The 247,526-nt window shown below is 36.1% G+C and overlaps 27 protein-coding genes and 2 long non-coding RNA genes across 47 annotated transcripts; 10 read left to right on the forward strand and 19 right to left on the reverse strand.

Annotated features, from left to right (window-relative positions):
- Nucleotides 1-1,867: 1,867 nt before the first annotated feature.
- On the forward strand, nt 1,868-11,341 carry LOC143459348 (stAR-related lipid transfer protein 7, mitochondrial-like). The gene is made up of 8 exons (XM_076956452.1): nt 1,868-2,282; nt 2,535-2,605; nt 5,222-5,323; nt 5,471-5,631; nt 5,837-5,881; nt 8,907-8,944; nt 9,155-9,339; nt 11,080-11,341. The coding sequence occupies exons 1-8, from the start codon at nt 2,038-2,040 to the stop codon at nt 11,241-11,243; spliced, it is 1,011 nt and encodes a 336-aa protein (XP_076812567.1). The 5' UTR covers nt 1,868-2,037; the 3' UTR covers nt 11,244-11,341.
- LOC143459347 (uncharacterized) lies at nt 5,802-8,709 on the reverse strand. 2 transcript variants are annotated; one of them, XM_076956451.1, is made up of 5 exons: nt 6,913-8,709; nt 6,726-6,845; nt 6,423-6,506; nt 6,249-6,309; nt 5,802-6,144 (listed from the first exon to the last, which is right to left on the reverse strand). In XM_076956451.1, exons 1-5 carry the CDS (start codon nt 8,616-8,618, stop codon nt 5,959-5,961), a joined length of 2,157 nt encoding a protein of 718 aa, XP_076812566.1. In that variant the 5' UTR covers nt 8,619-8,709; the 3' UTR covers nt 5,802-5,958. The 2 variants fall into 2 exon arrangements, with proteins under 2 accessions (XP_076812566.1, XP_076812565.1); XM_076956450.1 differs by having other exon boundaries at nt 5,802-6,147; nt 6,913-8,701.
- A 2,662-nt stretch (nt 11,342-14,003) lies between the features above and the next one.
- On the reverse strand, nt 14,004-15,340 carry LOC143460936 (swi5-dependent recombination DNA repair protein 1 homolog). Its single transcript, XM_076958628.1, has 2 exons — nt 14,939-15,340; nt 14,004-14,569 (listed from the first exon to the last, which is right to left on the reverse strand). The coding sequence occupies exons 1-2, from the start codon at nt 15,215-15,217 to the stop codon at nt 14,378-14,380; spliced, it is 471 nt and encodes a 156-aa protein (XP_076814743.1). The 5' UTR covers nt 15,218-15,340; the 3' UTR covers nt 14,004-14,377.
- A 7,049-nt stretch (nt 15,341-22,389) lies between these two features.
- On the forward strand, nt 22,390-37,109 carry LOC143459272 (uncharacterized). The gene is made up of 6 exons (XM_076956347.1): nt 22,390-22,639; nt 27,121-27,261; nt 31,128-31,339; nt 33,167-33,875; nt 34,009-35,372; nt 35,574-37,109. The coding sequence occupies exons 1-6, from the start codon at nt 22,489-22,491 to the stop codon at nt 35,946-35,948; spliced, it is 2,952 nt and encodes a 983-aa protein (XP_076812462.1). The 5' UTR covers nt 22,390-22,488; the 3' UTR covers nt 35,949-37,109.
- A 193-nt stretch (nt 37,110-37,302) lies between these two features.
- Nucleotides 37,303-44,809, reverse strand: LOC143459273 (uncharacterized). The gene is made up of 9 exons (XM_076956348.1): nt 44,616-44,809; nt 42,920-43,110; nt 42,645-42,813; nt 41,171-41,292; nt 40,667-40,847; nt 40,243-40,481; nt 39,591-39,819; nt 38,940-39,064; nt 37,303-38,808 (listed from the first exon to the last, which is right to left on the reverse strand). Exons 1-9 carry the CDS (start codon nt 44,677-44,679, stop codon nt 38,653-38,655), a joined length of 1,476 nt encoding a protein of 491 aa, XP_076812463.1. The 5' UTR covers nt 44,680-44,809; the 3' UTR covers nt 37,303-38,652.
- Nucleotides 44,810-48,615: 3,806 nt separating this feature from the next.
- Nucleotides 48,616-50,213, reverse strand: LOC143459276 (E3 ubiquitin-protein ligase TM129-like). Its single transcript, XM_076956350.1, has 2 exons — nt 50,001-50,213; nt 48,616-49,857 (listed from the first exon to the last, which is right to left on the reverse strand). The coding sequence occupies exons 1-2, from the start codon at nt 50,209-50,211 to the stop codon at nt 48,947-48,949; spliced, it is 1,122 nt and encodes a 373-aa protein (XP_076812465.1). The 5' UTR covers nt 50,212-50,213; the 3' UTR covers nt 48,616-48,946.
- Nucleotides 50,214-50,254: 41 nt separating this feature from the next.
- LOC143459274 (uncharacterized) lies at nt 50,255-56,420 on the reverse strand. Its single transcript, XM_076956349.1, has 2 exons — nt 55,761-56,420; nt 50,255-54,253 (listed from the first exon to the last, which is right to left on the reverse strand). The coding sequence occupies exon 2, from the start codon at nt 53,446-53,448 to the stop codon at nt 51,325-51,327; it is 2,124 nt and encodes a 707-aa protein (XP_076812464.1). The 5' UTR covers nt 53,449-54,253; nt 55,761-56,420; the 3' UTR covers nt 50,255-51,324.
- A 1,466-nt stretch (nt 56,421-57,886) lies between these two features.
- On the reverse strand, nt 57,887-61,307 carry LOC143460746 (uncharacterized). Of its 5 annotated transcripts, none has more exons than XR_013117954.1 (6): nt 60,253-61,307; nt 59,813-60,006; nt 59,560-59,702; nt 59,061-59,440; nt 58,843-58,990; nt 57,887-58,732 (listed from the first exon to the last, which is right to left on the reverse strand). It is a non-coding gene; the product is annotated as an uncharacterized LOC143460746 (long non-coding RNA). The 5 variants fall into 5 exon arrangements; XR_013117953.1 differs by having other exon boundaries at nt 59,061-59,475; XR_013117956.1 differs by having other exon boundaries at nt 59,061-59,192; nt 60,253-61,302.
- A 1,195-nt stretch (nt 61,308-62,502) lies between these two features.
- LOC143460475 (uncharacterized) lies at nt 62,503-77,821 on the reverse strand. 3 transcript variants are annotated; one of them, XM_076957972.1, is made up of 16 exons: nt 77,748-77,821; nt 77,033-77,176; nt 72,014-72,059; nt 71,527-71,771; nt 71,213-71,316; nt 70,817-70,913; nt 69,345-69,659; nt 68,975-69,187; nt 67,709-67,823; nt 67,564-67,627; nt 67,385-67,468; nt 64,493-64,741; nt 63,923-64,174; nt 63,664-63,800; nt 63,300-63,426; nt 62,504-63,164 (listed from the first exon to the last, which is right to left on the reverse strand). In XM_076957972.1, the coding sequence occupies exons 4-16, from the start codon at nt 71,666-71,668 to the stop codon at nt 63,018-63,020; spliced, it is 2,046 nt and encodes a 681-aa protein (XP_076814087.1). In that variant the 5' UTR covers nt 71,669-71,771; nt 72,014-72,059; nt 77,033-77,176; nt 77,748-77,821; the 3' UTR covers nt 62,504-63,017. The 3 variants fall into 3 exon arrangements, with proteins under 3 accessions (XP_076814085.1, XP_076814087.1, XP_076814086.1); XM_076957971.1 differs by having other exon boundaries at nt 77,033-77,193; nt 77,748-77,813; XM_076957970.1 differs by lacking the exons at nt 77,033-77,176; nt 77,748-77,821 and adding an exon at nt 72,211-73,118 and having other exon boundaries at nt 62,503-63,164.
- A 6,550-nt stretch (nt 77,822-84,371) lies between these two features.
- LOC143459267 (palmitoyltransferase ZDHHC21-like) lies at nt 84,372-91,840 on the reverse strand. The gene is made up of 7 exons (XM_076956342.1): nt 91,668-91,840; nt 89,241-89,332; nt 89,052-89,167; nt 88,792-88,933; nt 87,871-87,987; nt 85,156-85,223; nt 84,372-84,911 (listed from the first exon to the last, which is right to left on the reverse strand). The coding sequence occupies exons 1-7, from the start codon at nt 91,837-91,839 to the stop codon at nt 84,779-84,781; spliced, it is 840 nt and encodes a 279-aa protein (XP_076812457.1). The 5' UTR covers nt 91,840; the 3' UTR covers nt 84,372-84,778.
- Nucleotides 91,841-91,890: 50 nt separating this feature from the next.
- LOC143459268 (leukocyte receptor cluster member 1 homolog) lies at nt 91,891-92,971 on the reverse strand. The gene has a single exon (XM_076956343.1). The coding sequence runs from the start codon at nt 92,876-92,878 to the stop codon at nt 92,087-92,089; it is 792 nt and encodes a 263-aa protein (XP_076812458.1). The 5' UTR covers nt 92,879-92,971; the 3' UTR covers nt 91,891-92,086.
- A 5,415-nt stretch (nt 92,972-98,386) lies between these two features.
- On the forward strand, nt 98,387-103,763 carry LOC143461220 (GTP:AMP phosphotransferase AK3, mitochondrial-like). 2 transcript variants are annotated; one of them, XM_076959052.1, is made up of 6 exons: nt 98,387-99,599; nt 100,970-101,065; nt 101,361-101,514; nt 101,587-101,759; nt 102,063-102,181; nt 102,398-103,763. In XM_076959052.1, exons 1-6 carry the CDS (start codon nt 99,570-99,572, stop codon nt 102,510-102,512), a joined length of 687 nt encoding a protein of 228 aa, XP_076815167.1. In that variant the 5' UTR covers nt 98,387-99,569; the 3' UTR covers nt 102,513-103,763. The 2 variants fall into 2 exon arrangements, with proteins under 2 accessions (XP_076815167.1, XP_076815165.1); XM_076959050.1 differs by having other exon boundaries at nt 99,442-99,599; nt 101,392-101,514.
- A 14-nt stretch (nt 103,764-103,777) lies between these two features.
- On the forward strand, nt 103,778-108,187 carry LOC143461218 (splicing factor Cactin-like). The gene is made up of 13 exons (XM_076959047.1): nt 103,778-103,915; nt 104,112-104,205; nt 104,386-104,489; nt 104,754-104,913; nt 105,280-105,375; nt 105,522-105,768; nt 105,941-106,026; nt 106,183-106,318; nt 106,440-106,624; nt 106,759-106,930; nt 107,056-107,279; nt 107,416-107,643; nt 107,815-108,187. The coding sequence occupies exons 1-13, from the start codon at nt 103,785-103,787 to the stop codon at nt 107,971-107,973; spliced, it is 2,022 nt and encodes a 673-aa protein (XP_076815162.1). The 5' UTR covers nt 103,778-103,784; the 3' UTR covers nt 107,974-108,187.
- A 175-nt stretch (nt 108,188-108,362) lies between these two features.
- LOC143461221 (uncharacterized) lies at nt 108,363-110,434 on the reverse strand. Its single transcript, XM_076959053.1, has 5 exons — nt 110,274-110,434; nt 108,929-109,046; nt 108,804-108,842; nt 108,608-108,664; nt 108,363-108,535 (listed from the first exon to the last, which is right to left on the reverse strand). The coding sequence occupies exons 1-5, from the start codon at nt 110,338-110,340 to the stop codon at nt 108,460-108,462; spliced, it is 357 nt and encodes a 118-aa protein (XP_076815168.1). The 5' UTR covers nt 110,341-110,434; the 3' UTR covers nt 108,363-108,459.
- A 902-nt stretch (nt 110,435-111,336) lies between these two features.
- LOC143461219 (ankyrin repeat domain-containing protein 13C-B-like) lies at nt 111,337-118,846 on the reverse strand. Of its 2 annotated transcripts, XM_076959048.1 has the most exons (4): nt 118,583-118,846; nt 118,354-118,490; nt 115,080-115,732; nt 111,337-114,205 (listed from the first exon to the last, which is right to left on the reverse strand). In XM_076959048.1, the coding sequence occupies exons 3-4, from the start codon at nt 115,685-115,687 to the stop codon at nt 113,395-113,397; spliced, it is 1,419 nt and encodes a 472-aa protein (XP_076815163.1). In that variant the 5' UTR covers nt 115,688-115,732; nt 118,354-118,490; nt 118,583-118,846; the 3' UTR covers nt 111,337-113,394. The 2 variants fall into 2 exon arrangements, with proteins under 2 accessions (XP_076815163.1, XP_076815164.1); XM_076959049.1 differs by lacking the exon at nt 118,354-118,490.
- A 496-nt stretch (nt 118,847-119,342) lies between these two features.
- LOC143460500 (AP-3 complex subunit mu-1-like) lies at nt 119,343-122,178 on the forward strand. Its single transcript, XM_076958018.1, has one exon. It carries the CDS (start codon nt 120,597-120,599, stop codon nt 121,845-121,847), a length of 1,251 nt encoding a protein of 416 aa, XP_076814133.1. The 5' UTR covers nt 119,343-120,596; the 3' UTR covers nt 121,848-122,178.
- A 1,907-nt stretch (nt 122,179-124,085) lies between these two features.
- On the forward strand, nt 124,086-128,258 carry LOC143460450 (store-operated calcium entry-associated regulatory factor-like). The gene is made up of 6 exons (XM_076957945.1): nt 124,086-125,505; nt 125,674-125,819; nt 126,017-126,152; nt 126,410-126,709; nt 126,928-127,066; nt 127,270-128,258. Exons 1-6 carry the CDS (start codon nt 125,406-125,408, stop codon nt 127,499-127,501), a joined length of 1,053 nt encoding a protein of 350 aa, XP_076814060.1. The 5' UTR covers nt 124,086-125,405; the 3' UTR covers nt 127,502-128,258.
- A 2,737-nt stretch (nt 128,259-130,995) lies between these two features.
- On the forward strand, nt 130,996-137,912 carry LOC143459741 (DCN1-like protein 3). 2 transcript variants are annotated; one of them, XM_076956999.1, is made up of 7 exons: nt 130,996-131,568; nt 134,431-134,509; nt 135,347-135,622; nt 135,759-135,906; nt 136,296-136,406; nt 136,740-136,886; nt 136,996-137,912. In XM_076956999.1, exons 1-7 carry the CDS (start codon nt 131,409-131,411, stop codon nt 137,416-137,418), a joined length of 1,344 nt encoding a protein of 447 aa, XP_076813114.1. In that variant the 5' UTR covers nt 130,996-131,408; the 3' UTR covers nt 137,419-137,912. The 2 variants fall into 2 exon arrangements, with proteins under 2 accessions (XP_076813114.1, XP_076813113.1); XM_076956998.1 differs by having other exon boundaries at nt 131,010-131,568; nt 136,740-136,892.
- A 283-nt stretch (nt 137,913-138,195) lies between these two features.
- On the forward strand, nt 138,196-140,711 carry LOC143461074 (uncharacterized). Its single transcript, XM_076958834.1, has 5 exons — nt 138,196-138,557; nt 138,721-138,864; nt 139,035-139,100; nt 140,003-140,128; nt 140,270-140,711. Exons 1-5 carry the CDS (start codon nt 138,396-138,398, stop codon nt 140,576-140,578), a joined length of 807 nt encoding a protein of 268 aa, XP_076814949.1. The 5' UTR covers nt 138,196-138,395; the 3' UTR covers nt 140,579-140,711.
- Nucleotides 140,712-140,942: 231 nt separating this feature from the next.
- On the reverse strand, nt 140,943-146,156 carry LOC143459566 (uncharacterized). Its single transcript, XM_076956779.1, has 17 exons — nt 146,008-146,156; nt 145,354-145,475; nt 145,136-145,261; nt 144,940-145,053; nt 144,735-144,851; nt 144,454-144,625; nt 144,208-144,374; nt 144,003-144,148; nt 143,796-143,920; nt 143,477-143,523; nt 143,273-143,386; nt 142,742-143,037; nt 142,340-142,587; nt 142,104-142,239; nt 141,862-141,962; nt 141,622-141,707; nt 140,943-141,367 (listed from the first exon to the last, which is right to left on the reverse strand). The coding sequence occupies exons 1-17, from the start codon at nt 146,154-146,156 to the stop codon at nt 141,234-141,236; spliced, it is 2,400 nt and encodes a 799-aa protein (XP_076812894.1). The 3' UTR covers nt 140,943-141,233.
- A 1,491-nt stretch (nt 146,157-147,647) lies between these two features.
- LOC143459897 (uncharacterized) lies at nt 147,648-154,171 on the reverse strand. 3 transcript variants are annotated; one of them, XM_076957213.1, is made up of 21 exons: nt 153,840-154,171; nt 153,541-153,719; nt 153,284-153,384; nt 152,953-153,074; nt 152,722-152,847; nt 152,492-152,605; nt 151,631-151,747; nt 151,388-151,564; nt 151,163-151,205; nt 150,892-151,064; nt 150,606-150,751; nt 150,396-150,514; nt 150,218-150,300; nt 149,922-150,035; nt 149,488-149,816; nt 149,230-149,420; nt 149,020-149,157; nt 148,753-148,891; nt 148,509-148,618; nt 148,334-148,431; nt 147,648-148,172 (listed from the first exon to the last, which is right to left on the reverse strand). In XM_076957213.1, the coding sequence occupies exons 1-21, from the start codon at nt 153,895-153,897 to the stop codon at nt 148,036-148,038; spliced, it is 2,814 nt and encodes a 937-aa protein (XP_076813328.1). In that variant the 5' UTR covers nt 153,898-154,171; the 3' UTR covers nt 147,648-148,035. The 3 variants fall into 3 exon arrangements, with proteins under 3 accessions (XP_076813328.1, XP_076813327.1, XP_076813329.1); XM_076957212.1 differs by having other exon boundaries at nt 150,396-150,517; XM_076957214.1 differs by having other exon boundaries at nt 148,037-148,172; nt 148,514-148,618; nt 150,396-150,517.
- Nucleotides 154,172-154,379: 208 nt separating this feature from the next.
- LOC143459233 (receptor-type tyrosine-protein phosphatase kappa-like) lies at nt 154,380-170,708 on the reverse strand. 2 transcript variants are annotated; one of them, XM_076956281.1, is made up of 33 exons: nt 170,568-170,708; nt 170,018-170,247; nt 168,205-168,383; nt 167,894-168,124; nt 167,665-167,746; nt 167,369-167,555; nt 167,173-167,273; nt 166,678-166,824; nt 165,528-165,745; nt 165,307-165,423; nt 165,032-165,155; nt 164,782-164,894; nt 164,420-164,621; nt 162,604-162,752; nt 162,453-162,507; nt 162,045-162,223; nt 161,820-161,970; nt 161,568-161,702; nt 161,243-161,396; nt 160,949-161,118; nt 160,763-160,777; nt 159,377-159,585; nt 159,028-159,144; nt 158,647-158,898; nt 158,415-158,541; nt 158,053-158,216; nt 157,727-157,876; nt 157,287-157,466; nt 156,881-157,015; nt 156,352-156,477; nt 156,073-156,242; nt 155,830-155,965; nt 154,380-155,327 (listed from the first exon to the last, which is right to left on the reverse strand). In XM_076956281.1, exons 2-33 carry the CDS (start codon nt 170,097-170,099, stop codon nt 155,247-155,249), a joined length of 4,638 nt encoding a protein of 1,545 aa, XP_076812396.1. In that variant the 5' UTR covers nt 170,100-170,247; nt 170,568-170,708; the 3' UTR covers nt 154,380-155,246. The 2 variants fall into 2 exon arrangements, with proteins under 2 accessions (XP_076812396.1, XP_076812397.1); XM_076956282.1 differs by lacking the exon at nt 160,763-160,777 and having other exon boundaries at nt 170,568-170,586.
- Nucleotides 170,709-175,672: 4,964 nt separating this feature from the next.
- LOC143459681 (E3 ubiquitin-protein ligase XIAP-like) lies at nt 175,673-186,637 on the reverse strand. Its single transcript, XM_076956912.1, has 14 exons — nt 186,477-186,637; nt 185,249-185,644; nt 185,068-185,142; nt 183,386-183,545; nt 183,026-183,248; nt 182,593-182,638; nt 181,667-181,797; nt 180,235-180,320; nt 178,002-178,187; nt 177,600-177,868; nt 177,363-177,462; nt 176,905-177,255; nt 176,428-176,786; nt 175,673-176,305 (listed from the first exon to the last, which is right to left on the reverse strand). Exons 2-14 carry the CDS (start codon nt 185,361-185,363, stop codon nt 176,106-176,108), a joined length of 2,301 nt encoding a protein of 766 aa, XP_076813027.1. The 5' UTR covers nt 185,364-185,644; nt 186,477-186,637; the 3' UTR covers nt 175,673-176,105.
- A 4,304-nt stretch (nt 186,638-190,941) lies between these two features.
- Nucleotides 190,942-193,485, reverse strand: LOC143459682 (uncharacterized). The gene is made up of 2 exons (XR_013117771.1): nt 192,958-193,485; nt 190,942-192,246 (listed from the first exon to the last, which is right to left on the reverse strand). It is a non-coding gene; the product is annotated as an uncharacterized LOC143459682 (long non-coding RNA).
- Nucleotides 193,486-194,986: 1,501 nt separating this feature from the next.
- LOC143459680 (calcium homeostasis endoplasmic reticulum protein-like) lies at nt 194,987-203,164 on the reverse strand. 3 transcript variants are annotated; one of them, XM_076956910.1, is made up of 19 exons: nt 202,476-203,164; nt 202,213-202,383; nt 200,359-200,525; nt 199,825-200,190; nt 199,462-199,620; nt 199,259-199,363; nt 199,030-199,195; nt 198,661-198,785; nt 198,217-198,381; nt 198,085-198,124; nt 197,856-197,973; nt 197,507-197,783; nt 197,275-197,408; nt 197,067-197,171; nt 196,850-196,909; nt 196,706-196,765; nt 196,422-196,554; nt 196,184-196,310; nt 194,987-195,283 (listed from the first exon to the last, which is right to left on the reverse strand). In XM_076956910.1, exons 1-19 carry the CDS (start codon nt 202,498-202,500, stop codon nt 195,273-195,275), a joined length of 2,514 nt encoding a protein of 837 aa, XP_076813025.1. In that variant the 5' UTR covers nt 202,501-203,164; the 3' UTR covers nt 194,987-195,272. The 3 variants fall into 3 exon arrangements, with proteins under 3 accessions (XP_076813025.1, XP_076813024.1, XP_076813026.1); XM_076956909.1 differs by having other exon boundaries at nt 197,507-197,786; XM_076956911.1 differs by having other exon boundaries at nt 196,376-196,554; nt 197,507-197,786.
- A 5,240-nt stretch (nt 203,165-208,404) lies between these two features.
- On the forward strand, nt 208,405-218,647 carry LOC143460375 (glutathione gamma-glutamylcysteinyltransferase-like). Of its 2 annotated transcripts, none has more exons than XM_076957859.1 (8): nt 208,405-209,360; nt 211,172-211,301; nt 211,812-211,992; nt 212,483-212,586; nt 215,720-215,836; nt 216,125-216,321; nt 217,256-217,493; nt 217,648-218,647. In XM_076957859.1, exons 1-8 carry the CDS (start codon nt 209,229-209,231, stop codon nt 217,974-217,976), a joined length of 1,428 nt encoding a protein of 475 aa, XP_076813974.1. In that variant the 5' UTR covers nt 208,405-209,228; the 3' UTR covers nt 217,977-218,647. The 2 variants fall into 2 exon arrangements, with proteins under 2 accessions (XP_076813974.1, XP_076813972.1); XM_076957857.1 differs by having other exon boundaries at nt 208,411-209,360; nt 217,636-218,647.
- Nucleotides 218,648-219,490: 843 nt separating this feature from the next.
- LOC143458681 (mediator of RNA polymerase II transcription subunit 16-like) lies at nt 219,491-226,384 on the reverse strand. Of its 2 annotated transcripts, XM_076955532.1 has the most exons (20): nt 226,245-226,384; nt 225,943-226,050; nt 225,688-225,842; nt 225,424-225,530; nt 225,179-225,306; nt 224,971-225,080; nt 224,755-224,865; nt 224,482-224,646; nt 224,201-224,337; nt 223,954-224,092; nt 222,813-222,958; nt 222,008-222,104; nt 221,799-221,906; nt 221,633-221,715; nt 221,384-221,519; nt 220,970-221,162; nt 220,578-220,728; nt 220,342-220,500; nt 220,002-220,117; nt 219,491-219,714 (listed from the first exon to the last, which is right to left on the reverse strand). In XM_076955532.1, exons 1-20 carry the CDS (start codon nt 226,366-226,368, stop codon nt 219,623-219,625), a joined length of 2,565 nt encoding a protein of 854 aa, XP_076811647.1. In that variant the 5' UTR covers nt 226,369-226,384; the 3' UTR covers nt 219,491-219,622. The 2 variants fall into 2 exon arrangements, with proteins under 2 accessions (XP_076811647.1, XP_076811648.1); XM_076955533.1 differs by lacking the exon at nt 226,245-226,384 and having other exon boundaries at nt 225,696-225,842.
- Nucleotides 226,385-226,439: 55 nt separating this feature from the next.
- On the reverse strand, nt 226,440-237,647 carry LOC143458680 (endoplasmic reticulum metallopeptidase 1-like). 2 transcript variants are annotated; one of them, XM_076955530.1, is made up of 18 exons: nt 237,501-237,645; nt 237,123-237,247; nt 236,402-236,513; nt 235,909-236,080; nt 235,620-235,776; nt 234,659-234,806; nt 233,917-234,089; nt 233,543-233,724; nt 233,336-233,457; nt 232,852-233,064; nt 231,671-231,897; nt 231,379-231,559; nt 230,985-231,213; nt 230,198-230,315; nt 229,936-230,080; nt 229,686-229,835; nt 229,406-229,594; nt 226,440-228,217 (listed from the first exon to the last, which is right to left on the reverse strand). In XM_076955530.1, exons 2-18 carry the CDS (start codon nt 237,123-237,125, stop codon nt 227,922-227,924), a joined length of 2,817 nt encoding a protein of 938 aa, XP_076811645.1. In that variant the 5' UTR covers nt 237,126-237,247; nt 237,501-237,645; the 3' UTR covers nt 226,440-227,921. The 2 variants fall into 2 exon arrangements, with proteins under 2 accessions (XP_076811645.1, XP_076811646.1); XM_076955531.1 differs by lacking the exon at nt 237,123-237,247 and having other exon boundaries at nt 237,501-237,647.
- An 842-nt stretch (nt 237,648-238,489) lies between these two features.
- LOC143458682 (uncharacterized) lies at nt 238,490-244,489 on the forward strand. The gene is made up of 4 exons (XM_076955534.1): nt 238,490-238,669; nt 238,885-238,963; nt 243,560-243,688; nt 244,267-244,489. Exons 2-4 carry the CDS (start codon nt 238,895-238,897, stop codon nt 244,402-244,404), a joined length of 336 nt encoding a protein of 111 aa, XP_076811649.1. The 5' UTR covers nt 238,490-238,669; nt 238,885-238,894; the 3' UTR covers nt 244,405-244,489.
- The last annotated feature ends 3,037 nt before the right edge of the window (nt 244,490-247,526 follow it).

Below are 247,526 nucleotides of genomic sequence, written 5' to 3' on the forward strand. Positions count from 1 at the left end.
GTGCAACTTTGTCGCAAATAACATCAAAAAAATTGTTTTTTTTCCTTTTCTCGTTTGTGTTGTCAATTACAATTTCTGGATCACTTTACTTTATCTGAAGATGAACTAATGAAAAGTCCAAAACATGTCAGTATTTTTTGTTCGTAATAAAATAGTATTATAAATGTCCCTGCTATAGTTCTATTAATTATAACAGTTTGATATAAAATGAAATACTAATTGTTCCAAAGTGTAAATTAACCTAAAACTAATCCTCTATGACTCAAGCTCTCACTTCTTATGGTTGAATTACCTCAAAAATAAATTTGAACAAAAATAATCCAACAAAGGCAGGGTTCAAACCTTAAACCTCCTGCATGTGGCCCCAATCACTAAACATTACTCTACCACATTTGTTTTTTTTCCTTGTCCAAAACGAGAGTAATGAACCTACCATCTGCTCGTCACGGTATTGTGATTTTGCTACATTGGTTAACGGGTGCCAGTGGAATAGTTATTTCGTTAAATTATTAAAAAAATGAATGAATAGTATTGGCAGAAACGTTGAAAAAAGGGAACACACAAACAAACACAAACTTTCAGCATTTTATACTGCTTTCGCTGTCTCCCAGCTTGCAGAGTTTGAATAAGACATTTTCCATATTGTTTTTCATGAGCTCCAGTGATGCACTTTAGGTGCTTAAGTTTGCATTTAAAGACTTTCAGTGTGCATTTCATGCAATGTGTCTGCCTGAGGTCAGTTTGATGTACATTACGAATACACCAAAGACGTCTTTATATGTGTACACTTAATTTTTTATTTGTTTAGAGATTTAATAATTCAAACTGCACATATTACTGTGTAACTGCCCACTTTAAGTGTATTTCGGCATTTTTGTACGCACACCGTTTTCATTTTTGATTGTTTGATGCACACCAAGTCTTATTGAAAATGGCAATATTTTGCAGCCTTGACTGTCTTGCATACTGTGTAATAATTATAAGGATAAACTAGTAATGTGTATTTTAATGGGATTATTTTTTACCATGATTAATGTTAAAGTTATTCAATTCTTTAGTTTGGCCCTTTCTTTGGGTGCAATCTGCTGCCACTTGTCATTGCAATTTTGTCATTGATCTAAAACGGTTAGAACCTAAACCCATGGTCTATGGCATTAGAAAAACCTTTTTAAAAACCACCTGTTTGTTTCAAGATTCTATCTTTTTAACTGCAGCAGAAGAAAACAGAATAATATGCTGTGAATAAAGTTATATGTAGATAGGGTTTTGAGAGTTTCTAACGCACTTAACCGATGGTTTGCATTGACATTTAAGACTGATACACTTTCAAACATACTTTTTCACATCACTTTTATGCATGTCATCAAAGCATATTGACATGAGAAATGGTTTAGATAGGAAATAGGTTAAAATGTAGTGTGAAACTCACAATAAGCTTTGTTGCATGCACTGGAAACAACATGTGCAGTAGGCCTATTAAACAAGTCATAATACCAGCTGCTAAATGATATCAAGAATGATTCATAATACCAGCTGCCAAATGATATCAAGAACATGATAAATATATGTCTGTATTTACTTAAACCTCGATTAGCATGTGTACCAAGTACACCATTGTGCTTGTCATATGATTAGGAGATTATGAGTTTAGGCATATTGTATCACTGTATAATAATTTCAATTGCAACAAATTCAGATTTGGCAACTGAAGCGATTTGATTTTGATTTGATCTGATTTGACACGCCTCTTTGCTCTGAGTTAACAAGTTTCTATTTCACTGTGGTTAAGTTTTGTTTGTATTATAATTATTGTACCTCCTGAAAAATGGTGCGTATTCTTACATTTAATTCATATATAATTTTAGTTGTTTTCAATGTTTTGTTGTTTAGGGTTGGAGCTTAAAATATTTATGAGTATGTAATTATAGCCTTTTGTGCAATTTGTTGCATAAAGACACAATTTCTATGCTTCAGTACTAATGTCACACTAGGATTGCATTGTTTGTGCCTACAACCAATTACAAAGCAGAAGTTGAAATGACTCTTTGCAAAGTCATAAGACATTTGGTGCAAAGAAAATGTCTTGCTTTTGGAATTCACATGCAAAGGGTTCAGAAAACCTATTCCATTTACCGGAAGTTATATCAAGATTATGGGCGACATAAATTGATGACAGCTATGTTTGAACACTTTCAAACAAAACGACCTTGGTGTATGTTTGCAGTCGCTGCTTGTTCCTTTTCTTGGGAAGAACACAGCATTACTAATGATGAAATAGCGAGGTAGGCATATTTGGTTGAGAATCTGCATAGGATGTTTTATTCATCCGTTTGTAGCATAATGTAGGAATTTGATTATATGGGTTAATTCAGTTAATGATAAAACCAAGTTCAAGGTAAGATACCTTGATGATAGTTTTAGCATTTTTGCTGAAGGATGCAATATGGTGACACAACAAGGGGCTATTCATAGAGTGTTATTGTTTTGTAATTGTTTAACATACATAAAATTTATAGATAATTTGCTTTTATTAGACATATCGAAGAACTGAATATACTTGAAAGTGTTCAGAGTACTGCAACCAAGTCTTTGCCTAGTAATTCAGGTATTTTCATCTGGTTTTGTATATATTCTCTAACTTAACTGTAAAGTGTTGCTGTGTCCACTCCAGGTTGGTGTGTTTTCTGCTCTATTTTATAAGAAATAAAACATGGACATACCTCAAAGTTTTTGAATGCACATATCTGCATTTTTACTTACTACATTCTTCTCTTTCGGTGCTGAACATTTAGTGAGGCAAACAAGAGTTAGTGTTACAAAGGCTTATGTGGAAAATTTGGTAGTTGTAGCAAACATTTTGCTGAGTATAGGTAACGAACCAGTACTTGACTGTTACAAAAACTGTATTCAAGTGAACGGAATGGCATTTGTGTTTAAATTCAGTATTGCAGGCTGCAGCTGAAAAAGTTCCATATATATTGTAGTAAATGCACTCAACAGTCAGGAACAGAAGTTTCATTTAGTCATTCATTCATTTTGCCTGATTATCTGTTCATTGTTTTATGGCTGCTCTTCATGATGAAAACAATCAGCTGGTAATCTTTTTTAAAAGAAAAACTGTTGGTATTGTTACTGAAAATCTATTCTTTTTGAAGTAATAGCCCTCTGAGATGACACCAAGATGACTTTTGACTAGTGAAACTATGCTCAGTTACCCCAAGAATAACCAAACATATTATGTGGGAAAAGATTCATCTCAATGCTGCTGGGTGATGTCAATTTGATAGCAAAATCATCATATTACAACAGAGCCGCAAAGTCACCCAAATGACTCATTTACAGTTAATCAATAAATTATTGCTTAATTTAACACAGCAGAATTTTCCAAATTCGAAACCTTTAGTTTAGAGGATTACAAAAAAATGCTGAATCAGGTAACTGTTGAATTATGTAAACAGACATGCTCATGCACGAAACACACTTTTACGAATTCAACTGAGTTGATGCATTTCGTACATTAGATTCTCTCATCCGGTGGGCTGGAAAGCATGCCAAAATATTATACTAGAAAAGGTGACTTTTGTGAAGCGAGACTATTGTAAACTTTTTTATTTTTTTTTGAAAAAATTGTTTTGAACTGACTTGAGTAAATTACGTGACTAAAAGATATTGTCAGAAAAATTTAGTCAACTAAATTAATGAGCCTCAAAAGAAATTGTCAGAAAAAATTGATTGTTTGTTGAAAAAGATTAATAAGCATTGCCTTACACTGTATATAAACTCACTCATTCACACAATCAAGATGAGTCTACTTCAATTGCACGATCGCACATGGATACAGTTATAACTTGTTCATGTCGTAGATTGAGATTACTTATGCGTTCACATGCATAGTTCATAAGAAAATGCCTAATTTGACAAACAAAAGGTTTCTCAGAAAAGAAAGAAAGGTATGGTATCACCTTTTTTACCATTGAACTGCGGATAGCCTTTGCACGACTTAAACTTGATGATAATTTCTCACCGCCTGAGCTGTTGAGCTTGTCTTTGTGCAAGTTTCGAGAGATACACATATGTATTTTTTAATTAGTTCTGTAATTTTTTACATGAATTTCCCGAATTAGGAAATGTTCTGTTAACACCTTGCCAAAGCATATTATTTACTACAGCAGTGCATATAGGAAATCTACTCTGGTTTGCATTTTTATCAGCCAGGCCTTCTAAGTCTACACTGAGAGTAAAAGATAAACTCTAGTATGTGTGTGTGAGTAATACTTTAGTCGATGTCTATCCTTAAACGATGACAGTCATGAGACTACATGTATGTACATTAAATGCTGCTTCTGTGTGATATGGTTTATGTTTGTTGATTTATTAGTATCACAGTTTTTTTTGTTATATGCTTTAAACTATGTAATCATGAAGATTATAATTGGTGGGTGTGGCTACGTAAAACATTGTGCGGAATTATTGAAGCTAATTTCAAGTAACAATATGATACAATCTTTCAAAATTTTCTTATATTCAAATGAAACATATTTTAGAAATCTGTGTATGAATGGAGTGTAAAAACTTAACATCATTTTCCGTTTTCACGAATCAGTTAACCCCGCAAATGGCTGTCCAGTTACTATAAAGTCACTTGCAGAATTTCATAAAGTTTTGGGACCCTTCCATGATCACAGAGAGTTTACAGCTATATAGATGTAAAACTTGGTCATAAAGCATCAACAAAAGATTGAGTTTCAACCAAAATCTTGAAAATGCTCTCCTAATTACAAATTTGCGCATTCGTGACCATAGCAGGAATCTAATGATACTGTTTTAGTATATACATTATACAGCATACACTACGCTTTAAAAACTATATGAATTCCTCAACCATCCACCAAGTATTTTAATACAGTTTGATAGCAAATATGTTACTTAAGGATAGAGTATTTGTTATAACGACTGTTTAATTCTATATCATTGTATACTCAAGCTTCCCACTACGAAGCCGTAAGCTACTTTTTATTGGAAACCAGATACCTTATGTAAAGATGTAAAGTAAATTGGTTTACAGAAATGCCATATTGAATTACCGGTACAAAGTACCCTTCGTAATCAGCTAGGACAACTCGGTCAAAATAAATAGGCTGTTCTATTGGGTTAAAAAGAAATTATTTGTTGAAATATACCTACACTTTTAACAAATGATAAATGTCATTTTTTCGAGCAGAATACACTGATCTACCAGACGAGTGGGAGAACATCTTGGATGGAAAAAATATCAAAATTTGGAAGCTACCATTGAAGAATTCAGATCGCACACAGTATAAAGGTTAAATGATTCTTGAGTTTTATTTAACCACTTAACTATTGTTACCTCATTTCGGATACTCTCATTTGCTTAATTCAATTAGTAATGGTTACAAGTTTATATCAGAAAATGCACATATCTTTTTAATAATCTTCATATTATTTTTAGTATTTGGCCGTTTTCATGATGTAAGTGCTCGCCAATTTTTTTTCGTACAAACGGATCTAGAATATCGTCGCAAATGGGATAAACTCGTTATAGACATCAGTGTTGTCGATGAAAATCAAACTACTGGAGAGGAAGTATTGAGATGGATATCATATTTTCCAGTAAATGTTTTCAAGCAATTTTATCTAGCAGACAATACTGTAATATTGTTAATCACCCGGTTTTGTTGTTGTGAATAGACTTTCCTCATTTGTAGGTCAAGATCACCTTTAGTGACGAATATAGTTATTGCATGGCAATAACATGCCTATAATTTTCCACCATGTTGTAATAAAGTAAGAAAACATTGCCAGATTTATTTTTCAGTATCCATTTAAAGCAAGAGAATATGTATACATCAGAAGACTAAAGGTAAATATATTGAGCAAATTTTTTTTAAATGTCTCTCAATGATAATTTATTTCAAGTTGCGATGTCAAAATGTTCAATTAAATGTACTCTTCTTGTTTATATATCTTCCCATTTTTTCTGATATAGCGAGTCTTGACTTTTATTCTGTTTTTAAGTGCTTTTAATTCCTTGGCACAAGTGCACTTTTCGTTCTTGCATTTGTTTCTTTTTAAAACCTTTCTACACTTCGATTTACGAGTCTTGCTTTTTTTGTTCTTTCTTCTCTTCTGGTGGGAATAACACAGCTTATTTTTAATCAAGCACCCAAAAGTTTTACAAAACACATGCCTTAAAATATGAGGGTATAGTTTTAAAATCCTTCAATCACCTTTTTAGAATTTAACTTTTTCTTTCTGGACAACTTAGCTTTGAAGTGATCATTAACCTTTCTGCAATTTATAAAGTGTTATTTGTGATTTTATTTACTTATAACTCAGTATTACACACAAATTTCTTTTATTCACATAAAAATCTTAATCATACTATTACAAGATAGTCTTACTTTAAATTTTTTCGATGTAATTTAGCTTTAAGTGCCTTCCTTTTTAAGGATCCCAATACTGCAACTGTCTGCTTCTTAACTAATCTGTAACCCAAAGTATATTTATATACTGTAAGTTATGTTTTGCTGGTAATATACAAGGTTTCCACAAAGTTTTTCGACAAACTACATTAATAAGTCTTTTAAATTGTCCAAAGACTTTGTGCACATCTTGTCAATTTTCAAAGTTATGAAAAAGAAATTTACAAATTTTCTTATTTTAAAAATGTTAAAACTTGTATGACACAGTAAGTTGGAACATACCTTTTACCACTAAAACGATATTGACCATTTCGTTGTTTTAGCAAACCCATTTCAACCATCCATTTCAAAACATAAGAAAGCAAGCTTGCATTTTTGACATGATAACGTAATTGAATGTACCTGATAGATTGTATAAGTTCTGTTATTTGTGATAACTGATAGCAAACACTACTGAATCAGCACTTACTTGGATATGGCGTCTTTCCCGGTTAAGTTGAATGGTTTCAAATCTCGAATGGCAGTTTTAACCATTGCAATAAAAGTTGGTGATTTACCACTTGGAACTGGTTGATCCGTGTCAGTGGCCAACTGCCGAATCAGCTTACTTATCTTTTGTGTCATCTTTTTTGATTCTTGTCTGCCACATGAGTCATGTCCATTCTCTTCAATTTCTTCTATGGCAAGTTTTGTTTCTTTACACTTTGCCATGGCACTTGGCATTGGAGCAACTTGCACAGTACTTTGAGCTTGCTTTTTCATTATATCCTTACCCTTCTTTTTCGTTTGTTGTTTGGCAAGACGTTTCAGTTGCTTGATTTTAATCTTTTTTATGGTTGCTTTAGATAATAATTTCCATTTCCTGGAAGTTTTTTTGTTGCTTGACTTTGTTGATTTTGTTTTTCGCAAAACGGAGCCAACACTTGATGCTTTGGTGCTTCTTTTTCCTAATTTCTTTGACATTAACTGGTGTTGTTTTCTTAACTGTTTTTTTTTAACAGACTTTGCTTTACGCTTAATTGAAGCTTTCCTACTTGACCTATGACCAACAGGATTATGAGATGAATTTTTAATTTTATTCTGTACTTGCCCTGCACTGGGAAATAAAATTCCCTCTTTTTTATACCCCACTGCCCTAGTTTTACTGGCTTCAGAAGTATTGGGACCTGCACTCACTCTAGGTGTTGAGGAGCTGTCTTTATCTTTTTCTCCTGTTTCACTTACCTCTCCAGTTGACTTACATTTTTTATGTTTACACACTCGAAAATAATGGCTTAACTCTTCATGTGATTTCTTTTTTCCTTGACTTTTGCATGAAGCTTGCTTAAATATCTGTTCCTTAATGTAGTTTTTTAGATTTTCGAGGCACTTTTGGCAGCATATGCAGTTATCTGACTGAGCTTGGCCAGCAGAAGTCGTTGGCAGACTCAAATTGGTTATTGTTGGTGTCTTTTTGAGGACATACTTCAATAAAGATTTGCCTGCTCGAGCCTTTGCACGTTTTTTGATTGGTTTTCTTTTATCTGTATGAGCAGTTTGTTTCATTTTTCTTGCTTTCTTTGTCTTTTGCTTTGGCATGCTTTGTTCCAATGGATGCCTCGAATGTTTCAGTAACCTATGTCTTGACCGTACTTTGGCAATATTAGCTTGAGAGGAAGAAGATTTTCGATTAACTCCACAACATTCTTTGCAGTCGCAGAATACTTGTTTAATTCTTTCATTACTAGCCTTTTTTTGCACACTTTCTGCACAGTTAGAACTGTTTGTCGCAGTAGAGCCATTGGTTGAACTGCTGGGTGAAATGACAGAATTATTTTGCTGCTCCTCACTTTTCAGCAGAAAGCTCAAACCACTTTGACTACTGGTGCAAGTGCGCAACTCTTCTTTTCTTCGTTGTTCTGCACACTGTTTACAACTGCACTGATCTTTTGCCGTCTGTAATGCATTTGAATTGCTCACATTGTTAAGACTTTGAGTGGATGAAGGAAGACTGGTTACTAGAGATCCAAAAATGCATTCTGATGAACTCTTACCCTTTCTTTTCTTAGAATATCTTACACCTGAACGTGTTTTACCTGGTTGCTTTAAAAAATTACTGACAAAAAATTTTTCATGCTCTTTTTTAGTCTTCCTTGATTTTCTAGACTTTTTTGGAGAGTTTTTTTTTCTTTTCATACCTTTGTTTTTCCAGCACAAGTCAATACCACTGCACACTTTCCTGTGAACAATTTCTGTTTTTGTTTAAAAGTTTGTTACACAGCAATTTAAAAGTTATTGTTAAATGAATTGGGATTATTAAAGAAAACAATGGCCCATTGTTTAACACTATGGTCTTTATGAAGCGTATACACATACAAAATCTAAAGAAAAACCAAAATAAATTTCATAACACACACTAACATATTTCAAATATCATTCAAACTTCATTTTCATAAAATTATTATCACATTTTTTTATTTGCAGGTGTTGCAGTCCTCAAATGTTATGGCAATTCTGGCAAGGTGATGACCTCAGTTAAAGTACAAAAGATAAATTTTCATGTTGTAAAAATTGTTTGTATATGTTCTTTTCTGTAATATATACTGAAGAATAATGTTTCATCTCACTATTGCTTACCTTTATTATCATCAGATTCCCTTTAAAGGTCATAAATTTATTCGGTTTACTTAATCAAGAGCATTATGCTATACACATTACGCACTATTTTACAGATCAGTTGATCACCCCAAATGCGTTACCAACAAGAACCATGTGCGTGTTCCTCTTTATATATCTGAGATGGTGATAAAACCACACAAAACAATAGATGAGCCAGGCCTTGATTACCTTTTGACATACTGTGATGATCCACAAACATCGCTTCCTACAAGAGTTTCATCATGGGTGGTGACGACAGGTGCAATACTATATTTGTAACATGCTAGCGTAACTATGCATTTGAAATTTGTCTTAATAACTCCTTGGGTTTATTGTCTGCAACCGATAGGTCTTTACTTCTTCGTAGCTGTAAAAATTACTTTCAAGCTTACGTTAAAGTTTTGTTGGAATTAAAACCTTTAACTTGTAATGAAAAGTTAGAATAAAACTAGTTTTTCATATAAATACAGACTTACAGCAACTAATTGCGTAATATGCTCTGTACAAGAAACACAATTAACCCAAGACAGGTTAGCTAACGAGACAGCAAACAAAACCTACGTAAACGCTGAACGAACCAATCTATGAGAAGAAATAGGTACCGGTGTAACCGAAAATTCTTGCCTTCTGGTGGCAGGCTGTTTCCCCACATTCACTGTGAACCACGACACCATCAGTAAAACCCAAGAAAGCAATTTATTGTATTGAACAACCCCAACGACCAAAACCAAACCGACCCGATTAATTCAATTAACAGCGGAGTTTATAGAATGCAAAAGGTGAGGTGCCAAACTAAAACACCGTGAAGTAATCATCACACAGCAAGTTGAGAACTAACGGATTACAAAACAGTAAAACATAAGATACTATAAATAAAATGTGACATATTTTCGTTACACCGGCAGTTAAACATAAAATCGATCACGAGATCGCGTCCCCGCAATGTCCAACGCACAATTCCACAGCAATCACTTCTTGTAAAAATTTTATGGGCTAAGTGCCCAAACTTCCGCACTGTGACAGTTCCTTTGCCCACCAGCTATCCAGGTAGAGATTGAGCGAATGTGAATGTCCTGATGATGATGAACATCGGTATGGAGTTGGTGAAAGGTATGCAAAATTGATATCAGCTCATACAAGACATTTAGCATCATCATCTCCCGCCAACTCGGTGAGAAGTTTATAGACTTCAGTGCAAGTCTTAATCGTACCTCAGATTACTCAGTTATTATGTTCAACATGAAGCTACAGATTGTAGTGTGACTATTATGCTATCCCTTAGTCGGTAATGTAACATCTAATTCTCTTAGAGCTCATATTCAAAAGTGGATTTTTGGCCTAAAAATACACATTTTCCTATTTTTCATTCCGATTTTTATTTGCATTTCCCACCCGACCTGGAACTTTAAAAGGCTCAAACTGATTGATAGTCTAGGGGAATTCCAAGTCTAAAAAACTACACCAACCATGCTGCCCTCTGATTGGTCTAAGCAGGTTTTTTTAAAGCCCTACAGAAAAATTTAACGATATCAGAAAATAAAGAAATCTTAATTTCTTACCCATACACCTCCTTAATGTGGCGAACAGAAAATAACAGTAAAGGAACGGACTATATTGAAATGACATTATAATTTATAGGAGCTTAAAGCTTACGTCAATACAGTAATTCATTTAATTGAAACGTAGTCGCGCGCTGTCACAGGCTGCGCTTTTCTGTATCACCGTGCAGACACTGCAGACTGAATGGAGTTGGGAATAATGAATTGATAAAAAAGTTAGTGAGTTGTCTGCTTGTTGTTATTGCACTACCTGACCGGTGACCAGGAACTCTGTATTGTATCGAAATTGAGTTAAATAATTCTCATGGTCTCCTTAATTAAGCTGACCCTTGAAGTACATACTGTTTTCCAATGTGCTGGTCTGTGACATGAAACCTAATTCACACATTTCAATTGTTTGTTAACTTTACGTTTACTTTATTTTTATTACTATTTTCAAGGTATTCCGGATTACATCGAAAAGCTACACAAAGCTTCTCTGAACTTAAATAAGGTCAAAGAAGATAAAGAAGAAATAACCAACATTATGAAAGCTAGAACTAAATATGACACCAATGTCGTAGATAAAAATCAGCCAAAACATTGTATGCAACAAACTTATTAAATTTGCATGGATTTTGCTTTTAACACCATAGTGCATTTCGTGGTTCTCAGTAGTGTACTATTAGGTCCGCAGATTTCAATACAGTACTTGTTTTTGTTTGTGGTGTACAGCGTCATCTGTTGGAAGTTTTTGATGTAAAATTGCTATCGTAAATGCTGACGTAGTTTCGACATGTTTGTCTTTCGTGCTGGCATTATTTAAAAAGATCCAGAGTTGAAACGCGACACAGACAGTCTTGATAAGCCAAATAAAGAACAATTTAATTATTGATTACTTTCTGAGCCTCTAGGTCTCGGCTCTTCAGCTTTTAAACACTTTTGAGGCTGGATGACTCCGAGAAGTGAACATTAACGGACGTGTAGAACACATAGGCTACTGGCGGTTATTCCCATATGTCAAATTTCTTAGATGATATAAGTTACACTGGTGACATCTACAAACTTACTCTATTCAGTGTGAATAATCTGCCGTTTTTTTATTGTGCCGGCGTGAAAAAAGCAGCAACGCTTATGTCTGAACCTCAACTGCATCTTTTTAGTACTTCAAGTTCGGTAGGAACAAGCCTTAAGGCTGCGTGCACATATTAAACATTTATCTGACCGCTGATTTCGCTTGAAGCTGGAGCACGAGTCGTGTCAATCAGGAATGCCACAGAAATTACAACGAGCGTATACTGCGCTACTTGACGTATAACAACAACATCCATCAATGTTTCCTTGCGGCTGCATTTTTTTAGTCGAGCGAGATGGATGGTGAAGTTAATGCTGTTTTGCGGCTATTTCTCGACACTGACGAATCTCATCTTGGCGTAAATATTTGCAGGTTAGTAGTTGTCCTAGGAATGATTTGCGTACGTTCAGATAAACATATAACTTATTAACTTTCCAGTTTTTTTATTAGTTAGAGTGGTTAGACCTTCGGAGCGAAAAAGCTCGATATGTAAACGTAGTCACTTCGAGTTACTCTACATCTTTCACTGTTGAAAAATTAGGTGTGTCAAGACAGAGATACAATCCTTTTAAAATTACAATTATCTCGAAGGTAAATAGTTATATAAGCAATAACTATGACCGTTACGTCACACTAGTTAAGTGTCTACGGTCCGCTCACCTCACTTTTCAAGGAACGTGTGAAAATGATCATGATTTCACATTACAACACTCCTACCAATGACAAGCATCAACGTAAGTGGAAAGTGTGGTACTACTATATCGAAAGTTTGGAAATTAGCCTAAATAGGCCTAGGTTATATAAACCCTTGAAAGTCGTGCGAACCAACCCGCAATCATCAATCAAGACGATCTTATCAGCATTAGCCCTATGTGAAATGTTTGTTCTTTTAGAGCGCGTATGCACAAACAACGAGGCTTTTTGAGGGGGCGAGGCGACCGCTCCCCAAAAACGGCTTTTGTCAAGCTGTAACGCGATCAACACTAAACTAAATTGTGAAAAATCGTTGCTCTACCTCCATTGGCTACGTTTTCGTGTTTATAATTCGATGTTATCCAGCGACGGTCGTCATCCCGTATGATAACTCTACACGCTTTGCAAGCTGAATAGCGGGAAAACGTGAGAATTTCTGTGAAAGTAATTACTCACTATGAAAATGTCCAAGAATAGGCCTACCGCACGTTGTGGCGAGTTGGTTACGGTCAATTAAGTATCTTTGGTAGATAATAAGGAGGTGCAGATGTTGAAGATGATCCGAAATCCATCAGAGTTTTGACCCATCAGTTGTTGCATATCATAGGCAAAGTTGACATCAATTTTTAAGTTCTGACAGTAAAACCTGTATGTGTTTAAAGTAATTTTGCAGCGATAGATTAGATCAGTTTGCGATTTGTGGAAAGCCAGTTCCCAGTTTCTCATCTTGATAATGTTTTGGAAATGCTCAGCCTTACGGAGCAATGCCAAATTAAAATGACTCACGTTTTTTTCGGTCTGGATCTCAGGTCCTATTACCACAGAAAAAAATCGTCGAGAAGGAATACATTTTTTCAACGTAAAAGTCAGTCCAAACTAAGACGGAGTCATAGCGGATTATCTCGAAGGATGCGTTTCCTGGATTTCCACAAGGAAGGAAAAAAAGAATGAAATTTTGCTAACTGTGCGTATTGTTGAGGTTGTAAACCAGGGATGTCCAACCTTTTATTATAGTGGGCCGCATTGTCACTTGAAATAATTCAATGGGCCGCAAAACCTATTAAATTTCAAGAAAAATGGGCACATGAAGTACATACTTTTGGAGTGAAAATGACTAGCGGGCCGCAGGTTGGACATCCCTGTTGTAAACTGTTGTTAATTATTGCTTGATCGATTGTTTGCTAATCTGACTTCATTGATAGCGCATTCATTAACCCCTAATAGCCAGTTAAGCATCACAGTATTAGAACCTAACTATCTATGTCTTGAATAATTATTTATTATAGGTTCTCAACGAAACGGTTGCTGTTTTCAGAGCGCAGAATAAAGATGCATTCGGTAGACTGAAAATAACAGACTCCTATTACTAGACTGACAATATAATAACTAACGCATTGAGCGCTATAGTATGAATGACATATTCGGAAGTTGTCATCGTCGTTCAAATTTGGCCTAAAAACGTGCTAATTGCAATTGGTAATCCCACTTCAAAATACAACATAAATTGTACTTCTCAATGTCGTTATTTCTTAGCTACACCCCGCACTTTAAACTCAAGCTAACCTCACTGAGACTGTTATTAACTACACATACTTCTTTGCAAAATTACTACTGCAATAAGTTTCAAACATATATTTTCGTAGCAATATCACTGTGAAATGAAATTGCTCATATTATTAAAACAAACACTACGGTTAATATATTTTTACCAAACATGAAAATTGCCATTGCAACTAAACATGGAATTTAATTAGCCGATAAGTGAGTTATTATATTTATTATAATTACTTTATATTATAACATATAAATCTATTGTATTCACTAAAAATTAGTAAACAGCACCATTCTTGAACAGTTTTCCCTTGTCATAAATATTCAAATTTAATCTACAGCAAAAAATATCCAAAGTATATGGCATTTCAGCAGCCATTGCTTTATACGTCATTAGCACAAATAAGACTTAATCTTGAACGATTTGTCAGAAATATAAATTAGCTTGTTTTTAAAAATGACTGCGTCTTAGGATCAAACTGTATCATCTTTGTATCAATCCCAAGGTAGTTGATAAGTTGTAGCATAGTAGTTTCTGATGGTTTAGATGAGGAATCTAAAAGTTCTTGCAATGCAGACTGACATGCTTCTCTCCATTTATATATTAATTTTTGTAGAGTTTCCAAGTTATTCTAAATGTCAAAACAGAAATGAAAATCATGTATGGTCAAACTGCATATAGGACATAAAAAACTATATCCTCTATATCAGGGATGTCCAACCTGTGGGCCACAGTGCGGCCCGCTAGTCATTTTCACTCCAAAAGTATGTACTTTATGTACCCATTTTTCTTGAAATTTAATAGGTTCTGAGGCCCATTGAATTATTTCAAGTGACAATGCGGCCCACTATAATAAAAGGTTGGAAATCCCTGCTCTATATACTTCAAGTTTTACGATGAGCAAATCTGTAATGCTTTTGCAATCTTTGTTCGCCAATTAATACAATAAAATGTTCTGGTTTGTATCATAAATAACAAACATTGCTTTTCCAAAACTTACTTTGTTTCGATGAGTTCGAACAAGTTTCAACTTCCTAATATTTTCTTGGTTGGATAAAAACTGGTCTTTCAAACTCAGTTTCAATGAAATTTGTTTGTCTTTAGATTGTGAGTGTTGTAGCGCAGTACTAGCAATGTCACTGGAAGTTAAATTTCCACTCCTTACATTCTCCGAAACATCTGGACCTTCATTCTTTACTGAGTCTATTGATTTTGAATCAAGAGCATCAATGTGAGCAAGCATCCATGCGTCATCTTCATCATGAAATCCATCACACATTTTACTTTTATATGATAAATCTCATCTTCAATTTATGTTATTACAAGATTATATGATGTGTACCCAATGATAAAATTAAATTGTAATACATTCTAATCTAAGCTATTTTATATAAAGTATATAACATAAATGGCTTCATCAAAAAATTGTAAAGTGCTAAACAATACATGAAACTACAAAACCTGACACCCACTGACTGGCATATCTTTTGAAATTATTCATTCTCTCTTCTGTTATTCAGTATTATACTGTAGATTACAGTATATTCTATTGTATGCAAATCCTTTTCCAAACATATTGCCCCATCAACCCATTTGGCTACATTGTTAATCTAACTTGGCGTTTCTTAACGAAATTCAGCTAAATCCAACACCTAACGCTTCTCCCAATATAACATTGCATCTTTAACAATGTCATCCCAATGCAAACTGTAGACTAAACATTGTCAATACAACATTATATAATCTTTTTGTTTCATCGTGCAGTGTTTATTAATAAGATTATCCAAACAAAGATTCAATGATTATTGTTTTACACTGAGAATGGCAATCAAATCGCAAACTACTTTTCACAAGCGTCAGCAAGATAACCCTTGCAAAGCGTACGGTACCCTTTAACTCATTTATCTGTCCTACTATTGTCTTGCAAAATTCCTCTTCTCAATCTCTATGTCAAAATAATCTAATCCAAAGAATCAAAAGCCTAAGCACACATTTATAACAATTCATTGTATTTTTATTTATCACTATTATTAACTTTACAAACGATCAACAACAAAATCAATTCTAACACATATCCTACAACAGCAGAACTACCACCAAATGTTTTATGCTACATTATTTAAATCAAAGAGTAGTTGTCAGTAAACATACTGGTGAAAAGGTTTTAAAAAATAGGTAGTGGTTAAACAGTTATTGCCAAAATTGTATTGTAAATCATGACATTACAATGTAAAATAATATGCCTTGACTCTGGTTTGTATTAGGTATGGTATAGGCTACCGTAGTTAACGCATTTTGGATGAAATACATCTCCATAGGTTGGTGAATAGTAGCAGGTAATGTTTATTTTCAGCAGCATAGGAATTTCACAAATGTCATACGTGTTTGTGTGCATGATTTTTCGTCGAAAACTGCCGTACTTTCCAGTCGGGTGCGCAAAGATGCAAATTTTATCATGATGGCATCAACTGAAACCTTAATTCTTTGTTTATTTTTTATATTATATTATATTGGCGTTCAAACAACCAGCTTTTCTTATTTTGCTTATTATAATTCAGCTTAAAGGTAAAAAAGTTTGGCGTACACATTGATAATTCTCATGTGTGCAGGTGACACACTTTCCGCTATGGCCTGTCAGTAATAATAAAAGTTTAAAAACGTTCAGTTTAAAATTTGCTGCCAAATGCAAAGGTATTGTCGGTAATCAGTCTTCTAACAGATTTTATCAAAATTGAAAATTAGTTGGTACATATAGCTCCATCGCCTTATCTTGCCTTTTTAACTTCAATTCAATGACTTGTGACATAACACTAAACACACTGACTGTGACTGAATATATCAAATCAAAGATACTTTGTTACAGTTTTATACAGTTATAGACTAGGCTGACTGCATATATGCGATACTGTCAGACAGTACAAATAGTAATCAAGGCCTGATCTCATCTTAAAAGCAGTTCAAAATAATTTTATCGGTAAAAGAATTAAGCGCGAAAATTGTTAGCTTGTACACATAAGCCAGGGCTTATCAAACTTTTTAGTTGTTTGACCCCATTTTAGAAACGAAAAATATGCGCGACCCCATGATGGGCAGCCTAAACGTTAAAGACATTAAACGTCAATTACAAACCTCAGGTGGTGTTTTATCTCTGGCAAAATCATACAACTGCACACAATCCAACAAAGTACAGTAGCTGTAGCCTACAGTAATAAAAAACCATGTAATGGAAACAAAGCGAAACACCACTTGAGGTTGAAACAAAGTGAATACAAAATTAACGAAATATAATTCAATTTATGAAAATTGAATTTGTTTCATGACCCCAAAATTGGCCTAAGCCTTATGCACAAGCATAAAATAAACATCACAAACTCAAAAGCAAGTAGTAGACGCGCTTTAGGGAGATAACCTTCAAAGGGACTACAAATAAACAGACAGTGACTTGGCTTGGGCTCGTTGTGTAAGGCCTATGCATGCTAAATTTGTTCCAGCTACCAAGTTTGTTCCAGGCATTCATACAAAAAAGCGTCTAGTGGCTCCGCATAAGTTTTTAAGTTTTGTTTGTAAGTTGAGTCTTTATGCTTGTAGCCAGGTGAAAGTTTTCCCTAAACCCGAAAGCAACCACCAAGGTTTCTGAACGGAAAACTTATGATGAGCAAAGCGATTAAAAACAGTCTCTTTGCGGTGTTTTACGTCGTAATGTCCGGAACAGATTTGGGATGACACCGTTGTCTCGGACGCTAATTTGTTAGGGACGTAAAAATATCGAGAATAGCAAAATTTAAAAAAAAATTGAGGTAATTGCAAACAGTTGAGTGCACGTTGGATTGAAAGAAGTCTGGAGATTGAGAATCACATGATCCGTAAACAACAGGTGACTGTACGATTTTACTGCTTTCAACCATGATAAGTTCTTCTGAAATGTAGAATCCAGTCCATACAAACTATGAATTTTACAAAGTGGAAAGATGATTACACACACCCTTGGTTGAGTCCAATATAGGCAATATCCATAGTGAACACGCTTTTGACATGTCCACTGTTCATGCAGATACAAATTGCGGGGCAATTGTCGAGCCTTTTAGGCTAATTCAGTGCCGTGTAGATTGCATATTTGACCCGGGCCAGAAACTAAACTTGGGCCCCTGCAAAATATTAGGTAAGATAGTAAATGCTAAATACATGATTCATAAACAGCCGGTTGCCACCACTATAAGCTTACTCTCTGTAGGCTGCTGATTTTAATGAAAACGCACATATTCCAGCACTAATTAAAATAAGGCAAAAAGTAATAGGCTACATAGGCTAGTTTTAATGAACACTAGACTTCCTTGGCTATGTTTCATGAATTTCAAATTTCTGTATATGTTTCAAATGTTTGTTGTAAGAACGTTTTTATAACATTTGACATTATAATAACGTGGTGTAAACAAAATTCGGTTAAATATAAGTGTTAGTTTTAAGTTTAATTTGTAGGCCAATTTGAATTCAGATAAATGTAGCCAAACTTCCCCAGTCAAATATTAAGCTTGGTTCTTTACACACGGTGATGAAACTTTGTAGGCCTATGTAGGCCAAACCCGAACACCACTTGAAGGACCCAGCAAGTTTACTCTTTGGGGTTTACATTTTGTTACATGCTATGCTGAGATTAGCAAAATCGTACAAAGCTATAACATAATTATATGCAATAGCCTATAGCCTACATTTACTGTAATTCACAACCAGCTAATTTAACAGCTTTCAGAAAAATTAGGCTACAGCTTAGGTAGTTTTGGCCTCAGAGAGATTCTTTCATTCTTCAAAACGTATCCACAAATAATTGTCAAGTAAAGGTAGGCCTATAAGCACATATTAACTTTTATAAGCGTATAACAGATTGTCTTTTTATCTTTTACATGTAGACTACATCTTAAGCGAAATCAAAATTTTGACCCGCTAATAAACACTTTCATTAAATTTTTTAATCTAAGTGTTTTTTTAAGTTATTTTTTAAAGTTTTTTTAATGTAAGCTATATCTGAAATTTGGTGGCTACGGCATTGCACCCAACGTAATTGTACCCACACGCAATTGCACCCACAAGGAATTGCACCCAAACAGAATTACAACCAAACAGGATCACACACTTTCGGATTTTAGGACTGCAAGAAACAAGTTTTGTAATATATAAGAAAATACGTTACGTACGTAAAACTACCATGGATAACAGTGAAATGATTTAGGAAAACATATTTAGCCCAACAAGTGGGTTACACACATAGACATAATAGAAACACTGTATCGTTTATAAACGGAATTGCACCCACACAGACTTGCAGCCAAACACAATTGCAGGATTTACAGTGATATAGAATCGCATCCACAAGGGATTAAAGCAATACGAGATCACTCCCAAATGAGATAGAACCCACACGGAATCAGAAGCGTACCTAGGGTTTTAGTGCCGGGAACAGAACAATACGTACGTAACGTATTTTCTTAAGGATTACAGTACTTGTTACTTGCATCCCAAAAGCCCGAAAGTGTGCAATTTCGTTTAGGTGCGCTTCGGTTTGGGTGCAATTCCGTATAGGTCCAATTCCGTATGGGTGAAATCACAGCGCAACCTTGAACTTTTATTCATTTGCAGAGACAAGATTAAAAAAGCGAAGGAACTATAATTTATACATTCGTTTGGGTGGAGAGGTGCAATAGTTCGAGTGGCCCCCGAGCCCCAAAATTCTCGCTCGCCACAGCACTTGTACCCCAATTGACGCGTATATATCTGCTTGTATATTTCCTTTATGGCTTTTTGGACTTTTAGCATATAACGTTTAGCATACACTTAGACTTTTAGCATATTAACGCATAGTTTTAACTTATATTTTGTATTGTTTTGATCATTTTACAAATTTGTAAGGCACTACTGATCACCATTCAAGCTTAACCCAGAAACATCACAAAGATAACTTTGCTTTCATTTTTCCTCTCAATCTTTTCATTTATAGCCACAGACTAGTGAGCTTCGCTATAACATTTGAATGGTAATTTTGCCAATACCCTAGTTTCTAAAGTTCCGGGCGAATTATTATAGTATAGCAGACGTTTCATATAAAGCTTCTTTCCTGGATAAGAATTTGCTTAACCCTATCCTAACCAGGCTCGCGAGTTTACTAAAAAACTAGGTGTGGCCGACCCCGCACACACATTTTCAATCGTTAATTACTAGAAAACTATACGTCGTAAACTGATCGGATTTTCACAGGTTAGTAGAAAAATCATCTGGCTTCCTGTATACATCATAATTGTAAAACTAAAGAAAGTGAATTTAGTGTAAATTAAGTATTTCTAAAAGTGACACATTTCTAGAAATTGTTCTTGTTACGTCGCGCCCCCGCTGTGCGGAAGACCAGCTGACCGCGAGAAGAGAACGAAAGAGAATAGTTAGTCGAGTTATTGGTGCGTAAATGAGTGATACGCTTCAATGCGGAGAGCAGAGCAAAGCAGAGGAAAATTATGAAAATATCGCAATATCTTAAAAATTACAAAATCCAACTTTATCAAACAAACATGGACAGATAGCTGAACATTTTTTAGGAAAAGTTACCAAATTTCAAGTTTCTACAGCAAACAATGCAACTGTACGCCACGTTTTGCTATGACAGTGTGCGGGAGAAGCCAAGCCTAGTTAGAATAGTTACCAAAGTTTAGTGACTATAGGAAATATACTTTCGTTTAAGAGAATCACAAAAAAGGACTTAACTGTAAAACCTCTGGAGAACACCCTGCAATTCAAAGTATCTTATGTCCATTTAGAAGCATGTTAGAGACAACTTGAAAGTGATAAAGGATGAAAGTTTTTAAAATTTCTATTCTATTTCAGATCTGTAGAACTTTTTTCTCAAAAAATATACCTTTTTGATGGGCATTGTACGTATACTGGGTTACTCTAAAGTAGACTCTAGACTTCTAGAGACTATGTTGTGTAATAATCACATAAGTTATAAGTCACGTAAAAATAAAGTCACCTACAAATATACAGTACTTGCATAGCCTAAAACAGTTGAAAGCCTAGAAATCGGAACACGTTCAATCAAGGGTAGCCCAATAAACCAAGGCGCCTTCGTAATTATTGACTCAGTGCCTCCACGTGTGTGTGATGCCTTTTGAAAAATGTAATTAATCGGCAAAAGCGCAGGTGTCCTTTAATACTTAGGCAGTATCTAGTAATTTTTGACCATTCCCTTTAACGTTTATCACAAGTAATTATAGCTTTTAAGTATCTTGCATTTCTGGCCTCAACTTAGGTAGTAAATTTGATTGCGGTCAACGAAACGATAAATATCACTTTCATAACCAAGTAACAGTATCATTTTGTCATCTGTGAACATAAGTATTTTTGTCAGTTAAATGCAGAATAGCAAATGTAAATATTGATTGATTTTGATTCTTAGAATTTCGAAACATTATGTTTGGCAGAAAGCTAGTTCGAAAAATTTAATGTATTTGTGTAAAAGCGTTTCTTTTAAGACTAAGATTATATTTTATTGCGTCATTAAACTAATTCCGTAGGAATCGAATCCTACTTCGGGTTAGGTGATGAAACAAGTTGTGTTTGACAAAATTGAGAAATCGGACCCAATGTACATGCATTTAATATCCTTACGCTTATCAGCATCTATCCTGTTGCAACTTGCAAGTGAGTGACAATAAGCTTGGAAACAACTTACCATCTCATCAATCGAAAATGGCATAGTAAAATGTCGAGAGTGTATATACCTTTGATTGAGAATACATTTCGCTGAGGGTTCATTTGTTATGACAATAACCAACAACACGCCTAGTTTCTTTTCAGGAAACACGACAGGAAATGACAAAGGAGAAATCCCGACTCGAAATGGACGCATAATTACCGTGTTTCGCGTGTAACTAGATTTCTGGCCTTACGGGTGTTTGAGAACTATAGAGTTCGCAAAGACGAAACCGGCCCCGGAAAAGAAAAAAGAGACACTTAAAAAGAATTGTCCTTTTTTTCTTTTTTGTCCTGGAGAGTCTTTGTTCGCCACTGTACGATTTGTTTGTGTGTCTGCGTGTGTACTTCCGTTGGAATGATTAAAACGAGGGTACCAAACAGAGCGCGTTATAGGACTAGCAGCTGAAAAGGGCGGATGTGACCATAAGCACAATTCCGGTTTAACAGATTTGCAGCGATCAGATGTCACAGTTGTTCAAGCGGTATTTAGTTGAACGTGGTTTAAACTAACTAGCATATACTGCGTTGGTTCTGGCTGGCGTTACGTGGTGTTTCGCGCAATGTTGAACTACTGTTTAGTTAACGTTACAGGTAGTCAAGCAAAGTATGTCACCTATTTTGCAGCTATTACGTAGTTACTGTAGAAAATAAACAATTCAAATTATGCTGCACAAAGTTTTACTCTATTGCGGTCGCATATGTTTCATAAAAGCGGATAAATTTTTATTTTGTCAGTATTTATGCAGGAAGTGTCAGTAGCTGTTTCTTAGAACTGTTTAAATCTCTCAATAAACAAGTGGCTTTGCCAGCCTGGAAATGATGACATTGAAATATGATAATACTGTGGTCGATCAACAGCCTTCTAAAGCAGTAGAAAGATTAGAAGGCGCAAACCAGTCGGTGGATGTTTTGGATTGTCATTTTATCAACAAAGAAAGCCTCTCCACCAATTCATTCGGTTCAGGAAGTGAGTTTTATCTGAAAATTATCTTTCTTATCTTTGTACTCTCATTTGAAAATATTACTGTGATCGGAGTTCGATCTAATATAACGAAATAACATCCCTACTGGATTCATTTAGACTTTAGAGCTATGTCTTGAAAATGTGTTCTTGGTTGAAATAATCGTTTGCCTAAAGTTAGTCAAATCAATCAGTATTCAACGTTTCAGCTTATAGTATATTGCAGTTTGTATACTTCCTAACCTTATATAGGCCTAGACGTTTCAAGGATGTTTGAGAGGGAACTAAAAATATTCAACGAGGTTGAAAGGAAAAGAATAATTCGATTACAGTGTGACGTATATCGTCGACTTGTTTCCGCCCACTCCTAGTTTAGTTCCGGATTTGAATGGCGCAATGCGTTCCTCGGGCAGACATCGCGCTATGTTTAATTTTACGATGCGTCAGCGCTGCTCCTCGTGTTTCTTTTACTTCGCTGTAATGGACGCATCTGTTTCTATTTCTACGGACCCGTTGATAAATATCGACAAAGCGCTTATGTATAGGAAATGCTTCCGGTTTTCTTGTTGTACTCCTACGGTACAGCAGTTCGCGACTTATGTGACCGCGTTATCTTCATAGCTTGCTCACGGTACATTGACGTATTTTTAAAGCCCCAGCAACAACAGGTTTACTGCCGTATATGTTCATGCACGCACACTTCATTTGTCTTGTTTAGTGTCTGTAGATCGTGAGTGTCGTAAATCAATACCATCGCTGGTGTAACGCAACCTTGTTCATCAGGTTAATTCAACTTGAAACGAAATACATATACTTGTTGCGTATAACAGTGCTTGGGGCATACTGCACAAACACGATAGGTTTAACCAATGAAAAAATTTAATTGTAGTTGGGTAAATAATAACTTGACGTTTCGCCTTCTGACAGCATGAAGATATCTCTATCCGTATACATTAGTTTGGCGTAATGATTGCCTTTTGATGTTCTCCCTCCATTTGGTGTTTGCAATTACTTGGCATTCGATCTCAAGAATTCGTCTGGCCCTTGGATTTAGGTCATTTGTGTCCCAACGCGTTATTATTTGCCAGTTCAAACCAATCCAAGGCAATTAACGGCCCAATAAAATTTATGAATTCATGGCCCAGTCAATAGTTCAATTTAACGCTTCCAATTTCCGGGACTCGTGCTTCTGCCCATGGGAGCGTGGGAAAGAGACCTTCTGCTTAAATTAACCGGAAATAAGCACTGGCGGGCACAACAACAGTGTCGGGATACTTAAAAATCGCGCTTACCCATCTCAAACTATATCTAAGCTATAATTTAGCATGAGGTATATGATGGCCTTTTTGCATCTGTTAAACTTGTATAGTATTATAAGTAAACTTATACAGTAAACCGTGCAATTGATTTGCAGTAGTTGTGTTGCAAAAAAACACGTAGAACACATCTGCGTAGACATTCAGCTTGCCAGTTTTATGCTGCAATTTTGCTGATACCATCTTGGTATTAGTATGTTCTTGTAAAGCATTAATTGCAGATGTTTTGTAATGTATGATAGGTATATATTTCCTTTTAAGTGTGCGAACCGGCGCCCGGTATAATTGTTTCGATTTCTTTCCCACGCTTCAGCGCTATAAACTGCATCAGACAGGAAGAAGTTGTTTCCGATCGAGGGCTGATTGTAAAGGACCGTTTACTTCTAATTGTGTCACGAAATGCCCTTTTGCTCGAAACGTAAACAAACAAATCACGATAAATTTAGCGTAACCTACGTAAACGGTGCCGGCATATTCCTATTGACGAGTCAAATGCGTTTGAATGAAAATGAAACGAGGCAAAATTTGTTGTATTTGACTCGCTTGGTGACGTACATGGTCGTGTATCTCCTCGGTATTCAAAAAAACATCCTTTTTTAACGAGCTCAAATCGCTCACGGAAAATATCTGTAAAATTTGCAGGGTTTTACGAGGTTACCGACAGCGGAAATGTTACTTAGTCCTAATTTCAGTTGTATTGCCCCAGGGTGTGCTTTGTCGTTGCTGGTCAACACTGTCTTTGCTTTTGGTGGCCTGTTTCCGTGGTAAACTGTAAGCAATTGCGCACGTGCGGACGCCCTTTCAATGTATTATGATTCATTTCATGGCATGGTGGGACTATCCATTATCGTTTGCGTAAATAAGCTTCTGAGTATATAGGTGTAGCTGTAAGTGTATGCGTAGTCAACAGTTAATTGTCCCCGTTATTTGCATAAATCTTCATCTATTCGGCTTGAATTTCGCTTTTCGAACACGAAAGCTAAAAAACATGACAACGTTCATCGCCACAGGTTGCAAAAGTTCCGGTTGTAAGCGGTAAACAGCTTTATCGAGACCTGTCAACACAGACGTTGTTTGCAACGGAACGTCAGGTTTGTTTACGATCCTAATCCCCCTAACATCGTTTTGAAACGGAAGTGACGTGCAGAAGTAGGCTACCATTGTGTGAACAAAGTCATGGATTTGAAAAATTGGCATATGCGTCGTCGTGCTAGCTACACAGAGTCAACCGTAACAAAAAGTGGATATTAATTACGGACACGCTTTTTCAGAAAAGAAACTGTCTCCGAAATAGGTTGCATTTTTCAAACCCTATTTTAATTGCAATCTTGGGCAGTAACTGCACCACAATATACACCACTACTGCACCACTACGAATGAAAATGCGTTTGATCAACTTCGATCGGCCGGCATTCTTTGAGGCAAACATCAGACGAGGTTTGCCAACGTTGAGACACAACAATTAATTCTGGACGTTGGGTATCGTTTCCTGTTAGACAGCTAATTTTGTATGAGTTTAGACAACCTGATATGCTGACCTGAACCGATCGCTGTCATGAGCTTTCTCTTTATAAACGATAATGACTAACTTATTTGGTCCGAACGGACTTAACACATGGAGTTACGGTCTTGAGAAGGCCTCTGCACATATCGAAATGACATAGCTGGGGCGCTCTTAAGCTTGTCTGGTTTTGGTTCGCCGTAATAACGGAAACCTGTCCCATTCACCCACGTTGGATGTTGGCGTTTAGACACTTCCTGTTTCAATCCCATTATGCCGTACGTTCGAATGTGGCTAATCACTAGTGGGGAATTTTGATGAGTTTCTTTTTAAAGATTCCCGTCGCCAGATGACTTTATTACCCTCCCCGTTTACGCTTGATCGAAGACAAAGGACTTCGAAAATTGATTGTGTAAAACACAATCGGTCTATTCTAAAATGATACCAGATCAAGCCAAATTTTTATTACCCATGATTAATACATGTCGAGATGGAGTATTGCGTTAAACGATGCATATTTACAAATTTAGCATTTTGCCTAAAATTCAGATTTGAAACCAGCAAAAAGGTGTTGCCCCGGTGACATGTGCGCACGCGAGCAGAAATTCGCACACTCGCTATAGGCATTGACGCGGCTCTTGGAAACACTTCCTGATCGGCGTAACGAGCCATTTCCGTCTCATACTCGCTTGGCTAACACCCGACGCCTATAGGTTAGATGAGAGTTTTACAATCGTAGCGAAAACAACTAACAAAAGCAGGCCTGACTATAGACGTGGAATCCCTTAGTTAGGATGTGCTGTAGGCGCAAAATTTGGGGTTGCGGATTGTATAGCATTTCAGGTTGCAAGATATGATCACGCTTTGAATTCGTAAAGCAGCTGATTGATTATATGCAAGTTATTACTATAGGGCACTGTTTCTTAATGCTATTAAATGCTGAATGTTAAGCAGTCGAAACGTAATAGATCGTCATACAATGAACAGTAAAACAGCTTTGTTACTTCATTAGCAATTCGAGGTGTTGAATGTCTAATAATACGAAAGTGATCAAATAGTCACTACGTCGAAATTTCAACGAATTATTCTTGCTAGTCGTTTAAGAAACGTTAGCTTGTCTGAGTTTGCAGAAAAAACTTGGAAAAAGCGAAAGAGCTAATTATGACGAAACAATCCGACAGAGCTGACTTGTCGCTTTGTAAAGGTCAGTTGAGTTCCTCATGAAACCTTAAAAACAACTGAGCTCTCAGTCATTGTGCTTACGTCAGTACCGTTATTTATCCGTATCGCTTGCTATGCACACTTCCTGCGCGAAAACAGAATCTTTGCCGTGTTAGTCAGCTAATATACTTTGCTCGTAAATTTAGTCATTTTTTGATCTTAACGCAAATTTCAGGGAAGGTTTATGTAACAAGGTATAAACAGTTCTTGCTGCTGCATCGAAATACACTTTGTATAAAAAAATGGTTTATTAATGTCCGTAGTCGTTTTGCATGAAAAATAGACAAGCTAACCAGTTATAGATACAGCTTGTATTTTTTTTAACTGAGCATGGTTTTGATAAATAAATTCATTTGTTCTGATTTATTTTGTTGTTTGTTTTGTATGTGCTTTACGACGATAACTCTTACAAATTGAAATTATTTGACAACTGAACCACACAATTACAGAAGACGCAAATTCACCAGACACAAATCACATGAGACAGTGTGAAGACACAATGGACGAAATGGACCTGCAAGGTCCTCCCTTGGAGAAGAGGATTTGTATGAACAATATGCAGCAGCAGATAGGCTCTCACCTCCCAAGAGGTAAGAAACTCTGTTTGCTGATTGCTTCTTTGTAAACTGTACTATTAGCGCTTACGATTGCAACGTCAGTCATCGGTAAAACGTCCAAATAAACCGATCGGCAGTTTTAACAAAGGTTACTTAGAGCTGATTGGGCTCTTGTTTACCTTGCGCATGTTTAGCGTTTGCGTTTTGCGCACCTCGTAGTATAAGCTGTGTTTCTACCGCGGATTAAATCATCTGTGACGTAAAATATCGCCACATTGAGGTCTTAGTTTGTGTCAAAATTTGTTGTCCTCATTAGCTTATTCAACGATTGAACCCTTCGGAAAAGCACATTCATCACACAGAGATTTTAAAGATGGGTGTGTGCGATTAATGATGCCTTTTTGTCAACAAACTTACTTATGACGTTATGACGTTATTTGCAAGAAAGCAATTAGAACCGGTTAGCGCATCTTCCGTTCTAAGAAGTCAACAACATCGACCTTTATATTCATAGAAAAAACAGGTCGAATAAAATCACACTTTGTTTGAACACTATTAAGCAAGAATCAAGCATCTTTTAGGAAACATTACAGCGGAAAGGCCCGAAATTTCAAACCCCGAACCGTGTGCTGGCCTGTTTTTCACGATTGCACAATTAACGGAAGCAGGCATCAAACGGTCTTACAGCGCATAGGCAGGGTAATTGCAGCAAATAAACCGGTGTTGCGATTCTTAGGTCTTTTCAACATTGCGTGCTACTAATTAACCAACGCCGTTGCTATTAGTTAAATTAGGGGTCTGGAAAATAATCGGTGCTCTGTGCAACGGGAAACAGCAATTTACTAGAAGAGGAAGGGGAACGCACACCGGTAACTTTTGTGGTTCTGTATCATTAGTACGACCTCACCGCTCGTATGATTAATTAAAAAGGCCTGCGCTGTATAGATAGACAGTTTGTGTCGTTTGCATCGTGGAAACGCCCTCCGGTACGGTTTGTTCTGTTCGCCTGACGGTTTCCGAACAAAACGACAGTCTTCTTTGCGACGGGTTGTAAACATGCAACAAATAAAAACACGTTGTTTCCGGAACCCGGATGTACTTGACGACACTTGACCGTATTTCTCATCTCTCTTTCTCTCTATTATTCCGTCACGGGTTGAATTTCACTAGCGTATTCTTACCTTTTCCGTTATGCGAAATAAAAGATTGATACCAGTATGATATATAAAAACGGACGCCTGTAAGTCAGTACAGTATAAAGAAAATGGAAATTGTTTAACACTTGACGAAAGGTGTTTGTCGTTTACGGGAATTTAAAGCGAAAAATACAAAAACCTGATTATAAGTTTGTGTAATATTGCATTTAGTGATGTCGTGTTTTTCTGAAACTTTGACTTTACCACAAATAAGAACAAAACACTGTAGTTCCGTATTGGGGCGTTGGCATGACGTTTACGTTTTAATTACCCTCCACTGGAATGTATACATGTTACGTCTTGGCGAAGGAAGCCGTCGCATCAGCCAACGTAGACTGGTCAAAATAAGAACTGAAAGCGACCCGTTTCCAAATCAAGGGGCGTAATAAATGGAGATTAAATTACAGTTGAGCGTTTTAGTATCCCGGAAACCAATACGTGTTGAATTCAGTAAAACGCTTTGTAATTTCCTTCGCCGCGGTATTACAATCAAGGGACTCAAAATCGTTTTACAGAGCGACCTTAATCGTCATATTTGAGAATTTTCGACTGACCAGGAAATTAACCGCTTATATTTTTAATTACGTCACGAACCATCCTACTTTTGTTAATTTGCTGTACCTCGATGATATCATGAAGTGTTGTGTAATGTTCTATAAATGAACGATGACAATATACACTTCGCCACGATGACATATTAAGCTAAATATCTGTCTTGCGACACAAGTTGACTTTAACGTCGAAAAATCGTTGTAGCCTAATTACGTCTGGAAATCATTGCCAATGGCCATGTCACGGTTAGGGCAAGTGAATCTACGAAGCAGAACACAGAAATCTATAATATGTTATATGTTTCCGGCTTTTTAGTTTTTACAAACGTGTTTATGCGAAAGCCGTGCTCGTGTGTTGTTCCTTGCATACTACGGAGTTTGTCTAGTATCGCTAAACCTGCAGAATTTGATGAATTCCAAATGATATTGTGTCAAGTAAAGTTAAACTCTTACTAAGTGCGTAAAATCGTGCGACTTCGTGTAATATAATTAATGTAGACGTAAGTCAGGTCGGTAATACCATGTCGTACTTTACATTCTATACACTGTGTTTACAATAGTTTTACGTACACCCTGTCCTCCTGCTATAAATACAGGTCGGACTGGTCGGTATGTGAGGCGGCATTAGACAAAATTGAGTTCATTGCGTGCGACGTCTTTTCTGGTTGCAATGCACATTGGATTTCATATTGACATATTTGTTTTGTTTGTCAGTTGAAATTTTACAAATTTACCGGCGGCGTTAAAATGGAAGGAACTGGCGTTTTATTTTTACATCTGCATGACATTAGTTGACCGCAAGTGTTCAATTCTGACAGAAGGAGGTGGAAACGTGCCGACATCATGTCAAAATTAGAACAATATGAGCGGAACAACACATTTAAACTGCTAATAATCAACATTGCTCAAATAGAATCAACTGCTTTGTGAGTATGCTTTTCCTTACAGCGAGGAAAAGCTTCCTTTGTCGCTGGTCACGTGATAACCAATGGTTTTACAAATTCGCTGCAAACAAGCAAAAATTTCTATGCCTGTATTTAACCGCCGGTTCTCTTAAAAGTTTTGCACTGTTTTAAATGAAAGTGAAAGGAATACCAACTGTTGTTAATATTGATTTTTTGCATAAAGAAGTGGATGTAGAACCGTTGTGCCTGACAGAATTATTGCGTATAGTGCCTCCGCGATGTTGTCCAAAACATGTATTTTTAGTTTTCTCGACCGGAAACTTTTTGCCTGCGGCCATAGCGAATATTTAACAGTAAACAAAGTACGGTCTACGTCGGACTTATTTTGATAGAAAAGTTGTTTTTTCTTGGCTCGAAGACAAATTTGTTTCATTTGAATGAGGTTTCATCTATAACGGAAAACGATTTTCGCCCAGTCATCTGATCAGTATAAGGTGTGAATTTGCTAACGTTGATTGCCGGTTACTACCAACGCAGCTGTCCATTTGCCGGGTTGCGATATGTGGATTGCGAAATCCTAAGGCAGCAAATCGAATTAAATCGCATACCCAACAAAGCCGGTTGACATGCATGGGACGGCTGCTATTATGACGAACTCAAATCGGATTTCTTTTGACAGTAATAATACCGTGAATAATGTAAGCGCAATATGGCAGCATGCAAAGTAAGATATCCGTTTCTTTTCTGCGAACACCCTTCGCAAACCCGATCGTATTAGCTGTGCTATTGTGCAACAAGCTCCGGGGTACGTCCTGTTAACTGGATTGCACCAGAAGACGGGAAGGAAAACTGCCATTAATTAAACGTGATCCCGTTCGGGCGCCAGTGTATTCCTTTCTGTAATTCCCTCTCTTTTTTACACGACAGGATATCTTAGCTGCGCAGTCCAACGTGCTGCTGGTGTTTTCCACCATCCGTATAAGCATATCCCGTATGTGCTGGATTAATAACAAGGAATCACGATTTTGACGGCACATTTACAAATCACACATTTTTATATATGCTATAGGATCCCCATTAAACCCGTAACTAGGTTATTTATTAGATAGTACCTAGGTAGATACAGTTATTGCACGCGCAGCTTTTCGTCGCTTTTGTTAGGCGCGGTTCACATTTTTATTAGCCGTACAGCATCATGGTACCCGTATTAACTTATTTCTCTAAATTTCCGTTCGTTTGTTTTGTAGTGTTGGACATGAACGTCACTTTATGGCAATTTCTTCTTGAGCTTCTGATGGATCCTTCGGCGAACAGTCATCTAATCAGTTGGACCTCCACCGATGGAGAATTCAAACTTCATAACTCGGAAGAAGTGGCCAGACTCTGGGGCCTGCGTAAAAATAAGACTAATATGAACTACGACAAACTAAGCAGAGCTCTTCGTTATTATTACGACAAGGTAAGCGAGATTTATAAGTTGCAAATTTATTATGTTTAAAAAGTGGAAAGGGTAACCTTGTTTGGAATTGTTCCTCTGAGAGAAATGTAATAAAGAAAAGCAGAAACGGGTTTAGCTGCTCTGTCAGTGATGCATGTTAATGAGATTAAATAATGTGGAGCAGTCATATAGGCATGATCCCTTATCCGATAGCTTTGCGGTTCACGTGGTGGAAATGATGTTTGTGGTTTCATGCCTAATTATTATAAGACCTTTACATCCGGCTTTAGATTGTCTACCTATTTTCAAACGATATTAACATATGACCAAGAGCATTCTTGCTGCAATATTTTAAGACCGTGCTTTTGCAGCCAAACAGGCCCGTGTACATGTAGATTTGTACAATGCATTAGGCTTGCGTTCCATACGACTTGCCCGCTGTTTCCGGCACCTTCTCGTGTTTCCTTTGCCTTCCTGTAATAAGACCTAGGTTCGTTTTTGTTTCGCGCTTAATTGCAACAATACCAGCAAAGCCGCGTTCGCCTGACGGGTTTTTTGCAGTCGTGTCGGTATTCGCTGCAAATCGGACGTGCCAGAGGTTTGTAGCAGCTGGACAGTTGTACATGGAATATTCGAAGCTCACACTTCACATGTTTTTTATGAACTACAAACTGCTATAAATCATGTATTGTAATCAGCACCACCCAAGAACTTACTGCAAATCTTCTATTCGAGGGGTCGGCGTTACTTCTAAGCTTGATGACCTTTTTTAGAATTAGATGAAGGGTAAACACCTCGCGTCTCGTCATTTTTCTTTCAGTTCCGCATCGATCCACTAATGCTTGGGTGCGTGCGCACTCGTTCTCGCCTTTGTTTCTCACTAACGCTCGCATGAAGCAAATATAAGAAATTCTTTTGAAAATGGCCAAATTGACATCACCGGAAATTCCGCGAACATGTAAAAAAACCATGTAGCGACACGTCATTTCCACGGCATAGCACAAAGAGGTCAGGCAAAGACTAAATGTCACCTTAAAATCCAAATATAGCCTTATCAAGGGCGTAGGTTTGTGTTCAACACTCCTTACCTCTGCCTCGCCAAACTGACGTAATTCCCATGTACAACGCCCGAAATTGGTCGTGTTCACGCTTCTAATATTCTAATAAATTGAGGTTATCTAGTAGTGAGCAAAATACTGTAAATATCATTTAGATTTGTGCAAAAAAATGTTTTGCAAAGTTGGTGCTTGATGTACTTTTCGGTGGTGGCCTGCGATTGTCATAGGAGGACGGATGTCTAGAATAGCAAACAGACTGTTAGAACCAGAACCAGAACTACTTCTGATTATAATAGATCGACCGAACATTGTTTTTTTGTTTTCGAGACATCCGGTTAGATGCCGAAAAATGCCGGTCTAGTTGGTCCCACTGAGTGTACCAAGAAGTAATCAGAAACCGTTTTAACGGGTGAAAATCTTGGCAGGTGACGCCATGCGGGGCTCAGGAATATTTTGTGTCCGGTTTCCTACAGCAGGCGCCGAAAGCCATCGCACGTCGTCTTTTGTCTAAGTGTTTCTTTTATAGTTGCCGCCCTTCGGAAATGTGAAGGAGCGAGTAACATTTGACGGGAAAGAATGTTCGCCCGTTATGTTAATGTGGTAACATCAAACTTTCATTCGTGTTATGGTGTTCTCAATACTCCCGCATATCACGGTCTTTTTCATCATGCGCACTGTGTGGTGTACGTTTCGGCCTTTCAGCTCCAAATAAGAAGTTTGGAAGTTACATTCACGTTATAGACACGCTTTTTGTTTTACCGCCTGTTAATGTATTTGCCTTTTTCTACAGAACATAATCAAGAAAGTGAATGGTCAAAAATTCGTCTACAAATTCGTTTCCTTTCCTGAAATTATAAAGACAGAAACCAAAATTCCATTCCGGGTCAAAATGGAGCGCCTCACGCACTCCGATGGAGGATCAAATGGCCCTGCTGATGAAGAAGATGGAAATCCTCCATCTCCGACTCTGTCCAATTCTCCACCGTCGATGGTAGTGAATCGGCCGGACACAAGCGATGACGGGCTTCGTTACTATCTCCATTGCCAGCAGCAGCTATCTCATTCAGAGGAGAAAGACTTCGAAGGCTCCATCAAATCTCGGCGCAAACCCCCCTCCCAAAATGACGTTTTATCAAGTCAAAGGCGATTATTGACTTCTCACAACGAGCGGGATAGCCACGGACGTTTATCGCCTTCTCACAGCCAGGATAGCTGGTCTTTACGAGAAAGCAACGACGAAAACCGAAAGTATGCACAGGACGCTTTGTCTTATAACGCCCACTCCTCTGACGTTTCTAGAATGTCTTTGAATGCGACTTCAGCTGCAGTCGCTGCAGCAGCAGCGTTATCTGCGGCATCTTTGACCGAAGAGGAACGGGCTCGAAACGCAGGAGCAACTGCAGCTTTTTGGGCAGGGATTCGCCAGGTTGTTGCCGCTGCTGCTGCAGCGTCTACGTCAACTGCCAGTGAGGCTTCTTCACACGGACATTCGTCAAACGGTAAGCCACTTTTCCTATATGTTTTCTTATACACATGTAAATACAATCATTTTAGTCACAATTTGTTGGTTGATCCCGTCGTTTCGTGTTTTGTCATTGTAATTTAAAAATATTTTCATTTTGTGATTAACAGCCGTGGAAAGCGACAGGGAGCATCATCGATCGCAAGTATCCGGGAAGAAATATTACAATGAAAATTTATCATCTTCAGGAACCTGGGATCGCCATAACAGCAACAACAACCATAGGCAGAGTTTCTGTCCCTCAAATCGTTCCTATCAACAGGATCAACAGCAAGCACAACAAAGCGGCAGTGAAAAACTAAAAAGGCATCAGTTGTCTCCTACTTATCATTCCGGTTCAAGGCAGTCACCCCAGCGCGATGCGGAAGCCTTGTTATTTTTGCAACAGCATTATCAAGAGCAAGATATGAGACGGGGTCCAGACTTTTCTTATCCTAGACATAAACTCACACAAGAGGATTTAATTAAAAGAAACAAGAAAGCCCTTGCTGATGCCCTACTGGCTCGTGCGCCAAATTATCTCGCCAACACCGCTCCAAGAAGCCCGTCAATGTTGCCGATGTTAAGTGGACAGAAACGTAAATACGATGATATTCTCACTGAGCATCCGACATCAAGTTGTCGACGAGAAGACGCAGTTTCCAAATCTTCATTTGAAAAGGTTCACTCCAAAGTGGAGTTGTCAGATGCAGTTAAGCTTCAGAAACCTAAAGAAGAAGTGAATCACACGTCATCTTTTCCGGATGGCTACGCGAAATACCGAGCAATTGGCTTGAGAAAATGTTCTCCAAGTGAAGATGCAAAACCCATATCTCCAGTCGCACTCCGTGGAAGCCGGTCATCTCCGGTAAACAATGAAGAATCTGCGCTCGCGCTTATTATGAACGGTGAGCACTCCAATGTGGTTTCTAAGAATCTTTCCACCAAAAAGGATACCAGCACCGATGCTCCTTTGGATTTGTGTACATCCCCAAAAGGATCCGGAGGTTCACTTCTCAGCTCCCCACGCTCAGAAAATTCTTCACCGGTTTCTCCCCACTCTTCGATGGACATTCTGCTGCGTATGCCAAAGGTTGACTGCCAAGCTGAAAGATCAGAAATTGCACGAGAAAAGGAAAAAACGAAAAGTAAGTCTCCAGAGCTTATACCAGCTCCAGAACAACGAGAAGCCCTGGAAAAAGAGAATAGAGCTGAAACTGGGAGCATCAAGCACAGGCGATTAACTGGTAAAAAATCGATCGACCGCAAGCCAAGTCCGATTGATTTGAGCCGATCAACACGAACTGATAATGACAACGATTTTGACGTAATGTCATCAACACTCTTTCAACAATTTCCTGGACTTCGAAACGGATCTCTTTTAGCGTACGATGGAAAGAGCATTAACACGCCAGACGCAGTTTGTCGTAAAACACCTTCAGATACAACTGCCTCTTTTTTCCCAAGCTCTATGGTCATGACTCCATCACCTATGGTAAGCACATTTTGTTCAAACTTTTGAATTCATGTCTGTCTAGTTAAATCAAAAGGTTTTTTTCTTTTTTGGGGTTGTGAATAAAAACAACTTTCTTGTTACTTTTGAATTGCTTAACAAAATTTTTCATGATACCAAGATGCTTTTTATTTGTTTTACCTGTATTGTTTACATTTTCTTACGCGTGTATTACATCTGCAGGTAATACCAAGCATTACTTTTTGGAGCACACTGAGCCCCATGCCAACCAATAACGTAAAGCCAGAAAAAGATACCTCAAAGTTCGGAGGATCGAGAGATGCCAATGGAAGTGACAACACATCTGGTGGGAAGGATAGAAATACGTCCCCTGCCTCGTTAAAGTCAAGCACGGTCTTTCAATTCCCGTCTGTTGTTAACGGACAAATGACTTTTGCCGGTGTTCCTGTACGACCTATCGCAGCCGCTTTGGGTCAACCGATACCTGCTAATCAAGTAAGCAGTGTTGCGTCACAACTGACGTCACACATGTCCAGCGTTGCATCTCCAATGAATTTGCTCTCACCTAAATCCATTGCATCTCTTACGACTTCGTAATAAAGTGGATTATTGCAAATTGTGTCACTAATGCCGTCGAGTTTTCCTTGCAAGATATATTTCATTATACTTTGCAATAATGGTACAGTACATTTTGTTCTTTTATTTGCTTGTAAATGAAACCGAAGATAAAGTACCTGTGTGCAACTTTTATTTCATGTTTATACTTCTCAAATGTTTTGTACATCGCGTTTTGGGCGGTACCGAATGATTTTGTATTTTGACTGATACAATGAATTACGCTGTTTTTTTAAAATGTTTGCTTTTAGCAGAAAAAATTCTATTTGCTTTTCAACTAAAAAAATTGTAAATTTCGTGTTTTCTAAATTTATGTTATTGTTTCACGGATTGGTAAAAGTAAGTCAGCTGGCTGTATTACAATACCAATCCATTGCAGTTACTGTACTTTAAGGTATCGCATTTGTTACACCTTCTTATTTCGCGATAGTCATCACTATGGTGCATTGCTTGATTTTCTAAACTGAACAAATTGTGGTTCTGAGCTCAGCTGAAATGTTTTTTTCTTTTTCTTCAAATTGCCTTGTTTTGTCGTGATTCACCTCTGCCAGTAAAGCGTATCTGCCGCTTTGGTTATGTGTTTGTAAGAACAAAAAATGAGAGATCTTTGCTTACGGCTTGGAAATGTGTCCCGCTATTTTTTTGTTTACGTCTTTTTCGAGCTAATATGCCTACTCAGAGTTCAACGGTGCCATGTTTTGTAAAAATCGGCTGCTATATTTGTTTTATGTTTGATATAATTTTGTTCTGTACACTTTATTTCAATACAATGTGCGCTTCTGTTTTTGTTAACTCAGCAGAACCGTTCAATTCTTGGAAAATCAATTACCGGTTTAAAATCCCCGAGGCCTAAAGTTGTTGACAGCTTCGTTAGACGACGTTCACCGAAAATTGAAAATAATATAAATATATCGTTTCGAGCAATTTTAATTTCAAGCAAAAAGTTCATTTTTATGTTATCCGGCAAGAGTGTGCTTAGACTTCTCATATGTGTTTTGCTTTCTTAACTGTGTACTTGAACTTGTCTGCTGCTGAGACGCTGTGAGGTATATGTTCTGATTTCTATGGCATGACGCAATTTTTCGTTGTTTTGTAACTTATTTTTGGACATTGTAAACACAATAAAGAAGTGGGAAACAAAAACTTGTTATCTGACATTGACATGCAAGATACGCTATTAAGTTATTTTAACTAGGAGTGGCAAAACTGTCTGACAAAGAAAGTCTTGTACAAATTATTCTCAGGTATAGGTTACCAGCACACATGTTGCATATCCTTGTAATGATGACGACTTAGATTGCCAAACTTATTAATAAAAAAGATTTGTTCCAAAGCATCCGCTTTAAGTAGTATTTATTTTTGTTACTAGTTAATGGTTGTTCGGTTTTAATAATCTAATTGTCACCTTGTCCAAAACATATCGATAAGCCATGTTGTAACGGCCGCTGGTGGCGCCAAGGCACAATGTTGGCGAGTTTTAACATGAAAAACTCCAGCAAGGTAGTGTTTAAAATACGTTGGCAAAAGTGGTCCATTTAAATATAAAATTGGTCGACACGCAAAGAATACACGAGACCTATTCCAAAAAAACACAAATCAAGTCAAAAAGTAATTTTAAAATATAATTGGATGTCACTAAACTTTGTATTGAAAATTTCCCTTTGATGCTGTAACAATTAACCAGTTGACAAAGGTGCATGTCTCTCCTTTAACGATTTTTAGAAAACTTAAAAATTCCCAATTAAATCAAAGAGATGCCAACATCTTCGCTTTTAATAATTACCATTACAAACTGATGAAGCAACTGATAAAAAAGTGAAAAATACCAGTTTTGCCATAATTTCAAATGCCTCATAAAAGTTTCAAGTTTAGTTTCAAACAAAAAGGCTGCAAGGTTTTATCCGGTTTGTGGTGCTAATATTTATTGGTGTAAAATGTAAGAAATTAAATTATAACGATAATATTGTTTATGAAGCATACATGCGAGACTTGGAGAAGATAAGCTGTTCATAACATAAAACTGCGCTTTAAGTGTGTGGAATTTGGATTCAACGAGAGTGTTAAACTTATTTACAAATAAACTTTCAAAAACTTCCCGTTTGCATAAAACATCGCCACTGAAAACAGTATCAGAAAAACAAAAGTGCACACAACTCAAAATATGACTGTATAGTGACATCAATAAAAATGTTGGTGTATACTATTTGGTCAAGAGTTTCAAACTGGCCGAGCCTTTTAGAACACGTCGATACATCAACGCTGAAATAATTCCAACTCACCACTGCACTAGAAGCATAGCAGGTTAAAAATAGAAATTTGTCTCCAAGTTTTCAGATACTTTTAAGAGTTTAGGCAACAATTAACGAATAAAATTGAAGAAATTTCCAAAGCTTTTTGTTAAAATTTTTATTATAGAGTGTGGATTATTCCGGCGTTGAAATAAAGATATGTATACCCCAGGTTTGTTACCACATACTTGTTACCATACACTTCGGAAACCTTTTAAACTTAATGGCAGATAGACACAGTGTTATATATTTCTGCCTAAAAACAAAACGAGCGTTATGGATTACTGAAACATGAAAATTTAAAAAAAGCAATGTCACTGATGAAATGATACACAAAACAAGGATACTAAAAATCTCTGATACTGAATGAAAATTCCGCATAGGAATGGTGACCAAGGTCAAGTGCAATGAGATCCATCGGAGTTACAGTAATCCTTGAAACAGCAGCATCGGCAAACACTCGTTGTCTGATTCGGCCGGCATTGAAGGCGATTGTTGTTTATTTGATTATTCTGACAAGCCAATGATTGCTTGCAAGACTTTGTAATTGAAATCTGACAAAAACATTAAAACGGAGTTAGTCGCATGTAAACATTAACCAGAACTTGACCAAAACAGGTTCCCAAGCAATGCAGTAAAAAATATTAAAATGCCAAGATTATTATTTGGTTATAGGTCTACATACCTTGTCTGATTCGATTCGTCGAATTTCACTCTGACAAGCTTCTCCTGCGCCACATTGTTCAGCTTTCCCTATACGCTTGCACTCCTCCTCAGACGAGGCTCCAATGCATTGGAAGCACATAATCTCTGTGCAATGTCCATGCATGTACGTTTTAAAAAAGTAGCAAAAGAAACTAATTTTTATTCGAACAGTATGAAAATTGTTTAACTACAGCAAATAAAGTCCTGTCTGCAATATTTCCAGAACTGACAGTCTAACCTTCGTCAAAGATTTGGTATTAAACTTTAGCAAAAATTAGCCTTGAAGTAATTTAGTGCATAGGTACTGGTTAACAGTTGTGAGCTATGTCAAACTGATATAATATAAAACATGGACTTGCTCTCGCTCTCTTCTAACTGTAAACGAATACACGTAACGATAATGAGCTAAACTACAATTTCAGATGCATGATTTTGCTAAACCTTTGTACGATGTTTATCTTTACTAGTTTAGAGTGATCTATCGGAGTTGTTACAGTTCTCATCGTTATGGAAATTGTTTATGCTTAGTAAATTGCTTTGGTCGATATTGGTTTCAGTGTTCAAAACGATATTTGCTATGTTTCAACGTCACAGTGGAAACAAAAAGAGCTGATGGCGAATGAAGTCTTACGTTTGTTTCCTTCCAACCAGCCAGGAGGAGGATCGGGTACAACAAAAGGTTCATTCGAACCAAAGATACATCCCGTAGAGGAATAGCCAAAATCAAGCGTAAAGTTGAGCGTAGAAGTGTCTTCCGAAGTTCGGACGAAGGATTCTGCAGTTTGCAACATCGATGGATCGATAAGGTACCGGTTTTGGTTGTTTTGGAGTGAAATCGGAACTCCAAGCCTGTCCGTAACCTGTCCCAAAACATACAGTTCTGTAAAATTAGAAATAAATGTACAACGGCACTAAATGATGGCATCCAAATAATTTTACTGGAACAATTACGTGTTAAGGGAATTTTTGGAACATATGAAAATACTTAAGCATCCCACCAGAGGTAACATTTCCTTTCATGCATGTGTAATAAGTACAATATGATATATGTGTAGCTTTAACACACTTTAGGCGCTTAGGTGATATTACTGTATTATTGTCAATTTCAAAAGTATTTTACGACTGCTTAAACATTTCACAAATTCATTAAACATTTTTAAACCGTCTTGGGAAAATTGGATATTTGAAATAGAGTAGGCCTACCAAATAATGTATGAATGTTCTGATTGTTTATTAAAAGAAAAACACAAATCCAGAAATAAGAAAGTTTGAATAAACAGTACCTCAAAGTTTTTAACCACACACGGCATGATGATTCCAATCTTTCTTAGGATATCACCCTGGGGAAACCTAGCAATTAGTTCTCGTTTCTTCCTCTTGGGGTTTAATGTTTCAAGCTCCGGGATAAATCCGTCATCTGTTTCCATCAAGCGACCGAAGGCGTTGGCATTAAAGAAAATGTTGCCGTGTTCTTGCCTCCGAGGAGGAAAAGAAGTAGGAAAGGAAGACAATTGAGGAAATGCTAAAACATATAAACTAAATAAATATATAAAATATATAAATATATAAACAACCAAAATAAATATATTATACAAATTAAGGTGTTAAAGAGTGTTTTTTATTCAGCACAAACTGCAGAGCAACAAATTATATACCTACAAGGTATTTTTATACCTCGTATATATAGCCTTTAAGGCCAATATTTACCGTTTGCTGGAATCGACTCATCCCAGATAACTTGAATATCAGACACGTCAAATCGGCAAACTTCATTAAACGTGGCAAGAAACACGATGTTTCTGCCAAATACCAATCTGTTTTGACTCAGTACAAAGTCTTTTGCTCTTACGTCATCCGCAAATGAATTGATGCAATAAGCGTTCCAAAACTAGAATAAAAAGTGGAGCTGGAAAATGGTGATAAATTTAGGAAGACTACAAGATATACCAAATGCTTTGTCGTCAAACACCTTTTCTGCCGTCGTTTAATTGAAACGACGACATGAAGGCATTACGCAACTAACGGCATTATAATTCATGTTATGCGGGTCGATTTCATCTTAAATCAGGCTACTCTCTCCCCGTGTTCACATTCTTAATCACCAACCACTGACCTTTAAGGCTAAATAAACCCAATTCACATGTCACTTATTAAAGCTGACTGTATGAAGCATTACGTCACATATTCTTGTATACTGCATTAAAAATATACCTGAAACATTGGAGGCTTACAAGGCAGGCGAACTGTTAACGCCCACCAATCATTCTCCGGCCGCACCGTAGGGAGTCTCACTCTGCCCCTTGCTTCTGCTTCTGCTTGAAAGCTGGGGAGTTCTGCAAATTATCATGCATAACGTAAACGTAATTTAAAAACCGTTTTTACAGTGTAAAAATGCCCCTGTCTTCTCGTTTTACGCCGAGTCGCAGAACCTTCTTAAACGACATAAACAGTATGCGTTGTGTTGTTGGTAGCACTTTCTCGGAAAACTGTGGAGGAAGTCAGAGACATGTTCCGCTTAAAAATCCTTCATCTTAATTTGCTGTGTTTAAGTACTTTATTTAGAAAAGTGAGTCTTTTGTAATATAACTACTCTAATTAATACTGTAAGCAGTTGTTAAGAGTCAATTAGAAGTGTTGTGGTGAAGCTTTTTTACCCACTCCACTCGACGTAATAAAAAATGCTTTGAAAACAGACGGTATTCATTTGTAATGATGTGCAACAGCAATCAAAGTTTGTGGGTGTGTTTGGAATGTCTTGCCGCAGTTTCTTTTGTTTGAAAATAATCACGTTTCACATAATAAATGCCCTCTGATAGGCCTACATGTTTAGCTTAGAAAGTTTTCGTGGGTCTATAAAACCAAGCTGTTTTATTTCATTTCTCAAATAAACTTATTTAAATGACATTCAAGCAGTAAGGTTTTTATTCCCGTAGTGCAATAAAATGGATATATAAATAATGTTAAAATGTTCTCCAAAAATGCTCCAGTTATCCTATACCTGGTTGTGACAATTGTGAAAAATTTAAGCTTTTCGTTAAATTGAAAATTTGATAAACAAAGGATAGATTTAATAAGTAACATTCAACCTTTTGTTGCACAGTCGCTGGAGATGTTATCTTGTCATAACAAATCATATTTTTGTCACATCATATTTTTCACCGATCCTAATTTTTGTCCCATTTCGGTCTATATGTATATACAATTGCAATCTACATCCATGAAGTTAGATAAAACAAATCTACCTCAATAGTCATTCTTCATATAGGCATAGAACTTTTCTGCTTTACAAAGCTCTTATTAAAAATAACTACGGATGTTTTTTACTGACAGTCATGAAACGTATTCCCTGTCTTGTAAATTTCATATACGTGAGATTATGATTGTAGGCTGCAATGCATGATTTTGCCCTTTTAAAAAACTTCCCCAGGCCAATTTTGAATTCCATCTGTTGTCGTACGTTTCTACACTGGATTTAGCTTTTATGATGCATTAAAATAATAATATTTTTACCAATCTATATGTTCAAGTTAAGTTGTTGACATTTTGATCCTTATATTTAAACCATCATCATGCAGTATATTGGGTAAAGAATATTATCATCATGATATCAGCGGTGTTATTTATAACCACTGAAATCAGTAGCTAAAAGACAATTAGCCTAATTGATAAGCTGTGTATAACTAACCATTGCTCAGAGCTGCGTAAATATATTGATCTAAGCAATTTACAATCTCGTCATATGTTACATCTCCAGATGTCATAAAATTGGCATCGACCAGCCGCGCCTTGAAGCAATTGACGCAGGTTGTTATTTCGTTCATTTTCTTTGTACCAGCACGCACAATTTCGCAATTCTGTCCAAAAGCAAAATTTTAAGGTGAAATACATGGTACTGCAATGCTACTGAACTTCTAACAATTCAACTATTTCCACATAGAACTATGAACATAATGTTTATACCGAGTTGCACAGTTGATATGTGGTCGAATACCAATCCTTCATTTTCAAGGCTATCTCGGCACTGCTCATACCCAAGCAAAACGCTACTTGGCGGACCCAAGGTTTCGTTTCCCCTGAACATCCACGAAGTTGAAGTGTGACGTCGGATTCTTCAACCGTTCTCTTTCTTCTGCATACTTCTTGTCGACAAGCTGTATGTAGAAATAGAAATGGTGGGCCATAATTAGGCTACTCATAAAACTGTGAAAACTAAATGCAAATGAGTTTCTAATTTCTAGCAAGGCATCAATGCTACTGAATTTTGTTATGGATCAAAGCATCAATGCTACTGTTTATGTATGGAAAGATTTCTCATTTCTTAGGACAATTTAACGGCAAAGGACATTTCCGACTATTACAGAGAGAATAACAATGCAAGTTTATTACTGGGTCAAATTATAATTAGGTCAAGCAACAATTTCAAACTTGATTAAGGAAATCAACACCTACAATTACTTGAAATAATATGTATAATGTGTATATTCAGCTTCCTGCTTTACGAATTTCAAGACTTAAGCAATTCTTGATTATAATTTATAATCTGACGTCAGGTCTGTCGCGATTGCTAATTTTCGCATATTGGCAAGGTTATGTTTAAAATTTATTAATTTGTTATGGAAATAGATTAACGATCTGCTTTTACCGCGTAGCTACGTGGAGTGATGAAATCGAGAAATCAACGCCAGAGAGGGTTCAAATCCGTCTTGGAATTGGAAACCCTTTACCTGAAGTACTACTTGCCATTTATGAAGTATATTGCGGACCGTTTTGATATTAACAAGAGCATAATATCCTCACTGGAAGATATTAAAAAATGGCTTAAATAATTTCAACCAAGCAATGAATTTTCTTATCTTTTCCATATGCAATTAAATACTTGGTCTTAATCCATCCCTTGATGGACTTATTCCAATGCCTTAGTTTTGATCACATGTTTATATCTTTCCTTTGATGAAATTTATGTGAGCGCCTAGTTTAACAGTTGCATGAAAAGGCAGTCTGTAACAGGTACTTGCGTCACCGCGAGAAAACCTCGCTTACAAGTTTTGATCATCTTCTGAAGAGATAAAATTACGAAACTAGCAGCAATATGATACATTACTAACCGCATTTAATTTCGTCATAGCTGGGGACGTCCAGGATATATTACTTGCCAAACCAGATTGCAAGGTTGTTTCACATAATACCACAACTATGTGGTTACAATATTGTCGTGATAAGCTGGAACCACAAGCGTTATGCTAGCGAATATCATCAACGCAATCTCAGTAATCGTTTTTAACAGATTACCGCAGGCATGGACAACACGAAATCCTACCAATAAGACGCCCAAACTTAGAGTACATGATTGCTGGAGGATGACGTTTGGTATGTTTAGAATAAGAAACCGTAGGTTCCCTTAATTATGTCACACATAATGCTTGGACAACAAAACTTGAAACATCCACGATCAAACATGATAATCGTGTCAAATAGTCCCCAGCAACTGCGAAACAGCAAGCAAAGTGCTATCTCTGAAGTAGTATGTATAAGCGCATTGCAAACGATGTTTCAGAAATACAGAAACATTTTGAAGAAACCTTGTTCTGGAAAGCAACATACTTGTTGAAACATATTCCTGGCAGAATAATTAGTTTACTTCGATCAAGCCTCTTACCATGCGAATCACGTTCTAGGCAGAAGAATATTCCAAGTAATACAGCAATTGAAAATTTCATCATCAACTTCTTTCGAAAAATGGATTATTAAAATAAACACCGTACAGTTTTACAACACCCGTTACTAATCTATTAATAACCCATGTGAAACCGGCAAATGCGGAAATATGGCCTGCATGAATAGTATGTATACACAAATAAAAATCATGAAGACTCCAATATATAGCGCCACTTCCGCTATTTTTTCCTTTATTTAATTGAAAAGGTTTGACTCACATTGGCACCGTTCCAGCGTCTCGGTATCTGACATTTAATCAAATTTTAATTCTAAGAATTTCTAACTTCCAACCCTGTTTTCACTCGATTACGTTAGTTTAAATGAATTGAAAAAACCTTGCTCAGACATCTACTAACCTTGACCATTGTTAAACCTTATTTTAATTATAGCTAAATCAGGGTGGAGGAAATTTATTCGAACAGTTGGCGGCTGTTCGGAAAAGCCATAATGATAGGCAATATTTCTGGCACAGTGAAGAAAGCACAAGCACTGTCTGTCACGTCGCCCCGAGGCCGTCTATATAATGAAAGCAGTCATACAGCAAATTCAAGGACTGCTTGAATTGTTCTACTCTAACTAGCCAACACTATCGTTTAAACGCCAAAACGTTTCATTGCATTACACTGAACGCATTTGGTTGGTGAGGCTAATAACGAAGCGGAAAAGGGTGAAGCCATTATTGCACAGTTGTCTCATGCTGGCCAGCTCTCTTGAGTGACTGCGACCAAAAATGTTTCAGATTTTAACGTTTAAGGCTCAACATTTCGCAAATGTGATAGGTCATTTTTTTCGCTTTCTATACTTGTTCGATTTCGTAATGAAAAATCTGACTTACGTATTTTAAAGCCATTATTTAAATTTGAAGTATTTCTTTATTTTACTTGCTTATTGCATATAAATGCAATTGCATAACATGTCGTGCTGCTCTCGTTAACAAGTTTGGTTAAAAGGGAATCACTGCTGCGACTGCAAACATCTGAAGAATCTATGTGTTTGCCACATGTGCTTTGGCAACTTTTTTACACTTTTTGAGTTAGCAACAGCCTACTATCCAAACAGAAGTGAAGCAAACAATAAAATCCTATTTGATGCAAATAGTTTGAAAACATTTAAGTAAATAAAATATTGAAGTTTTCACATCCGACAAAAACTTCTATGAAATTTTTGTTGCTAATTTTGGAAAACGACTGCTTATGGTATTGGCTGTATTAATTGGTGTATTGTTGGTGTTAGATAATCCACAAAACAGTAAGACTTGTTAATAAGAATTTATACCCAACACGAAAACACGAATAACACCGATTTTATCAAAATCGTTGACGAACGTTGCGGAGAGTAACGCATTTATTAAACCTTCAAATAGCAAGACAATCTTTGCTGTGTTAACCATAAAAACAGATAGTACAAGACACATACGACATCCGGAAAGTACCTTCGTGTTTGTCGAAAAGCACGCTTTATTGGTAAGACCTGCTTTGTGTTAGGTGAAAGCACTCTCTGTGCATCGTCGTCATATGTGTTTGTAAGATGATTAAATTTTTAAACGTCAAAACTTTACAGTTAAATGCCACCGCACTGTTGAAGTCTTGGCGCGAACCACGACATCTAATGTATCATGTTTCCACGGCTTGCCAACATTCCCTCAGGACGTCAATGATGCTTTTTATGCCAGTATATATTGTCTGATAGGCGACAATATACGCAGATATAGTTTTGCATTTAAAAAAGAAAATGTTAATTATTAAAATAGCGCTGACTAATCAGCATTTTTATCGAACTTTATCTGTTCTAATGACGTAAAACTAGCGTGACCCCTCTCATGGGGACATGTTTTTCCTCTGTTTTTTGGCCGTCTTCAATCATCTTGTCACGAAATTTTACTGACGTGATTTATTCGTGCAACTACTTTATGTACCGTGTGCATGTGCATCATTTTTCGGTGAAAGAAAGACTATACAAATATATTGTTTATAATATTAAAATGTTTTGGCAGATTTTAGGTTAATAGGTATTTTAGGTTATTAGGTTAATATGTGTTACTGTGATAAATTGATGGTAAACGAATTCTAAAGAAATGTATCAAAAACTAACGAAATCCGCAAGCAATATTCTTGTATCGAATAGTTGATTCATATCTTTTCATAAATCACTTTTAATTCTTCAGCTATTTTTGTTTACATTGCATTACATCTCATGATTCTGCCCTGTTGAAACCGCGCTAAACCGTAAAAAATCGTAAATAAATTTAACAGTCAACATTTTCGAAACTGGACGGAAAGGGTAAGCTCTGATATTAGGACGTAGGCATTAACAGAATTTTAAAACTCTAAGACCTAAGTTAATAGATTTTAAACAATCTATTTCACTTCTTTCTATTACAGAATTGAGTTATATTAATTTCGTAGAAATAGTGATACTCACAAAAGTGATAAAACCGAAGTCGCTTAATCTTTGCAAAATTACTAAAAAACCAAATAAGAAACTTTTTCATTAAAATGTATTTAAAATTTTTTAAAGGTTAGCTTAGCTTTGCTTTGACCAAACTTTAGCTTGCAAAGTTTTCAAAGGTAAATGCTTTATTGAGTGGAAAGAGTTTAGGAAAGGGCAACTAGCACAAATTCAAAGAAGTTAATAATACACGCTTTTGCGCACGTTTTCGAGCAAAATTTAACACGACGTGCAAGGCGCAAAGCTCTAGGCTCAAATGCCCGCCGGTCAAGTCAGGCAAGTGCTATCACTGGCAAGTAAAAAGCTAAAGGACCATTGAAATTCGGCTCAGCATTACTAGCAAAGTGCTGTAATGATAACCGTGCTCTCGCAACTGGGTATCACTTTAGAGAATTGCATATTCCACTTAGGCCTATTACGTACGAAATCTCTATGTAACTTATCACACAAATTACATCACTTTTTGCGCAGCCAGTTTGAGAAAACCACATTGGCATGTTTTACTATTTTCGGCGTAGTTCCCATATACGTCATTATCCAAATAGAGTACAGCGAAAAAAATTTAAATTTTGGATTGGAAGAAAATTTAGACTGTCTTGTGCATAAAACGCTAAAAGATGTTAAGGTTAGCCAGCTGGGTGCGTTGTGACACCACACCGTCTATAACTCTATAACATTGGTTGTTCAGCTTTCTCTTTCTGTATGCTAGATTTGTGTTTTCATAAAAAAATCGTAATTGTATGTAAGCATTTTATGACCTCGTGGACCTCAAAACGTTCCACGTGAAGCTGGTTTCCCAATAAGCTAATTAGTAATTAAGTTCAGCTGTTTTAAATTTAATCAACGAATCAAATTACCACCAATCGCTGTCCATCACACGACTCTGATAGCGGTTTCCGTCAACCGTTAAACATTTGTCAACTGGTGCTGTTTTGTTGGGCTCTTGAAGTTTCCTTACTTTTTCTTGCCGTATATGCATATCTTAAATTTCCATTTGCTTTTTTTTGAAGGATGATCTCGCCATTTAAAGGCATGTGCGATAGACTCGAACACACACAGACCTGCCCATGTTACGAAACAATTCGTTTTAAAGTGATACGTATACGACATTTTAAAGTCAAATACTAAATATCTAGCAGCATATTTCAGTGGGATAGGTGCTAGAGAATCGGATGCGTATATTTATCATTACACTGTAGTTGAACAATGTTACTTGGTTTATTTTGTTGAATATATTGGTGACGTCTAAGAAGGAAAAGGGTGCAAATACCTGGAATCGAATAACCTGCAGCCTCCATAACCCGACGTTTTCCTGGGTTCTGGGGTTGATCTGACGTCAATTATAAGTCTTCCAATCGTCTTCAATCACGCAGCTTGTCGTAACTTCAACGACGAAAATTTTGATATTTTTACCACAACAACTTTTGTCACAATTTCCTCTATCTCGAAAAATAGATAGCAATGGTTGCTACCACAAAATGTTTTTCAAAGTATCGGTTTGCATTATTTATTCAAAAGTATTTTTGCGTAAAAAGAATGTAATTGCTTAAGTTTGGCGCATAAAACTCCGTTTAAAATGGATGAAAATGCCGGGTAAACTGTGAATGTTAAAAATACATTTCACTACATGTTAACACAAAATAAACTAATGTATTTGACACACATATTGCTATACAATGAACAAACCACGAGACATTGATGAGTAAAAATAACAAAAACAATACTTGGAGAGAACTTTGAACATCACCATGCAAGATTTACCATAAACCCACTTGGAGCAAATGAATACAACTACTGGAAAAAACAATGACATGGCCAACAAATTTAATCAAAACTGCGCTCCAATCCAGTCCTGCTAATGCAAGACACGTCTAGTACGCAGAAATGGACTCTACACATCGGACAAGTACAAAACCCACCAAGCCAAGATCCGGGATTCGACTGATCCTGCCGACTGGCGTACCATCGCGCCATGCACTCCATACACCACATCGGCCTGCAACGACAGTTTTCACATTCGCCATCTCCCATATCTGCGCATTGTTTCAATAACTTGATTTCTACTGGCTTCTGATCGCAGCCAATACAGTCGCCGAGCTCTTCGTCGGCATGCACAACATAAAGTGGGTTTTGTACAACGTGTTCCCGAAAAACTTCAAGAAATAGTTCCACTGAAGTCGTGTGCACTCGTATGTTGGGAAGAGTGAATACGCTCACTCTTAACTTTTCTTTGAAATCTATGTATTCTGTTGATAAAATTCTGATTATAAACGATTTATTTCGTTTCAAGCAAGTTACTTTAAGATTTACAAATTGAACTGTGGCCATGGTTTCGGGTGAAACTTGAAACTGCTCAGTTTTTCGAACCACCAAACGCAAATGATCCTGCTGAATAAATGAAACAGAATATGTGTGTGTTTTAATGAGCCAGTTATCTGTCACAATTACACGGGATTTGTAACTGTCGCCGCTGGTATACTTATCTATGCTTCTGAACTCTGCGTTGATCTGCATAGCAACATCTGAAAACGAGTTTGAATAAACCAAGAGCATTTTTGAGATGGGATGATTTTTCCATTTCTCCAGGCTCCAGTAATAGACAACGCCTACCATAACAAGGGCAAGAGCAAGTGAGCAGAGGAGATAAATTTGCCAAGCGATATGGACGGTCCCCTCACACACGCGAAAAAAAGTTAGCTTAGATTCGCTGACAAATGTCATTCCAAAAAAGTAGCCTGTATAAAAGCAAAAATTAGGAATCACTGCAAAGTCTCAAACAAAATTGAAAATATTTGAAAAGAAAGATATATGTACCAAACAATAAATCATATTGCTTAGTATAAATATTGCTACTAGCTGAAATTAAAAAAAAACTTGCCCAAAGGTAAACTGGCATGAAACAAAATAGTAGCAGCAGTGCGTTTGATGTGGTAAAAAGTGAAGTCATTGCTTTCACTGCCCAACCAGCGACGAAAGATGCGCTGAACTGTAAGCCCAGAAGTCTGAAATTCTGTTGGTGAAGCAACAAATAGCAGTGCAATGAGCCAGTAAAAAAATGAAAATGCGATAGCGGGATTAACAGATGTCATCACTCACTCTTGGCAGTTACACCCTAACATAATCTTTCTGTACCTAGAAATCACATAATAAAAAACAAAAATAATATTGTATGACCGACTTTATCAAATTACATAGTACATTCATACTCAATCTCTAATACCAATCAACAAAATTTCTTCAAACGCATCAAATTTTTCTATTATGTTTTTGTGAGAATAGCAGAAGTGTAAGATATTAAGATGCTTTATACCAGGGGTGTCGAAACTTCTTGGGATCTCGAGTTACATTTACAATAACCAGATCAAAATGATCAATCAATAACCTAAAGCTTTTACCAATGGCTAAACGTGTTTTTTATTTCGACAAGCACGCCTGTATTAATTACCAAAAAAACTTTTTAACTTCATAAAGTCACTGTGAAATGTTAAACGGTTTTGGTTTCAGTTACAGTACTTGACAATTGACTGGTGCAAAAAAGTAACATAAAAAACATTTGATTGATGTTGATAGATGATTTTCTGAAACATGCAAGTACCATTACCAATCTTTCAAATTCCATTATAAATTACACAAAGGGTGTATAAAAGTAATGAGTCAAACTAAGAAAACATGGCTGTAGGGAATTTAGCAGATTTGTTTTATTCGTTAAATCATCATAATGCTTTAACTCTAAGAGTTTTGCAAAGTATTTAGCTAAAAGTGGGTCAACACAGCTACATCCAGCAGGAATTGTCACCTGATCTTCTTCCTCAAACAAGACAATAACCTTGTCCAATCAACGCAGCAACAAATTAATTGATTGCTGGAAGTGAATAATTAAGTTGATACTAACCGCATTTCCCTAGAGGATTATTTAAAAGGGAAAACTTGTTCGTGTTTTTAGATTCTTTCAGGTTCATTACATTTCCTACACTCCTTGAGATTTATCATCAATACAGTAACTCCAATAATAATACTTTGTGTTTTGTGTTGAGACAAAGAATACAATCTCAGTAAAGGTTCTACATATACACAACACTGTAAACATATTTAGCTAAGACAAAACAGTACAATTGCAGCAACAAATATTTATAAAGAAACATCCTCAAAATATGGGATAAAGTAGAGACATTTAAAGAGCATATAAATGAAACATATCAAATTCATTTTTCCATATAATATATTAAATATGAAACCATTCTTATCAATCCTGGATTTGTGGAAGGGTTTGGATCTTTACCATTGTAAAAGCCAAAGTAAGTAATTGTATTTTCGCCACCTGTTAGAAACTGAGATATGTCAAAAGTCCAGGGATCTACTTGCAATCCATCACACCAACCATCTCGTCCATACAACCATGTTCCATGTTCGTTAGGTACAACACCTTCAGGTACTCTGTCAGCACAGCCTTCTGGAGTACCAGCATTTAAAAAAGTTTTAGTGAAGTTATGTTTTCCATTTACTAAAAAGTGGTGAGATGTAGGACAAAATTCACCACACCCAAAATCATCTGACCCATGCCCAGTAATGACAGCGTAAACTTTAACTGATGTCACTCCTTCTGGAACATTAAATGTGATTGGGTGATAATGCTTGTTGTAGTTTTTATCAAAAACTCCACCCTTAAAAAGTGGTGTTACTTGGACAGGTTTTTCGCTTTTCTTTATAGTGTATACACCATGCACAACTTTCTGTGCAGAAACTGGATATTGCTTAGTACTGCCTTTCTGAAATCTTAACTTTAATGAGACCAGCCAGGGCTGAGCCCACCAAGCATCAACCTTCATCATAAAGAAACACTTTAAATTGGGTTTGGAAGTTTTGAAAAGGGGCATAATGGCGGAAACATCAGTAATCCAGTGACCGATTCTTCGTCGAAAAGTGGTTATCCATCTACCCAATTCTGCACCACACAACGATGAACCATCACAACATACATAAAGTGTAGCAACATGGTCCCATGGAGGACACATTTCATCCCTGTCGCCCGGACAAGAAAGTGAAGCATCCAAATACATGGCATCATACTTATCTATGCTGTTCAAATGTACAGTAACGTTCCCAGTTCCATTTTGGCCTTGCATAATAACATTGTCAAAAACCGGTACAACGTAGTCTTTTAAATGTGAGATTTTAGTTAGTAAATTTTGGTTAAAAGTTAACCACTGCATTTGCCAACTTAAAAACTTAAGAGATGGGTACAAAAACCAACCAGGTTCAGAAACATTGCCACTTCCATCTATAGTAAAGTAATAGTTAGAGAATGAAGTTGTTTGCAAAGAAGCGATAAGACCACTTTGCTCCACAGCAGCAGCAACAACTATTTCTGCATTGTATGGTATACTAGCAGCTGGGATAGTAACTTGTTCATTGCACTCACTTCCATAGCAGTTGAAATCTTGAACAGGATAACCAAGTCTTGAGTAAACAAGCACACCAACTGATTCAGCTTTTTGGAGGTTAATCACTTTTTGAGCAACTGAGCAATTTGCAATGTCATCCGATACTAACGCTACCTTGTTCTTAGTATCCCCGATTTTTTGTAAGTCGCATGCATCTGCAACTGCTGTAACTTGGGGAGATGGAATGGCCCACTCATGATTAAACACCCAGTCATATCTTGCATCTACACGTTTTAGGACTTTTATTTCAGGTTGCCACTTAGGATTTGTAAACAACACCTGACCTAATCCACACCCATGATCATAACAAGACCATTCCCTTAAAATGGAAGCAATCCAATTCCCGATTTGAGGTATGGGGGTAATGACAAAAAACATCCTTGCTAAAAATTCTTTTTGTTGTTGTTGAGACATTTTACTCTGAGTTAAACCAGAGATTATCTGTTGTTGCATCCATGTAATTGTAGTCATGCTATCACTGTCAAATGTCATAAAAACATAGTTCACATTTTCAGGACTTGTTTCAACAAAGTCAATTAGGGATTGAGCATTGCCCCACATACATTCTAAAAATCCTGACTGGTTGGTAAAAGCATGAAAACCAATTGGAACATCAGATGGCAGTTGTTTACTGGGATAACTTACTTTACCATGGTTAAGAGTCCAAACACTAAATTCTTGAGCTTTTGTTCCAGGTAAGATTCCTCCAGTTCTCAGTGCATTTACCTCACTGATCTTTGAAAAATGTTTGTATGAATTTGCTCTTTTTGCAGTGACTAAAGTATTATCAGTTAATGGCTTGTAAAAAACATCACCAAACGCACATCCGACAAATAAAGAAATGCAGGACAAAATAATCCCAGTAAAACAAAAAAGCTTTTTCATTTTATATCGGTTTCATGTGTACACTGTAAGTAAGATATCGATGAATCTGTAAATAAGATTGTACGACTTCACATTAACGTCATAGTATTGATGAAACCAAAAATTATTAGACTTAAACAACTGGTGAAAAACCTTCAATAGTAAGTATAAATGATAAGCACCATAGCTTGTGATTTCTTTAACCAAATAAACAAAACAAAATTTAAGTGAATTAAAAAAATTCTCTGTGCTAGTTGGAGCAAGTTTAGTTTCATGCAATCCTGGATATTATACTATGGGTTGTCGATGAACTACAGAAAGCAAAGTGGGCCGCTAAAATTCAGTAAAACTGAACCTACCTGATTATATGTCATGAAGCTGCTATCCTTATAATCTGGAAAACAGCCGCTAATCTGTATGCTGTCAACGCATGAGAATGGGTTAGCAAGCACATTCATGAAACTACCCCATGATAGAGCCAAGGGTTAAAGAGCTCTGTTATTTCAACAAAAAAAGAGTTTCATAGACAGCGTAGTCTGGCATCATTACATTTACAGATTGTCAGATTCGAAGGCCAGCATACTGAGGTGAAAAAAAATGTTAACAAATGCAACAAAAAAATCCAGAGACTGTGGAAAAAATTTTAACAGAAGTCGGGGTCAGACTGTCGTTCCAACGGCCAATAAAGCATTTTGTTGAACCATGCACACTACACAGAATGCATGATTGCATGGTAAAAAGTGTTCCGCTGTTGCAGTTCATCCCACAAACAAAAAATTACATTCCCATTGGAGAAAATGGTTTGAAGATCGGTTAGATTCCATCACTGAAACATAAATTGACATATATACCAGATACGGGGGAACAAAGTACGAACTAAATAATTTCACTGAGGCCAAAATAACCCTGAACTGAACTGAAAAAGGCTGTCAGTTGTGATGAAATCTTATTTGAAAGAAAAAGGCACAAACAGAGAAGGAAGTATTTGGCTGATTCATTTTTAGATCAAATGCCACACCTCAGTCAGCAAATGGGTGGGATTATATTCACCTTAATACACGAGGAAAGTGATAAAAAGGATTGCTCTAATATAGTAGAATGACACTTAATGAGTAGAAAATTAATCTTTGAAAACGTGCCCTTTTTTGGCAATCACTAAATTCGGATGCATTTTGAAAAGGGCGATGCTAGTGGCTAAACCTTAAACTAGCATGGTATGTTATTGTACATTACTTTTGTTATACACAACTTACTCAAGGGCTATAGTAATACTGTATTATTGTTTTCCAAACTGATAGGAACATGCCGTGATAAGTAGCGATGCACTAGTTCTTAAAATAACATACAACAGTGAAAAACTGGCAAAACCCCAAGGGCTTAACACTAGAAAGACCAGCGGTCAAAAATGACTTAGCTAGTGGTGACAGGAAACAAAGAAATTAAAGGGACCCAATTTCCACAACGAGGCCATTGAAGCAATATACCTAAAAAGACCAGTGGTCAAAATTGACTACTGCATGCTTTTCATAATTGTCTTTCACTGTGCCAGGCAACCAGACGTTATCAAAACAATGCGAGCGAGATAGAATATTACTGTTTTGTTCAAACAATTGAAACCTTCATTAAACAAAGTTTCAGAAATGTTGTGAAACTAATTACAACCCATAAGTTAGCACATTTCTGCTATTAAAAGTAGTTTTACAGCTGCACACAAATACGCGGTCAAAATCAACCGCAGTGGCCTTTTTAGGTAGAGAAAATTTGCATTCTTTTTAGTGTTAAAGCATGCAACATTGAAAAAATATAAATGTGCTCTATGTCAGCACAACAGAGGATCAGAATGGCCACCAAACCCATACACAGTTACTAAATTAAAAAAAATTGATAACAAAATACACACAATACAACATTAATAAACAACAGTAAAACGTATTCATGAAAATGTGGGTCTCTTTTGCTTTTGCACTCCCACATCTAGATGGAGTATTAAGGAATTATTACGTCATGATTTTTTTCGACAACTCTTATCTCTATCTCTTTCCCATTCAGGCTTTCAAGTTCTGAAGTTGGAGTGCAAAAGTATGAGAGACCTGAAGACGCAAAGGTCATGGTCACAAATGTTAAATACATTGCAACCTAAATAACGTAATACTGCAATTTAATCACAGTGACAAGAAATATTGTTTATCTTTGCTTTTGCACTCCAAAGCCAGGATTAAATCTTGATGAATTATTATTTATTACGTCATAATTTAGTTTCTATTACCTCATAACTCTTTCCCATTCAGGCCTTTAAGTCGGTGTGCAAAAGAAAAGAACCCACAATATCTCACCTGATTGATTGCACAACAAACGCTTTGACCATCAGCCTAGCCTAAGCTATAATCTCCATAGCCTAGCCTAAGATGACTGCAAAGCCAGAGTGGAAAGTATGGTCTATGCACGCACGAGATTCATCAACGTGTATGCCTAACTTTGTTATCTTCATGCCTATTTATAATAAATAAATAAAGGAACAGTGGTTGTTTCAACAGCAATTTATAATAAAAATAAAATTGAAACTTTACTGCATGTCATCATGTCTAAGTTTGCGTTTTGCACACACGATTTCTTGCCGAAAACTGCCGTACTTTGCAGCCGGGTTGCTAAACGTTTATTGTATGGCACCGTAGATGTACGAAAAAGCTTCACAGGCTACACAACAACTTGAATGGCAAAAAGGCATAGCTGAAAATTTTCGTATGTTAACATCAAAACATGTTAGCAAAAGTTAAAAAGTGCTTCCGTTGTTATAGACCTGCTAACCGGCTAACACAGAGATGGGCTCTCGTATACAAGTGTACAACCAGATGACGTCATAAAACAATTTAGGGTAGCCTGAAACTCCACCAGTAAGTGGTAACTTGCTGACTAGGCCTATATCTACGTACATATGAACATCGGGTCTAGTGCACAACCAGATCACGTTACAATTTGGAGTAGCTGGGGTCTAGTATAGGCAGGGTTGCCATACCGTCCTTATTTCTAAGATTTGTCCTTATTTTCACTTTCGTTCTTATTTTTAGGGCGGAGGTGGGCACTTTTTTCCTTATTTTAGGCATTTTGTCACCTTTAGTCTACCATTTTGTACCAAAGAGATACCAAAATTATGAACATGCAGATAGTGTCTTGTTTTTTTTTTGTTTTTTTAGGAACATTGGTTGCTTTCTCTTGTTGTACACGTTTAAGGTGGTATTCCTCGTTCATTTTCTAGTCGTCCTCGTTTTTGAGTTGAGACTGATGGCAACCCTGAGTATAGGGTTGCCACCATAGATATCCTATAAAACACTAGATCGCTCTTCTTATTGTTTTCGACCAACCAAAAATGAAGCCAATTGACCAGATTTGGCGGGAACAGTAAGGGACCCAAACTGGGCTTTGAACACAATTTTATAAGGCTTTTAAACTGTTAGGTCCAACGTTAAATTGTGAGATTTCGTCTTCAATTTGTAATCTATATAAAACATGGATAAAAGGGGAACTCAATGCTATGCTTACGGTAGTGGAAAAAGGAAAAAGAGAGTTAATAGCGCTACAGTAAGCGATAAGTTAAAGGAAAGAAGTGCCAGTGAAGGGAGTTCGGATGATGAGACAAGAAAGAAAATTTGTCATCCAAGAACCTTCCATGCGTAAGCATTTTTTGTGCATAATAATAATTACCTACAACTAATGTTTTTCTTGGTTTAACGTTAATACCGGTACCGTATGTAAACTGTAGCGTAGCCTACTGGCACTGACATAAAGTCCTGTAACTGAAAGCTCTTTTCTCATTGCTTAAGGTGTTAAATATGCTACTTATGTCTATATGTATACAGTCTATAGTCTAACTGTATCTCTTATTCAACTTCATGCTTCTTAGAGGCATATTGGCTGTATTGTGCCTTTTCAAGCTGACTAACTCCATTCTTCACCATAACCAATAATGCACGCCAAAAGTAACTACTCTCTTACTAGGCCTACTAACATAGAAGTTGATAAATGATCAATTTTTTTCCAAAGTCGTCTATTTATTAAATATCTCAGTGGCCCATTGACAGGAAATTCCTCGAAAAGAGTGGTGCTAATGTTGTTATACCTTGCTAAGATAAGACCACAAGCAGCAAAATGGCCCCCATATGAAACTTTAAAACCTGCAGATGTTAAACAACTACAGCGCTGCGATAACCACAGCCTTTATATGCCAGGTATATAGGCTACAGGTTAGTTGCTGAAAAATGAGTTGCAAAGAGCAATAGTGTAGTAGTATCGGCAGGTGTTTTTGTGCAACAGGAATTATTAATTAATCGTGTCTTTGCACCAGTCGTTCAATTTAATGAGCTGTAAGTTCTGACCATCTCATTAATATTGCAACTGTTGTGTATTGGCATGGCGTTCAACCAATAACTTACCTCAGCTAAAAGTGCACCTGAACAGTCTCAGCTACATTCGATAACATATTTTTATTAAAACATATATTTATAGTACCAAGTATATGAACAACAGATTTCCATCAGACTCAGACCGAAAGAAAGAATGGCTTGTGGCAATGCGTAGAGATTGTTGGATTCCCAGCAAACACTCAAAAATTTGCTCAGACCATTTTCCTGAGAAATATTTTTATGGAACAGGGCAATGAAACAGGCTTAAAGATGGTGCTGTACCAACTCGTTTTAAGAAATTTCTACAACATCTTAAAAAAGTAAGGTTATAAATTCCAATAATTATTGGCAGTTAATAAGTTATTTTATTATTATTAAGACAGTTATTTTAATAATTATTCCAATAATTATTGGCTATAATATACTGGCAAGTGTACAGGCACTGACATAATATACTAATATATATACTGGCAGTATAACTTTGAATTGATTCAATGCAGGCTGGTCATGAAAGGAAGAAACCATATACACGAAATATGAAAACTGGTTTGCAGTCACAATGCAGTTAAAACTCAGTCAGCAAAAGTCATTTGCATTTGTCAGGCATTTGCACTAACCCTTCAGTTTTACTCTTCCAAGGCATATGAGTATGTCAGAAAAACCTTCAACTTAGCTTTGCCAGCACAATCAACCATTAGAAAATGGTACACCAAAGTGTCGGCTGAACCTGGTTTTACAGAACCTGCATTCAGAGTACTTTCAGCCAGAGTTGAAGAAGAAAAACAAGCAGGTAATTTGTGCTTTAATGCTGGATGAAATGGCCATTAAGAAGCATGTTTCTTGGGATGGCCATCGTTTCCGAGGTTTTGTTGATATTGGTGTGGAAATGCCAGCAGATGATTCTTCACCTGTTGCAAAAGATGCTTTAGTGCTAATGGTTGTTTCATTAAACAATTCATGGAAAATTCCTTGTGGCTATTTTTTTACTGACAGTCTGACTGGTAAAGAGAAAGCTAACCCTGTAAATGTTTGTATTGGGCGGCTCCATGATATACGAGTAGTAGTTTCTTCTGTGACATGTGATGGTCCTTCCAGTCATCTTGCTATGATGAATGAACTTGGTTTGTCTTTAGGCATAGATAACTTCCAAACTTATTTTAACCATCCTGCAGATGAAAATTCCAAAATATATATGTTGTTAGATGTGTGCCATATGCTTAAACTTATACACAATACCTTTGGTGAAGGTGGCATACGGGTGGATTTTGAAGGAAAGAAAGTGAAATGGGAATACTTGGTTCAGCTGCAGAAACTTCAAAAAGAAGAAGGGTTACGCCTTGCAAACAAACTTAAGTTGGCCCATATAAACTGGAAACAACAAAAAATGAAGGTTAACTTGGCAGCTCAAGCAATAAGTGCAAGTGTAACAGATGCCATTGAGTACTGCAGCAACACATTGAAACTACAACAGTTCCAAAGTTCGGCAGCAACTGTTAGGTTTTTACGTATTTTTGATCGCTTATTTGATATATGCAATTCCAGAAATCCATGTGCTATTTCTTGATTTTTCTTTTGAATACATTCTCAAGTTGAAGGACACTGCTGGGGTACAAATGCTTAAAATAAGACGGAAAACAGGCTTTCTGGGATTCTTGATGGCAATAAGAAGTATAAAAGGGTTGTTTGAAGATTTAGTTGGGCAAAATCAATCTCCACTAAGATATATCTTACTTACAAGCTTAGCCAAGACCACCTTGAGTTGTTTTTTGGAGCCATAAGGTCAGCAGGAGGTTTCAACAACAACCCGACAAGCCAGCAGTTTACAGCAGCTTATAAGCGCTTACTTCTAAGAAGTGATATTAAAGGTGGAGTTGGTAACTGTGAACAAAAGTTACCAATTGAAATTTTGCATATATTCAATGGTGCTTCAACTAGTAACCCTCAGCTGACAGAATCAGGTGCTCATATTATAAGAAAATATGACCTACTTGGATGGGATCTAGAAGTCGACGAAGATCATAGCCTCAGTGAAATTCCAAACATTCTTGGTTTGTCTGAATACAAAAAAGCTGCCATTTCATACATAGCTGGCTATGTTAGCAAAATGGTTGATAAGCAAATTTTGTGCAGTCACTGTAGTCAAGCTCTTGGTTCAACAACCAATTTTCCAGTGTCTGACTTCCTGCAAATGAAAGATAAAGGTAAATTATTTAAACCTTCCGAAAGTGTAGTAGTAGTTTGCGAGGAAACTGAAAAACAGTTTTAACGTCTTCTTAAAACTACAAGAGGAAAACTTCCCCAAGGTAAAATGTAGCAAAATAATTTATATTTATCTGATGATTATTATATTTATCTGACATATATATAAACACAGCTTAGTTGCATAATTACAAAAAATATAGAAGATTATATACAGTATCATATATACCTTGAATTTGTTATGTCGGTTTAGAAAAAGGAGTATCAGAAGGTATTGCAACATCTGTTCTGGCTAATATCAACCTATCCTTAGCATTCTGCAATCTTCAATATCATATGTTAGACACAAGTGTCACCAACAACCATATCTTTGACCTTATAAAGTTAGTTTCAAAAGCATACTGCAAAATTCGACTTTACCACCTTGGAAAAGAGTACAATGAAGAAATTACCTGCAAAAAGATACGAAAAAAATTTAACAAACTTGTACTATTCAGCCATCAGTAATGACAAGTGGATGACTCGTTACTGTTTAATTTCAAATGTCAGTCATTGACATAGTAATGCATGTAGTAGTGATTAGTGAATGGTTTTGTTTTATCTCTTTTGTTTTGTAAAATTGTACATGTAAATAAATTTGGCTAAATGTTTATGTCCTTTTTTACCAAATTTTACACGTTTTACAATAGGGTCCAACAAATCAGATTCTTATTTGTAGTTAAAGTGTGGCACAATAGAAAACTAGGCCTATAGACTACAGTTAACTGAACATATTTCCAGATGTGTGCAGTCAATACTTTGACTTTGAAAGTACTGGGCTACTGGCATAGCACCAAAACTAGCCTAGGCAAAAATCTCTCAAAATCTTGAAACTATCACTATAAAAGTACCGATGGCGACTAGCCTAGCTGTTGAGACGACTAAAAGAAAAAAATAATCCGGTATTGACGGTATAGCCTAGCTTACAATGTAACAGATTCCTATCTGAGATTCGGAACATGGTATTACAAAGTAATGTACGAAGGTACTGTATCAATGCCCATCTCCGATTATTCCAGTAGCCTATCTCTAAAATAATATCGTGCTAAAGCTATAAATTTTCAAAATATACGGTAGTCCAGGCTAAATACGGCATCGGCGTATCCTACGATGTATAAAGAGTCCTAGCTCGTATAAGTTCTGTATAACGTTAGAACTATGCTCTTTTTACAAATATACCGTACTGGAGACAAGACAATTGTCGATACAACTCCTTCACAATTCAGCACCACTGTTGGGACTGACTGACTGGGTCCCTTAATGGCGGATTCGCAAAGTTTCAATTTGGCTTCAATTCCAGAGGCGAGTTGAGCAATCTAGTGTTTTATAGGATATCTATGGTTGCCACACGTCAGGATTTTCCCCGACATGTCAGGGAATTTAGTGTTCAGCTCGTCAAAAGTCAAAACTGTCTGCAACTCGTCCATGACGTAAATTGTTTACTACCTTTTAAGATAACATTTACGATTTTTAAGAAAAAGATAAGATGACCATTGAGAGAATGAAAGGAATTTCAACACTTCAGTACAAAGCATGTCTTGTGGAGAATTTTATGTGTATGTGTTCATGTGCCATTAGTCCAACTTGTTGAAAAAATCAGATCTTCGGAAAAGTACAATTGGTATGAGGGAGAGTAGAGTATTATTCATAAACTGTTATACGTTCATTACTTGTAATTACTTTGGAGCGTATTTTGTAAAAATTTTGTGCTAATTTTCGTTTTCATAAATGTTACTGTATAGAAGAAAACTTGTATTGCAATGCAACATTTCTTTGCTGTTTTTGTATTGTTTCGTGTTTATCCTTCTTTCACAGAAAAAGCAATGGCGGCAATGTACTTAGGTAATATTCTAAAGTTGGTCAATGCAACTGAGGTAAATGTGTCAGGGATTGTGTATTATTTATTTATCAAATATGTTAACCCTAGTCTAGTATACAAATTCATCATGTGGACTGTGATTGCGCACTTCTGCACTAGACCCCGAATGTGTGCTTTGTTCTTCTCACCAGTTTACTACTACAGTATATCTAAATCACTTTCCGCTTTTTTTATCTGAATTAATTTTGGTCAGTAGTGAGAAAACCCCATACGGTACTAAAGAAAACGACAGTTAGATTAGTGGTCTACAACAGCACTCAGATTTACTTCATTCAAACTAGGTTGCAAGTATAACTAGTTCTAAAACTATTGAAGTATAAATTAGCTCTTTAAGCTAAATAATGATAACCTACTTATTCCGCTGATGATATTGTTTTATTGTTGTTATAAAAAGTATGCCTCCATGCCATGGGATAGTGGCAAGCGGTCTCTTATCAGCTTATGTAGTGTAGAATATAGGTGGGTTATTATAAGCAGTAAGCATTTGCAGCCTAATCTAAGAAGTAACCTACAGCTCATTTTTATTGGGTGATACTTTTGCTTTGCTGCTGAATAACTATCATACTGACAAACTTAAACGCACAACTTGAGCTAAGTAATATTTTTAGTAGGCTACTTTATGTGTTAATTTTTACTTATAGCCTATGTGTGAATAATGTGTTAACAATTTGAGGTTAACTAACTTTCACAGCACGTTAAAGATATCCACGACATGTTTCTCAGTAACTAAACATTCATAAGCGCAAAACACAACAAGCATGCTTTGGATTCATCATTGGCTACATAGCACAAAGGAAGTGGAAACTGGAAAACATAAGTTAACATACATGGAACTATGCATGTTCAAAAATGAACAGTGATAGCATATCAAATAAAAGTTTGTGAACATCATAGCATGTCAGACTTATCGAGACGAGGCACTACAAAAACGGGCATAAACATCAAATCAATGTTAGTTGAATATATTAATATCAATCTGTGGCCATAGAAAACCGCCCCTCTTCACGCCGAAAAGAGCAGTAAAGCCATGATTTTGAAAATCAAAACTACGCACGCAATTTTTGTTTTCAGTATTTTCAGAGATAAATTCGTCGTAGCTTGTCTGGTGGTGTGATGGCGTTACATTGCGGACAAAGTTTCTTAACAGCAAGAGCTCGTAGCCAGCATTTTTCGCAATGAACATGCCAACATTGGATTGACGTTACAGGATCCTTGTACGTCTCCTGCAATGGTCAGATGTGTGATAAATCGACAGATGTCTAAATATCCTTCAACATAAGTTATTGCCTAGTTGTTTGCTGAAAAACATAAAATAAATAAAACGAGACCGAAAACGGCAGGAAAAAGCCATTAGTTACCATGCAGATCATGCAACGAGTTATACGCTTTTCATTTTCAAGTTGTTCAATCTTCAAGCGAAAGGCGGATATTGTATCCACCTCCTTATTTTCTGATGTCGACAAAACTTCATGGGGGAACAGAAGTCTTAGAAAACATAACAACACTGTAAAGATGAATCTAAACAGCTATTTATCGCGAGTGGATTTCACGCTTGCTGGGTTAAGTTAAACAAACGAATAAACATCGAGAGAAATCTGAGTGGATTAGGTCTCAAGAAAGAGGCAATAAACACAACAATAGGCAAGATAAACTGCATACAAATGTATTACAAGTGCAAGAAGCAAAGATTTGTTAGTACAGAGATTGATTCAAATCGCTTACTCGGACTTTTTTGCAGAAAATGAGGAGGCGTACTCATCTTCATCACGTTTCGTGTTCGGTACAAATGGAATAAGATCTGCTTCGGAAAACTGGGCAAGGCCATATGACTGGGTGTCATCGGTGTCGACGTTTAGATACTAAAATGTAGTGTCATTTATAAAGTGCGTAAAAAAACAGAACGACCCCCAGAATGAGTAAACATGGAATAAAATATGGTTTAAGAGGTTTAGAAATTTTCATCATTGAACACCAGGAATACCGATTCTGGCCCGGGCGAGGAAGGTTTGACGACGTAAAATCCGGACGATGTCGCCAGCGCATCACTTCCAGCGAGGGCGGTTGCTCGAACGCGAGTCTGCCCACACCATTCGTATTCTGAACCAAAACTCTTGTTACTTGTCTGTTCGTCGTGTGGGCTGAGACTTCTGTTGGCATTTAAGTATCGAGGGAGCTCGTTGGTTTCAACGTCCACTTCCAAATCCTCATCTTCCATGACACGATTTGCATTTTTCTGAAACATGACACAAATTGGGACGCCATCCTAAACGCCAAGGAAAGAACATTGCCAAAAAACGATATTCATGGAATAGGTTTGAATACATAATGCAATCAAATTTGAACGAATTTGCTTGAACTAATTTTACTGTTCCAGATGGATTTTGCAAAGGGAATAAATGCGACATGCGAGAGACGTACAGTATATACCGTGTCAATAAATACCACATTGAATCTTGCTAGTGAAAGTTGAAAATTTAGGCACTTAAGGAACTGCGGTACTATTTGAAGATATGTAAAAACCTACATATTACTGTATAAACAACTTGATTACCTGTCGCAAACAGCGTCCTATGTGTTCGTGCATTTCCGAAAGCGAGCCTATTAATCTATTGCAGCAAACTGGGCAGTTGGAGGGAAGGCCTTGAAAATGCGTGGTCCAGGTGGAATTTGGCCAGACAGGATTTCTGCTTAAACCCGCGATTTCTGTTTCGGACGTTGCCAGGCTCCGCTGCGCTCTCAAACACTGGCCTACTCTGGTGTTAAGTCGCTCCACTCTATTGCTTCGCACTTTTTGATAAGTCTGTGTAAATAATTTTTGTATGCATAGTAATACATAACGAACGGTGTTAAAAAATGGCACAAATTTTGAGTAAAACGTAAAATGATAAACTTTACGGCTGTTCATTCCTATAGCTTATAATTAAATATGCCTATTGTTTTTATCTCTGATAAAGGTTTAGTACCAAGGCAATGAAAAACGTTCACATAAGTTTAGGTCTAAACGTTTAGTATCAATCGTGCAAACAAAGTTACACATTGGGTATAGTCAAGCATTAACAGTTGTCTCTTTAAACGCTCTCCGCAGGGTTGATGCCTGTCGTACCTTCTCCCTGTTGTAATAAATTTTATCTCATTTCGCAGATGTTTGCTATGAAATTCCAGCGGCGCAAATTATTATCAGCGATCATCCATCAAGAATAACAAACAAACAGGCCTCTGTTCATAGTAAAGATACTCAGAGGTCAAGCATGATACATTGATCTAGGTTTCTTTTAAATTAAGCCTGCTAATGCGCTAATAGCAGAAGCCGCAATTTTCGAGTTCCACTGTGCCATTGTTCTCCTGTCAGAATCAATAGGGGGCGACAGTGTCTGTAGCTTTATCCGGGAAAGAACGCGTTCCACTTCGACGATTTGCATCGACATCAAAACATTTGAAAACGATCAAACCAATTACCATAAATCGAAATTCAAGGAGGGCACGTGCGTTGAGACTCCAGGCGCAGACAATTGGCCTTTTGCGGTTATCGCTATTCAGCATCATTGGAAAACGAAACATTTTATCTCATTTGTCAGAACCGATAAACGTGGTTTTCTCAAAGCTTGATGCCCCTCGATTCTTTGCCAACATTAATGTTAATTTAAAAAGATCGCAAACGCTACCCTGGCGACCATCGCGTTTTAGGCGCGGATATCGGCGTAACGAGCTCGTAAATCACAGAGACAGGGTAAAGCAAATTACAGGCATGACATACGGAAAAACAAGCGGGATTCTCAGGTCGATTACTCGATCCTCTGACCTTAATTCGATTAAAGAACGAGATTGAAGATTGTTGTTAAGAAATCATTTATCTGTTGCGGTAAAAATAGCATCGATTGTAACAATTTTGAATTATTTTCAATTGACGCTAATTTTGTTACAGATAAGATTGCGCTCGAAACGTGAAATGGTAAAAGCCCAGCTGCAGAATGAATGATTATAACAACGACGCATTACTGAAAATGACGTTCGTAATTTAAAGTGGACGACAGAAAGTCACAAATGGATGTGAAAATAAAATGGAATATTGGAATTTCCAAAATTAATTAAATCTCTTTCAACAACATAACTGCTCCGCAAAAAAAAACAAATTTTTAATTTGCAACGTCAACGGATGAAACACATAATTGTTTGAAATCGTACAATAATGGACGCAGGAAAACCTCGCCCGTTTTAATCAGACCGTAAATCTTGCATAAAGCTGTCAGAATTAAAATACGTTTCATGGAATAAATGAAAAGGATCTTATTTACGATACTGTGTAAGCAAGAACGAAGCCATAAATTCCCAAACTGTCCGACGGGCCAATAGCGAAAGGGTTTCGTGCGATAAGGGGAACTTTTGTACAAGTAAATTAGTTTGCCTCGAGTGCTTGTAGTTTTGACTGAGCGGGCGCCTTCATCATGTCTTATACAAACACACCACTTTGCTTGCCAGGATTAAATGGCCATTAATAAACTGGTACCACTGAGTATTTCCCGAGTCTAGGCAAGGAACGAACAAGAAATACATGAGCGATTAATTACTCGCACCTACGTCATTTGCGCTTCGTATAAACCGAAATGGTAATGTTTGAGAACAACGCCCAGTGGCAGCTCTTAATCGCACAGCTGGAAATCTAAGAAAATCCTGATAAAAACGACATACCGTGTCATTTCTTCAAATACAAGGTAAAATACGACCAGAGACACCTCGATTGTTGCTTTCTCGTAACCACAGCAAAGCGATAACATTACAACAAATTTTCTAGCATAAATTGAATAATTGTTGAAATTGACATATCCGGGCGTTTGGACGAATGACGTGACCATAAATTGTAACAAGTTGGGAAATTTAAAAAAAATTAGTCGCCTAAAATTACAAGAAACAAACAAGCCGGAGGACGCGGTCGCTATTTTTGAAGTCGGCTGGATCAGTCAATCAAGCACGCCTTGAAGAATAACTTTATAATGCTACCTGCCGTGCTATGATAAGAAGTCGAAAATCTATTGATTTATGCCGACTCCACTTGAAGTGATCAGAGACATAACTGATAGTGTTGCTATGTATACTTTCCAGTTTCATTGTCGCCTTGACTTGATCGCGTTTATGTCAACAAACGACGCCATTTTGTCTGGTGGTTGCGCGGCAATTGCGAAGAAAAAGTGAGTTACGGCGAATGAATGTCATTACATGCAGTTTGATCGTTGTGTAAGTGTATTTTGGTGTTAAAATAATGTATCATGGTTACTGTGTATTAGTTATTCCGGTTTGAAAAACGCCAATACAAACTTGTTTCATGAAAGTCAAGAAATGCGCTTTTCCGATCAAATTATTAACTTCATTATGTCGTAACCGTTTATTGCGTGTGACCTGATATGCACAGGTAATTGATATAAGATTTAAGATAATAACGGTTTTCAACCTTTAAACGATTGGTGCGGTCTGAATCTGTCGAAACTTCAGCCAATCTTTTTCCAGTTGTCGATGTCGACGCACATAACCCGCTCTGTAATGTAACAAACATTTAGATTCGAAGGTAGATGAAAATTGTGAAAAGAATTTTGCTGTTGTATGCCATTTCTCTATCTTCATGATTCCTACCGGAAAAAAACGTGATGTACTTCTATCTGACGAATTTCTATTCACGTTTCTCCTGCGCATTTCCCTGCGTCGAACATAATACGCGATTAAATAAAATCTTAGTAAAGTAGGAAGTATTACTTCTCAATTTGTAGAATTAGTTTACCCTGGCATCCTGGCAAGTTTTTCTATTTCAAGTCTCATGTGGGCAGCAAGTTCCGATGGCCGCACGGTGACGCCACAGACTGGACAAGTGTCAGCAAAAGATCCAACACGTTTTCCTAAAACGAAAACCTTTCATGTGCTAGAGCCCGGAAACTATTAATACTTGTAATTAATCACTTTAACAATGAGATCAACACATTCAAATGATCGTTTCCAAAAACTCAGATAAACACAAAACAAACTTGAGCAATGACAATAATTTAGGAGAGGTCCAAAAAGAAGTCTTTTAAAACAAATTATCACCTGCCAAATCTGACTACGTAGACAAACGTTTATCATTTTTCGTAGTAGATATTGCTCAGTATGATGGAAAGAAAACGGAAGAGAAAAACCTAACCTGACAACAGACATCAAGCGAACCAAATTCGTTGCGTCATTATTGAACTGAAATTATAATAAGCCAGATGCCTGGGCGCGTGACACATTTTATTAGAAACTGCCACTTTGTAAGCTGTAAACTAAATAATTTTTAGGCGATGCTGTGATTTAAATCGCTGGAGACCAAGTTTCATAAAGAACAAATTACATATGATGTCGCCGTTCGATATGCTTGGCTGATCAAAGTTATGAAAAATTTGTTTTTTAACGTTTGAAAATTAACCTACCAGATTATAGTACACGTTAATTTACCCAAGAGGGGAATTTCATCTATCGAGTCCGCCCGAGTCGGTTGACCTTCGATAAGGTTTTTTTAAACTACGACTTTCGACAATAGCCATAAAGTCATAAACGAACTAACACAACGCCTACATCTGTTGAAAATTTAGATTTTACTGTAATAACTTGGACTTTATTTTTCAGTAACTACAATCTATTTAAGTCACAATATCGAATTTAAACAGACTGAGAACAGCTGTTAAATCTAGATTCTAAACCAAAAAAAAAACTTTTTAAATAGCATCCGAAACCAGCTTAATGCACTGCGAGTTTGGGACTTTCTTTCCGTTTTAAAAACAGGGACTTTTTAAGAGATCGTTTAAAAACGGTTTTGCTGCTGATTTGCGTTATATATGCCCAGCCCGAACTTTTATATTAATGAGGTTGAAAAGCGCAAAACCTTTAAAACACATCACGGCTGTTATCAAGAGATACCAAGAAATTTTTTAATATACCGCGCCGTTTATGACATTTCAAACATTATAGACATTGCATCTCTTTGATACCGGTAAATCATCTACGAAAAATACAAGATGGGTGTCAATCTTACTTCGTCTTGATCTTGGTTCATCCGAATTTGATTGGTTAGAGGAAGTACTTGAACACCTTCCACAGCCGAGAGCATTTTTCTCTGTCACATTACCAACGGCATATCCTTCACAAGATGACGCACGTGAGTCACCGTCGCGAATTCCGGTCATTGTGGATATACATTTCCGGTCAGAATCCTTTGTACGTTTGCCATTCACCTTCTGGTTTTCAGCTAACAAAGTTAAAGAAGCTTAACAAAAATTATCACGCTAACCGTTCACCATAGATTACTTCGTAGACGTACTATGCAATAAAGCGGTATAACGGTATGGCGGAATAACGTTAATTTGCAAGAAGTTAACTTGATTCATAGTCTACAAAAACAATACCAGAAAGTTCTTCATCTACAGAGGGAGATCGGTTTAATTTTTCATTTGCCGCCTTGTCGAAATCGATTTGTTTCCGGACGAAAAAAGCGGAGCGTCCCAAGCCATTGTCTGTTACGGGCATATTTGCACTATTAGCTGGAAAAGATGTACCAAGTGGATTTGATTCCTGACTCATACGAGACGATAGAAACTTATTTTCTTCTCCGAACGGAGAAAAATCCTTGGAAATTTCCGGAGAGAAGTCAGGATAACGAAATCGATAGAGCAGTTGTTGCCAAGCAGAGTGAACTGGTGAAGCGTTCAGCGCCGGAAAACCTTTTAATACAAGATTGTTACTTACCATCTTTAAAACAAAGTGATAAGTATGTCAAAATACAGGAGTTTAAAACAAACAGTGGGATATTGTCACTGTAAATAAACGTCACGCCTCTTCTTTAATTGTGTTTAGTGAGAAATGGAAATGTTAGATATTAAAAAATGCACTTATTCATTCAATAGTGTTATGGTACTGCTTTTATTCAACAGTGTTTGCTTTTCAGTAGAAATACTACCATGAAGGGCTGACAATGGACGGCTAACTTCAAGGTTATCATAAACGCGTTAGGTGTAAATTAAAATATCGTTATAAAGGTAGCACTACAAAAGTGACATTGTTTGCACCTTTATCTTGTATCTCGCTTTTATGGTCAAATTTGATTGATTGCCTTAACAACCGTAAAATTTTCGAAAAATTCTCGATATAAAGATGCTTTTATTTTTAAAGTGCGACTTCACGTCAAGCACAGGCTAGTCGAATAAAGTTCATTGAAAGTCGATTAACCATGAAATAAGCGAGAACTAGGATAAAGGCAGAGCAATTCCTAACGATCGAAGAATGTCCAAATCAGCTGCATTATCAGTAACGCACAAACGAAAGAAAAGAAAGCCCCGATAATAACCGGAAAAAATGTTTGCAGGTGATTGTGTCGAAACTTTCATCGCGCGTGATTGTTTTGACGAATAATATGGTAGGAAGTGATGAAAAATAAATATGGCTTTTAAAATCTGTTTTTTCAACGGTCATTTCTAAAAATATTGGGAAAGACGTTTCAGTGGTTATTTTGTCGTTTACCATAACTTGCACCAATGTCCATGCATGGATATGGTATAAGGAAAACGTCTTATTATTTTATTCCCATCTTCACCAATCTTAACCGATTTGTTGCAGAAATTGTTATTTTAAGTAAGATTTCATGTTATCTGGTAATGTAAGTTACAAGAGAATGATATACAGTAAAAACTTTAAACGACACATATATACCTTAACTTAACCGTGGTTATTAGAAAAACACCAACACGAAGTTTCGTTTGAAAAATTGACTGACAAAAGACAATAATTAATATTCACAGAAAATATCCGATATACTGATACATAACAAAAGTGAATATATTCTTATCTAACAATGTAGTCTTTGAAAATTGTGTTGCCATACCTCCGTACTGCAGTATAGCATTCTGTTGAGCTTGCGAAGAATTTATTCCGCCAGTAAACGCGGTTGATGATTTTTCAGTCAACGATTCAACATCGAACTAAAACATCACTTTAATGTTATTTACACGGTTATGCAATTTATTATAGTTTCAGAATATAGGATGTCGATGGTGTTATCTCAAATTCACACCAATGAATTCATTAAATATCGAGAAGAAAGAAATTCCACTGTTGCAGCCTGCAAGGCAGTGAAGCGTCCTGTATACGCAATTTACTTGGCTTGTTAGATATATTACTTTCAACTTTGCGTGATGGCTTCTGGTACATGTTCATGCCGTTATTAGGTACATTTTTAATGGGCTATTCTTGGTACACCCTTACACAAATATTTATTGACCTGTTGGCGGCTTTTCTTCGAAGGAGGATCGTCCGATTTTGAGAGTTCGTGAGATAAATTGCCTTTCAAAGACAAACGTTTTTTCAACGACTGTTTCTGAAAGTCTAGAAATGAAAAATCATTTGTTTGAAAGTGATAACGATATATCGCGAGACTAAATTAGAATAAACGCCAGTAAAATCTAGAATTACCAAACCACATAACATTTAATTACTATACTTCACAAATGCACACCAAACTATTAAATACTTAAACTTAGCAAAGAGGTAGCTAATTATATAACCTGCATTGTGCAAAAATCGCTACGAACTCACTTTGTAAGAGTTGAGACGAAAAACTTTTACCAACGCAACCCGAGGCTGCGAGTGCCACCAAAGCGGCTGCCGAAGATGATTGGGAAATCGGGTTCGACGGGTGGGCGTAGCCAAGATTGGGCTGTTCGCTTCCCGTGACCATAGGGTAAAAGTGCGCGATAAAAGGATGTGGCGCTGGCGGAACGGAAGCAGTTGCAGTTGGATGAGGTTGTTGTGTGATATGAGATGATGGGTTGTCAAGAAATCTACACAAAATGCTAATAAATTATACCTATCAAATTTATATTAAGCAAAAACATCGGAAATTTTATAAACAACGTTCATGTGTGACCTCGGATTACTTTATATTCCCATGTGATGTTTACAAAAGAAACTGTAAATACCAAAAGTTTTGTTAACATTTCTTAAATTTCCGCTGTCGTTTGGACGGCACATATACTTCACCAAAAGGAGTGTGTTATATCCGGCAAACGCTTTAATACTGTACCTTAAATCTGCTTGATAACGGTCAAACCCCGGAAATTTGTTGAAACCTGAAAAAAAATTATCAGTAAAGTCCAAGCACAATTATCTATCTACTGATATATGTTAAAACTTGTTCAGCAAAACACGCTGCTTAACATCTAAAGCTACTAATCGGAGTAAAATTTGAGATTACTGTATATATAATCTTGACTATATTACCTGCCATATGAAACAACAAACTTGTCAATTAACAATTAAATCTACGTCAAAAAATGACGATAAGCGAACGGTCTCAATACAGACAGAAAATCTAACTCCGCTCAGATTCGTGAAATCTTTTTGACAAAAATTTTTTGAAAAGCATGTAGAGTCTTAAAAGTCCCTTCTGTTAGTAATCGTCTGACTACGCCTGTGTTGTGAGTTTACTTGGAATATGGCCCTTCAAAACTGTATTGACTCGGGTGTCGCCTTTTTTCCTTGTCCCTCATTTCTAGTCGTGAATACGAGAAGACCGAAGTAAAAAGCAAACAATTTGTATTTGCAACTGATCGTTATAAGAATCTCTCACATACTATAATCACAGGGTCATGCTTAGCAGCAATCTGGTCAGTGTTCGGTAATTACAAAAACCCAAAACTGTAAAATTGAAATTTCCGAGTGATTTTTCGGTTATATTGTGATGAAGGCCTTTATTACGGTAGATTTAATCAAACTTATACACCGTGAAGTGCCTCAAAATGGTTGGCTTACCGATATATATTTTGATTACTTTCTACTCCCTTATAAACAAACATCGCCACTAGAAAGGTCACATCTCCGAACTCGAAATTTATTTGTTCCTACATACCTATTCAGGTTTAGAGATTTAAATTCGACAAATAAAGATCTGGAGTAATATAATATCGTAGTTTTATGCCTAAGAAAATGAAAAATTATGAAAATCTGTTTCTTAGAATTATAGAGCTGCAAAGCAAACAATTTTGTAGTAAAACAGTGTCGTCGGTGCGTTCGATATTAATCTTCGGTTCGGATGAAAACATACAAGGTGTGAGCTTTTGATGTGTGCCACAAATGTAGGCCTACAACAACAACAACAACAAATACGAATTTTATGGCAAATTTCTCAAGCGCAACGTAGAGGTAATATTGTACCGAGTACCATTGCACCACAGTTGCTTACCAATGTAGCAGGCTGTTTAAAGCGTACTATAGCGTAAAGGATGTCGTCATTCCTTAAACAGCTTTTGCTTTCAAGTGTTGGTATAATTTTTGTAGTTTGAAACAAAACGTCTGCTTGTCAGTCACAGTTAAAATTGCTTTCTTTTAACTGCATCTACTAACGCTACCTCCGCTTGTAATGAAGTTATTTCTGAATGTTCTATTTTCCTGCTTCATTTCTATAAACCAGCCACAAACAATTTGGGAGTTTTCTTTCATGCAGTCGTCAAGTTGTGGCCTCCTATCCTTTAATTGGAAGATATTTTAAGCGATTAAAACGTGAAAATAAAATGGACATTACCAATCAAACCGAAGCATGAAATTCATAAAAATTGTCAAATACCGTATCATTTTAGCTATAATATATAATCGTTGGTAAATAGTAATGGTTTTACTGTTTAACTGCTCGCAAAGGTTTTCCCAATCATAATAAAATTACAAAATATATCAATCAATGAATGAGTAAATAAATTAAATTAAAAATATTTACAACGGATGTCATCTCTAGTATAGGACACATCTTTCAGAATACTTTTTTGCATCAACACAACCAAACAGAGAAGAAACATTCTAAGATCACGAAAAATCTCGCCAATTTCGCTGCATAGAAACCATGTTTAGTGTTTCCTATTTTCTTATAATTTTTCAGTTAATGTAGCATTTATAGCACCGAGGTGTAGTGATTTATAACAGTAAAGTAAACAGTGGAAACTTTAAATACAACAAAATGATTTCTTTCTTTTCATTATTTTTACCAAGGGTCATTCGAGAGTTAACCTAGTTTTGTATGAACATAGTTGCCTTTGCTATCATTACCAAATAGGATTTTTTGGGCTGACTACCGTATATACAGGCGTATAAGCTCCTTTTTTTGACAAAAATATTGGGCCAAAAAACGAGAGGGGCCTTATACGCCCGACCAAAAATCTAGATAAACAGACCGCATGTGACCATCTCTAAACAACAAAGTTAAGGAATTTTACAAGCAAAGTGATTGTTCAAGTCTGTTTGGCTAGAAGTGTTTTTTGGCTGACATTCAACGTCCGTTATTAACGCCGTTGCATTCGTAGCCTACTTTTGTGTTAGGTTTTACTACTTCGCGAATACTGATGAAAGGCATTGCAACTGCACCATGTGACATCAATGTCTTTATACGAAAAGATTAAGATGAACGTTATGGTTACCATTGACACTTTGAAGTGTCTCACTTTGTTGATTGGTTGTCCATGTTTCAAAACGATCGCTTAAATATAAACAATGCTTTGGCGGGAAGGCGGTTAAACGTTTCACCAGACAAAGCGTCTCAGCTGTGACATGTACAGATTCGCCAGACTAAAGAGATCACACTGCGCAGTATAACGACTTACGACGGTTAAATTACCACGTCTTCAAAAGCGAAATAAGACAGACGAAATAAGACCAGTTGCGTTAATTCGTTATTTGACACACGGTTATCTCGTTCGCGTTTATCATTTTAGTTATAATACTACCTGTGCCAGCACAATTCAATTAACCTGCGAATTGGACCGTGGCCTGCAATTGATTGGCAGGCGGTGGATTCACGAGCAAAAGCTCAATTAATTATCTTTAGCGATCGCACACTTTTGCTTCGGTGTCAGCAGGAAAAAACACTTGCCTATTAAAATCGTCTTTGTTTTCATTATCAATTAGCAAAGAAAAAGGATGAGTAAAATAAGAAATATCTTAAACTTTTTCTGTTGCGATTATTGTCAAACGCAAGCATTTCCTACCACATGGAACCTTTTTGCAGCGATAACAAATGAGAAGGTAAATGCACACAATTTGGGTGCCGTCCAAGTAGTAGTGAACAGTCGTCTTCTTTAAGACGCATAAAGTTTTTCGCATGGGAAAAACGCCAGGTATACTTAAAAACATATTTTTAGCTTGAAAACCTGGGAGAGGGCTTATACGCTCCTATATACGGCAGTTTATTTTACTACTGCTGCAACATAGTTGGAAAACAGCATTAAATGCAGTAGAATACTATTATTCTTTCAAATTTTATGTACAAATGAGCAGAATGGTATAAATTAAGAGATTAAAACAAATTTGCAAATGCATAGCAAATTTCTTTACTTATTTGTAGTTCACAAACACAATCAGCAAAATATAACACCACTTAAAACCAAACACATTGTTCTTATGTTCTAACAATTGAAACTTAAGCGGGCATGATACAATTACTGTATCAAGCCAAACAGACTACCAACTTGAAAAGTGGTTTAAAACCTTAGTTGATGATAAAAGTTATTAATTTTATTTTACATTTTTGCAAGAAAAATTATTTTGTAGTTGTATTAATGCAATGCCAGTTGCTTCCGAAACAGTAAATTCTGCAAGGTGATAACTAAAATGAAAAGTTCATTAAATATGAAAAATAAAACATGTACTGGTATTTATCTTGAAGGTATTAAAGACAACATTTTTTGCTTAATACTATTTACAAAAATGTTTTGTTTGCTCACACAAAATTTATTATGAAGTGTAATTTGAGGATATGTTATGTTGTTAGTTAGGTAATATTTCATTTGCAATTGATCAGTCTGATGTGTTTGTGTATCACATCATCAATTTTTCACATACATGTAATTGAATGCAATTTACAGGTGAAATCTTATGTAGGTGTAAAGATTTAGCAACTACAAAAACTACCTTTACGACTCATCAGTAACCTGTATGAAAAACTTTTATTGGAACTCTAAGACTTTTGTAAAACACATCATTATTGGTCAAGTAAACCCAAGACCAAGAGACAAAACCTACAAAAAATGTTGAACTGGTTAACACATATTAACACAATTTATTGGCTTATGTCACACATCCCCTCAACAGTTTATTGCCATAAAATTTTATTTCAGGGCTTTCAGGAGTCGAATACAGAGTTAAAGTCGCACAGTTGAAAAAGTTTTGCATCAGTTGAGTTAGAGTCTGTGATGCCTTAATTCTGACTCTAACAAATTCTAGACTACTTTGTAAATTTGTAATTCTAACATACTAGGAAAACAATATAATAACTAGTGTCGATGGCTGAAAAGTCAACGTTATTTGATGTCTCCTACAGCTGCAGAGGTTTAGACATAGCTCTACCATTTTTACAATGATAAAAAACTTGATTATTACATATAGAGAATTTAGAGTTATGGCACCAAAAAAGAGGAGTCGGAGCTGAAAGTGTTTGGTATCAACCCCACAGCCTTGAATCTATTCTAAAGAAGTCCCTCCAAAGTAATTTCAAGGCAGTACTTAAAATATTTATGACAAGGATGTACAATTTTTTCATGCGTTTGATAACTATGCCACGCCAGAAATTTCTAGCACAGGTGGAGTATACAACTTTCTATGCAGAATTTGTAAGCAGATCAAATATTAAGCACCAAAGCATGCTTTGTAAGGACTCTGAGGAAATATTTAGTTCAATACAACTATCAACCAACCAGCGCAAGACTTCTATGATATCGGGATCTTAAAAGATCTTATACACTTAAAACTAAAATCCTATAACAAACACCAAAGACCATGAAAATCAACATATGTAAACTAGTAATATTTTTGGAATAAAATGCCCAGACAAAACCAGATTGAAAATTTGCCCATTTTAAGAAAAACTTCTCTGCACAACAAGCTTATGTGCATACACCATATATATTGCTCAAAAAGGCAAAAATGATATACTGGATTCAACAAGTAAAAAGAGAAATATATAATCAGTGCGTTGTGATTAAATTTAATCTTAAACGAGTGATAAAGCTTTCCACAAGCCTGTTAACTTCTAAACATTTTCAAAATTTTACCATAAACTTACTTGATTGTTAAGCTATTGTACAATTACTTGAGTTCAGATGGCTCTGATCAAGAAAGGCCAGGCTGGAAAGCATGACATTTTTTGACAAGATCTCGGGTGTGCAGAACGGCCCAAATATCGAGGGTGCTGTTGCCATGCTTTCCACTTTAACAGAAAGGTAACTTTAAATAAAATAAATTTAGATAACCACAGAAAATTTTTTTGTAATGGCGCAAAATAGATAATGACTTTTTATTTTCTTGTATAAGTTACTTTGCAAATGTTCCAATCTCTACAGAATGCATTTTCAACAAAATCTTAGGCGCACAAAATGTCAAATTGCACCCTCACAAGCTTTCAGGTGAGGGTTTTGAAACTTCAACACTATAATAAATTTCTGTACCGCCTGTCTGCTATATAACCAGGTAAAAACTTTTAAAACTGAAACTGTGTCCATGATTGACTAAATGCATATAAAATTCATTTAAGTTATACATAATTGTGCACATTACTGCACCTGAGAAGGTATTATTGAACCTCATAAAAACCACTCTTAAGTGCACCCTTGCTAGAGTCTGCAGACCGGCAATGGAGACAACTTAGATAAGATACTCAAGTTCACTTGTCAAATTGTGCTGTTACAGTACTGTACGTTTCAGTGTGCTCAGTACTATAGCATTTCCGCAGATGTTACACATTTTTAGAAATATAATACTTACAAAACTATGTGGCCTACCTTTTAGCTTTTTTACCGGCAAAATGGAGAAGTTCTTGGCAAATTCTCTTGACAGGCAACTTGGCTGATAATTTTGTGTTTTTGGGTGATAAGAAATCTCATGCGAGTGGTTGACTTTTGTGTTAGGGGAATACCAAAGTATACCCTTAGTGAAGTAAAAGATGTTTAGGATAAGAATGGAGAAGATGATTTTATAACAAAAATTAAATAAAATTATTTCATCACTAATACGAGGCCCTACAACATAATTCGAGTGTAAGCAACTGTTTTCCTGAAATGTTTTAAATAACTTTTGTCACTATCGCCGTTTAATGTTACTATAGCATTTTCGGTTCTCAACTCAGTTTTGTGTTAGGATATCATACCGTACTACTGTGACCACAAATACACAGTAACAGATATTGTAATTGTGATATAATATTAGACCCTTTCCGCGTAATGGCTACAACTTTTGTATGTAATAAAATTGTTTCAATCGCCTATACTTAACAATGGAAATTATCGACATATTTCGATCCTTTTTAATTTGCAAGCCATTTCGGAATCGTAATGTAATGAATTCATTCAGATATATAGCATAAGAATTTCTTTACACATAAAAGAAATACATTAAAAACATTTCCTGGTTTTTATTTTACAACGTTTTGCATTGATCACCCTTTGAATGCGATACTAAAGAAAGAATGCATATAACTATGCACTGCGTTACGAAATGGGTTTACCACTTTTCGCAACACACGTGTTAGTTAGTAACACGGTCATATGTTTTAAATCATTTGTTCATTATATTGGCATGTATTAATAACACAGTTTCTGTCTAACATAGGAAGCTAGCCACACCTACCTCCACACGATACAAGAGTTGCCGTTTGGCTACTTAAAATTTACTTGGCCCTCCCAGTCTGCCAACCTTCTTAAACAATTCTTAAAGTCGTGGACAAGTCCAAAAAGAAGTTGGCCATAAATCAAAGAGTAGTTGTCAGTAAACATACAGTAATTTATATACTAGTGAAAGGATTTTTAATAATATGTAGTGGTATAGCAGTTATTGTCAATATCGCGAATTCGGCCTTCATGTTAAGGTCATTACAGGACGGTGATTATGACGCCACAATGTAAAAAAATATGGCTCATGACTGGGGTTTGTATTAAGTATGCTAGACTAGCTAACGCGTTTTGGATGGAATACGTCTCTATGGGTTGGTGATTAGTAGCAGGTAATGTTTATTTTCAGCATAGGAATGTCACAGATGACAGTACATAAACAAAGGTGGGCAGTCGGTACTCTGAAAGTACCGTCGGTAACGGTACCGGTACTTGGCAAAAAATGTACCGACGGTTACGGTATTCGGTACTATTTTGAAAAAGTATTTCGGTACTTTGTCGGTACTCGGTACCGATACTTTTTGAGTAAAAGATGCTGCTGCAAATGTAATGTTTGCCGCTATTATGCCCCCGGTAAAGGTTACTCCAGGTCAAAACATAGGTGACGTTACTCGCTTGCAATTTTACTTGACATTTCTAGATTAAAAAAGATCAACAGATGTTAAAATTTGCATTAAGGGTTAATTAACATGTATTATTGATAAGGTAGGTAGGTAGCTTAGGTTTGTGATGTGATGTCTACCTGCACCAACCGAGAGATTTAAATTTCGGAAAGAAATTCAATGCAAGGGCGCAATGAAGGAAATGTGGAGGATTTCAGTTTTATTGTATCTGCGACCATATTATTTTAATAATAAAAAGTATTTACTCGCTAAACCACTAACGCGCTGATTGCATTTTTAAATACGCTAAACGTGTCATTGTTTCATAAATAAATTTAACTTTTTCCTTTAAGATTTTGAGCACATTTTCATTCGTTAGAATTTTGCGTCCGAGTTAAGTTTGCTATATAAATTTCATTGTGACAACACAATGTATTTTACGTTACGTGCAAGGTTATGTTGTTGGAACCGGAAATGATGTGTGTGAATTTTCGATGTTCACACTGGATTGGTAGACCGTTGGAAGTTGGCTACTTGAAAAGTAGATCTTGGATTAAGAAAGGTTGGGCACCGGCGTCTTAGAGCATTACGACCAACATCACTTATTCAAACGTATAAAAGTTCACCCAGTTGTACTTCAGTCATTTGGAGTCATACGTTTCCAAAATCTTAAAACTCCCACTGCATCGCTGTCTTTGCGCCACTCTATCCTGTTGCTGTTCGCTAGGTGTCTCCATGTGTGTTTTCGAGACCAGTTCTAATGTATAAACTTATACCCGTTACCATGTCCATGTGAAAGTGTGTCCGACTTGCAAGAAGTTCTATCATAGAGTCTGATTGGAAAATGGGGTAACTTCTTCGGTTAGTAACTTAGGTTCACCTACAGTTATGACACATGTTCACGTTAATTGTAGTTGTTGAAATTGGAGGAGTTCGGCACCAGGTAATCTTTACTCCCATGGGGTCCTCACGCCTCGTCATGCTGGAGAAAGCCCTTTTCCTTTGAACTTGGTTTCCAGATCGTGTGCGAGCTGGAAAACTGCTGTGTTATTTGCATGGTTATTTCTGCAGCATAAGTCTTTGCAATCATTGTTATGCGTCTGCACAAAAATCTTCCAATGACGTAGTACTGGTCACGTGATGCACTGGGTGACTCGTCACAAAGCAATTGAGCCTAATTAGATTTACGTTCTTATATATATGAGAATGAAGCAATACAAGAATTTCGCGGCGCCCAAAATTTGGCAACCCCTATAAGCTAATAGTTTATCACATATTAATATGTTACTAACACAGTTGAATAAAATGGTTAATCTTTATCGTAACACAGCATATTATTATGCATTAATCTTTAAGTAATGGATAGAATCGATCATTCTTTCTCATCGCTTGAGCATCAGTTACTGTGCAGGTTCCGATGCATATAAGCACATTTTTTATTTGTTTTTTTTTTAACAGCATTTGTAGCCTAATGTAATTTTCCTACTTGTAAGGAATGCATTTTTGAACAGTGTAGTTATAATAAACATTTTTCAAATGAAAAGCAACAGAAACTAATATTCTTATATAATATTAAATTTTAGCAACAGAAACTATACAAATATAACTCTTAGATCTCTTGCATCGTGCTCCATCAAGCGTGGATACTGCTTTACGGGCAATTGTATGTTTATATGGCGAGTACCTTCGCATATCAACTGCCCTCCAACCAAGCTTCTTGGGTCGCATAAGATGATACTCCATTACAACTCCATGTCTTCATATAGAGTTTCTTTACCTCACCTCGCGATCTCGGAGTATATCATTGGAGGAAATGCTCCACACGTGCGACCAACTGCTATGGCAATCATATTCACTGCGACAACAACAACTTTATCTTTCGCTACCACCAATGTTTAGAGCTCGATAAACTCGCTCTTTTTCGTCCTCACCTGCCATACTTCTCAAACGCCATACTCTCAATTCTCGCGACTTCTTGCAACCTTTGACACGCAACAGGACGTTCTTATTTCCGACGTTCTTACTACTTTCAACGAGGAGAACAAGTTCTCACATTACCAGCTCACGAAGCTGGTCGGCACACTCTACAAAGCAGTTAAAAAGATCTTATCTACTGAAATACTCACTACCATTCTTGGACATCAAACCATGGGCTCTAGAGGTGGAAATTTTATGTCTATGGCAGCATGCCATTCTTTTAACAGTACCGTCTTACTGTCACCTGTGTACAAAAATGAATTTAGCCAACGTCCTATCATCAAGTATCGCGAACAATACGGCCAACTCATTTCAGACAACATTGGATTACTGAGAGTACGTCTACTGGAGTCGCATTGACCAGCAAGAAGTTTTGTCTTCCGAATTCTGGGACACCCCGTCCTTTAATACAACTATACTTTATCGCACGAGTTTGTGCAGGCACATCAACTCAACTTACCTTTGTCGCCTATACACATCAACTACAATGTACCTGACTATGAGAAAATCCTCAACGAGCTCCCTGACTCTGACTCGTTTACTGATCTTCAATCGATGCTCAGCTCTATATCTGAAGCCAACCTTCTTAAGGAGCAAATGCGACATGTCTTAACAAGCCTTACTACGACCGATGAAACTATGGTCAACGGCTCCTACGTCGTAAACAGGATTTCCAGGATAAACATAAAGGATGAGAGAAATGGATTCGCAATTTGCGACAGTGCAAGGAGTAACGTTTGTTTCGCGGCGTGCACAAGTCGCAAATTGCGAATCCATTTCTCTCATCTTTTATGTTTATCCTGGAAATCCTGGCAATGATGTGGGCTCTATTTCACACCAGCGGGTTTACCCGATCATCTCCCCACCATTTACAATATGCCAGATCTCTTGTATCCCGTATTCGCGTTTGGCGACATCAACATCGAGCACCAATTGCACATCCACGGCAAAATCAAACATCACCTTTCCCTCGACGTTCTCACGATCAACGGCCTTCTTCGGGACCTTCCGATCACGCGCCACCCACTTCCCCTTCTCGTGATGATTTCCCAGAAACCCATAATTTAAGTTTCATTATTTGTATCACTTCGTTTTTATGTACCTTTAATTCCATGCGCATGTGCCACCTTGTTATTTTCCTCTGTACTTTGTCGCCTTTAGTGAATTTGTTTTCTTCTTACTTGCTTGAATAGAGGAAGGAGGACACAAAGGGACAAAAATGACGTTTTTTGAAATTGCTGTTTTAATTGAAGTCGAAGGAAACCCAAATTTCTACAAATGACAAAGATTTACTTGAGCTACAATATGAACCCCACAGACAGCATAAATTGAATTCACACGAAACACCAAAAACAATTTAAAAAAAAAATTGTTTGTCCCAATGTGCACTTTGGGACAAGGCGTGGTGCCCATTGGGACATTAAAATGTTTGAAAGAAATTGTATTTAAAACGAAAATTAAATCACAAGAAACGATAAAAGTCTCGGAAAACTCCCGAGTCCATGCATTTTGTTTACTTTACATTATGACGTTTTTTCTTTAACCAATATAGGGTGCCGTGTCATGGTCATGTTTTAACACTTTGTCCTAAAATCATTGTAATTCAATTGTAAATCAATTGTAAATACACTGCTCCTGTTTTAGGTAGACACTTTATACCTTGAATTCTCACACAAAAGTATAAAAAATCGACTTTTTGAAGGCACTGGAATATCACTAATTTTTGGGGCACAATATGACACATTGTGCCCCAAAACTTTTGTCTCATTGCGCCCCTAGCACATAAAAATAATAAAACTGTATAATTACCGACTAAGCTGAAAAGCTATGTCAAATCTAACACAAGAAAATAATACCCTAATGTTAGGACTATAATTTAAAACTTTTCAATCTTGCATTCGTAAGAGAACATTTACAAGAATGCGATCGGAATGAAGTCTGTGAAAAAAACTTTCAGGTGTCAAAAACAAACCTCACCCTGTAACTTAGAGCTCTGCTTACCAAAAAAAGAAACTTTAGTTAGTGATATCGCTGGTAGTAGACGATATGATCAGTAGAGCATGAAGTTTGAGAGTTTCCATTTTTTGAAAAAATTTAACTTGTCCCAAGTTGCACGCTTATTTCCTTTCCGTTTGCTGCAAAGCTTCGCCCCTAAATCGTTTTTAATCCTCCACTTTATTGCTTCCTCTTTATCAACGTTTATGATTTTTGATCCTTCAGCTCATTTTATTAGGAGACGCAGTTTACTTGAACAACCTTCACCTCTCTGGTTTCTCCACGGTTGAAAGATTTGAATTTTATCAGCGTGAAAATTTCAGTTGACTTGACTCGAGTCATACTCCAAATTATTGTCATTCAATTACTGAAGTCATCGTTAGATTGGTATGTTGTCTTTAAAACACTTTCTTCAAATTCCACACTGCAACGAATTCTATTAAAGAGGCAAAAACGTCACAATAGGTAAAATAGATCGGTACGAGCAGCCTATAATTACGTTGCAAGCATTCAGAGTTCTACGGTTTGGTATTAACTGGGATTAGCTCGGATGTCAATAATATTTACTATCCGGATTTTTGTGTGTTTTAATAAACGGTAAGCATGAAAGAACGTTTTTATCTTAATTTCTAGCAAAACATGTGTCGATTGTAAATACGTTCAAACGTGACGTCGTTTTATTATGAAAAACCACATATGTAACCAAACTTTCTCAAGTTCTTGATGTTGAAGCGCACAATCGATCTCAAACTGCTTTCTTTAGCAAACCGCCCAGGCCTCACTTTGCAATGCTTCTACTAAAGTTTTAATGCCTGGAGGTTAACGTATCATTTTACTTGCACATATCAATGGATTTATGAATTGATTGTGACATAATTGTAGAACGATTCAACATTTAACGTCTTGAAAGAATGGAGGACTTAGAGTTGTGAATTAAGTTTTTACTTAAGTTTAACAGCGAGTCAATCACTACTTCTGCCCGTTAGTTTGCGCGTATCTGAAAACAGTGGGAGTTAAAAATTTGCTAAAAACGCACTTATAACGATATGTACTTGTTGTTTGGTTAATCAATCTAGCATTTACGCTTAAAATAAAGGTAAATCGTAAAATGTGACTATTTAACACGCGGACTTGAGGATTCTACGTCAGAATTAACATGCATGTACAGTGTTTCATTAGGTTTAATAACCATTTTTCGCCATTATAATAAATGTTGTTGCAATGAAATAAATAAATGAAAATAAGAAAAGCTGGAATAAATGGAGTATTTTTTTCAACAAAAAAATATATACTATATACATGATTTTGTTTCATAAAAAGCACAATAATAAAAGCCTGGATAACAGTGAGAAATCAGGAACAACTGATAAAACATAATGCATCATAATAATACAAAAAGAAAAAAAATGCTTCATAAAAAATAGGCATAGGTACTCATTATATTTCAAACCACACAGTACAGGCACACAAAATATAAAAATGATATATTTTCTCAGAACTTCATTTACATTCTAAGACTCTTTACATTTAAAACAAAAATACAATATTTTATTATTGAAAGTTAGGATTTTACTACACAGCAAATGGATGAGAAGCACCTAAGCCTATACTGTTAGTGATAGGATACGAGCGTATTCTGCACGGAAAAAGCCAGAGAATCCTTGATGTTCCACATAAACTTGCAAACGAGTGATGCTTTGATTTGCTAGAAAGTGTGAAAGAAAGATATTGATTTAATGAAGTCCATGATAAGTAATGAAAAACCAATAAAAAAGTTTAAACATAAAAAGTATGCAATACGTTGAAGAAGTATGATATCACCAAGCACAAAACACAAACATCCAGAGCTTTTTGGTTATAAATATTAATATTTTTAATTATTTATTTATCATCAACATTGGTCCTGTGTGGCATTTGTGATCACCAAGTAAACATCTTACTAGCCTTACCTATCTCTAAATCTTTGAACTGCCAAAATAGTATTTGATTCGGACATGTTTTCAATGGTTGTCTTGTCCTGATACCAAACGTACAAAACAAAAGATGTATTGGTCACAAAAGAGTTCTTTTGAAGTATACTTTACTCAACATAAAACAAGTATTACTACTTAGCAAAAAGTAACATTTACAGCCAACTCAAGTTCAGGTAAATCAATTCACTGGTCTGCATGAAAATTTTATTCTGTATGAAGCCAACGTTTTCTAGCTAATTTTGATCCGCTGATTTCAAAAATGCCATCCTTTTTGGTCTGTCACATCAGGTTTTAAAGTTACGGTTGAAAAACCGCATAATTTTTCGCTTTTACGTTTAACTAATCACTTTTTTGTCAAAAGGATATAATTTATCAAGATAAATTTTGTTATCACAACGAGCTACGTATGTGGTACCAGAAAAAACTCAAGAGCCTTCCCTTTGGCGTCCCTACGGTATGTAGGGAGCAAAAAAACCATCGCAATGACTGTTATTTTTGTATGGTGTGTTAAGGGGTTTAACAGAAGAAACAAATCCAATATCAAGTACCCTAATTTAAAGTCAGCATTGAGGCCTGTACCACATTGTGATGAAATTCCTGTGCCGAATCCTCTAACAGAGATGCAAAGCTCCTCAGAATCTGAAGAAAGTGCAGTTGATGAAGTGCACTATCAGGAAGAAATAAACGATGACTCTCCAAAGCTGTTTTCACAAACTCAGCTGAATGATTTCACAAGAGAGTTATATCTTTCAAAAGAATATGCACAACTTCTAGCATCAAGATTAAAGGAAAAGAATCTTCTAGAAAAGAGCACAAGTTTTGCGTGGTACCGCCACAGAGAGAAAGAATTTGCGGAATTTTTTAGTAAAGAAAATACTCTTGTTTATTGTAGGAATGTTCAGGGTTTGATTGAAACATTTAGGATATCATATTCAGCAGAATATTGGAGACTGTTCATAGATTCTTGGAAGACGAGCATGAAAGCTGTGTTGTGGTACAATGGGAAAACTGTGCCATCAGTACCTGTTGCACATTCTACTGAGATGTCAGAAACGTATGAAAACAGTAGTTCTGTTGCAAATGATAAAGTACCAAGAGCATAACTGGTTGATATGTGCTGATTTAAAAGTTGTAGCTCTCATACTATACTACACTAAATTTCCCTGTTTTCTTTATCTCTGGGACAGTAGGGCAGATACTTCCCACTTTACTCGGAAATTGTGGCCAGCAAGAGATGAGTTTCTGCCTGGATCTAAGAATGTGAAGGCACATCCTCTTGTTGCTCCAGCAAAAGTTTTTTTACCGCCCTTGCACATCAAGTTTGAGTGCATGAAAAACTTTGTGAAAGGTATGGACAAATACGGAGAAGGATTTAGGTACCTGCGAGAAAAGTTTTCGTCTTTATCCGAAGCTTAGCTGCAAGCAGGTATTTTCACTGGACCTCAAATCAGAGCACTGTTGAAGGATGAAAATTTCGAAAAAAAATGTCTGTAACGGAATTGCAAGTCTGGAAGGGGTTAAAAGCTGTTAACCAACAGTTCCTTGGAAATAACAGAGCCTCCAATTACAAACAGCTTATTACAGATATGCTCGATGCCTTTCAAAAACTTGGATGTAGGATGAGCATCAAAATGCACTTTTTATCCCACCTAGACTACTTCCCAGGTAACTGTGGGAAGTTTAGTGAAGAACAAGGTAAACGTTTTCACCAGGAGATAACGGTAATGGAGGAACGCTATCAGGGTAAGTGGAATGTCAGCATGATTGCTGACTACTGCTGGTGTCTTAAAAGAGAAGACTCTACTAAATATGTGAGAAAATCAGGTAGACGCGCATTTTCAATGGAATAGATACAGAGGTAGTGAACCGCTGTGCTTTCAATAATAATCATTTTACTGGATTGCATGGTTATTGTTGTCATATTTCAAAAATCTTTATTGTTTTATCATAAGAAGACAAAAATGTGTAACAATTCTGTGCAAACTGTGAATTTTTTCGAGTCAAGCTTGTTGTACACTTTACATTATTTGCGATTATTCACCAAAAACGCTATATCACGTGTAACAGTTATCTCAAAAACCTGATGTGCTAGAATAAAACGGACAACAGATTCGGAATCAGCGCCCCAAAATTAGCTATATTTGCATGTTTTTAGTGAAAAAAAAATTTTGAAGTTGAAAAATGCAGGCCAGTGTTATCGTTGGCAATTTTGCTTTAAGACTACTGCACTAAAATCGAGATGGCCGAAAACTAATTGCAACACATATAAATATTTTTCCAAAATGACAAGATATGTACTCAAAATGCCAGTGTTAAAAACAAATTACATTAGACAAGTAACATACATTCAAAGATGAATTTATTTCAGCTTTATGAGTACAGATTATACTACAATCACTGCTGGAGGTGCAAACCAAAAATATTCAAATATGTATAACAAAATGTAGAAAATATCAAATTAAAACTTTTCCAAACTAAAATTTACCCAAATTGTAACAACCATGACGAAGCAACATACATCAAGTGTAATAAGTATGTGCTATGTAATTTTGCTTTAACATTTTCCTGTATTAAAAACTCTTTGAGGTTGAAAAATTTCTTTTTGGTACCTTCGGTAAACGAATTTTTTAAAACCAATTTTACATATATGATATAATAAAGATAACATTGCCTACTGTTGTCGATACTTACGTAGTAAACATTGATGTATTGAGTAAGAAGTAAAAACAAAGTTGCAAGATTCATCAATAAAATGAAGAAATAGGACAAGTATCTTATACTTGGTGAGGTAGAATTAATCCATGGTATCTATTGAAAAGATATATGTTTATATATACATGTAGATAGATTTGTGTTCATAAAAGTTTGGTATTTACTTACACGGACATGCAGACAAATTCAAGGACATTCATTGGATAGGAAATATTGTGAAAGCTCAATAACTTGAAATAGGAAAGAGTCCAAAGTCCATCAAATCATTTCAAGTTCGACTTAGTTATTTGAAGTTGACAAAATTGGCACCAAATTCACATTAAAAAGAGATTGTGCGAAAATGATCAAATCAAGTTTTTAACTTTAACATACTGTAAACACCGTTGTGCCAACTTACTGAGCTTTCGCTGCAGTTTTTATCAGAAAAAGACTGCTGTTATAATTAAACTAGCTGCCAAAGAGTAGTGTTATAAACCTCAGAATAAAAGTTTTATGTACCGTATTTACTTCAGCTTATCAATGTTATTATATTTTGCAAGCCAAAAACCTTAACATTAACAACCTTGCAACAGTGAACAATTATGACAATAAAATTATTATTGTCCATCGAGGCGATTTAGATTTTATTGTGGTTTGCGCAAAAAATAGGAATAGTGCATTTAATTGAAAGGGTATTACTAATGACAAAAAATGCTGATAAAGAAGCTCGTGACAAATGAGATTTTAATTCTGTATGATCCTATATATAATAACCTCCATAAAAAAATCAACTAAATGTGCTTTTAGAGTTTGAACATGAAATGTCATTGAATAAGTTTTTCGTTAAAAACCATAAAAACGACTCAGAACTGGGAGAAGCAACAAACCAGGATATATGGTAAGCTTATATATGCTATTTACCTGATTACATGCCGAGCACTCTTCCAGCCACTTAAACACATGCAGTAAATAAATCACAGTGTTCAATACAGCAAAAGCAAAGGTGTAACATAAGAGTGTGATAAATATCCAGCTATTTCCAGCACCAATACAATTATTAGTCCTACAAGAGAACGAGTAAAAAATGAAAGTACTGCTATGGAGCGTTTACAGTATTTCTGAAAAGACCTCAGCAAGAATTTGATAGTTAAGCAAGTTATTAACTCTTCTTTTTTTCTTACCACATACAATGGTGATCCATTTTCAAAACACAGTGACCACATTTTTGGCAATGATGACTGCGTGGAGGTCTTGGTTTCACACACTTTGGACATTTCTCCCAAAATGTCCAGTCAATCTAAAAACATACCGGTAATTTGTGTTTATGTGGAAATCAACAAAACTTAATATTATCAATACTCGAGATGTACCTTTTCATCGGATAGTTTTAGGACACGTCCTGGATCTGATAACATCGTTCGAAAAAATGAAATGATGGTATTCGCACTCAGGAACATGTAAACTAAAAAGCATAATACTGTACGATAAGATGTTACAGGCATGGCTGTATGAATATTTATCCGCAAATTGAACAAAGTGTTCGGCATAACGACTTTGGATGCATATTTCAATCAATCATTTTATTTTTCTCCAAAAGCACGGTGGGGACGAAAAATCAAGCCAGTTGTTACTAACACGCGCCAATGAACTGGAAAAAGTGACAAAGCCGAAAAGGCTTAAAACACGCTCAAGAGAAATAACGCTGATTGCTGATAACAACTAGTATGGCCACTAAACCTATAATTAGTTAAATCCATAAAACATAAGTTGAAAAAGCGAAAATTAAGCAGACGAGGTTCAAAAAATGATATTTGGAATTTTCAGTTTATGATCTTGCCTGATTATATGAAACAATCTGCCAGGAACACTGAACAATTACAGGCATCAATAATGATTTTCCTGAGGGAAATACATTAACAGTAGAACGCGAATGAAAATCAACCTAGTGGCAAATTGTATTTGTCACATTTCAGAAAATGTGTTGGATTCGATCAAACAAAGACAATCACTTTACAAGTAAGCCATTCCCAAAAGTTTTAAAATGATTTTGAATTCTTTAAATCAGGGAATATCAATTTTTTTTATTCGGTGAACCTACGGTCCCGCCTCGAAAGTATGCAGTTTTTGACAAAAACTTGTTCGTGCAAACACACAAATGCACTAAAGTGTTAATTCTTTTCTATTGTAAATTGGCGTTTAAACAACCTTTTTTTGTTTGTTTATTATTATCAATGGGTGTGAAATAAAGTTCGGCCTCCATGTTGATGAACTCGTGGGAGTAGGTGACACACCTTCCACTATGGCCTACAGTCGGACTATTCAAATATCTGTTAATCAAGGCAATTTTAGCTATCTGATAACCGGATAAAATTTTATTGGTTTACCAACAAAGAAGTGACGTTTTTTAAAGTTATGGTTTCAAGTTCCCCGTTTTCAGCAGTTTAAAACCTGGAAGTTAGTTTCCAGTACATAACAAAAGTGGTGATTGACTTAATTCAAACCTTTATTCATATCACTTTTTCCTGTATTCTCCACAAGACATAAAATGTAAGAGGGAATCTGTTCTATTATACACAAAGCGATTGAAAAGTGCCAGTAAAATTACAAGTTAACCATCAGACACTAACATTTTAGCAGATGCATTGCAAAAAAGGACTGGACAGTTTTCCAAGGATTCAGCCGAAATGTTGGAGTTTGATTGTACACTTATGATTTTACTAAATTAAAATAAACTGTCAAAACAACAAACGTAATAGATATAAAGAATTTGTGATATGTTTGTATACAGATGTGGTCTTTTTATTACAAATCTATGTCACACTTGGTAGTTCTTACAAGTGACGAATGCTGTTTACTACAAATTAGAGAAAAGGTTGCATTATGGTTATCGTTTAGGTTGCCACTATTTCACCGAAAAAAATCGCGAGATCGACACTATTTTTCAGTTTCTTGCTAACTTAACTTGAATATTATAAAATAGTAACGTAAGCCCATCTTCTAATCTAAATATAACTCCAACGAAACCTTGAATAGATAAAATAGACTTTTTGCACACCCTTCTCCTTATCTAACCGCCTACCTTTAACAACAGGCTAACATGACCTACATACCGTGAAATAGTCACTTCGTATTGTTTACTATTTGGTTAACTACAATGTAAATACAGTAAAACTTTGATAAGTCTATCACCCGCAGGAATGAAGTAAAGTGGTCATATTAGCGAGGTGGCATTAGTGGATTTCGCAATGAACTATGGTTTCACAATTGTACACAACAAATTGCTTATGTAAGCTAGAGCATATAAAGTCTGTTTTTGTGATCCTGTCGTATATGAAACATGCAGAATATGCATTTAATACTAAATAGTGGGCTTTGTTACACCACATGCGGTTGGGTATAGACATCGGAGTGGTCACATTGGTGAAACAAAATGTTATACATTGCAATAGCAGGGTATTACGTGCCACAGTAAAGTGGTCGTTAATCGGGGTTCAACTGTGTCTAGATATATTTCTTGTCTGGATAGTAAATATTGATGATATCTGAACTAACCTTTAACTAACTCTAAAAAACTTTTCATGTGTTGTTATACCCCCAAAAAATAGCAAACTTTTTAACATAAGTTAAGACTCATTTATGTCCCGGTTAACTGAAATGCAATCGTTGACAAACAAAACTTATGTTAGGATCCAAACAATGGTCTTTCCTTTGTTCCACACTCCTTAAAAAGATTTTTGGATCCCTGGTTGGGAACCCCTGCTTTAAAGGTAGGAAAAAGTGCTATACCTATTACTTACCAATCACAATTAGAGTAGGTAAACTTCCATCATGGTATCTAGGTATAATTATTGGAAAGAAATTGAAGATATGAACATATAAGTAAAGAAACAAGGCAAATGATGAACCAAGGATTCCTTGTGTATGAAGCAGATATCTCATGCCAAATGGCAATCTCAGTAGTCTTGACATTATTTAAAAGTTATACTGTCTCCGATGAAACATTTGAAAATTAACTGCAAACTAAAATCAGATTAGCTTGTAACCTTGTAAAGCTTGTAACCAGTAAATTTACATTAAACATGCACACATCTTTTAGGCCTAAAAAATGTAAATGAAGATAAAGTGCAACAACATAAACACAGATAATTAATTGAAGGCGCTCTGTAAATAAACATAGTAGTGATAACAGTATTACTGAAATTAGTTGACAACACTGCTATTTGTCCCAATTATTTCTGGCAAAACGTGGATTAAATTGGTTACTATATTTTTGAGAAAAAGTTGATGTGGTAGGTTCTACAGGCTTTTCTATATTGTAATGTTGCTGAAGCAAATTAAAAGATCTTTGCTTTTCACGAGCCTCCCTTTCTAAGCGAGCCTTTCTCAGCTTTGCCAATTTGTCATCTGATGATAACTGTTGATGGGATTTGTCTCCAAATGTTTTTGATTTATTTTTCTTTTTGTGCTTGTGTTTTCTTTTTTTTGATAAATGTTTGTTTATATCGGCTAATGGATCAAGTGTGGCTTTTCTTTTCACATCTTTTACTTCTTCAACGGTTATTTTCTTGTTTTTAAATTCATTCTTCGGCCTTGGTGGTTTGAAATACCAAGGTTTATGTTCATCTGGTAGTGCTTCTACAGCGCTTTGACCAAGGTAAGTTAACAGACCAATCTTCTTTTCTTCTTTCTCTTTTTCAAGTCGTTTTTCTTCTTCATGTTCAGCATTCTTTGCAGATAAATTTATTGCTTTCCCATCTGGACCAACATCTTGAAACAAGTTAACAGGGGTACGAGATAAACTTTGTACATTTGCAAAACTGTCTGCATTAGCTTGCAGTGCATTTCGAGCTTTTTTACGCAGTAGATCAGTGCGGGCCTCTTGCTCAGCTAATGCTACTTTTTGAAGCCTTTCCTTTTCTAGTTTCTTTGCATTTTCTTCATCTTTTCGAACTTTTTCTACATTGTCTTTATTTCGCACATGCCAACTTTTCTTCGGCAAAATATTCATATTAAAAATATCCCAATATACTGTATGTCAAAACCATATAGAACCTATTGTCCAACTTTTAAACAATGTCTAACCTAAACATATAAAGTTTTGGTGTAAATAGGCCTATTGACCAATACGCCAAAAAAAATCAAAGCATTAAGAACAAAAATGGTTTACATAGAAGTTGTTTTCCTCCGTCAAAGCGCAATCTTATCTTAACACCAAGTCCCCTATTGCCAGAATTCAAACGACTTTGATATCTAATGTCCTAAATTACCTTACCTGTGGACGTGGTTTGGATATTACCCGATACTTATCCAGGTAGATAAAACTCCCCAACATTTTGGTGCCAGAGTTGCAAAACATAAAAAAATGTAAAAATCGTGCAACAAATCAACTATTAAAACAAGGAAACTCTTAACTGTCAAACTGGAAAGGGAAATCGGCTGCGCAACAAGATGAAACAACAGCCATTATATGCGCAATTCATATAGCTCACAAAGGGAGGTAGGGTGTAAAGAAAAAAAACCAAGTCATTCTAAAACATTAAACGATGTAAAATGACTATGAATACAAGATTGAAAAATCATAATTGATTTAAACAGCTAACCTTTTGTCAGCCGAAGGTTTTCATATTACAACAGAAATTGCTTATAGGAAATGGATTTTATTTTAGGTGCTGATCATTTTCTCAATATTACAAATAATCAAGAACACAACTAATACTACTTCTTATAAGATGTCTAATACAAGAGCTGCAATCACCATGACTAGCTCAAACAGCTCGTCTATTGATTTCGATGATTCACATATTTCACGCTCTCTATCTCGATGATTCACTCGACTAACTCTGCTGGCTGGTAGAAGTGCGAGCTAATATAACGTGAGAGCGATGGGAGTTAAAATGTTCGACATGAAAAAAGCTGCGAGTCGTGGCAGGTGCAACGGGAAATAACAATATTTTGACAATGTGAGATACAAATAGCTAAAGCTGAAACATTGAGAAATAGATAAATATAATTAGTGTTAAGGTTGCGAAGTGGACATTTCCAATAAAGACTTCTTATCAGCACAGATGCTGGAAAAAAACCTGGGGACATACTAAAAGAAGTGTTCAAACAAAGTTATTCAGAGCAAGTTTCCAAAATCAATCGATAGATGAAGTGTTTATCAGTAAACAATATCATAAACTTCAATCAATAACTAGAAAACACATTTACAAGTAATGATGTAATGGTATTGCAAAATACCACCCAGTCCGCTACATTCCTCCCCCAATACGGAAGGAAAAAGTTAACAATTGTAATGTAACATGCTGATGATAACAAACTTGAGCATGCACAAACAAAAGTCAATTAATGAAGTTATAGACAAATGCATAAAATATTACATATGATAATACAATGAAATTTTGGAGGGTAACTCCGAGAGCAACATGTTTTGCAAATACTGTTTGAACTGATCGTAATGCAGATTTTCGTCGGTAACACGGCACGCGAGTAAGTCATAAAACTGCTGTAAGTGAGCCAAATGGATAGCAGATGTAGCCGCCACCATGGCATAGATTTTTCCCAGTAAAGGAAATTGTGGAACCCGCTGAAATGTTTTCTCCAGTTGCTGGAGCCAACATAGAAGATACGCAGCCGAAGTGGTTGGTGGCGCAGGAAATGTAAGAACTGGCACCAAAATGTTTTTTCAAACGGCTGAAATTGTTTTTGTGACGAATCACCGTTCGTTGTCATTCAGCCAGATACATGCACCGAGGTATGAAGTAACTAGAGCCTTTGTTGACCTGGTCTGATAAGCGGTAGTTGGAGGTGAAAGAGACGACTGTGGAAACGATGAATTGTGTCCAGTGAGATAAGCAAAGGTAACTAAGGGCGATGCGTCAGCCGGAATATAAAAAGTAGTAGGCCTATCGTCGATAAGAAAGCCAGGAGAAGATACAGGAAACACCGACATTACTGAAGTTTCGTTAGCAGCGATGGTAGTGACGACATATTATGGTGTGGGTTTCTGGGAAATTATTACTAGAAGAAGAAGCGGGTGGCGCGTCATCGGAAGGTTCTAGAAGAAGACCGTTGATCACTAGAACGTCGAGGCAAAGGCGACGGTTGAGTTTGGTGTGGATGTGCAACTGGTGTTTGATGTTGGTATCGCCAAGCGCAAATACGGGAGACAAGGGATCTGGTATATTGCAAATGGTGGGAAGATGATCAGGTAAACTCGATGGTGTGAAATAGAGACCACATCATTGCCAGGAGTTGCAGGATGAATATATGGGCTAAGAGGAATAGATTCGTTATCTGTGATAGTGCAAGGAGTAATGTTGTTTCCCGGCGTGCGCGAATGTGTCTGCGACGTAGGAGCCGTTGACCTTCGGTCGTAGTAAGGTTTGTTAAGACATGTTGCATTTGCTCCTTAAGAAGATTGGCTTCAGACATAAAGCTGAGCATCGATTGAAGATCAGTAAAAGGGTCAGAATCAGGGAGCTCGTTGAGAATTTTCTCGTAGTCAGGAGCATTGTATTTGATGTGTATAGTATAAACTTCCAAGCGCCGCATTGGTGACCCCGTAAAAACCAGTGAACAACGGTTTCTGTAAGAAACTTTCTGTCGAAGATGCCGCCTACTTTCCACAGCTACGTGAGTGCAGATCGTTTACGCGAAAAATTAAACTACAGTATGTCAACGCAAAGCTGGGGAACGTTTGCACAGCGTAGTTAACAAAAGCAAGCAGTAGAATTGCAGGAATTATGACGACAAGATGAAAAAATCAAGGTGCTTCACGATGAAGGTAAACAACTAAAACAACGGTGTCAAATGCTGGAGGCGAAGACCTACAACACACGTAATTCGCCTCGCTTTAACAACCCTGACCATCATAGCTGCAAGCACACGCCCACTGCACCTAGTCCACCAGTATTTAACCCACATCTGGCGGCGGGTAGTGTGGTGGCCACGGCGGTCCACACTGTGATTTTGCTGTCATCACTTGGACATAATACTTTAAATTGTGTCTGCGTTGATTTTAATATGCATGGTATTTGTTCGTTGCATATATATAGGGTGCGTACTACGCTCGGGACAGCTCGTGCTTACTGGGAACAAACGCAATCTTCCTTACTCGTTATCACGGAGTTACAAACTTCCAAGCACCGCAAGCTAATCATTCAATATAAAACTTTTTTCTTTCGTTACACTATGTTTTTTTTATGTTCATAAACAGTTGGCGTCCCATGACAGTGTGTGAGGCCAGTTTTTTATTGCTTACCCGGGAATACCCGCACTCTTACACACCTCATCGTGGATCAATGGGTCAGGTGCGGCTTTGGGGGGCTTTGGTTATTTTGGCATTGAAGAAAGATCTCACCTATCAGATTATTCATGGCGAGCTTTTAAATAAATTTAATAAAATAAAGACAGACGCGCGCTCATAATCTGAACCTGAGGATACGGCGGAGCGTGTTAACTCAACGATTAACATACGATTTTTGTTTTGTTATTAAACTGTATTGAAATTTGCTTGTTTGTATCATGCTGATGCTACAATTACAGATTAACATTCTGTTTTGAAGTTTCTTTTTTGTTTTTTACGTGTAAGTGCTACGTTTGTTCACTTCACAATGACATATGTTTGTATTGCTTTTTTGGATTTATTGTAACCTGTTATTATTGTTACGACCACCCTTGCGCACAATGTAGGCGTTGATGGGTTTTAATCACAGACATCGGAAATAGAAACACCATGATGTTTTTATATTTCCTTCGTATGCTTACTAGGTTTGGGGCTGTTTCTCTTACTCGTTTAAGAGATATTAAAGGTTTTTCATGACTATACTAAACTATGACTATAAATTGTTTCCTTTGTTGTGTTGTGGCGTCTCGCCAGCTAATTGGGATTCCCCTTTTTTCACGCGATTTTAATGTTTCCATGAGATGGTCCATTTTTGTTGGTAGAACCTTTTTTTCACCATTTAGAATTCTAAATTGTGGAAAATAAGTTTCATCAAGCTTGCCATTCATCAAGCTTGCATTTCCATTTCCTATGCCATTCCAGAATCTGTATTAGGGCGATTATAATAGTGAATTGTAATAAGCTATATAATTGGCATTTTAATTGGCGATTGTGTGTTCTCCAGTTAGATGAAATGTAATATTTAGACAGGTGTATTATTCTTGGTTAATCATGTTATTCAAACTTGAATTCTTAAACCGACATAGGCTACTATATTTGACAGTAGGTATATGAGTGTTTTCAAGCAGCGTCGCATTTTATAGTGTATGAAGTTGGATGGTGCTTGTGGTCAAAAGCCTCTGTGACATAGAATATGTTACATATTAAATATCTATACGTACAGCATGATGCAAGTCACATGTCTTTCGCTGATTGGATGATATGTATCGATATAAAAACTTAAGCTAGGTTGAAATCGCTCTCCTCTTCCTTTCGGTTTTATCTGCTCACTTATTAATCATTCAATTCATGTGATAGCTCTATTCGGAGAGAAAGGGATGTGAAATTGTTTCTGATGTGACCTCGACTATATTTTGGACAATATAACAATTTAGACTTTATGAATGTTGTGCTGACTTAAAGAAACAATCAGAGATAGCATATCCAACGGAGTCAAAGATAAAATAGCCAAAGAGTTCTAAAAGAAAGACTAAAGCCTTTGGCTTTAGGCCAACCTAAAACAATCCACATCGCCATCCCCACACGTGCAATTAATACAAATTTTCTTGGCAGTATGCGTCAGTATCCCCTAGGCCCTAGGGTGTTGTGCTTAACCAGCTCATTTTGAGAATTGACAGGGTACATACACTGGTACTCTAATAGTTAATCATTTCGTTTATAAGATACATGATATTTTCTTAAGAGCAATTTTATTACTTTGGCTAGGTTAGATAATTGGAACCATGCTGTGTATTTTTCCTTTTTATCCTATAGAAGACATATTGTAAATAAAAAAAAAAAATTTCTGAAGTATCTGCGAATCATGGATTCATGGTACTATATCCAACTGAATTAAGTTACATGGCATGCAAATATGGCAATACTAATCTATACTGTTACTTTGACGTGGTTAAGATTGAAAGGCCCTTTCTACTTCCATTTAATTTAGCCCAGTGTTTCCCAAAGTTTTTTGTAACAACGCCCACTAACTTCTATGAAATATCTTTGGTGCCCCCTCACTGCAGAGTATCCTATGAAAGTTTCTACAACTACACCAAATTAAAAAGGCTGGATTCAGTGGTTTGTTGCTGAAAACTTCAACGGCATTCTAAAATAGTTTTATTTTGAGTAAATATTGTATGTCGAATTTACAGCTTTTTAAATTTCATATTGTAATTACTTTTCACCACTTTTATTTTTCTATGACAGTCTCTAGTACAGTTTGCTTTAAAAACAGCGTAAGCTTTTTCCTTAACTGGGCTATGTCGTAGTAAAAACAAAACGGCGTTAACGATCCGCTATTTTATAAGATAGGTTATAATATTTTCATTTAACTAGTTTCTTAGTCTTGTAGATTCAACTTGAACCTATCTAGCCGTTCTAGATAACCTATCTGTGATCTTTTGGCGGAAAGAATTTAACAAACAAATAAACATGCATAAGAAAGGAACAGAAAAAATAGAAAAGAACAGAAATGAAGTGGAAAGCATCATAAATACCAGTGCCAGTCTTGTTTTTAGTGTGATGGGTGTGCTAAAACTAACTTATACACATCTGTTTGGATGTTACAGAGAACAATACAAAGATCACCTCTTTCGAAATTATTCAATCTGTTTCTATGCTTCGAAAGACGTTCTGTGACAGTATTATATCCTCACTCTATTAAATAGGATGTAGCAAAGGCAATAAAGTAAATTTTTACTTTATCCCACACATGTGGTAGGGTAGCGTTCAAATATTGTGTTCTGAAACCAAAACTCCTGGTATGAGCATTTAAAACTTGCATTCAGTTCAATATCATGCTGGAGTGATAAGGATTCTTCCTCAGTCGTACCTGTCTCCATGTTGGTAACATTTTGAAATGGATTAATCACCCAGACGGCAATTTTCAACGAAAAAATATCTTGAAACCTCTCCTCCATATCTTTGTAAAGTTGTTTCAGTTGAGTACAGCAAACCAGAAGGTTGTCATCTGAAATGGTTTTGCCTTCGAAATTGTTGAGATTTGGAAACTTGACAAACTCTCGGCAACCGATGTTGTGTTTAAACAGCTGGAGCTTACAGAGCAAAGCTGATTAAATTTAATTTGCTGAAAACATCTGCCAAGTAAACAATGTCGCATTTTATGCTACCGAGTTCTTCACCAAGAACATTATTGGAGTCTTGAAAGAACTCAACAACAGTATTAAACAATGAATAAAAACGAGTCAGGCCCTTTCCTTTTGTCTCGTATGAGGTCAGTGTTCTTCTACCACCCCCTGAAACGTTATATTTCCCACTGGGGGTGACGCTGATTTAGCCTATGTGGCTACATCATCAACGTTTCAGTTCTTTGTTTATTTTTTATAAGACCTGTCTTACTATTTTTTCATTTGAAACCTTTTTTAGTCTCACATCACCTGTAAAAATGCCTTTTTATTTTTTAGCTGTTTGGTATTTCTGTTGTAGTATTGCAGATTAAAGACTACATTAATTAGCTTAAACTCTGAATCTGGCATTATGAGATTAGCTTCATCTTTAAGAAGAGCAGTCCATGCAATTATTATGGGTCCACCAGGGTCAGGTATCATTAAATCGACATATATTTTTACCTACATATGTATGCATACAGCATATATCTGTATGCATACATCAGTAAAAAATATTAAACAAATTTTACTTTTTTCTGTAAAACGAATTTCTTTGGCTCTGTTCTATTTACCAGAAAACGCTTGGTTCCGTGCTTAGTATCTAGATAAGGCACGTGAGTACACGACTACTTTTAACTAAACAAAACGAGATTAAGTTGCCACATTACTATGATGTGATACGACGACGCTGTCTTGCTCACTGTTATTTTTCATTTCGGTTGTTAAAAATCTGTTCATTCGTTTTTAAGGACAGTTTTCTCCAAAACAGTTGGAGCAGTATTGAATGAGCTATCACTTTACTTGTAACAATGCATGCTACATGCAGAACTTATGTTATTGATTACATAACTTTTCATCAGACCTGACACAATATTTGCGGTTATTTTCAAATAATTTTTTGACCAAGTACGCATTTATCAGATTTAATGGAAAACTACTTCAGAAAAATGTTCAATATCGTTAACCAATATACTGACAGACAAACAGGCTTTCAGTCAGAGATAAAGTTGCTGCGTTAATCATTACAAACGAAGCTGACAATGTGCCCAGTTATACCAAGAGGAAAAATAAAACTTAAGGCGCTTGAGATAGCCGAATGATTGCAAGTTGTGTTATATTGCTTGTCAGAATGAGTGTAGAACGATTAAGTCATTAAAACAATGGTGCAAAGACAAGCAATACGAGCAGAGCATTGGCATTAACAGGAATGGCGTCAAGATTTGAGACACTGTAAATGGATACAAATAGATTCGGGTTTGTCGAATAAAAAACAGTATATTTGGATTCGTACAAACCCGAATAATTTTGATTTTGGCACATCCCTACTGGGACCCTTCAGCGTTAAATGATCATAATTTTAGTTTTGGTTTATGTATACAACATACTTTTGACTCCTAAAGCAATGTTTCCTATAATAAACAATGTAGCGTAGTCCATTTCAAATATATTAAAAATATTCATATGAACTCTCAAAAACAGAAATTTGAAATTTACATAATTTATGCTTTAATCAATATTATATGCAACATTAGCTATGTAAGAAATTCAAATAAAAATGCTATAAGATATATTCAAAAATCAAATTCTTACAAAAATAAAAATACTTTAAGAGCGATTTGTGTTCAGAGGCTAGTTACTTCCGTGTTTAAAGAAGTTCATATTTTAGTGCAAAATTTTTGGATTAGAAGTAATTTGAATTGAGTGGCATTTTAATTTTCATGTATCACTGTAATTTAGTGTATATGCATTTTATGTATATATATATATATATGCTTTGATACATTATGCTAGTGTACGTATTCAGGTAAAGGGACGGTATCATCACGTATTGTTCGGGATTTTGATATGCGCCACCTCTCAAGTGGAGATTTGCTCAGAGCAGAGATTGCCAGCAAGTCAGGTATAAGCTTTGTTCCATAATTTTTACAAATTTGTTTTCAGAATTCCAATTTTAAATATTCGGTTCGGTTATGTCGGTTCCATGTCAATTCAACAGATGCATAATGAACCCAGGATGACCCGACCAATGACCGTAGGTTGAATTGTCCTGGGATTATTCGTATGTTGGTTGAATTGGCCGACCATTATCCATGCTAATATGCCAATGCAATACTGTATTGGCGTTTAGTTTTTAGGCTTGTATCATATACAGTATAATAGATAAATATATCATTCTACAGTATGCATCTATGTAGAATACACACATAACAAACGTGCTCTATGTAGCATGTGGCATAGAAGCAGAGAAATACATAACAACTGGAAAACTTGCGCCAGATACTTTGATGGTTGACCTGATACTGTCACAGCTGCAAAAACTTCCTTCTGGAACAAATTGGCTGCTTGATGGTGGGCACTTTGTTTAGCTAATGTCACAATTGATGAGATATTAATTTATTTAAACGAAATAGTTGTTGCTAGGATTTCCCAGAAGCCTTGGTCAAGCTGAATCTCTATCAGAAAAGGAGAAAGTAGATTTTGTAATCAACTTAGATGTACCTTTTGACACTATCTGTGAACGCCTCAGTGGTAGATGGACACATTTACCAAGTGGAAGGGTTTATAATGTTGGATTTAACCCCCCAAAAGTTGCTGTGAGCAGTTTGATTGTGTCATGAAACAAAAATATATAATGTTATAGCTATGATAATTATACTAACTGTTTTGGTAATTAAAATTGATATCATTTAATTCGTTGCTTTGGACAAGTTTAGATGATTGAACTCTTTCATTATTATACTATTACAAACCTCTCCTTATTCATAGCTGGACATATCTTTCAAAAATCTTTTTAACATTAGCATAGTTTTTTTAATCATATTTTACTGTGCTACAAAACCTTGTCATGATTTTTAGATGTAATATCAAAATATATCATATATTTTGTGTAACATTAGGGCATTGATGATATTACTGGAGAACCACTTGTCCAAAGAGAAGATGATAAAATTGAAACAGTTCACAAACGACTGCAAACCTATCAAACTCAGACCCTGCCATTACTTGAATTTTATCGGTATGATTTTATAAAATATTGCTGACTTGCTGAAATATCATATTTCTGCTTCTTTGTCACAATTGTGTGTAGATAGTTAAAGTTTTTCATATACTTTTTCTTGCATTGTTGAAAAATACCTACGTGCACAATTTATGAAGTTGCAAGTGATTAATTGACATTCTATATCAAATTTCATGGTTGAAAGTAATTGTTATCTTGTCTTATGTATTTTAGAAAAAGAAACATTTTACATTCCTACAGTGGAACCAAAACAGATGAAATCTGGCCCAATGTGAAGGCATTTCTTGAAACTATCTTGGTTGATCCAAAGCAAAGGAGACATGCTTAATATATTTCATCACTTTCCAATGACTTTTCTGTTTTAGAGAAGGTGTAATTAGTCATCTAAACTAAACCATCTTTACCCACTTTTTTTCTAGCTGTATATGTGGGTTGGGTTTATGTTAAATTTGAATGGTGATGTTTGGCTTCCACACGCAGTAGTTTGTTTATTTGTAAATCGTAGTGTTACAATTCAAGCTGGCTTTGCAATCTCTAATCGCATTGACTTGTTTTTTCTTTAGCCCATACGCCCCCTTTTACAAGTAGTAGAAATATGTTGACCGTTAATTATTGTTGTCATGGCCATTAGGGATGTGCCAAATGTATCACGAACATGAATATTATGCAACAATGTTAACCATTTTTGTTATTTTTCTTATTTTAAATGTTGCAATTCATGCTGAAGAGTAAATTTTGCATGAAAAAAGAAACGATTAGCAAACCTTTGAAGGCATCATTGAGAGAAAGACAATTCTTTGTTGTGAGAGTATTTAACAGGTTTGTATAAGCGAACAACATTTCTTTTATATACCAACAAGGTGACAAGAAATATCAAAATCTCTTAAATTTGTGTTCTACTATATTTTTGATTTGGCACATCCCGAATGGTCATAATGCCCTAATGTGAATGACTTGTTGGTAACTGACTATGCTCGATTACTTTGTGCATTAGATGACAAATAATTCATCTCTGTATAATATACTTACAATAGTATGATATATTCTAAATTCATGTTTTTATTTTTACCCAAAGCTTTATTTTATCATGCTTTTAATTTTGTATGTGCAATGTATGCATTGTTTGTATCATCTCAATTTCGTTTCAGTGCTGTTTTTACTTTCCAATAATTCTAGTACTAGTAGGCAGTAGATAAATACCGTGCAAAGTAGTGTGTATCATTTATTAAAGATAGTTCATAGTTTAATGATGCATGTAATGATTGTTGTCATATCACCATATTTGACACATAACCTAAGTTTTTAAACTTTCATATTTGATGCAATTAAAGTAACTACTATAATTAATTATATAACTGCCATCGTATGCTTGTATTTTTCAACTAAACTTTTATACTGAAGTAACATATTTGTGTAAGTGCCTGGTTTACAAATAACAGAACTATAACTGTGCTGAGCTATTTCTAGGTTGATTGCCCCTTATTAGCATCATGTGTTACTTGAAATCTTTCTGCTTGTGCTACCCAACTACATGAAAATTTAATTGAATGCCAATTTTTATGTTTCATTTTGCTTCAGATTATTTAAGACTAACGTAAATATGGGAAGAAAAAGTGAAATAAAATATGATGAAAGTTACAGTGGAAAGTCGCACAAGAAGAAAAAATCAAAACACAAAGATGAAAAGTCAAAACAAAAGAAACATAGACACAGATCATCGTCTTTTGATAGGTACAATATTTGTTACTTTGTTTAATTATATCAGCTTTTTACTAAAACCGAAGCTGTTTTGTAGAATATATGCATAGCATAAGCCTTTTTAATCTGTGATTTTATGTTTTCATTATTGCTGCTAAAGCAGTATAGTGCTTATGCCAATTATATATTATTTTAACATTTCGAAATATTTTTGTAATATTTTAATTAGATCAAGTAGTGATGATGAAAATCATAAATCTCGTCTTGAAAAGGAAAGGGCTCGAATTTTGTTAGAAAAACAGCAACAAAAGGAAATAATGAAAGTAAGCATTGTATACAAATCTTCATACAGAGTTGCTACAATTTGCTTTTCATATAAAAACTGTATTGATGATTTGAATCAAGTTGTTGAACAAATTTAAAGACGCTTCCTTGGCACATGCTTATTCCTACCCAGTGAAAAATTTTTCCCTAAGTCTGATTAAGTATTGATACTGTTGTAGGCACTTGAAACTCCAGAGGAGAAGCGTAGGAGGCGTCTTGCCAAAAAAGAAGAAAAAGAACGAAAGAAGAGAGAAAAAATGGGTTGGGATCAAGAATATATGGGGTAGGTTTATATTGAAAGCTATGTAAAAAAGGCTTACTACTTTTTAAAATAAACTATTTTTCTCAGGTTTTTATAGATCATTTCCATAATACCTATATTTTTGACATCATTTATGTAAATTATTTTTTTGACATCATTTTGTTGTTTGGTTGGTAATCCTTATGATCTGAAAGTTAAAATGCTTTTAATCTTATGATATTGGGGTTATGTCCAAGCTTAACATACACTGAGTTAAACTATGACTTGCTGTTTTGTGAACTTTAGGTATACAAATACTGATAATCCATTTGGCGATGGCAAACTGTTGGACACATTTGTCTGGCACAAAAAGCTAGAAAAGGAAGGTCTGCAAGATTTAGCTGCAAGTCAAAAAAAGGATCTCATACGACGGAAACAAGATTCAAATAAAATTGAATTGGAAAAGGTGATGTTAGTTTTAGTTAACATGTTGATTGCCATCAATGATTTTCTTTGTTAAAAAGAGATTAACTTTCACTGATAACGACAGCTATTTTTGTTTTGGCCGTTTTGCCTCCAAGTGGTTTGCTATGATTTTTCTCAGTGTTTTTCGAATTATAAATCCTGGCATTTGGGAAGGAAAAAAACCTTGCCATGGCATCCAGGATAGGTCTAGAGTTAAAGTAGTTATAACTTGTTCAGAACAGGTTGGAAAATGGGCCAAACTACTTTTTGACACTGTCATAAGACAGCAATAGGCATAGCTGCTACATACCATATATGGGTATAGTTGCTATATACATATATGAAAAAATGTTTGTTTTTTGTTCAGGTGAAACAGCAGCGATTGGAACGAGAACGAGAGCGTCAACTACGGGACGAGGAAGTAGAATTAATGCAGAGAGAAAAGGAAGCAGAACATTTCAAGGTAACCTAGGCATTAATCATCAAGTTTAAATACTACAGACAAAAGATATAAAATAAATGAGCTTATCAAAGTGATAGATTATTTTTGTCAGTATTTTAAAATTGTATTTAATCACTTTGTCTGATATATATTTTTTGTAATTTTAGGCTTGGGAGGACCAAGAAGATAAATTTCACCTGGAACAAGCAAAGCTGAGATCTCGTATTCGTATTCAAGATGGACGTGCCAAGCCGATTGATTTGTTGGCAAAATATGCCAGTAGTGCTGAGGATGGGGCAGAAGATTTGTCTGGTGTTGAAATGCATGAGCCTTACACCTATCTTAATGGCTTGACAATGACAGATTTGGAGGATTTGCTCGAAGATATTAAGGTTTATATGGAACTTGAACAAGGTACTTTTTCTAAAATTTCAAAAACAAGAACCATTTCAAACAAGCATTTTTTCTTTTAATACGGTAACGTTAATTAATTCTAATACAAATATTCGTATAATTTAAAATACACTAATTCATACAGAACTTTGGAAGTTTATTCCTTTATTTTTATTTATTATGTTAATTTTAGGCAAGAATGTTGAATTTTGGAAAGACATGACTGTAGTTACTGAGGACGAACTGCAAACATTGAAAAAGATTATGGCAGAAGGCGATGTATGAATAAAAAATATTGATATTTTGCGAACACTTTCCTTAGCTTGCATAATTTTTTGGGTACAGCTTTCAAATTGCCTGATTGATGTCGGATTGGTTGACTATGTCTGTAGTACTTAGTCAAGTTATAAATAACTGGCTTTTTGGGATGTTTAGGGTTCTACGACAAGAGACACTCGTCGTGAGGGGATTAATAAAGCCGTGAATTCTGATGTGGCAGCACTTTTTCGTAGCAAGACTCACACTCAGTTGCTTGCACTGAAAAATAGCATAAGTGCCAAAATTGAGACAGGTATTTTTAAGCACAATCATTTGAATTGCTTGTCGGACTTGGAAATGTTTATTTGCTGTGTGAATTATTATTGGTTCACTTTTATATGTTCATCTTATCTGATGAAGCTTTCGTATTGTAGGTGGCTCCAGTTTAGATGTCGGTTATTGGGAATCGTTGCTTTCTCAACTAAAAGCATATTTGGCAAAAGCAAGATTACGTGATCGACACCAACAGCTGCTGAAAAGCAAACTTTACTCTCTGAAGCTGGAACAGCTTGGAGAAGAGGCTTCATCTTCCCAACCTTCGTTTCCAGTTTTACCACAGGTGTCCAACCTTCTTCATTTCACAGGGCTAGTTTTTAAGTTTTATGATATGTCAACACTTAATCAAAAAACATACAACAACAAAGCATACAACAATTAGACAATTTTTAATTTAAAAGGGTAAAAAATTTTTAGGACAAGGATAATATTGGATCGAGCTCTAATGCAACCCCATCTGTAAAACAAGAACAAGTAGATGAGGATTTGACCGAAGGAGATGAAGCAACTGTTGAAAACAATGAAGCCGCACAGAGCGAATTGACTGAAGAAGACTTACAAGAAAAATTAATGAACGAATATGTAGAAGGTTTGATAATTAATACATAACACTGCTCAAAATTATACTTGTACAGTAGTTGAAGTTTTGCGGCATGTTACTCAACCTTGGCTCATTGCACATAAAAATTGTCGAATCAACTTATCGTTTTGAAGGTAGCTACAGCCCTCGCTTATTGCACGGCAAAGATCTGCCGCCGGATGCAGTAATAATTGATGCAGAAGAGGACGCTCTCACAGTAGAAGGAAAACGCAAATTATTGACTAGAACAGGCGATGCAGGTACTGGGCAGGAAGACGCTTTCGTGCGCATTGCACAAGAGGGTATGGACAAGCAAGAGGAAGCAACATTTGCCGTTGAAGCGCCGATTGCCCAGCAGGTAAATTTTAAGCGCAAAGTGAATGCAGTTCTGTTTTTCATCACACGCTTGTATTTAAAGAGATCGAGTTTTTTTAGCAGTTATGTGTAATATTTTTTGCAGTTTGTAAACATTTCAACCATTGACAAATGTTTAGGTTTTCCTGTGGGCCGACAAATACAGGCCGCGTAAACCGCGATTCTTTAATCGAGTCCACACCGGGTTTGAGTGGAATAAGTACAACCAGACTCATTACGACTTTGATAACCCTCCACCTAAAGTGGTTCAGGGTTACAAGTTCAACATTTTTTATCCTGACTTGATCAACCGAAGTGAACCCCCAACGTACTCTATTACACCAGACGGAGACAGCACAGACTTTGCTGTAAGTGTTTAATGCAAATATTCTGACATAATAACGCTTTTTAAGTAGGTACCATAGCGTAAAATGCGTTAAATTTTTTCGATTAATCATTAAAAAGATGTTGAACATTCAATTTAATGTCACTGCCGCCAGTAACAAACCCTAAAACTAGGTTAATATTTCTCGATCCAGATACTGAAGTTTTCGGCCGGACCTCCTTATCAAGATCTTGCTTTTAAAATCGTCAATCGAGAATGGGAATACTCGCACAAGCACGGTTTTCGCTGCCAGTTTATAAACAGCATTTTTCAGCTCTGGTTTCATTTTAAGAGATACAGGTACAGGCGATGATGGAAAGATGTGAAACCAAAATCGTGGACACGTATACTGACAGGTTGTCCTACGCTGGCACTTGTGCACAGAAGCGAATCCGGCTGGAATGTTTTGAAGATCATTTCATGGATGGCTACCGCCACCGTTGTTTTATTTTCATTATGCACTCCAGACTTTTTTTATTACGTTTATTTGTGTAAAATTACTTGCATTAAACGCAACATTTCTAAAATTTATAAACATGTTTTATGACCAAACAGCTGCCATATTTTGGTAAGCTCACACTGAAAACCTGGGTTGAACCACAATACTGGCTTAAACTCGAGAAAAAAATTCAAATTCGTTAAGTGATGTACGAATTGAAAAGAATAGTTTTGTAAAGATTACACAAGAGATAGCGGAAATCAGATGTACTTTGTACACAAAATTAATCATGTCCCAGAAAATGAAAGTGTTAAACTTTAAAATTGCAGAAAGTAAATTAAAAACGTTGATTAGATATAATCAGAGCTGTGTCACATTTTCATCTTCGTTTGTGAAGGTGGTGTTTTCGTATATGTTGTTATTTAAACTCGGTTCGCTGCAGAAATAAGAAGTTGTAATAGATTAGAATTGAGGTAAGCTAAAGCAACAAGCAAAATGTTCAACTTACGAAGTACTGGAAGGAGCTCGTTTTTTAGCCATGTGATGAACTGGTTCGTATGTATTGCTGAAATAATTTTTAACAAGTCATTTCAATAGGCGGAAGAAAATACTTTTTAAGAATCTTCACAGAGAAAAGACACATAGGCTATATAGCTTAACGAATGGGCATTTTTAACGTTAAAGCAAATTGGAACACCACATACTCATCCGTTTCCTCGTCCTCGTAGTCTTCATCTTTTTCACTATAAATGCAAATTAAAAAAAAGCATTCATAAAAGAATAAAAAGAAAATGTCGTGAAACATACAAAGGTACAAAAAATTACTTACTAAAATTTCACGCACACGTAGTGATTAAACAGCAGAAAGACGAAGGCTAGCACAAGAAATACTGCCACGGCGATTATTCCAACAAGCCATGGAGCAAGATATGCGCTTCCATTTCCATCTGTAATCAATCAAAATATAAACTTCTATTAGATTGTAAGGCAACAGCGAAAAACTAACATTTAAATTAAATTTAAAATAACGATACTTTTGTGATCTCCTTGGTCCCTTATCAAAGTTCTTTCCGAAATGGCAGGCTAGATATCGTACAATATTACTATTTGTCAAATACCACTATTTTAAATCCATTCTAAATTCTGGTGGCGTGGACACCTTTAAACTCGACGAATGTGATTTGCTCATTTAAAGTCGGCTTGGTAGTCGAATGGTTAACATTTACAGCGCTGTCCTTGCAAAAATGAGGTCCTTGGCCTGTGTTCTATAACCAGTGCAGCTACCGTTGAAATCATAGGCGTAGCCAGGGGGGCGAAAGGGGCCATGCCCCGCCCCACAAATGTTTGTGTGTGTCTATAGGCTTCTAGATCAGGTGGCGGTGTCTTAAAACAAACACATTGTAGTTCCCTTGAACTCATGAAATATTTGTCCTCCCAAATTTTTGTTCTGGCTACGCCACTGGTTGAAATGCCTTGCAACAAGAAATTAACTATGCAGCTATGCCTGTTCAGTGGCCCTGGCGAATTGTTTTAAATTCAGGCAACAAAATCAAAATACCAAATAAAAAATATGTGACAATCGGAGCTTGCACAAAGGTTGTCTGTACAATTGAAACTTATACAAAGACTGTAAATAATTAACCGCGGGTCGAGCGATGAGGATCATCGCCGGATTTAAGTCGTGCAAAAACTTTTCTAAGTCCGGGAATAAAAATTATCATATCAAAAAATGCATTTCAGTTTATGGCTCCCTAAAATTTTCTGTATGATCTTATATCAATGCCACAATGATCTTACATCCTGCATTTCTTTGTTGCTACCGAGCGCCTAATACCTCAAAGGTTTGCCAGCAGAGAACACAACTTTTTCGACGTCTTGGCAAGATTTCTTAAATCTCGCGAGCGTTTGAACATCAAGCTATGTGAAAGTAATCTCAAAGCAGGAGCGACCAATTCACACGGAGGTTCTATTTACACAACTTTCCCCTTTTCTAAATACAGTTTATACTACTAATTAACATGAGCCAGTGAATGACCCCTGTCCATTCAAAAGTGCGACTTCTCAACAATAATATTCTTATACAATGTTTGCTTTTTTAGATCGAAATAAGATAGAAATAAGGCAGAAATAAGGGGACCCTATAGCCACAACTTATTAAACACCTTATTACGAACCTGCAGCAAAAGCGACTTGAGATGTTGCTAACAGAAGTAATCCAAGACAGAAAACAGAGCTTCCCATTTTATGTAATACAAGTTTCAGTCTCACAACTCAAACGCTCAATTGCTTTTTAAGCTCCTACATTAAGTCCATGTCATTAATACCAAAATGGTCATGCCATCATAACAATTTTATACGTATTTTTATCACAATAAAATCTACTAACATGTATTTAATAATTTGCCACAGGTAACGTAACATGGCATCATTAAACTCAGCAATGTCGACTATCCAACTTTTTCTGTATAACATGCTTGTGTCATGCAGGGACTTGTCCAGTTGCTAATCTTTCTCTTTTTGAAATTTTAGTTGACATAAGATTTATACAAAGGGAAAAGTAAACACAACGGTAATGATTTACTACGTATGGAACAAGTGCCTATATGCTCTAGTTCAGTCTGTTGCATGTAAAAAGGATGTGAGACTCAAGCACGATGGTCGACACCATACAAATAGTTTACTTTGCTCTGTGGTATGCATTAATTTAACTTCAGCGGAAAAACCCTGTGTTGTAAGCATATTAGGAAACGACTTCTTTCAAGTCAGAATTTATCATTTGTTTGATTGTGTTATTTTGTAAAATTTCAATTTTTAGCTTCGACAAAATTCCGTCTTACTCTACCTGAGGAAATTTTTTTTTCAAATCTAATTCTCTTTTATGTTTTCTTATTTGAAGAAATATTTACAACATAGGCTATGTAGCCTACCGGAAATATAAGAAGACGCCATGTGTTTATTGAATTTGTAGTTATATTATGCAAGTGAAAGGTATTTGCTATTTCCCCTGCGTTGCATTTTAAAGTGTCACAGCGTGCCTGAAGAACTACACAGGACATAATACAACTGGTGGCGGAAGTTATTTTCGCTGCAGGTGGTGTAAAATAACGGAAAAATTTACGTCAAATGACATTTGTTATTTGCGTGCATGACGAATTGACACCGGAAACAGACGTGATAGACGTTATTTTGTGCATTTGATGCAGTTGTCTACTTATATGGACGACATCAAAACGGTCATAAATGGAATGAATTTTATTTAACAATAAAAAGAGCAGTTTGTTGTTCAGCTTTCAACAAGTGCATTCAAAGAAGACATTATTGGATCAGTATGATAGAAAATCCTGAATAGATGAAACTGCGTCAAAAACAGCTACATTTGTTCGCGCATGAAGCATAAATGTCGGCACCTGATGACAAAGCATTCAATTTGAAAGTAATAACATCATGAAAATGTTAGATACTCAGAACTACAAGAGCGTCTACACTCTACATCAATGCCTGCAGATATAAATATGAAAATGCTGATTGCAACAAGACATTATTATAAAGCACTATAGACTGTATCACGCTTACCATCAGCACACAAAATGTACAATCATATTTGTCCTATACAACATCTAATACACAATATCAAGCTTAGAATGTAACGTTCATGCATAAACTTTATGGCTTTTCTTAACTATTCGCCTATTACACATATATTTTTGTTCTGTACATGGAAATACACATATACATCACCAAATTTGTCCATATAAACTACATAAAATATATGCATGAGTTTTAGTATAGTATAAATATTCATGAAGACAATGCATTGACAACAATTAGCAAATCAAACAACAAGATTAGATAACTACAACTTGTTGTTGTGGTTCATCTGATGACAAGGAGTGGTAAATAAAACAAACAAATGACAAAACAAAAACAAGTGATACATTATCTAGTTTCTTGTCAGGCATATCAACACAGTTTTAAGGCAGACAAGCTAAATTTCCTTATTTTTAGAAAAAAAACACATAAAATGGTTTCAAAAGAGTATTGATCTAACATAAAATCTCAATTTACTGGTCAGCATTAATAAGCAATTGCACAGAATGTTTTACAAGATTTTTAGGCAACATAATTGCTATGAAGTGGCTTTAACTGCAAACAGTCAAATGTATTCTTATAAGCCAAACAAAGCTTAATTGGTGCATAGATGGTGACCCATAGATACCTGGACTGATTTTAAACAAACATTAAACAACACATGCAAACAAAGACAACTAAGTTGTAATTCTATATATTCTCTATCATAACAAACACTTCACATTAAGTCAGTGAATGAAACAAGCAAATCTGAAACAGATATATGTAAACTGATCTGCTGGTATCACATACAGATAACAAACAGGACATTGATAGTCACCCAATAAGAAGTAACATTCATTCTGACTCTTTCATTGACAATAGTTTTAGGGATATGTCTCAAGAGAAACCATTTTTATACCATATAATGTAGGTCGACACAAATAAATTCAGAATTTATTTGTATCAGTAAAAAAATTCCATCAAGATGTTACACAATTTGGCTTGTAAAATAATGCAGTTGCGATAAAATTTAATTCGTCATAAAAAACTCAAGGAAATGGTGATTCAGGACTTAAAATTGTTTCATCATAAACTTTATTGTAAGGAATGTAGCGTCTACTTAAGCTAAGCCACCAATCTAAATCATCAGTTTTCACCAAACTTGATAAATTTATAGGTTATCTTTTGTCTGAATTCAAGAATCTATTTGGGCTTGTGTTTGTGTCTGCCCATCCCTACATAGTATTATTTCGAAGCTATTATGATAAACATATTTGCTTTTAAATGTTTCAGCAAGAAACGAAAAATGCTTGTCAAAAGTAGGTCACAGTGGCTATGACAAATCATTGGAAAATATAGCCAAAAATTCTCTACCCAAAAATGCAAACTGCACATCAGGCATAAAAATAGAATGTTGAATATAAATTTTTCAATACATTTGATAAGCTCTACAGCTCACTAGCTACCAGCATGTTAAATTCACTAAGCTTTTTTACACCTTAATGTTACACAGTGTACAACAAATTTACACACACTGTGCGTTACAGTATTCACTGCACCATGCCTAACCATCAGTTAAGTCACAATCAATCGCAGAAATTGGGTCCAAGAAAATGTACAAAAAAATAAATATAATTTATGAGCACACCATTTAACATATGTAAATAATATGAACGATAAATAAAATAAATCTGAAACAAGATCATAAGAAGATTGCCATTATCATTAACTATGGGATATGTTGCCAGTTTCAGTTTGTCTTGCTTTACTTGTTTTCTCAAACCATCCTGGAACCTCTCTGTATCCAGTTGGAACCGTAAACATTGAATCTGGGATTGAGTTGCGAAATTCAAACTGAGTGAAATTTACAGTAGCCTTGATTGTTGGAAATATAGGAATATCAATGCGGACAGGGAATCCAGGAGGCAAGTGAACTGATATAAAATCCCTCAGCTTTGTAAAAATTTTTGCTTTCGGACCTAATGCCTCAAGAATAGGAAGCAAATTCTCAAGTCTTATGGGAAATTTCTCACTCATCGCTACAACAGCTTCAAAAGATTTTGTGTTTGTTTTTTCCTTGACTTTCCTTCCCAGACATGGTGGATTGCCTGGGGCACTTGAATAGTACTCATTCCACTGAAAGTTTGTGCGATCAGGTGGCGGAAGGGATGTTCTCCTTACTGGATTCTCTGTGTCTGCTAATTCATTTAACGCATTTTCAGCAGTTTCTGCTTGACTCAAAGCATCACGGAGAGACTTGTTTTTCTTGATGTCCTCTTCTGATAAATGCTCTCGTCGTTTTCTTGTAACAAGCTTAAGACCGTATATCCTATAAAAATCAGCATCAAACTGGCCTATCTTCTCGGATTTTTCCTGGCGAAATATCCATCCAGTTGTTACCCTTTCAATGGATGTCTGTTTGGTTTTCATAGAACCATCAACAACATCTGTACTCATGGCAATGTCCACTTCATCTTCAATGGATGCTTCTTTTTCTTGAGGAGTTTGCTTTTGCATGCACTGGTACACTTTATTTCTGTTATGAAAAAGTAGGTTATCTTATTGAGAATAAAAAATTTAACACAATAAAACAGTATTATTCTTAAACCAATTAAAAAGGAAGAGGTATATATGTGATAAAGATAAGGTGGTGGCAGTTTTGCCATATTAATTTTACTTTCAGCCCAGCAAAAAGGTGTTGTTTCAAAATAGGGATACAATCAGACCTCATTAATCAGGACCACTTCGTTTCGTCATAAAATGTTGGTTTAGCGTGGTATCCGGATTAATTATTGGAAAGCGAAAAATCGATCAATCTTGCAAATGCAGCACCGTGTTCAAAAAGCAGTGAACCTTACTCCAATTCAAAGTATGCGTAGGAGTTTAAAGAGTGAAACTGCAGCATTATTATGCGTAGATATTCGGTTATTGTTTTCGTCAACTAACTACTATATCTAGGACAATCGTCAATTATTTTCGCTTCATTCTTAATAATCCGGTTTATCGGATTTTATTGTCATTTATTTAGCACGTTTGTTCCAAAACTTTTATATCAGAGTCGGACAGCGGGGTTTCCAGATTAAAGGGGTAAAATTCATTAGAAGAAATCCGTTTCCAGCAGTTTTGTGTCGGATAATAGGGATTCCGGTTGTTCGGGGTTCGGATTAACGAGGTCTCACTGTATATGGAAATAAATTTTTATATATACCGGTACTATATAGATATACCTATACTTTGTCTCTACATTAGATACAAAAGATAGACTACGAAGTAATATACCTTTTATCATAAAGATACCTTATTTTTATCATCTCTTTTACACAACATAGTTTGTAACAGCCAAAAAGTCAAATTAATCAATGACATACAATACATTATAAATACAATGCCAATAAAGTAAAACAACAAACTTATTATCCAGAAGAAACATAGCTGGCTCTCCCTCAGTGTCAAAGTTAACAATGAAAGTAATATCACCCCGGACCCAACGCCTATCGCTGAAATCTTCTAGAGTTGAATCCATTCGAAACCGAAAACCGCTTCTATATATGTGACATGTATCAGATGGCAAAATCCTGGACACAAATGGAATCCAACTTTGAAAATCCCATTTCATCTCGATGTAAAAGTCTTCTCCGAAAGACTGCAAAGCTTGTCGAATTTCAGGCTTTTGGTCGCGCATGGTCTTCTTATGTTCTTTGCGTAAAGATCTAAATAGTGATGTTATTGTCTGCCTGTCACCATAGCTCACAGCCTCTTGTAATGCAGTCCATCCGGCATTGTTTTTGATGTTTACTGCATGACCGTGTTTTAACAATATTTGCACACATTCTTTGTGCCCTAGCATAACTGCTAAGTGAAGTGGTGTGTTTCCATGATGGTCTTGCAGCTTTTCCAATCCAACTTCTTCATCCAGTTTATGTTGATTGATAAGTTTTGAAACACCAGATATATCATTTTTGAAAACAAGCTCATGCAAAGGACATCCCTTTGCCCGGAGTAATGAATTATTAGTCATCTATTGAGGTAGCAGTATATAGAATGTGCTTCAACAAATACAGATCTGCAATTTAAAACGCAAACACCTTAATACATGTAATCTTTTTTGCTGGAAATGGACACAACTTATACAGCAGAATCTATTTCATATGACCGTTTTAGTATGGTTCGAAATGTTGCCACATAAAATTCTCCATTTACTACTTAACTAGTCTTGATAAATATTAATATCATGACCACTTTTTTCATTTTTAAAAAATGTTTCTATCAAATTTTTCATGTCAATTATGCAAATTGACAGTGACAATAGTGCCATGTGTTTTCTAAGTTCCCTTATTGACATTGCTTTTACTGTTAATTAATAAAATAAATGATGCATTCGATGTTTTTGTCATTTTGTGCCTAACTGCATCGATCCTGGTATGGTTATATTACAGTAGTGTAGCAGCTTAAGTTATTGTGACCAAAATTTTCTGACCCCAAGCTGGTCAAAATAAGCTGATTCTAATGTATAATAACCCAAAACAATCACTGGACGTCTCATTTTATATACCACAAACACTTGATGGGGACCAGAGTTACCTGGCAAATTCACATAACAACATCAAGAACTACAGGGAGTGGAAGGTAAATGGTTTCATTTGTACTTCCAAAATGCTTTCCCAGATTTAAATAAATGCTTTTAGCTTCATCAAATGATGTAGGGCAAAACAGTTCTCTGATAAGCAGTGCTGATTAAGAACTGCAGGGGTTCTGTAGCAACTTCAAATTGTGGGGCCCTATTTCTACCACTTGGTGTCATTCTCACATAGTGAAAGTTAGCAGGTGGCATCTTCACGTTACCATTTTTCGATGGTACACGTGACAGTGTGAGTGCTGACTGATAGCAGACTACATAATAAGCATGTAGTGCCTTACCAATAAGCAGTTGTTACATATATAAATTGTATACTATATATATATACCCTGCTATTCCAGACATAGTGGAAAGTGTGGAACCTACACGCACTAGATTCATGAATATGCACACAACATTTTAGTCTTAAAGCCAGTTTATAATAAATCAACAAAGAAAAACTGGTTTTTTGAAAGTCAACAAGCCAAAAACTGAGGTTTCAGTGCACGCCATCAAGCCAAAATTTGCTTTTATGCAAGCATGATTTCTCGACAATAACTGCCCTATTTTCCAGTCATTTCATCAAACTGCTTGGTAAAACAGTAAAAGGTAATAGGGGTTTGGTGGCCATGCTAACATACCATCTTATAGAACAATTCTATTATTACCGGTACCATCTTACAGGTTTCAAGCCCTTTGGTTTTGCTCCTTTTTCCTGGTCGTCAATTCTGTAACTGTTTGCCGGCATGTGTTTTATTGTGGTATAACTATAGGCCTGTGGCGGCCTGGGTGACTTTTCTAATACCATTACGTCATTCTTGGAAATGTGTTTTCCAGTTAACAATTGGAGTTTTCAAACTTTTAGCACCGCCACATCATTCTTAGGAAAGTGTTTTCCAGTTAGTAGTTGGAGTTTATAAACTTGCTTTTTCAGAACACTGCAATTATCGTTGGTATATTTTAAAACTTGCTCTGAATAACTTCGTGTGAAAACTCCTGTTAGTACGTTACCAGGTCGTTTCCTAGAAACTCCAAGAAACTGTTTCCAACTTTAACCGAATGTAATTTGCATTGCAAACGCACTGTTTTTCTCGTTCACACGCCTTGAAATGTTCATGCCTTTTTTGTCGTATATTTCCGGCACATCGCACAATGTTTTATAAGCTCGAACTTCTGCGTAGACGCGGGCACAGACGTAAAGTTATAGACAGATGTAATACCGTACTACGGTGGTCTTGGTGATTGCAATTCAGTAGATATCTTATTAGCAGTGATTTTACTATACTTTTGGTTATGAGTAATATTGAGAAAGTGTACAGCACCTACAATAAAAGCCTTTTCTGGTAAACTGTATTTGTTATAATATAATAAGAACGTTCGGCTGTCAAAAAGGTTAGAGAATTCTAACCGCACGCAACCATAGAGTCAGATACTAATGCAGTAGGTTAATTAAGTCAATAACGTAAGTTAAGACCGATAAACTCTGCATCTGCACATCAACCTCGGCATCAACCTCTACATTGTAATGACCCCAACCTCTGCAGGCCTACCTAGAACGGTTAGCATCGTAACTTCAGCCTTGCACAGTTAATGGCAAAAAATAAACAATGTAATATAGGCCTAATACAAAACTATAATAAAATCCTACATAGCTTGTTACAACGATTTTACCGTCAACGCTACTTACACAATTACGGTAGTGCGGCTTTAGCTGAAACTGCGAAAGCAAACGCTATGAGGCTATAGCCAAGGGATTTCAAATCTTATTTAGCTGGACCAAGACCACACACTACAAAGTCGATCAAAGCGAACCTACTGGTCACAGTTCGGTCCCGGTACATATTTTCAAAGCACCCAACTGCGGACAACACTAATTTATGAAATGAGGAAACTGAGAATTGAATGAGATTCTCAGAAGTTTATTAACTTGCAGTTTTTTCTCCCTTTTGTGCGCATTGCTGTGAGTGTCCTTTTACACACAAATGTTTTTGCTATTTATTACACCTTGCGTATCTATGACGTCAATTGATATAGTATTAGGGCCAGTCTACTTTACATATCCACACTACCTCGTTTGTAGTTTCTATCAAAATTAGTATTATTGATCTCTCTCTTGCATCATATGCCACTCCCCATCAATTTTTTTCTTTATGTCGATTATTCTCTAAATAACTGCTGTTGTAAAATCAAAGTCCAGTACTCTCTCCTGCGTTGCAAATATTATTTTTCAGAACACAAACAGAAAGACTTTGGATTGAAAAAAAGTGATTTATTCACAACCTAGCAAAGAAGACCAACCTTGAAAATAGATTTTCAAGATCGCTTGCTCCAGTATCCACCCGGGTATCAGATATGTTCATCTATTCCTGGCACTTACATCACTGTCAATGTATGCATATTCAAACAAACTGATCAAACCATGTGGCTGGACATGAGTGACGTAGCTGACCATCTTCTACTTTCGCTCACAACCGACCTGTGCAAAAGATTCTTACCACGTACACGGGCCACCTGAACGGGACTCTGATCCCATGGACGGAGTTCATTTTAGTGGGTTTTCTCTTCGTCCATCCAGACACTCAAGTGGGCTCCATCTTAACAGTGACACAACGCCTATGTCCTGCCAAACTATAAACGTAACTTTTGTTTTATATAAAATGTGTTTAAATTGTGTGTTTTTGTGTTAAATTATTTTTAAATAATGTGTTTGTAATTTGGGTTTGGTGGCCGTGCTGACGCTAATAACCTTTTTACATTCTCTTATTGGTCTGTGGTGCACGTTTTTGCCCTCAAGTCCTTGTCACATTTGCCCGTTCAATTTGTGGAAATTATTGTCAATAACTACTAATATGTTTGCGACCACCAGCGTCAACATAATTTTTTGTCTTCCACAGTGAAGACGAAAAAAATTGAATGAATGAAAAATAAAATGAATGAATAAAAAAAAAAAATAAATGAGGAACGAGACACTAAATTACGGAAAAGTGAGGAATTACGGAATTACAGAAAAATGGCAGGGATAAACTGGCAAGATAAGCCGTATATTTGTGGTTTAAGATGTTTAGATGCCGACTGATGAATATTTTGCTGGTTTTTTATTTTTTATTTATTATTTCCAGATTTGTTTGAAGTAACTTTGTTACACGTCACAAGTTTTAGATTTGATTTTTAGATTTGAGTTTTAGATTTAGATTTTTAGATCGCACTTGGTGCGATCATATTAACCATAGTAATCTACCGTATGGTGCGACTAAACGATCAAGCTTACTCACAGCATTGAGAAAATAAACCATGAACAACAAACAATCAACTAAACTTTACTCAGCAGTCAATCGTACTTACACCCTCCACAACTCTTATGTTGCTAGAAAGAACTGTGAAAAATTTAGCTCTGGGAAGAATTGGAGCACAAAGAGCTTAATATCTCAACTGAGCCAGCCACTAGTCTGGTACTCAGGCTACTGCTCCTTTTCTGCTGAGCGAAAACCATGATTGTAGTGAAATCTATGACGTAACGATGGGGGACTGGATTGTCATTACGGGGGCAAGGGGCATTGATTTCGGCATTTTCACGGGATTGTACCGGAACCATAAATAGCTAAAATAGACTTTTTGCAAATTTACCTATCTTTTAAAATAGGCTGCATGACCTACTTTCGGTAAAATGGTCACTTTGTTTTAAAAATACACAAAAAACGTACAAAGACAGCTCGCAGGTAAAGTTTTGTATGTTTTCCTGTCAACTGGGGAAAATTAAAAGGTTTTATTTTACAAGGTGAAAAATATGTATTAACATGAACAAATAAAATAGAGGGAATAATGGCTAATTTATTGTAGGAATTGCTTGAAGTTAAAGACATTTTTATAGCGTCTAGTTCTATTAGGTGCACCTGTTGTCCAGTTAACTGAATTAGTTTAGAGTTCGCTTTTATATCAGAAAGTCACTGTTCATTAGTTCTAGGAAACTGTTTAGAATTCAGGCAATATCATATCAAAAACCATACATACATACAAAATGTGTATCTGTGCACTAAGGCTAGCTCGGTAATGATATGGTATCAAATCCTAATCCTCTAGCTGAAGAAAGTTTTTGCATGACTTAAACTGGACAATGATTTGTTACTGCTTGAACTTGCCTTGTTTTTTGTAAATGTATTCAGGTATAAAAAAATCTGCATAAATTTTAACAAGTCTTTTTGTGGTGTTTACTTAGGCTATGCGACATTTTTCATTATGATTGTCTTATAAATTTAACTTTAATGATCGGTTAAGCGGGGATTTTTTTACAGATAGGAGAATAAAAAGTAGCAAAATGATTCACAGTCTATTCATGATGAACTCTCACCGTGATATTTTTATGGAAAAACATTGGAAAAGTGCAATAAAGCGTTCGGTTTGTGATTTTGTCTTTGAAGCACTTGAAAAGGCCTCCAGTCCAGAAGACTTACCTCCTGTTATAGCAACACCTCATCATTATCTCATTAGTATTTACCGAGAGCGCCTATATTTTGTGTCGGTGGTCTCCAAAGAAATTCAGCCTTTGTTTGTGATAGAATTTCTTCATCGAATTGTTGATACGTTCATTGATTACTTTGGTGAATGCTCAGAAAGTGCCATTAAAGAAAATTATGTTGTGGTATATGAGCTGTTAGAAGAAATGCTGGACAATGGATATCCACTTGCTACAGAAAGCAACATTTTAAAAGAGTTAATCAAGCCACCAAATATTTTGAGATCGGTGGTTAATACAGTTACAGGTCAAAGTAATGTTGCTGATAAGTTACCAAAAGGCCAGCTTTCCAATGTGCCTTGGCGAAGAACTGGTGTAAAGTATACCAGCAATGAAGCCTATTTTGATATCACAGAAGAAGTTGATGCTATTATTGATCGTTCGGGTTCCACAGTGTTTGCTGAAATTCAAGGGAGCATCGATGCAACAGTAAAATTATCTGGAATGCCTGATCTAACATTGTCATTTGTCAATTCTAGATTGTTGGATGATGTTAGTTTTCATCCGTGTGTTAGATATAAACGATGGGAAGCCGATCGTGTGCTTTCCTTTATCCCTCCTGATGGTAACTTTAAACTCTGTTCATACCATGTTGGTGCTCAAGGAATGACGTCCATACCTATATATATCCGGCATAACATTCAATACACAAATGCAGGTGGAAAATTTGAAGTAACAATCGGCCCGAGACACACAATGGGAAAAGTAATTGAGGACCTTAAAATATCTGCATTCATGCCAAAACAGGTGCTCAACATCAATCTTTTTCCTACACAAGGTGATTATACCTTTAACCCAGTGGACAAAGAAATGATTTGGGAAGTTGGAAAGATTGTTTCCGGAAAACCTCCATCTATTCGTGGAAGTATCAGTCTGCAATCTGGTGTTCCTGCTCCAGAAGAAAAACCAACTTTAACTGTAAATTTCAAAATACAACAGCTTTCCATTTCAGGTTTACGAGTAAATCGACTTGATATGCATGGTGAAAGATACAAGCCATTTAAAGGTGTTAAATATATCACCACAGCTGGCAAATTTCAAGTCCGAACCTAATTTTGGTTTTCTTGTATTGACAATGACACAGCTGCATGTATAGTTGAGAATCACTTGTAGGTTGCGAGGAAACTGTAGGCTGGAGCACTACAATATAGCAAGTTCAGTATTTGTTATTGTGAAATCTTTGTATCACGTATGTACGTATGTCCATTAACACTTATGTCTCTGTATTTTTCTTGTGTACAAATCAAACTGCATTTCATAGAGGGATATTTTAAATAAAGTTAAGTTACTGAAAATTGATTTTATATCTAATTTCTGTCAGATTTCATCTATTTAGCTGGTGTAATTGCATAAGTGTTTTACAAATATACTTCGTATATCTTTATTACATATGGTAACATGTCAAAACCAGTCATTTAATCAGACCTGTTTATTTGCTGTTGTTACTATTGCAAATCAAGAAGGCCTCCTGTTACTAAAATATTTTTGGCAAATGTTCGATATACATTAAATAGTGTATGGATTATAAACAAGTTGGAAGCTCATTATTTGGAAAATGAAGAGACCCTTTAAACTATGTTTGGTTTAAATGAACATCTGAATTAAAAATTCTGTGAATGGCACGAGATTCACACACACACACACAGCCTTGGCAATTGACCGGTTGATTGCAACTGACACATTGGGCACCCTTATTGTAGTGTAACTCATTTCTCCATAAACTGCAGATGTTGGAACTATCAGTTTCAGTTATTTGAATTTATGCACCCATCATTAAGTGCAGATAGTGTCATGAAATGCATCAGCTTAGAGGGGTTAACTATCAAACTTTAAAAATGTATTTCATGTTTGCAGAATAATACTCCCCTTCAAACCGTAAACAGGAATATTCCAGATATCCAAGTTGAAGGGCGAAAATACAAAATTTTTAAAAATAATTCTACGTTTATAAATGGTAAAAAGCAACCAGCAAAAAATATTATGATGTTCAAATATTAAACTAATCATGGTACAGTAACTGATTACCAATGCTTGTGAAGATGTTTTCCGTTATAATGTCAAAAAATGTACCAATTTTGGGACAATAACGAATGTACCAGTAGTTTTGTACTTATATAAAATAATAACACCGGACCTAGGTATACGACTAAACTTGACGTCAATAAGGTTCCACAAAATAACTTGGTAAGAGGTAACAAAAAAACGTTTGTTCTGTAGTGTTGCGAAGTAAGGCTTCGAGTACTTGGGCCTTGAGAATTGATACAGGTTGATTTCTTACTACTGTAGTTAATTTACTTCTCATTTCCAAGAAAAGCAAGACTAGTAAACAATTGAAATTTACAATATAAACGAATTGAAGTACCGTTTCTTGTATTTCAAAAAACAAAATAAAGTGACGTAAATAGTTATAATTCAAAAAGGTTTTTAACTGCGTCGCGTTTACCGTTGTCTACCGATGAACGCAGTCACGAGACCGCATTGCAAACGTGATTATGAGTATGACGCAACATCATGTCAAAACAAACTACAGTACAATAGGCTGTTGAAAGCATATGTACACGTAGCAGAATGCGATACGCTTTGTTCACGCTTATAAAACCACCCTATGATCCGTATCATATTATTTTTAGCTTATATTAGACTTTGTCGCTGTGGGTAGGCTTTGTATGAAGTACAGTTACACGTTATTCCGTAACTTTGCGAGGATTTTATGAAAACTTCGCAAAACGCTATTTAAAGTAGACAAGAAAATGGAAGTGACATAATGCACTGAATAAAGAATTGAACATATCGATCAGCGTTCGAACTGTTCGCGCAAGTTTGTATGGCCAGTTGCGCGCAATAGCCTAGCTTTTCTTTTTCTTCGTTTTCTGTCGTTTGGGATGAGAATTGAGATAGGCCTACTCAAGCGTATTCCACTGTTATTTTGTTAAACCGCCCAAATGTGTTGCAAACTGCTATCAGCTTAGTTGTTGAAGGGTAAGAATTTTCGTTGTAACTGGGCTTCGTCTTAGGTGTATGTAGATTTATTTATATATTCAGCCGTATTGATTTTGGTCGAATATTTTTAAAATTACATGTTGATCGCATACAGTTCGATTATTGGTAAAGTAAGATCGCAACGGTTCTCAGGTTCTTGCGGTATCTGTATAAACTGATATATGACAACGAGATGCAGTAGTGCACAACCACAGGATTCATTTGTATACTAGGCCCTAGCTACTCAAATTGTGAGTACGATTTTTTCCAATGAATTAGTAGCAGCTCTGAAATATATATCGAAATAATTATTTCACCGAAAGTAGGTCTGACAGCCTGTTGTTAATGATGGGTGGTTAGGTTAGGAGAATGGCATGCAAAAACAGTGGAGTAGCCTGCCCCAAGTTTAGGGGAGGAGCCAATATTTTGACTGAAAGCGATTAACAGTTCTTTGTTTGGGGCACCGCCTATCCAAGCAAATAGCGACAAAAAGTGCTCAGATTTTGGCAAACTAATTCAAAAGTTAAGGTACCAGCTTTTATCAATATAAAATCTACTTTTTCAAACAATTTTTTCTTTAAAACATAATAAATATTAACAGCGCCATTAGAAAATAGCACCACAATTAAAAGTCCAATCGTCGCTTCCTGCCTGCTAGGCTCGTTACAACTCGATTGATCTTCTCATTGGTCCTCTCATGATGGCAATGAAGCACACACAAGTCTGAGAGGTGATCAGAAGTCATCACTGACCGTAACCATGTCTTGACTTGTCACATTATTTTCGTTACGAAAAAGACCTTTCAGCCTCAACAGCTGTTGCGAGTAACGCCATACTGATTTGGATTGTGTTGCGCACGCTTGGGTAATCTTGAGCGCTCAAAAGAAACTCCTGCAAACATTTGCTGTTGGCTTCAGAGCTCAAAGAAGATCTCCACAGGCTTACTTCACTGTTTAGGCTATCCAAAGAATACAAGCGCTCAATCTCATCTATCTTGATTGGTTTGTTGGCATTTTCAGCTCTCTTAAGCCAGCTATTTTACAAGCTTCTTGATAAATGTTTGACGCAATGTTGTAGTCGATGCGTTCTCGATCTAAAACACTTTGAAGAGAAGAAATGAGGCTCTTCACAGATGGCACACTGATAGTTCACAGGTGGTCTGTGACATAACACTGTATTGAAATCAGAGCTTTGGATCCGGAGCCATACCTTTTCAAAGGAGCCGGAACTGGAACTCTTTTTTTTATTTAGCTGAAGGAAGAGGAGCCGGAGCTAGTTGTTTGACAGATTTGAAACTGAGCGGGTGTAATTTTTGGGTCTCTTATTTTTGCACTCTCATATCACCATTTCAATATCGAATTTTGAAGAACTATAACTATCACGTTATAATTTCTTTTCTATAACCTCATACCTCCTTCCCATTCAAGCATTCAAGTCGAAGTGCACAAGTATAAGAGATCCAGATTTTTTGGTGAAATAATGGTAGCTTATACGTATATATATATATACATATATACTGTTCATGGTTTGTAGCGCTTGCAAATAATTTAGTGCATATGCCTCTTGAAATAACTTCCTTTTTGTTTTGTGTCAAACACAGATACATATTTGTAAGTGTAAAAACTGAAAAAAATGGAAAACAGCCAGTGGGAAAAACTGATGACAATTATCATTTTGTTTGTGCTCCTTGTATTTTTCCCAATGTTTATATGTGCATGGTCCAACAACAATGGTACAGTGTATTTATCATTGTTTTAGCATATGCATGGTTATAATGTTGTTCTTGTAATACAAATGTTAAATATCATACTGACTGATAATGTTACTGAAATTGTATAGGTGTTGTGGTCGTGAATTAATCTGTGGGAATGATATTTAACAAAAGTATTTTATAATTTAGATGGTGATCGCGTTTTACTTAAAGATGTTGGCGCCATTACGTTACATCATGGTCAGATGACAACAGGTCGAAGGAATAACCCAGTTCAACAACTCAAATGCGTTGGCGGTTCAGCTGCAGGTGCATTCACACCAGCTGTTGTTCAGGTTTGAATGCCCTTGGAAAGTTTGTTCATATGTTGGCAATTGTATGGTTAATTACAAAATGTGTAATGCAACAAAGGAGCGTAAAGAAGCAAGCAGTTATGCCAGCAATGAGTGTAGATTTGATCAAACCAATAACTAGTAAAAACTAACAACTGTTGAATACTCAACTCAGCTATCCTTATTTTATGCTTTTACAGTGTAAAAATGTAGGCTCAGATGGTTTTGATGCCCAATGGGAATGTAAAGCAGATATGGATGATTCCTACAGGTTTGGAAGATTGCAAGTGTCATGTGAAGGATACAATTACCCAAATGACCCTTATGTACTAAAGGGTAAATCTATATATGTCATTGTGCCAGCAGATATATTTTTTTAGTTGCGATATTTCCTTGGTTTTGTCTCAAGCAAGTAAAATCATATTATTGGTTAAACTTGAAACCAGTTATATTACATGTTTTGTCCATTTCTTGAATTTTAAGTTGTTTATTTGTCAGTACTGTACTATATTTTTATGGAATTTATTCAATATATTCATAAGAATACACATGTATATATAAATATCTGTGTTGTGTTTTCTTGAAATATTCAGGTTCTTGTGGATTGGAATACACCATTGACTACACAGACGCTGGTAGAAGTCGTAGTTCAGATGGGTATGAAAGTTATCACCATTCAAAACAATACAAAGAAACAAGTGGATCATGGTTTATCTTTATTCTCATTGTGTTTGCCATTGGACTTCTCATTTACAACATAACAAACAAGAGTAGAAGCAATAGTACTAATGGACATAGGAGACAGGATTTTCACAATTATCCTCGGCAACCAGGTCCTGGATCAGCTCCTCCACCATATGGGTTCAAGCCAGAATATACCGCTGAAGCCAGTGGTTAGTTTCTTGATTTGCTCATTTGTTAAGATACTGTTAAACCTTGATTGATGACCACCCCAATAACTTCGGTAACGCGGCCGCTTTTTTCTGATCAACTTTCACATGAAATCAAGTCCCAGTACAGCTACCACCTCGATCTTTGTGGTCCTTGTTACCAAGGTTTCATTGCAAGAGTAAATAAAAAGCAAAGATATAAAATGTATTTCTTTTACTAGCACCTCCCCCATCATATGAGGATTCCACGACAACAACAACCTCTAATGCCTCATCATCTAACACTGCAAATAGAAACAACTCTGGATTTTGGTCTGGTCTTGGTTTGGGAAGTTTGGCTGGATATTTCTTTGGTTCAAGGTAATATTTTATATAGTGCACTGTGTGCAATGGTATAGTAGTTGATTGTACCAAAAGATTCAGTAGCGATCGCCTTAGTTATTAATTATTATTAGGTTTATATAGTAATAAGTAACTCATTCTAATCCTGTTAAAAAATTAATTTTATTGTCTAAAATGCTTTGTAATTATGCTATTTCTTTAAAACATTGATTTTATTTCAGAAACAATTACCAACAATCTTACGGTTCTGGTTACGGAAGAAGTTATGGGTATGGCCAGGGTTACTCATCTGGGTGGGGTAGGTCATCAGGGTGGGGTAGGTCATCTGGGTTGGGTGGTTCATCAGGATGGGGTAGGTCATTTGGTTCATCAAGTTCTGGCACCAATAGAAGATCTGGTTCCTCTGGAACTTCAAGGACTGCATCAGGGTTTGGTGGAACATCAAGAAGATAAATAAATTGTACTTATGACTTCGTTAAGGATTCGGATTCCAGAAAAGGAACTCAAAAAAACCCAAAGATTCGAGTCTAATTTTTGTGCAGTATTTTTTCCAAATTCTAGTAATCGTTTCATTTGCACACGCAGTCCATTTGAACATCACATCCCAAAATCAACTGCTGACGTGGTTGGTCGTCATGAATAACACTACAGTTATGCCAATTTAACAAATGTCTGTTTACTTTTAAACCATTAACAGCTGTAGTTTTATTACAAAGGAAACGCACAGCTATTGCTTGGATAGCTGTTAAACTATTGTAGAGCAAAGATTCGGAATGAATTATTTTGGAATACTTAGATATTCTGTCATTCCTAGTTAGATGGCCAATGATTGTAAATAGAGATCGTTTTAGCACTAAAAACTGTATTGTCCGCGCTTTTAATATTTTTTCAGTATTTCTTTGTTTTATTGTTGTTTTTGATTGATTGTTTCTTTTACTTACATTAAAATGCACTGAATTCAATTGTTTTTTGTCGTTAAATAAATTGTAAAAATGACAATTTTGATTTATCTCCCAAAAGCGTTTATATTTAAAATCATTAAAAACTATGTTGGGGTGTTGAACATATAGTAGCCGTTCCTTTGAGGAAAAAATGCAATTACACTTAATGCAATGCTAGTTGACTCACCACGTTTTGTATAACAACGTCTTTTGACTTAAGCGGGCATTTTACTTACTACCAAGTTAATAATAAAAGTTGAAATCGTGTGCGAGACGCATCGAGAAATGATGCTCAAAAGCAAAGGTACTTTACCGTGATGTAGTATCGAAAAATTTAATCCGAACTCCTATTTTATACGATAATGTAACCTACTTGATACACCATTAAAATATGTGTAATTTTTCTCATCAACAACTTCAGCTCAGGATCTAAATGCATGTTGGAAATGGTAGGATTTCGCTTGTGGCAAGGAATCAAACTTATAGCTGATAAAGGGAAAGAGTCTTTAAGTGTTCCGCTCTGCCATTGCGTGAGTGTCGGTGTTCTGACATTTAATGGGTTGGGTCTGATACCAGCTGAGGGTTATAAATCCTGATGGCATTTTTCGCGCGTGCGCACAACGAATTGTGCAAAAGATCTATTTTCTTGTTATTTTCTACTACCAAACAAATTGATTTTATTGTCCAAAAATCGCCCTAGTGATGACCTTTCGATTTTTGTCTGATTTTAACTCGCACTGTAATAAATACATTGTGATTAAAGTCTGTGTAGCTTGTAAATTCACAACGATGGCAAGGGGTTGTTTATGAATTATGTGTTTAGGAAGAAGCATCTTACTTAATTTTTGCAGGGGCCCAAACTTACTTTCTGGCCTAGGCCCGTATTTCACTCTACACTACTCTGTAAACAATCAAAGCTTCATTCTTCTACTGAAGTTCAAGACAAGATCTCCCTGGGCGTATGTAGGGACTGGAAGACGCGTCCAGCCACTACAATGTTACTTTATGATCAGTGTAATGTATGTACGACTTCGGATAACGTTGTACGAATAAAAAAGGAAAAACGAAATTAAAACCAAGCAATGTGAAAGTAATAAACGGTTGGTTGTATTAAGTGTGCCGTGTGGGTGTATTAATTTACCGAAGTCCACTGTCAACAAATATAGGGCTCAACTGGTGAAAAACATAACTTTATTTTCTGCCGACGTTTCATTAACCCATTCGGCTTAACTTCATCAGGGCAATGGGTATCAAAGTCCAGTGTATTTACAATAAGGTGTGTGCCAAAACCTGTTCTGGGAAATTTCGGTTAAATCTATTTTAGCATTATTTAGCCAGAATTTTATAAAGGGCGGTTTTTGGTGCTGGACGTATTTCAAAAAGTTATAGACCAGAAATAGGCTATCCAAAGATGGCAGTAAAAATACATTAGAAACGATACTTGTGAAAATTAAATCAGCCATTGAAAAAAGCTTCTTGAAAGCGATAGCATGCTAGATTTTGCTGGAAAGCAGAACCACCATCAAATGGGTATAAGACAAAGCAAGACACAACACAAAATTCAATTTTAATCTTAGGGCAAGTAACTGCCCCCGTACGTGCTTCCGGCGCCCATGACTAGAAGTTAAATTTAGGCTAGGCTTAGGTTACTATGTTATAACATTTAAGGTTGATTTACAAGAAACTGTGAAAAAGAGTTTTGAACGCAAATTTTTTATGGTGAAATAGTAGCAGCCAACTAATAAATAGGCTAATTACTATACCTGCAAAGTTTGGCCCATTGCCACTACCAACAAGACGCAAAAATGCAATGACAAACAGTGTGAAAATGTTTTAAATAGTAGTTCAATTCACAATTTTTTTACTTTTTAAATTTATTAAAGTACCCAGCGTAGTCTTTCCTAAATTATCACGAACCATAATAAAGGTAAATGCAGAACTTTGTATGACAGAGTGATCTGACATACTCACTATATAGTATTGCCTCGATTTAGTAGGTTCGTCGAGATAAAAGTTTGCAACGTTCAGCGAAACAAAAATTATGTTAACTGAGAAAAGTAGAAAACTAGAAACCGTTGTAGTGCCATAAACTGTCCCCCATTGTGTTATCATAAATTCAAATCCAATTATGGTGTTGACTCAGCAGAAAAAGGAGCAGTAACCTGACTAGCGACTAGCGCAATTTCAACAGGCGCTATTTATTGATATGTACTTCAATTGAACTGTTTTCTACACATTGTTGCGATGACTATAAACAACCATACCCTCCTATTATATCTCATTTAGCACAACAGCAATGGATTTATAGCGCTCTGATTTTTATTACAAGGGAAAAGAACGCATTTATTGATAAAGAACAAAAATGGCAGGGCCGAAAAATCGTGTGTAGTTATGTTTATGTAGCTACGTGTGTAGTTATGTATAAGATATTAAGCTTTGAAGATCAAGTCCTTCTTACAGTATGTAGAGCATACGTGTCAAACTCCCGGCCCGCGGGCCACATCCGGTCCGCTTTACAATAAAACTTGGCCCCCAATGCTATTTTATACATTGAACTATTTCCGGCCCGCGAGATCATTGTACAGTATAACTTAACTTTTTTCAAGCAAGAAACAAGATTATAACAAATCGCACAATACACCAGCACAACAGTTGCCCCATCATTCGATAGCATAAATCGATTTATTCTAACGCTTGTAATCAGGGATACTTTTTTCTTTATTGTTTGTTTATTCTTTAATGCTTTTGCAAGGAGATGAATGAAACATAATAATATAAGAGAATAATCAAAAATAGCCCAGTCAAAAATCGTCAAAAACATCAAAAATTTGGTGTTGTTTCGCTGCCTTTTCCAATTCATGTACTTGTGTCACAAAATGTTTAATCAAGTTTTATCCTTACGGCCCGCGGCGTTAAATAAGTTGTGAGTTTTGGCCCCTGGTGCGATTGAGTTTGACACCCCTGATGTAGAGCAAATAAGTTAGTTGTTGATTTTAAAGTTCGAAACTAAAATGGTTGTTCATTAGCTAATAGAGCTTCATTAAATTATTTTTGAGTTTAGTCAAAGTTGATATTTAATTGATATCACAATGTGTTTAAAATCATTTTACCCAGACCTTTAGAAATTACATACTTTAAGATTTGTATTTAGGACTCTCAGTTCAGTAGTTATGCGAAGTTAAATTAACGGGTCCGCACTGTATGATGTTGCAGGAACTGGCATGGCTAAACTTTCTATGTAAATTTATTACTGGTGTTGTTGTCAGGTGCAGGTTTCACATAGATCCAGCCTTGACATTGTTCAATGAAGATTTTAGTTAGCCTATAAGAACTACCCAGTTACTAGGCACTAGGAAACCCCCAAATGTTTCAGACTCTTGCTTGATTGTAGCAGTGGATGAAAACAATTTTATTACAATATGGGAAACAAATGTCTTACCTGCTCTGGAGGAAAGAACTCCAATGGAAGTGAAAGTCCAAGTTGTTTTGCATCATCTAAAAAATCCAGGCAACGAAGAAAAAGACAAGCGGGGAATGTTTTGCCTAGTGACTTACATGCCAGTGGTGGACATAGTGTTGGTAAGTTGATGCTTTTCTGCTAAGAATCTAGAAATGTTTTATGTGTGATTTTCTTAAGTTATGAGTGTTTGAGTAGGAGAAGTAGCTTCTAGATCTGTCAGCTTGCCAAACTTGTACAAGGTGTGATTACATCAAAGAACACTAGCCTAGCAAAACGAAATTTTCCAAAAATTCATGAACTATGTTGTGGAAAATGTCTAAATGTTTTGGTCTAAATCAATTATGTCTGAATCATTCACGCTTTGACACCTATCTTTGTATACTTGCACCCAATTGTGAAATTTTGTGTTGGTCATACATATAGAAGCATATTGTCTGTTCATTCTTTGTTGATTTATATATTGTTTTACACTCTCAGCCAACAGAAATCTGGTATGGTAATTAATTAGAGGAAAGAATGCAATAAATATTTTAAGCTGGGAAACTTTTGTAAACCTTTAAGTTAAATTCCGCATTTTTACAGGAAATATTGCTTTATTGTAAAGCTTTTTAAGTCCAAAAAGTTTTTTAAACTTTCAAGTCAAATTTTAAATTAACTAGCTACAAATTGAGCAAAATCAGCCAAAAAATTACTTTTGTTTTTCAAAATTGTTGTTTAAGAACAGCAATTTCAGGCCATATAATACTGGATAATATATGATCGTGAAATTTATCTCTCGTAGTTGTCTAATTGAACAAACTATATGTATATTTGTACAAGCTAGATTTTTGTTGATGTAGCGGTAAAAACTGACCCGTCTTGATCATTACATCCAAATTTTATGACTAGTTTATTTCATTAGTATTATGTCATTAATAATTTTCTTTTTTGTTAAATATACTATCATATTTGCACGATCCACAATTATGGTAAAATTTAACCTGTCTTTTTATGCTCAATGAACAGTAATGATTCAATTGTGATGCCATAATGTGCATTGTTGGTAGGTTGTACTGGTTAAGGGCTTGCAGAATATAGTAGTTCATTCATGCGTATACAGTGAGACCTCGTTAATCCGGACCACTTCGTTTCGTCAAAAAATGTCGGTTTAGCGGGGTATCCGGATTATTGGAAAGTAAAAAATCAATCAATCTTGCAAATGCAGTACCGTGTTCAAAACGCAGTGTGCACCTTACTCCAATTCTAAGTACCAAGTTTCTGGCTGGACAGCAACTAAAATATAATTATATTTTTTGTATGATCCGACCCAGTGTCGAACCCCAGAACCACCGTATTAAAGACGAATGCTCTAAGCCAGAAGTGACGAACATGCGGCCGCAAATCGGTTTGACAACCGCTCTTGCATGGCGAAGCATTCCGGCGGGACCAGCAGTCTTGAACTTACTTTGACCTGTTTCCAATCTTTGCGCAATGCGATATCAAAAACTGATAGCACGATTGAGTCGCAGCAGTTTGTCTTCAATAGATTGCCGTACTCAACCTATGTAATGTACGTTTTTTTTGCGACCGCGGAAGCGTTGTTTGTTAGTGTTGATGAACAATTTATTTTTTCGTTTCTAAAATACTGTACAGTATTTCATAGTATGACTAAAAAGCTGTGCGGCTTACTCAGCTGTAACTGACAAAGTGGCTTGCCACAACGAATAGGACCGTCACCGCTGCTATTACGTCATTATGCAACGCAACGTAATTATGCGTAGATAATAATCGGCTATTGTTTCGTCAACAAAGTAACATACTGTATTAGGACAATCGTGAATCATTTTCGCTTAACTGTTAATAATCCGGTTTATCGGATTTTATTGCTATTGATTTAGCACATTTGTTCCAAAACTTTTGTGTCGGAGTCGGACAGCGGGGTTTCCGGATTAAAGGGGTAAAATGCATAGGAAGAAATCCGTTCCCGGCAGTTTTGTGTCGGATAGCGGGGATTCCGGTTCATCGGGGTCCGGATTAACGAGGTCCCACTGTATATATATATATGTACATATACTCCGGGAGAATGTTACAAATTTAACAATCATTCTGACAAGTATAGTTGAAAATTTGATGTCGTAGAAGAAAATCACGTTGTATGTTTGCGTGGCATTTGCAACGGAATATAAATGTGCAAAAATCGAATTTCTCTACATAAATGAACATTGGCAACTGCATCAACATATTGCACTGCTTAGAGGAAAAACTGTTTTTGCAGAACCCTAAAAAATGCTTTAGGTCTGTATACCCCCAGTTAAGAACCACTGACCATTAGATTAATAAACTCTATACTTTTTAAAAATGTAGGTTAGGCTGTAGCATATTGCAGTGTGGTCCAACTACAGGCCCGTTTACATTTTTTTTAGCTTGCGAACTGTTTCAGTTTTGATTTAATCGTATTGCTTTATGAATATAATAACGGTGATAAAAGTGCCGTAACAAAATGCAAATGCCCAAAAACTTAAAGTAAATGCAAAGATTACTGGCAAGTAGCACTGAATTGAAGGATAACATTAACACACAAAGCTAATGATAAAAGTAAATGTTGCAATTCCTCGTTAAAGCATTGTTACGCTACAGGAAGATGTTTGTTGGAAATAGTATAGTCACGCAAATGTTACCTTGGTTCATGTTGTGTTTAAGTTTGCCATGTACGTTGATAGTACACTAAATAACCTTAACTATTGTTTAATTTCAGCTAGTCAACAATTTCTGCCATCAATCAAGAAAATTTTAACTTTTTAATTAAACGATTTCAACGAAATAATTCACTTATTCCTATGGATATTGTATAGGCTTTACCATTTGTAGCCTTTTACATTAAATATATATATGTTATCAAATTAAATGTAATTTTAAGTCAGTTCTAATTTTAAATTCTTGTATAATAGGTATTTGTGCTTTGCTTTTTACTGTATAATAAGTGATTTGTCGTTTTTGTGCAGTATCCACACATTCTCATTCAGTGAGACCAGACACTTTGGAACTGCAAACAGCTCGGAATAGTGAATCAGGTGGTTCAAGGTAAACAGTGTATTTTATTTGGATAGTCTTACCCTTTTGTATGTGTTTGTAAACTAATGTTGACGAATAATTTATTAATAGCTTTCAGAGCAACGTGTCAATAGTTTAATTTAACACAATGTAGTAAGCTTACATAAATCAGGAAATAGTAACAAAGCTAATCAGTAATCCGCATTGTGATTACTTTACAATGTATGAGTTCTCCACTAATTTTGAGATAACACATGCTAGGTTGTCCTGGAGACCACCAAACACTTCGAGTTACCATTAGTTGTTTGTATGCATTTTAATATCAAGAAACATAAAATTGCTAACTGACAAATATTGTTTTAGTTCAACACTTAATAGTACTTTTATGTACTTTTATTATATAATAGAAATAATAAGCTACATGCCCATTTCTGATAAAGTGAGTAAAAGTAGTTTCAGGATTTGTTTGGGTTGCTGTACAAATTGATATAATTGAGCAAGATATACATAGGCCAAGCCTAACTTACGATCGAAAAGCAGCTTAGCATTTTAGTCAACAATGTTCTTATACTTCACAAATAACAATGAAACATCATCTTTATAAAATCAAATAAGGGTTTTCTTTTTTGTGCATGTACCCTATTGCTCTGTCATAGGAAGCATTCACACCGAGTATTGAGTATTTGTAACCGAGTATTTGTCCTGTTTGTTTTTAAGAATGTGTTACTAGCAGTAGCATGTACATCATAAAGTCAATGATATACCAATCACCACCCGTCATGGCTTTCAATGAAAGCTTTTTAGTCACCATTACAGTTATTCAGTTCAACAAAGCCGTAATTTTATGATCTGAACTTCTTATGATAGGTTTCCTGACTTTTCATTACATGGTGTCCAGAAAATGTCACCCATAGCAGTTTCAGCCACAGCTACCCCACCAGGGACAAACACTACAATTGAAGATGTGGACCTTCAAAAGATAGAAAAGCTTTTTCAAGTGTACTGTGACGACGTGAACAAAAAAATAATATTGCCCGATGGGGTTGAGCGATTTTGTTTAGACTTGGAGGTTGATCCCACAGAGTTCATTGTGCTGGCACTTGCTTGGAAGTTTAAAGCTGCGACCATGTGTCAGTTTACAAAGTTAGACGGTTTTTCATTGCTTCAGTTTTGAATTTTGCTTCATTTTAAAGGATATTTACTTCAGTTTACTTTTATTTTGGGGATAGTGTAGTTATAAGGCTTTAATGATATTGACTTTTTATGAAACATCTTATAGAAAAGAGTTTGTGAGCGGATTTTTAACTCTGCACTGTGATTCGATCCATTCCTTGAAGTCTTCGTTTAAAAAGCTCGAGTCTGACGCTCTTTCAAACTTTAAAGACCTTTATCGGTTTACTTTTCAATTTGCACTTGATATTGAAGAGGTACCAATGCACTTTATTTACATAGTCTTGGATGTGTTCATAGAAGAATGCACAAACTGTACTTTATTGCGTTACGGACGACTGAGCAAGGGCCTATTTTGTGGGGAGGCGTGTCCACCCAACTTTTGAACAATTATTATAGTTTAACACAATTGGAACTGCATTCTGTAACTGCCTTCGTATCACACTTCATATCACACCAAGCCCCCTCCAAAGTTTCCCAGCAAACTAAGCTTCTGCAGCTGACATATATTTGTCAGTGTTTATTCATTTATTGAGTTTAAGTTGTAGATATACTGTACATTTATTTTGTTCAACATCTGGATGAGATGTGCCGTTATTTAGATTTGCTGAATAATTTCTGATTTAGAAATTATGCTCTGTTACAGGGTCAACGATCACTTCCGTGTGATATCGCCATCGCAATGTGGGATGTAGTGTTTTCAAGGAGCCATCCACTCATGTTGGAATCCTGGATAAAATATCTGAATGAACATAATGTATAACGATACATTTAACCCATGTTTGTTACGTGTTATGCTAAAGTCCTTATGATTTGAGTTAAACTGTATTTTTTTCTTAATTAACATCGAAGCTGGCAAAGGTAAATTTTTTATTTTTTGCTGAAAGACTTACTTGTGTGTTTACCAGCATTGTTCAAACACATTTTCAGTCATATTGAAATAACCGTCCCTGTATCGACATTAATAAAAATTTTCGTCAGGGAACAATAACCCTAGTAGTTTCTTGCTTAGCGATGTGTTCGTTGTTGGATACTATTCAGCATTATTTGTCAAGGAACGACTATCACCAACACAATGCCGTTTTTTCAGGTGCGAGGAATCTCTAGAGATACGTGGAATATGTTTTTGTATTTGACCGAATCACTCAACGATGATCTTTCCAACTACAACGACAATGAAGCTTGGCCTAGTCTTTTTGACGATTTTGTTGAATACAAAAGGGCTGAAATTGAAAAGGCAAAGGTTCCTTAACCTTTAATTCCATTGTTTATTTTTATATGTTTGTTACAATTAACGTTGTGCGCGTTTCTACCTTTTTTCTTGTCTTATTTTCCTTATCTTCTAGAATAATCCAGAAACGGAAGAAAAGGAAAATGATTCTCAGGACGACGAAGCAAACGTTGAGGGGTCACGAGAAACAGAAGATAATGACGATCACAGAACATCTGTTGTAACAGAGCGGGAAAAAGAAACTTTAGACGTTTCAACTTGTGAACATCTTATCGAAGAATCGAACAATACGGAACACATTGTTGAACACCCAGGGCCAGACAAAACACAACAGACTGTCTGTGACGCGGATGAAAATGACACCCTTAAAAACACGAAACTTCCTGGACACATTTCCTCTTCATCAGAAAGCTCTCCTGGTCCGGTTTGTTCAGCATCGGAAAATCCTGCTCTGAGCGAGTACGCGGAAAAACCAAGTCCACCTCTGCTCTTGAGTCAGCTTCATTCCGACCCAGAAGATTCATCTAATGTCGATTAAGGACAGATTGTACGCGAGATGAAACTGTAACAGTATGCGGCTTCTATTCTTTATTTATTTATTATACCTTTCTTTTCCCACCTGCTTTTCTAGAAATTGATTCCACTATCCTATCATGCATATGAGCGGTAAACGTAGTTATCTCGTTACAAACACTTGCAACAAACCTTCTTGAAAGTTTCTTTTTGTTGCATGACTTAACCTCACCAAGTGTACGTTCGTGTCTGTTTGCGTTGTTGTAGTTAGTTTTATAATGCTTGAATGCAGTTGAAAATCTTCTCAGTATGTAGTTGTTCTAATCATTTAGTCGTGGCACTTTCATTTTTAATGTTTCTAACAATAAAACGGGATCTTTTGTATTATTTCACACTTAATGATGCATTTATTGCAACCAGTTATAACGTTTATTGTTAATGTCCTAATTATCACAGTTCGTGATGTGTACGTGTTTTTATCTAGGAAGCGTTACCAATAAAGTTTCCTATTAAAAGACATATTACTGTATTGCATTTATGTAGCAGTTAGATTTGCAGACAAAATTCTCTTTAGATCCATTAACTTTTTGTTGGTTTTTGAAAAAGTTGACTATTAAAATAGTTGACTAACAAATGAAGTTAGTACAGACCTATCAAAAGTAATTTTTCTGTTTACGAATTTTCTGCTTTTAGAAAATGTGTAATTAAGAATAATGGATGGAAGTATAGTCAAAAAACGACCGATCACGTTGTTTTTCGCCCGAAGCGAAACAAACCTGCGAGACTTCGCCAACAACACAAAGGAATAATTTCGTTGCTACGTGTAAAATTCGCAGCGCTGCTAGCTAGGTTAGTAGGCTACTACGCAGGAAAATTGTAAATTTCAACAGACTAGCAATAAGTTTAGTTTTAAAACACTTTCCCGGTTTTTCTACACCGACAGTGTGTTCAGAGACAAAGTACGTAACGATAAATTGTAAGTTGAATGTAATATTTCTAGTTATGCCGCTTCACTCTCGGTATAGACCACCTCAGCACAAGACCTGTGATGGCTATTCCATTTGTATTGCCATTACTGGAGTATTAGTATTTTCGAGCGCTTTGGCCACTGTCATAGATGGTTTTATATTTGGCAGACCAGGAATACCAGCCCTTAATTTTGAGGTTTGTTATTAGGCCTATATCCAAATATAACGTGGTGAATGCAAATGTAATCACTAATCAGAACAATTGAGTGTAAGATTTGAAAAAAAATTGCTACGTCTTATGCATATTATCCAAGGTAGTTCATGCGATATGATATTCCCCTCAATGCAACATTTTGCAGGCCACCACATGTCAAGCTGTTAACTATCTCTCAGTAGAAGAGCGTTCATGTGAATGCGGAGGGGTGACCAACGACAGTCCTTACTGCAAGTCATCTTTTCTTTGCGTACAAGTCATCGTTAATTACAATGTGACCGGGGTCAACGTAAGTCCAAGCAAACTTAGTCGTATATTCAACTTATAGCAACTCGTATGATTGGTTGAGCGCACTAGAGCGGATCTTAGGGTTTTTGCTGATTTAAGGATTTTTTTCTGGTTTGAAGAGTTTGGCTTCATTATTTCAAGATATGATGTGTTACATGCATATTATCATAGGGTACTTACACAATGACTGGTGTGGTGCATGAACACGAGTCAGTCGCTTACTCGATCCACGAAGATGTAAGTATAATTTTGAAATAAGAAATTTAGGCCTATGTAAGGTACCTGTACCGAATAAGGCCCACCTAACACTTTTTTGAAAATAACTCAAGAACCAAAAATGAGAATAGACTGAAAAATCGTATTCTATTAGTGAGGGTATATGACTACAACATATTAAAACCACAATACCTGACAACCCCCCAAAAAAATTTTATAAAGAAATTAAAAATTCCAAAAAATGGGCCTTATTAGGAGCATAGGCTCCTAATAAGGCTCACCAATTTTGTGAGTATTTTGATTCAAAACATAGTAATAGACAACATATAACATTATTAGAAATTTCACATTTTAAGTTGTACAAACATTTAAAAAGATTCCATTAGGCGCATCAAAGTAACTGCAACAATTTGCCAACTGATGACTGGAACCACTCTTGAAGTCTGGACATCAATTAGCCAAGCATCTTGTATGGGCCTTATTAGGCGCATGTGGCATCCACGAAAAAAATGTCACATTTTTATCATCAGAAAAATTTTAGCAAAAAAAAGTGCATTATCCTTTTCAATACTAAGTTGGTTGTTACATGAAAACTTCAACCGGCTGACAACAGTTCATTTAACCGGCCAAATTCTCACTTACTTTTTTTCTAAATTAACAAAACCACCTTAATTGCAAATATCAAATTTTTGTTGTGCTCTAGCGAATCGGTTGATCACGTGACAAGGATGAAATCTGGTAAACCATGATGAATTTATATTAGTTTTTATGTAGGGACAAAATCTTTTATTTATTTGCACGGGTTTGCGAAATATGAGCAATGGGCCTTATTAGGGACCGGGCCTTATTCGGTACAGGTACCTTATATAGCATACAGATATAATGAAAGTTTATGCTGTTTTAATTGATTTACTTTAACTCAGTGCTCACTGAATATTTGTAAGCAAGACAGAAGGGCCAACGGTTTAAAAGTTCAAAAGTTCATAAAAGATTATGGAACATCTGGTCAGCGATATGAATGTTATTACGACCGCAGACAACCTAATACGGTAAAAATACAAATTTCTCTTTCTCACTTTTCAAACAAAATGTATAGATTTTGGCCCACATTCAAATCATTTTTTATATATTCTTGATACTACAGTATACTGTATCTGTGATTTTACTAAGGTCCTTCAATTTCCCTCTAGGTCATCATTGAACGACGTTACACCCTAACAATCATACTCATTTCTCTAATTGTTCCTGGAGGAGTATTTTTCCTTTCGGTGATTGCTTTGGTAATCCTTTGCATTTTTGCAAAAAAGAGAAATTTTCCCGACCCACCCTCTATCTCAACGTACAGAGGTTATCTAAATCCTTCCGTTGTGGGTGATAATGGTCGACAAGTCCTCAACATCAGCGGAAGACAAAGAGGGCTTCCAGGATACGACGAAAGTGAAACGTATAGAAGACAAGAGGATCCACGTCCTCCCACAAGAGATTCGCATCTTGTCTAAAATGGCCACAAAAACATTTCTTTCTTCTTCTTTTTGTTTTTCACAATGTTTTATGTTAATCTAATATTACTTCAGGTGCATTAGCTTCATCTGAGCACCATTAATGATGCTATTAAAAAGTATTTCCAATTTTTTTGGTGATAATTAAATATTTATAGCTGTTCTTTTAAAACGGATTTTATATTATTTACAACTGCATTAAAACGTTATGAGGCATCATAGATCTATCGTATAGGCCTACATCTTTAAAACCGAATAAGCCTATACAACATTGAGGTTTGAGGTTAGAATACAAAATTCAAAGTTAATAAATTTCAAAACAAAGTACGGTACAAACTTTCAACATCTTGAAATTAACCAAAGAGTTTTTTAATCTACAAAGGTTGTAGACGCGAAAACGTTTCAATCTATTTGGTATTTTTTAGTATCTGCACTATTTAGAATTAGTTATTAGTCATTATATGTGATCATTTGTGTTGGACGGCCCAAATACAAGCGAATATAAAGTCAAATCCCACATTACTTCCTAAATATATAACCTAAAGTTATGAAACTTCTATATGCCAAAACAAGACAGAAATAATTGGAATTTTCAGTCCGTAACACATCATGTTCGATCCATACGAAGGCAAAAACTTCTCTGAGCGAACAGAGGTTAAAATGAGTCAAACTTTCTGTCATCAACGAACGCATTTTCTCTTGTCACCTCCAAACCCGGGCCCACCTTGCTTTTGTGACTTCGTTCCGGAGCTTTAAGCAGCTTATCGACCAAAGATTTTGCTTTGTTTTCTACAAAGTCAATAAACTTATAAACTTATGGTAGATTATCTCTTTGCACAAAATGAATTATTTTCTTTTATACAGAAAAACGATAATTCATAATACGTTTCTGACCATGCGGTTTCCAAAAAGAATTGTCGGCAAAAAGTGCATTTATTAGAATAAGCCATCCTACGCATCCACTTTTCATAGGCCAAATGTTATTATGTTCAAATTGTTAGAATTCATAAAAATCATGAACATCCGGTATCACATCTAACCACCTGATATTGGAAGTAGGTGTTTATCCAAGCTAATCTTTCGGGATTGCTTTATGGTTCGAGGAATCTGAATATCATCATCTGCACGTCTTTTCGGGAAGCCATGGGAAACAATGCTCTTATTAAGCGAGAATCTGTATATGCTACAATTATGTCTACCTGAGATAATGAATAATAATCATAGTTGCATATCTATAGCATGCAAAATTTCAGTATATAAAGAATTTAATATAGTTTACACACTTTGTACTTTCTTCCATGTTTAATGGGAGTGGACGAGTTATAATGTGGGTGGTTGTGCCAACCGATTCGTTACAAGACGAAGGTCTCTTGTACTTCTGAGCCTAAAGTTCAAATCATTTTTAAAATATACTAGCTTATACCTTGGTTCTAGAGTTCTAGACAATGATTTTGAAAAAAGCATGATTTAATCCTGTGTGTAGCCTATGTAGCCTATACATATCCGTTTCTATTAGCAAATATACCTTGTTTTTTGGTGTTCTTGCTAGCCAATCACTGACTTTTTCATCATTGTCTATTGTTTGTGCGAAAGAAAGTCTTTTTGAATCGTTTCTTGGAGAGCTTTGGGTATTGTTTCCAATTGTATTTTCCATCTTCAAACTGTTTTATCAGAAAGTAATTTTTAACTTAAACACTATTTTTTCTTTAGTTGCCACTGTTTAATTAGAAGTTTATATTTTTTGATTTTTTTATTATTTACCTTTCCTGAGAATTATCTTCATAAGGTAAACGATAACCTATTTCAACTCCTAACTCTTCCTCAATCGGTGAAATCTCTCTACACCAGGGCTTTTTATGTTCTTCTCTCTTTGCTCGCCTTCTATGATTATTTACAAGATCTGCAATTTGGTGAGGTTTGATTATGACACTTTGTTCTCGGTTGTAAACAGCATGAACATCGCTTCTGTGCTGTTGGTTTTTAGCTTTAACCATCACATTCCAAGCTTCCTAAAAAAAGCATCAAACAGGTTACACGATACATTGAGTAAGTTTTGCTTTAGTATGTATATATATATTGTAGTATGAAGTATATATATATACTTTGGAACAGTATGAAGTATATAGTAGTATGAAGCTTAAGCTTTAGTAAATTTAAATTTACTGTAGAAGTTATTTGGTCTTTTCTTGTGGGATCCAGTGTCATGAAATGATTTATGACGTCAGCTGCTTGTAGTGGATTTAGTTTGACATCAAGTTTGTCGTGTTTATCGTTTGCAGTTTGATAAAATGAGGGATTTTCATATGAACTGCCAATATTTTTGGGTTCCAGGTCTTCAAAAATTGGTACATGAGGTAATTGGTGAGGATTGGTGACTTCTTGCTGAGGAGACTGATACAGAATGTTAGTAAGACACATTGGATCGGGACCTTGTGGAAGGTGCTGGGTGTAAGCATCATCTTGATAAAAAGTTGAACTTGGATAACTTTTCGTTCCAAAACTAGGCACAGGCCTACCGTCTGCATTTAGGAGGAAATGCATCTTATTATAAGGATGTTTACGATTTAACCTACTATATTAAAGCAGTTTCTTTTTAGTCTTTGCACGTAGTACAGGCTATACCGTACTGATTCGTACTTAAAATACGATTATATATATAGGCCTACTCGTATATAGACTACTGTATGGACTTGCATTGTTCAAAGGTAGAGCGAAAATCGTAGTTTGGATCATTGTTCTCTTTTAGTTCGTTTAAGAGATTAAATGCTGCCTCGGGTGAGAGCAAAGCTTCTGATGGATGGTAGCTCCCTAAATTTCGTATAAATAATATCAATTTTATTATTCATATGAGCAAACCACACTTGTAAGCAACTCGTGCCAAACCGCTGTAATTGTTACCATTTATCTTGTCCATTTCAGTTTGAGGCACAGGTATCGAAATTCTCCTGATAAAAGTATATAAGTTATAAAAAATCAAACCAGCGATATATTTCATTTACATCATTCAAAGATATTTTTGTTTTCAATAGGAATGTGGTAATAATTGTTATGTTGTGATTGATTAACGGACAAATTTAACGTTTGAGTGATGATGAGGTCTTTAGTGTATACTTGTATAGGAAAAGGAGACAACTATAACAGCAATATATTGGGAACAGCATACTTTATTACATAGGCCCATAAAGCTACTTTGTTAATTGTGATATAAATTACTTACTTTACCGACGTTGATGCCATCTGTGGTGACGATATTCCGCTGCTGTTCACTATCGGAATCGTTACTTCTTGTTGATTTTTGTTACTTGCAAAGTTATCCATCCCGAAAGTATTTATATGTTTGTCCTATATGAAAATTTTTTATGAACATATTTCCTTTTCAGTAATTGCACACAGCGACGCCAACATAGAAAGCAGCTAAATCTACCGAAGAATCTTCCGTAATTTCTTCCATGATAATATCTTCCGACATCTTTTTGAGTGTATTCAAAAGTTGCTCGCTCTTTCCTGCATCGTTTTTCATCGTAAAACCATTTATAGAAGTGGTCCGCGAAAGTCTTCTGCCACCTCGTCCTAAATAAAAGGTAGAACAACAACACAACTGCTTTACTTATATCATTTAGGTTATTTACCTTCGCCGCGTTCGGATTTTGTTTTCATGTTTACCATTGTAACCTGGCGATGATGTCCATCACTGTTACGTATCTGGTTCCACCAATACCACACAGCGGCTCCCAGTATAAAGCAGGCAAGCAATAGCGCCATAGCAACAAGTACTATTACATTTGAGCCTCCATCACTAAACCAAAAAATTGCAGCATTATGTTTCTGGTGTATAAGTACAAGTTCGACTCCTTGCTTGCGGTATATTTCTTCACCTGCCAGGTAAAGTTGTCGGCATCGACACCGTAGATACAGTAGACGGTGTTGATGCGATCTTCGTGGGGGAACTGTTAGTATCATCATTTTCTTCTGGAAAAGATACATTTCCGTCTTTATCTCCGGGAGTTGCTGTCGTACTAGGTTGTGTCGGTTGTGGTGGTGTAGGTACTTTAAAAAAATCACAAACGTTACTGTAAATCAAGCTTTACAGCATACACAGTTACACAGTTTACATCATAAAAACAAATAAAAATTTCAAACGCGTTTAGAAATTTACTTGGTATTTCGCATAGGTCTCCCATAAAATCTTTAGGGCAAGAACAGACGTGATCCTTTCCTCTGTCAACACACAAGCCCCCATTGTCACAAGGATTGGGTGTACAGCGCACAGGTCCTGCAGAAAGCGCAGGGTTTAATGCGACAAACTGTTATTTGAAATGAGTAATTATGACGGTTTGCCCGATCGCTGATTGTTTACTTACTAATTTCGCAAACGTCTCCTGTAAAGTTATTGATGCAGCTGCAAGTAAATTTCCCAACGTAGTCAGTACATTGGCCACCGTTCTCACAAGGAAAGGATGCACAGTCGTCAATGTCTTTGAATAAACTCAAACATTTTAACAACAAAGTTCAAGTTTACCGACATGGAATCATGGAATGCTGCAGATGTCAGCTTACTTTTCTCACAGTTAATCCCTGCGTAGCCATCTGGGCATTCGCATAAATAATACTCAGGATACGTTGCACAACTCCCTCCATGTTGGCAAGGATTCGACGCGCATGGATCGGGGCCGTTAAGTTCGACTAAAATGAACAAAAAGCATTTGCTGGTAAAATCTATAGAAATACTATCGATTTACGTTCAAAAAACAGTTTCTCTAAATTGGAAAACTCACTTTGATATTTGAATTTGAAACCTTGCATTGTGTCAGATTCATCACTAATAAACGCAACAATAAGTGGGCCAGCTCCACGTAAACTTCCGCCTTCTACCTTGTCTAAGCCATCGCCACAGTACCTGCGAAGACATAAAAACACAACATATTAAAAAGTGTTTGGGGTTATTTTAAGTGCTTTTGCTCGCAAAAACTTAAACGTAGGAAATTTTTAAAAATTCGAATTGGTTCCTCAAAGTACGTTTCTTTTTGACAAAGAGTCTATTAAAAATGTTACCCTTATGTGACGCATTGTGTGACATTACAAATCGGGTGGTATTCGTGTCAAGCGCAGGAGCTATATGTAAGTTATATTACCGGGCAAGCAAAGCAAATACACGATGGAAACGCAGCTGTACTTACAATGCTACTTTTACAGTAATTATTGTGCTAAGACATGCATTATAGATGAAAAAAGGAAAACACAAAACTTGCGCACACCCAACAAAGCACACCTTGCTCTAGCCTAGCGCACGTTGGCACATTAATAAATAATACTATAACACTTAAACTACTGCTACATTCAAGATTACAACAGCGGTAATCATGTAATTACTGTACACTAAGCAGCATTATAGCGACTTTGCAAATTAAAATGTAAGCGATGTGTTGTACCTTTGTGGCTTAGACGTTGGAGAACTAGCATTAAATACAACGTTGATGAAATCATATTTACAGTCCTCGCTTTGTTCGATGGAGAAACTCTCAAAACTAATCTTGATTCGTGAAATAGCAATACCAGCAACATAAATAACATAATGCATTTATTTTCATCAATAAATAAATATACATATCTTATAAACACGTGCTTCCAATAAAACGAAAATTTGACTTCAGACAACTTTCAATTTAGCTTTTTTAAATTTTGTTAGGAAAATATAAATTTGTACAATTTTACTGTTACTTTTATTTTTCAAGCGTTTTAGAAAAAAGCACGTGTTTAACTTTATCGGGGTTGTCATAACGTCCCAGTGCGTTATTTTCTAGGTACGCTGCTTAGGTTACTTGCTTCAAACACAAATTCCAAAAAGTCATAACGACAATTTTGACTGTTTTCCAGAGAAAAAGTATTAAAACTTATCTGAAACCAAAACGATGGCAAAAGTATAGTAAACATAATCTAATTGTATATTCAGCAGCAACAGAAGCGAGTATTTCCATGATTTCATCATATACCCTTGTTTTCTTACATTAACTATTTTGTTTGTTAGAATCCTGTAAATGCATTCGGCATCGTCAGGATAATTTTCAGGAAAGCTTGGGGAGTTCACTTCACCGGTTGGCTCATAGAACTCTTGTTGGCACCTAGGCTTGTCTTTTGTCTTGTCCTCACAATATATTAGAAGTCCTGCAAGTAGAAAATGTCCTTCGATATAGTCCTTCGTTCCATAGAGCTTTATGTTATATATCCTATAAACATCCTGGGCTGCTCTTGCCTCGTTTTGAATTCACAACATCTCACAATACCTTGTATAATCAAGAGTAATGCCGATGAGATCAAAGTGAAGTGGAAAGTCATGTCTGAATTGGTTGGTCAAGTTTTAGTCTTTTCAATTCGCATGAATCGCATCTATTGAGTTTACAAAGCATTGTCTTATTTACCTCTATCATCTGGTTTTACCCTTGTAGGGTTTGCGCTACGCAATTTGTATAACTTTGGGAATTTATTTGTGTTAAATTTTTTTATCGATTTATTGGTAATGGTCCTTCACTTTTAAATTTGAATGTTATTTTTTAATTATCTAATCACCGCACTAACGGTCAGTTACTTTATCCCGAGTCAAGTACCACTCCATAATGTTTCCGACAAGGGGTATGGTTGTTGTTTTTGATCGGATACTGTGGTTAAGCTTGGCCGGAAAAGACAAGTATAATATCTGAACAATGAAGCATGACATCAGAACCAAAATACCAAAACAAGATCATTCAAATTGTTACAGGTTGGAGTACTTTGATCATTTTTATACTCTGAGTCTTGTAACTTTTTCGGATATTTTGTATCACTTTGCAGATGACCACTTTAAAATGCTTTTTGCGGATCATATACATATTTTTATAAATGTTTAACGTCTTTGGTGTTACACATATACTGTATATATATTTCACTGTACAATCAATAACAAAATCAAATGTTTGCTGTCATGTTATCAAATTGTTGATGCGTGTATATATAGAGTCTGTAGACCGACAAGTATTGAACTAATTATAACAGACAGATCAAGTAAAATTATCCACATTTATTTGTTAGCGACCGAATAAGGTTATAATTACAGCTCAACTTATTATTTATATGCATGATTTAAATATGTAGTGTACATCACATTGGAATACGGTACAGACAATAGACATAATAAGGCTTAAAAGTTACACGGCGGTAGCAAATGTCTCGGCAAACTCTAAGGCAAACTATTACCAAAACATGAACTAAGTATACAGTATATGAGTTAAGCTTATAGACAATGCATGAAAAAAGATGTTACTAAAACAGATGAAAGTAAATGAATAAATTAATAAATAAATGTTCATTTAATACTTCTATATATAGCTACAGGTAAATGGTATTTGTGCAAAAATGTTTTGCTTCGCGTGGATTCAGAAAAATGTTTTATCAACGAATAATAATTATAACTGACAAAAAATGCTTTAAAAGTTATCGAAATCATGGTGATCGCCCACAAATGCGTTTTGTCTAGCAACACTTAAACCAGGTCCAACCACATTTTTGTTGCTTCTTGCCGGTGCCTGGATTAATTTTTCCACCAATGATTTTGCTTTATTTTCTAAACAAATAAAATTATTTCACTTTTGCGTTGACACAGATCTTGCAAATACGATATTAGAACTGCTATATTTTATACTTAAGAGACCATATGTATTAGTTTCAATGAATGCAGATATTTTCTGTGTTGAATTTTTCGAATACTTAACACAAATTGTTTACCAGTAACGGGTAAAACGGGTTGCGTGGTGGAAGGTAGCTTTCGTGTTTGCTTGATAGTTCTTGCGGTCCTGCCTACTGCGAGGTTTTCTTGCTGCGAACTGTTCCACGGGAAATAGTATTTCATTTAAACTGACTTAATTTTAAACGTAAGTTAATGGAAGATATGAATTTTTACCTTACGTTCTCGGGATTGTCACGTTGGTTGCGTGGAAGCGGTCGGGTTATGGTATGGGTTGCTGTACCAGTTGATTCACCTGGTGACGCCGGCGGTTTGTACTTGTGTCCCTACAAAATACCGTAAATCGGCTGCTAATTTCAACATAACTGTAAGCTGACAATTGCGGACAGACCGATACAAAACTTCAACGATACAGAAGTAAACCAACCGAGTACGTTAAAATGGTTCGAATCCTTCATACTTTTTGATTTGGAGTACTTGCAAGCCAGACATTCACCTTCTCATCTGGGTCAAGAGTACTGGCATAAGGAATTTGTTTTGTTCTTTTGTGAACCGAATTGATCATGGGCTCTTCTAATTCTGACTCCGAAATCATATCTCTTTCAAGTTAGGTTAGTTCATTAATGTCCCAGAAAAATGTAACTCAAAGCCATTTTAACATATTAAGTTTTACACCAGCTTCACTAACATTACTTTTACGGCTTATAGAATGAGAGCTTTTAATCACTTGCTAGAAATCTTCGGTATATAGTTATGTTGATTAGGGCGTATATCTTCATTTGCATCAGACTCTTCCCTTATTGGAGTGTATTCACGAAAATTTCGATTCACACGCTGAGGGTGTTTTCTCATGCTCTCTGATGGCCTGAATATAACTTTTATTAGCGAAAATAGGTTTGAAAAATTTACGAGAAACTTGCTGTCAGACTTTACTTACACTGAAGAACTCTGCTCTTCTTCTAGCAGACTGTTTTCACTTTCTTGATACTTGGAAAAATTTCTGACATTATTCACAAAATGTGCAATTTCATGTGGTTTTATCATGATACTCTTCTCCCGTTCGAAAGTTGGTCTTTTTCCGCCGATTGGCCGCTTTCCTTTCATATCACGCATTATATCCATAGCTTCCTAAAAGAATATTTTAAGTTGACCAGTTACTTGGAAATTACGATTCCATAACAGAATCACGTCTTACTTTCGAGTTAACACCAGTTCTTCTTCTCGAAGGTTTAGACATTAAATAATTCACAAGATCGGCAGCTTCTCTTGAATTGAGCTCCATGCTTTTGTCGTCATCAACTTCTGGTGGCAGCGCATCTGGATAAGGATTCTCTATCTCTGAGGTTTTCGAAGGTACTGGAACATGCGGTAGCTGGTACGAATTTGGATTTTGTGGCAAGTTCTGTGAATAGAGATTGGCTGGTGGAGCATATTCCGGAGGAGGAGGCGGCGAAGAAAATTTGGTAACAACTTGTTGACTGAGGGAGATAGGGTCTACCTTGTTTTGGAAAGCAGACAGTCCATCTGATAACGTCAAATTAAAGGTATGAATGTAGATGTGTTAATTGGCTATCTACTAGATCGAATTATGCAGTGAATGCATCTATATCCAAAAGTAATACCACCTACATTGATCAAGCGCAGATCGAAAATCGAAATTTGGGTCTTTGTTTTCTTTCATTTTGTTCAAAAGATCTATGGCTTCATCTGGAGATAATTTGACTTCGGGTTGTCGTCGATCGTCTGCAAGGTCACAGAACCAAACGTTTATGATCTACTTTAAAACGCATTTTGTAGTCAAAGCTAAGCGCTCTGACAGTGTATCAACGGGCGGACAAAATATTTGTTTTCACACCCTAAATAATTATCTTTTACTTTATGATTTATGATTTACTTTATGATATCTACTACTTTATGATTTAAACCTGAATTGGTAAAGTCAGGTTGAAGAGCTCTATTGAGGTTCATTTGGTTCATATCCCTTTGTGAATATGGATCTAAAACCTGCCTGCATTATCAAAAGAACAAGTACAGCCTGTCCGATAAAGTGCTTTCAAGTAAAATGTATGGGAGTAGAAGATCAAGCGATCATAAATATTTCACCTCTTCGGCAGCTCGTGGTTAACTATTTGAGTAGGCCCACTATTGAATGATGGGTTTTCCACTTGAAGGTTTTTGTTGCCCGTTAAGTGATTGTGGGGCTTTGCCGTCTTTGTTTCTTTCTGCTATAAAACGAGTGATAGCCACCACATTTAATTCATCATAAAAATTTTAAGTAGTGTTTGTCAGATTGCACTCGTAATCATGACCAACCAATGAAACATCCGTCACTTCTTCCATGATTATATCTTCAGACATCTTTTTTAATTTATCTAAAAATTGATCGCCATTGCCGGGATTTCTAGTCATCGTGATGCTGTTAATTGAAGTAGTCCGGGAAAGTCTTCTTCCCTCTTTTCCTGTAATAAATGTAAAACTGTTCAAGTGAACCTGTCCAACCAAATACGGAAGAGTAACCCTGTTTTATTTGCGGCCAAGCATTTGTTTATATTCAGTATGGTGTGTTTGACAAGCCCATGCAGAAACAAGATTCTCTTGCCTTCTCCACTCTCCGACTTCGTATTCATGTTTACCAAAGTTACTTCTCGATTTGGTTTTTCGTTTTCCTTTTTACGGCAGTACTTCCACCAGTACCAGAGCAAACCGCCGATAAGGAGCAAAGCAAACAATATAGCAAGAATTATGATGAGGGTGGTAAACGAATTTCCGTCACTAAAATAAACCGGCAGTCGATTCAAAAAATATTTATCTGCTACAAAATTCATCACAAATTACGATTGAATAATATATTCACTTTCTCACTTAGTTACCTGTTTTGTAAGTTTTCTGGATCAGTTGGAGCATCTGTGGCAGCTAAAAAAAGAAAATGGTGTCGAGCATAAGTAAACGTTTAAGTACATTCACCACATTGTTGCCAAGTGCCAGGTTATTCTAAAAATTCTAATATCTATAGGGATAGAAATCTTTTCATAACTTTTTGTAACTTTTTGTACAAATTCATAATGCAAAGAGTAAACAGCTTTTGCAACACCTACCATCGTCACTTAAATTAGACCCGCTGTCTTCCAAAGGTAAGTCAGAATTTTCGTCGGGAACGCTTTTGTCTTCATTATCTTCATCATCTTTGGTTTGAGGATCCGCTGTTTTTGTTGTTGTTGTTGTTGTAGTTGTTGTGGTGGTTGGGATGGTAGTAGGTGGAGGAAGAGTAGGTACTGTAATAATAATAATGACGAAGATGACTTCGGATCACATTTGAAATTGAAAAACAATTAACTGACTTGGGGTTTCGCATCGGTCGCCCATAAAGTCTCTGGGACAAGAGCAAACAAAGTCTCTTCCTCGGTCAATACACAAACCACCATTGTCACAAGGTTCTGGCGAACATCGATCGGGCGCTAGAAACAAATGGATATAAATTCCAAATATAGTGCAGGTAGAATTGTTTAATGTTAAGTGAACCATCAGGTTTTTGGAAACCATTTTAGTAAAATAAAAGCGAACAACAAGCCAGCCATAACTTGTGTAAAGGAGTTTGAAATAAAACTGTGGTCAGCAGTACTATAGGTGTCACATGAAGCGGTCTCTTGCTGACTACGTACTACCAGAATAGCATCTCCATCAAAGGTATAAAGAAACACGTTATACAAAAACAATTTGCACAAAATCAAATGCGTGGTTTTTTATTAAAGCCCCGAATCACACCCAATCTTATGGTGAGTTATGAAGGTGGATGCAATCATACAACTAGCGGAAAATGGTTGTAATAGAAATCGTACTTCACCGCGATGGGAAGAAGGGCCCGAGACAGGACATAATAAACACAGGCTACAAACAATACAAAAAAAACAAACTAACAATGCTTCAAACAATAAATGTGAAAGTTGTAACCAAACTTAGCAAACATTGGTGCAAACGCTGATAAAAAGTGATAAGAAATAGCGAATACAGAGCAAAAGCAAACATATCAATGAAGAACAATAAAACAAGCAGCCGAGCAACACAAAATCACACCACAGAATGTGTGTTACACAAATCTTGAGGAAAATGAAATAAGCAAATAGCCTACAAGCACTTTAATAAAGCTTATTATGGTGAATCTCATAGCCGGATTTAATTGATTATTATCATTGTTTTCTTACCTATCTCACATAATTCACCAGTAAAACTATTAATACATTGGCAGAAGAACTGATTAACGTCGTCAATACATTCTCCACCATTATCACAGGGATAGGATGCACATTCATCAATATCTGCAACACGTTCATAAAACCGTTAGGAAACACGAAAGCATCATGTTCAGCATTTTAGTTCATTTCAATGTTTATTTTCACACAATACTGTACTGTATTTTGCCGTTGTTTCTTGCCTTTTTCGCAATTGACTCCCACATAACCGTCTGAACATTCACATGCGTAATATTCTGCGTATCTTTGGCATTCCCCACCATTCTGACACGGATCGGACTCACATGGATCCGGGCCGTTCAGTTCAACTGAAAACAACCCGCTTTGTATTTTGCAATTTGCACGGCGTAAAAGCTGAACTAATTGAGAAGAGTGCAAGGACCAGTTAAAGCAGATAATAATGTCAGTCTTACATTCAAAAGTAAATTTAAATCCTCCTCTGGTTTCAGCTTCATCGCTCACAAATGCGGTTATGAGAGGTCCACCACCTCTGAGGTGTCCTCCATTTACTTTATCCAATCCCTCGCCACATAACCTTTTCAATATTATTTAGTAATTAGATTTTTTGTAGTTTAAAGCTATGTAGATTATTAGGGCTAGTGCATAAAACAATTATAGTGTATATCAGTTTAAATACAACTTACTCGGTTGCAGGTTTATAACTACAGTTTTCATGAGGTTAAGTGAGGCTTCATTTAAAATACAGCGCTGTGCGATATCGTCTAATTTTGCATCATAGCCTACCTTTGTGGCTCGGAACCCGGAGCGGTGGCATTAAAAACCACATTGAGAAAATCATAGGTGCAATCTTCGCTTTCTTCAATAGCAAATGTCTCGAAATACACCTAACATTTTGAACAGCACCATCAGTCACCAGCACCATCCAGTATAAATGAAGATAATGATCATGTGCCATATCCATTAAGGAGGCTGACTTTCAAGTGTCTCTACAATTCTCTCCAATATGGATATAAAAGCAAATTTCAAATTTCTGAACTTACATTAATCATCTTGTCTGTTAGTATTCTGTAAACACAACTTTGGTCGTTTGGGTAATTTCCCGGGTAGCCAGGTGAAGTGATTTCTCCCTCTGGCTTATAATGCTCTTCTCCGCATGGAGGCTTCGGAGGCGGTTCCTCTCCTTCTCCTGCTTCTTCTTCTTGACCGAAACAATGGTGCGCTGAGTGGAAAATGATTTGAATGAATGAACATGTTAAAGACATCCATTCCGAATTAATGAAACATCTAAAGATATTTTACCGATGTCTGAACGAATGCAATCAGGCAAAAACTCTGTTACCTAAACAAGTCACTATCACTAGCAGAGAAACCATGCGCCTACTTTTCAATGGATACATTCTAGCCTTGTTTTAGGTAGTTTTTCAAGCTTTAAGCTTTCTTTACATAAGTAAGTCTTCATTGTGTCATCTGCCAATGATAACAATAACTAAACAGTCTTTGCTTTACTGTTAAAGGTATGCTCTGAGTGGAAGATCATATTTCACGTTGCTATCGATTAATTGGTATTGATCAATGGTGCTTCAACCATATAGGGAAAATATGCCATATGAAGCAACTTGATGCAAGTACCACTTTAGTTGGATAACTTCATCTCGCTAAATGTGTAATTGGGTATTAACTTACATTTCTTTGTGCAGAAATGTTTTGCGTTAAAGTTTGACAAAGAAAATCGAGCTTTAACGTCAGCAACATCTGACAATTTTTGAAAGTTTTATACCGTCGTTGGACCGGTGTTTCAGGTTGTGTTGTAGGTTAAGCTGCTATATTGCTAGCATTTCTTAATATACGTTTTAGTCTGAATCTTCATATGGCGAACAAATCGAAACGTTAAAACTTTATTAATTTACAAAATCTCTCTTTGCCGAACGCAATTACAGATTTAATTGTCTGCACCTTGCGACGTAACACACACGTGTGATTGGTCAAATAGAAAAATTACTATACAAAGCACGAAACAATTTTGAAAAGAACGAAATAGCGTGAAAATAAATTGTAAGCAAAAGTTGCATGCCAATCATAAAAAAGCACCAAGACACGATAAGGACAACACTAACAAAGAAAAATCATCCTCAGCTCAAACATAATAACATTCACACAAACATAATTTCATTAGAAAACGCGGTACTATCAACTGCCGAATACTGAAAAATAAGCACAATCGTAATCATTTTCGAAACAAAGATCAAAAACTCGAAACATTTACAGAACGAAATTTTACCCAAAAAAGTGAGGCACCATTTGTTTTTCTTTACATTTTACCTAATAATATGAACACAATGCCCGAGGTTAAAGGCAGTGGCTTGGTTACAACGAAACCCATAAATTGCATTAGTTTCATGATAAACATAATATTTGGCCATTGTAATACTATGTGCACAAGAAAGTAAATAATGATGAGCAGAATCCTTAGAATGACTAACAATATTTTCTACGCTCCACAGGTCAATTCCGTAAAGCCTAAAGCAATCATCGCTCTTTCGCAAGCGGTCACTAAAGGAGTTTGGCTTGAAACACCATCAGAATAATGTACGCGCTATATTCTGCCTTCTGCACGCATCAGGTCTTTCTCAGGTTTGATTGGTAACCGGTTCTTATCAGCACGATTACATTTGCTTGCATATAAGCAGCCGCAGCTGATGAATATTCGGTATGTTGTTTCCAGTCAAGGTATTAAGTTCATAATCATTTATAGCAGTTCTGGCGCTGGTGGTTGAAGTATCTGATCGGCGTATTCAATTCCAACTTCGTAGCAAAAACGATATTGTTCCTGGTAGAAATAGTGTTTTTAAAACATGGGCAAATATATTGACATACCCTAAATATCTTGAACAGTTTCCTGCAACAAGAAAATGTGAAGCCTAGCATACCAGACTCAGCCACCCCTCCCCCCGGTGACAATATCCCGACTACATTCGTGCTTTCAGCCACACGAATTGTGTGAAGTCGTTTCTTCGTGGAACTTACAATGTTCGTGGTTATGCCATGCAGAATTTTGTCATTTATAGATATTGGTTTTTGAGACAGCGTTCGAAAGACCAATACCAGATACGGTTAGCCAAAAGATGATTTTCAAGTCCAGAAAACATTCCATAAAGGTTTTTAACAGTTAAATAGGTGCATAGGATCTGTCTTTAACAAAAAGAAGTGCTTGGGGAAACAGTCCAAGAAAGAAACCTATCCGTCACTACATTGCATTGGATTGGATTAGTAATAGCCTAATACAGTATACGCTAATCCTTTGAAGGAAACAGACAAAAATTTCAACTCACCAAAGTTTCAACAAGCTGTGGTCTTACATTTCGTAACCTCTGCACAATGTTGAAAACATCAACTGAATATTCATGGCTCAACTGCTCGCACATGTTGTAGCAAGATACGAAGCTGCCACTTCGTCCAGCACCGGCCCTGATGATAAGCAACAGGCTTAAACAATGTAGCCTATGCAGCGATTCAGTAACTACGCATTTTACAGTAGTTTGCAGAGAAAGCTGCAAGCATACACGAATACTTACACGCAGTGTACCAGAGTTCTTCCCGAATTTCCGCTATTAGCACATTCGGTCTGCCATTTGATGACCAATTGTATAACTCGTAACACTGCATTGCGGGATAAAGGTACGGGTTGAGCGGCGGGCCAGTTGGTCAGCTGAAATTGCTGTATCAGACGGTACGGCTCCCCGGTCTGAATATTTAGTAAAAGAAATATTACATGCTACACCAAATGGCAACCTAGTTAAACCACGCGACAGGTTATCAAGCTATAGACCCTTTCTTCAGCTATAGAGCCTTACCCTCATTACGTTTTGAATTTTAAATAAACGAGTGATGATGTCAACCTCATCGTCTTGCGTCAACATCTCAACTGTGAATGGACCGAACGTGGCGACCCCTTTATCAGGCCAATATTGACTGCAAGTCTGAACATAATAGTTATCATAATCAAACAGACTTACTTGTCTGAGTTTAAATATAACACAAAGTTTGAAAGAAAGATATGCAACAAAACTGCTTTAGTAAGTCAGTAGGTTACGAATAGGAAGGGTGAATCTTAAAAAATTCATTATAAGCCATATCACTGGAACCGAACCATGCAGCAAATTATAATAAAAAGATAATACACCAATGTTAAGTATAAATTATTCAAAATTAAATAATTTGTCCGTTTAACAGCAGGCAAGCTCTGAAATGATTCATTAAAAATTTATTTCCACAAACATGGTACAGAGCAGATGATATGAAGGTGAAAAACAGCGCGCGCTGTCCCACGCACATACAAGTTCAACCACTAACAAACGATGACGCAAGCCTGAAAATACTTGCCTGGTCGTGTTCGGAAGCATCATTCATCATCACAACCGAGTTGCAGTTGTAATCATACATCAGTCTCCATATGTCGATCACAGTGGAAGGAAGAGGCATTTGCGTCACCAAAAAAGAATTCGTGCTGGTATAGCTCTGACAAGGCAAAAAGATTTTTGTTTTTGATGTTACACCTCAATGTTATCAAGAAACAATTATCTTTGAAGATTTTCTGTTAAAGGGAACACAGCCGGGTTTCAAAACGCAGGCAAAATGTGAAAACGCGCCGAATGAGTTTAACTTTCAAGTGGTTTCCAAGCTTTATAAACACATCGCAGGTCTTAAGTCATAATTACTCGAGACCAGTTCTTAAACAAACCTTTATTCACAGGTGTGAGCACAAATTATAACGTTCAACTTAACATACGTCAATGAAAACTGCATTGATGTAATTGCTGTCCCTGTCCGCAGGGTCCTGTGTGACAAGACAGGCAAGATGGCGGTCAGCGGGGAGGACATCCATGAAGCGATTTTTCGCTCTGTTCCGCGGAAGACGTGCGATAGAGCATTCTTCATCTGATAACTTGGGAGTTATCACGTTTAATGTCTAGAAACGGAAATGAGCGTAAAAAAAACAGCGTAAAAAAACGAGAAAGTAATTTCAACTATGAGGGACTACAATTCTGGCTGTAAAACCGTCTACTCAATGTAAAATATTACATCGAGTATTAAAAGAGCAACCATATGGCAAACATAACTTACATAACTTCATCATTAGACGTTAACGTAATTTATTGCTTTACTTACATAAACCTAAAATAGCCGCGTCGTAAAGCGTTAAGTAAATAACAGATACGCGAAAGTTACCTCAAATTCTTCCTGTATTGGTGCGAAGTGAGTCTGTGGGTCTACTGTGATGAGGTCGTCGTAGTGTTGACTCAACATATCAGCGGCGACTGAGGTCTCACCACACAGCAACGCTTCCAGCACTGCTTCGTGTATAAAAACGTATTGCTCCTACGCACAGAGTTGATTATTATTAACAAGCGCTATCCTTTGGTCAAATGAAAATAAAACTGTGGTAAACTTCCATCAAACAGTGACAAAATCACTGCAAAGAGACATCGGAAAATATTGGACAAAATCGCTGGAGTACTAGAAAAATTGAAATCAAATAATCGAGTATCATTTACCTCCGTTTGCACCATGTTCACCCTCCGCGATCTTAGATCTCGGACCGTGTTATGGATGTCGACTATCTCCTCCTCTCTAGCCATATCTAACATCATGTCGATGACGATGAAACATCCGGTACGACCAGATCCGGCGCTGCAGTGGACAATGGTTGGACCTTGGCCTGATAGAAAATTCAAATCTTTTTCATTGGCTAAAGTGTTGAAAGGAGTATCAGGAAACGTACAACCAATTCTGACGCGGTTGTTATAATCGTAACGTTCATAAGGGTCTATCTCTACGACAATTGATCGTTAAGCTCGAACAAGTCAACGGCTAGAGGCTGATGTGATTTTACAAGAAGCGTTCGATCGTTGCTCACCTTGTGGTTCATATGCTTTGATTTTTCTGATATAGGCGAGTAGATTGGTCGGTCGTGATGGCACACCGTGATCTGGCCACGCAGTGAAATGAAACTGTTTCACCTCGCGAACGTCGTAACTTTCACCCTGACATCAGAAAAACATCTAATTTCAGCTGATACCGGCGTAAATTTCATAAATGTAATCCTTGTTTAATTGCATTGTAGCTATATTCAAGTCCTACTGCATTACCTGTTGTATGACAAAGGAACGGACAACATAATCCGCCATGTACTCCACATTAGTGAGTGACACTTGGATAGTGCCGTAAACATCACGATCATCTGGCCAGTACTTGTGACATTTCGGTCTGCCAAGCTCAACCAGGTTGGTAACCATGACAATGACGTTGGTTTTCTCCTGCCATACCATCCACCAGAAATCCCTGACCGTGTCTGGTGTTGGCGCTTGGGTTGCTATGTACAGACTAGGCATTTTGTATCCCTAAACAATAAAAACTGGAAGTCAGTATTCAGCGTTGACAACGCAAGTGTAACAAGCAATAAACAACAACAAAATTCCAAAAAACAAAAATCAAATTAGTTCCATGATAGTTCTAGTATCTTTACTCACGTTTATAAAAGAAGCGTTGATGTAATCACTTTGAAATTCATCTTCAAAGCCAGGTTCTGGCTCCAGTATAACTCTACTGTGATCGTATGCCATTATATTTCCGTAACGATTTTTGCCCTAAAAGAAATGAGGTAGGTGACCGTTTAACCACGCATTCAAAATAAGAGACGAAACCAAAGCATGCGATTGTGTGACCTTAATTGAATTTCGGCGCTTTGGGTAATTTGTAAATGTTTAACATTTTTTAGCTACCGCAAAACCCACGACGATGGTAACCAAGGTTATTTGAAAGGAAAACATTGGAATACTGAACACTATAAACTGTAAAGGTTGCCTTAATTGGCCTTACTCTGTTTTGGGGGTTGTCAGCTACTGTCCATGCAGCCGAAGGACCATCTGGAAAGGCTGCAAATTCTTCGCGGAAACCGTATCCACCAGTTGCTTTCATCTGGGAGACATGAACATGAAAATCGTCGACCCTTACCGCGAAGCGTTCGTCAGTTGAAGGGGCGCCGTACGCCGTGCCTCCACCATTTTCCGAAGCCTTGTCCAGGAAATCTATGCAGCAAAGGTACATGTCAAACGAAGTATTCGAGTTTGCGGTGAAACCAAATATTTTGAATTTTCGGCTGGAGTTTTACTCAACGCACGCTGTGTAATTACGTCATGGGATTTGAACATTAGCAAAGTCGAAATACTTCAGATGTAAATCTTGTTTTATATACTTCTGAATTGATAAGACGGTGGCATGAAAATTAAATTTTCGGTGCGTGCGATACAGCAAAAGGTACAACGAAGCTTGCTGTTAAAGACAGTTTTTATCGTTAGCGAAGGCCACTTTTCGTAAGTGGTGAATTACACTCTTGGAAATTATTCAAGTGCAATAATTGCCAGGCAAACACACAAACTGCAAATGGTCGTCACACACTTCAGTGCGCCGTCATTCATAATTACATGTACTTGATCACGATCAAATTCAACAATGACAATTAAAAGATGTTACAAGTATTGCTAACAACTATCTCATACTTGTTTTTCATTGCAATGCTGCTCAGATATTTTGCAATCGTTACACTGTAATTTTATACATTATATAAACATTTGAAACACTTCAATTCACTTTGGGGCAATAAATTTAATAAAATGAGTATAAAAGAATCTACGATGAGCTAACAGTATTAATGAAATTAAACCGAGCTTGCTGTCCCCTACACTACACTAATATAAGCCCCAGCAAAATCAGCTTGAACCACAGCAGGAGGCTTTTAACATGAAGTAAACCTTTATAAGCCATTGAACCCAACTACCAGCAACATAAGTTCACTAAAATGGCATACAGTAGTAGCTTTTATGTCAGCGTTTCTTAACCTTTATCCTCTAATCTACTCCAACCATTCACCAAATAAACATAAATGTGCATTGTTTCAGGATTAATTACTTTCAAGTGAATAAATTCAATATAAGTCATAACTCATAAAGCATGAATTAAATTAAGAATAATGTCATTATTTTGTTGTTTAATGGCATGAATTTTAGCAAAACACAACATTTCTAATTCATTTTTACCGTTAGAAATGTTACGTTTACCTATTTAACCAGCAAATTTACCCTAGGAATGAGGAAATTTAACCCCAGGAGGAAAACTTGCACTCAATTAAGAACCACTGTTTCATGTGATAAGGCAAAGCATGCATGATATAAACAACAGGACAGTGCAGTGGCACACCATACTCACATAATCCTTTGAAGGCTGCTCCAGACAAAAATCAAAGGCAAAAGCGTTAAGATAGAGGGGATACCAACTCACTTAAATCATTTGTTTTCAGATTTATAAACACAGCGTCATACCAACTAAACGTTCAAAACGCGCAAGTATTCCAACAATTTAAAAGAAATACTTTAAAGGTATTTCAGAAATTACCTTGATGATCATATCCAACCACGTCAGGCATGAGAGCTTGCCGATCATTGCTTCCATCCCCGTTGTTTGATATTGGCAGGAGGGTATGAGCCGGGCTGTTCATATCGGACATCATCATGCGAACTTCAAACGGATTTACAACTTTATCTTTACTTGAAGCCTTGTTACGTCTAAAAATGCAATAGTTTAATAGTAATCGTGGTCGTGTTAAATATAATAGAACTTCATATGAACATGACATATGGTTGAAATTTCAACAGATGGTATGGAGGTTAATTATGGAAAAGATTTTACCTCCTGTATCTCATCACGACCACGATTATGACGATTGAGATGACAAGTATCGCAACAACAGCTCCACCGATCGCGGCATACATCATCACTTGTTCTTGTTTCGATTTGTCTTTTTCACCAGGAACGTTTTCGGTAGTAGGCGAATCGTTTGAATCTGCCACAAATAAATGTTTGTACAGTATGGTGCATAAGCTGTGGTTGGATAAAGAATACACGCGAAACATGATCAGATTGATCCAGCAAAGCTCACAGTGTTGGCTGTGCGATCAAATCATGCACATACACAAAGTTACGGGTTTTTGGTATTTTAATTTGAGCAACATACCATCGCCAGTGTCCGTGTTGTCGTCTTCCGTAGGTTTGTCACCACCGCCAGGATCGACAATCACGATAACATTATCAGGATTTGTTTCTTCGGTAGTTGGCTCGAAAGGAATTACATCGTCTTCTTCGACCCGCCCTGCACGCAACAAGACAGCTATCAAAATTCTATTTCAAACTACATCATGAAACGTAACACTGAGGGTTTAATAAAGTATTTTCGAAACTAGCTACAAGATATCCACGTCACAAACACCTTTCTGAGCCACAAGTACGCAGCTGACTTTAGTCTCGCCATCAACCGTACTTTCAACTCTCACATAAATGTTATAATCTTTGTTGGGATCCAATGGCCTGTTTTCCAGTCCTTGGCCAGCAGAATCGTCGCCAACAACGAATTTTAACTCCTACATTTTAGAAGCGAATGTTAAGAAATTGCCATTACATGGAATACAGAGTTACTAGGAATTTATGGTCTCACGTTGGTCACTTCATCTGGAGAAAAGCGAGCACCAGCGTATGAGCTTTGATTTGCATCCAGTGCATCTTTGTAACTGATCGGAGGATTGAGGCAAGCACTTGACTGACCATGGCCAGCATCCACGGCAGCTTGCCTCCTCCTCCGAGAACGTCCACTCTTGCTCTTCTTCTTTCGCTTTCCTGGCATCAGAGTATGTCGAACATGAATTTAACCGTTACAGTTAGAATTTACGGAGTATTTAAATGGTTTACTTAGATTTCCTCAAACTTGGTTATTTAGCAGAAGTTACAGCAATTTCGTTACCACTTGATTTCCATTTCTTACAATAAGGAACTTAACAATCACGGCATGTTAAGTTGTTATGTGTGTGTTACATTTTATTTCTTAACTAAGGCCAACGTCCTTTACCTTTTCGCCCTTCACTCTTCTTAGCTTTAACTCCTTTAGGTTCGACAACTTGACTCTGTTAAGTAAAAAGTTATGTCAAATTTGAAAGAGTAAGCTTAGGTACGTTCAAAAAGCATTCAGCCCAAGGTACAAAATGTAGAAAGTCGAATACCTTTGCCGTGACATCTTCAACGATGACGTAGTAATTAGAGATGGGTGCGCCGTTGCTGACTGCAGGAATGATTGTTATTTCAATGGTGGTGGGGGTAACCACCGCAGCATCACCTTTAACAGGGGGTGGGTACTGAGGCATCGTAGGCGCTAGAAGTAGTATAAAACGAAAGCTATTTTAAGGACGGTATTGTAAGGCAAAGTGGTTTCATATTACTTCAAAATTGATTATAACTGATTGAGGCAAAATCAAGAATTAGTAAAACGAAAGGATTCAATATTTATACGTTATTATACCTGGGTTTGTCACTTTGTATTATATCTACTGTAAATTGAATTCAACTATTGACGGCCGTAACATATCAAAGTCAAGATTTAATCTTCACGCGAATATTAAGGCGGTCAATAGCTGTATCATGTTACAACAATAACAACACAATACAAATGAAAAAATCAGGCCACTTTACACAAGCGTGACGACATAAGGACAAAATACTACGTCAATATGTTAAATAACAACTACATCATCCCAGTTTTCCGGTTTATTCCTGTCTAAATCATGGTTATTCACTCGCACGATCGCACTACACGCTTAGTAACATGTTTTGCGTGTAAGGTCTTAAGTGCACAATCCCACGGTTCGCAGTTTTTCAGAGAAAATGGACAAAAATCGAGTCCATGTTGATTTTCCAGTTAAATGGCCGACACAAAACAAAGAAAACCGATATGGTTCGCATGATTCTAACCGTGACAGCGCAAAGCTGTCATTTACCGGCTGAAGTAAAGCAAATAGCCATCAACACAAAGGAATCGTTGACGCGAGACTGGGTAAGCAAACAGAAAAATCGGTCATGTTAAATGAGCATTCGCCAGTTTTATATCGTTCGCAGTGTTTGATGTCGATTCACTTCTAAACTAAATTATTGTTTTAAAACCGGGTTACGGTGTCGGGTTAACTTTGCGCAGACATGCATGGCCTTGAAATCGCTGAAGCGTGTCGATAGAAATTAATCAAGACACCTAAACCAGCGTTGTGTAGCCTCGGATAGTTTATAGCAGTCAGGAAACCAAGCATTGGTATCTAAAGCAAACTGCACGCTGCGCTATTGGTGCTTTGGTAGTAGTACTTTCCCAGACTCTCATCAATGCTTAAAAGGTATCGTATTCACAAGTGTGTGTAACAGTTCGCATATTACATATCCCACAGAGTTAAGTCACCGATACAAAACCTAACTATTGACAAATCACGCAACATACCGTGAAACTACACTCGTAGCAAGCAAAACCATGACTATCGACACCACGACAGAAAGACTAAAAGTATCGGCTGTGGCTATAGTATGTTATTATAAGGGTGTTTCAACATATAGGTATGCATGCTGACAATCCACTCAACCGGCAACAGACTTACAAGTAGTACTGATCACGTAAACGATTAGCTATGTTGTAAGTGACGACGAAATATATGGCTTCGGGCAATGTGACTTGGTATAAGAAAATGATTAACTAGTGGCTTAATCGCCAATGCTATTTAAATATCTTCGTTGACAGAAGGAATAAAATACCTATGATAGCCAAAGGGATATCATGCTTCATCAGTATATACACGTTTTGTATTATTTCATTGGCGTAATGGGCTATATGACCGCAAATTAAGACAACATAAGAAAAATAATAAATCTATGTTCTATACATGTAATATAAAGCCCAGCGAATATAATGTGCTGCTCAAATGTGATCAAATATATGCAAAACAACTACAAATTAAAAAAAAACTATAAAAATCATGAAAAATTGTAAAAATATGACTCCCTCACGTGCTATGTCTGTCCTCGCAGTGATTTCAATTGCTTGCCCGTAGCCGGCGTTTGTCTTCGCACGTACAGATACCTGATAACTCGTTCCGGGATGTAGGGAATCCAGAACAAGCGTCTGTACGTTTCCGGATACTTGAATAAGTCCGCTATCGTTTTCCCATACAAAGTTGGGATCATAGGAGCTTTCACCGCGAAAAGAAACCTTGTAAAGAATTAAATGAGTGACTATTTGAACAGTGTAAGCTTTTTGTGCTTGTTGGCGATCAATAGACATTGTTTTCGCCATTAACAAAAAGTCAAAAACATTGAGTTTAAATTTCCGCATTCCTTTCGGTTAATAGGGTAACGAAAAAGTTGTTTACCTCGTAGTTAATAATATCTCCGTTCGGTCGAACTGGTGGATCCCAACTCAATGAAATTGTGGTATCATTGTATCCAGTGGTGACAAAGGATTCTGGCGGAATAACGTCCGGAACTAAAAATAAACATTTATACAAAAGCCGTTCCACGACGTAGGTGGTTATGCTTCAATGTGTATCATGTTTGTCGCATTACTGGTCGGTACTATTCACATAGCCTAAATGCCTAAACATAAATATTTAATGAGACGACCTCCTTCTAAAGTTTGCACGATGTAGTTTCCAGTTTCCTTGGATCCGACCGAGTTGACAAGATCCACCTTGAACTGGTAATTTGAGTAACTTTCCAACGCAGGAATGGTGACAAAATTCTGATTCTAAAGGTCAAAGAGAAAAACTTCACCAAAATGCATAACTTTTCAATTACATTAAACACATATTACATCACTCGCATATACAAAGTAATCACTACCAATTTAGGTATAAGTTTTATTTTTTATTGCGGCTTTTAAGTGCAAAGTAGTATACCTGAACGCGAATGGATTGATATTGTACTTTGTCACTTTCCTGTTCCGTCTCATTATGAAGCCTATACTTGACAACGAAGGTGTAAGCGTTGCATTGAGTTGTACTAAGATCTGGTTCCTAAAATCATTTTTTGGAATATCAAATTATTTTTAAAACAAAATGTAACCGAACAAATCTAAGCCCCCTAGAGCGGTTGAAATTTTTAAACAGTTGCTACTTACATCCCAGAAAACCTTAACCACGTGCGGTCCCATTCGATCAAAGTCAACATTTTGTACCGACGTTTTGGGGGGACCACATATGGTTTTTCGTCGAAGCTTCGGGCCAGGACGTCCTGTTCCGCCCGGACCAGGCCTCACCAAGGTCACTGTTAACTCGTATTCTGTGTCTGGTTGCAACGACCACAGCTGATATTGCTCAGTGGAAATGTGGTGAACATCTAAACGTTGTAGCAACACAGTCGACGTAAGTGAAGATTAATGTAAGGAAAACTAAACTGTTCATTGTTCATACTCATAGTAACAAAAGGCAGAAATGGTTTTTGTGACAGATGAAGTGCGTGTTACACCAAAGCTAGTGCTACAATTAAAGTTTAACCAGTTTCAGGGGTATTTTCACTGCCTGGTGTAATGCACACAACAAGAGTTTGAACAAGTATAGCAGACATGCGTGCTTATCTAAACATTGCACAACCAATTGTAGCACCTCGCTAGATTCATATGAAAGGGGTGAAGATAGTGACAGTGCACTGCGTAAAACGCAATATAAACGTTTACCCGACAAAGACAGTCGTGAAAGATATGAATAATGACAAACTAACCGTAGAGAAAATCAATACGATATTCCGTACATGCTGGATTTTGAGTCATTCGAAACAAACAAGCAATGTATGACAGTAAAATATTCTGCCTTTAGTAATTTAATCCATCAAACCGATCATAAAAGGATTAAATCAATTTAGTGAACTGAGTAATGAAGATTAGTGTTAGGCGCAATGAACCCGAAAAACGTTTCCAAAACTACTAAGACAAGCACTTCAAATACCATCAATAAATGTCCACGGTTTTCTTACCTAAACTCACTGCAAGAAAGTCAAGCAAATTGAGAATAATAAAACGCCAGTAAGTCTTATGTATACGAGTCATTACTAATGTTCAAAATAATATCTTGTTAAGTGCACCCACACAGATTTATTTATCAGTCAGCATTAGCATTACGAATTCTATTTGTCTAATCTTAGTATTACTAATTCCGTAAAACTCAAAACAAAATACATACTAAATTAAAGGAAGGCTACTTCATATGCACAATAAATCATCGAGATCACTAGCGGTTGAAGAATAAGACTAGTTGTTATAAGTAAAGACTGACCCGACCAAGTGCCGTCCACGGGTCTATAGTAGAGAATGGTTTGGATGATAGGTCCATCGCCTGTGTATTCGTCTGCATTTAGCTGAATGACAAAATGCGTTGATCCAGGTGCGACCACCTTTGGTGAACGTTTTGGCCGCGGGGGCTCTGGAATACGTTAATTTTATTGTTTAACTATCAAAGAAAGAGGCAAAACTTAAAACGTCTGTCGTTTAATTAAATTTGATTAACGCCAACATGCCGAGATGATTATTATGCCACCTATTTCCAGCATCCGTTACCGCTTGAACAATGTATAACATCATAATATGTCAATAATTGAAACCGGAGAAGCTTGAATAATCACATAAGGTGCTTACACATGTAACACGATAGCTTTTGACCCAGGGCGTCACCCATAGTGTACCCGCAGATGTATAGGTGGTAATTATATCACACATAATACATATCGCGCGACGGAATACTGATCATAAAACAAACGAATTTAGTACAAACCTCGGACGTAAAGGTGAGCGAAATTGGAAACGCCTACTTGTGTAGCGTTCCCTGACACGCAACGGTACAAGCCACGATCCGAACTCCTAACGTTGCCAAAGCTGAAAAAATTAAACCAAAAGGTAAAATACAAAGATAAAGAAGTATAAAACGTTTAATAAGCCGGCAATTATATTAAACGAGTTCGGGTAACTACCCAAAAACAGCGCTCAGGTGATCGTCGTGCTCTTTCTTTGAGGTTGGCAGCAAAGTGGCGCCAGTTGATTTTTGAAGGACAACGCGCGTGTGGAGACCGTTGTGACCCCACAATAAACACTTAAGGGACTCGTTGTGACCGGTGTTCACCTCCTTGTCACCCAACCGTAGAAAATGTGGAGTTGATACTGCAGTAAGCGAAGAGTGCATATTAATAATTTAAGTAACATCAAAGATTCACCTTTTTTCCACAATCAACTGATGTTTATTTTGAACATAATTTGATGCAAAACTGACCACACGCAGTTGGACTGACGAGTACGTCGTTTATTGCGATTACTCCCGAAAGACTTTGCATTATCATAGCTTCGAAAACAATCTGCAAAATAACCGAAAACCTTTGTTTAATAGCTGCGTATCACCACACACTTCTTAGTTTTACCAGAGTCCGCAGTTTTGCTGAGGTAGAAAGTCACTTGATGTGTATACAAATACAATGTGATGACATTATCTGACATCGAGGCACCTGGTAAGCGCGTGGGTTAAGGGCGAGCTGAATGGTTAGCCAAGATTTTTGTTTCACGCCAGTACTGTTCCACACAGGAAGCATGAGTTGAAGCGCGCTATTATCATGATCAAGCAGGTACACATTCAATTCTCCTGGTGTGTTGGATGAAGGTATTGATATGGTTGTATTACCATTTGTTATACTATTCTCGCCTTCCAAGTAGACTTTAAAAGAGAAACAGTGCGTGTCCTGAAAACACATCAAAATTACAAACACGACATTTACAACAAAACGTGCAATCGGGAGTGTTCGCAAAACATCATGAAGACCTTTTGTTGTATTTCGGGAGTTATTAATTGCGCGGTTTCTCCAACCCGATGTTGCAATGTATTAATTTGCATGATGTTGTCGCCATCTGGGTCCCTCACGTAGGACCAGTTAAAGTTGTCTCTGTTGGTGGGCTGCTCGTAGCCACACAACCAGTCGCTGCCTTCGAAATTACACGACCCTGAAAACCAAACAAAAAAAGCATAAATGACGTGAATATCCGAAAGTCATCGACAGGGTGCTTCACAACAATTAAACTAAAGCAAAATGAATAATACTGACACCGATGGAATGGGACTAGACTGGATTACAAATCGTATGCAAACCTTTGATACAATCCTTACTTCGAGTGCCCTGTTGTAATACAGAGATTACTACAGTGGTTGAAGTTCCATTATACTATACAGAACCTTGCGCCATCTTATATATGCTCTCAAAATACCTAAGTGGACCGACGCTAATGATTAGCGTGTCTGTGTACACAAAGCCCTGAGTACGACATGCGTATAATACCTACTTCAAGCCAGAGAACGAAAGGAGAGTTTAAAGACATTCTTTAAAGGATAAAGAAATGCGGCGAAATACCATTGAAACAGTTGCCGGGCAAGGCAACTTGGAAGTTATTCACATGAAACAACGCAACTCGGGAACTTAGACGTAAAAGGAGCAATGGGTGCGACATAGCCTTCGGGCAGTCGTTAATAGGACATAAGAGAGAAAAGCCCTATTATTACTATCAATCTGACCAATTTAACTACCAACTCACCAACGTCGTAATAACTTACTCTTCCAAGCTTTCTAAGACGAATGCTTGCGGTGATTGCATTATGTTTGACGAAACCACATGAAGCAGATTATTTTGCGAAAAACAGTTTGGTTTGTTATCAGTCATATATATGTGTATCTAATGCATGACATGCTTATGCATACAACGTATAGCCACTGATAGTTTTTTAACATGTTCTAACAATTATGTTGTTTAACCTATCCATTTTAAAGATACGCCAAGGGCTACGTATTTCGTTAAATACCTTAAGTTAACGTATTACGACCACTATTTTTATCTTGATTTGAGCTTCACTTTACTATTTAACAAAATATGATTTTTGCAATCAATACACACTGCCCCTTAATTATTTTAATACGAGCGAAACGTGGCCAATATAGGAAACAATATGGAAATAATTGAAGTATTTGTTGAAGATAAATCTTCTTAGAAATAACTGGTATATTTAAGTAGTTGTCATCAAAGAAACTTTTTACTAGCCTGATTTTCTGGATAAATTACCATAACGGGGTCAACCATGAGTTTACAGCCCTGGAGGTGTTAATGAAAATTTCCCTATCTAGACCACTCCCATATGGAAATGGTAATCTGATATCAATGAAATTCGGCCGTTACGGTCTCTGTTGGCTACGTGCTAACAACAGCACTCTGACGAACAACAAACCCTTTATAGCTAACATCAAGCTGTGGCAAACAAACGCCCCTAAAAGTGACAGATTGTACGCGTTTTTGTTGTCATTTGCAGGAGAGTGTGACAATAAATTAGAACGCCAAAACCTTAGAAACAAAGATGGTACATACAGAGCATCACATTCTGCATTACACTGGCATTTTGAAGTACAAAATTACATAAAATATGAAGCAAATTTACCTACACCATGCACTAAATATAGGTGTGAGTTATTATCACAACTAAATTACTAACACTGTATGTGGGTGAAACATATGCCATAACATAAAAGTTGAAAAGTGATAATGAAAGCAGTATGCAACGACTAAGCAAAGTTGCTTACTCAAAAAACAAATACCTTGAGGTGAGCATATGGTCCATTGAAAGCAGTTCACCAGTAAAATAAAGGTAACAATGAAAGTTCTCCTGAAAACTATCATAATTGATTGCCGAAAGCTGGTTGCCCTTTAAAAGTTATATCCACCATCCACTCAGTTCAAGCTTGCTCAGAGACCAAAAATGCATTTGCAAATAATATCAAATCATACCCAAAACGAATAAATGGAAATGTTGTATCATTCATAAAACCTAAAAAAAGCACCTGATAAGTGAAATTCTAAACAATATGAAAATGTGACTTCTTGATTTGAACAAGTAAAATTATGTTCTCTGAGTTAGAAATAAATGTGACTATTGCAATCCTTTATTATAATAATTGCTAAAAGTCTAAAAATTTGTCCTAAACTAAGAGCAAACACATTAATTATTATCAGCTATGTGTATATAGATATGCCTAATGATAAGGCACAATATAGTAGGTTATATGTATAATTGTATATAAATGGAAAGGTAGTAGAAATAATTACTCTTTTGCCAAATTTAGAAATATATCATACACTATACAGTACCAGTAAGACAACAAGTAGAATCCGCTTAATATGATCACCCGTCACCCGCTTAATATGATCGTTTAGGTACAGTCCTAAATTTTTCCATTTAAAATTCTTCGTTTAATATGACCATTCTTTGGATATTATAACCAGTAATCAAATTTTTCTCTAAATTTTTCATGTCAATTGTGTGACCTGACAAAAAAATGATGAATTCAACATTTTTTGTCAGTTCGTGCCTAAATGTATCAATTCTGGTATGGTTAAATGATACTGTAGCAGCTTTGGTTGTTGTGACCATTCAGATATTATGACCAAAGTGCTCTGGTCCAAAGGTGGTCATAATGAGCGGAGTCTACTGTATTGTCAATTTGACGTAAAACAGTTTTCAGTAAAAATTCAGTAAAATGCAGGTGGCCAAGTAACTTGACTTTAACATTGTCCATAAATATATGTTAGGAATAACTTTTACATGCAGTTAGAAAATAACATATATATCAGAAAAAGGCATTGCAAATAGACAGACACAAATGCACTATGCCACTATATGCAAAGCCTGTTTTAATTCAACACATGAAGCAAGTACCTTAAGCATATAAGTTACCAAATAAAATAAAAATTCAGAAGCTAGCCAATGACATTGACAACAACCAATGCAATAGAGAAAGTGTTTTAATTTCTGGGATAATAGTAAGATCTTTCACTTTCCAACACCATTTGATTCATTTTTGTTGATATTTTAACTTTATATACACTTTATTATCATATATTGGTTTTTTATTAGTAACTCATGGTGGTGAAAATAAATGTCTGTTTAAAATGTTTAGGTCTGTATATGCAAGTTTAAACAAATAGGTGGTAGATCCCATGCTGCAACATATAAATATCAGTATCAATGTTTTTGCCATCTCTTAGTATACACCTGACGAAGCAGGCTTACGCTTGCAAAAACTCGTATAGGGGAATTAAAAATAAAATTTAACCCTATAGAGTGCCATCTTATATTCTGTTTTTATATTTTACTGTATAAATATTAGATTCCATTTGCTCACTTTGATTACCGCTAGGATTGCAAGATTTGTCAGTCTGTACTATTGTAATTTTACTTGGCTCACAAGAACAACCGTGATTGCTTCATTGATGGCCCAAGTAAACCAAGTGGTCAAAGCAAACTTACCAATTCATACAATCCAAGCGATAACAAATATGTGTATTATAGAGACATGCGACGAAGAGGGTAAAATTACACCCTGATATCTAAGTCGGTAAGTAGTGGAACAGCATTTAAAAGATCTTGAATTGGAAAATTCCATAGGTTCATGTATTTAAGGTAAACGGTAGGTCAAATTATACTCTCTTTAATGGAGAACAATTCCTTCTCCGTCATTTATTCATGTACATGGCTATTGGCAAGATACTAGCGTCATAACTTATCTAAGTTGAAATTTTATTTTAATCATTGGAATTTAAGTCTATTAACATTTAATCTTTTAAGCTCCTTTTCTGTTTTTGAGCGACAAGCAGAGATAAACTGTGACGCGATTTACAGTCGCCGTATCTGCATAACATATAGGCCTACGCCCTATACAGTAACAGAAGTAGCCTACTAAAACCAAGCCTACGCTTCACTTTTAACTGTTTGACAGTCACTACAGTCTGACACCAAAGCAGTACATTACTGATTTTACCGGTAGGCTATAGGCTACAAACATTTGGTTTGCGCAAAATTTTATCCAAAAACACGGACCCTGTCTATGGTCTGGATACTAACTGGATAAGGCAAATAAGGCGATATAATGACCTACGCTATCTTTACAACCCGTTTCAAAAAGTAAATTTCTTTTAACTAGTTGGTAAGCTAGCATCCAAAGACATCCATAACATGTTTTAAGAACCACAGTCCGACTTCGATCACGACACAACGCAACTGTATTCAAACAGCATAAAAAATATCATGGCTGAGACAAAAATTGTTTAGTACTTGCTCTCTGGCGACACTTAGCAAATGTTTCAATTTTGATCCTGTAAGCTAAGTGTCGCTCACAAAACATAAAACTAAACTGCCTGAAATGGTCTAAATCAGCGGTTCCCAAACTTTTTTAAAAATTTTGTCCGGTGAACCCTTTGCAATTATTTTGACATTTCGCAGCCCAATAAAAATCAAAGAATGCTATAGAAAAAATGCAAAATCCAAACCAATGAAATAAAAAGCAAAAACTAACAAATACGGTAAGCGTTTAATGGGATAGGTGCACTTGTTTTGCTGCAATTAACTCACCAATGTTTGGTTTGGTTTTAGATAGCGCAACTCTCATGTCGTGTACCGTCTGAAACTGATATAAAGCTTTAAAGACTAATTCTCATTGCGGACTCTCTGAAACTGCTTTAGGGACCCCAGTTAGTTTTGGCTATACTTTGCGCTTTCTGTCACAGTTTTCAGCGTTTACTTTGGATGCTATGAAATTTTAACCAAGCTTAATATAATCTAGCGGCTAGCCTATATCTTTTATTGTACAATTAAATTCGTAACAATATACATCCTTATACTTTCTATATTAAAATGTGATTTGGTTTTTAAATGTTAAAAAAAATTCTTGAAAGCATGGGCGTTCTAGTATCAAAATGGGATACTAATATTCCAAAAACACGTGCAATTTGCACAAAATCTGAAAAAAATCTTTTTATTTTCTAATGAAGTATTAGATACTACCGAGTACCGACAATAATTGAGAAATATATTAGGCAAATGAGCATTCATTTTTCATGGCAATAAGAGGTAAGGGTCGAAGTTAGGGCAAATGACTGTAGAGTAACTTATTAAAAACATATCGAACTTGCAATATGAATTAAAGACTGATATAATATAAACACAAAACTGAATGTGCTATGTATTGACATGCGTGACACCCACATCAAGCAGTCAAGATCAGTCTGCAGCAGCCACAGCAAAGAATCTAAGAACTGTTAACCGACACTTGCACTGGTTCAACGTCTAGGGCTCTAGGCTATAACTGCCTCAAACTTGTAATTCTTCTGGTCTATAACAAAAGTCTTATTTTATTTATTTAGGCTATAACTTATTCACTTAATAAGTTTTGCATTAAACTTAGAAGTTGGCTTTATTTATCATTTTCAATCGTTTATCCAGCCACGATATCGTTTGGCTACCAACTCCAACTCAGCAATCTAAAAGACGTTGAAGAAATGGTGCCTCAGTTTTTGCCCAATAGGCACGTGCTTATTTTACTTAGTCTAGCATTGGGATTTAGACTTGGTGAATGACAATACCAAAATACTGAGGATACTGTACCAAAATAGAGAGTTTTTATAATCATGCCTTTTTATTTTGGAACTCCTTCGCTGTAATTTGTTCTATTTATCTATGGTTGGACTTTTTTCTAACCTTTACGGTTTGGGTACCGTTACGGCCGGAACAAATGGGTGCCTTGGTATTACTCGCTGATTTGCTAAAACAGAAAACTTCGATTGGAACAGAGGTAATGGTTTCCTGGTTAAGTGAAAAAGTGGTTTTTTCACACCGAAGAGCGGCAGGCACAATATTACTTCGCGTGGAACTTATTGATGTATTTTCCCGAATTTCGGTGGCTTGTTTTTTGCAATTTACACGTGATTTTTTTATCAAGTAAAATCTACATGAGCCAAACTTTTTTGAAAAAGAGTTGAGAAATAAATATACAATGCCTATTTTAACAGTCTGTACGCCGTTGAAAGCAACAAGCTTTTCCAAAAATGACAAAGTTAAAACTACAACAACTCTATTTAAAGGTGTTTAGCTGGCAAGTTCCTTTCTACAGGCGTGTCTGTTTTTAAGTCTGGACTGCTTCTGGTACACATGATTTTTATACAACCGATAAGTTCCACACCGATATGAAAACTAACTGAGGCGCTGGACTCCCATAAGCACAAAACGATTTCTGCAACGATACTTGATATTACATCATTTTTGATGCGTTTCCGAATGCTAACGTTAACGTAAGCTACATGCCCTTGATTTTTCTGAAGGTTTACAAAATATAGCTAACTGCAGCACAATTATGTTGTCAGTTTACGAAATAGTGTTTTTTAACTGCAGTATTATTTTAAAACAATGCCCAATGCCAAATTTTAATAAGCAAGTTTTTTGTACCAAAAACTCTAATGCTAATTGCGACTGATTGGAGTGACGAATCTATTGGATGTATTGACTCTTCTTGTTCTGCGGTTTACGTTCTGGTCACATGAACGAATATTGCCATAGCTATCTGCATGAGCGTAACTTCACCCGCAATGAGCGAGTCAGGCCTATAGGAATGGCTAGCTTAGTTTTTTTATTTCCAATATTATACGGTATATCACACGGGAACTTTATAAGTTCATAAAAATAGACCACAACAACTAAACATTACCTTGTCGTTGTTTAGTAACTACAGAAAAAACTAAAAATATCAAACCACGGGTTTTTGTTGAGTGAGGCTCCTCTTGAGGAACAATTTTTTTAAAATAAAATATTTCTCAGCAAATAGGAAATACATATTATTCAGCTATATTTGAGTCTTTTTCTTTGTTATTGTTGTTTGTCTTTCAGTTATATGATTTTTTTGTTTTAAAATTTAATTATTCTATTTGGCATCATCGGTCTTGTGAGTAACCAACCAAATAGGATTATTTAAAAAAAAATCGTTTGAAACTACAATTTTTTTACCTTCAATTATGCTAATAAATATGTCACAAACTAGTCATATGTTTTTGAAAATCTTTATATTTTACGGTTGCCCAGCTTTTCTTTGCTGTGGCGCCATACAACGCAAATGATGAGCGGGTGTTTTCAGTGATGCAGAGTCAGTGGACAAAAGAAAGAAATAAGATGACCACTGAGACAATGAAAGGAATTTTAACACTTCAGTACAACTTCAAAGGCATGTCTTGTGGGAAATTTTATGTGTTTTTGAAGTCCAACAAGAGCTTGTTGAAAAAATCAGATCTTCGGAAAAGAACGATTGGTATGAGGGAAGCTGCTTTAGGTTCATTACTCGTAATTACCTTGGAGCGCATTTTGTAAAAACTCTGTGCTAATTTTCGTTTTCATAAATGTTACTGTTTAAAAGAAAACTTGCATTCGTGTATTGCAGTGCAACATTTTTTGCTGTTTTTGTATTGATTCTTGTTTATCACAAAAAAGCAATTGCAGCAATGGTAACATTCCAAAGTTCGTCAATGGAACTGAGATAAATTTGTCAGGGATAAATTTGTCATTATCAAATATGGTAACCCTAGTATAAGCAATGTATATATGCAACAATAAAAACATATTCACGACGTTAACACAGAACTTGCTATACAGCTACAAAAATGTAATGATAAAATACAGTTTGACCGTTTAATTAACTAATTGCATTACAATCGAGATTTGCATTGATAAAGTAAAGCAACAGCAAAACATGAAATAAAGTTGATGTGGGTGTGACCCTGTGGACGAGACCTGAGCACCTCGTACATCTGAAAACTGGACTTGACCTCGCTGACAATGACTACTGTTATATATGGAAAAAAAATATGCTATACCATGTACGTCCGTATAATTTCTCCTGCTTTTCGTCGGCACAAAGGACACTGTGTAGCGTGTAGAGAGCACTCATGACACAAGGCCAAATGGCCACAAGGTAAGACAAGGGCTACGGCAACCTTTTGGTGACATAACTTACATTGTCTCGCCTTCTCCAGCTCTATCAATTTGTTCGTCAGCCCTTGTTGTCGATCTAAATGATTAAGATACTCTTAACTTGCTTAGTGCTAAAAAAGTAAAACAAGAACTTTGTATTCAAGGCAACAAGATAATTGATTGTTTTGATAATTTAGTTAGCTGTTGTGTCATCTTTACCTGATTTTAGCAGTTTAGGAGGTGTAGGATTATCTGGATGCGTAGTCGTTATACTTTTATCGACATTGTGACCGTCCTTCCTCTTCAAAGATCCTTGTCGCACAGTAGATTTTGTATCATAATTTTCCTGCCCACTTCCTCCCGTAGTAACTTCCATAACACTCTGCTCAGGCTCCGATGTTCTTGCTGGCGATCCGGACACATCATTTTGACCTTCTCCATCACTTGCTGTCTCCTCCAGTGAGATAGAATTCATCGTTGAATCTTCGTTTGCTTCAGGTTCTTCATTCGGGGTTAAAACTAAAGTTTCAACTAATTCTTCAGCGCTGGTGAAACCCCTGCCGGTGTCAACTTTTCGTCTGTTAAAATACAGAGTTTGACGTTGTCCATTGTATAACGATTACGTGCGAATATAAAATTAACAATCTATGAAAATTGCACATTTGAATGTGAAACCTTAATAACAACAACACGCACTTGTCCACCAAACGCTGCACTTTATCTTTGTCGAATCCCATTTTGACAACCACTTCGACCATTTTACGATCCCTTTGTTGAACTATTTCATCCGCAATAACGATGGAAGGTCTACTAGAAGGAAGCACGGGCGTCGATGCTCCAAGGAGAACGGCTCCGGCGCTGGGTACAAGACGAGGATTCTGGACGGTCGGTCTTGGTGGACGTACCAGAGTTGGATCGGAAAAATGAAATCGACCAAGTCGGGTATCAAACCTGGAGTTACGTAACTTTGGTCTTGGTAGATTGGGGAATTTGTCGAACAAGTCCTTCACAAACCGCATTCCTTTACGGCTTAGCACAAACTCGCATCTAAAAATATATGTCACATTGTAATTATTGCAGTTTAATGTCACCTCCGACACTACGACAACGTGCAACAGAATAAAGGAAACTGTCTAATATGATAAGTAACCCACCCTGGAAACCATTTCGCATGCTCTGTCCATGGTTCATCGTTTGGATCCCAGTTCTGCAACCCTCCATTGCAATACCAGCATTTTGCTCGGTCTCTTTCGCCTGTAGAAATAAGAAAGCTTGTCTTGCTTGGTACAATAGGTGATAGAACTAATGGAGCAGTTTTCTTGTTTTGGGCAAATCAACCCGGTTACCAGGTTCCAATACGTTATACGTGTATTAAATGTTTAAAACTTTACCGAGAAAAAAGAAACCAGCTTTTGCAATTTGTTGTTTGGTGGCTTTCACTTTGGCACTTGGCCATCTTCGATCAAAAGTATCAAGACGCATTTCTTCCCTTCGCATATGAGGACTGACGGGGTTCAAACAAGGAAACTGGACTTCCAACTCAACAAGTTCTCCCGGACTTGGATTTGGAGGTTCAGGCAGACCAATTGCAGAATCGCTTGTGAAGTCACTTGTTTCAGAAGGTAATGGAACATTTCTGATTTCAATGTTCTGAACCATCCTACAATCAATACCAATTTTATTAAATTTTTGTAAATTGTGTCCATGATAACCACCTGCAAAGTCAAACTAACACCCTTAGATCACAGTGAACAAGAAATCAACACATGAAAATAATTTTTGCTGGATCTTACTTGCATTTGGGAAAATGACGTTGATGTTCTGCCGGAACGTGATCTCCTGATCTCCAATTGCGGAGAACTCCGGAGCAGGAGAAGCACTGCACCCGATCTAAGTTTCCCAAATAGAAAAAGCCTGACTTGGACAAAGTAATGGGAGTTACAGTCGTATAAGCCAGAGTCCATGTTGCAAAAGACTTTCTGAAAATTTAAGGCTTATGTTAGCAAAGTTTCTGTTTGCATGAAAATAACCACATTTGGAAAGGGATCACGACATATGACCGTGAACAAACTCACCGGCGACAACTGGTAGTGGACAACTGACCGGCAACAAATTGGCCGGCGATCAAATTAACCGTGACATAAATTGGCCGGCGATGAAATTAACCGTCGATAAATTGGCCGGCGATCAAATTAACCGGGGACAAATTGGCCGTCAAAAGGTCAAAATTTTAATTCACTATCTAGTCGCGCATCAGCTTTAATCTCAGCCAAATAAGTATGTGTATTGCAGTCAAGGTTGACTGATTTGTCAAATAACAGTTTGTGTAAATTTTAGTGCCCTTATTATGTAGTGTCATATGTGTTTTGCAGTGAACTTCTTTTAATGTTGTTACTCGTATTTCTCATATTTCCGGAAATATTTCTGTTAATTTCAATAAATGTTTCAATGTGTATTGAAATAAAAAAAAATTTTGTTAAAAACAAAGGAAATAGTTACAAACAAATATTTACTTTACATATCATATACTACCATCAACTTAAACACAATAATTCAGCACTTGCACGGTCAATTTACCTCCCGGTAAGTCTGTTCCCGGTTAGTTTGTTCGCGGTCAATTTACATCACAGTCAGTTTGTTCGCGGTCAATTTACGTCACGTTCAGTTGTCCCCGGTGAGTTTGTTCGCGGTCATTTTCCCGCGGTCATATGTCGTGGAACCATTTGGAAAGGGTGGGCACACGCTAGAACTTTCAGCAAACCAAAAAGCGTACCACGATACAAAGCATGACTTTGTGGAAACGTGACAATTCCTAACCCTTGTTGCCTCGAAAAAGATTGCAGAAACAGGACTAGCAAGATTCCATTCGCTTGAAAAGCATTTTATTTACAGAAAACATGCAGTGAACCTGAACTTTTTTCTTGCCTAAATCATTCTTAACTGGTTTGATGCAAACTTCAGCTTCAGATACAGGGAATAGATAGTTTGTTTTGGTAAGCCAGGTATGGTTTTACAGTTTTTACTGAACTTTTGTGTTTCAATGTAGAATTCTTTTCTAGCGTTTTAGCTAAACTACGTTGGTTAAGACAGTGACGAAATGTAGCCAACTTCTCAAATTAATCTGACATCAAAGATGTAATGTGGTATAATCGGCATAACTATATATAAACATTTTTGACGTTAACATATTTGCCACGAACTTAAGAGTTCAACGCTAAAGCAATGTACGAAATGCACTATCATTGCGCGTTTATACGCCATACCCTTTGGCATTAGTCACCTATAACAGAAACGTTGAAAAAAGGCGCATATCTACAAGAACATTTTACAAACTTAGGCATTATTATCATATTGTACATAACGTTATACTAAAATAATCTCCACAACTAAATAAATTGTGTTGCTAAGGTAACAGGTATTTAATGTAGTTTGTGTAACGCACGACACTATTATTGTTGAGACAGTGTGTCAGTGTAAGCATGCAAATGTGCACTGCCTAAACCCTAAACGTTAAGAAAAGCCGAAAACCGTACAAGCTCAGGCTTGTAAAAACAAGTTTAGATGTTTGTTTGCTGAAACTGTATGAGACTGAAATTTGCATCAAACAACAACAGATTTTTGCGAGAAAAAGTTCTAAATCAAGCCACATTTTCTAAAAATACGGCTCCCACAACGAAATAAAACTTACGAGTCGCACTTCACAATCCTCTTGCGAGGCGGCAAAGGTTGTCATCGTTATGCGACATGTGTCGCCACGTCATACACGTTACTGAAATACATTATTGAATATGACAGTACAATGGGGCAAGCCAAAAAATTCGATAAAAAACAGGTAACCTTTACGGTTTAACATAACGGTTAGTTATTATACAGTATTTAAAGCAGAAACAATAGTAGCGATTAATTACGAAGCTTCTCTCCCCTCTTTAAGTTTCGTATCAAAATAGATTTAACTGAAAATTTCATTGCGGAGAGTGACGTTTTTGTACACAATGATAACGTAAAAAATATATAGTTAGATCTTACCTTCTGTCATTTTCTTTTCTAAGATCAAGTTGAACTGTTATCAAATATTTGTGGTCACTGGATACAATGTTGGCAAGTTCCAGACTCTAAATTATTAGACAAAACTTTATTAAAATGCTTTTTACAAAAATTACGTATATTACATAAATTACGCATTAGCGGAATTAAAACTTCGTACACTATCAGCATGTTTTCCAAGAGATTTCCATGTGACTGCGGGCCAATTAATTTAATTAGCTTAATAGATTCCATGACGGAAAAATGAAAAGTACCAAAATCATAGATATTTTATGCATATATTTGATGTCCGAGTAACTCATGAAAAAAGTATGGAGAAAGCGTTTCAGGTCTTCCTACTCAAATTTAATGAACGAAAACGCACTGGCGAGATTTAACCCTATCCTAACCAGGCTTGCGTGTTTACTATTTTAACTAGGTGTGGCCGACACTGCACACAAATTTTCAATCGATAATTACCAGAAAACCATACGTCGTAAACTGATCGGATTTTTACAGGTTAGTAGAAAAATCATTTGGCTTCCTGTATACATCATAATTGTAAAACTAAAGAAAGTGAATTTAGTGTAAGTTAAGTATTTCTAAAAGTGACACATTTCTAGAAATTGTTCTTGTTACGCCGCGCCCCCGCTGTGCGGAAAACCAGCTGACCACGAGAAGAGAACGAAAGAGAATAGTTAATCGAGTTAGTGGTGCGTAAATGAGTAATACGCTTCAATGCGGAGAGAGAGCAAAATTACGAAAATATCACAATATCTCAAAAATTACAAAATTCAACTTTATCAAAAAAACTATGGACAGATAGCTGAACATTTTTTAGGTGAAGTCAACAAATTTCAAGTTTCTACAGCAAACAATGCAATTGTACGCCACGTTTTGCTATGACTGTGTGCGGGAGAAGCCAAGCCTGGTTAGAATAGGGTTAAAGGTGGCGTTTTTGCTTCTAGAGACATCTTAGAAATTTAATTAATTCTTATTTTGTTGGGTCTTGGGACAAAAGTATTTAGGGATATTTTCAAGTTACTGAATTTGTGTTTCGTTTAAGTCTACAATGTAGTCAAGTTACTACTAACTAGACCACATTATTAGCATGACATCAGTCGTTTACTGCATGTTTTTGAAAATATTTCTAACATCGAAAATGTTTCAAATGCGAAAGCTTTAGATACCAAACTATAAACTTGCAGGTGTTATATATATATATATAACTTGATGTTATATACTACCCGTATCAAATTACTAATGAGTTTACTGTTATCGTTAACATCTATCCCGATGCAATTGTTAGTCCGATATTTTGAATTGCAAGCGGCAAACGCCATGCTAGCTTCACTCGTCAAAGCAAATGTTCATTTTCGTCAGCAATCTTGCGTTATTAAACATTTCTGTAACAAACAAACAAAAACGATCATACCTTTAAATGGGATGTTGTGCTTTCCGTTACATACGCAGTCCGAACAGCAGGGGGTCCGCCAGTTGTCGCTGTTGAGCTAACGTTATTACCACTTAGTTGGATTGAGTTCATACTCTCTACAATTCCTTCGTCTAAACACGAAACAAAATAACGTAATTATTTGAAAATAAATTCATGCGAGCAAGATACTTGAACCCTTTATATTCAGCTTTTTAGTTGAACCAAGTATAGAAAAAACTATAGGAATGGAATCATTGTAATGTACTTAGGTAAGACTTTATCAATACTTGCAAAAAGAAACAACAGCAACACTCATTGATAACAACGTTTAAATTGATAAATAATCAGGCAGAATACTGTGAATAATTGTTAACTTCCGAAAAATAAGTAGATTTGATTAAAATTTCTGGCCATTAAAATTGTAAACATCCACAACATTGGTTTGAAATATATTGATGAGTTGCACTAAAGCAGTCAGTCGCCAAAATCAGCGCGGATTACGACTCCAATTTTGGTGAGAAAAGATACAGATAAATGTCAATTAATGTGCGTAGTAATATTGCAATACTACAAATATTTTGAAAATTAAAAAGCAATACAATGTTAATTTGCCTAAGTATCACACTTTTAATATAGCTAATTGTTTCAAGTCCCATATTGGCCGCAGAAGTACATGCTTTCGCCAAATCTTTATCGTATTACAGCTAATAGGTTCAAAGTTTTGGCAAAACAAACACATTAAAACACCAGAAAGATGCCCTCATCCGTTAATTGCATGCACAATATTTAAAGATATGAAATGAAGAAGTCAGAAAGCCATAAAAAGTTTACAAGCTACATTTCCTACTCCACAAACAGAAGCTTAACAACATAAAATTAGTGAAAAAATTGAAATTAAACTAAACAAAAATGACTAAACGCGCTACCTGTTAAGTTTTTCTGATTTCTATTAGGGGCCTGCCCTGAATTCATCTGAAATAAGTATAGTAATTAAGTCTACTTAATGTTTTCTTTTATGCCAAATACTGACAGTATCAACCTGGAATTTGATAAAAAGGCAAAAAAGAATATGTTTATACGTATAATAGATCTAAAAACAGCATACTTTTAAACGACACACTATTGTATAACTATAAGCAATAATTTCATAACATGTGCTTCGTTAAATTTGGTATCAGTCTATTTAAACTTCAGCTTGCTTAATCTTATGGGAAAGAATTGGCAAACTATACGTAATTGCGTATAGTGTTGTTTGTGTTTTAAGACGAATTTGTTTTGTGACACCTAAACGCCCTAACACTGTTAATCGGAAGTATTACTTCTGAATAGTTACTTGTTCACATTCAGGTTTGAACTCACCATGCTTGTTCCGCATGAAGAAGTTGAAAATTCGGACGTGAAATATGCGCTGTCAATGCTATCGCTTTTACTGCTTGATGGCTCGGAACGAAAATTGAGTGGACGACATCCGATGGAAACATTTAAGGTTTCTTTTCCCAATACTAGAGCACAGTTGGACCGGTGCCATTTTACCATCCTTGGATCATCTCCAATCTCCCAATCTTGAACTTGTCCGCCACAACTTATAGAGAAACAGGTCGTGTTAAAAATGTTTCTCATCTAAAAACTACATTTGCAAATTTTCCGGTCTCTAAACATGCTTAGTATAGCTTTTTGTTGAATATGTATGGTTATATTGTGAATTATTAATCTATTCACCTGAAACATTTAACTCTGTCTTTATATCCTGTGTATAGGAAACCATGGGTTGCCAAAAGGCATGGATTTGCAGGACTATATTCTGGAAATTTCTTGAATGTGCTCAACCGGTAAGTTTCTTTGTTTGTTTCACCCGGAAGTATGTATACACTTCTTTGACCTGAAATAAATGAAGCATTTCACCAATAATATATACTTACACGATGTGCGGACGCGTAAAATGTACGTAGCGTAATTACATGAAAGCCTGAAAAGGTTTCAGAAATGGAGTTTACTTGGCCTACTCTGTAAACCACGTAATTTACACCAAGCTCGTCAAGCTACTATTATTGCAACAGTGATTTACAGAGTCAATTAAATAAAGATCAATCTTGCAGTTTTCATTAGGATGCAAAACTGCAAAAACGTCAAACAATACAGCCTACGCAGCACGTTCTCATAATTTAAAATTTTAAATGTATGGCGCAATGGTTTATGCTTTGCTGACTCATGGAAACCAATTTGACAAGCAAGCAGGTGAAGCAGTGACTAGGGTTGGATTATCCGGATAGCGGTTAACCGGTTGACCGGTTAACCGCAGGGTTTTTTCTATCTGATATCCGGATATAAATCTGCCGGTTAACCGGTTAAAAGAGTATCGTTGCTAATGCGTTTTACACTTTTTAGTAAGTTTGAACATTCTTTGTTACGTAGAGGCTGACTCCCGCTGAGCGCAATTAAACCTTTGTTCACACTTCTATTGTCTTATACCAGGGGTGGGCAACCTTTTTAAACCCGAGAGCCGCTTTGGTTGTTAAATTTTTACTGACGAGCCAAGTCATAAGAACTTATGACGTCATAAATAGTTATATCGTTTAATTTTTCCATATCTGCATTCCTCAATCGAAAAATATCATTAAATTTGAATAAATAACAACTTGTCATGAATGCTGACCTAAATAAGGAAAAGAAAAAGGGAGAAACGTTCATAAACAGTAGTCTTGGACTCTTGTTAGCCTATACATTTTTTTTGAAATTTTACGATACGACTAGAAGAGCCACAAAAAAACATGCCGGAGAGCCGCAGTTTGCCCACCCCTATCTTATACTTTCAACTACGGTACTCGTAAAATGCACGAGTGAAATTTACTATCACGTCACAAAGAAAGCATAATGAATGATGCATTGTGCTTTATAAGGAGGGAGTTGCAGAAGCAGTGAACATTAAATTTGCGTGATTTTTGTCGTATTCGCTCGTACTGCGCGTGTACGTAGATCTACAATAAAACTGTGTAATGATTTTACAATCCATTTTTCATGTAAACCTCGTGAAATCGATTGTTTCACTTAGCAGTTATTATCCGGTTAACCGGTTAGATAAATTCCAAATATACGGATATATCCGTTATCCGGATAGTAAAAATTATTGATATCCGAACTAACCCTAGCAGTGACGCCGTAAACCGGTTTTAAACCAGTTTGAGCTGGTTATGTTAATGCGGGGAGTCACCGATGAAAACTCAAGCCGGACAAAAGGTCTTAACAAATTGCGCAACGTCAGCAAAGAACAGAAAGAAAAAAGTTAAAATTCAATGAGCTTGTTTCGTAACCTACGAAAACCTTTTTCTATTTCAAAAAGACGAAATCCTTTAGTGCGCAACGAACGACTAGAAGTACTTCTTTGTACGTAAATGTTAATATACCTGGTGGATCTTTTTGCCGCTCATAATTTCTACCATCGGTAACTACACTACTTGGCAGATCACAGTGTTCTTCATCTGTGGAAAAAATCTTATTGTATGACGATACATACTACAGTTACTTCTTTTTACCAATTATTTTACCAAATTACATTGTAAAATCAATTGAACTGGTTGTTCTTACATATTATAGATGATTTAGTTGTTTGCCCGAGTTCTTGTGCTGGTTGAGTTGGGTTTGATGAGCTTGGTTCCAGATTAGGCGTACATTCAGGGGACGCACGTCCACTGTCAGGCATTGTTTTATGCAGTTACAGGCCAATAAGAGATTATAGATGTACAAATCGGAATTGGAAGAAACAAAAAAATATGATACAAATAGTTTTTACGTTTTTCAAAGTGTTTATGTTTTTCTTTTCTTCTTAAATAAAATTCGTATTCCGCGTTTACTATGAGTCTTTCAACATTTGTACTCAATCGCATGGGTTGTATCATTCACAACACGTTTTTCTTCCACCATCTTCATACAATTGTCTTAGAAGCAGTGGTCCAACTCAACGCACTTCAAATCGGTGGTTTTCTAAAAAAGCAACTGTTGAGTAATGCTTATTTTACAGTCAAACAGGTAACATTTTAATTGTTCATCCATAGCGCTGGTAAAAAGAAAATAAGTGAAAAGTTTTCATAAATTAATGCACCGTAATATATATATACGAAAGCGTTTTTCTTAGATTTAGACGCTATAGAGTTACTAATTTGAGTCGTCAGTTTTTTTAGTGCAAATGCCTAAACTGACGCAATTGCAACACTTGCGTTTTTATTTGCGACTACACTTACCAGTTATGATCTATTGGAAAATATATAATACGCGTGTATAGAGACGTTTCTAAATTGTTGTATACGGTTTTACAAAAAAAAAATTGTTGTAAACGACGTTTAAAACTTGTACGTCATAAATTAGCAGTAATTGTACGTGTACCAGTAAATAATATGAGAATGCATTTCATTTTCAGGCGTTTTTGGAGGTGTTAATGCCCAAAATTTGTTTTTCAAATCATCAAAACCAGCACACATTTGACCAGAAAAAGTTACAGCTAACTACGTCAGGCAGTCTTTCGGATGCCAGCACGCACCACAGATATACATTAAAACCAGTTAGGCCTATATATGATATGATTTTTGTCTGTAGCTTAGTAAACATTTTGTTATACCGAAAATTTATACACAGTCACATATTTAAATGGTGCATTTCATGCTCTTCACCGTCAAATAAATACTGTTAACGTTATTGTATAATTAGGATAACGAATCCATATAACTAGGAACAGCATTTTACGAATTTATCAACGCAAAAATAAAGTATGACAAAAATATAGTCCAAAGGTAAAATTTTGTAAAAACTGATACCTTACCTCAAAGCAAGATCTTTAATCTAGCAAACACTGTCGCTGAGAACGGCTTCTTGCGTTGAGCAGCAGTCGGAGAGTGAAAGAACTTCAAGCCCAGCAGCACAGTATTATAGCAATAGCATAGCTTTTGAAACCTTAACGCTAGGGAGATACAAATAGCGACGGGTATTTTTCGGTTATTCCCCATTTCAACAGTTCCCGCAGGTCCTGCCGACAAATCATCTTATGTTGCGTGGTAACTGATGAGTAGGGCGAGACCAAGCTCAATCGCCTTGGAACTGGCGTTGGCCTCTTCCGCTCAACTATACACAAATGGGGTATGGCTCCATCTGCGGCCTGTTAGTGTGGTGCAGAAGAGCAGACTGCAGACCACGTCATAACATCTTGTCCCACATACCGCCATCCTTGTGGAAACCGTGGTCTGACAACAATGGATGAAAACCTGGTCAGCTGGCTAACAAACACCTGCCCTACAATATGAGGTTTTTGTTCCCTCTCTGAAGAAAACTTAAAGAACCATCTACTCCACACGAAGAAGAGTGATGAGTGATGACTGATGATGCTGGTATAATAAAATTCCGACTTTAAAGGGAGAGCTCAATAGCTTTACTAAGCATTTTTTGCAAACGATTTAATTTAATTGAGCATTAAAGGTTTCCCAAATAACCTAGTTTCATAATCATGCAAAAATGTTATCAGAATCCATCGTATGTGCGAACGTATGCAAATCGTTTTTCGAACAAACATAGAAAACGTAAAGTTCAAAAGCAAAAAAATGTTTCTTAGTGTTTAGTTGGCCTTCGACTCCTGACCGGGAACCTTATTTCAGCAAAGAGCAAGAAGTAGAGTTGAAAAGTGAAAAAGAAAAGTGCGTCAACTATAATATGCAAAGCTAGACCCTGGTCACTTAACTGCATTCTTTGCATCTTTTCTTCTGCAGTCCACTGATCTGTGCAGTTACAAACATCCTAATCTTATATAAGTAACTTGAATGCCTTTAACTGAACTTCCTTGTGTTCAACTGTTATACAACGGATATTGCCAGGAAACCTGTAAATGTTTACCCGCTTCTCGTTTTCACAACTGATTTAAAAATCTTTTACAGAAAAGTTTGCAAAAACAGGAATCTTTTATGTCTATAGCTCCGCCATAGCGGAGACGAAGAAAATAAGAGGTTGTTGTCTTTAGCTTAGCGTTCCCTCAATGCACTAGCTTATCTACAGATTCCTGGTGGTAATGAATTTTATGGCGCTGTTCAAATATTTTGTTTTCTTTACATAGTAACTAGCAAGCACCTAACGAAGCAAAATAAAGGCTAACGCGTTTTTACAGTTTCTTGTTAACCAAACTTAAATGTTATAACACAGTAACGTAAACCTAACTTAAACCTACATTCTAGTATATCTAACTCCAATAAAACCTTAAATGGCTAAAATCAACTTTTGTGCGCTCATTAACATTAACTCATCAACAGAAATACTCACTCTCTTTATTTCACGATAAAATCATAATTTTCTCAACCATTATTTTTCAAAGAAAAAGAGCCACCTAAACAAAGACATTTTCATATCATACAAATTCCTTTTTGTAACCTACAAACAAGTTTAGAAAAATGTCCGCACGGGCCTAAAGCTTGGTTTAGTTCTGACAACCAGCTGTCGATTTCTCAAAATGAGGCCGGATTCAACTCTCACATTTTGTCTGCACTCACTTTTATAAACGAAATACTTTCGTTATACAGGCAGCTAAACGCGTAAATTGTATTTCAAACAATATCACCACAACACTGGTACTGTGTTGTTAAGTACCGGTTATGCAATAAATTGAATATTTCATGTAACACGTCCATCATGTCGTAACAAGGTTTTTCCCTATAGAAATAGAACCTATAGCATAGCTTTTTTTACTTAGACAACATCTTTTCACACTTTCACTTTCGCTACAAAACAAATATACTACTTTCTGTTGTTACACATGGTTCTTTATTCAACTGCATAGTTCCGTCTTTGCATAAGAACTAAGTAATTTTCTACCAATACTTTTGATAGAAGTCCAGACAGACAAGTCTGTCATTAAAACACAGATGTCGCAAATCTTTGCAAACTGGTTTACTCAAACCAACAAGGTCGTTAACAACAACGAAATGAATATCCCTTTGCGTAATCCAACAATAATCCATGGTTCGGAGCTACATGGCAGAAAAATTGTTAGTTTAAAAACTAAATTGGTTACAGACATTGTTATCTTTGCGGTGCTACAGTGTCATAGGGAAATTAGCAGCTCTTGCTAGAAAGAACAGACAGACAGTCACATATATAGACACAAACAGTAAACACATATACAATCTGCTAACTACAAGTTTTAATTTTGGCTCGACCGGTTTTCCGCATTGTTGTCGATAATATATGTATATTTGTTTAAACCGTTGGAAGCAATAACTCAGCCGCTAGGAGCCAAAACAGCTAAAAATCATAATAAATTTGTTCAATCTTGTGCGCAAGATTAAATTGTAGGCGAAAAAATACGTTGCACAAAAAACGACAACAGACAAGATGACGCGACACCTCACGATTCATTGTTTAGAAACTTGGGCTATTTCTACAAAAACGTGACATGTCTATTTCGTAAGACCCACAGGTAAAAACCCGTATGAATCATGTAAAACGATGGATGAGTCATTGATTTAGTTGGCGTCTAGGCGCCAACAGAGGTATCTCAGCCCTTTTGCATAAAAAAAAACTTACGTTCAAATATAAACGGGCTTCAACTGAAAACAAATAGATATAAAGCAACATATAGGAAGTAAGATGTACATTAAGGCGTTCGATAAAATAGTCGACTAAAGGTTCAGAACTTCAGACTGATTAAAGTGTAAGCAGTATCCTTTTTCGTTTAGAAGCGTAATAAGGAAACCTTCTTTACAAACCAATTGTTCCTGAAAATTCCCTGTAGTATTGTCTGTATTATTGTAGTATTATACTTCACGCATTGTAAGCTTTATATTCTTTTTGTGGTGAAATGTGAAACTGGTTACTTAATGAAAAATCCTTTCGCAATCATTGCGACTACAATTACGTCTTGATCAAATTTTCACACAAGCTTTTTGGACGTGTTATTGGAACTTTTCCAGATGATGCTTCCTTATGTAAAAGCATGATATGGTGAAAGTGAAACGGCAAAAATTGCGACATATAGGCCTTCGTAAAGAGCAATACAACAAAGACTAGAGTAAACGGTTTGCACTCTATTTGTATATCGGCTTTAAATGTAGTGTTTCAAACTTCAAGCATACAGCTCTATACTTGCCCATAAGAATAAGTGCTTCAAAATGAGTGTGACAAACCTGATTAATTTTCGTTCGATTCTTCTGCGCATCTTCAGTCAACAATAGTGGAGGAAATAAATAGAAAAAAATTTCAAATAAAACTTACTGTATAAAATAAGCTTCTCTGCTTTGAAACTTATTTCGATGCATATTGTCTCGAATAAAATTACCTGAACCTTTTGTTCATTGAAAAACACGTCTTGAAGGATTGAATACATTTTAGATACGTCTGAACAGGAAATAAGACGACATGCTTTCGTATCGATATAACGTTGCGATATAGATGGATCGCAATGCATTAATTGCTCGTATTACTTGTACATAAACTCGTCGCTTTTTATGTATGTTAACGCATTATATTTAAAGGTATTTTGTAAAATTAGGGAAATGCCAAATAAGTGAAATAAGGGGAAGTTTTGGAGTGCATGTATTCAATGTGTTTTTCTCGCTGTAAAAGTACTGACGTTTAGTTATTCGGTTGATCACTGTATCGACTATGTCGACGCAGTTAGCAACCCTTTACGGTAAAAGCAACATTTGATAAAATTGTTCCGTGATTTCAGAAAAAGCTTTTGTTCATCTTCCGTGTCGTGTCCGTAAGACTTTTTGCCATGTTGTTGCTTATGTTAAGGAAGCATTGATCTAATGTTGCAATTATAGCAAAGTAAGTTACTTATATAACCTCTGGAACAGGGTCATTTAAGACATCTTAGGAAAGAAAAGACTCTTAGGACGTTATACTTAGGAAAGAAAATGTACATCAGTTAAGTCTGTGTACATGAACGAAATTTTACAAAATGTTATGCTAACATTATGTCATTTGCGTAAATGACTGTACTGTACTTGGAATAACTTTAATTATAACCAGAACTTTTATAGCCTTTAGAAAATGGTATTGGGTTATTTACAGAAAACAGAAAATTTGTAATAAACACACCAGACAACAGAATATAGTGTATAGGCTCTTGGGTTATATTATTCCAAGTTTGAAATTAAGGTATAAGGTAAAGGTTAGGTAAAATAAAGTATTGAGATCGATAAGTAATTTATTTTCGCGTTGTGCTTTCGAGTCCAAAGTCGAGTTCGACACATTAAATACGAGAAAGGTTTGTGAAAAATTGCTCACCAGATTAAATACATAAATGTATTTGCCAATATTTATTCAACAGGGTTACATAACGTCGCACAAAAACAAATTGAGCACTAAGAGATTATATTGTCATTATACTTCCTCAAATGGAAAATTACAGGTAAAACTTTGATGTAAAATGTTTGCAACAAGCATTGCAACATTCCACTGTTTGCTGCAAAGATTAAAATAATGTCAGCAGAGACAAGAATAAATATCTGGTTGGACAGCTGTTGCTGTTCAAACTATTTACTTTGTTTCCGCTCAATGCTTATCTTTGGCGTTAGCCATATCGTTAATACACAGTAATGCAACACATTTAATTTCGGTTCAATCAATCAATCAACCAATCATTTTATTTTTCGCCAAAAGCGCGGCGGGGACGAAAAATCATCAAGCCCGTTGTTACTAACACGCGGCAATGAACAGGAAAAAGTCACTAAGCCGAAAACGCTTACAACGTGCTCAAGAGAAATAACGTTGATATTTGCTGGTAGCAACTAATACGGCCACTAAACCTATAATTAGTTAAACCCATAAAACATAAGTTGAAAAAGTGATAATTAAGCAGACGAGCAGGTGGTGTGTTCAAGCAACTGATGAATGAAAATTGCTTCATTGTTGTATGTCAGTGGATGGGAAAAGAAACCCACCGTAAAAGAAACCCCACCCTGGGCAAGAGCCCAGTTTCTTTAGGCCATAGCATTAAGGAAGGGCGTTGTTGATTAGCCCGAGTTTGTACAGCAAGAATGCACACCAATGATAATTTTTGAAAGATGTGATGACAATACTGCTCGTTGCAAGATGGAAACTTCTCTGGTACATCGACAATCATGTACGGTTCCGCATTTGCAGCGTGTCGCTGTAGGTAGTTATTTACTGTGCTGGTTAGCAACAAACAACATATATGCGCAAGTTCCTGAATTATGATCTTTGGCATCGTTTGATCCGGCAAACAACAACCTCACTTTTAACTTTCAGCTGCAGAAAAAGAAGTGTTGACAAAGGCTATCGTTAATATCGTTCAACAGACGTTTTACAAACACCCGTAACGCATTTGCACATTGGTTTATGACTTTATGGTAATACTATAAAAATATCATAACTAATTTTGTAGAAATGGGTTATACTAAAATAAGCAAAAATTATGACAAAGGGCCAGCTTATGTACTTCTCACGCTTACGTAATAATGCCAATCAGCAAACATACAAAAATTCTTATAGATCATATACATATCATTGGATTGCAAACACAAAGTCTACATGGAGCCACCAAGGAAGGAAACAACACACCACGTATTGATCCAAAAGAAGAGGAACTGAAAATATTAAACAAACCAATAAAAGCAGGAACCGAAACGCACATTAGCAAACCGTTGTCAAAATAGCGCGCAAACTAAACCGGATAGAACCAGATGGAACCACATTCAAAATCCCGAGGGGAATCACCGCAACACTGTCCCAACTATTTCCCCGCAGTTGCTTGCTTTATCGCCCCCATTAAATTGTAAAAGAAAGAAATGAAGTAGGTTACATTGTTATTTATCCTAAGTTGATTTTATTAGATTTAGACACTTTACATAAACGCAAAACGTATAAATCTTTATGTCTATGTCAAGGATTTATTAAGCTGCGCTTCAAAGCTATAAACACTTTTGCGTTACACTAAAATTGAGCAATTTGGTACGAGTTTAATGCATTTTAAAAACAGTTCATTCCTGGTTTCAAATTAGAATTAACGTGTCATATTAACAATAACAGTTTTAAAACTTCTATCAATTAGCCAATAATTTTCATATGATCAAGTTTTACCACGACTTTACCATAGAACTCATAGCAACGTTACGGTTGTTTCGAGACTAATGTTCGCGTTATAAAGTTAAGGCATAACTTTCTAGCTATAGGAATATAGTTAATAACAAAACAAAAAAAATCTAACTGAATTTTCCGAAATCTTGTCTGCCGAGCGGAAACACAAATGTGTAAATGACCCGGAAAAAATCATTAGCTAATAATCATCCTGTTCGTACATAAGTTGCAATCTGCTTTGCTGTTCTTGAGGTTGTTCGTGTATTTCAAAAGATGAGCAATGCACTTCATTCATAACGTATTTCCTGGCGTGGCCAACTTTGCTTACTTCTTGACGTCAATATTGAAAACTTGGCTGAAATTTGAATATATTTTAAGTTAACTTAAATCTTCGACATTGGCGCTATCTCCCAGGACATACGTGCTTTCAGCTCGCATTAAGTAGCCCACAATAAACCAACTTACTCCAAATTAATGGCTACCATTTTCTGTGCATACAAACGTATGTAATTCATCACCACAACTTATTATTTCTGTTGCTTGTGACCTGTGAAGCTTGCCTGCATGGAGCCAATCAGAGAAGCAATCGCCCAGTATATACAGTCGGAACTATCTTAGGCAATGTTTCTGGCTTCATGTACGGGGGTATTAAAGGCGTATCAATCTTTAGCACTGTGCCCATCCACCGGGAACGGGGAGCACTCCGTGTCGTGGGTGTTTCTATAGCCTTCTTCTTTCAGGCTACATTGGAAGAGGACTCGTGTCGGATGTTCTGAACGGAGGCGAAACAAATGGCCAACACGCTTCCAGCTGGCTGCTATGTAGACAAGAATACGGGAAAAGGAAAGAATATAGGTTGAACAGAATTATCATCTTCTGCGGGCGGAAATTTGCCAAACTAAGTTAGTAGAGGGGTCTTTGATTTTATAAGTTCCCAAAACGTAAAAAACCTTGTTTGTAGGTTTATAACCTATAAAATTTGAGAAACCAGTTCTTGGAAAGTAAAGTTACTTTGCCAAAATTTGTTTAACAAAAACAATACCTTTTAACGGATAATAGCAGATATTTAATTAGCATTTAAGAAGTAATGGCCTAGAAAAGATTGACAGCGGAATTTGAAGCAGATTTTACCGAACAACTGCAAAAAATTTAGAAAAGTCACAAAAGCGATGAGTGAAGTCACTGAAGCTATAGTATAGTAACTTCCATTGACTCAACTTGTGCAAATTTCCATTGACTCGGCCTGACGAGTCTCGAGTCAAATGTTCTAAACGATTTGACTCAAATCACTTTATGACTGTGATGTTGAAATATGACTGTCCGTAGTTAGGCTAACTTTATATACCTTTCTTATCTTGTCTAACCATGTGTCTTCATCGATCGGCCACGTGGCCAACTAACAGGAAATACAATAGCACTTATACGCGAATTATGCCTGGGTGCAGAAACGTGGTTGTCGAATATGCCATTATACCTGTACAATATTTATCGCATAATATTTTTTTTGTTTGCGCTTATAGCTGTTTCCCAGGACCACTGAACAGGAGCAAAAATCCTTAATGCCCTTGGCATTACAACAGAAGCGTCAATGGGTTTCAAGTTTCGAATACGAATTACGGCGCCGTGTATGCTGAAATTTTGCGTTTTGTTGGACGTTTTGTGTAATGGTTAAAAATGTGTGTTAGACCAATGATGAGGTCAGTTGAGCTGGTGTTGTTTTTCAGTGCGGGAATTACCCTAGCAAACGACGGGTTTAAAAGTTGCAGGTCGCATGTTTAGGTTGGCCTATGGTGGTCCAAACCCTGGCATGCAGCTCGTCGGATATAACAGTAAGCTCAGTCTTTTGCTAACGCTGGAGTTACTCCCCTAGTTGTGGCCCACAATGTGGTCTTTCATGCTCGGAGTCCTAGACCACCCTGGGTTAGCCTAAATTCTAGGTGGAAATTGATTTGGCTTCACACTTTGTTTATTTGCATTCAACAACGCGCAACAAAATCGCCCTTCAATGATTCCGCCTATCAGGCGTGTGCCTAGCGGACCGGGTGGTCCGGATTGACTTTACGTGCGCAAACATATAAGAGTGGCACTAAGAAGAACGCTACGCCGTAAGAGGCGTTGGATCTAACCTATGGGCTGGGGGACCTAACGGTGGCTTAGAATTTAATTAAGCTTATCAAAGTTTAATCAAACTCATCAGTTTGTGCGAAATATAATCTCTCAGTAATACTAACATACCAGTTGCATATGATCTGATGTTTCAAAACCTTTATTGAAAAAACATGAAGGCTCGAAATAAAAAGTGTCAAGATGACTGATAAGTGAAATGCATCTAGTGCTACGCCAACATGTGAACCAAAACGTACGCAATACATACTCATAATTTACAACACATGGCAGTAGCAATTTTGATTATCACAGTCTCTGCAAACTTTTTTTTACAAGCATGGGTTTGCTTGCGGCCGAACTCCAAGGAATATTGCCAAACTTCCATCCAGTCGTAGGTTATGATAAACATGGGTTACCGGCGAAAATGAAATTAATCTTTTCCTGCATAAAAAGTTAAACACGTTACATACAGTGCTTCCTCGTTTATTCAGTCTAGAATTAGGGTTGCCATACCGTCCGGAAAATTCCGGACATGTCCGGAATGTAGGGTTAAATTTTGCGTCCGGGAGGAATTTTAAAAAATGCTCAAATGTCCGGAATTTTATGATGGGCGTTTTGGGGGAATTAGAATTGCAGGAATAATCCTGTAAATCAGGGGTGTTCAACACGTGGCACGCGACGTGTCTGACCTAGACCCTAGCCTAGAGATCACCAGAGGTCAAATCAGAAATAGCCCAATAGCCTAGTGAATTCACGACACTATGTTCAAAAATTCACTCCGGTATACAATGGATAGGCAAAGCATTGCTACTGTGACGTCATATTGACAGACAATGTGTTCATACCTCATTTTTAAAAACCGCTAGTGGGCACTAAAGAGTGTCCGGATTTTAGGCCACGAAAATATGGTAACCCTAGTCTAGATGGGATAATATTTTACTGAAATTTGGAGGATAAACCAAATAACCGGATGATCGAATTTGTGTATTTAAGCGATAAAACAACTATTTTACATTTCGTGTTTCGAACATGAAGCCATCTCAAAATTTTAAAATACTGTATAGAATGTAGTATTTAATAATGAACTGCAAGTACATTGCCACTATGAAAAACAGGCTGTATCCGACACTGTGTTTAGGTATAGCTGCAAGAGGGCTTCACCGTTCGTTTGTTTTGTACTACATGTATGCTCAGCATTAAGTGTGGCAATGTGGTATCACTTTGGAAACAAATTTTCCCCGAACATAGCTTAAAAGGTCGCCAAGACCTCTGCCACGACAACGCAGCACTCCAAAAAGAGTGTTTAGAAATTTCGTTGACATAAATATTTTGCAATGGTACCTCTCATTCTTGGCCCGTAACCATAGCTTCTGGTCTTCCTGTAGTTATCATAAGGATCGTTCATATCCATCCCGAGCCCTTTGAACTGATCGTACTTGTCGCGTACGTCTCCTGCTTCTACTGGGTCCTACAATTTACAACCAGAAGCGTCTTGTGCTAAATCTTTATTAAATTTATTTCTGTTTTGTAGACCTTGCTCAGTGCCTGTGATTGAAACGTCAGCGGGAAATAATTTCACCTGACGTCCTTGTTCCAATGAGCCCAGACCTGCTCCTCCCCATCCCATCTTCTTCATCATTTGCGCTCCTCGGTTGTCATCACTGAGCCGACCACCTTCGTTTGCGTTTTGCTGATAATAAGCTGGTCCAAACCTAAGCAACAAAATAAATTGCATTTCTAAAGGGAATGCGAAGTAAAATTGCTTGCTAAGATACTTTTCAAACTCACAACGTTTATCAAAGTTAATATTGCAATAACAGGCATAGTTTAGGATTTTTATTTAACTACAGCATTGTGACTTACGATGGAGTGGTATGTTGACCAGGAGATCTGGAATTTGAACGGCTTCTTGATCTTGATGAGCTAATTGCAGTAAAAGATAATAGGTAAATAGGTAAATAATTACAAACAAGCCTTTAAAAATGAAGCACGACATCGTAAACTTACCGGGAAGATCGCGAAGATGACCTAGAACGAGATCTGGAGTAAGAACGGCGATCGCCAGATCTACAAGAAAACATAAATCCATTACAGGGTGCACACTGGACAACTTTGAGGTCAGAATTGTGGACAAGGCCCAGATACCAATTGATATGAAGAGCAAAAATTAGATTGCAACATAGTAGCATTTCTACTAAGACTAAAGCCTACAACCAATGTATACCTTGACCGCGATCGTGATGAGTCCTTACGGCCTTGCTGAGCGCGTCTCTTCGCACGTACTTTAGCGCGAAAAAATTCAAACAATCCGTTGTGCTCCCAACCTTCTCTGTAAAGGAATCAGATTGCTGTCAGTATTTTAAAAATAAGTCACTGATTTATTGAGCATTTATCTTTAGAATGTTAATCACAAAATGTATCGCTAGACTTACGGATTTCGGGGTCGTTCGTGTGACGGGGGACCATAAAAGGCCTCAACAGCAGCAAGTAACCTTTCACTCGGAGGAACAGGTGGTGGAAGCCGCATCAGTGATGGATCTAACTCCTTGTAGTCCATGTCTTCTAGCTATAAATAAAAAAGCAACAGCTTGGTAACAAAAAATATGATTATTCAAACAATTTAATAAATCATAAAGAAGTATAAAAGCTGAGTATTTGCCATACATTTACTAAAGGAGCCATCAACCCAGCTGGAAGTTCGTAGTAGGGCACTTTAGGGATCAGACTTGCATCATCTGGAGGTACTTGAGTCATAGATCCGGCACCTGGACCTGGAGGATGTGATGGAGGTCCATCTGGTCTTCCACTCCAATTTGGAGGGGGTTGCCTGTCATCATCCCAATTTTCCTGGCTCCAGTTTGATTCTTCACCCCGAGGTTCATTCCTCCAGTCAGGAGGACGATGTTGGCCAAAGTCGTGGTCAGGCCGCCGATCATCGTAACTACTAAGAACATGAACGCCAATTTCATGAATTTTGAAATAAATCATCTCTGCTATGCTTTGAGTAAAAAACCTTTCATTTGGTCCTTGACTGTCATAATCTTCCACGTAGACATTAGATGCAAACTCATTATCATCGTTTCGCCATTTATCCTCCATTGACCTGCTTGGTGGAGGAGGTCTATCTCTTTCTGCATAATAATGTTGCAGGCATTTTTAGTAGGAATTTTTATAATAGGAAACTAAAACAAGGTCAAATTCATTTTGCTTTATTAGCCTCAAGAAAGTCTGAAACAAATCACCTTGGTGTGGCCTATCCTCAAAATCTCTTCTATGGGGCACCTGTAAACAAGTGTTGCAATGAACTGGATTGATTGCGAAGAATCATGTATTAACTATTATCTATCTATCATAACTAGTGACCATTAACAAACCTGAGTCTTTCTTTTTTGGTCATCAAGCTCTTTCCGTTTTATTTCGATCTGTTGTCTTAAATGATTGGCATAATCATTGTGCTGCTGCTCAAATTGCTTGAACTGGGATATGAATGATGATTTTATTCGTTGAACCTCGTTGCTATAGTCATTTTCAAGCCTTGCCTACAAACATTTGCAATAAGTTTTTATCATTTTTAACTTTTTTAAAATAATTTTCGAAAACAATCAAAAAAATGAAAACTATTGTTGAAATTAATGTATTCTCAAAAAACGAAGTCTTACTTGTGGATAATTTCACTTAAACTGACCAATTAGTGTTAACTAGTATTTACAACTTTAAATGTCAAGTTGCAAATTCTGCTTATTATCATATCAGATATAATTGGACAGATATGACTTACCATATCATAAAAGTGCAAAGTTAAGAATAAAAACACAAACCTCATAGTCAGCTAAAGATTGTTCTGGCATTGACAATTGCTTTGATGTTGACTCGCTGAAGTAGTTGAAACGACTCCACAAACCTAAAAGCTTGCTCAGTCTTTGTTGGTTTTGATCTGTAGCACCTGTTTGAAGTTAAGTGTAACAAAACCTAAGTGTAAAGAAATATTAGACTTCATGAAGCTAGTTTTGGTAATCCTATTTTTTCCCTTTAGAAAGAAAAAAGCAGCTGATAAAATGCAAAGGTGAGACTGCTAAATAATACAGTTTTAAACCAACTCAAATCAGTTTACTTTTAACTGAACACACTTCAGCTCATTTAAAGTTCAATGCAACTCATATGAGTTCTAAACGTATGTTGAAACAAACATGATTGTGTGATGCTGAATATAGATACGATGACATCTTCCAAAGCCTTTGACAATTCCATTAGGTTTTTCCTTGATGCATGATGCAGGACATCGTTAATGAGATAAATCAGATGTAATTGAGTTTCAAATAGTTTTCTGATTTCTTCATCACTTGATCCTTCTACCTATTGTTAAACATTGGTAAGAAAATGAGATGCATAACACTTTACTTCATTTTACAAGATTACTTTCATCATTCTTTTAGCATCAGAGATCCTCCATAAAAGGTGTCTTGCAAGAACTGAACATCTTCTTTCATTCCCAGCATTTAGCAAAATCCATGATTTTCCACTCTGTATATAGACAATGACAAGACAAAATGTATAGCAGGTAGTAAAAAAAGTTCAGATGAGTAAATTAACAACTATTTGGTACATAAAACAAAACATACTGCAATGGAATCCTTGGTGCATGAGTCAATAATGGGTTGAAGAACTTTATCAAAACTTTCTAATACAATGCTGTTATTTTCAGCCAGCCTTTTCAACCACTGACTTTGTTCATTGTGCAGAGCAACTTGAATCTGTTCTTTCTCCTGCATTATCAACACCTAAAAAGCGAAGCAAAAATTGAGATACTTTTCTCATGAGGCAAACTTTACGCTATGACATTTTCAAGGACAAAAAATTGTCATATAAGTACAGATACTGTATATAGATTTATGCAAAACACTTTACCAGAAGCCAAAAAGTTTGTTGAGCTTGCTATAATAATTGCAAGTGTTGTTTAACTAATTTTAGAGAAAAGTTGGCACCTCGTGCTGCTGCTTCAAATTCCTCTCGCTATCTGCAATTTTATTTTGAATGTCATTCTCTTCTTTTTCTAAGTCACTCTCCAGCTTTATTAGTCCAACTGGTTCTGCATGAACCATCCTCAGTGGAGGAGGAGGACCAGATGAATGAGGAGGCATACTAGTTGGGGGTTGCATCGGAGGATTTGCCATAGCCCCACCAGGCCCTGGTGGGGGACCCCTCATCATGCCAGGAGGAGGTGCACCAGGAGGCATCCCTCCTGACTGTGGACCTACAGGAGGCATCGAAGGTGGTCTTCCAGGAGGCATGTTTGGAGGTGGTTGTTGCCAGGGTGCACCCATTTGCTGTTGTTGCCACGGTGGGATTGGCTGCAAACACAAATTCAGTTTTCAAAGTCCAGTTTAAAAATGATACCACAGAAGGTCATGAAATTAAAGCTAAAAAAGACCATTAACTTAAACTTTAAATTTTGTTATGCTGAATTAACAAGCTGTACTGCAAACAAAAATAATTCCAAAATTACCAATGTAACTAACCGGGGGTCCAGGCGGCATATTGGGTGGCATTTGTGATGGAGGACCAGGAGGAAAAGAAGGAAAGTTTCCCTGTGGTTGTTGCCATGGTGCATTTTGCAATGATTGTTGAACCATTGCATCCTGCACCACCTGTGATACATTCATCCTATTCCGTTGGTGGTTTAAAACTATAACAAAATATTGTTAATTAGCAACAAAAATCATGCATCTGAATTAAGTACAGCAGGGTACATTCAGTCAAACTGACTGATTGAAAGTGATGCGATCGTTGTAATATATTGAAACTTGAAAGTGATATGATTTTTAGAATATATGCATCTTAATATAAACGTGTATGTAATATATGTATTTGTATGCATCTTCATACATGTATGGTTTATTCAGTCATTCCGTCAGCCTGTCAATCACACACAAACCAGAAAGACCTTTTAAAGGCAACATCTACAAACACCTAATTGTCACAGAAATTACATCCCAACACAAGACAGGTTATAACGTCGTTTTAATCTTCCGGAAGCCAGACTAGGAGCAAAAAACGATGTTGTGCCCCTTCCCTTTTTCGAGCAGACTTCGTAAAAAAGCACATATATGCGATGTGTACTGCTACAGCGCTGAAAGTAACCTGATATTTGCTGAACTTTTTACCATTACTCAATGTAGGTTTAATAAGATTCGACAAGTAAAACATTTTTAACATGGCAAGACATTCGCCTTTCAAATTGTGTTGGCAAGTTTAATTTTAAAAGAGGTAGCTTTGGAAAACCGGCCAGGAACAACATTATTCTAAAAAACAGTAGCACTAGCATGGTTATCAAATAACAGATTCTTTTCGTTCTGGATTTAAACAGAGACAATACAATTATCTTCACATGACATAAGACACGGAAAATCGTTTAAATCAGGGATGTCCAACCTGCGGCCCGCCTGAGATTTTTGTGCGGCCCGCCTGAGATTTTTGTGCGGCCCGCTAGTCATTTTCACTCCAAAAGTATGTACTTCATGTACCCATTTTTCTTGAAATTTAATAGGTTTTGCGGCCCATTCAATTATTTCAAGTGACAATGCGGCCCACTATAATAAAAGGTTGGACATCCCTGGTTTAAATGGACGTAATGGACTGACTCACTTTGCTGCCAAAGATAAGGAGTTACAATGCAAGTGGCAATTGTGGTGGTGTTGTAAACGGTATAAACAACGTTATTTAATAACATTACCTGAATCTAATTATGCAATGAAGGAAAAAAATGTGGCAGCAGCACTAAAATTAACCAGCATTTATTCAAGTTTTTACGATTACTCCGGATGGGTTTTTCAATTTCAACAGTCAAAATATTTCTAAAATGACAAAAAGTCTTCTTTTGAACTATATATGTAACCAAATTTTTTTTAACTACTGTACATAGTTAAGTGAAATTTTATAACATGTAAAAGGATTTTTTAACAAGGCCAATACAGTGCCATCATATGACAGTGGACTAGCATTAGTACTTTAATCAATGGGATGTAACAAAGACGCTATGCATCCCATGGGTGAAGATACAATAAACGTGAAGTAATGGCAAACAGCTAATTCAATGAAAACAAATAACATTACACGAATCGAATTTTACTAATGCAATGCAAGAAGACAATAATTTTTTTGCAGAGGAAATTAGCCAACCGGAGGGTGGAGATACCCTCTAGTGAAAGAATAAGCTGAACAGTGGAGCCAAGTTTGCTCCTCCCACAAGCCAATAAAAATTACAATTGTTCAATCTGAAACAACTTGAAATGAAACTTGTAAGCATATTGCATATGGCTGTCTTGTTACAAATTATACAATACGTTATATGTATATATTATATAACCAATTACTTTGTTGTTCTGTTGATAGTTTGTATTGATAATAGTTGTAATGTTGTCCACCAAAAAGAAAGGAAAATTTAGGATTATTCTTCTGTTTGTCCTTCGTCATTTTTTCAAAGGCGAATCCATTTCGTGCCACGAAGTTAGCCAACTTGTCAATAATATTTTTAACTTCTGGTTCTACAAAAACAACAGTTTTCTGATTGCGTTTGGGTCACTTATGTTACTGTACAACAAAAGAATTGTAAAAAATCTTTTTATAAAAGCCTTACCTTCTGGAGGCTGTGGAAGATCCATTTTTAAATAACCTTGTGATATTCAAATGCAGCACAAGCAGTTAAAATTACTTAGATCATACACAGAATTATTATAATCGCATTGAAGTTTGATGCTTGACTGCAAGAAATGTAACAAGTATACTATTAGTTGGAAGTAACTTGCATGCTGTGCAATGAGAATGTATGCTTGCATCATTGTTACATTTTCAATATTGTGCACAAATAATGGCCATTTTTGCTATTCTCATTAATTTGAATTGCATGAAGTAAAAAAAACCAATAGCAAAAGGATCAACTTTTTGGTTGTTTGATCGAAACAAAAGAATGGTTGCAAGAAATTTTAGTACGTTCATATACTGGTAAACCAAAAGCAGATTGATTTCTTTTCAAAAATTTTAATTTAGTAGGATGTGTTAGCTTGTCAGACAAAGTCTGCGAGACTGAGTCTTTCTCAATTTTGTATATCCCATATTGTGGTTCACTGTATCAGCAATTATGAGTATCTGAAATTGATGCTCATCAGTCAATTCACTATTAAAAGCACCACAAAACAAAGAACATGTATAGAAAAGTGCAACACAATTTACAACCACGAAATTGCGAATACAAACGTTCAATACGAAAATTGGTTTGCAATGGTACTCATGGACATTAGCATTAATGTAGACACAGTGCAAATCATCCACCATGCAACGTTGAAATAAAAGTTATCCGGTCATTTTCTTCAATCTCATAAGTTAGTTCTCCCAGAAGTGACCAGTCTACATCGTTGACTAGTACCAATATACCAGGTCGAACAGTGCAACCTTGCATAAATAATTCAGGTCTTTCTTGCAAAAGATTCTCCTTAATCCACATCAGCAACTGACTAATGTTGAGCTTATTTTCTCCTTTTTCAATTGAAACAGTGTGATGCTTTACATGACCAAATAAAAACTCAGCACCTCCAAGAAATTCTAAGATAACAGTCAATGCCATTGAAATTCAATGCAAAAGTCACAGCCATGGATTATAAAATCTGCAACAACAAATATTTTAAATTGATTCCTAAAAACTGATGTTTTTGCCCACTGGTATGCATGTGAGTAGGTTACAACTTAGTACCGAGTTCAGTTGTTGAAACCTTTACTAAGCATAAACATACTCACGTCACCAGGCATACCTTCTACAACAAAAGGTGCTCAACTGGCGTTTGAATTCTTTAATGAAAGCAACGTTTCGCAACCCCATGCGAGTGAACTTTGTCAAAGCAGATTACAATAATAGAGAATTACAATAAGAATTTGAATAAACATGTTTCCAATTAATACGAGTTCACCATAAGGCAAGTTGACTTCTACTGACTTGTGATCAGACAACAAAATCTCTGGCAAAAAAGCAAGGTTCAGAAGTTTGCAAGAACTCTAGAAGAGCTTGTAAAAAATGCTTTTTATGTGTCTGTCTGCACACGAGCTTATGTATACAGTGCTTCCTCGATTAATTACCCATCTCTTGATTAACCGGCATTCGAATATCTGGTCACCTTATTGTCCCACAGCATTTTAAAATTAAATGGCTTTCTAACTAGCCGTTGGACGAATCGTTTCCGATAAATTTACTGAACGGTAAATCCAATCATCACAATGTTATAAAACGCAATAATATAGATTATTACATCACTATTAAAATAATCAGACGCTGCTTTCCTGAGGTGGAGTCAGCTGTCGAATTGAGTGTACACGACCAGTAGGCCTATGCGAACAAACGAGCGCGACTCATCTTGCAAACAATTTTAAAATTGGATCATTTTTCAGTAGAGCTACTGTTGCAACTGATGTATTGCAACAGTCAAGCGAGCAATTTCTTGCTAAAATTTTAACTTCTATCAGTTTGTATAATGTAGGCCTAACAGAAATATGTTGTGAATGTGATTTCGTTTCGTTTTGACTTAAATGTAACAATTTAATTATCCAGTCACGTTTCTGAAAACATTGTTCCAACTAGACCGGATAATCGAGGAAGCACTGTGCCGGTAGCTTGTCGCCCTATAGATAATCTCAGGATTGAGGTTGAGATTGAGATTTAGATTAGAAGGAACATTTAGGTTAGGTTAAGGTTACTACGTTATAAAATTTAAGTTAAGTTAACAAGAAACCATGAAAAATAGTTTTGAACGTGCGATTTTTTTCCGGTGAAATAGTGGCAGCCTATAGTAAATCGACGTCAATTTGATAACTTCGTTGCGCACTTAGCAGTTTTACCGCTGGCACTGAATCTGCACGTTGACAAATTTCGTGCGTGCGCCACCAAAGCATAGATATTCAATAAAAAAAATTTATATTCGATCTATTCACCAATGTGGCACTTGCCATAAGTTTTTTATTTTATTGTGTTCGGTAATGAATAATATAATTTGTGTTTGATTTTTGTTCAATTAATTTGATTTAATAATTATCTTTCTTGCCAATTCTTGCCAATGACTACTTAGTGAGCCGCTTTTTGTTTTTGTGTGTGAGATGTTATTTTTTCTTGTATTTTATTTGTCATGAAACTTGGTGCGGCATACATGGATGATCGTACGGTCCTTTGCCGCCCTACGCTAAAAGGTTACTGATTTTGTTGATTTTGATGTGTTCGTTTAATTTAAAAAAGACGAATAAATTTCTCGCCCAGCTCTGCTAGCACAATGGAGTCAGACCAAAGCGAAGTCACTTGCGTTTATAACGTTTAGACTTTAGAGGTATAAAGAATTGCAAGTCAACAGTGAAACAAAATATTGATTAAAATGATGTGACTTTAGTAACCATATGTTTGCATTTTATTGAAAGACATAAATTTCCTGTGAAATATCGTAACATATCGCCTTTCTAAACTGTTTGCAAACAGTTTCCTGTCGAACGTTTTCTAACGGCTGCGCTTCGTGTTGCTTATACGTTTATTTTTTTGTGACGTGTTTTCCTCTATTAAATAGAATAGCTGTGTATATTATTATTACTCTTCTACAGTGTAACCCAGTCTAATTTCAACCTTCATCAGTCTAGTAGCCTACTCAAATCAGCGTTTCGTAATGTTGCTCTTGTCTTAGTTTGTATTAGTTAACATTATATTTGTTTTTTTTGTTTTAATCCCTGTTCGCATTTCGATTTAGTTCTTTTTTAGAGAAGGAGGCATACAGACGCTCTTTTGAGACGTCACTCCAAGTCGAGTTACGCCTGTGTTTCGGCACATGATATTTACCAATAAAATAATACCAAGTTAGCCGCAGTCGTGGATCAGGAACAGTTCAACAGCACACATATATATATAGCTAATGTCCTTTGTTGCGCTATAGGCTATATTTTGGTGACCCCGACGTGATTTGAACACGTAAAATTTTTTGGACCAGAAATATATAGCACAAAGGTCAAACATTCACCGCAGTCTCTTTAGTGAAAGCTTTTGAAGACATGGTAATAAGCACTCTACCGGTAACCGACAAGTTCCTACATCAACTGAGAGAAGAAACAGCCATGCAAGGACGAACAGCTGACAACCCTGATCCAATACGTACAGCAGGATTGGCCATCTTGCAAGATAAGCTGTAAAACACTAATTTCAGAGTATTCTAATTACCGAGATGGGTTTACGGCAAAGGATGGCATCATTCTGAAAGATGACCGTCTCGTAATACCAAAAAATACTAAGAAAATCCAATGATATTACACATGAAGGACATCTTGGTGTGGAGAAATGCAAGAGACGAGCAAGTGAAGCAGTGTTTAGGTCAATGATCAACTAGGATATAGTCAACAAGGTCTCCGACTGCGCAACCTACATAGTGTACAAAAACCAGCACCAGAAGGAGCCCTTAATTGTTATCACATGAACCAACGGTGCTACCGTTTGAAAAGGTTGGGATCGAACTCCTTCAATTGGGTAACACTACTTACCTGATTGTTGGTGACTACTATTCAAAATACCCTGAAGTATGTGCATTGTCGTCAACTTGTTCAAAACAAGTCATAATGAAGTTAAAACAAATCTTCTGCCGCCGCGGAATACCACCATTCGTTTTCAGCGATAATGTTCCCCTTTAAACTCGCACGAATTCAAGATGTTTTCAGAAGTCTGGCGTTTCCATCACAAAACATCAAGCTCTCACTGTCCTAAGTCGAATGTCCTGGCCGAGAAAAAACACAGTAAAACACCTACTAAGAAAAAGCCATGCCTCAGGACAAAAATTCAATCTAGCCTTGCTGGTGTATAGGAGTACACCATTGAAATGCGGATACTCTACTCTCTACAGTCTACAGCATAGCTGTTGGTTGGCCAACATTAGAAATAATTTCTCCCTCTGTAGCAAGTTGTACCAGGTGTTAAACGGCCAGTTCTTGCAGAAAAGAAGCCACTATTTCACAATATATAGAGGTCAAGCACCCTGTTATTATTAAAAATAGGCGGTTAGGGTAAGAGATTGGATATGCAAAAAATTTAATTTTAGCTACTCAAGGTTTTTATTGGAGCTATATTTAGATTAGAAGGTAGATTTAGGTTACCAAGTTATAAAATTTAAGTTAGGTTATTAAGAAACTTTGAAAATACCTAACTGGAACGCAATTTTTTCTGGTGAAATAGTGGCAGCCAATTATAAAGCACTGAAGTTAAGATGGCGTCAAACACCAAAAAATGGCATAAAATCTCTGTTTGCTTTATTATACAGTAAATTTACTAAAAGACTGATTACTCAAAAAATCCTCCATGAAGCTCTCTGAAATTTTGCATGTCAATTTACTGTGCTTTGAATTACCATTCCATAAAATGCAATCAAAAAACCATGATTCAAACTTTTTTTACAGAGGCGCAAAATAAACACTACAATTTTCGGTCTAAAAAACCTATTTTAGCTACTTTCATGCTAATTCCGCGACCTGGGATATTGAAGCATGTCGGCTGCTAGGGTAATTCCCAGGCTAGAAAACAACTCCTACCATGTTGCATTCTGATTGGTCTAAACATGTTTTTAAAGCCCTACGTAGGACATCCAACAAATTCGTAAAGATCTTAGTTTTAGGTGTTTGACGCCTCCATAAGTGGACCTGGTTAGTTTATTTGTAATGCTAGTTAGTTGATGTTATGCCGTACACGTCACACATTTGTTTTCTGAGGTTGGTTTTGTGTTTACCTACAGACTTAAGAAATAAGAATTAAGATCGGTTGTAATGTTGTACTATTGCACAGACTTAGCCTTCTTGTATCCTATAGGCTAAGCATTGAGTAGCTTAACACTAGAAGGACGGGGCGCGTCAATTGACGCATTTTCAACCTAAGTGCATCTATAACTTTTAAGTGGTGCATCGCAAAACCGTGATATTTCCTGACTTTTCCTACATTAGTGTTAGGTAACTAACCCATGAATATGAAGTTTTTATTTTACCGGTAGAGATAATTAACGTGGTCACTACCTAGAAGGACGGGGTGCGTCAATTGACGCATTGTTACTTCACAGTACAAAAACGAGTTCTCGCGATAGAGAGCATTGTTTTCTTTCTGCTGATAATTACAGGTTTATCGAATTAGGTCACAGCTGCCAGCACAGAGGTGTGACAAACGTGTCGACAAACTATGCAAGTCGACTTTTCCGCAAAACAGAGTAGTTTCGTCACAAGCGCAGCCTAATTTCGGAATTTTTGAAGTATATCGAAGCGTAAGTGAAGTGTAGTAAGAGTTTCTTAGTTAGATAAATTAGATGAATTAGATAAATTCGTCGGCTTGGCGGTTGCTCGTGGCGTGATAGGAGGGCGCAACTTCCCTGTGAAGAGTTTGTGGGGGAGGTCGTGGGGATGTCCGATGTTTTCCCAAACCATGGCAAGAGACAGGTTTCTGGAGCTCATACGATTCCTTTGCTTCGATCTGAAGACGGAAAGGCGTAGGAATCTATTGCATGATAAATTTGCACTCGCTTCGAAACTTTGGAACAGTTTTATATCAAACTGCCAAAAAGCATTCATTCCACAGTGGAAGATAACTGTGGATGAGCAACTATTGCCGTGTAAGGCACGCTGCAAGTTCATCCAATATATGGCCAATAAACTAGACAAGTTTGGTCTAAAGTTCTGGCTGGCAGTTGACGTTGAAAACAAATATTTATTCACCGGTTTTCCTTACGTTGGAAAAGATGACGCAAGGAGCCCCCACGTGAGTGTGCCCACCGACGTTGTACTGAAACTCATGGCTCCGCTTTTTCAAGGAGGTTACAACGTCACTTGCGATAATTTTTTCACCTCACTTGACCTGGCGTTGCGACTTGCAGAAAAGAAGTGCAGCCTCGTAGGGACAATGCGCCAGAACAGGAGAGAAGTCCCGGAAGAGTGCAAGAAGAAAAAGGAGTTGCGTGAAACAGAAGTGTTTAGGCACGACGGCTTGTATTTTCAATGCGATTGCTTTTGTTAATTAAAATGCACAAAGCGGACATGCGATAGAAGTAGTTTTTTCGGAGCAACAGCACAGTTTTCTCAACAAAAAACGTTAGATTTGCGCCGTTTTGACCTTTTGCGTCAATTGACGCACTCCGTCCTTCTAGGTATACGAAAATTGCCGTCCTTCTAGTGTTAACTATAAATGCTGGAATGGGTTGTAAAAGTAAACATAGCAAAGCTAGTTTGCAGCTACTTTCGGTAGAATAACAGATTCAGTTTTCCATATTTTTAACTAGCCTTTTATACGTATCTTTTGGGGTACTTTGGTTTTGTATACATTATTGGCTAATTAAATTACCTACATAAAGGTAAAATGAATAGATCTTTGTTGATTTTTGATAAACCAATATATAAACTAATGTCATCAAAAGTAAATTTTTATCGACGAAAGCTTCCTGAATTGTGCATTGAGTTTGCATCAGACAAAGGAAAAAGACTTTTTAAGGTAAGATTGAGCAGCCTAAGCAACCTTGAGCTATCATAATTTATTAGTAGATCAAGTACTGAAGGTTTTTTTAGTTTATTGATTTTGCTTGGTGTAAAATTAACCACACACTGACCTGAATCTAACCCAATTTCAATCAATGGTATTGCATCAAACTATCAGTATATTTATCCAGAGCTACTTTACTCGAGTGAAATACTTGACTTGAGCACCATTTTTATTGTACTCGAATATATAGGATAAAGCTCAATTATTTCTCAATACTGGTGTACTTGTAATTGTTTTTGAAGTACTTAAATTGGTATTGTCAACTTTTATAGTTTATTTGTTATAATTTGGTTAGAATAAGCTCATCAAACAAAAGTGATGATGGAATCAGGTCTTAATGGTTGCAACATAAGTCAAATCACTAAAAGCACAAGTCAAGTTATTTTAATTATAACACATTCTCAAGTTGAGTTAATAACATTATTAAGTCAAATCCATGTCTTAAAACATACCAAGTCACAATTTACTTTTCGCCAAACGTTGAGATTAAATGGCATTTTATATATATATATACAGTACTTGTAACGTAATTGCAAGCATAATGTCTAACTTTATTTGCTTTTGATGCTTTTATACATTCAATAAGACTGTGTTGTGTAGTGATTTTTAAAGAAAATATTTCACAAATATAATTTTTTTATTAAAAACTGTTTCTATGACAATTTGTATTAATTTAGATTCTGACTCAAGTCATCTGACTTGAGTCAACAACTTGTCAAGTCAATATTTTTAAACAACAAACACAAGTCTAATCTTTGCAGAAATCTGACTCAAGTCAAGTCTATGGCCTCGACTCTTTCCATCTCTGTCAAACAATTACTTTAAGAAAAGTGTATTATTTTAGCATTGTCTAACAAACGTTTTTCTTACCCATGTAATTTTAGTACTATCTATAGAAATACAAGGTCTTATTAAGAAGAAATGTGGTCGTCTGAATCCATAGCGAAAATTAATTACGAAGGAATTAAAAAGCTTCATTCATATTTCATTCATTTGTTTATTATCCCTTGCTAGACCAAAGTACTTGACTACCTACACAAGCAAGGTGTGTAGATGAAGACTACCTTCAAGCACAATTTGTGTGTACAAATATTTTACGATTAATATTTACATAGCTTTTTACAAACAGATTATAAGACACAGGGAAAGCTGTTCAACTGGCGGTTGAAGGGAGGGTTTAAGGTACTGCAAGTTATCTAAAGTGAAATTGTAGTAAATGTTGGCAAAAACCTGTACTGGTCAATAACAGGCCTCAATAAGTAATCCAGTTCAGTATACATAGGTACATAACTCTTGATGGATAACCTTTGCTATAAACTTGATTCCAGTTTTATACAAATATGTATGCAAGTTAAACTTGTTCACAACTTGAATATTTGTTATCCAAACTAAAAATTAACATGTCATTCCAAAAGCAATTTGCGGTAATTCTTGATTTTTTGGCTAATATTGGAATAATGGTTGTGATTAAGCTTTAGTTGTTATTTATCATGGACCATAGGTTAAGAACTAACAACATAAACTAAGAAGTTGGGTTAAGAATTATCATTTTGTTTGCTGAAGAAACTTAAAAATAGATAGCCTTTCCAGGAACAATGTGCACGAGAGTAAAAATGATGAATAACATATTTGTGAGGAAAAACATTTTGATTGGTACAAACTAACAGTCAAGTTTATGTCTTTTGGTGAAATGCATGATGCTTATATTTCTTTTTTGTTTTTTTGACTATATTATTATTGTCATCATATGACTTGGTTTCCAGGAAGCATTGGACAATGATTATATGAATGTATATTTCAAACTTGGACCTCAGTTACGCACACAAGATGAACCAGCGTATTGTGGGCTGTCGTCTCTTGTCATGTTGTTAAACGGGTTAGCTATTGATCCAGGTTAGCTCATTAAATAATAATTTGGCAAGAAAAACTATGATGTTTAGTGCCATGTCTTTTCTTGTTTAACTTAGTCCAACTGAGTTTTCTGTCTTAACTTTAAAGTTTAGTATACCGGTAAACATAAGTATATTTGCTATAAGTGTTATATGTGTATTTGCTGTAGTATGGTGTTAAGGGTTGTTCTTTAGAAAAAAATTAGAAGTATTACTTACATTCACATTTTCCTGTGTTATGGCCCAAAAATTGACTGTTACCGTAAAACAGTCATAAAATTTTTGTCTTGTTCAATAAACCGAAATTGTTACCAAGATTTATCAATGAACACTCGATAATGCATCTTACGCACAAATATGTTGCGGGTTATTTTTGACCTTCAGATTTTGGTCCCCATATGTGTCTAAGTCGCAGTCAGTTTTTGTGCATTGCTGCCGTGTGTCCACACACAGCAGTATCAGTCACTCAGCTGAGTGACATATCTCCCCTGCTATAGACGTTTTTTATTTATAGGAAAGGTTTGGAAAGGTGTTTGGAGATGGTATCATGAAAACATGCTGGAATGTTGCACAAGTCTTTCTGAAGTGAAAGAAAAAGGAGTGACTATGGATCAACTGTCATGTATTGCCAAATGCAATCAGTTGAATTCAAAAATTGTTTATGCAAATGAAAATGCAACTGTTGAAGATTTTCGGTAAGTGTTTGACCACAGTTGGCCTGGTAGCCAAGTAGTTTAAGCACTGGCCTCGTAATATATGCGGCTCAGGTTCCGTGTTTGATACCTTATGGCGCCATATCATTGTTATACCCTTGGGCTAGGAATTAACGACACTTGCTTCTGTTCAGTGGACCTGATGGACAGTTTTAAATTCGGGCAATACTATGAAAAAAATCAAAAAAACAAAATAAAAAATATTTGTCAATTGGAACTTGCACAAAGGCTAGCTCGGTGATCGAAGCTCGAGCGATGAGAAATCATCACTGGGTTTAAGTCGTGCAAAGACTTTCCTCAGTCTGAGGATAAACATTATCATACTGTACCATGTAGGCTAGGATTAATTTCAGGTTTTAATCCCAAACGTATGACATGTTTTCTTTCATAGTTATATTTTCTTGCATTCTTGCAGAGATATTTATAGTTTTTTATTCCATAGATTAAACTAATGGCATGCTGTTTTTTACAGGAATAACGTCAAAGAAGTATGTAGTAGTGATAACAGTGGCATTATTGTGTCTTTTGGAAGAAATGTCTTGCAGCAGACTGGCACTGGCCATTTTTCTCCAATTGGTGAGGTTTTTTCATGGTTTGTTGATATAGAATACAAGTACATGTTTCATGTTCTTTGTTCTAGTGCAGTGGTTCCCGAAGTGGGCGCCAAAAGATAATAAATTGGGCAGTAACAAGAGCAGTGCCAAAGTAAACATTTGCGCTGTTTGTATAGTAGTTTTATGCTTCGATTTGCTAATTTTACTTTCCTGTGTTTGGTTGCATAGTCTGAGAATTTTCGGTTAACCCTAAAATAAAATACGTTTAAGTCGAACAGTATTCTGTCATAATAATGCTGCATTTGTTCTCGCATGTTGCATATACCAAAGGGTATTTAACCCATGAGGAAGTTACTGTGATTGTGAATAACAATATTCTTAGATTTTAGTTAGTGAGCCGGTACCTAGGTATAGTTATTTTATTCAGTCATTAGAGTGCTAAATAATGAGTTTAGCCTAACGAAAATGCAGGCAATACAGTTCAAGTTATCTCCAGGATGAATTTATTCCAGCCGCAAATTCCAAGTCACAGCCGATGTGTTTGCTGTGCTCTAAAGTGTTTTCTAATGAAGCGATGAAGCCGTCCAGACTTTCCAAGCATTTAATGAAAATTCACCCAGATAAAATAGGCAAGAGTGCAACATTTTTTCAAATGCTCTGGGACAATTTCAAAAAACGGAAAACTGTTGGCCCGATGTTTTCAAACCTTTCCCATACAAGTAATGATGGATTACGTGCGTCTTACAATTAGTCTTTGATGCTTGCAAGAAAAGGCAAGCCGCATACGATCGGCGAAGAATTGATCTTGCTAGCAGTAAAGGAAGTTTTGGACACCGTTTTGCATCACAAGGCCTCTTCTACAGTTATCAAGTCAAATCCTCAGAGTAACAATACTGAACAGAGACGGGTGGATGAGATGGCTACCGATCATAGAAGATCACTTATGCAGCATCATCAGGAATACAGAATTCAGTTTACAACTCGATGAGTCAACTTTGCCAGGAATGAGTCTCTATCACTTGGGTATGTTCGTTTTGTGAATGATGGAGTTTTACATGAAGAGTTGGCAATCGCTTTAACACTGGATACAGATACCCGGGGTGAGACAGTATTTCAAGAAGTTAAAACATATTTCGGAAAAAACCAAATTCCACTTACCAATGTCATAGCGTGTGCAACTGATGGCGCCCCATCTATGATGGGTTGTTACCGTGGCTTCATGGCATTCCTAAAAGCAGCGAATCCAAACGTGCTTACAATTCATTGTGTGATTCATCGGCAGCATTTGGTGGCCAAGAATATCAGTGGTCATCTTAACTTCTCATTGAAGACTGTCATCAAGGCAGTAAATAAGATTAAAGCTCATGCGCTTAACACACGCTTGTTTAAGCAATTGTGTAAAGAGAACGACGACCTTTGAGCGCTTACTTCTACACACGGAAGTAAGATGGCTCTCCAAGGGAAACTGCCTTGCACGATTTTACACACTGATAGATACTGTTGTGGAATTCTTAGAAAGCTGTGACCCTGGCCTTGCCAAAAAAATTCTTGCTGTAAAAAATGATATCGCATACTTGTCAGATATATTTTCCAAATTTAACGAATTGAACCTATCCCTTCAGAGCAACGAGGTAAATCTAATCAAGGTAAAATCAGCACTGTGTGGATTCAAAAATAAGCTTGCGTTGTATGGGCGAAATTTAGCTAGACACGAATTCTTCCAGTTTTCCAGCTTGGAAGAACTTGCTATCAGCAACAAAGGTATTTCTAATGTTGAGACATACAGCAAGCATATTCAGGAATTGCATGAAGACATGGAAGTTCGGTTTCAGGGTGTAATACAATTGGAGATTCCTGACTGGATAATCGACCCATTCAGTGATATTTCCGAGCAAGGGATTCTTGCAGAGGAACTTATCACCTTGCAAAATGATTTTGAACTCAAACCAAAAGTCCGTATCTCATATCAATCATTTTGGCTGCAACGTGAAATTAAAGTGAAATATCCTCACGTGCGAGATCGGGTAAAAAAATTTTTCATTGCATTTCCCAGCTCATACTTAGTAGAGCGTGCGTTCAGTGCCGTCACAATGCTTCTGGACAACAAAAGAAGCCGCCTGGACATAGTGAGACGGGGAGATTTACGACTGTTTCTAACTAAAATAGAACATGATATCAAGAACCTTATGAAATTGCACCAAGCTCATCCTTCACACTAGAGATTAGAATTAAACAAACATTAATTAGCAGTTGTAATTCATGTTAATTTGTATGTTACACATTTGTACACGTTTCGTCTTTCAATAAAGGTGGTGAGTCAACCTGTGTGTGAATTCGAATGTAACAAAATGTTTATGATGTAATAAAAGCATTGTTTGCTTGAATGGTGGATGGTGTAATAATGCCTGCTATCAAGTTTTGATGGCAGGAGCTAGGCTTGTAAACGTTCAATTTATTTGCTTATCGATGTAATTAAAAGAAAAGTGATTACACGGTTCGAAAGAGGAATGTCCTGCCGTGTCAGAAATTTTTTAGTTGTCAAAATTGACCCATCGTACGTCGAGTAATTGTAAACATTTCAGGCTAATTTTAGTGCTGGTTTTTCCAAGCGTGTGTGTGCTTTTTTCCTCGCTTCTCGAATAAATAGTAAATTCGTTGTTACTTTTTTGTTGAATGGGCGTTTGATAGTCAGTAAGTTGTCCAGGGTGGCACTATCGGAAAAAAGTTTGGGAAACACTATTCTAGTGTATAATATAATAAGACTTAACGATTTGAAAAGCGATCTTAAACATGATATTAATTAACATTATGCACCAATCTTAGCTTACAAAGTTCTTATCTTTATATTAAGTTTAAAATTGTTTTTGTTTTATATTTCATATTGGCAATGTATTTTCTAAGAAAAAATGACGTAAACCTAGATTGCCTTTATGTTAATGTATACAAAAAATTGTTGAATTTTCTAAGTTTTAGTCACATTAACTTTATTATAGCTTTAATATGTCTCATGGTCACTCCCTCTAGTCTACTCGAATAGAAGTCTGGGCTCAGGACTATTTTAAAGTGGATTTTTAAACTTATATCTTAAGGACATCATTACATACTGTTTAGTGAATGTAAAATGTCAAAACTTGTCTTCTTTCTCTCACTTTCAGGTGGTTATCATCCAGGAGAAGATCATGTCCTCATTTTGGAACCAGCCAGGTTTAAGTATTCACCATATTGGGTACACTTGCCGTTATTATGGAAGGCGATGAACACTGTAGATCAAAGTGACAATCTTTCATTAATTAGCTTTGCTATTCATAATACTATTGTGAACAGTATTAGATATGGTATTGGGTCTTTTGTTGGCGTTGGAATTATTGTAAAATGCTACATTAAAATCTACCCTTCCTTCGAATCAACATATGTTCCCAAATTCTAATTGTAACAATTATTTTCTATGAAAATATAGCTATTATGTTTTATATCAGTGTTTGAGTCTATGAGAGCAATGTAACTTATCAGTTTTGCTTTTTTCTGGTTAGGTTTTAACTGCAACTTTAAAAAATTACCAGATACTGGAAAATCCCGTGGATATCTTTTGCTAACGAGAAGTTCTGACCAACCAACGTTAATTTTCCAAATATCAAGATTGCTTAACGTTTATAATCCAATTGCAATCGACTCCAGCTTTTCATCTTATACGGGAAAAATGATGTCATTTTTGAAAAGCAGAGTTGAATGCAATACCTCTGTGGAACATGTCATTGAAGTAAGGTAGCTTAAGAGTTTTAACGATTTGTGATTATTTTTTTCATGATCAATTGATTGGTTTTAAATTGGAATTTAAATAATTTTATCCTACAGTACTTCGTATTGTTGTTCTCGATAGCTTTTCTGGCATTTGAATATTAATCAATTTTAATTTTCGTCATTAACGCAGTGGGGACAAAAAAACAAAGCCAGTTTTATCAACACGCACAAAAATGTGGTAAAAAGTAACAAAGATGAAAAGACTTAAGACATGCATCAAAATAAAAAACTGGTCGTATTAGTAACTTATAACCACTAAAGCCAAACTTAGAAAAAAATTGGTTAAGATAAAATGAAGTTAAGCCGACGAATAGGTAGGTGTTGTGTTCAACAACAGATGGTTGACATACACTTCAATGCTGTACATTAGCGGATGGAAAAAGAAAACCTACCATAAAGAAATCGCATCCCTGGCAGAAGCCCGGTTTCTGGTGGCCATGTTAATAACATTAGGCGTTGACGAACCTAACACACGCCAATGGTGATTTTTTTAAAAATGTGATGACATTACTGCTCGTTGCAAGATCTACAGTGACGTACGGGAAAAAATGGTAATGTTGTCCAATATCATCAATTATTTTATTAGTGATGACAGAAAACCAGCGCGTCTAGTACCATATTTACCGCTCTTCTGTACCATCGTATTTGGGTTACAACATACGAGTATGTGTAACAACTTGTGAAACAAAATCACATTATTGCCATAGAGGGGCAGTACAATAGTACCGAATTACTGTATTGTGGTATTTTTTCAGTACTGTAGGCTATAGCAAGAGTTTTTTTAAGGATTAATCTGGCGAAAAGATCATCATAATGATATATTTCTACATTCCAAAAAATTTGCAATATTTTACCCTAATACAGTTATCTCATAGTTTGTTGTCTCCTTTTAGACAGTTACAAAAACGTTGCTTCAATTGTCAAAAACATATCAAGATGTGGAAAATGGTTTGCTCTTATCAAGTCTTTCAAGAGAATCTCTTCAATCCCTTTCTCCTAACCATCAGGAAGCAATAAGTCTTCTAGTGGAATACATTGAAAGCATGGAAGTTTACAAAATCATACGAGACAGTGTTACGGAAAAAGAGTGTTGTGGACAGAATGTTTTTGACACAGAAGCTCTAGTGGATGGTAAAATAAAATTTAATTAAACACATCGACCTTTAACCATATTTGATGCTCTTAAATGTTTAGTTAAATGTTTTAAAAAAAATGTTTAGTTTATTTATTTCGAAACATGGTAACAACATTTCAACCAAGTTACATATTTAAGGTTCTGCAACAGGGAACAACTGTATCCTATGCTTACCCCATTTCCTGGCCATAATGATGCATGTGTTGGACATATTTACTCCAGAAAGTCGGTATGGTGTCATAAAACAGTACCCCATAAAGAAAAACGACTACGATGGTTCGATTTTGCAGCAGGTGATGATTTTTATTAAACAAACTAATGCAATCGACGAAGAAGTTGAAAATACGAAGCTGAGAGGACGGCATTTGTTCTTAAATGAAGTCAATCAGCTTCAGAGACAACTCTATAATATTTTAAGCTTGGATTCTGTGAAAAAACCATGTTGTGTTGACTTTACTTCTGGAATTCATGTAAGGTAGATTTAGCTTATCTTGCTTTGCTTTGAAATGTAATCGGACCTTCCTATAGTCCATACCTTCCCCGCGCTGGGTTGATACTGGTTAAATACACGTATCTGATCAAAATGCTTGCAACGGATTTTCACAAAACTGTTCTATTTCCTTCAATATGAAAAATTCTAATGTACTTGCAGCAATAATACAAACTTCTTTTAATGTAAGGGGAAGTGTGTGTAGCGTAGACTGCTTTTTATCTCATTACTAGCTTACTTTTCGACCTTCACCAACCAACCGCCTGGATGCGAGATGCCAAGAAAACCCTCGTTTCCGCTGAACAGACTCGAACTCCTTTCGGTTGATTTAAACTTTTTATGCATAAAACTGAATGATCAAACTCTGTGACTTCGGAAGCACGCAAAGTGCACAGCACATAATTTGTTCTTGCCCATTACCATACTCTCACAACAATGTTACACAAGTAGAAAATAGCGATTTGGCGCCTTATTTAAACATCGTTTATTTCTAAGATTTTTTAATACAGTGTTTTCCCCCAATAGATTGGGCCAATATGTAATAATTCGAACATTTGTATTTAAAATGCTGCTTCTGTCTCCGCTTGAACGCCTTTGTATGTGTTAAATTGTGCTCAAGTTGTGTATACGAAATAACAATAAAAGAGGTGAGATAGTGTCTGTACAATTAGTGCTTTTTGTAAAACACCAGGTTAATAGTAGTCGGACTTTACAGGTAGCAAGACAGTAGTTTTACAACGCAAAAACCCGTTGATGTTAGAATGATCAATAATCGAGCAAAGACTTCTCAGTCCGTGGATAAAGATTATCCATACAACTACCATAACATAAAATTTTTGGCTCGAATCGTTAGTCGTTACGACTCTGCTGAAGTTGAAACACTAATAGTACTCATAAATGATTTGCTGCTATAATAAAAGGGGAAACAGTGTGGAAGAGACCCTTTGGCAAGAATTGACTTGCCACCAAAATTGGAGATTAAAAAGTTTAGCCAACCCAATTAAAATGGCGTCGACAGCCCTTCATTTTCACAACAAAGAGGCACAACGTGAAGTCAAGTTTAACATTAACGGCATGTCTGTGCCTTTCTGTTCTGCCCACAACTACCTCGAGCGGACGTCCTTAGCAGGCGCAGGGCCCAATGCAAGAATTGATGGCGTGTCACCTGCCAAATTAATGTAATGATATTAACGAAAAAACAAATAAAAACTCTTTGCCAAGGATGGCCTGGGAACAACTTAATCAGCTGTGAACTAGTGTTGGGTGGCTTAGGTCCAAACCTGTACAAAAAAAGAGTGGCAAATTCTCTGGGTTGTGTGGCACGGAGAATCAAACCGAAGATCATGTTATAACCAGCTGTTTCAACTTCCAAACTACCCATGAAATACATGGTCTGCAAAGTTCAGACAACTGCACGATCCAATGGTAATCTGGGTCGCTGAATAACATTTGGCTCATACAGAAAAGATTAGCTTCAGACATTTCTTAGGTATAACCACAAAATGAAATAATTTGTGCTTTGTATTACAATTTTGACTTGTCAAGGCAGTAATATATGACAAATATAAAACAGTGCATCCTGTAGGTAATTGCGTTTAATTTCACGCTCGAAGTACAAACTGGGCTTTTTAGGTTTTAAGGTCTCTGTGATGTGATTCCAAACTTGTCGGCAACTTTTCCATTCGCAGCGGATGATATACCTTCGCGGTTTAAAGAAGACGGCAAACCTATTACAAAAATAAATAAAAACTGCTAAACTTAACTGTATCAGGTAGTAGATTTTACCAGGTCAATAAGACAATGTTATTTTGAACTTACGCACGTAATCACGGTACGTAATCAAAAGTAAGATCGCATATTTCAGTCATTTTCTGATTCTGTGACTGTTTATTACACAAAATTGATGCAAATGCCCAGTAAAAGAGTGTTACATCGATAGCGCATCGCTCGAAAGATTTGTACCATGAAACCAAGCTTTGAACCGACATCCGATAATAATGTTCAGATACTTTACCTGTGGGGCCCACTTTTCTCCACAATCCACCGCAAAGGCAAGATCTGACAAAACGCTGATCCCAAACTTTAACAGTAGGCTTAGCAAGACTGTTGTACATTGTCACGATACCACACCTGGAAGTCAAATAATGCAATACGCACGCTGTTTCAAAAACTTAACCGAAAAATTGACCAACAGAAGTTACGCAATATATATCAACAATGTCGGTCACAAACTGTAATCGCAGTAAAAAACCAACACAGACGAAAGAAATATCCTTGAAGCAACATTAACTGAATAACACTTTACTCTGTTACCAAAAAAACTCGCAAATTAAACAAAATAGCATAATACATACCTGGTGCATTCTTTCAAATCCTGATGAGGTTTATTTCCCAGGTATAGTCTTTGCAAGGAATCGATCTTTCCAGAGCTTCCAGGAACAGCAACGAAATCCATTCTTTGTTTTCTTCTTGTGAAAAATGCCATGTCCGGTTGCGCTTGACCAAAATCGAACCTTACAAATGATAAAAACTTTAAATCCAGGTTTATTATTCTCTTAGCGAAGAAGAGAGAAGCACATGGCAACTTTACCTAAGCACACCAGACGAATGTCGCATGTGGCTCAAAACTCCATTAACAGGTGTTACAGTTTCCAATGGAGGGATATGAATCTGCGATGGAACTGAGTAACATTCTTTAATTAAACTTTCGGGTAATTCCTTTGATTGGTTATCTTCTCCACCTTTGTACGAAAGTTTTTTTTATGTATTAGCAACGTAAAATCACATGAAACATGATTTATTGATAACAGTTCAAGGTGAATTTTTTATACTGCCGTCAGAAACAATCAGCCTATGTTAAGGGTTTAGCATGACAACAACCGCTAAAATGTGACCAAATTATAACTTCTCTAAAGGTTGCAGGTAAACCATCAACCTGCAAATGATGTTTGTTAACTTGTGCATGAGGTAACATTTATTTACTTGTCTGCCACAGAAGTGTGATCAAGTGAAATATGTGGGGTAAAACTTCAATATTTTCATCAAGAACATGAAAAATCGGTGAGCATGCTGATTTTAGCAATCCCCATACACGAATTATGACCAGCAACTCTCTTAAAACTGACAACCAAGCACGATCTTTCAATAAAGAACTTCCAGGCCGCTCTGACTGAATCTAAACAAAAATATAGTCAAAGATTATTACTTAAGATGGAAAAAGTTGCCCTTTGTAAAGTATTCTGCTGCAGACCAGGACCCGAAAACATATGATCCAAACTAGATAAAAGTTTTAGGTATCCTTATTTTAGAATATAGAAGAATTTGCCAACGTTTCAAAATAACAGAACATGCCCTCACATTACAAAACTGAAATTTTTTATAGTAAACTGCACTTACATGATAAGGTACTGATGCTAGAAGGTAAAGAGTAACATCAGCAACCCACTGTATCAGTTGCTGCATGGAAAGCAAAGATTGTGGATCTGTGTCTACATTTTGCTGAAGTTTGCTGATATCAGTTTCACTAGATGTGCTTCAATAATATACAGCTTGTTTAGGTTTGAATTGAAGACAAAAGACTCAAGGTTTCAAACCTTTTACAAAACATCAACTGAATATGTAAAAACTGCAACAGAACACTTATACCATCCAATATTCTGCAACTTCACAGCTGGGTCATTCTCTTCTGATGTCACTTGTTGTGGTGGGCGTACAAGTGAACGGAAAACCTAAGATTATAACTTGGCATATGACACTTTCCAGCAGTTTCAGCACCAAAGCTCAATGACTTAAAAACACAGTCAAAACTTACTAAAGAAATAGCGTCAAATAATAGTTTGATGTGACAATCTGCAGCACCATAATCAGATGACATTTGATGAAGAGTAATTTTCAATGACAAGAAGCGGGAATGTAAGATCTGTCAGAGATAACAATGTTATAAATAAACAATACATGTTGAAAAAATGTTCTGAAAAAAATTCTAGCCAATTAGAACTTCCAAATCTATGACATTATTACTTGTTGAACTGAAGATGGTTGTTTGTTCATTTCTGTATTCACTAATTCCATTACTTTATCAGCATCATTTTGCTGGACAAGCAACAAAACGTCCCACCTAAGAAGAAAGATGAATATGTTTTGTTAGATTTTACTAGATGTAAAAACGTTACAAATGAAAATAGATCTTCAGCTGTAAATGGCAAGAAAACCTTTCTCATATGCTTCACACAGTGTTCTCAAGTAAAAAAACAGCACTTTTATAACCACCCTTTAGCTGCTGTTAAAAATCAAAGTAGATTTTTGTTTTAAAATTAAAGCTCTAATAAGCATGGATAATATTTTTAGCCGATAATTTCGTTTAACGAATTGTATTTGCATACTAAGATTTTACACAGTTTAATCGATTTAGATAACAGGCATAACAACGTACTAAATTATCTTGTTGCACTAAAGCAGGGGTTCCCAACCGGTGGTACGCGGGAGCTTTTCAGGTGGTACGCGAGCAGCTCTCCGTTGCATGCGATATACAGTATAGTAGTATAACAATTTAATTTTGAGTTGCTAAAATATGCGAACAACACTTTTATTTCTTTCCGTACTAAATTCTCTGCACTCAGTAAGCTACTTTTGTCGATCTTGCTCCCTGCTGTCATTGTTATTAATACAATGCTGCTGCGCGAATATTGGATAAAAATTAGTTGTTTTGAAAATAGTGGTACATGTTGACAATCCGTGGTGGCTAAGTGGTACGAGAACATAAAAAGGTTGGGAACCCCTGCACTAAAGCAACTAGATCGGGGCTGCATGGGCAAATTAAACTAACCATTCACTGCCTGTAAAAAGGCAATAGAGCAACAACTGACAAACTTGCTGCAAAGCCTGTGAAGAGAGATTGGGGGAAAGGCTTTGTGCATTGTTCCACGGAAAGACTTTGTACAAAAGTAAACCGGCGCTACTATCCATAGCAATCTACAAAATAAGTAAAAGTGTTTTGAAACCTGTATAAAAGAGTGAAAGTTCATAACCTGAATACCTCTAAACTCAAACAATCCAAAATACAGTAAACAGTTTTGTTTGCACCAAGCATACAATTTTTCTTGAAAGTAGGACACAACTAATGGCTAGACAAGTAGACATGCATAAGTAACGTTCTTAACAGGTTTCATTATGTTAAAGAAATTTGTGAGATAAACTTTCAGCATTTTTTCCTTCGAATTTCTGGCAGTTACATGTCTAACGTTTGATTTCATATCACTATTATATATGTTTATGATGTGCAACACTAAGCCATTTACCAAAGTTTCCTTGCAGAAAAAAATAGATTTTTGAGATCTTACGTGAATATGTTTGGTACAATATAAACAAATTAATTAACTTAACATAAAAAAAACATTCTTTGGAAATTAAACTTTTCGGAATTCAAACGAATTATAGGAATTTAGAAATTGAGTTCAAATTGAACAAATTACATTCACATTCAAAAGTTTGATTGTAGTATAAACCTTTAGTTATTGGTAAATTTCATCAGATGGACAAAAATAATAACCTGGCAAGATACAACCTGTCGATTGTTTAAAAGCATTCAAGTAAGATTTAACGTATCTAAACAATACAATGTTTTAAATCAGCGTGGTCCAACTGCAGGCCCGCGAGCACCGATTTTTTGGCCCACGAACTGATAGTCAGCTTTGATAGTCGCTATTGTCGAGGAAGAACCTCGACCGCAGATGTCACATTGATCAGCATTTAATCGCTAAATTTTGAACTATTCTAATTTAAGTTCTAATATCAATGTCACATTGTTTTTCAGTTCTAATTTCACTTTTCTTCAGTTCTGATTTATAAACATTGGCCCGCAAGATAAAAAAATTTTCTGATTTTGGCCCGCGATGAAAAGAAGTTGGACAACGCTGTTTTAAATGATTAGTGGTAAAAGCTTCAACACAGCATTGGCAGAGTCTTACCATTGCACACGATATGGGAGAAAACGTAACATGCTGCACACAAGATTTCTGCACAACTTTCATTTTCTTGCCACTCATAGTATTCCGGATACCTTCTGTTTCAGGTAGAGAATGCGTGGCTCGAGAACTTAAGAATATTCTGGAAAGACAAAAACTGGGATTATTGACAAATAAAAAATACCACTAACTTCAAAGTAAGCTCTAGTTTGAATGTTGTACTTTGCATGAAATTTAAATAATTCTGCACCTGTGTAAGATCTGAACTGTGTTGTCAGACAAGGCCACGGCAATATAAAGACCTGAGAAGAAATTGCTGTCTTGAGAGATTTTGTTTTCAGAACTGGACAAGTCCATTGTAAGCGATGAAACAGAGAAGTTTAAAACCTATTGCAAAATATGAAAATTAATGATTGTTGATTGAATTTTTATTGGTGCGAAAAAGAATAAAACTATTTTCATTGTACTTGGCTCAAGAACAGCAAAACTATTTGATATTGTTTACAGTTATGTTCTTTTGGCTACATATACTTTTGCAAGGTGGCTGGATTGTGTGACATATTTCCATGATTTAGTATTCTCTGGAGATGAGCCAGATAAAACCGTTGATTGCTGAAATGAGCGATGAAGTTGCACCACTTCTTTTTTCATCAACCAACTCTCAAACTTGGATCCAGTGGGACCAGACAAACATACCTACATTTCAAAACATAACACATAATAATTTTGTTAAGGTCTCTTAATACTACTGACTTACGTACAACAGACAAATGGCTCGATATCGATCTTAGTATCAGCACTCACAAGAACATGATCTTGACTTTCTTCAGATACAAATGCAGCATGAGATACGACTGTATAAATGATTTGCTCTTCACTGGCACATTTTAAAGGTAAACTTGGAAGTGTGTTAACCTTGTAACATAGTGAAAGTTTAGATTTCACATTGAAACTGCAAAAACAATAATGTCTAAAACTACCTGTATGTCATATTAATCATTGTGTGTGACCTTTACTCACATTTATGTCAAGCTTTGCCTCTTCCGAGTCATACACAAGTTCAAGCTCATTAAATAATATATAGTGTTCTATTACTCCATCAGACATCAGCACGGCAATTTTGCCTTGGCCTGCAATTTGTACTCACAATAACAAATGGACACTAACATACATTTAATATAGCATTAAGCAGTTTAGTTACTCTGTGATAACGTTCAATTCAATATACTTGTGAATGTGACATCTGCCAAACGTTGATAACATGGCACATTTAAATATACTTGGCAGCTTGTGGTTTCATTGTCTGAATGGAGTAGTTTGACACAAACAAGGCCTGTTCCAGTAACAGCTACATATCTAAAAATGGTGGTAATAGTTAATAAATGGTGGTAATAGTAAGGTTGGTTAAAAAGGTTGTCTTGTTAATGACTACCGAATTACTAATAACACCATGTGAAATAGTTCCAGACTTACCCATCAACATGTTTTCCACCATACTGCATAATAGATGGTTTGAATTCTGCTCGATTAAATCTTTCATACAAGCTTGTCACATCCATTTTGTCAATGTGGAAAAGAACCTATAAGATTCATTAGTACATATGACAATTACTGTAAATAATCAACAAACATTTTGTGTAGGGTGAAATCCTAATGTAAGCGTAACTTCCCCCGATAAGACACTGACAACTTAATGAGAAAAATAGTAAGAATACCTATTGTGGTAAAATATCTTACTCTCACACCATGGTGCAACCACCCCACAGCAAGCACATATTCGCCTGGCAATTCAGTGCAATGTTTTGTCTTCTTTGACCAGACGTTGCTCATATGATTATTCATTGTCCACACACAACACATACCCTGTGAGTCTGCACTCAATAACCGAATTCCTGAAAAACATGTTTACTTTCAGCCTGGTAATAATTATTTTAGGTTGCAAAGATTGTGATGAATATAAGCAATTTACTTCGCCTTTAAACGTTTTGTTACCTGTGTGATCCCATTTAAGGCACGATATTCTTCCACCTTTGTAAAGAGAACAAAATACATCCCATGGCTGATTTGGGTTTAAAATGTTCAAAAATTGTTTCACATAACCTACAAAACCAGTGTAAAACTTTTTATAAATCCGATACAGTTCTACTGACACTTTACCATGAAAACCATTTTCGACTGTGGTGTGTAGGATTAACTTTTGGCTTGAAACGTTTTTGGTTGATTCAACTTACTTAATGTTATGTGTCAGACAATGTAATATCATAAATACCACCAACACATTATCAAATGCTTACCGTTAACTTCTTTTTCAGTAGTGAACGCGAAAAGATTACTTGAAGACCAGGCACAAACTGCATTTTCCCCATGTCCAAGTTTATTACAGTTTCTAGGCCATCCTACTTTGTAAATTTGTTCCATTCTTATTTAATGGGACCAACACAAAGCCATTATTTATCAAAAAACTTCTTAAATATTCAAAAACACACCTGCTGATATAGAACAAAGCACACTTTACAAACCACACCACAAAAACATGCTGGAAGCACAAAAAACTATAATTTCCTTGTAGAATAAGTTGACTACAACAAAGTTGTGTTTTAGTTGACTACAAGTTGTGATTTAGACTGAGTCACATTAATCCAAACGGCCATGTCAACCATGTCTGCAGTACTGAAGTTTAGTAGTAATTGAAGTCAGTAAGACTGATACAGTGGGTAACATGCAAAGTTTAATACCAATCAATAGAACACAAAGACCAATTGTGTGAGCTAATATGAATGACATATACAACTGCAAAAAAGAAAACTATTCTACCATCAGTTTTTTACTGTAGAAGTTTTTTGTGAGATGCATTTGCAGATTATTAGCTATTGTTTTAAATAAAAATAATAATTATACATTTAAAAGATTTGGCACAATCATTTAGTTATTGAAGATTAATGATTAACATCCACACCAAAATTTTACTTTTAATGAAACTGAATATAAAACAACGTGATGGGAAAACGATTTGATGTGAGAAGGTTCAGGGCATAATAGGATGTATGTACAGTGCACATAATTTTGGTGAAAAAGTGAGCTTTGATTTGACTTTCATCTTTTAGCAGCCACTGCAACAGTACAAAAAATTATTAGCGTAAATAATAATCGTTTCAAACACTTGCATGGAACATTGCATATACAAAAGTAATTTCTGCCATGTCTCTACTAGTAGAGACTTTTTCTCAAAGTTTGCATAGTGCTTTATGTCGATAGGTTGATACACAATTCAATGAATGGTTAGTGTATCTATTTTGAAAAACCGAGAAACATTATATATCCATAATTCTAAACATTACCCCTGACATAATCAAAAAAATAAATAAATCACAAAAAATCTCACAAAATGAGCACCCCATATAATTCTACCTGGGACAACAGTTTTGGCGAAAGTGAACTGAGTGAAATTAAAACCCATGAGCAAGTTTGCTTGTTAAGCAGTATGAAACAAAACCTGAATGTTTTACAGAAATCATACAAAACATTAAATATCATTCTCACACCAACCATTCATGCAAATGATTGACAATTTACACAACATAAAACAAAACATTATAGTCTGTTTGAAGGACTAACCTTAATATTGTTATCGCTAACTTTCATTATAACACATATCACAGCAACAAACTAACAAACAAAAAAGATAACTAAAACACACAATTACAAACAAAATCACACACAAATAATTGAATTATGCAACTTATCACTATCTATGAGTATTACACTAAATAGAAAATACTGAAGCCTCATGTTTTCACTGATACTCTTATTACCGGCAAGTTGATACCGACAATAATTAATAATAGTGTATTAATTGAGAAGTGATTCTATGACTTTAAAAACATTCAACAAGAAATCACGCTGGCTTGCATTTATGTGAAGAATTAAATTTATGTGAAACATTCCTAAAAATATTCTAAAACAGGAGTGGTCTAAAATAAGTGGTTTTCATAGACTGATACCCAAGACATGGGCACCACCCAGTCATGCAAGTCATCCAAGAAATTCTTCAAGTCATGGGTTTGCGCTGGGACTGGTATTTTTCTCTCAGTGGAATAATAATGTCCCATAATAGCCAGCTCAACAGTGGGAGCAAGGGAATGGTCATATGGCGGGAGGTTGGAATCTTGAGTTATTGTAAATTCAAACCAAGGCTTCCAAGTCTCTTTGTGAAGCCCAGAACCATAATAGAGAAAATGCCAATCACTATATTCGTAGTGTATGTTACCTGAGGAAGCAAACAATATACAGTGAGACCTCGTTAATCCGGACCACTTCGTTTCGTCAAAAAATGTCGGTTTAGCGGGGTATCCGGATTATCGGAAAGTAAAAAATCAATCAATCTTGCAAATGCAGTACCGTGTTCAAAACGCAGTATGCACCTTACTCCAATTCTAAGTACCGACTTTCTGGCTGGACAGCAACTAAAATAAAATTATATTTTTTGTATGATCCGACCCAGTGTCGAACCCCAGAACCACCGTATTAAAGACGAATGCTCTCCAAGTGACGAACATGCGGCCACAAATCGGTTTGACAACCGCTCTTGCATGGCGAAGCATTCCGGCGGGACCAACAGTCTTGAACTTTCTTTGACCTGTTTCCAATCTTTGCGCAATGCGATATCAAAAGCTGATCGCACAATTGAGTTGCAGCAGTATGTCTTCAATAGATTGCCGCACTCAACCGATGTAATGTACGTATTTTTTTGCGACCGCGGAAGTGTTGTTTGTTACTGTTGATGAACAATTTATTTTTTCGTTTCTAAAATACTGTACAGTATTTCATAGTATGACTAAAAAGCTGTGCGGCTAAAATTTTTTACAAAGCGCAATGCTGTACAGTACTGTACTTTTGAATCAATAAAGACCGCAACGTTATTATGCGTAGATAATCGGCTATTGTTTCGTCAACTAACTACCCAGTGTACATAGTGTATTAGGACAATCGTGAATCATTTTCGCTAAACTGTTAATAATCCGGTTTATCGGATTTTATTGCTATTGATTTAGCACATTTGTTCCAAAACTTTTGTGTCGGAGTCGGACAGCGGGGTTTCCGGATTAAAGGGGTAAAATGCATAGGAAGAAATCCGTTCCCGGCAGTTTTGTGTCGGATAGCGGGGATTCCGGTTCATCGGGGTCCGGATTAACGAGGTCCCACTGTATTTGCAGAAATATGTAAAATTTTTATGTGAAGTAGCGTAAGGCTGTACAATGTACATGGCTGTAACTGTAACCTTCCAATGGTTTCCATAAAAAATATTTTCAAAAGTATTTTGTACCACTCCTTTCCTGCCATACTTACTTCACTATATTCAAAGTAAAAATTACTCAGTTAATGTTAATGTTACATAACAGAGCAATGCATGGTATGAAACATCGACAACATTTTGAAAAAAAAAGACACAAATTACCCCAGACAAGAGTAGGTGTTATAGAGGTTGGATGAGATCGTGAATGATCTATGTTATCATTCACAATCCATCTTGTTAATGAGGAAGAAACTCCTTCAGAAGACAAAGGAGCAATGTGCACGGTCATATGAGAAGGACCATCAACAGCAAACAACAGACGCTTTTTGTAAGTTCGAGAGGTGGAATTTTCTTCAAAAAAATGAGGCCATGGGTATTATAAAAAAAACTTTCTACAAAACTTGCAGATCAAAAGAGAAATTCTTAACAGTATTAAAATCACCTAAAATCTTTGTGACTTTATGTTCTAGAAGCTTGACTGAGAATGGTTTGACCTTTATTTCCTGAAAAGATGGCCTATCGGCAGGGATGTACTTTGATGTTTTTACAATTTTATTCACCGGAAGCACAAATGGAAAGTGACAAAACAAACCTACGCATATAAAATTTCTACTTAGTTATTAAAATATTTTTTTGAACTCAAACTATAACCAGACGCTAAACACTTTCTGTGGTATATTTTACTGTGATACCTCTGCAGGGTATTAAAGGGGATTCTTTTACAGCTTTGCTGCCAATGTCAATCTTGAACCCAGGAAAATCCATTGTGTTTAACCAGATGCCAGAATCCTCTAGTGTAATTTTCTTATCAAAGCCATAAAACGTTCGAGAGGTATGCTGAAAAAAACTTGACTTGTCATGTTTTTAAAAAACAATATTTATCGATGATAAATTACAAAGCTGTTACAAAACGCTGGTCAACAGTTTTTATGAGTTACAGTAAAATTAAGGTACCTGGACATACAATCTTTTTGGAGCAACAATATCGTTAGTGACAGCGTATGGGAAGCCATAGCTAGATATAGAAAAACACACTGCACCTAAACTTAGAAGAACCATAAGTGCAAGAATCCTAAAATGCAACAAAAGAGAAAGATGATGCAAAAGATGACACATAATCAAAAAGAAAATGCCACATCACATACAATATAAAAACTGATATTGCATAAATGTTGATTTTTGTAAATGTAACAATTTAACAAAAACTCAAACAATACGTATGAACATCCACTATTTTATTTATTCCCAAAAATACCAATCTTACAGGCAGATTTAGGTAGAACCCTTTAGTTTACAATTTTGAGATAAGAAAACACCAGTATAACTCTTCAGGTGATTGGTAAATAGGAAAAATGTACAACAACTTGTGGGAAATTTGTAATTTAAACAAATTTACTTCTATCAATCAACAAGAAAACAACAAGTTTAACCGTTTATAGCCAATGCTCTTTAAGTGCTTTATTTAAAAACAATTTGAAAAATTAGCAGATTCAGATTCACATCAATAATAAAATCTTATGTCATATGAAATGCAAGATAAACACATATAATGGATGGGGTGATGGAAATGTTTTGATTAATTTGGAGAAAGAACAAAGAACAGTTTTTGCTTTTATAATATACAATTTCTAATTTATTTGCTACACAACTGTGAAAAAACAAATTTATAAAAAGTTTAAGCTAATTTAACCAAACCAAAGTTTAACAATACTGCATGTGCATTATGCAAGCTTTAACTTACCAACGAATTGACTTTACAGCATGTATCAAACTGAGTGAAAAATGAAACACAAAAATAAGAGAAAGGGCAGTTAAAAGCCCAATGACAAGATCTGGTGGTACATCGGTTCCTAATCGACCACAGAGTGGAATGAATAGTTCCATGCTGACCCAGGAATGTGAAAACAGGATAATGGTATGCGGTATCAAAACAGTGAAGCAAATTGAAACCTTAACCACAGCACTCACATCTATAAATCAGTTAAAAAACATAATCAAAATTAAAAATTTAACCTATTTGTTGGTTTACGTGCATCTCTTATGACATTTATTGAAAACGTTATGAGGATTACAGAAGTTTAAACATCAAGGTTTTGGAGTTTTGGCCTAATAGCCACACCAACATAAGCCCTTACTGCTGTTAAAACCAAACACTTGTTTGAGGAAGACACATCGTATCAAACAAAGAGGCATTACACAAAGTAAGATAATTAAACTTGATTGAAGCTGGAGATAATTAAGTTGGAAAAGGAATGTTGACCAAATGAACAGGTAACTGTCAAAGAAAATAGTTTCCAGCCTCCAAGGGTCTTCATTCTGCAAATGAAAACAAGTAAAACTTTATACATTTGTCATTAACCATCAGACTACAGTACCGCACATACAAGAAAAATTTAAAAAAAATCTTAACAACGTGACATATTTCACCTTAAAAATAGTTGATGCTGCAATAAGATGCGCAATTAATAATACTGCAAGACCAGGGAAGCCATACAAAAACACAACGAGATATGGTCTTGAATAAAATGCCATAGAGTTTCCAAACTTTGTGATAAAAATAGCCAACAGAAGAACTGTGAGTATGCATGCCACCCAAGAAGATACAATTGTAGCAGCCCCTTTTATAATCTGCTTTCCATATTGTGGTCTCTCTTCTGTAATAAATGAAGACCATTAAAGCAGGAGATGCACCGTATAAAAACTCAAATATTAGGAAACAATTATCAACCATTTTGAAATGTTCAAAAAAATTTTTTAAAGCAACTTTTCTTCTCTTGTAAGTGTGCCGCGAGTGTTTTATAATTTTTCTAGTGTGCCACAAGCTGAAAAAGTTTGGAAACCACTGGCCTACACCATACTAGGCCTAAACAGTTGTTAATGGTTGGACATTACCCAAAAAGGCTTACAAGTTACGTTACAACAATTGATTGCAAAAATCTAATCTAATATTTTAACATTCACATCTAATATTCCCCAACTTATTCCTGATGACTTCCCTCCAATTTTAACAATATTAGTAAACTAAAAATTAACAAAGTTACAAAAAAATATCAAGAGTCCATTACAGAATTGCTTTTAAAATGTGGGAATGATTAGTCATTGTTATTAATTGTTTATGCAATAACTGATAAATAATAATAATACACCAGTAACAAGATTTTAATTATTTTTTATAATGAAAAACTGGTTAACGAATTGTTTTTATGAAACCTAGTGGCAAATTCAGGCACGAATCTCTTACTACCGGTAATTAGTTACTTTAATCAAATACAACATCCAAAGTTAGCAGGTTTGGATTTGCATGAACCTAACAATAAAAGCTGATGAAAACTACGAAAATTAAAACAGCTGATGAAAACTATGATGATAACAAAGAAAACTATTTACCCAAACTTTAGCAATGCAACTTATATACCCCAAGTGTGCTTTAAATATCAAGTTTGAAAACACTTCATTTATGACACCGTGAGCAATATATATATATATATATATATAGATTTACAAAAGCTAGGCTATACAAGATAAATTAAGAGGAGCTCAAGAAAAAATGGATTATGTAATCCGAGAATCATTAAAATGTTTGACAAAATATTAGCAAACAAATTTACCCGATTGAAAAATGATACGCCTTAGGAGATAAATCAAAGGCCCAACAGAGAAAATGAAATTCATGATAGAAAGCATTCTTAATGGAACAGTCATCATAAAAATGCCCAGGAAGTCAGTAAACGCTATGGCACCATGTCGATAAGAACCAGGATCAGGGAGCAGAGAAAAAGGTGATTTGACGAGATGATTAACAACAGCAAGAATATTATCACCTGGAAAAGGGGTAAAAGTTTAAAAAATGAAACTGTTTTGCAAATTACATATCAACTACAAAATGTATGATATCATCTATATTTCAGAAATATTGTAAGTCATCAATTTAAACAGTTAAATGTAAAACAATTTTTAGCCATGTACCGATAACTTGAAAACTACTTGTTTTGTTGCTACTTTGTTAAAATGGTTTCAGCATAAATGCAAATGCACAACTGTTAGAAATATTTTTCCATTTTAGTTTGATAAATTAAATTCTAATTTACTCGCCTGCCCGTTGGATACATCCCGGTAATATCATGTCAACATTGTCATACCAAGTGTGATAAACATACCCATTTTTCATGTATGCAAGATCTATTCCTGGAACTTTTCCGTAGTCACGAAAAATTCTAATAAAGGGAATTGTTTTACAAAATACTCATGTAACATTAGTTTGTGCAAAGTAAACAACAACTAATTAAAAAAAGATTTAACCTAAAATCTGTATCAGATGGAATGATTCCACTTTGAAACAATTCTTGAGCAAATATTGTTCCAAAAGGGTGTGGTGCATGCGTGGCCCATGCTAATGCTAACCAAGGATTGCTTGGACCCGTTTGAAAAACGATTTCCTTGCCACCAGCGCCTGCTGCTTCAAGATTGATAAAAGCTTTGACCTTACAAAGAAATGAAAAGCAGTTTTGTTTTAATTTTGATTTATAATGTTTTCAAAAAGGCTCTAGCAATCTGTTTAATTCTTTCTAATGTTGTTACAACAAAAAGCTGTTCTAATGTAACTCTCTGCCACCTTCCATTTTAACGTTTCAATTGTATGGATGGTGGTTAAATTATAAAAGTATGTACTGTACCCGCTTAGCCCAAGGGTGCTGAGTTATAAAACCATGGCTGCCCTGAAGAACATTTTCTTCTGCACCATTAAATAAAAATATAATATCATGAAGTAAAGGATGAGTCCGATCGACAGCAATGGCACGCATAACCTCAAGCAGCACAGCACAGGCGATTGCATCATCACTAGCACCTGCAACAACATTGCAAAATTCAGCAAATGCATCTTGATTTGTCCAAATTTAACTAAGAAAATTTACATTAAACTACAACCATGTTATGAAGATAGTAAATACAAGATTAAATGCAATTACAGTCGTAGAAAGTACCTTCTAATTGATAGCATACCCACTTGCTAGATCACTAGTTAGTTAGACTAATTGCAAGAATAAACTAGAAACTGACAACTAGACACTACAAGATAAAACTAAGTCTGACACTAGGGATTATAGAGTGCCTGGCTCATAGAAGTGTGAAAGGGCTTTATTTACAGTTGCACCACCGAAGTAAAATCGTTGAGCAAGGTGTAAACGCCAGTAGCTCGCAGGGCCGAGTGGATTAAATGAACAGTTTCAAATTTGGGAAATACAATAGAAAAAAAAAACGAATAGAAAATGTGTGTCAACCAAAACTCAGTAACCAAGGTTCAGGTGATGGGGAATTATGGTCGAGTTTAAGTCAAGTAAAGACTCTCCTCAGTCTGAGGATAAAGATTATGATATCACACCATACCAACGCTGCCATTCACAATTACAGAATCACCTGGTGCACCGTTAACTGAATCAGTGTGACAATTTAGCAGCAAGGCATGATGTGATGACTTGTCAACTGGAGAAACCCTCACCAGCGTGTTTGTAATGTTTGCATAATAACTAGCAAAACCACCAATGAAATCAATTGTGAATGACCCCTAAAAATCATGAACAATTTTTCTTCTATATGAAGTGGTTTTATTAAAAACAAACTGTAAGTACTGTAGTCTTAGAAAGACTAATATCAAATATAGGTCCTAACTACATTGATTAAAGACAAAATGTAAGGCAAGCAATAATTAGTAAAAACATTTAAATACTGTTAACTTTATTAATATACCACATGGATAAATTAGGGATTAGAGTTTTGTTTAACAACTGATGTGTATAATCAGTTGTTAATAACTTTTTACATGCAGACTTTTGTAAAACATTTATAATAATCATACCTTTAGCAAAAACTTTGTTACAAATAGATCAATATCCCAGTTAAGTTCGCACCAATTTAATTTTGCAACCCGGTTAAATTTTCAGAAAAATTTAGGTACCAATTATTCAAAAGTTTATTGGTAATTACAGTAAATCAAAGTTGTCATCACAATTAAGTCAACTTGTCATCAAAGTAAAGTTAAACACGTACGGACTAAAATTCATGACTTGTTAAACATATTATGAATCGGCAACTGATGCATATATTATTATTTACAAATTGGGTCTGTTATACATACAATAAAGTTAGGCTAACTTCAGTTAAGGCATCCATCCGTATCAAATAGTTACTGCTCAGCATCTTCTGTTTTGTTGATATATATATTACATAATAATTCACTTATAGTACAGCTACTGTATTTACAAAGCCATAATTGCTAAGTTCGCATATACCACATAAGTTCGCATAGACTGCTCAGATTCAAGTTGCAAACTTAGCTGGGATCTTATGGTACACAACAGATAAAATGCTGAAGCCTTACCGTTGGCCTCTGTGTCTCCAATTCAATTTTAACAAAAGGGCTGGCCTTGGCTTTTATTTGCGACACTGAGTTTACAATATAATTGGCAGCATCCACATCATTTGCTACACTACCAGCCGGCCGATGCCCCAAAGACACAAACGAATGCAAATGTTTTCTGTAGAAAAAGATTTATACACTGCTAAGTAAGTAATTTGGTAAAACTTTGATTAGAAAAAACAACAAACATGGTATGGGCAAACTGTTATATCAACTATGATACTTTTTAGATTAAATACACAAGTGCTACCTTGCACCTTCTTCAGTAAACTCTGTTGTTTTTGCGTCAGACAAAGATTTTGGCTTTGGCAAATAGTAAACTGAATAATATACTACGAAGAACGTTACAGAAAAATACACAAAGAAAAACAAAGCCCCTTGTTTCTGGGTTAGAACTTCTTTCTTTCTTTCTTGTTTTCCACCTGAAAGAATTATGAAAACGGGTTACTTGCTTAAGGTAGAACATTTGAAAACTGACAAAAAACAAGATAATATTTTACTGTTAAGTATGTCATTCTGCCCGTTATTAAATATACGCAGTTCTAAGGAGCATGGCTATATGCAAAAGTTGATTTTAGCTATTTAATGTGTAACTCAAATTAAAGTTAGATTAAAAGGGTGATTTAAGTCACTACATAGTAGTATAAAATATTTGACCTTTTTATAAGACATGTTATAAAAAATAGGTAAAACACGAGCAAGCACATTGCAGTTTTCAAAATATACTTTGAAATCATTCTTACCTTGATGATTTTCGATTGTATGGGAATGTCGATGAGTCTGAGACCCATTGCGCTGACCACGATGTCGAACAGATGAACTGCTGTTGTGCATAATATTACCGGGGAGATAACCCTGGAAAAGGTTTTCTTAAGCTTAGTTTATTAAATGCCTTAAAACTGGATATCTTACACCAATAGTTTCTGACAATGTTCAACCTAAAATTTTTAAAACTGACTTGACATGTTTACTGTGATGATAGTGCAGTAGTGAGACAAGTGTAATGCTGTTTTTGCCTACACAACCTTAAACCATAACGTTGAAAGCAAAATTGGTTGCTGGTTGCCAATTGTGTCCAAAAATTGGTAGCAGATATTTTATGCTTGTTTATGATAACGCTGTATGATTACGCTGTTAGTCAGTTGGTTGACGGTTCCAGCATCTCACTCGTAAAACTGCAAACCAAGTTCGATTTCCAATTATGGTGCATTACCTTGTATAGTATGATAATCTTTATTCTCAAACTGAGAAAAGCTTTTGCACAACTTGAACCTGGTTGTTCAATTTTTTGTATTGTAAGGCCCGAATTTAGGGCTATTCACCAAGTCTATTAAACAGGAGCAAGCGCCATTAATGCTTTGCCCAAGCACAATGCAAGTTCAGCAACACCATAGGTTAGTAGGTTATCAAACATGGAACACAGACCACATTATTGTGAGTCCAGTGCTTTAACCACTCTGTTACCATGCTGAAAAATATTTATCCTATTTGTAATGCTCTTGAACAATATATGAACAACACTTGTTCAGCCTGCGTTCAGTGGTCCTCCTGATGTAAAGTTCCATGTAATCGGTAACCTGTGATGTAATCTAGACAACAACACAGTGTATCGACACGACGGAGGCGTGTGTGAGTCAAAAAAGTTCTAATTTCTTTTGTTTATTTCTTTATATAGTAAAATTACCAAAAACGCAATTACTCGAAAAATACCGCATTGGGCTTCCTAAAGTTTTGCATGTGAACTAAGCATGCCTGGGGAGTATCATACTGAAATATGACTAAATTTGCACTTCCTATAAATTCTTGCAACTCATGCTTAAACTTGAAAGCAGAATTTCTTACCTAAAGTTCCTAATTTTGCCCATTTTCATGGCAGGTTTTAGCTACAATACACACGCATTTCGCGTATGCATCATGCAAAACTAGCCTATAGATCGGAGCCAGTGGTCTTGAACTGACCATTTCAAATATCCAGTTTCCAGTAGGATACTGCAGAGTCTGCAGTGCAGTACAGTACGTTCATTGTAGTTTTGGGGGAAACCCCTCAGTTGAGGTGTGTTTATTGAATTTTAATTAGACCTTTCAAATTAGTCTAACCCAGGGCTTCCCAAACTGGGGGTCGCGACCCCGCAAGGGGTCGCGTAACGAACTTCAGGGGTCGCAGAGCGTAGGCCTATACCAATTTTACACGAAGTACAAAATACAATCGAAACAAAATATCGTTCCAGCCTAATCAACATTGAAACCGCCTTGAGACCAGCATTAACAGATATTGAGCCACGGCTGGACTTGCTTTGTAGCAGAAAGCAGTCGCATCAATCACACTGAATAAATGTGTGTGCTTTTTTGTTTCCAGTAGCCTATATATGTGTAAAGTAGTAAGTAGACTTTGAGTACTGGTTGCTTGAATTCAGTCTTTACTCTTTGCATCTCAATAAATTTCACTAATGACTAATGTATGTTTCGCGCTGCTAATTTAATCAATTTAAACGTGAAGGGTCGTGGAAAACTTCAGAAGTTTGAAAGGGGTCGCGAGCAAAAAAGTTTGGGAAGCCCTGGTCTAACCCACCAAAAACTGGATAAAACCTTAAATGTAAAGTTCAAGTTGATAATATTGTTTTGAATGGTGTTACTATGCTGTAGACTTAAAGTTTTTTGTGTTATTTGTGGTTTATTCGAAACTGCAAAGCAAATTTAAAGTTAAGTCAAGAAAGCATAAACTTAGTGCGAAGTGCGACCACAAGCGTACGTGATGGATTTGTCTCCTTTTCAGCTTAATTTTCTAAGGTCGAGGGCTTCGGTCATGGTTCAATCAAGCGAGCAAAGCAAAATTGTAGAGGTCAACTTGTTGTTAGCTGTTTAATTCTGCTGCATAGTGACGTCGGTCATAAGGATAGTTGCAACTTGCAATTTTTAAAAAACTCGACGATAGACGGATTAAGTTAACTTATTGTGCCTACCTGCTTACGATGTCAGGATGCCGGTATATGACTAAACCTGCAGACAGCAGAGTAGGTCTATATACACTATAGGCTAGCCTAGCCTGTACTGGCATTTCTGAAGAAAATAAGCTACTGGTGACAGTACTAGGCTATTTAGCCGTTATTATTGCCACTGCCCACGAATAGCTCCAGTTATTGATATTTCAGTGAATGTCATTTTGATAATTGCATGCATATTTTATATGTTTTTCTTTGTTTATATCATGTTGTGTTGTAATCTACAGCTGCATAAAAATGTTCGGACAAACCATAATTTACAAGGCCGCGTTGGCTCAGAGAAGGTTTCTTCTGCATTCAATAAGGGTAAGTTCAATGCTATAGAAATAGTGTAATTTAAAAGATTTTTGACACAATATTGCCTGTTGTGTTATTAAGTGGGAAGTGTGGTACTTCTATCAACGTGCACACCGAACTTTTTTGTTTTTACGTTGATTTATAACAAACAAGAAAACTGATTGCTTATGCCTCAATTTATAATAAAGAAACAAAGAATTAAAGCTTCAATGCACGCCTCTACGCCAAAATTTGCCTATTTACATGCACGAGTTCTCATTGCAAATTGCTGATTTTTTCAGGTGGGTATGTGGGAAAGCCAATTACAGCTACATTCATTATCCAGTCTTTGAAATAACTAAATAAACATGCAGCTTGTCATTATCTTGTAAGTACAGCCAGTTTTAGGAGAAATAATTAATTTTCAGTACCGGGATTATATCATAGAAACTGAAGAAGTATTTTTATTTTGTTTGTCACTGTCACTTTGTTTTATTGTAGCTAGATGCAACTTTCATAACAGTCAACTGTTTTTTGACAAGGAGTTATGTTTTGTCATAATGAATTTTCTATCTACAATCTCATATTAGAATACATAACTTATGATACCTTAAAACAGTGCAGTGCTAAACTAGAATTTTGATTCACACCTGTAATGTTCTGCTTTGAGTGACTCAGGCTTTGAGGCTTTTAACAGCATATTTAATACGAAAAAGTGAAAAGACAACACACGTGTATGGCGCATAATCTGGAATAGCATATGTAACCGCATGTTAGTACATTGGCAAGCAAGGTGAGGCATTATGGGTAGTGGTCAACCACAACTGGCACTATTTACAGTTAGCAACAATAACCTTCTTATTACATCTGTTACATCCCCCTTCTTTAGGTAGCACACATTAATCGAAATCAATAACTATCGCATTATAACTGGATAGTAAACAGTGACACTGATCGCAGTAGGCAAGCATGAAAAATACTGAATGGAAAACAACGGGATGTAGGAATGGTGACATATACTGGTGTGAAGACTTGATATAATCATAATGAAACATGACAGTGGTGAATGAAAATACAAAAAAACAGCACATATAATACTACACGGCAAAGGGCGAGCACGATCAATTGAGATAAGTAACATGCATTTATTTACACATTCAGGCAGTGACAAACTCATTGTATCGACAGGGAGGTCTTCGTGAAACTCGTACGTTTGTATCACACACATCGGTAATATCATCAGCGGAACTGCAAGGCCTTGTTACTTGCGTATTTATGTTATTATTAAATGACCTTGTGTTGTCATTATCTTCATAGTATTCGAATTGAAACTCAGGTTGAGCTTGTACTGTTTTGTACAATTGTCTGCGATTCCTGCGAATGTCTCCATATTCATTTTGAAGTTGATAGGACCGTGGCTCAGATCTCTGGTTGGTGATAATTCCTTTTGCTCTTCTTCTGTTACGATTGTAGTATACAACATCTCCCTTTGGCAGCTCTGGTAATGGCTTCGTACCTCGATCATAGTGCTTCTTTTGCATTTGTTGCCTTGGCTCCAGATTAACCTCAATACGAACATTGTGCGGTTCCAACATTTTAGTTGAAACTGGAGGTTTGCTTCTTAGCCTTCTGCTTATTAGAGTTCGCGCTGGATGTTGGATTACTCCTTCAACATCAGGATTGAGTTCTGTGTGGTATTCTTTTTCATAATCGGCCATGCCTTTGAATACGTCTGCATGTTCATGCGTGATTTGATCAAGGGTCAATGTGGAACTTGTGCAAAGATCAACTCGCTTGATGAGGTCTAGCCTGTCACAGGCTTGTTCACCAAGAATGGGAATGTGGCAAAGATCTGTGACGTAAAACTGAAAATCAAATGCTTTGCCATGTTTGTTTGTGACCCGCAATGAGGTGGTGCCTATCGGTTTTACGTGGTGGTTACCAAATGCAGATAAAATAGCTTTAGTTTTCTTCAAAGATGACTGGTTTAGCTTCTTGTAGACTTTATACGGAAGAATGTTGGCATAGGCTCCAGTATCCAACTTGAAAGTTACAGAATATACTTTCGATAAGTCATTTTGAACATGAAGATCAGCTCTCATTTTAGTTTGTCTATGATTAGAGACAGAATTAATTGAGCCGACGTGAATGACTTCTACTGCATCAGACTGTAATTCTTGTGACTGTGTTTCGATGTCATGAACTTGCTTGGGTTGACTTCTGCATACAGCCGCAAAATGGTTTCGCTTTCCACAGTTGCGACATATTTTACTGAATGCGGGGCACTATTTGGGCTCATGTTGTGTGCCGCAATACCTGCAGTTCCGTGGAGTGGAACGAGTGGGAGGGGGTCTCGTATAATGACTTGTGCGCTTGATGCTATTGATCTGGTGAGTGCTGGTATCATTCATTTCCTTAAAATGGGCGTTGCTCGCTTCTGCTGCATGACAGATGTCTATGGCTTTAGCTAACGTCAAATCAGCATGTTGTATCAGTTTTTCTCTAACCTGCGGATCATGGATGCCAAATACAACTTTATCACGCAGATGTCTATCTGGATCGGTGTAATCACACCCATCAAGCAATTGTCTTAAATCCATCACCCAGTTGTCAAAAAGTTCACCTGGCTGTTGGTCACGTTGCCAAAACTTGTATGTGTTGAAAATCGGATTCTTTCTTGGCTCACAGTACTCACGGAATTTCTTTAGTACAGTCTTGTAATCGTCTTGGTTGTCCTCATCACCAGAAAACTTAAAACGCTGGAATATCTTCTGTGCCTGCGGACCAGCACAATTCAACAGTATTGCAACTTGTGTTTTTCCAGGTTTTTTGCTAAGTTCAGCCGCCTCAAAGAATATGGAAAAGCTCATTTCCCAGTCTCGCCACGACTCTGCTACATGTCGGGAGACAAACTGCATGGGATCTGGTGGCCTAAAGCTGAGTGCCATCTTTCCGAATTCCACTTCTTACACCATGTAATGTTCTGCTTTGAGTGACTCAGGCTTTGAGGCTTTTAACAGCATATTTAATACGAAAAAGTGAAAAGACAACACACGTGTATGGCGCATAATCTGGAATAGCATATGTAACCGCATGTTAGTACATTGGCAAGCAAGGTGAGGCATTATGGGTAGTGGTCAACCACAACTGGCGCTATTTACAGTTAGCAACAATAACCTTCTTATTACATCTGTTACAACACCAAGTGTTTTTGTGTTTTCGAGTTACGATTAGCATACATATCTCATCTCAAAATAAAAACTTATTCTTAGTAACGCAAATATCACTGTGATTTACTTTATTGATGAGTTGTTACTGGAAAAGATTAGAAACATTGAATGTAAGTGTAATTTACTGCCTATTTTTTGATATCTTGACAGGACTTCAGTGTAAAACGTTTAAAAACTTGAATCGAGGCTATAATGGCTCTACTTCAAAATTTTATTGACATACATGCCACAGAAGAAAGAACACGTTATATAACAATTGTGATATATATATAGTGCAGATAATCTAACTGACACAAAAAGCATTGAAACCAGTAGGGTTATGGCACTTTATTATAACAGTATATTGAAAAGATGAGCCTGATGGTGCTAACTTTAAATGTGTATAACAGTTATCAAACATTAATGGTGTAATGCATATTACCATTATCATACTATGTAAAAGGTTCAAAACGCTTTTTCAGTAAACATTTCTTGATTGCAAATATTCACATTCACGTTTTTATGGATATTACTAGTTTCCTTGACTTAATGCCATATTAATTGTTTTTGTTTTGTGAATCATTGGTAGTCACTACAGTCACACTTAAGTGCTGGCTCTTCAATGCTATAAGCTGCAGCATATATTCTTCATGTTGATCTGTCAAACTTTTATGAAGTTTTGAATTAAAGTAAAAGTGAACAAAAAGAAGGAAAGACTCAAGAAAGTGAGCTGATAAAAGGTCAGACTGCTACAGCACTGGGAATGTGATACTTTCCCTCATATTTTCAAGTATATGAATTCAGATATGTGTCCATTTTAGTTAGCTTGCATGGCTCTAAAGACTATCAAAGTTGTGCTTCGGTAACTTTTCTTTGAGAAAGGTAAACTTTTTTATCGTTAGTCTAATCACAGTAGGCTTTTTGAAAAGTTTCGTTATCCTGTCCCAGGTGCAAAGCAAACATGTGCAAGGAGGTTGTGATATGTACGTTAGTACATGTGGTATGTACCCTAGCAATATGACTTACATGATTACACGTAATTTAATTTAGTTAATGTTAGAAATGAGATCCCAGCTCAGTGTAGCTATTATATCCATGTGTGTATACATAACTGTTACTTGGAAAATTTAAGCCAACCACTTGAACTAATAGCTTAATAATTAATAATCTTCATAACAACAAAAACTTGAATCTGAGTTTTTTTAACCAAAGTATGTTTTAAACCTATTGACTTCTTTACATGATACCAAACTTTTTCCAAAGTTTTACTTACAAGTTGAAGTATTTTCAAATGCTCAAAAAAATGGGCATTTTTCTTGAGAATCGCCTTTTTTTGTGCATGTCGATCATTGTTGTACACATTTTCATGATTATATCATTATCATTCTTAGTCAGGTCCTTATTTTGTAAATATTAGAGGGCTGCAACTCAAGTAAAGACAAGAATTGAAAAGCCAGCTGAAATTGGATGGACCACGAAAAGCCGGGAGGAATTTGAACGTGTTTTTCCAGGAGTGGCTGCTAAACAAGCACATCATCTTAGAATGGTAAGCTTACTTTTAAGTAAATTTGTATGAATGATTTGATGTTACTGTGAGTTCTAACTGAGGAGTATAAGTTGTGGTTTGAAATGTTACTACTTGAGTTATGTAAATATTTTAACTCTGTTTTTAGAAGTAGTTAACAAACTTATTTTCCTAGCTCTCATAAACAAAATATGATTGTAGTAGTTAGTTAGTATATTTGTAAGACTTATATTGTACTCTGCTCAAGTTAAAATGTATTCTGGTAATGGAGTTCAGCTTTGAAATCCTTATAACAGCATTATTTTTGTGTAACACAACTAATGCAGTATTTTGTTGTTTGGTGCTATAATTGCTTCATACATGAAAAAATCTTGCTATTTTTTTTGTTTTTTGGACAACTATTTCTGGAACTTTTAAGTAGTAAAATCTAGTAGGGTACTCTCTAGTTACATTTCAATTTGTTAATTTTTTTCTAAAAAAACATCACTTGTTCTGGTCTCCTTCAAATAAACATAATTTTTGCAGACTTTAGAAAAATATGGTTTGGATAACTAAGAATATTGTATAAAAAGTTCACATTTAATGTTTGCTGTTGACAGATCAAGGAACACCATCTGCCAGTTCATCGAAGTGGTGGTCGATCAAATGATGTTGTAAATTCCATGTTTTATGGAGCTACTGCCGTGCTCTTTGCATATTTTATGTACCTCTACTACGAAATGATAAAAAGTAGTTAAAATATTTTGAGATGAACAATTTTTGTTTCCTATAAACTGGGGTGTTATCAGTGATTCTTGGTCAATACAGTAGCTTTATATCGTGTGTTCTCTGCAATTTTACGACCTCAGTTTTGCAGCAGTGAAAAATTGAATTGATTGGTGAATGCCACCTGTATGAGTTAAAACATTTTAAATTAAGTGAATAACAGACGATGAACGGCAAGAGCTTAGAGATGTAAAAGCGCATGAAACCTGTTTCAAGCTGATAATATCCATTCACCGGAAAAGATTTTATTTGTAAGTGGACCCTAGATGTCGCCATCTTCTAACTTGGAATCCAAAGTTGTCTTGTATAAATCAAGGCAGACGCAATCAACGCCAGAAGAAGGGCACAGTCGGTTAATACGTAGCACTACCTGTTTACAACATTGTGGTGAACTAAATACGCAGAATCAAGTACCAAAGGAAAAAATATTCCGTCCGACAGTTCAACCTTAACCAAACTCTCGTTCGTTATGAGCTGAAATGTATGAACGCCACGTATAACACAATTTGCGCTAAAGAAAGATGCTTCCACTTTAACTTGTCAAAATATGATTCGACATTATTAATCCATTGCAAAAAAAGGAGAATTTTATGAGTTTTGCAAAAGTGTTTGGTTAAAGTAGCATAAGCCTGTACGCATAACTTCATAATTTTCTTGTTAACTCCAAATTCAAACTAACCAAGATTTATAGTTTTATAGTTGCAAAGGTTTAAAACAGGCAAGATGGTAATAATAACTTATAACTAGGGCCCGCAAAAGTCAATAAAGTCAAAATTTTTTAAGGACCTCGTCTGACCACGAATCAAAGAATAAAGTTGTTTTCAGCACCTAGGGGATTGTTACTAAGAAGTTTATAGGTCAAAATAAAGTCAAAATTTGTCAAATTATGGCTTTTGACAAAGTTTTTGTGTTTCTTGAGAGTAATTTTTGTAAAAATCCTCGTGGAAGCATTGTAAATCAGGAACTGCGACACAATTAAACCATATTAACCCATAAAAACAGGAAATAAGTCACAATGCCCACTTGGATCAGCAGTAACTTTTATCGCAAATTGTCCATTGTTTATTCATTGTTGCGTATTTAAATAATTCTTATAAACGACTTCCTCTTCATAAACGTGGTCTTTTCGAAGATCAACAGTTTGGATTTTAGAAATAGCCTACTGACATTCCGTATTAGGCTACAAAAATGCCTAAGCAAGCTAAATCGTCTTCAGCAAAAGTTAGACAGATTTGTCGAGATTTTTCTGATTAATTGTTTAATCTGCTGTTTATTAGAATTTACCATGCGGAGATAATCGAGGCAAAGTGCCTTTTTCACAAGGACAAAATAACACAAGCTACCTAAATCTATCGCCAAAAAACACGACGCACTTTTTATAATCCATAAAACACCTTGACTTTTCGACAAAATATTACGTTTGGGTCTGAAATCGACAAAATGTTATGTTTGGGTAACTGGAGAAAGAACTGTGGCCTCTACAAATAAGCAATTTCGTTAGGTCAAAATATAGTCAAAATTTGATAAAAATAAAGTCAAAAAAAATTTTTTTAGGTCAAAATAAAAATGGCCCTACTTATAACTGAGCTGTAAGGTATTATGTTGTAGAAAAGCATGGCCATAAAACCGAGAACAAAGTTAAGTTTCTAAATTTAAATAAAATAAGAAATATATCACAATAACAAAACGCACACAAAACTATTACTACAAAAAAGTGTTGGGGAAATGTAAATTGCACACTTGTAAACATTTTAGTAAACTAATACCAATCAACTAGACCTAATAAATGATAAGTAGGTTAGCTTTATTCATGAATAAGTTAACTTATGTAATAACTTTACGTGCACATATTAATGAATGATCAAAGAAAACTGCCCAAAAAGAGACTCCGTTCCAAGGACTCGCAATGAAGACATATGTTTGATTTTACGTAGTTGAGCATTCCAGGATTTTTTAATAATCCTAGATGTGGTTGTTAAAATGTTTTAACATACATTGGGCGGCAAAATTCATGACATTCTCATATCTAAATAAAAGCTGACATGCTATAGTCGTATGAACTATAGCGGTTGTAGTCGTCGTCGTGTAAGGCGTAAGCAGTTCTTCTGCTACCTGAGCTACATGCTGGGGCAGGAGTCGAACAGTCATTGGATTATGATATCATCCAAAAACTACCAGACCATGTATTTCGTAGAAAATAGCTTAGAAACTGGAATAAAGCTTTCAATATGTACAGTATATACGCTGAAACGTTTGCGTCTATTATTGTCACAATATATCCAATGAAAGAACACGTCAATTTACGTAAAGCTATTTTTTGACAAATAGTCACACGCACATGTCTATTACCGCTTAGTTTCTTTAGCTACGTAAGCTAAACACCATGTTATTGCTGTATAACGGAATCGCACAAGATAAAAGTTTCAGTTTTGTTTAAATATATAACCAACGGCTATTCGTTGACAAAGCACCGAGCTGGTATTTTCACATTCTCACAGCTGATTTAAAGCTTAAGATAATTGCATTGACGTCAGCGTGCATACCTATATTGGTCATAGCCTACCCATTGCAAAAGTCTGAGACTATTCTAAGTTTATGTTCTTAACAATACTCGAGGCTTTGTTGTGAGAATGTATTGATTGAAAGGACAACTTAAAATATAGGTTTTCTTAATCTCAAAGTGTAAATTTTCCCCTCAGGTTAACTATAGGCTTATAACCATTGGTTGAATCCAATGACATTGACACAAAAATACAATTAAATGTTGAAAATGCTTAAAATAATTTGTCAAAGGATAATGTAGATAGAATATAGAAAGATGAAAAATTCTTAGATAAAATTTATGCCGATAAAAAACTTTGCAAAAATGCGTAGTCTATAATATCACATTGCAATTAATGTTTTATTGACTTCTTATCAATTATAGCCGACTTTTTACATCGGTGATTTTTTACAGCAGTTGAAACAAAATTTTATAAAGTATAGTTCGGATAAAAAACAGAAAGACATTTTAATTTTGAGAAATATCTACATACACAAACTGAAATACAAGCCAAATTAAAAAATAACTTATTCCGTAAAATCGTCTTTTAGG

This window comes from Clavelina lepadiformis, chromosome 5, assembly GCF_947623445.1.
Source record: "Clavelina lepadiformis chromosome 5, kaClaLepa1.1, whole genome shotgun sequence".
Classification (NCBI taxonomy): Eukaryota; Metazoa; Chordata; class Ascidiacea; order Aplousobranchia; family Clavelinidae; genus Clavelina; species Clavelina lepadiformis.

Excerpts from the sequence above, each read along its gene's own strand:
- LOC143459348 (XM_076956452.1), top strand. The coding sequence starts at position 2,038 with ATGACTCTTTGCAAAGTCATAAGACATTTGGTGCAAAGAAAATGTCTT. Across the intron at positions 2,283-2,534 it reads ACTAATGATGAAATAGCGAG|ACATATCGAAGAACTGAATA; the intron begins GTAGGCATATTT and ends TGCTTTTATTAG. Across the intron at positions 8,945-9,154 it reads GTTATGGCAATTCTGGCAAG|ATCAGTTGATCACCCCAAAT; the intron begins GTGATGACCTCA and ends ACTATTTTACAG.
- LOC143459347 (XM_076956450.1), bottom strand. The coding sequence starts at position 8,618 with ATGAAAAGAAAAAAAAACTCTCCAAAAAAGTCTAGAAAATCAAGGAAG. Across the intron at positions 6,310-6,422 it reads TTACATCGAAAAAATTTAAA|AAAGGTTAATGATCACTTCA; the intron begins GTAAGACTATCT and ends TATAAATTGCAG. Across the intron at positions 6,148-6,248 it reads AAAAGTTAAATTCTAAAAAG|AAGAGAAGAAAGAACAAAAA; the intron begins GTGATTGAAGGA and ends TATTCCCACCAG.
- LOC143460936 (XM_076958628.1), bottom strand. The coding sequence starts at position 15,217 with ATGTGTGATGGATTTCATGATGAAGATGACGCATGGATGCTTGCTCAC. Across the intron at positions 14,570-14,938 it reads TTCGAACTCATCGAAACAAA|AATAACTTGGAAACTCTACA; the intron begins GTAAGTTTTGGA and ends TTTGACATTTAG.
- LOC143459272 (XM_076956347.1), top strand. The coding sequence starts at position 22,489 with ATGATGACATTGAAATATGATAATACTGTGGTCGATCAACAGCCTTCT. Across the intron at positions 31,340-33,166 it reads TTCGTTATTATTACGACAAG|AACATAATCAAGAAAGTGAA; the intron begins GTAAGCGAGATT and ends CTTTTTCTACAG. Across the intron at positions 33,876-34,008 it reads ACACGGACATTCGTCAAACG|CCGTGGAAAGCGACAGGGAG; the intron begins GTAAGCCACTTT and ends TGTGATTAACAG.
- LOC143459273 (XM_076956348.1), bottom strand. The coding sequence starts at position 44,679 with ATGATGAAATTTTCAATTGCTGTATTACTTGGAATATTCTTCTGCCTA. Across the intron at positions 43,111-44,615 it reads CCTAGAACGTGATTCGCATG|CTTGTCGACAAGAAGTATGC; the intron begins GTAAGAGGCTTG and ends TTCTACATACAG. Across the intron at positions 39,065-39,590 it reads CTGGTTGGAAGGAAACAAAC|AGATTATGTGCTTCCAATGC; the intron begins GTAAGACTTCAT and ends GACATTGCACAG.
- LOC143459276 (XM_076956350.1), bottom strand. The coding sequence starts at position 50,211 with ATGACATCTGTTAATCCCGCTATCGCATTTTCATTTTTTTACTGGCTC. Across the intron at positions 49,858-50,000 it reads TCATGCCAGTTTACCTTTGG|GCTACTTTTTTGGAATGACA; the intron begins GCAAGTTTTTTT and ends GCTTTTATACAG.
- LOC143459274 (XM_076956349.1), bottom strand. The coding sequence starts at position 53,448 with ATGAAAAAGCTTTTTTGTTTTACTGGGATTATTTTGTCCTGCATTTCT.
- LOC143460475 (XM_076957970.1), bottom strand. Across the intron at positions 69,660-70,816 it reads TGCTATACTGCAGTACGGAG|GTTTTCCGGCGCTGAACGCT; the intron begins GTATGGCAACAC and ends TTGTATTAAAAG. Across the intron at positions 64,175-64,492 it reads TAGGACGCTGTTTGCGACAG|AAAAATGCAAATCGTGTCAT; the intron begins GTAATCAAGTTG and ends GTCATGTTTCAG.
- LOC143459267 (XM_076956342.1), bottom strand. The coding sequence starts at position 91,839 with ATGTCAAGACTACTGAGATTGCCATTTGGCATGAGATATCTGCTTCAT. Across the intron at positions 89,168-89,240 it reads TAAAACTATCCGATGAAAAG|ATTGACTGGACATTTTGGGA; the intron begins GTACATCTCGAG and ends GTATGTTTTTAG. Across the intron at positions 85,224-87,870 it reads AATACATCAATGTTTACTAC|GACAAGACAACCATTGAAAA; the intron begins GTAAGTATCGAC and ends GTTTGGTATCAG.
- LOC143459268 (XM_076956343.1), bottom strand. The coding sequence starts at position 92,878 with ATGAATATTTTGCCGAAGAAAAGTTGGCATGTGCGAAATAAAGACAAT.
- LOC143461220 (XM_076959050.1), top strand. The coding sequence starts at position 99,536 with ATGAGATTAGCTTCATCTTTAAGAAGAGCAGTCCATGCAATTATTATG. Across the intron at positions 101,066-101,391 it reads AGAGATTGCCAGCAAGTCAG|CATGTGGCATAGAAGCAGAG; the intron begins GTATAAGCTTTG and ends TGCTCTATGTAG. Across the intron at positions 101,760-102,062 it reads TTAACCCCCCAAAAGTTGCT|GGCATTGATGATATTACTGG; the intron begins GTGAGCAGTTTG and ends GTGTAACATTAG.
- LOC143461218 (XM_076959047.1), top strand. The coding sequence starts at position 103,785 with ATGGGAAGAAAAAGTGAAATAAAATATGATGAAAGTTACAGTGGAAAG. Across the intron at positions 106,027-106,182 it reads AGATTATGGCAGAAGGCGAT|GGTTCTACGACAAGAGACAC; the intron begins GTATGAATAAAA and ends TGGGATGTTTAG. Across the intron at positions 106,625-106,758 it reads CGTTTCCAGTTTTACCACAG|GACAAGGATAATATTGGATC; the intron begins GTGTCCAACCTT and ends AAAAATTTTTAG.
- LOC143461221 (XM_076959053.1), bottom strand. The coding sequence starts at position 110,340 with ATGGGAAGCTCTGTTTTCTGTCTTGGATTACTTCTGTTAGCAACATCT. Across the intron at positions 108,843-108,928 it reads TACGTGTGCGTGAAATTTTA|TGAAAAAGATGAAGACTACG; the intron begins GTAAGTAATTTT and ends TTGCATTTATAG. Across the intron at positions 108,536-108,607 it reads CGAGCTCCTTCCAGTACTTC|CGAACCGAGTTTAAATAACA; the intron begins GTAAGTTGAACA and ends TTATTTCTGCAG.
- LOC143461219 (XM_076959049.1), bottom strand. The coding sequence starts at position 115,687 with ATGACTAATAATTCATTACTCCGGGCAAAGGGATGTCCTTTGCATGAG. Across the intron at positions 114,206-115,079 it reads ATGTTTCTTCTGGATAATAA|AAATAAAGTGTACCAGTGCA; the intron begins GTTTGTTGTTTT and ends TTTTCATAACAG.
- LOC143460500 (XM_076958018.1), top strand. The coding sequence starts at position 120,597 with ATGATTCACAGTCTATTCATGATGAACTCTCACCGTGATATTTTTATG.
- LOC143460450 (XM_076957945.1), top strand. The coding sequence starts at position 125,406 with ATGGAAAACAGCCAGTGGGAAAAACTGATGACAATTATCATTTTGTTT. Across the intron at positions 125,820-126,016 it reads TCACACCAGCTGTTGTTCAG|TGTAAAAATGTAGGCTCAGA; the intron begins GTTTGAATGCCC and ends ATGCTTTTACAG. Across the intron at positions 127,067-127,269 it reads GGATATTTCTTTGGTTCAAG|AAACAATTACCAACAATCTT; the intron begins GTAATATTTTAT and ends ATTTTATTTCAG.
- LOC143459741 (XM_076956998.1), top strand. The coding sequence starts at position 131,409 with ATGGGAAACAAATGTCTTACCTGCTCTGGAGGAAAGAACTCCAATGGA. Across the intron at positions 135,907-136,295 it reads TTGCACTTGATATTGAAGAG|GGTCAACGATCACTTCCGTG; the intron begins GTACCAATGCAC and ends GCTCTGTTACAG. Across the intron at positions 136,407-136,739 it reads AATATCTGAATGAACATAAT|GTGCGAGGAATCTCTAGAGA; the intron begins GTATAACGATAC and ends CCGTTTTTTCAG.
- LOC143461074 (XM_076958834.1), top strand. The coding sequence starts at position 138,396 with ATGCCGCTTCACTCTCGGTATAGACCACCTCAGCACAAGACCTGTGAT. Across the intron at positions 139,101-140,002 it reads CTTACTCGATCCACGAAGAT|TGCTCACTGAATATTTGTAA; the intron begins GTAAGTATAATT and ends ACTTTAACTCAG. Across the intron at positions 140,129-140,269 it reads ACCGCAGACAACCTAATACG|GTCATCATTGAACGACGTTA; the intron begins GTAAAAATACAA and ends ATTTCCCTCTAG.
- LOC143459566 (XM_076956779.1), bottom strand. The coding sequence starts at position 146,156 with ATGCATTATGTTATTTATGTTGCTGGTATTGCTATTTCACGAATCAAG. Across the intron at positions 142,240-142,339 it reads GAAGATAATTCTCAGGAAAG|TTTGAAGATGGAAAATACAA; the intron begins GTAAATAATAAA and ends CTGATAAAACAG. Across the intron at positions 141,708-141,861 it reads AACATGGAAGAAAGTACAAA|ACGTGCAGATGATGATATTC; the intron begins GTGTGTAAACTA and ends CTTCCCGAAAAG.
- LOC143459897 (XM_076957212.1), bottom strand. The coding sequence starts at position 153,897 with ATGTATCCATTGAAAAGTAGGCGCATGGTTTCTCTGCTAGTGATAGTG. Across the intron at positions 151,206-151,387 it reads GTCTAATTTAAGTGACGATG|CTGCCACAGATGCTCCAACT; the intron begins GTAGGTGTTGCA and ends TTCTTTTTTTAG. Across the intron at positions 150,301-150,395 it reads AACCACGAGCTGCCGAAGAG|GCAGGTTTTAGATCCATATT; the intron begins GTGAAATATTTA and ends TTGATAATGCAG.
- LOC143459233 (XM_076956281.1), bottom strand. The coding sequence starts at position 170,099 with ATGATAGTTTTCAGGAGAACTTTCATTGTTACCTTTATTTTACTGGTG. Across the intron at positions 166,825-167,172 it reads CGCTCACCTTTACGTCCGAG|AGCCCCCGCGGCCAAAACGT; the intron begins GTTTGTACTAAA and ends AACGTATTCCAG. Across the intron at positions 164,622-164,781 it reads GAGATATTATTAACTACGAG|GTTTCTTTTCGCGGTGAAAG; the intron begins GTAAACAACTTT and ends ATTCTTTACAAG.
- LOC143459681 (XM_076956912.1), bottom strand. The coding sequence starts at position 185,363 with ATGCCTGACAGTGGACGTGCGTCCCCTGAATGTACGCCTAATCTGGAA. Across the intron at positions 183,249-183,385 it reads GACAGAGTTAAATGTTTCAG|TTGTGGCGGACAAGTTCAAG; the intron begins GTGAATAGATTA and ends TTTCTCTATAAG. Across the intron at positions 177,463-177,599 it reads AGCTGGTTTCTTTTTTCTCG|GCGAAAGAGACCGAGCAAAA; the intron begins GTAAAGTTTTAA and ends TTATTTCTACAG.
- LOC143459680 (XM_076956909.1), bottom strand. The coding sequence starts at position 202,500 with ATGGATCTTCCACAGCCTCCAGAAG. Across the intron at positions 199,196-199,258 it reads ATGCTAAAAGAATGATGAAA|GTAGAAGGATCAAGTGATGA; the intron begins GTAATCTTGTAA and ends GTTTAACAATAG. Across the intron at positions 197,787-197,855 it reads AGTCAAGGACCAAATGAAAG|TAGTTACGATGATCGGCGGC; the intron begins GTTTTTTACTCA and ends TCATGTTCTTAG.
- LOC143460375 (XM_076957857.1), top strand. The coding sequence starts at position 209,229 with ATGAATAGATCTTTGTTGATTTTTGATAAACCAATATATAAACTAATG. Across the intron at positions 209,361-211,171 it reads AAGGAAAAAGACTTTTTAAG|GAAGCATTGGACAATGATTA; the intron begins GTAAGATTGAGC and ends CTTGGTTTCCAG. Across the intron at positions 216,322-217,255 it reads CTGTGGAACATGTCATTGAA|ACAGTTACAAAAACGTTGCT; the intron begins GTAAGGTAGCTT and ends GTCTCCTTTTAG.
- LOC143458681 (XM_076955532.1), bottom strand. The coding sequence starts at position 226,368 with ATGGAACAAATTTACAAAGTAGGATGGCCTAGAAACTGTAATAAACTT. Across the intron at positions 225,843-225,942 it reads CCTTAAATGGGATCACACAG|GAATTCGGTTATTGAGTGCA; the intron begins GTAACAAAACGT and ends CATGTTTTTCAG. Across the intron at positions 220,501-220,577 it reads CATTCGTCTGGTGTGCTTAG|GTTCGATTTTGGTCAAGCGC; the intron begins GTAAAGTTGCCA and ends ATCATTTGTAAG.
- LOC143458680 (XM_076955530.1), bottom strand. Across the intron at positions 231,214-231,378 it reads AGTGTTTGGTTTTAACAGCA|ATGTGAGTGCTGTGGTTAAG; the intron begins GTAAGGGCTTAT and ends ACTGATTTATAG. Across the intron at positions 230,081-230,197 it reads CAAAAAGATTGTATGTCCAG|CATACCTCTCGAACGTTTTA; the intron begins GTACCTTAATTT and ends AGTTTTTTTCAG.
- LOC143458682 (XM_076955534.1), top strand. The coding sequence starts at position 238,895 with ATGTTCGGACAAACCATAATTTACAAGGCCGCGTTGGCTCAGAGAAGG. Across the intron at positions 238,964-243,559 it reads TTCTTCTGCATTCAATAAGG|AGGGCTGCAACTCAAGTAAA; the intron begins GTAAGTTCAATG and ends TGTAAATATTAG. Across the intron at positions 243,689-244,266 it reads AAGCACATCATCTTAGAATG|ATCAAGGAACACCATCTGCC; the intron begins GTAAGCTTACTT and ends TGCTGTTGACAG.